This window comes from Bubalus bubalis, chromosome 12, assembly GCF_019923935.1.
Source record: "Bubalus bubalis isolate 160015118507 breed Murrah chromosome 12, NDDB_SH_1, whole genome shotgun sequence".
Classification (NCBI taxonomy): Eukaryota; Metazoa; Chordata; class Mammalia; order Artiodactyla; family Bovidae; genus Bubalus; species Bubalus bubalis.
In genome coordinates this window covers 40,208,372-40,450,193 of record NC_059168.1, presented here as the reverse complement: position 1 = coordinate 40,450,193, position 241,822 = coordinate 40,208,372, and the positions used below count along the sequence as shown (strand labels likewise).

At 37.5% G+C, this 241,822-nt stretch overlaps 2 protein-coding genes across 8 annotated transcripts; one reads left to right on the top strand and one right to left on the bottom strand.

Annotated features, from left to right (window-relative positions):
* Positions 1–31,657: 31,657 nt before the first annotated feature.
* Positions 31,658–123,107, top strand: FANCL (FA complementation group L). 4 transcript variants are annotated; one of them, XM_006070299.3, is made up of 15 exons: positions 31,677–31,815; positions 44,787–44,839; positions 46,295–46,353; positions 48,552–48,612; positions 54,317–54,373; positions 60,044–60,144; positions 82,247–82,340; positions 87,143–87,211; positions 116,403–116,553; positions 118,985–119,068; positions 119,537–119,582; positions 119,663–119,744; positions 120,714–120,830; positions 122,133–122,204; positions 122,557–123,107. In XM_006070299.3, exons 5-15 carry the CDS (start codon positions 54,320–54,322, stop codon positions 122,590–122,592), a joined length of 906 nt encoding a protein of 301 aa, XP_006070361.1. In that variant the 5' UTR covers positions 31,677–31,815; positions 44,787–44,839; positions 46,295–46,353; positions 48,552–48,612; positions 54,317–54,319; the 3' UTR covers positions 122,593–123,107. The 4 variants fall into 4 exon arrangements, with proteins under 4 accessions (XP_006070358.1, XP_044781862.1, XP_006070361.1 ...); XM_006070296.3 differs by lacking the exon at positions 44,787–44,839 and having other exon boundaries at positions 31,658–31,815; XM_044925927.1 differs by lacking the exons at positions 44,787–44,839; positions 120,714–120,830 and having other exon boundaries at positions 31,658–31,815.
* VRK2 (VRK serine/threonine kinase 2) lies at positions 122,629–231,121 on the bottom strand. 4 transcript variants are annotated; one of them, XM_006070305.3, is made up of 15 exons: positions 230,965–231,121; positions 228,618–228,758; positions 198,699–198,748; positions 197,170–197,239; positions 194,695–194,782; positions 193,380–193,485; positions 192,120–192,212; positions 155,825–155,957; positions 146,937–147,057; positions 144,306–144,364; positions 139,982–140,148; positions 136,365–136,463; positions 129,052–129,213; positions 124,285–124,322; positions 122,967–123,005 (listed from the first exon to the last, which is right to left on the bottom strand). In XM_006070305.3, exons 2-14 carry the CDS (start codon positions 228,751–228,753, stop codon positions 124,311–124,313), a joined length of 1,296 nt encoding a protein of 431 aa, XP_006070367.1. In that variant the 5' UTR covers positions 228,754–228,758; positions 230,965–231,121; the 3' UTR covers positions 122,967–123,005; positions 124,285–124,310. The 4 variants fall into 4 exon arrangements, with proteins under 4 accessions (XP_006070364.1, XP_006070365.1, XP_025116842.1 ...); XM_006070302.3 differs by lacking the exon at positions 124,285–124,322 and having other exon boundaries at positions 122,629–123,005; positions 230,965–231,120; XM_006070303.3 differs by lacking the exon at positions 124,285–124,322 and having other exon boundaries at positions 122,629–123,005; positions 228,618–228,779; positions 230,965–231,107.
* Between the last annotated feature and the right edge of the window lie 10,701 nt (positions 231,122–241,822).

Below are 241,822 nucleotides of genomic sequence, written 5' to 3'. Positions count from 1 at the left end.
CCAGGTATTGAACCCTCATCCCTTGCATCTCCTGCACTGGCAGGTGGATTGTGGAAGACCTAACATTCATAGTTGAGGACTAATCTAAAAGTAACTCACTTATTAAGCCTTTACTGACACCAGTGAGGTGGAATTGACCACTATTATTCTGCCCCCACTGAAGTGTGTGTGTGTGTCAAAATGTGATCTTAATGCACTGCTCCACAAACTGAGCACAAATATAATCACTTATTTCCAATGAATTACCAAAAGTAGGTAATTTTCTGGTAGATCAGACAGTAAAGAATCTACCTGCTGTGTGGGAGCCCTGGGTTCGATCCCTGGGTTGGGAAGATCCCCTGGAGGAGGGCATGGCAACCCACTCCAGTATTCTTGCCTGGAGAATCCCCATGGACAGAAGAGCCTGGTGAACTATAGTCCATGGGGTCACAAAGAGTCAGACACGACTGAGCGACTAAGCACCAAGTAGGCCTTAAATGCCATATTAGGGGGAAAAAAGCATTTTGCACTCTATCCCTCCCTCAAATTTTCCAAGGTTCTACAGGTTAACATAATCTAAAAAGAATAATCAGAAGGATATTCACTGTGATAATCAATAGAACTGTTGAAAAAATCCTGGTTCTGCTTCCACACATGTAGTGAGCATATACTTTTCTGCTCCCTTGAAGAAAGAGGTGTCCATGTTATTTGCTTTGGCCAATGAAATGTGAAATGACGTGATTCACTTCTTGCAGGAGACTTTAAGTTCTGGTATCTGTCTTTACCTTCCCTCTGCTGCAGTGACTATGCAAGCACATGCTGAAATAGTCTTCATCAGCCTGGGTCCCTGCTGTGATAAGCATTTCAACCTGTGTTGGAATGTAGCATGAGCAAGGAATAAGCTTTTTTTTTTTTTTTTTTTTTTAGCCACAGAGATTTCTGAAGTGTTTGTTCCAGGGAATAATATAGCAAATTCAGTGATATGTACACTAAGCAGGGAGAGTCTGAAAATTCTAGTAAATAAGGCATTAAAAAAGCATTTAACGCCTCTGGAAATTGTCCTAAGGGAATACATTACAGGAAGAAATAGTTATTCAAAAATATCAACTTGAGCCATGATTTGCTTTCTCTCTCTGTCCCAGCTTCCTTAGCTCAATATGATGGTATTTCCAGTTTGGATGGTATTACTGTTGCAGAAACCAGTACTCAAGAAACCAAGCACCACACTTGGAGAGTTGGAGAACTCAGGTTTATTTCGCCAGTGGGCCCAGAGGAGTTAACACTCCAAGTTCTGAGCCCCGAACGAAAGGGTTAGTTTTTATACACGGACAGGCATGATTAAGTGGTTTGTGGGTTGTTCAGGAGCTGGGCGATTGCAAAGAGCAGGACAAGAGTGAGTGAGATAAACTCCAATTCCTAGTATTGTGAGTCCCCACTTTCTGAGACCTATGTGATCCAGATTTTGCAAGGAGCAAGCTGAGTTACAGAGGCAGAAGGAGCAGGAGGTTATGTAAAATTTTAACTTTTCCTCTTCATTACCAGGAAGACAGGGCTCCTTTTCCCCTCAGCTCACAGTCAAGGGATACAATATCTCACAGAGAGGTCAGTTCAGTTCAGTTGCTCAGTCATGTCCGACTCTTCGCGACCCCATGAATCGCAGCACGCCAGGCCTCCCTGTCCATCACCAACTCCTGGAGTTCACTCAGACTCACGTCCATCGAGTCAGTGATGCCATCCAGCCATCTCATCCTCTGTTGTCCTCTTCTCCTCCTGCCCCCAATCCCTCCCAGCATCATAGTCTTTTCCAATGAGTCAACTCTTCGCATGAGGTGGCCAAAGTACTGGAGTTTCAGCTTCAGCATCATTCCCTCCAAAGAAATCCCAGGGCTGATCTCCTTCAGAATGGACTGGTTGGATCTCCTTGCAGTCCAAGGGACTCTCAAGAGTCTTCTCCAACACCACAGTTCAAAAGCATCAATTCTTCAGCACTCAGCCTTCTTCACAGTCCAACTCTCACATCCATACATGACCACTGGAAAAACCATAGCCTTGACTAGACGGACCTTTGTTGGCAAAGTAATGTCTCTGCCTTTGGATATGCTATCTAGGTTGGTCGTAGCTTGCCTTCCAAGGAGCAAGCATCTTTTAATTTCATGGCTGCAAGTCACCATCTGCAGTGATTTTGGAGCCCCAAAAATAAAGTCTGGCACTGTTTCCACTGTTTCCCCATCTGTAGCCCACCACTTATTTCCTCTGGCTCTGAATTTCAGAGGCTAAATTCTGGCAAGTGTAGCCAGGAAGTCACAAGCTCCGTTCTTCCACACACCCCCACTCATAGGGTGGAGGTTACACCCTAGGCTCAGCATGGACCAGGATACAAGGGGCTTCTGATCACCTTCACCCCAGCTTGTTTGTGGTGTGGCAGTCCCATGCTGGGAACCAGAAAATGGGGAAAAAATGATATGCAAATGGTGAATTGAGCACATAAAAAGATGCTCAATATCATTAGTCATAGGGAAAATGCAAACAAACCACAATGAGATACCACTTCACACCCACTAGGAGGACTATGGTGAAATAGGAATATAATAACACATGTTGGAGAGAATGTGGAGAAATTGGAACTCTTACATACTGCTGGTGAGAATGTAAAATGGTGTATTTTAGATAAGAGGCTGGTGATTTTTTCAAACGCTAAGAATCTCTAGAATTACCATATGACTCAGCAATTCCACTTGTCTATACACCTGAAAGAAATGAGAACATATATCTATATATAATGTGATACATGAATGTTCATAGTAGCACTATGTTTAATAGTCAAAAAATGGAGACAACTCAGGTGCCCATCAACTGATCACTGGGTAAATAAACAAAATGAGGCCATTCCATACAATGGAGTAATACTCAGCCATAATTGAAGTACTGATAGATGCTACATTGTGGATAAATCTTGAAAATTAGGTTAAATGAAAGGAGCTAGGTACAAAGGACCACATATTGTACAATTCCATCCATATGAAATATCCAGAACAAGTAAATAGATAGTGGCAGAAAGTGAATTTGTGGTTTCCTAGGACTGGGGTTGGGAGGGGCTTCCCTGGTGGCTCAGATAGTAAAGAATCCACCTGAAATGTGGGAGACCTGGGTTCAATTACTGTGTGGGGAAGATCCCCTGGAGGAGGTCATGGCAACCGACTCCAGTATTCTTACCTGGAGAATCCCCACAGACAGAGGAGCCCGGTGGACTACAGTCCATAGGGTCATTAAGAGCCAGATACGACTGAGCAACAAACACACACACAGCCGGTGGATATGGAATTGCACAATTTAAATTGGTGAGTTATGCATGAATTATATCTCAATAAAGCTGTTTATGGAATTTAAAAACATTCATCACAACCTAAAAGTTGAAAGTAATGTTTTATTCTGTGGGAAGTTTTAGGACTTCAAGTAATTCTGAGAGACCTGCTCTGAGGAAGCAAGAGGAGGAGCCAAGTTACTTAGAAGTTTTGCAACAAAGGGCAGGTAGTCTGAACGTCAAAAGATTGTTGTTAAGTAAAGAAAACCAGGTATCTCAAGTTAAGGAATTTAGCACTTTACTATGTATGGGCTTTTAGTTTTCTGAATGTTGAGCTTTAAGCCAACTTTTTCATTCTCTTCTTTCACTTTTATTAAGAGGCTTTTTAGTTCCTCTTCACTTTCTGCCATAAGGGTGGTGTCATCTGCATATCTGAGGTTATTGATATTTCTCCCAGCAATCTTGATTCCAGCTTGTGCTTCTTCCAGCCCAGCGTTTCTCATGATGTACTCTGCATATAAGTTAAATAAACAGGGTGACAATATACAGCCTTGACTAACTCCTTTTCCTATTTGGAACCAGTCTGTTGTTCCATGTCCAGTTCTAACTCTTGCTTCCTGACCTGCATACAGATTTCTCAAGAGGCAGATCAAGTGGTCTGATAGTCCCATCTCTTTCAGAATTTTCCACAGTTTATTATGATCCACACAAAGGCTTTGGTGTAGTCAATAAAGCAGAAATAGATGTTTTTCTGGAACTCTCTTGCTTTTTCCATGATACAGCGGATGTTGGCAATTTGATCTCTGGTTCCTCTGCCTTTTCTAAAACCAGCCTGAACATCTGGAACTTCATGGTTCATGTATTGCTGAAGCCTGGCTTGGAGAATTTTGAGCATTACTTTACTAGCGTGTGAGATGAGTGCAATTGTGTGGTAGTTTGAGCATTCTTTGGCATTGCCTTTCTTTGGGATTGGAATGAAAATGGACCTTTTCCAGTCCTGTGGCCACTGCTGAGTTTTCCAAATTTGATGGCATGCTGAGTGCAGCACTTTCACAGCATCATATTTCAGGATTTGAAATAGCTCAACTGGAATTCCATCACCTCCACTAGCTTTGTTCATAGTGATGCTTTCTGAGGCCCACTTGACTTCACATTCCAGCATGTCTGACTCTAGGTGAGTAATCACACCATCGTGGTTATCTTGGTCGTGAAGATCTTTTTTGTACAGTTCTTCTGTGTATTCTTGCCACCTCTTCTGCTTCTGTTAGGTCCATACCATTTCTGTCCTTTATCAAGCCCATCTTTGCATGAAATGTTCCCTTGGTATCTCTAATTTTCTTGAAGAGATCTCTAGTCTTTCCCACTCTGTTGTTTTCCTCTATTCCTTTGCATTGATTGCTGAGGAAGGCTTTCTTATCTCTCCTTGCTATTCTTTGGAACTCTGCATTCAGATGCTTATATCTTTCCTTTTCTCCTTTGCTTTTCACGTCTCTTCTTTTCACAGCTGTTTGTAAGGCCTCCCCAGACAGCCATTTTGCTTTTTTGCATTTCTTTTCCATGGGGATGGTCTTGATTCCTGTCTCCTGTACTATGTCACAAACCTCCATCCATAGTTCATCAGGCACGCTATCTATCAGATCTAGTCCCTTAAATCTATTTCTCACTTCCACTGTGGTATCATAAGGAATTTGATTTAGGTCATACCTGAATGGTCTAGTGGTTTCTCCTACTTTCTTCAATTTAAATCTGAATTTGGCAATAAGGAGTTCATGATCTGAGTCACAGTCAGCTCCTGGTCTTGTTTTTGCTGACTGTATAGAGCTTCTCTATCTTTGGCTGCAAAGAATATAATCAATCTGATTTCAGTGTTGACCAGCTGGTGATGTCCATGTGTAGCGTCTTCTCTTGTGTTGTTGGAAGAGGGTGTTTCCTATGACCAGTGTGTTCTCTTGGCAAAACTATTAGCCTTTGCCCTGCTTTATGGGAAATCACTTCATGGGAAATAGATGGGGAAACAGTGGAAACAGTGTCAGACTTTATTTTTGGGGGCTCCAAAATTATTGTAGATAGTGATTGCAGCCATGAAATTAAAAGACGGTTACTCCTTGGAAGGAAAGTTATGACCAACCTAGATAGCATATTCAAAAGCAGAGACATTACTTTGCCAACAAAGGTCTGTCTAGTGAAGGCTATGGTTTTTCCAGTGGTCATTTATGGATGTGAAAGTTGGACTGTGAAGAAAGCTGAGCACCGAAGAATTGATGCTTTTGAACTGTGGTGTTGAAGAAGACTCTTGAGAGTCCCTTGGACTGCAAGGAGATCCAACCAGTCCATTCTAAAGGAGATCAGTCCTGGGTATTCCTTGGAGGGACTGATGCTAAGGCTGAAACTCCAATACTTTGGCCATCTCATGCGAAGAGTTGACTCATTAGAAAAGACTCTGATGCTGGGAGGGATTGGGGGCAGGAGGAGAAGGGGACAACAGAGGATGAGATGGCTGGATGGCATCACTAACTCGATGGACGTGAGTTTGGGTGAACTCCGGGAGTTGGTGATGGACAGGGAGGCCTGGTGTGCTGCAGTTCATGGGGTCACAAAGAGTCAGACATGACTGAGCGACTGAACTAAACTGAATTGATGTATGGGCTCACTGAAATCATTCTTTTGATATGCACCTCAGCTATCTGGGGCTGATTTCCTGTTTTCACATCCTGAATTTCCTCAGGGCTCACCAGCTCACCATCTGTGGTGGCTGCAATTGCTGATGACTGTGACATCATTTGTTTACTGATACGTCAGGAGAGACTTGGGTTTGATTCCTGGGTTTGGAAGATCCCCTCGAGAAGGGTATGGCAACCCACCCTAGTATTCTTGCCTGGAGAATCCCCATGGACAGAGGAGCCTTGCTGGCTACAGTCCATAGGCTTCCAGAGTCAGACATATCTGAGCAACTAAGCACAGCACACAGCATTCCATTTCTCATGTTATAAATTATAATCAGTATTATAGCATCTTCCCATACTAGATAGTAAATCCTTGAGAGGAGGAGCCATGTCTCATTCATTTATCATCTTCATTTATCAGAAAGGCCTAGTTTGAGTGTGAAGAGTATACTTTTGGTATTAGGACAACCTCAGTTTTGTAGGCTTGAGAAAATTATTTCAGCTCCCAAAGCATTAGTTTCCTCAGCTGCATAATGGAAATGATAGAACGAACATTGTAAAGTTTTCACAGGGGTCCACTGAGATAACACATAGAAAGCATTTACTTCAGTCCCTGGCACATAGTGGGTTCTTAATAAATGTTATGTTTCATTTATAGCAGATGCTTGAGACACATATTTTCAAAGGACAAAAGAAGGTAAAATAATGTATGCATGGCCTTGGGATTTGGGGGCTAAGAGCATGGGAAAATCTGAATATGTTGATGGTGTTGAATTTCACACTGCCAGGAAGACAAGTTGGGAAATATAACAAATTCTGAGAAGCAGTTTTATAGCAATTATGAATAAGAATCTTTTAGAGAAGTGGTAATATATGCAATGAAGCAAACTAGAAGAAAACATGAATTATAACTGCTGTCTGGAATCAAGAAGTCATTTCTCTCCAAGTCTCGGTTTATAAAGCTGTAATACGTGGATAGTAATCCTTGTCCCAGATACCTCACAGAATTACCGGGAAGCCCCATTGAGAGAGCAGATATGAATGGGTTTTGAAAACAATGCAAATGAAAGTACTCTCCTTTATTAAATGGTTAGTTCTTTACAATAGTAGCAGCAATCCTGCATACATAATTATTCAGATAATAATTGATGATGGCCACAGGTTGGGTTCCCCTCGAAGCGGATGATGAGGGGAAAATTTCTTAGGAGGAAATTTATTAGAGAGTTGTTGGGGTATCAGCACTTACAGGGAATGGAAGGAAGGAGGACTGGGTGGAGGGAAACAGGCTTGCGTGCTCAGTCATGTCCAACTCTTTGTGACCCCAGGGACAATACGCTGCCAGGCTCCTCTGCCCATGGGTTTCACCAGGCAATAATATTGGAGTGGGTTGCCATTTTCTCCTGAAGAGGATCTTTCAGAACCAGAGACTGAACCTGCATCTCCTGTGTCTCCAGAATTGCAGGTGGATTCTTTATCACTTGAGTCACCTGGGAAATCAGCTGGAGGGAGAAGTGGGAATGTAATTCAGGCACAAAGAGTCCTCAGCTGATGACAGGGGGAGCTCTGAAGCTTGCCCTTCAGAGTGTCCCTCACTGTGGAAAAAGAGAGAAGCCTTCTGTACCCCTGCATTAGCAACCTGGGAACAAGTTACGACCTTGGGCCAGTCAGCTCACTTTTCAGCAGAGGGAAATTTGCAGAAAGGGCTGACAGTTAAGAGCTGTCCAACCTTCTCAGTTGGCTGAAGAACATCAGCTGGTCCTACAGGAAATTTTGACTAGCACAACACATCATCCACAATGACAAAGTAGGGAGTTCGTAGTCAGTGAGTGCTGTGCTGCACTGTTCTTAGTTGTTCAGTGGTATCTGACTCTTTGTGACTCCATGGACTCTAGTCCGCCAGGCTCCTCTGTCCATGGGGATTCTCCAGGCAAGAATACTGGAGTGGGTTGCCATGCCCTCTTCCAGGGGACCTTCCCAACCCAGGGATCGAACCCAGGTTTCCCACATTGCAGGCAGATTCTTTACCATCTGAGTCACCAGGGAAGCCCAAGAATACTGGAGTGGGTAGCCTATCCCTTCTCCAGCAGGTCTTCCTAACCCAGGAACTGAATTGCAGTCTCCTGCATTGCAGGCAGACTCTTTACCAGCTGAGCTACCAGGGAAGCCTTGTCAATGAATACAATCTACCAAAAGATTTCCAGTTTGGATAAATTAGGCCAGTTGTGTTATGTGTGCCTTGGCTATTTAAATCAAAAAAACACACACACTTTTCTTTTTGCCTCAATGACAAATAAAAATCAGCTCTGTCCATAATTGACAATTTCTAATAGAAATAGTTTTGGTAATCAGGATTATTAAGAAGATAAGAATTCAAAATGTCTAAATATTACATCATTTTAGTTGGTAAAAAAAAAAAGAATTTCTTTTTATGGAGTAAGTTCATTAGGAAGGTTTGGGGACAGAGAAATTATTGATTACATCAAAGATACATTTTACTGCCATTAAGTTAATGTTGATGTTAAAACATTGCATACAAAATAATCTTTATAACCATTAGAACAGCAAAACAATGCTGATTTTAAAATGTTTTGATAAAGAACCAAATATATCAAGACACATGCAAAATTGTCTGACTACATCATGAGAAAAATTGTTATTTTTGACACAAGTCTTTTACCAGATTTCTTGAAGAGTAAAAATATGTTAACATTATTGTCCATTGGAATCATACATTACAACTGCTATTTGAAAGATTTTAAAAGCTGGTTTAAAATTTATTTTTTCCTCAAAGCTTAAGACCTTATTCTTGAAAAACTTTTCATCTTTTAATGACTTTTTTCCTTATGATATTTTTAAATGTCCAGAATTATTGCCATTAGAAGTAAAAAAAAAAATGTAAGAACACATTTATGTACAATAAATTGTTACTGAAATTTAGGATCAATTTGTTACTAATCTGTAGTGCTAGCTATTCTTAAAGATATTCAATTTTATTATTCCTCAGTAAGAAGAAGCTGATAAAATGTTTCAAATAGAAGTTTAGCAGAAAAAATATTTGATAAATAGATAAAATGGTTTATGGTTGTTTATTCCAGGATAGGTATTTCAGATTTGTTGAATGTGTTTAAGTGTAGATTCTTACTCTACATAATATCACCTGGGCTTTATCACAGAAGTGAAGTGAAGAAAAATAGTGGAGTTTCAGAGAAGTGGTCTTCATATTTTCAACTCAAATATTACCCAGATTAAAATTTTTAATTGCACATATTTCTGACATCTAAAATTTTTCATTATGTTTAAATAGATCCTGAGATATAATTTTGGCATGTTATAAATGTTGGACTTTTTACAATATAGCTTACTGTACTCTTTTAAATGATGAAATGAAATCTAAATACCATAGCGATTTGCTCTCCACTGTATTAGAATAACGTGTGCTACATGCTAGTGTAACAAATGAACCCCACAATTTCAGTGCCTTAACTATAACATGGTTTATTTCTCGTCCATATGAAGTCAATTGGAAGACATTTCAGACACAGCTTCTTTCTACCTCATGCCTCCATCATTCCTGAGGGCTTCAGAATCCTTTGATTCAAGCCAGTGGACAGGAAAATAGAATGTTGAATCATGCATAGAAGGTTCCATTGACTACAACTCAGTCACTTGGCCACGTCAAATAGCAAAAGGGACTGGAAATGTTTAGTTACAGGCCCAGGAGAAAGAGGAAATGGGTTTGGTTGAGTCCTCAGTGCTCTCCGATATAGTTTGCTCTTCTGATCACCAAATATCCTTCCTTTTCTCAAGCAAAAGGCATATTCATTACCTCCCCCAAGGGAACACCCAAAGTTTCATCTGTCATTGCAGTCATTTCAAATTCCAGGATCTCTCAGTGGTATATAACTTCTCTATTAGAATCTGGATTTGGATTTCTCAGTCACTGCCACCACCCCTTGCCACTTCAAAACACACACACACACACACACACACACAATACAGTGGTGAAGCAGGGATGGGGTAAATATATTAAGTTTACTCATTTGGCAAAGGGAATAGAAGATAATAGAAGATAACTGTGTTCATAGAGTTTAGGAAATCTTGCAAGTTAGGTACTGTAAGGAGCCCCTACTCTGGCAGAAAAAAATTTTTCTGGGTTTTGATTGGGTTTTGATCCTGCTCATCAAGTCCAATGATTTCTGTGGCTTCTGCCTCTACACAGATTCTTTTTTTTTTTTTTTTCATTTTATTTTATTTTTAAACTTTACATAACTGTATTAGTTTTGCCAAATATCAAAATGAATCCGCCACAGGTATACATGTGTTCCCCATCCTGAACCCTCCTCCCTCCTCCCTCCCCATTCCATCCCTCTGGGTCGTCCCAGTGCACCAGCCCCAAGCATCCAGTATCGTGCATCGAACCTGGACTGGCAACTCGATTCATTTTTATCCATTTTTCATGGATAAAAATGGATAGTCACATTTGACATGGGCATAGCTTCATTTAGATGGCTGAAGGACTATGGGCTTTAGCTCAATATATTCTATACAGCATATAAAGTTGTATTTGACTGAAATGAGGTTAGTTGAAATTTAACTAACTAAAGCTATTTAAGACTATTCTGGCAGAGGGGTCATCTGTGAGGCTTTACAGATGTTGGATGAATTTCTTTGCTGTCAATTTTTATATTCTTCTGAGTTTGCATCTATTTTTAAGAGTATCAGGACAGCTGAGGAAGAGAGAATAATTTAAGTTGTGACTTCCACCAAATCATGCACAGTAAAGTAACAGAAGATACTTTTCAAAATACTGAACAAATTTTAAATACAGAAAATACTTCTACACTATTACAATTTATAAGAAATGTACCAGTACAAAGCTGTAAGTATACTTGTATTAATCTATAAGTCTAGTGAATAATAATCTAAAGAGTTCTACAAATTTGTATGATTTCATCTCTTGTCAGTCAGGTTTTCGTGTGAAGTCCCAGCTTTAAAACTTTGACTTCACCAACCTCAACATGTGACACCTTTTCCTTTGTGCCTTTTTGCTTTCACAATGTCCTTTCTTTTGTACCTTTTTTAGGCTATAAAGAAAAATCACATTAAAATGAATCTTCTTCAGATGGACTATTTGAAGATTTTAACTATTTTACAAGAAACAATTTTATATATATACTTGAGAGGATTTTGAAGTTACTTAAAATGTTTTTGTCATTTTGAAATAATGATTGATATATATATATATATATACACATATATATACACATATATATAATTGGAGAAGGAAATGGCAACCCACTCCAGTGTTCTTGTCTGGAGAATCCCAGGGATGGCGGAGCCTGGTGGGCTGCTGTCTATGGGGTCGCACAGAGTCGGACACGACTGAAATGACTTAGCAGCACATATAATTACCCCAAATTTTGGAACGATGCTATATAATCATTTCTGAATGATAAGCACCTACAAATGGGGAAATTATCTACATCTGCCCTGATAAGGTTTATGTGCGTAATTTGAACATGATCCTCTTAAGGATTTGGCGAATTTCTTAATTCATCAAATAAAATAATCATTATGTAAAGATGTTTTGCTATAACTCTTTGTTGCAGCTCAGTCTAGACTGAACATGAACTTCACCCCGTTGCAATAATTGGTTCATAACTTTTCATCATTTCCTGAAAGCATTTATTGTCCACCTGAAAATATGCAAAATTATCTTCTTAATTGTTGACAAAATAGTAAAAACATCCAATTTCAGTATTCTACTTTAGATTCCAGAAACATATTCTTAATTAGGCAGATAATTCACAATATGAATAAGATTTTTAAAGTTTTTTTCAGGTTTATTATTCAGATAACCCATATTTGACTGTGTGAGTAGGTTTTATTTTTTAACCCACTCATTTCTTACAAATCCACTTTCAGAACTGCAAAGGACCTTAGAGATCATTATGTGATTTATACAAAAGCAAGCCTTTGAAATTTCTTGACTCTCTTTTCATTATACTATGTTTCCTCCAACTTGATAGATGACTTTATACCTGATAACATTTACATTTATAAAAATATTTGCTAATATCTTCTTTTAAAAAATTTATGGTGCTGTTAAGTAACTGACTTCACAAAGAAAAATGAAGAATCTTTTATTTTTAAAATATCAACTAATTATGCAAGTTCCTTCTTTTTCTCTTGACACTGATTTGTTCTTTGATATACTGGGATTTCATATACACTTTTTATATACTAATATTCTCTACACGGGTTTACCTGGTGGCTAGGTGGTAAAGAATCCGCTTGTCAATGCAGGAGACATGGGTTTGATCCCTGGGTCAGGAAGATCCCCTGCAAAAAGAAATGGCAACCCACTCCAGCATTCTTGTCAGGGAAATTCCACAGACAGAGGAGCCTGGGAGCTACAGACCATGCAGTCACAAAAGAGGCCCACACGATTTAGTGACTAAACAACAATTGTATACCCATACACACATATATATGCAATTTTAATGACTTTTAGACATTCTATTGTTTTATATAACTTAACCATTTCCAACTTACTGGACATTAGGTCATCTCCTAGTTCTATAAACTTTTAAAAGTTATTTTCTTAGGATATACTCCCATAAATGGTACTTGCTCAAAAGAAAATAATTTTATGGTTCTTGCTACATATAAGTAAGTTTCTTTTTAGAAACAGTTTGCAAATTATACCTACTATCAGAAATGCATCATTCTAGGCTTCCCCATAGATTTGCTAACATTGATGATTTTGAATATTAAGATTTTGAAGAATAAAGTATTACTATTTTTTTTATTAAGACAGTTGAAATGATTTTAGTTTGAAATGACTTATGTGTAAAATCACTTATGAATTTTAGGGTTATTTTAATTTAGTTTTGTTATTTCTCAGAATTTTGTAAAATTAGCTATTTTCACATTACAGATAATTCAGGTTACTTTATTTACCCTATTTGTCTGCTAATAAAGCAAGCAACATTAACTAGAAACCAAATTACTATTTTAGTAAATCCTATTCGATCAACAAAGGAGTTTTTAAAGGAATAGCATGAACCACACCATATAATATACTTTCATAGTTTTCTTATTCTATGTGTAGCATATTTCATTACTGTATAGTTCACACATAAATTTACAAAAAAGAAGTTCTGTATTGCTTCTTAACTGATATTCAGTTAGTAAATAAGATATAAATTAATTTTAGTATTCTTTTGAAAAATCAACTTGTAAAATTTTAAAAAATACAGGAAAACATACTGTTAGATCTTTGGAAATACACTTATTTATAATGGGCCTTCAGGCTGAAAGTTTGTTGTATGAAGTATGCATTTCATTAAAAATTAGAAGCCAGTAAAGTTCAAATCAGGCTTCCCAGGCAGCGCTAGTGGTAAAGAACCTGCCTGCCAATGCAGGAGAACTAAGAGACTCGGGTTCGATCCCTGGGTTGGGACGATCCCCAGGAGAAGGGCATGGCAACCCACTCCAGTGTTTTGCTTGGAGAATCCCCATGGACAGAGGAGCCTGGTGGGCTACAGTCCATAGGGTTGGAAAAATTCGGACATGACTGAAAGCTATTTAGCACACACAAACACACACAAAATTCAAATCATTTTTGTTGTTGGAGGAAGAGGGTTCACAGTGTTGCAAAAATGGGAAATGGCTCACCTCAACCATTCTCTCTTTTATTCTAACAGAATTCTAAGCAATGTGTTGGCTGAAAAACTGTACTTTCCAGACCTTTTGCATATAAGATGGCCAATCTGACATAAGATTGTTCAAACAGGCCTCTGGGAAAGCTCTCATGGCCCTTCAATCTAATGATGTCAAGAATTCTGGCAGTGATTTTGGGACCATGAGAGAAAAGCCAAGAAAATTTCAGCTCCCTAATATTGATATCAGACCCAAGTTGGGACTAATCTTTCACCTTTAAAATATGTATGTTTCTATATATTTGTTATAATTATTAAAATTATCTCTGTATGAAGAGGGTCATTTAAATATTGGTTTGACACTAATAAACTATGTTTTCTTCTTTAGCTAATATGCTCTAAGCCTTAACTATGTAGCCAGCTAACTGTGAGTGTGGAACTGTAAAACGTCTGTCTGAACAATTATTTGTTGGATTAGTGCAGTGACTTCAACTGGCTGCATAATAGTTCAGTTGCTCAGTCAGTCCGACTCTTTGCGACCCCACGAACCGCAGCATGCCAGGCCTCCCTGTCCAACACCAACTCCCAGAGTCCACCAAAAGCCATGTTCGTTGAGTCAGTGATGTCATCCAAACATCTCATCCTCTGTCGTCCCCTTCTCCTCCTGCCCTCAATCTTTCCCAGCATCAGGGTCTTTTCAAATGAGTCATCACTTTGCATCAGGTGGCCAGGGTATTGGAGTTTCAGCTTCAACATCAGTCCTTCCAGTGAATACCCAGGACTGATTTCCTTTAGGATGGACTGGTTGGATCTCCTTGCAGTCCAAGGGACTCTCAAGAGTCTTCTCCAACACCACAGTTCAAAAGCATCAATTTTTCTGCACTCGGCTTTCTTTAGAGTCCGACTCTCACATCCATACATGACCACTGGAAAAACCATAGCCTTGACTAGATGGCCCTTTGTTGACGAAGTAATGTCTCTGCTTTTTAATATGCTGTCTAGGTGGTCATAACTTTCCTTCCAAGGAGTAAGCGTCTTTGAATTTCATGGCCGCAATCAACATCTGCAGTGATTTTGGAGCCTCAAAATAAAGTCAGCCACTGTTTCCCCATCTATTTGCCATGAAGTGATGGGACCAAATGCCTTGATGTTAGTTTTCTGAAGGTTGAGCTTTAAGCCAACTTTTTAACTCCCCTCTTTCACTTTCATCAAGAGGCTTTTTAGTTCCTCTTCACTTTCTGCCATAAGGGTGGTGTCATCTGCATATCTGAGGTTATTGATATTTCTCCCAGAAATCTTGATTCCAATTGTGCTTCTTCCAGCCCAGCGTTTCTCATGATGTACTCAGCACATAAGTTAAATAAGCAGGGTGACAATATACAGCCTTGACGTACTCCTTTTCCTATTTGGAACCAGTCTGTTGTTCCATGTCCAGTTCTAACTATTGCTTCCTGACCTGCATATACGTTTCTCAAGAGGCAGGTCAGGTGGTCTGGTATTCCCATCTCTTTCAGAATTTTCCACAGTTTATTGTGATCCACACAGTCAAAGGCTGTGGCATAGATAATAAAGCAGAAATAGATGTTTTTCGGGAACTCTCTTGCTTTTTCGATGATCCAACGGATGTTGGCAATTTGATCTCTGGTTCCTCTGCCTTTTCTAAATCCACCTTGAATATCTGGAAGTTCACAGTTCACGTATTGCTGAAGCCTGGCTTGGAGAATTTTGAGCATTACTTTACTAGCGTGTGAGATGAGTGCAATTGTGTGGTAGTTTGAGCATGCTTTGGCATTGCCTTTCTTTGGGACTGGAATGAAAACGGACCTTTTCCAGACCTGTGGCCACTGCTGAGTTTTCCAAATTTGCTGCCATGTTGAATGCAGCACTTTCACAGCATCATCTTTTAGGACTTGAAAGAGCTCAACTGGAATTCCATCACTTCCACTAGGTTTGTTCGTAGTGATGCTTTCTAAGGCCCACTTGACTTCACATTCCAGGATGTCTGGCTCTAGGTGAGTGAGTGATCATACCTTCTTGATTATCTGGGTCGTGAAGATCTTTTTTGTACAGCTCTCCTGTGTATTCTTGACACTTCTTAATAGCTTCTGCTTCTGTTAGGTCCCTACCATTTCTGTCCTTTATTGAGCCCATCTTTGCATGAAATGTTCCCTTGGTATCTCTAATTTTCTTGAAGAGATCTCTAGTCTTTCCCACTCTGTTGTTTTCCTCTATTCCTTTGCATTGATTGCTGAGGAAGGCTTTCTTATCTCTCCTTGCTATTCTTTGGAACTCTGCATTCAGATGTTTATATCTTTCCTTTTCTCCTTTGCTTTTCACGTCTCTTCTTTTCACAGCTGTTTGTAAGGCCTCCCCAGACAGCCATTTTGCTTTTTTGCATTTCTTTTCCATGGGGATGGTCTTGATTCCTGTCTCCTGTTCAATGTCATGAGCCTCCGTCCATAGTTCATCAAGCACTCTGTCTTTCAGATCTAGTTCCTTAAATCTATTTCTCACTTCCACTGTATAGTCATAAAGGATTTGATTTAGGTCATATGCAAATAGTCTAGTGGTTTTCCACACTTTCTTCAATTTAAGTCTGAATTTGGCAATAAGGAGTTCATGATCTGAGCCACAGTCAGCTCCCGGTCTTGTTTTTGCTGCCTATATAGACCTTCTCCATCTTTGGCTGCAAAGAGTATAATCAATCTGATTTCAGTGTTGACCATCTGGTGATGTCCATGTGTAGAATCTTCTCTTGTGTTGTTGGAAGATAGTGTTTTCTATGACCAGTGTGTTCTCTTAGCCTTTACCCTGCTTCCTTCTGTACTCCAAGGCCAAATTTGCCTGTTACCCCAGGTGTTTCTTGACTTCCTACTTTGGCATTCCAGTGCCCTATATTAAAAGGACATATTTTTTGGGAGTTAGCTGTAGAAGGTCTTGTAGGTCTTCATAGAACTGTTCATCTTCAGCTTCTTCAGTGTTATTGGTCATGGTATTGACTTGGATTACTGTGATATTGAATGGTTTGCCTTGGAAACGAACAGAGATCATTCTGTCGTTTTGGAGATTGCATCCAAATCCTGCATTTCGGACTCTTTGTTGACTATGATGGCCACTCCATTTCTTTTAAGGGTTTCTTGCCCACAGTAGTAGATATAATGGTCATCTGAGTTAAATTCACCTATTCCAGTCCATCTTAGTTCACTGATCCCTAGAATGTTGATGTTCACTCTTGCCATCTCCTGTTTGACCACTTCCAATTTGCCTTGATTCATGGACCTAACATTCCAAATTCCTATGCCATATTGCTCCTTAGAGCATTGAACCTTGCTGCTATCACCAGTCCCATCCACAACTGGGTATTGTTTTTGTTTTGGCTCCTTGCCTTTATTCTTTCTGGAATTCTTTGTCTGCTGATCTCCAGTAGCATATTGGGCACCTACCAACCTGGGGAGTTTCTCTTTCAGTGTCCTATCTTTTTGCCTTTTCATACTGTTCATGGGGTTCTCAAGGCAAGAACACTGAAGTGGTTTGCTATTCCCTTCTCCAGTGGACCACATTTTGTCAGACCTCTCCACCATGACCCGCCCATCTTTGGTGGCCCCACACGGCATGGCTTAGTTTCATTGAGTGAGACAAGGCTGTGGTCCGTGTGATCAGATTGGCTGGTTTTCTGTGATTGTGGTTTCAGTCTGTCTGCCCTCTGATGCCCTCTCTCAGTGCCTACCTTCTTACTTGGTTTCTCTTACCTTGGATGTGAGGTATCTCTTCACGGCTGCTCCAGGAAAGCACAGCCACTGCTCCTTACCTTGGACATGGGGTAGCTCCTCTTGGCTGCTGCCACTGACCTCGGGTGTGAAGTAGCTCCTCTCGGCCACCGTCCCTGAGACGTGTCACCCACCACCCTCAGACGTGTCAGCTGCACAATAGATTCATATGTAAAATGTAGATTCACTAAGTCCAGGGTAATGGTTTCAAACTTCAGCTTGCATCAGAATCGAATGTGAAAAAATAAATTTGTTAATCACTGTTGAGCTTGTCTCCCAGATTTAAGAGGTTCAACAGGTCTGGAATGACATGTTCCCAGGGGATGCAGGTCCAAGGACAAAACATTGAGAAACACTAGTTGAGGATAAACCTGCACACCTGTGTATTAAAATAATTTAATATGATTCAGTTCAGTTCAGTTACTCAGTCATGTCTGAGTCCTTGCGACCTCATGAACTGCAGCACACCAGACCTCCCTGTCCATCATCAACTCCTGGAGGTTGCTCAAACTCATGTCCATTGAGTTGGTGATGCCATCCAACCATCTCATCCTCTGTCATCTCCTTCTCCTCCTGCCTTCAATCTTTCCCAGCATCAGGGTCTTTTCCTATGAGTCAGTTCTTCATATCCGATGGCCAAAGTATTGGAGTTTCAGCTTCAGCATCAGTCCTTCCAATGAATATTCAAGACTGATTTTTGTTTAGGATTGGCTGGTTAGATCTCCTTGCAGTCCAAGGGACTCTCAAGAGTCTTCTCCAACACCACAGTTCAAAAGCATCAATTCTTCACTGCTCAGCTTTCTTTATGGTCCAACTCACACCCATACATGATTACTGGAAAAACCATAGCTTTTACTAGACAGACCTTTGTCAGCAAAGTAATGTCTGCTTTTTAATATGCTGTCTAGTTTGGTCATTGCTTTTCTTCCAAGGAGCAAGCGTTTTTTTAATTTCAAGAATGCACTCACCATCTGCAGTGATTTTGGAGCCCAAGAAAATAAAGCTTGTCACTGTTTCCATTGTTTCCCCATCTATTTGCCATGAAGCCATGGGACAGTATCCCATGATCTTCGTTTTTTTAATGTTGAGTTTTAAGCCAACTTTTTCACTCTGCTCTTTCACTTTCATGAAGAGGCTCTTTAGTTCCTCTTCGCTTTCTACCTTAAGGGTGGTGTCATCTGCATATCTGAGGTTATTGATATTTCTCCATGTAATCTTGATTCTAACTTGTGCTTCATCCAGTCCAGCATTTCTCATGATGTACACTGCATATAAGTTAAATAAGCAGGGTGACAACATACCACCTAGACGTATTCCTTTCCCAATTTGGAACCAGTCTGTTCATCCATCACCAGTTCTAACTGTTGGTTCTTGACCTGCATACAGGCTTCTCATGAGGCCGGTAACGTTGTGTGATATTCCCATCTCTTGAAGAATTTTCCAGTTTGTTGTGATCCACACAGATAAAAGCTTTGGTGTAGTCAAAGAAGCAGTAGATGTTTTTTTTGGATTCTCTTGCTTTTTCTATGATCCAATGGATGTTGGCAATTTAATCTCTGGTTCCTCTGCCTTATTTAAATCCAGCTGGAACATCTGGAAGTTCTCCGTTCATGTAGTCTTGAAGCTTAGCTTGGTGAATTTTGAGTATTACTTTGCTAGCGTGTAAGATGAGCTGAACATTCTTTGGCATTGCCTTTCTGTGGGATTGGAATGAAAACTGACCTTTTCCAAACCTGTGGCCTTTGCTGTGTTTTCCAAATTTGCTGGCATATTGAATGCAGCACTTTCACAGAATCATCTTTTGGGATTTGAAATAGCTCAACTGGAATTCCATGACTTCCACTAGCTTTGTTCGTAGTGATGCTTCCTAAGGCTCACTTGACTTCGCATTCTAGTATGTCTGGCTCTAGGTGAGTGATCACACCATGATGGTTTTCTGGGTCATGAAGATGTTTTTTGTATAGTTTTTTTTTGTGTGTGTGTGTGTATTCTTGCCACCTCTTCTTAATTATTTTCTGCTGTTAGTTTCATACCATTTCTGTCCTTTATTGTGTCCATCTTTGCATGAAATACTCCATTGGTATCTCTAATTTTCTCGAAAATATCTCTAGTCTTTCCCATTCTATTTTTTCCTTCTATTTCTTTGCACTGATCCCTTAGGAAGGCTTTCTGCTCTCTCCTTGCTGTTCTTTGGAACTCTGCATTCAGATGGATATGTTTCCTTTTCTCCTTTGCCTTTCTCTTCTTTTCTCAAAAACCATAATTGAGAACCCAGATCACAAAGAGTCAGACACAATTGAGTGACTGAACAACAATAAAAAATCACAACTGTTCCTCAAGTCGTGCCTGCTAAGTCACTTCAGTTGTGTCTGACTCTGTGTGACCCTATGGAGTATACCTTTCCAGGCTCCTCTATCCAAGGGGATTCTCAAGGCAAGAATGCTGGAGTGGTAATACTGGAGTTGGGATCTTCCCAACCCAGGGACTGAATTCCAGTCTATGTTTCCTGCATTGGCAGAAGGATTCTTTACCACTAGCACCACCTGGGAAGCCCATCCCCTCTCACCCCCTTTTATTTCTCAGCTTCAGTTTTCCAGAATAAAAGTGAGGACTTAGTGGATCTTCTTTTTGTGTGCATTTTTTTGCCCTCCTTTGGTTTTTCATTGAGTATTTTTTCATGATCTGTTGGACATTTGTTTATTTTCTTTAGGAAAATGTCAGTTCAGGCCTCTGTCCATTTTCTAATTGGGTTGTTTGTTTTTGTTGTTTTGATGTTGAGTTGTATATGTTCTTTTTGTATTTTGGATGTTAAACCCTTATTGGATGTATTGTTTGCAAATATCTCCTCCCATTCACTAGGTGGCCTAATAAGGTTGCTGATAGTTTCCCCTCACCGTGTAAAAGCCTTTGTTTGATGTAGTCCCATTTGTTTATTTTTGGTTTTGTTTCCCTTGCCCGAAGAGACATATAAAACAAATGTTTCTAAGACCAATATCAAAGAATTTACTGTTTACATTTCCTTCTAGGAGTTTTATAGCCTTAGCTCTCACATGTAAGACTTTAATCCATTTTGAATTTATTTCTGTGCATGGTGTGAGAGAGTAGCACAGTTTGATACTTTCTCATGAAGCTGTCTAGTTTTTCCAACACTATTTTTGAAGAGGGCTGTCTCTTCTCCATCACATTTTCTTGCCTCCTTTATCATAGATTAATTGACCATATGTGTATGAGTTTATTTCAGGCTCTGCCAACAAAGGTTCGTCTAGTCAAGACTATGGTTTTTTTCTGTGGTCATGTATGGATGTGAGAGTTGGACTGTGAAGAAGGCTGAGCGCCGAAGAATTGATGCTTTTGAACTGTGGTGTTGGAGAAGACTCTTGAGAGTCCCTTGCACTGCAAGGAGATCCAACCAGTCCATTCTGAAGGAGATCAGCCCTGGGATTTCTTTGGAAGGAATGATGCTAAAGCTGAAACTCCAGTACTTTGGCCACCTCATGTGAAGAGCTGACTCATTGGAAAAGACTCTGATGCTGGGAGGGATTGGGGGCAAGAGGAGAAGGGGACGACAGAGGATGAGATGGTTGGATGGCATCACTGACTCGATGGACGTGAGTCTGAGTGAACTCCGGGAGTTGGTGAAGGACAGGGAGGCCTGGCGTGCTTCGATTCATGGGGTCGCTAAGAGATGGACACGACTGAGTGACTGATCTGATCTGATCTGATTCTGTTCCATTGATCCATGTGTCTGTTTTCGTGCTGGCACTATACTATTTTGATTACTGTAGCCTTGTAGTATATTTAAAAATCAGGGTGCATTATACCTCCAGATTTGTTATTCTTCCTTAACATTGTTTTGGCTACTCAGGGTCTTTTATGTTTCCACACATATTTTAGAATTATTTGTTTTAGTTCTATGAGAAATGCCATTGGTCTATTTGATAGAGATTGCATTGAATCTGTAGACTGACACAATCCCAGAGGTCTCTTAAACTATTCTCCTTTTAAAAAATTCTTTTTCCTTTTTTCTGTTCAGCTGGGGCAATTTCCACTACCGTATTTTCTAGTTCAGTGATTGTCAAATCCATTCCTTTGTAACATCTAATCTACTGTTGAGTCCTTCTAGTGTATTATTTATTTGTTATTGTGTTCCTCTGCTCTGTTTAGTTCTTCTTTATATTTTTGAACTTTTTGCTTATCTTTTCACTGAGTTCATCCATTCTTGATTTATGATTATAAAGATAAATGTTCATCCATTAAGCATATTTATAATCATTCCCTTGGACTTCTTATTGGATGTATTGCTTATCTTCATTTAGTTCTTCTGAAGTATTGTTTCTTTGTTTTAAACACATTCCTGTCTCTCATTTTACCTTATTTTCTGTGTTTATTTCTCCTGATCTTAGGGAAATGGACTCATGTTGGAGAGGTTTTATGCGGCCCAAAAGCTCACTCCATTTTTACTAGAGGTGTCCCCTGTGCTCCAGAAGTGCCCCATTTGTATGGGCTGTGTGACCCCCTTCTCTTGTGGTGGGGCCAAAAACTGTGAGCACAATGGTAAGCAGTGCCAACCTTAAGCCTATCTGGCTGCCAATGTGCTGCCTTATGTGGTAGCTGCTTGCTTGCTGGTGGACAGGGATGGGTCTCTGCACAGCTGACATCTTGAACCAGGGGGTCTGAGGACTGACAGTGACTCACTGGTGGATACATAAGCTTCTGGCACTAACAGGCTAGAGGAAGGACTCCAAAATGGTGCTTGCCAGCATCAGCATCCTTGTGGTAGAACATACTCCCTCAAATGCTCTCACCAGCATCACTGTCCAAGGCAAATCCCAGTTGACTCTTGCCTCTCTGAAAGCCTCTCCAAGATCAGCAAATGTGTCTGATAGGATCCTTTCAAATTACTGCCTTTGTGCAGGAACTTGGAGCCTGTGAGAATCTGTGTCCACCCTTTAAGAGCAGAGTCTCTATTTCCCTACAGTCCTCTGGCACTTCCTATGCATGCCCTGCTGGCTTTCAATGGCAGATGTTTTGGGGTTTCATGTTCTCACGTCAGGACTCCTGGGCTGAGGAGCTCAATGTGGGACTTGGACCACTTGTTCCTTATAGAGAACTCTGCAGGTGTGATTATCTTCCCATTTATGTGTGATATCTATCTACCCAGGGTATGTGTGTATTAACACATTAGTATATCCCTCTACCTGTCTCATGGTGGTTCCTTCTTATATGTTTAGCTGTGGAAATGCTTTTCTGCTAGTTTTCAGGTTGTTCTAGTAGGAAATCGCTCTGTAAATACTTGTCATTTTTGTGTGCCCATGGGAGGATGTAAACTCAGGGTCTTTCTACTCCATCATCTTTGCCAACAACCTAGAGGGCTCTTCCACATGGCTGCTCTACCCCCATTCTTCCTTAATGTTGGCATTTCCCAACATTCTTACTATCTTTCTTCACTACTCTCAAGCAAACTCTCCCATATTATTCTCACTAATGTCAATGGTTGGCAGCCTACTTCTATATTGATAGGAACTGGGAGAAGAAACACGTGGGACAAAGCTGAAAATTTGGGCAATAAAATAGTGTTAGACCGGAATTAGAATGGTACAAGTACTTAAAGTACTTGTTCAGTTCAGTACAAGTTCAGTTCAGTTCAGCTGCTCAGTCATGTCCAACTCTTTGCAACCCCATGAACTGCAGTATGCCAGGCCTCCCTGTCCATCACCAACACCCTGAGTCCACCCAAACCTATGTCCATTGTGTCGGTGATGCCATCCAACCATCTCATCCTCTGTCGTCCCCTTCTCCTCCTGCCCTCAAACTTTCCCAGCATTGGGGTCTTTTCAAATGAGTCAACTCTCCACATGAGGTGGCCAAAGTACTGCAGTTTCAGCTTCAACATCAGTCCCTGAAATGAACACCCTGGACTGGTCTCCTTTAGGATGCACTGGTTGGATCTCCTTGCAGTCCAAGGGACTCTCAAGAGTCTTCTCCAACACCACAGTTCAAAAGCATCAATTCTTCAGCTCTCAGCTTTCTTCACAGTCCAACTCTCACATCCATACATGACCACTGGAAAAACCATAGCCTTGACTAGACGAACCTTTGTTGGCAAAGTAATGTCTCTGCTTTTGAATATGCTATCTAGGTTGGTCATAACTTTCCTTCCAAGGAGTAAGCATCTTTTAATTTCATGGCTGCAATCACCATCTGCAGTGATTTTGGAGCCCCCCAAAATAGTCTGCCACTGTTTCCCCATCTATTTCCCATGAAGTGATAGGACAGGATGTCATGATGTTAGTTTTCTGAATGTTGAGCTTTAAGCCAACTTTTTCACTCTCCTCTTTCACTTTCATCAAGAGGCTCTTTAGTTCTTCTTCACTTTCTGCCATAAGGGTGGTGTCATCTGCATATCTGAGGTTATTGATATTTCTCCCAGAAATCTAGATTCTAGCTTGTGCTTCTTCCAGCCCAGTGTTTCTCATGATGTACTCTACATATAAGTTAAATAAGCAGGGTGACAATATACAGCCTTGATGTGCTCCTTTTCCTATTTGGAACCAGTCTGTTGTTCCATGTACAGTTCTAACTGTTGCTTCCTGACCTGCATACAGGTTTCTCAAGAGGCAGGTCAGGTGGTCTGGTATTCCCATCTCTTTCAGAATTTTCCACAGTTTATTGTGATCCACACAGTCAAAGGCTTTGGCATAGTCAATAAAGCATAAATAGATGTTTTTCTGGAACTCGATTCCTTTTTCCATGATCCAGCAGATGTTGGCAATTTGATCTCTGGTTCCTCTGCCTTTTCTAAAACCAGCTTGAACATCTGGAAGTTCATGGTTCACATATTGCTGAAGCCTGGCTTGGAGAATTTTGAGCATTACTTTACTAGCATGTGAGATGAGTGCAATTGTGTGCTAGTTTGAGCATTCTTTGGCATTGCCTTTCTTTGGGATTGGAATTAAAACTGAACTTTTCCAGGCCTGTGGCCACTGCTGAGTGTTCCAAATTTGCTGACATATTGAGTGCAGCACTTTCACAGCATCATCTTTTAGGATTTGAAATAGCTCAACTGGAATTCCATCACCTCCACTAGCTTTGTTAGTAGTGATGCTTCCTAAGGCCCACCTGACTTCACATGCCAGGATGTCCAGCTCCAGGTGAGTGAGAGTGATCACACCTTCATGATTATCTAGGTCGTGAAGATCTTTTTTGTATAGTTCTTCTGTGTATTCTTAATATCTTCTGCTTAAAACTTAAGACAAAATTTTAACTTAAAACTTTAAAGTTTTTTTAAATATTACAGATAAGGTGAAAGTCTCCCCAGGCACCCCCATTCCTTGTCTCTTATCTCTTGCCCCAAAAGTAACCATTGCTAAAAACACACTCTGAGTTTATTTAAACATAAATGGTATAGTAGTAAACATGTTATTCTGGAACTTGTACTTTTCAATCATGAGAATGTTTTCAGATTTTTCTATGTTAGGATATACAGTTCTTCCCCAAGAAATAGCAGTTAACTACTAACTCTTGCAGCAGAATATATAAGAAGTACAAACCCACTCCATTATTTTTGTCTGGGAAACTCCATGGACAAAGTAACCTGGAGGGCTACAGTCCTTGGGGTTGCAAAGAGTTGGGCACGACTCACCTACTAAGCATGATGTAAAAGAAGTCATGCCTAGACATCTTGAAGAGCCTGAACTTTGGTGAGGGTCTGTGTGAAGTTTGTTAGAGTGATAATTCACTGTCTTTCTGATTTTTAAACATACTGAGTATTCCCTGTGAATTTGAGGGTGGCTGTTTTAGACTGGGCTATATGATACCCCACATGAAGGTAAGAGAAACACAAGACAGTAGGTGTTGCTAGAGGCATCAGAGGGCAGACACACAAACCATAATCACAGAAAACTAGTCAATCTAATCACATGGACCACAGCCTTGTCTAACTCAATGAAACTAAGCCATGCCATGTGGGTCCACCCAAGATGGGTGGGTCATGGTGGAGAGGTCTGACAGAATGTGGTTCACTGGAAAAGGGAATGGCAAACCACTTGAGTAGTCTTGCCTTGAGAACCCCATGAACAGTATGGAAAGGCAAAAAGATAGGATACTGAAAGAGAAACTCCCCAGGTTGGTAGGTGCCCAATATGCTATGGGAGATCAGTGGAAAAATAAGTCCAGAAAGAATGAAGGGATGCAGCCAAAGCAAAAACAACACCCACTTATGGATGGGACTGGTGATAGAAGCAAGGTCCGATGCTGTAAAGAGCAATATTGCATAGGAACCTGGAATGTTAGGTCCATAAATCAAGGCAAATTGGAAGTAGTGAAACAGGAGATGGCAAGAATGAACGTTGACATTCTAGGAATCTGCGAACTAAAATGGACTGGAATGGGTGAATTTAACTCAGAAGACCATTATATCTACTACTGTGTACAGGAATCCCTTAGAAGAAATGGAGTAGCCATCATGGTCAACAAAAGAGTCCAAAATGCAGGATTTGGATGCAATCTCCAAAACGACAAAATGATCTGTTTGTTTCCAAGGCAAATCATTCAATATCACAGTAATCCAAGTCTATGCCCAACCAGTAAGCTGAAAAAGCTGAAGTTGAACAGTTCTATGAAGACCTACAAGACCTTTTAGAATTAACACCCAAAAAAGATGTCCTTTTCATTATAGGGAACTGGAATGCAAAAGTAGGAAATCAAGAAACACCTGGGGTAACAGGCAAATTTGGCCTTGGGTACGGAATGAAGCAGGGCAAAGGCTAATAGGGTATTGCCAAAGGAAAGCACTGGTCATAGCAAACACCCTCTTCCAACATCATAAGAGAAGACTCTACACATGGACATCACCAGATGGTCAACACCGAAATCAGACTGATTATATTCTTTGCAGCCAAAGATGGAGAAGCTCTATACAGTCAGCAAAAACAAGACGAGGAGCTGACTGTGGCTCAGATCATAAACTCCTTATTGCCAATTTCAGACTTAAAATGAAGAAAGTAGGGAAAACCAGTAGACCATTCAGGTATGACCTAAATCAAATTCCTTATGATTATACACTGGAAGTCAGAAATAGATTTAAGGGACTAGATCTGATAGACAGAATGCCTGATGAACTACGGATGGAGGTTCTTGACATTGTACAGGAGACAGGAATCAAGACCATCCCCATGGAAAAGAAATGCAAAACAGCAAAATGGCTCTCTGGGGAGGCCTTACAAATAGCTGTGAAAAGAAGAGAAGTGAAAAGCAAAGGAGAAAATGAAGATATATGCATCTGAATGAAGAGTTCCAAAGAATAGCAAGGAGAGATAAGAAAGCCTTCCTCAGTGATCAATGCAAAGAAATAGAGGAAAACAACAGAATGGGAAAGACTAGAGATCTCTTCAAGAAAATTAGAGATACCAAGTGAACATTTCATGCAAAGGTGGGCACAATAAAGGACAGAAATGGTATGGAACTAACAGAAGCAGAAGCTATTAAGAATAGGTGTCAAAGAATACACAGAAGAACTGTACAAAAATGATCTTCTGACCAAGATAATCACGATGGTGTGATCACTGACCTAGAGCCAGACATCATGGAATGTGAAGTCAAGTGGGCCTTAGAAAGCATCACTATGAACAAAGCTAGTGGAGGTGATGGAATTCCAGTTGAGCTATTTCAAATCCTGGAAGATGATGCTGTGAAAGTGCTGCACTCAATATGCCAGCAAATTTGGAAAACTCAGCAGTGGCCACTAGCCTGGAAAAAGTCAGTTTTCATTCCAGTCCCAAAGAAAGGTAATGCCAAAGAATGCTCAAACTACCGCACAAATGCACTCATCTCACATGCTAGTAAAGTAATGCTCAAAATTTTCCAAGCCAGGCTTCAGCAATACGTGAACTTCCAGATGTTCAAGCTGGATTTAGAGAAGGCAGAGGAACCAGAGATCAAATTGCCAACATCTGCTGGATCATGGAAAAAGGAACTGAGTTCCAGAAAAACATCTACTTCTGCTTTATTGACTATGCCAAAGCCTTTGACTGTGTGGATCACAATAAACTGTGGAAAATTCTGAAAGAGATGGGAATACTAGACCACCTGACCTGCCTCTTGAGAAACCTGTATGCAGGTCAGGAAGCAACAGTTAGAACTGTACATGGAACAACAGACTGGTTCCAAATAGGAAAAGGAGCACAGCAAGGCTGTATATTGTCACCCTGCTTATTTAACTTCTATGCAGAGTACATCATGAGAAACGCTGGGCTGGAGAAAGCACAAGCTGGAATCAAGTTTTCTGGGAGAAATATCAATAACCTCAGATATGCAGATGACACCACCCTTATGGCAGAAAGTAAAGAGGAACTAAAAAGCCTCTTGAAAGTGAAAGAGGAGAGTGAAAAAGTTGGCTTAAAGCTCAACATTCAGAAAGCTAAGATCATGGCATCTGGTCCCATCACTTCATGGGAAATAGATGGGGAAACAGTGGAAACAGTGTCAGACTTTATTTTGGGGGGCTCCAAAATCACTGCAGATGGTGACTGCAGCCATGAAATTAAAAGACGCTTACTCCTTGGAAGGAAAGTTATGACCAACCTAGATAGCATATTCAAAAGCAGAGACATTACTTTGCCAACAAAGGTCTGTCTAGGCAAGGCTATGGTTTTTACAGTGGTCATGTATGGATGTGAGAGTTGGACTGTGAAGAAAGCTGAGGGCCGAAGAATTGATGCTTTTGAACTGTGGTGTTGGAGAAGACTCTTAGAGTCCTTTGGACTGCAGGGAGTTCCTACCAGTGCATTGTAAAGGAGATCAGTCCTGGGTGTTCTTTGGAAAGACTGATGCTAAAGCTGAAACTCCAATACTTTGGCCACCTTATGCTAAGAGTTGACTCATTGGAAAAGACCCTGATGCTGGGAGGGATTGGGGGCAGGAGCAGAAGGGGACGACAGAGGATGAGATGGCTGGATGGCATCACTGACTGGATGGACGTGAGTTTGAGTGAACTCTGGGAGTTGGTGATGGACAGGGAGGCCTGGCGTGCTGCAATTCATGGTGTCCCAATGAGTCAGACAAGACTGAGCTACTGAACTGACCTGACCTGAAGTCAATAAATAAAATACAGTAACTTAGGACAGTACATTTTCTGGACTTCATTTCTCTAATCTGTGAAATGAGGGTGCTGTAGTATAAACTCTCCAAGGCTGCTTTAGTGGAAAAACTTTAGTTTCTAATGAACTTGTTGGACAAAATGTTCTTAGGATATTTTCTCACATATGAGGATTGTAGGTAGAAAATGTTATGATTATATTCAGAAGAAATATAGTATTTTTGTAAATCCATTATCAACTATCAAAATTAAATTCCTGAAACCCCACAGCTAGCATGAGTCATTAACAACTTTAGATTAACTTCCTCTGAGTTTCATGATGGGCAGTGCATCTGTGCTGATTTAATAGAAATTTTATTGAATCTAAAATTTAGACACTGGAATTTAATCTTCATCATACAAGTCACTAAGTTACTATATTAAACAACTTATTTAATATCATTAAATCTCAATTTACTCACATACAAAACAGACACTATGATGCTAAAGCTGAAACTCCAGTACTTTGGCCACCTCATGCGAAGAGTTGACTCATTGGAAAAGACTTTGATGCTGGGAGGGATTGGGGGCAGGAGGAGAAGGGGACGACAGAGGATGAGATGGCTGGATGGCATCACTGACTCGATGGACATGGGTCTGGGTGAACTCTGGGAGTTGGTGATGGACAGGGAGGCCTGGCGTGCTGTGATTCATGGGGTCGCAAAGAGTTGGACATGACTGAATGACTGAACTGAACTGAATTGAAAGAACATCATCATAAAATATAAATATAATATGAAAGTACTTTACACATGCTAGTTTTAGTATAATTTAAATAAATCAGATAAAGTCTATAATATTGCTATGCAGCACTATTATGATTATTATGATATAATAAATGGAAACCAACTTAAATATCTTGTGAAAAGTTCCTTAATTCTTCTGAATTGTTGTAATACTTTTTTGTAATCTGCCTATAGGACTGCTGCTGTTGCTGCTGCTGCTGCTGCTGCTAAGTCGCTTCAGTCGTGTCTGACTGTGGGACCCCATAGATGGCAGCCCATCAGGCTCCCCTGTCCCTGGGATTCTCCAGGCAAGAACACTGGAGTTGGTTGCCATTTCCTTCTCCAATGTGTGAAAGTGAAAAGTGAAAGTGAAGTTGCTCAATAGTGTCTGACTCCTAGTGATCCCATGGACTGCAGCCTACCAGGCTCCTCCGTCTGTGGGATTTTCCAGGCAAGAGTACTGGAGTGGGTTGCCATTGCCTTCTCTGGCCTATAGGACTGCTGGATATTAATTAACATTTTAGTAAATAGTTAATGAACACCAACAATGTACCAAGAAATATAGCAAGTGGTTAGGGAAAGCAATAATTTTCATCAATTAAGAAAAGGTTTCTAAAAAGAGGTAGCAGTTGAAAAAGCCTTAAAGGAAGGGGCGAAGTTCCATGGGGAACTGGTAGTGGGGGTGGTGGACAAGTTTGAAATACTGGAAACAGCTAATTAAAAAAAAAAATTATTTACTTATTTGGCTGCTCTGGGTCTTCGTTGAAGCATGTGGGATCTAGCTCCCTGATCAGAAATCCGGATCGAACCTAACCCTAACCCTGCAATGGGAGGGAATAGTCTCAGCCACTGGACCATCAGGGAAAGCCTTGGTAACAGCAAGCGTTTTAACCATAAGTCCTTGAAGGCAGTGTCTATACGTGCTTATAATCTTTGTGTTGGTCCTACTGTTTTAACGACCTTCACTTTATGCCCCTCACAAAACTTGTAGCCTGTCATCTTTAATAAACGAATTGCATAATTTGAGTGGAGGCATGCCATGCCTCTGGGGAGACTGTCTAACTTTAGCCTTTGCAACGTAGTACCTCGAGGGCTTGTTGTAACACAGATGATTGAGCTTCACTCTCAGAGTTTGGGATTCCCTAGGTCTGAGACAGGAGAAGGCAATGGCATCCCACTCCAGTACTCTAGCCTGGAAAATCCCATGGATGGAGGAGCCTGGTAAGCTGCAGTCCATGGGGTCGAGAAGAGTCGGAGACGACTGAGCGACTTCATTTTCACTTTTCACTTTTCACTTTCATGCATTGGAGAAAGAAATGGCACCCCACTCCAGTGTTCTTGCCTGGAGAATCCCAAGTATGGCGGAGCCTGGTGGGCTGCCGTCAATGGGGTCGCACAGAGTCAGACATGACTGAAGCTACTTAACAGCAGCAGCAGCAGGTCTGAGACAGAGGGGTGAGAATTTGCCTTTCTGTAAAGGTGATGTAAAATTTCCCAGGTTATGCGAATGGATCCAGGATCTTTGGAAAGCCACTGCTTTAGAGTAATTTATATTTACATTGCTAACATTCTTGTTTTTCTCTAAGCATTCAGAAAACTTATAATTCTTGTCAAACTAAGAGTCTTGAAAAAGTGTCATCCGCTTTTGAAGGCAATCAAAACGTTTGGGTGTGAATCTTACTCATTTTTACACAACCTGTAGCCTACTGCAATGACGTTTAGCAAATACAAGGGTTCAAAAATACAATACTGAATACTGAATTGACTGAATATTGATTGTATTGATTGCAATATTGAATGTTGCATTGAATATTGATTGAAATCAAATGTGCAGTAAATATTAGGTTCCTTAATTAATCACCCCTTAGTAAAAAAAAAAAAAAAAAAAAAGGAATGGATAATTACCATTCCCGAGTTAGAAATATGTATACCAGTATCCTTGCCTGGAGAATCCCAGGGACAGAGAAGCCTGGCTGGCCTCAGTCCATAAGGTCACATAATCTTTGTGTTGGTCCTACTTAAGTGGCATGACTTAAGTGACTTAGCACGGCACATAGAAAGGGTTGTTAAAGAAAAATTAAATTCGGCTCCTCAAGTCCATTAGCAATTTCCCCTCCTGTTTTGCCTTAGATATTCTCAAGTGTAACGCACCAGAACCCTGGTGTTGACTTGAGTCTGGATTAATATAAACATCCAACACGGTTCTTGGGACAATCAAAGCTAGTATGGTCAGGTTCAGAAAACAATCTTTCCTCCTGCCTCGCGTTGGGGTCAATGCTGCCTCCTGCTGAGCCGAATTTACTCTGGCTGGAGCTGAGCCCAGGTATCCCGACTACCACCGGACCTTCATTTTTGCCCAGGGAAAGCTCGAGACTTCCCGCCAAACGCGCGGGTGTACGTCTCTCGGCGCCCAAGGCGCAGGCAAGACTGCGCATGTGCGGGACCAGCGGCCGCCAGTATACCAACGTTGCCACGGACCGCGAGCTATGGCGGAGACGGAAGCGACCCTGCTGCGCCAGTTTCCGCTCTTTCTGCCCCAGAACCGGTCGAAAACCGTCTATGAAGGCTTCATTTCGGCTCAGGTATTCGCCCGGCTGATGCTCTTTCGCTCGGAGAGCTTTCCTTCGGCGGCGCAGCCCGGGCCGTGGAAGTCTGTGACCTGAAGGGTTAGGGGAATCGGACTTGCGGTTTCTGAGAAGGGTGGCCCGCGAGGGCTCCTCGGAGAGTAGAAGTTTGAGAATCGTGGGCTGTTGCTGGAAATCCGTTCCTCGCCGCCGTTTGCACTCCTGGGCCGGGGTAACCGCCTACAGGAGACGCCTAGAGGTCCGCGCGCGCGAGGAGAGTGGAGCGTTGGGGGCGGGTGGGAAACCGGCTGCGGGCCACGCCCCTTCGTCCCCGCCCCTCTCTGCCAGGCTCCTAAGTTAGCGTTGGTCGCACGTTTCAAGTTTTGAAAAAATTGGTCAGTTTTTGCTTGCCGCGATACTTAACATTCGCCCAGCCCCGCGAAGGTTGGAGGCCATTCAGAGGGGTGTCTGCGCTCTCTCATTATATTGGTATTTCCTACAGAAAGAACATTTTTGAGGAGAACCTCATTTTAGCTCTCTGCCAAATCCAGTGTACCAGAGCACATCCAGTTGCGGTATTTTGTAGGAACTCATGACAATCGCGGAGAAGGCAATGCACCCCACTCCAGTACTCTTGCCTGGAAAATCCCATGGACGGAGGAGCCTGGTAGGCTGCAGTCCATGGGGTCTGGAAGAGTCAGACACGACTGAGCTACTTCACTTTCACTTTCATGCATTGGAGAAGGAAATGGCACCCCACTCCAGTGTTCTTGCCTGGAGAATCCCAGGGAAGGGGAAGCCTGCTGGGCTGCCGTCTATGGGGTCGCACAGAGTCGGACACGACTAAAGCGACTTAGCAGCAGCAGCAGCAGCAGCAGCAGCATGACAACCGAATTACCTTTGCCGATTCCAGGTGGCCTCTCTTGTAGAGTTTATTACACATAGTAAACACGTGTAGGGCTTTGAAGTTTACAAAGCGCTTTCCAGCTACAACATCTCGCCTAATCCTCAGTCTTTTGAAGCAGAAAAAAAAAAAAAAATTCTCGTTTTATTGTTGAGTAAATCACGGCATGGGGAATTGGGGGGAATTAAGTTACTTGTCCTTGATCGCAACAGACTCCTTTAAACTCAGTATATCTAATGCCACTCGTAGGTTTTCCTCCTCTACCAAGCTACCTTAGGTTAGAATTCTGAGTATCGACTTTGCTTTCTGGACAAATTGGCCCTCTCCCCAACTAGCACACGTATTTTTTTGAGGATAGGGGCCATGTTCTAGCAATTACCACATGTTTCGAAGTTTCCTCAAAACACAATCAAGAATATTGAGTGAATTATTTAAATTCACATGCTAAATGAAGATTTTACCTATTCCTAAGAATATTAGGTGTAGTTCAGTTCAGTAGCTCAGTCGTGTCCGACTCTTTGCGACCCCAAGATTAAGAAAAGATTATAGACCACACACTTGAACTTCATTTGTTTTCAAATTCATTGTGACCATCACAGAAAGTAGTTTTCATCACGAAAGGTTAAATTTCATTGTTACTTCTGGAATAAAGTTAATCCACCTTTTCCTTCCCCAGTTGGAAGTATTGGTCTTGAATTACCGAGTTGAAAACTTTCACATCATTTAGAAAAGTTGAAGAGATATTGCTTGTATCTGCTGAAGCTTCTTAGAAAACATGTAGCCACCAGTAGTCAGATTAGATGAAATTTTGTTAGGATCCTTGCTTATAGCTACAATTTTCATTTTACTTGGCTTAAGCAGCTTGTTGAAATCCTAACCTGAAGATCTTATTTAACATTGTTTTGTTTTGGTGAAGCACGGTTTTTCTAAAAATACTTGTCTTGTGTATAATCTCAAATTTACAGAAAAATAGCGAGGATGTAGGAAAAATTTGTGTATACATGTGAAGAGATTCACTATTTTCTATTTGTGTCATTTGATTTATTCTGAGTCTGTGTATGTGGGTGGGTGTGTACACACATTATTTCCCTGAACAGTTTGAGATTAAGTTGCAGACACAGTGCTCCTTTATTCCTAAATACTTAAGTGTGTATTTCATGACAAGGACACACCCATAACATAACCTCAGTACCATTATCAAAATCAGGAAATTTTATCATCATATAATACCATTATCTAATCTGAAGTCCAAATTCAGATTTTTTTTTTACTGTTGCCAGTTACGTTTTTTATACCCCTTCCCAGCCCCTAACCATCTGATGTAAAAATGTCACATTACATTTAGTTGTCCTGTCTCTTTAATCTGGAGTAGTTCCTTAGTCTTCCTTTGTTTTCCATGAACTTGACATCTTTGGGGTACAGGCTGGTCATTAGGTAGAATGTCCCTCAATTTAGATTTGACTCTTTCCTCATCATTAAATTCAGGTTATGCAGTTCTGACACATATGCCACAGAAAGAATATCATGTCCTTTTTAGGGCGTGGGATGTCAGCAGGTTTCATTATTGATGATGTTATCTCTGATCACAGGTTTAAGGTGGCATCTGCCAGATTTTCCTCTTGTAATTATTAAGGACTTACAGGAAGCTACTTTGAGACATCAAACTCTTTTCCCTCCCCACCACCTCCATTGTAGCAGCCATTGACTCTTGTTCCAGTCAGTTAGTTGATGTTTCCCAATGATGATTTTCTTTCTTCTATATTTATTAATTGGCGTTCTGTGATAGAATGACTTTCCCTTTACCATTTATTTATATCAGGCTTATGGATTTAAAAAGTAATTTATCTAATGGGTTATAATCCTTTCTTTCCTATTTGATGTTTAAATTATTCCAGATTTGGCCAGTGAGAGAATATTTTTCTTGATGTGTTTTTAACAATCTGCCTTTCCCCCTCATTACCATTTTAAAGGTATCCTGTAGATGCTAACATGTATGTTTTATTTTTTAGAACTTAATTTTAATTTGGAGTTCCCCTGCACCTGGGAATTATTAAATAGAAGATCTAAAATTTTTCTCATGGAATGTTTTTTTTCATTTTAATTTGCTATTTCTGGTTTTATTGCACTGTGAATAAACAGTGATGATTGTAAAAATAAAATTTTATTTATTTGTGGGTGATCTGTGTGTGATTAAAAGGTGTTTTCTCTGTTATCAGATTCTTTATCTCCCCTTGAGTAAGCTTTGGTAGTTTGTTTCCTTTGAAGATTTTCATCTAGATTTTTGAATTTATTGGTTTAAAAGTTCATGATATTTTCTTATTATCCTTTTAATGGCTTTGGGATCTGTAATGATGCTCTCTATTTTGGTTGCCTTTTGCTGTATATGACTGTTCCACACCTTAGTGCTTTAAAACAACAGACATTAAATTATCTCACCTTTTCTGTGGATCAGGAATTTTTGTGGATCAATGACTCAGCTGGATGACAGAGAAGGCTATGGCACCCTACTCCAGTACTCTTGCCTGGAAAATCCCATGGACGGAGGAGCCTGGTAGGCTGCGGTCCATGGGGTCTCGAAGAGTCAGACACGACTGAGCTACCTCACTTTCACTTTTCACTTTCATTCATTGCAGAAGGAAATGGCATCCCACTCCAGTGTTCTTGCCTGGAGAATCCTAGGGGTGGGGGAGCCTAGTGGGCTGCCGTCTGTGGGGTCGCACAGAGTTGGACACGGCTGAAGTGACTTAGCAGCAGCAGCAGCTGGATGATCTTGGATCAGTGTTTCTCCTGAGATTGCAGTGAAGATGTTGGCCAGGATGTCTGTTATCTAAAAACTTGACTAGAGCTAGAAAATTTTGCTGCCAAGTTTGTTTATTCACACAGCTATAGATTCAGTTCAGTTCAGTGCAGTCGCTCAGTCGTGTCCGACTCTTTGCGACTCCATGAATTGTAGCATGCCAGGCCTCCCTGTGCATCACCAACTCCCGGAGTTCACCCAAACTCATGTCCATCCAGTCAGTGATGCCATGCAGCCATCTCATCCTCTGTCATCCCCTTCTCCTCCTGCCCCCAATCCCTCCCAGCATCAGAGTCTTGTCCAATGAGCCAAATCTTTGCATGAGGTGGCCAAAGTACTGGAGTTTCAGCTTTAGCATCATTCCTTCCAAAGAACACGGGGACTGATCTCCTTCAGAATGGACTGGTTGGATCTCCTTGCAGTCCAAGGGACTCTCAAGAGTCTTCTTCAGCACCATAATTCAAAAGCATCAATTCTTCGTCGCTCAGCTTTCTTCACAGTCCAACTTTCACATCCATACATGTGGATGTATGGAAAAACCATAGCCTTGACTAGTTATAGATTAGAGGCCTCGGTGTTTTACTGCTATTGATAGAGGCCTCAGTTCCTCACATGTGGACCTCTCATAGTGTTGTTTGACTGTCGTCACAACAGGGCAGCTGTCTTCCCCCTGAGTGACTGATAGAGAAGTTAAGCAGAAAGCTGCACCGTGCTTTTTCTCTCCCAGCCTCTAAAGTTACACATTTATTTCTGTTTTATTCTGTTTGTTAGAAGCAAGGTCTCAAATCTGATTCATATTAAAAGGAGATGAGGCACCAATGCTTTAAGGTAGAAGTGGCAAATAAATTAGGAATATACTATATAGATAGCTCTCATGTCCATTCCTGATATTGGTATTTTGTGTGTGTCTCTCTTCTTTTTCCTGATGGATTTGGATATCTGTAAGTCTTACTGATCTCTACAGAGAACCTACTTTGATTTTTTATTTTTCTCTGGTATTTTTCTGTTTCTGTTTCGTTGATTCCTGATCTTAAATTTCCTAATTTGTTTAGGTGGAAGATTAGGTCTTTGCTAATGAGACCTTTTTCTTTTATAGTGTAGATAGAATATTATTTATATAATATTAATTCTGTTAAATTTAATAATAATTGGATCTCACTTTATGGTGTAGAATATGGTTTATTTTGGTAAATGTTCTATGTATACTTGGAAAGAATGTATATTATGCTGCTGCTGGGTAGAGTGCTCTATAAATGTCAGGTCAGATTGGTTCATAATGCTATTCAAGTTTTGTATATCCTTACTGAGTTTCTGTAGTTGCTCAGTTAATGAAAGAGGGCATTGAAATTTCCAACTGCATTCAGTTTGTTTAGTTGCTCAGTCTTGTCCGACTCTTTGCAACCCATGAAGCACAGCACGCCAGGTCTCCCTGTCCATCACCAGCTCCCGGAATTTACCCAAACTCATGTCCATCGAGTCGGTGATGCCATCCAACAATCTTATCCTCTGTCATCCCCTTCTCCTCCTGCCCTCAATCTTTCCCAGCATCAGGGTCTTTTTAAATTACTCATCTCTTCACATTAGGTGGCCAAAGGAGTTTAAGCTTCAACATCAGTCCTTCCAGTGAACACCCAGGACTGATCTCCTTTAGGATGGACTGGTTGGATCTCCTTGCAGTGCAAGGGACTCTCAAGAGTCTTCTCCAACACTACAGGTCAAAAGCATCAGTTCCTCCGCCCTCAGCTTTCTTTATAGTGCAACTCTCAAATCCATACATGACTACTGGAAAAACCATAGCCTTGACTAGATGGACCTTTGTTGACAAAGTGATGTCTCTGCTTTTTAATATGCTATCTAGGTTGGTTCCTTCCAAGGAGTAGGCATCTTTTAATTTCATGGCTGCAATCACCATCTGCAGTGATTTTGGAGCTCCCCAAAATAAAGTCTGCCACTGTTTCCATTGTTTCCCCATCTATTTGCCATGAAGTGATGGCACTGGATGCTATGATCTTACTTTTCTGAATGTTGAGCTTTAAGCCAACTTTTTCACTCTCCTCTTTCACTTTTATCAAAAGGCCCTTTAGTTTTTCTTCACTTTCTGCCAGAAGGGTGGTGTCATCTGCATATCTGAGCTTATTGATATTTCTCCCAGCAATCTTGATTCCAGTTTGTGCTTCCTCCAGCCCAGCATTTCTCATCATGTACTCTGTATATAAGTTAAATAAGCAGAATGACAATATATAGCCTTGACTTACTCCTTTTCCTGTGTGGAACAGTCTGTTGTTCCATGTCCACTTCTAGCTGTTGCTTCTTGATCTGCATTCAGATTTCTCAAGAGGCAGGTCAGGTGATCTGGTATTCCCATCTCTTTCAGAATTTTCCACAGGTTCTTGTGATCCACACAGTCAAAGGCTTTGGCATAGTCAATAAAGCAAAAATAGATTTTTTCTGGAACTCTCTTGCTTCTTTGATGATCCAGCAGATGTTGGCAATTTGATCTCTGGTTCCTCTGCCTTTTCTAAAACCAGCTTGCATATCTGGAAGTTCACAGTTCACGTACTGCTGATGCCTGGCTTGGAGAATTTTGAGTATTACTTTACTAGCGTGTGAGATGAGTGCAATTGTGTGCTAGTTTGAGCATTCTTTGGCATTGCTCTTTGGGATTGGAATGAAAACTGACCTTTTCCAGTCCTGTGGCCACTGCTGAGTTTTCCAAATTTGCTAACATATTGAGTGAAGCCCTTTCACACAGTTATCTTTTAGGACTTGAAATAGCTCAACTGGAATTCCATCACCTCCACTAGCTTTGTTCGTAGTGATGCTTTCTGAGGCCCACTTGACTTCACATTCCGGGATGTCTTGCTCTAGGTGAGTAATCACACCATGGTGATTATCTGGGTCATGAAAATCTTTTGTATAGTTCTTCTGTGTATTCTTGCCACCTCTTCTTAATATCTTCTGCTTCTGTTAGGTCCATACCATTTCTGTCCTTTATTGAGCCCATTTTTGCATGAAATGTTCCCTTGGTATCTCTAATTTTCTTGAAGAGATCTCTAGTCTTTCCCATTGTATTGTTTTCCTCTATTTCTTTGCATTGATTGATGAGAAAGGCTTTCTTATCTCTCCTTGCTATTCTTTGGAACTCTACATTCAAATGGGTGTATCTTTGCTTTTCTTCTTTGCTTTTTGCTTCTCTTCTTTTCACAGCTATTTGTAAGTACTCCTCAGACAGCCATTTTACTTTTTTGCATTTATTTTTTTGGGGGATGGTCTTGATCCCTGTCTCCTGTACAATATCACGAACCTCTGTCCATAGTTCATCAGGTACTCTGTCTATTGGATCTAGTCCCTTAAATCTATTTCTCACTTCCTGTTAGGGATTTGATTTAGCACATACCTGAATGGTCTAGTTGTTTTCCCTACTTTCTTCAATTTAAGTCTGAATTTGGCAATAAGCAGTTCATGATCTGAGCCACAGTCAGCTCCCGGTCTTGTTTTTGCTGACTGTATAGAGCTTCTGCATCTTTGGCTGCAAAGAATCTAATCAGTCTGATTTCGGTTTTGGCTATCTGGTGATGTCCACATGTAGAGTCTTATTTTGTCTTGTCCTTCCAATGAATATTTAGAACTGATTTCCTTTAGGATGGACTGGTTGGATATCCTTGCAGTCCAAGACCCTCTCAAGAGTCTTCTCCAACACCATAGTTCAAAAGCATCAATTCTTCAGCCACCAGCTTTCTTTATAGTCCAGTTCTCACATTCACACATGACTACTGGAAAAACCATAGCTTTGACTAGATGGACCTTTGTTGGCAAGGTAATGTCTCTGCTTTTTAATATGTTGTCTAGATTTGTCATAGCTTTTCTTCCAATGAGCAGGTGTCTTTTAATTTCATGGCTGCAGTCACCAAGTGCAGTGATTTTGGAGCCCCCCCCAGAATAAAGTCTCTCACTGTTTCCATTGTTTCCCCATTTATTTGCCATGAAGGCTTCTCTGAGCTGATAATTTCTTAGACCTTCCTTGTCTTTGATGACTCCGACTCCTTTATGATTATGAAATGACCTTTTGAGCAATTCTAGTCAAGTTTCTTGTAGGACGCTGCTCTACTAGCATTTGCCTTTTTTTCTCGTGATTAGGCTTCATGGGTTTTTGAGAGAAACATTGCAAAGTTTAGATACCGTTTCATCACATCATATTAGGGTACATATTGTCAACATGATTTATGACTGTTGATGTTGAGTTTGATCACTTGGCTGAAGTTGTGTTTGTAGGTTTCTCTACTGGGAAGTCACTTTTTTCCCCACCCCTTTCCATACTGTATTCTTTGGAAGAAGTCACTATGAGCAGCCCTTACACCCGTGGTGGATTCATGTTGATGTATGGCAAAACTAATACAATATTGTAAAGTAATTAGCCTCCAATTAAAATAAATAAATTAAAAAGAAAAAAAAAAAAAAAAGAAGTGGGGAATTATGCTGCCTCCCTTTTCAAGTGGAGTATCTGTATACAGTTGACCCTTGAATAATGCAAAGCTTAAGTGTGCTAAACCTTATGGGCTTGAAAATCCATCTGTGAAATCAGCCAAGTGCAGATTGTATAGGACTACAGTATGTAGTTACTGTAAAAAAAAAAAAAAAATCTATGTATAAGTAGGCCTGAACAATTCAAACTCATGTTGTTCAAGAGTCAGTTGTAATTTATCTGGAATTCTTCTGTATGGGAGATTAATTTCTCCATTTCTTAATTCAATCATTTATATCAGTATGGACATACAGATATTTTATATTTTGAATTATATTCTAGCACTACATTATTTGTTGCTTAAGTTATTCCAGCTTTGGCACAATTAATTATGCTTTAAAGAGATTTTAAAAAATAAGAAAAAGGTCTTTTATATTTATCTATATATTTACTGTTTCTGATACTCTTTGTTCTATATCCAGATTTCCATCTTGTTTTATTTTGTCGTTATTGTTGTTCAGTCACTCAGTCATGTCCAAGTCCTTGCTACCCGTGGACTCATTTACTTTCTTCCTAAACTTGTTCCTTTAACATTTCTTGTAGTACATGTCTGCTAGTGATGAATTCTTTAACTGTTTTATGTCTCAAAAATTGTTTATTTGGCCTTTTGAAATATACTTTCACTGGGTATAAAGTTCTAGGTTGACTTTTTGTTTTAGTGCTTTGGCAGTTTTGTTTCATTGTCTTGTTTTATTGTGTATGAGAAATCTGTACTTTTTATCTTTGATCCTCTGTAAGTATATTGTTTTTCTTTGGCTGTTAACATTTTTCTCACTGGTTTCTGTCAATTTGATTGTGATGTTCCTTGGTGTAGTTTTCTTCATGTTTTTCCTTCATAGGGTTTATTGTGCTTTTTGGATCTGTATTTTCATTTAATTTGGAAAAACTTCAGCCATTATTTCTTCAAAAAGTTTTTTGTTCCTTCATGCTTCCTATGTTGGGGACTCCAAATACATGCACATTAAGCCACTCTAAGTTGTTCCATAATTTGTTGATTTTTTTTTTTCTTTTATTCAGTCAGTTTCTCTGCTTTCTTTGGATGTTCTACTTCTGTGTTTTCAGGTACACAAATATATTTTTTTCAATGTTTAATCTGCTGTTAATAACTGCATTGTAATATATTTTTCATCTCAGACATTGTATTTTTCATCTCTTCAACTTGGGTCTTTTTGGGTTTTTTTTGTGTCTGTTTAGCGTACTGATGCTTTCCTCTACCTTCTTGAACATACATAATACAGTTATAACTGCTTAAGTGTGGGAGGGGAAGCTCTATTATCTGCCATTTTTATATTTGTTTCTCTTGATTTTTCTCTTTTTAATCTTATTTTCTTGCTTCTTTGCATACCTGGTATATTTTGATTGGTTGACATATATTGTGCATTCCACTGGTTGTATGAAGTTTTTTGTTCTCTTAAATATTCTTGATTTCAAAGAACCAACTCATTGTAAAAGACCTTGATGCTGGGAAAGATTGAGAGCAGGAAGAGACAGGGGCAACAAGTAGAGATGGTTGGATGGCATCACCGACTCAGTGGACGTGAGTTTGAGCAAATTTTGGAAGACAGTGAAAGACAGGGAAGCCTGGCATGTTGTAGTTCATGGGGTTGCAAGGAGTTGGACACAACTTAGTGACTGAATGACAACCATTAAATTACTTGGAAACAGCAAATCTTTCCAAGGTTTACTTTTAAGCTTTGTTAAGCTGAAACAGAACAGACTTGAGCCTAGAGATTTGGTTGTACCACTGAGACAACACTCTTTTTTTTTTAATTTTATTTTTAAACTTTACATAACTGTATTAGTTTTGCCAAATATCAAAATGAATCCGTCACAGGTATACATGTGTTCCCCATCCTGAACCCTCCTCCCTCCTCCCTCCCCATTCCATCTCTCTGGGTCGTCCCAGTGCACCAGCCCCAAGCATCCAGTATCATGCATCGAACCTGGACTGGCAACTCATTTCATACATGATATTTTACATGTTTCAATGCCATTCTCCCAAATCTTCCCGCCCTCTCCCTCTCCAACAGAGTCCGTAAGACTGTTCTATACATCAGTGTGAGACAACACTCTTAAGAGTACTGTTTAATAGCTCTTATAGTACAAGATTTTCCACTCTGGTTGGTTAGAACATGATTTCTTTAAGCTTTGTGTGAGTGCCTCGAGGTATTCTCTTATCTCTCCATCTTTAGGTAGTCTCACATCCTGTGGCAATCAGTACTCAGCGGAAGAACGCTTTTTAGAAATTCTCTGAAGTTCTGTAGAATTATTCTCTGTGTAATTTTTCTCCATGTATTTCTCTCCTCTTTTGTACTGTATCTTGTAAATTCTATATGCCTTGGCCTCCCCTTACTCAGGCCTGTCTTCTCAAATAATAGAAAATGTTAGGCTCTATTTGGTTCTTCGTCCTTGCCATGCAGCCTGAAAATTCTGCAGGCTGGCCAATTACAGAGACTTTTCTCCTTTGTTTTCCTTCTTTCAGGGGTCATTGTCCTGTGCTGCCTGTTGCTTGATATCTAAAAATCATTGTTTCAGATATTTTGTCCAATCTTTTAGTTAACATGGGAAGGTAAATCCTTCCCTGTTGTTCCATTATATAAACTAAAGGACATTCCCTTTCAGTTTCTTAAAGGAATACTGAATTATATATTATTAAGTGAGCATTTTCACTCAGATTATTAAAAGTTTGTTCCACTGTGGCTTTTTAAAGTCTTGTTTTAAGATGTCTGGTGCTAGTATTATTCTATTTCCCATATGTTATTTGATCTCTTTCTTATTGTTTTTTTTTTTTTTTGCTTGTGTTCCACTTCAGTTGCTTCTCTCAGGTGGTCTTTAATTTTTTCTCATTTGGTCATTTTCTTCCCTTTTTGTCTTGAAAGGTAAGAAATTTAAATTTTACCCTATTCTTCTTTGAACAGCTCTTAATGTATCCTTCCATTTTAATATTGTTTTGTCTTTTTTTTCTCTTCAGTTTCTATTATGAGGTTTTAAAATTTCTGAATCTGGGTGCAAATAGTCACCAAATAATGTTTAATTCAGTATTGTAATTTGTTTATGCCTTGTGGTTTTTGTTTACGTTGAGGGATTGTCATCACCTGAAATGTCTCAGTTCTTATTTTTTAAAAATTTATATATTTATTTTATTTGGAGGACAACTGCTTTACAGTATTGTGATGGTTTTTGCCATACATCAGTGTGAATCAGCCATAGGTATACATAATGTCCCCTCCATCCTGAATCCCCCTCCCACCTCTCTCTCCACATTTTGTTTTTGTCTCATAGTAACTTAGCAGGTCATAGTAGTATGCAGGTCAAGAAGCAACAATTAGAACTGGACATGGAACAACAGACTGGTTCCAAATAGGAAAAGGAGCACATCAAGGCTGTATATTGTCACCCTGCTTATTTAACTTATATGCAGAGTACATCATATGAAATGCTGGACTGGATGAGGCACAACCTGGAATCAAAGATTGCTGGGAGAAATAGCAATAACTTCAGATATGCAGATGACACCACCCTTATGGCAGAAATCGAAGAAGAACTATAAGAGCCTCTTGATGAAAGTGAAAGAGGAGAATGAAAAAGTTGGCTCAAACTCAGCATTCAGAAAACTAAGATCATGGCATCTGGTCCCATCACTTTGTGGCAAATAGATGGGGAAACAGTGGAAACAGTGGCAGACTTTATTTTTTTGGGCTCCAAAATCACTGCAGATGGTGACTGCAGCCATGAAATCAAAAGACGCTTGCACCTTAGAAGAAAAGCTATGACAAACCTAGACAGCATCTTAAAAAGTAGAGGCATTACTTGCCAACAAAGGTCCATCTAGTCAAAGCTATGGTTTTTCTAGTAGTCATGTATGGATGTGAGAGTTGGATTATAAACTTTGGCTGAGTGCCAAAGAATCGATGCTTTTGAACTGTGGTGTTGGAGAAGACTCTTGAGAGTCTCTTGGACTGCAAGGAGATCCAACCAGTCCATCCCAGAGGAAATCATTCCTGAATTTTCATTGGAAAGACTGATGCTGAAGCTGAAACTACAATACTTTGGCCACCTGATGCAAAGAACTGACTCATTGGAAAAGACCCTGATGTGGGGAAGGATTGAAGGCAGTAGGAGAAGGGGATGACAGAGGATGAGATGGTTGGATGGCATCACCAAGTCAATGAACATGAGTTTGAGCAAGCTCTGGGAATTGGTGATGGGATAGCAAAGAGTCGGACATGACTGAGCTACTGAACTGAACTGAGCTTATCATTGATGGAGACATTATCTTTGTGTTTGTCAACCGTTGGCAGCAGTAATTTGTTAAATTCCTCAAGAATACCCTCTTTTGACCTACATAGCAAGGAAATCAAAAAAGAAGGAATATATGTATATGTATGGCTGATTCATTTTGCTGTACAGCAGAAACTGATACAGCAGTGTAAAGCAACTATACTCTAATTAAAAAAAGTACTCTCTTCTGTCTGTAAAATGTAGTTTACTTGATGGATGGCTTTTTTTTTTTGGTAGTGTTGGAGGAAGAATCCAGCATTTTTAATGTTATGTAAGACCCTCAGTTTCCCATAGTTGGTACTTTTTCCTCCTAACACTGTTTCCAAAGGATAGCCCTTTTACCGTCTTCTGCTTTTACAGTTCTTATCCAAGATGAGATCCTTGACTTTTATGTTGCTAATTCTTTATTTTTCACACATAATCTAATCCCCTCTTCTGTTTTCTGTTTTTGTTTTTTTTTTTTTTTAATTTCCTGAATCCCCTAGCTCTCTCAAAGGACTTGATGTAGGAGCCCCAGGATGGAAGGCACTGGAAAGTGGTTTGTATTTTTCTTCTTACAGGCAGTTTTAAGTTTATACTGTTCTCTTTCTTCTGCCTCTGCCTAAGACAGGGGATTTTTGTGGTTCTATTTGCTCTTAATTTTGATGTACATATTTTTTGGGAGTGGTATGTAGAGAGATTCAGATTTAGACAACTGTCGATACTTTTGTTTGCTGTAAATTTGGAAATTCTTCATGAGAGCAGTTAACGTATTTTTTTTTTCCTATGATTTAACTAAAAAAAGGTAATTTTAAAGTATTATGGCATGTGACATGGCATTTGACTTTTAAAATGGTTGGATTTTGCAAATTAGGGACTTTGGAATTTTATTATTTTACGTAACTATTTTTCATGTAAATTTTGAGTTCCAGATTGTTCTTACACCTATGTGTGGGATGTCTATAAAGTTAGGTTAAGGTTACTACATAATACTTTTTAGTGGTTTAATGAAATAGTGAATTATTGTTACTTGACCTTTTGAAAAGGTCAGTAGTACATTTTGTTTCATTTTTTTAAAGGACATTTAAATGTAATGAAAGTCAGAACTGCAATATTACCATGAAAGTAAAGGTTATGGGGTACATTTAATTGTGTTTCTCTATTTTTGAAACTGCTTTGAGGGAGATTCTGATAAAATTCTCGTGGTAATTGTTTTCAAGAATTTTATTACTCTTTTTCATTTTATACTGTTGGAGTAAAAGATTATATTTCTGTTTGTCTTTTTCTGCTTACCTTTGCTTAGATTTCATGTGTATTATGCTATTTAAGGTACAAAGTTTAAGCTGCTTTCCCATTCACTTTCTCAAGAAAGTAAAACAGTGTATTTCTCAGAGAACTGTCCTTTGTTCCTTAGAAAGACTTTTAAGTAAAATTTAGTTTTTTCAGATTATAGTTAATGAATATTTAAATTAAAATAAGTAACAGTGTTTCAAGGATTTTATTTATTAAAGGTCTGCAAGTGTGGGAGAACTAAATATACTCTGATTTATGAAAATATTTCTCTGATGTCTGTATATTAAGATTATTTAAATATATTTTCACTTTATTAAAATTTGGAAAACTACAAATATGGGGTATGTCATGTTTTTTCCTTCTATATTCAGATCAGTTTGAAGGAATTTCTTTTTTCTTGAATTTTTTTCCTAAGAAATAACATTTAACTTTCTCCTTTATGTCTGCATAAACATTTGTTAGTATTTCTTATTTATGTAAATGACTTTTTCTTTAAAAACAAAATCCTGTCTCAGTGTTTTGATTACCCAGTAATCACAAAAGTTTCTGACATATTTTTGAGTTATTTTCCCTTAAATGCACTGTTTTGTTGCTTATATTTTAACAAGTATTTGAATAAAGTTGATGCCTTTTAGAAAATACAGGAAAATGTTGCCTTTTTTATGTGATTCTGATTGACTTCTCTTAATTTGAGTTCAAACCTTTTTAATATTTTCCACAGGGAAGAGATTTCCACCTGAGACTATTGCTGCCCAAAGATTTGCAGCTGAAGAATGCCAGGTAATGTGGTGTTTTGTTATATACTCTACAGGCATCTTGGTGGGATGGGCAGTCACATCTGTATAAGCTGATTCTGTTTGTTAGAGTTCTGTTTATTAATTAGTTAACCAGAAGCATTTCTGATTTTTGCAAATCAGTGTGCTTTTTAAGTGATTTTCTGTGGTGTTGAAGTGCTCTTCAACAGCAAAACAGTCTAATTTACTTTTTATTTAAAGCAGTAAACAACAAATGAAAATATTTGGAGAATAGAAAATAATTAGAAAACTTTGTTTCCAACTTTTGACTGATGTTAATTATGTGTATGTTCAGGCATGGGAAGCCCCACAGCATCAGTTCTGCCCTGATAGAAATTAGGTGTCAACATGGGCTATAGGTATTGACAGCCCTTCAAGGAATGTCAAGAGATGAGAATAGAAATTTAGGTAACACCTAAAATCTAATTTCTGCTCCAAAATTTTTCTGAGGGTAGGAAGGGAAGAAGAATCCAGAGACAGTTACAAGTAGAACTGACAGGATTTTGTGACTCATCAGAAGTGGGAGATAAGAGGGGGAGAGGAGTGGAGGATTCTTTGCAAATTCCTAACTCAGATCATTAAACTAGAGAAGAGGTCACAGTTGGAAGAAGTTGAAGGGGAATTGTTTTAAGGCATATCAGATGTGAAGTATGAAGAGGAGATTTTAGTAGGTAGCAGTGTTTTGGTTGGAGAAGGAAATGGCAACCCACTCCAGTGTTCTTGCCTGGAGAATCCCAGGGATGGAGGAGCCTGGTGGGCTGCCGTCTCTGGGGTCGCACAGAGTTGGACATGACTGAAGCGACTTAGCAGCAGCAGCAGCAGCAGCAGCAGTGTTTTGGTGGGGAACTTATGCATGAAGCTTGGAGTGGAGATGTATGTAGAAGTCACAGTAGGCATGGGATTTGGGGCCATGAATGTGGATAGGTTTTCCTGCATGGATAGAGTGAGAAGAGAAAGCTAGTGACATAATCTTAAGGGCATAACAATATTTAAAGGTGTGGTAAATAAAGAAGACCTTGAAAGAAGACAAAGCATTGACCAGATTTAACAGGAAAACCTGGACAGTTATTTCTGAAATCAAAGAAAGAGCAGCTTAAAAGTCAGAGTGGTTAACAGTGCTTAGTGTTGCAAAGGGGTCAGGTTAGATTGCACGCTTCATGTAGTGGTTGAAGTCGGCTTGTATTGGGGTTTTTGGAGTGGGTAGAAAGGAAATGTAAACAGTAAAAACTACTTTGAAGAGCAGGAGTGGCTAGAGAAAGGTGTGCAGTCAAGGAAGAGTTATAATTATGTGTTTTCTTAAAAAGAAGATTTGCTTAAACAAGTTACAGAGGAAAAAATGCTAGCAGAGAGTAAGGATACCACAGTAAAGGAGTAATTAGTGAATTGATGTGACTGAGTTGGTGGCAGGAGGTGGAAAGTATATTTGAAGGTGGGGTTTCCCATGGGTAGTCGAATGAGCTATTCTGCCCCTGTGATAGGAGATAGCAGAGAGGATGTGGGTTAGCAGACCAGAAAAGGAGAGTCATGATGGTTTGAAAAGACCATGGTTGAGAAAACTCAGACTTTCTACTTCTAGGTAAGTAAAAGCATTTCTAGAAGAGTTACCTAACAGTGTTAAGAATGCAGCTGAGGGTGAGCCGGTAGATAGATGAACATTATTTATCACTACTTACACAGTTAAAAGTATGTATGTCCTTAATTTGGAATTTAAGGAAGATTAGATTGTTATAATGGACACAGGAGCGTATGGGGCTACAGTCCACGAAGTCTCGAAGAGTCAGACACGACTAAGCCAGAACAAACACAGATTGTTATAATGCATTTGGTTTCTCAAATACAAGTTCTGTAAATTATGATCAAAACTATTGGTTTTATTTAACCTACCTTGGAAAAGAATCCAGTTCAAGAAAACATTGCTTTGGATATGTTAAAATTAAAAAAAACGTACTGTTTGTTTGCATGTCATTAGCTGATTGCAGTCATTTATATTTTGAAATAAAGTTAGTACCAATAGTTTGAAGACATGATTTTCAACAGTACTAGTGGTAAAAATTTTATTAACTTGTCAGAATTATGTTTATGTCATTCTTTTGTATGTATGTACATATTAGAGTTGGCATACAAATGTTTTTTCCTTTTAATTCTAAACAATGAACAAACCATTTTGTTCCATTAAAATTTTAGATTACTATGTAGTTGGCAGCTGAAAACAGCACTTAATGGATATCATCACATAGTACAACAGGTAAGACCTTTTTTTTAAAAGCTTTGTTTTAAGTGAGGGCAGTTACTTAATCTGATCACATGGACCACAGCCTTGTCTAACTCATGAGCCATGCTGTGTAGGGCCACCCAAGATGGATGGGTCATGGTGGAGAGTTCTGAAAAAATGTGGTCCACTGGAGAAGGGAATGGCAAACCACTTCAGTATTTTTGCCTTGAGACCCCAATGATCAGTATGAAAAGGCAAAAAGATAGGACACTGAAAGATGAACTCCCTAGGTCGGTAGGTGCCCAATATGCTTTTGAAGGTCAGTGGAGAAGTAACTCCAGAAAGAATGAAGAGATGGAGTCAAAGCAAAAACACCACTCAGTTGTGGATGTGACTGGTGATGGAAGTAGAGTCTTATGCTGTAAAGAGCAATATTGATAGGAACCTGGAATGTTAGGTCCATGAATCAAGGCAAATTGGAAATGGTCAAACAGGAGATGACAGGAGTGAACCTCGGGAATCAGTGAACTAAAATAGACTGGAATGGGTGAATTTAACTCAGATCATTATATCTACTACTGTGGGCAAGAATCCCTTAGAAGAAATGGAGTAGCCATCATAGTCAACAAAAGGTCTGAAATGCAGTATTTGGATGCATTCTCAAAAACGACAGAATGAAATCTGTTAGTTTCCAAGGCAAACCATTCAATATCACAGTAGTCCAAGTCTATGCCCTGACCAGTAATGCTAAAGAAGCTGAAGTTGAATGGTTCTATGAAGACCAACAAGACCTTCTAGAAATAACACCCCAAAAGGATGTCCTTTTCATTATAGGGGACTGGAATACAAAAGTAGGAAGTTAAGAGAGTAACAGGCAAATTTGGCCTTGGAGTACAGAATGAAGCAGGACAAAGGCTAATAGAGTTTTGCCAAGAGAACACACTGGTCATAGCAAACACCCTCTTCCAAAAACACAAGAGAAGACTTTACACATGGACGTCACCAGATGGTCAATACCAAAAACAGATTGATTATATACTTTGCAGCCAAAGATGGAGAAGCCCTATACAGTCAGCAAAAACAAGACCGGAAGCTGTGGCTCAGATCATGAACTCCTTATTGCCAAATTCAGACTTAAATTGAAGAAAGAAGGGAAAACCTTTAAACCATTCAGGTATGACCTAAATCAAATCCCCAACAGTTATACAGTGGAAGTGAGAAATAGATTCAAGGGATTAGATCTGAAAGACTGAAAAACTATGGTGAAGATTCGTGACATTGTACAGAAGGCAGAAATCAAGACGATCCCCAAGAAAAAGAATTGCAAAAAGGCAAAATGGTTGTCTGAGGAGGCCTTACAAATAGCTGTGAAAAGAAGAGAAGCGAAAGGCAAAGGAGAAAAGGAAAGATATACCCATTTGAATGCAGAGTTCCAAAGAATAGGAAGGAGAGATCAGAAAGCCTTCCTCAGTGATCAGTGCAAAGAAATAGAGGGAAACAATAGAATGGGGAAGACTTGAGATCTCTTCAAGAAAATTAGAGATACCAAGGGAACATTTCATGCAAAGATGGGCACAATAAAGGACAGAAATGGTATGGACCTAGCAGAAGCAGAAGCTATTAAGAAGAGGTGGCAAGAATACACAGAAGAACTGTATGAAAAAGATCTTCATGACCCAGATAACCACGTTGATGGGATCACTCACATAGAGCCAGACATCCTGGAATGTGAAGTCAAGTGGGCCTTAGAAAGCATCACTAGGAACAAAGCTAGTGGAGGTGACGGAATTCCAGGTGAGCTATTTCAAATCCTAAAAGATGATGCTGTGAAAGGGCTGCACTCAATACACCAGCAGATTTGGAAAACTCAGCAGTGGCCACAGTACTGGAAAAGGTCAGTTTTCATTCCAATCCCAAAGAAAGGCAATGCCAAAGAATGTTCAAACTACCTCACAATTGACCCTCATCTCAAGCGCTAGCAAAGTAATGCTCAAAATTCTCCAAGCCAGGCTTCAGCAATATGTGAGCTGTGAACTTCCAGATGTTCAAGCTGGTTTTAAAAAAGGCAGAGGAACCAGAGATCAAATTGCCAACATCCACTTGATCATAGAAAAGGCAAGAGAGTTCCTGAAAGACATCTACTCCTGCTTTATTGACTATGCCAAGGCCTTTGACTGTGTGGATCACTTTCATCAAGAGGGTCTTTAATTCTTCTTTACTTTCTGCAATAAGGGTGCTGTCATTGGCATATCTGAGGTTATTGAAATTTCTCCCAGAAATCTTGATTCCAGTTTGTGCTTCATCCACTCCAACGTCTCTCATGATGTACTTTGCATATAAGTTAAATAAGCAGGGTGACAGTATACAGCCTTGACATACTCCTTTCCTGATTTGGAACCAGTCTGTTGTTCCATGTCCAGTTCTAACTGTTGCTTCTTAACCTGCATACAGATTTCTCAAGAGGCAGGTAAAGTGGTCTGGTATTCCCATCTCTTTCAGAATTTTCCACAGTTTGTTGTGATCCACACAGTCAAAATGTTTGGCATAGTCAATAAAGCAGAAATAGATGTTTTTCTGGAACTCTTTTTCTTTTTCTATGATCCAACGCATGTTGGCAATATGATCTCTTGTTGCTCTGCCTTTTCTAAAACCAGCTTGAACATCTGGATGTTCATGGTTCATGTACTGTTAAAGCCTGGCTTGGCAAATTTTGAGCATTACTTTGCTGGCGTGTGAGATGAGGGCAATTGTGAGGTAGTTTGAACATTCTTTGGCATTGCCTTTCTTTGGGATTGGAATGAAAACTGACTTTTTCCAGTACTGTGGCCACTGCTGGGGTTTTCAAATTTGCTGGTATATTGAGTGCAGCACTTTGACAGCATCATCTTTTAGGATTTGAAATAGCTCACCTGGAATTCCATCACCTCCACTAGCTTTGTTCGTAGTGATGCTTCCTAAGGCCTGCTTGACTTCACATTCCAGGAAGTGTGGCTCTGGGTGAGTGATCCCACCATCATGGTTATCTTGGCCATGAAGATCTTTTTTGTATAGTTCTTCTGTGTATTCCTGCCACCTCTTCTTAATAGCTTCTGCTTCTGCTAGGTCCATACCATTTCTGTCCTTTATTGTGCCCATCTTTGCATGAAATGTTCCCGTGGTATCTAATTTTCTTGAAGAGATCTCAAGTCTTCCCCATTCTATTGTTTCCCTCTATTTCTTTGCACTGAGCCCTTAGGAAGGCTTTCTGATCTCTCCTTCCTATTCTTTGGAACTCTGCATTCAAATGGGTATATCTTTCCTTTTCTCCTTTGCCTTTCGCTTCTCTTCTTTTGTCAGCTATTTTTAAGGCCTTCCCAGACAACCATTTTGCCAAGTGAGGTTAGGAAGTTACTAAATATGCTCTTTTTAAAACCTATTTTGCAAAGTGTTATATAACACACTGGTTTAGTTGTTGCTGAATTCTGTAGGTTTTTTCTCTATCAAGCATTTTAAGGAGCCATATTTTATGTAAAATATTTTCTGTCTAAAATCCTCAGCACATTTCCCGGTAGCATTTGTGTTGAAATTTTATTTCCATGGTTGGAACTTCAGGGCCTTCAAATGCATTCACTCTCTCTTCCTGAATAGCAGTGATACCAAAAGTATCCCAGCACCCATTTAGGAGTTGTAGGTTATTTGTGGCAAAAATGTGATTGTAGTTCAAGATTAGCAACAGAAAAGTGGGGTGGAAATCACTTAGAATCAGGTATGCATATGTAATAAGAGTAGATGTAAAGGCAGCATAGATGAAATATAGGCAGGATTTATTTAGTTACTTTTTATTTATTTTTTTAATTTATAAGTTTATGCTTTTGACACCCTTCACCCACTTTATCCACATCCCCACCCAAATTCAGTTACTCGTAATGTTTAGGTTCCTCTACCTGAAAATTCTTTTAAAGATTAGAGAAACAAGCAAATCAGTTACTGAAGCAATCGAAAATAATGAAGTACCTCTCGTAGAAAAGTAGATGTAAATAGAGCTGCCTTTCTTTTAATGGTTTATTAATTTGTGTGTTTTTCCTGATCTTCTGTTTTCTCTATCTTAAAGCAGGTTATTATCTATGGTAAATGACAATGACAGTTACTCTCACTTAAAGCAGTACTGAACCACAAAGTAATACAGGAAATTGTTTGATTTGTAGAAAGTAGACTGACATTGCTGGCAATATAATTACAGCATATGTTTAAGGGAATGTTTAAATGATTTCTCTTTGTGTTCTCTCCACCGTCCCCTCCCCTTTCTCTGAGACTATGTTGTATGCTAAAGTTTAAGAAATGAATCTAATGAGATAGCTAAATAGCTGGAAGAAAAACTTAATGAAGACTTAAGATTCATAAGTTTTTCTCCACCGATTCACCAAGAGAGTTCCTAGAAAAAGTCACAATTATGTATCTCCCCCCTGCCCGCCAATACTGTAGAACCCAGTGTTAGTTTTAGTCTTTGTTTTATTCCAAAGTCCAGGTGAACGTTACTGTTCTTTCCTGGTATCATTTTTAACTTCATTAAATATGAGTCAAAGTGGAAGGTGTGGTCAGCAGTCTTTTTTATGAAGGGCCAGGTAGTAAATTTTACAGGTGTGTGGACCCTAAGATCTCAGTTATGACTACATAGCTCTGCCCTTGTAGCACAGAGCAGCTTTGACAAGAGGTAAATGAATAGGCGTGGCTGCATTTCATTACAACTCTATAAAAACAGCTATTGGGCTGGATTTAGCCTCTGAGCTGTAGTTTGCACACTTTTGGTATAATTTATTACTCATCACTAGTCAACTACAGGGGAAATATATAGAAGAAGGGAAAGTCAAAGATTTGTTCTGCAAACATGTGCCCTACCAAGCTACATTAAGGTATGAATCATATGCCTCGTGTATTGTTGAATACTTTAGATTATTATTTTTCTCCTCTAAAAACTGGAATTTACATATATGCTTTAGAACTTAGTGGTGGTAGTGCAGTGCATTAGAAAAAGTAGCAAAAATAACATTATTTTGATTTCAAGCAGAGAAATGATGTAGGTTTATTTAAGAGAGCAATTTTAATGAGAATTTTTTTGCTTTTATTTTATAATAATTTTCTTTTAAGAATCAAAGATTTCTAGGAAATGGAGCTGACACTTTAACATTGTACTTCAGAAGTTATTTCCTTTTTGTCGTATTATTGTAACTGTTTTACCTTATTGAAAGATTGACTCCTTTTGAATTAATACAGGTTGCTTGTGAAAGGACAAAATTAACAACTATAGGCAGTCTTTAAGGTCAAAGAAAAAATTAAAATAGACAGTATTATTGATTAGTTAATTCATTGTTCTAACTAGATTTAATTGTATAGATTTGCCTGATTTTTATATTTTATACTCCTCTTGACATTCAGTCATACTATTTTTTTTAATAGTGCTGTGGTTTGCTAGATTTGCTAAACTTGACAGTAGTCAGTGCTGAAGAAATAGAGTAATGTGTGAGACTTTAAGTGCCATGCTTACATAGTTCAGCATATCTCACCAAATTAGATTTGAGGGCTTTAATTACTCTTTCAGAATGAAATTGGTAGAAATAATACTGTTGATGACCAATAATTCAATTCTTATACTTTTAAGATAATTAATTTTTTTTATATTTATATGGACTTAAATTTCCATTTCCAGTGCATGGAGTATTCATTGTACACTGAAATTAATTAAAAATATGTTTTGGTCTAGAGAATGAAGCAGTCTCCTGATCTAGTGAGTTTTATGATGGAGTTGAAGATGGTTTTGGTAAGAATTTTTTTTCTAACACTGTCATTATACTCTGTAAATCTGGTGTGTTTTTATAATTCCTTTAAAAACTAACATTAGAATTTAAAACTCTCAACTCTCAGTCATTTAATGTTTTATTTTACTCGTGCATAAATGTGGATGGTACTTTTCTGGAACTGCAAGAGGAATAGAACTGTGTGTAAGAACCAATTTGATGGGTACACTTGACGCTAGACTTGGACAGGTGGTGAAGAAATAAAGTGTACTTCTGGTCTGTTAGAGAATGCAGCATCAACAGAGATTAAAAAATCACTCTTAAAGATACAGTACAATGTAGAAATAATTTCATATACAATTACAGATTTCGGAAAAACTTGTTAAGCTTCATTACATATATACAGTTATATACAATTGATTATTCAGTTAACTGTGCATAAATTGGCTTCCTAGGTGGCGCTAGTGGGAAAGAACCCGTCTGCCAATGCAGGAGACACAAGAGACATGGGTTGGGAAAATCCCCTGGAGGAAGGCATGGCAACCCACTCCAGTATTCTTGCCTGGAGAATTCCCATGGACAGAGGAACCTGGCAGGCTACAGTCCATAGGATCACAAAGAGTTGGACATGATTGAAACGACTTAGCATGCATGGATACATAAGATACTTGATTAGCAAAAGAAGGATGACTACAGTAAATACCCATGGACCCATGAGCAAACTTCAAAGTTTTGCCTAAGATATTTCTTTACCTACCTACTCTTTTAGGAGAAGGGGACTGGAGCATTTTAAAAGGTTTCCTACATTCTGAATTTGGTTCATTAGATATTCATGCTATCTCTTATCATATTCTACTTTTTTTTGGTAATCTGGCAGTTAAATCTAGAGGTCTGAATGAAGTTGCATTCATTTCTCCTGATAATAATAATTTATGCTCTGTACTTCTTACTCTGCATAGGAGGTACATGGTGTCTGGTAGTTCCTCATTTAATAGAGTTAAGATTAGTCAATAGGTTTAGATCCATCCAATATAAAGTTTCTGATGAGCCTATCACCTACTGATTTTAGCTTCCAGTGATGGTCATTAACTACATCCACTGTTTTGTTAGGGGTTGCAAATGGTGATTTTTAAAAATCCATCGTCTACATTAATTAGCTGAAAATTTCACAGAAAAGAAGTTCCCCTCATCGTTTATTTGGTAAATTTGAGATCTTGCGCATACTGGAATGAGGATAAGTGCTTGATTTTTTTTTTCCTTTTTTTTAAAATCAATTTTAAGAATAATGAGTTGGTACCTAGGAATTCAAAGGGAACTAATGATTTTTTTAATATTATGAACCCGTGTATTTTAAAGTATTTGATTAACTTTAGTCCATTGCGATTATTATTCTTTTTAATGCTTAAATTTTACCAGTTTTGGTCAATATAAGTCCTTTCATGTTGGCTCCTGAGTTCTTTTAACACAATATAAGCTTCGCTTTGTGGCACCAGTTGCCCCAGTTTCATTCACTTATCCTGTTTTATCAAAGAGATATGGTTTCTTTGTAGAAAATGGTACTTGGATGCCACAGTCTTGAAACTGGCATGTTCATTGCTATTTGTTGTTCAGGCACTAAGTCATGTCTGACTCTTCACACATGGACTCTTCAGTCCATGGTGACCCCATGGACTGTAGCACCCCAGGCTTCCCTGTCCTTCAGTATTTGCCAGAGTTTGCTCAAACTCAGGTCCATTGAGTTGGTGATGCCATCCAACCATCTTATCCTCTGTCACCTTCTTCTCCCCCTGCCCTTAATCTTTCCCATCATCAGGATCTTTTCCAATGAGTCTGCTCTTCACATCACCTGGCCAAAATATCTTCAGCATCAGTCCTTCCAGTGAATAGTCAGGGTTGATTTCCTTTAGGATTGACTGGTTTGATTTCCTTACTGTTTAAGGGATTCTCAGAAGTCTTCTCCAGCACCACAATTTGTAAGCATCAGTTCTTCAGCACTCAGCACTCCCTTCTTTATGGTCCACCTCTCACATCCATACATGATTACTGGAGAAACCATAGCTTTGACTATTCAGACCTTTGCTATTACCTATGTTCATTTCAGTATTTTCAATTCACATCTGGCATAGGGGTTTTACTTCTTTGACTTTTATGCTTGTATCTCTTTTCTCTTAAATCTGAGTTTTCATTTCTAGTATTTCTTTTGAAGTACTGTTGATTTACAATGTTGTGCCAGTTTCTGATGTACAGCAGAGTGACTCAGTTATGCACATATATACATTCTTTTTAATATTCTTTTCCATTATGGTTAATCACAGGATATTGTATATAGTTCCCTGTGCTGTATAGTAGGACCTCGTTTGTCCATTCTAAATGTAATCGTTTGTATCTACCAAACCCAAACTCCCAGGCCATCTACCCCTCCTCCCCTCTTCCTTGGCGAGCACAAATCTGTTCTCTATGTCTATGAGTCTGTTTCCATTTTGTAGATGGGTTCATTTTGGCCAGATTGTAGATTGCACATACAAATGATATCATACAGTATTTCTCTTTATCTTTCTTAGACTTCACTTAATGTGATAATCTCTATTTGCAGCCATGTTGCTGCGAATGGCATTATTATTATTATTTTTTAATAGTTGAGTAGTACTCCATTTTATACATGTACCACATCTTCTGTATCCATTCATCTGTTGATGGACATTTAGGTTGTTTCTATGTTTTGGCTGTTGTGAACAGTGCTGCTATGAAAATAGGGTGCTTGTGTCTTTTTGAGTTAATTTTGTCTGGTTAAATTCCCAGGAGTAGGATTGTTGGATCATGTGGTAATTCTATTTTTAGTTTTTCTTTTCCATTTTGAGTATTAACATAGTTATAATTTTATGTTTTAATTATGCATTTCTCACATCTATAAAATTTTTCTTGTATTTGTTTTATAAAATTACAATGCCACTATATTTCTACTAACAACTGAAAGCATTTTGTTATTTCTTTGTGGTTCTGTTTTCTCTTTATTGTTAGCAGCAGCTGCCACATATTGAGAACTTAATTTGCTTGCTAGATTTGTTTTGAATTCTTTTTTTTAATATTCATGACAGAGGCTTTGGTGAAAAGTTTGGGATCAAATGAAAGTATTTAAAAAGTCACTTTCTAAAGTTTAAATTTTCACTTATAAATTTGTAAACTGTAGTTATGAGGTTTATCAAAGTTCATTGTAAATTTTGTCAAAGGCTACAACATTATAACCTTAAAAAGGTTGAAGTAGTGAAACATTTTGGTTTATGTCTCCTTGACATTGGACAAAAGTTGAAAAAGTTTCTTTTGGCTTTTTATCATAATTTTGATAAGCTACACAAATAGGACTAAGAGAACCAGAGTAAAACTATGTGGCCCATTAGGCTTTACTATGAAGCTAATTTAAGCTCTCATGGTCATTTAATTTTGAAGAAATACTCATTAGTTTAAAATAATGTGATTGCTCTCTAATTCACAGTAGTCTGTTTAGTGCATTTGTTATTGCTTTCCTAAATGAGATCCTGTACTTTAACTCTCTAAAATTGTGGACAGGGTTGGTAATACTGTTGCACATTTGTGGCAGTCTACCTAAAGATGTAAGAATTATTAGTTTATTTATTGGGTTGTATTATTAGTAATAGGGTTAACCTAATACAATCCCTGGTGAAAATATTGAGAATGTTGCCCAAATGAAATCAGTAGCTGTTGAACTTATTTCAGGACATTTTGTTAAATTTCTCTTGGAGTTTCCTAGTCCTAACTAGGCGTGTAGTAGGAGTTTGATATATATTTATTAAATGAACAATTATATTTTAAAAGAACTCAACAGGTAGGTTATTTTATTCCTATTTTAGAGCTGAGTCACTGAGTGCCTAAGGCCTCAAAACTTAATTGTTTAAAGTTAGGATCTAAACTCCTGGTTTGTAAAGCCTGTGTTCTTTCTTCTAAGTACCTTTGCTTCATTCTCCACAAGAACACTTTGCTTCTCTGTCTTTGCACTTTTCTCTGTTATGGTTCTAGAGTAGGAATAACTTGTCTGACCCAAAGTAGAAGGCAGAGTTAGCAAATGCCGTAAATCTAGGATTAAAGTACTCGTTTATCCAAGTAAATTATTATCCAAGTTGTTTTTATCTTCAGTATATATTAATAACAGTAATTAATATTTTTGAATTGAAAAAAATTTCCAAAGAAATACTATGTAACTCTTACATGTTTGTAAGTACAGGAGCTATACTGACTCCTGTTAGTCATATTTGTAACAGGAGAATCTTAATACTAATTTTGTGGACAGCACTAAGTAGTTTATGAAAAGGCAGTATACTTTTTGTCTTCTCGGAGCTTCCTTTCTAATTCAAATTGACATTCTAGGCCTTACTAACCAGCTTTCAGGGTTTTGTTTGTTTGTTTTTATCCCAAAGCAGATTTAGAACTGTATTTAAGTAGTTTCAGTTAGCAGTCCTGATTTTTGAAATGCTGTTTTGTAAACGTCTAGTCTTTTGTAGTGTTAATTTAGTAGCCTTCTATCCATGTTAATAAACATATTTAAGTGAATAAAAATGTATACTTTTTATTAAGGTTACCACAAATCTTTATAATTTTATACTTGTTCTTATGTTGTTTTGTTATTATATCTGTTTTTTAAAATTTTTATTTCTTTAATTTTTATAATGTGCTTAGTCATGTCTATTTGCAACCCCATGGACTGTAGCCAGCCAGGCTCATCTGTACATGGGATTTCCCAGGCAAGAATACTGGAATGGGTTGTCATTTCCTTCTCCAGGAGATCTTCCAGACCCAGGGATTGAACTCTGGGTCTCTTGTGTCTCCTGCATTGGCAGGTGGATTCTTTGTCACTGAGCCATCTGGGAAGCCTGTTTTTTATAATACCTTTTAATAATCCAAACAATATGAACCTCTGTGTAATTCATATGTACATTTATTTTTTACTTTCCAAGTAAGATACTGTCCAGGTTAACACCTTCGAAGTAATTGGTAATTTTCAGCCTCAGCAACTCTAGTGATGCTTGTATTGCTTGTAAAAAATGTAAATTTTAGTTTTGTTCAGGGGAACATAAATCATCTTAAAGATGTCATAGGTAGGTTTAGTGGGGAAAGAAGCTGTGATCTAACCAGATAGATGGTAAAATGCTTTGCTGGTCTGGGAGTAATACAGCGAGGAAGTCAGTAAAGGAAATTAACAGGTTAACTATTTATTGTGATAAAGAAGGATTTTTGTTTGTAAGAATGTGATTCATAATGGTGTACAAATATGTTGGTCTAGGCCATGTACATAGAATTCAGGCTTTTTTTTAAAGGTCATGTTTCTTTCTATCAAACATTATATCCACAGGGGTAGAAAAATAGTAAAGCCTTGAGGATGAGGATTTTGCTTTGGTGATCCTTTTTCATCTGTGATAGACATGATAGTTTAGGAGAATATTAGACTTAAGTTTGTATGGTATAATAATTGACATTTTTACGTTACCTTTGGTGCAGTCCTTTACCCCTTTTTTTGTCTGTTTTTTTTTTTTTTTTTTTTTTAATGAGGAGGGAAATCAGCTGGATTTGCTATAAAAATAATGGACATGTTAATGAGGTGCAAGAGTTGTGTTTTGTAGTCAGGTACTAATAATTCATTGTGTAGCATTCCACAGCTGATTCACATTTTTTCTTTTAAACAGGAAGCTGCTTTAAAGAATAAAAAAGAACCATATGTATTACCTTCTCCTCCCAAGTTCTACTCAAGCCTTATTGGAGAAATAAGAACTCTTGGTTGGGATAAGTATGTCTATTTTAAAATATGTTTTAGAAATGCCTATTTCTTAATACATTTCAGTTTGATATATTTGCAGCTTTAGCAGTTTATGTTTTTAGTCAAAGCATTTCATTGTAGTTAGAGTATCTGATCCTTTTTGTGAATATGAATTAAAGGTGTGTCAGCATAAAAAATTGACTTACAAGGTAAAATACTAAATATAATTTGGAAAAAATAACCTTTTTATGTACACAGTAAGCTAAGAAGTTATCAATGTTACTTTGTTTTCTTTTAGTTGTAGTGAGATATGATTGACAAATAAAATTTTAACATAGTTAAAGTGCACTGTGTGGTGGTTTGATATACCTGTACATTGCGAGACGATTACCACAGTTGCATTAATTAGCATATCCCTCACCTCATGTGGGCTTCCCTTGTGACTCAGTAAAGAATCTGCCTGCAATGCTGGAGACCTGGGTTTGATCCCTGGGTTGGAAGGATCCCCTGGAGAAGGGAAAGGCTACCTCTTCCAGTGTTCTGGCCTGGAGAATTCCATGGACAGAGGAGCCTGGTAGGCTACAGTCCATGGGGTCACAAGGAGTCAGACACGACTGAGCGACTTTCACTCACTCATCTTGTATACTTACTTTTTTGCTGAAATTTTTGGGTCAATTTCTTGTTGCTATTGTATGAGAGGAGAATTTTAGGAGCTTCCGACTGCCATTGACTGACATCACCCGATTTACTTAGTTTTGTGTCTACTATCTTGCTGCATGTTTTCTGTTTGTCTCATATATTTTGTGTTTTTCTCTTGATCTGCCTTTATTTGAATTAATCACAATTTTTATTATATTTTTCTATTAACTTGTTAGGTATATACTTTTTTTATTCTTTTAGAGGTTACCTTAGAGATTACAATAGACACATAGCAAAATGTATATTATTATCTTTACCAGTTTTCTTATGTTGTGAGGATCTAAAACTCTATTGCAGTTTCTCCCCCTGTTGTTATTGTTATAATGCATTTTAATTCTATATTTATTTATTTATTTTTTTGTAATTCTATATTTAAATTTGACAAACCCCCAGTCTTTTCTCTGTATCTATGAATTTAGTATTTTAGGATACTTTTTAGATGCCACATATAAGTGACATCATGTCTTTTTCTGTTTGTCTTATTTCATTTAGCATAATGCGCATTAGAGGTCATCCACGTTGTTGCAAATGGTAGAATGTCCTTTTTTATGGTTGAAAAATATTCCATGGTGTATGTATATATATACACACACAGACCACATTTTATTTATCCATTCATCTGTCAGTGGGCACTTGGGTTGTTTCCGTGTTGGCTGTTGTAAATAATGCTGCATTGATGGGTGTGCAGGTATCTCTTTGACATTGTGATTTGTTTCAGACATATACTCAGAAATGGAATTGCTGAATCATATTGAAGTTCTGTTTTTAATTTTAGAGTGCATATAGATTTATAATTGCTGCATCTTCCTTGTGATTTTCCCTCATCATTAAATGTTTCTTTATGTATTTAGTAATATTTCTTGCCTTAATGTCTACTTTGTTGGGTATTAGTATAACTCTACTAGATTTTAATGCTCTATTGAAATACTCTTATTTTTCTCTATATTTTCATAGTTTAAAATTTTTCCTACCTACTCCTGTAATCTAGATCCACTTGAGTCTGTTTTTAATTCATTTATTTTTGTGTGATTTTCTGTCAATATAGTCCTGGATCTTGGCATTCCTGGTACTTTTATTAATTTTTGTTAATAGATTTGTTTTTTTAAGAGTAGTTTTGGGGTCATCACAAAATTAGGAGGGTACAGAGATTTTCCATATGCTTCCTTCCCCCAAATAAACCCTTAGATTCCCCCATTATCAGCATCCCCTTTCAGAGTGGTACATTGGTTACAGTGGATGAACCCACACTGACATATTGTTATCACCCCAAAACCACAGTTTACGTTAGCATATACTCTTAGTCATATGCTTTCTCTCGTTTTGGACAAATGTATAAAAACATGTGTCTGCTACTATAATACAGTACACAGTAATTTCACTGCCTCTGAAATACCTTATGTTCTACCTACTCATCCCTTCTTCTGCTCTGACCCCTGGCAACTACTGCTCTGTTCACTCTCTCCAAAAGTTTTGCCTTTTCCAAAATATCATGTGGTTGGAATCATACATTATGAAGTCTTTTCATGTTGACTTATTTCACTGGTACTATGTATTTCTATTTCTTCTCAATCTTTTCATAGCTCATTTGTTTTTAGCACTGAATAATATTTCATTGTCTGGGTGAACCACAGTTTATCCATTCACAAGCTGAAGGACATCTTGCTTGCTTCCAAGTTTTGGCAGTTACGAATAAAGCTGCTATAAACAGCTATGTGCAGGTTTTTCATGTGGATGTTATTTTTTAACTCTGTTAGGTAAATACCAAGACCTAGACTTTTTTTTTTTAAGAGCAAAAAGTAAAGGTTTTCCTTTATTGTCACAATTGATTCAGTACAAAGTTGAATATTGTATAACAACAACAAAAAATGTAAAATGTTGTCTCCCTGTTTCTGCTTAGTAACATGATTGAAAAGTGAAAGTGTTAGTCGCTCAGTCATGTCCCACTCTTTCTCCTCTGTTCATGGGATTCTCCAGGCAAGAACACTGGAGTGGGTTGCTGTTTCCTTCTCCAGGGGATCTTCCCAACCCAAGGATCGAACCCAGACCTCCGGCACTGCAGGCACATTTTTTACCATCTGAGCCAAGAAAAAAAGGCAAAAAGAGGAGAGATGAGGAAGCTGTCTTAATTTCTGTGCATTCTAGCTAATGCCCCCTTTTTTCCTTTTTTACTATCCTGCTGGCTGTTCTTCAGTGTTTTGCCCTTGGCCATTCAGGCTTCATTCCTATGCCTGATAATCTTTTGTTGAGTGTTGCAAATTGTGTATTAAAAAACTTAGAGGCTCCGGATGATATTTTCTTCTACAAAGGGTTTACATTTTTTTTTTTTGCTAGGAAAATAAAGTGGGAGCAAGCTGCCATAGAGACTGCAATGATTCAGGATGGGTTGTAGTTTTTGCAGGGTTCTCATTGTCCCCTCTCCACCCCCAGGTTATAACCCTCCAGAGCTTTCAAGCAAGAGCCAAGTGTGTTCATTTGGATTTCTCCCTTGGTAGACCCTAAACTCTAATCTTTGTCTTTGTAAGGCTTGTTTACCTCTCCATTAGAGTCTGGGCTCCGTTTTGAGCAGTGCTTCATATGCATCTTGCTTATTTTGCTTTTATAGTTAGCCCTCCAGGGATTCCCACTGAGAGCATGGATATGTTCACTGGGACTTTTCCCCACTGGTGGGTTCTAAATTCTAATTAATTTCTCTTCAATATTATGAGATTTCTAAATACTACACTTTGTTTTTCATTGGCTTTCTCCTTGGCTTTTTATCCTCTTATACCTTGCAATTTATGAAAAGTTTTGATGAAAAATTGCCAGAATATTAGGCTCCAGTCTCTGACCCTAACTTTTCACCAGATTCTGGACCTTTAAGTCTCTTATTTTTATTCCTCTATTCTCATGAGATTGCCAGAAATGCTGCTGAGTTGGTTTTTGTTCTTTTGTTTCTGTTTGTTTGGCTACTTATAACTCTCTGCTTGCCCCATTTCCTCAGATCCTCCTTTTCTTCCCCTGGGGGAATTGCTAGATACCGTGAGGGAAAAATGGCTGAAGCGTTGTCTTACTTCTCCTCTGTTCCCCCTTCTTCAGGACCTTGGTCTGTCAAGTCCTGGTTGCCTTAGCAATTTTTTGACACCTTGAAACTTTCTTTTTCTTTTCCTTGTCATCAGGCTGTTTTAGTTGTTCTCATTGGAAGTTTTGGTCTAAGGTACTCCATTTTTTATCCAGAAATGGACGTTATGTATAATTTTAAAGGTACCATTATGGTGAAATTAAGAACTGGTTAGTGCATATTCATGAAATTAACCTTATCTGATAAGGTGTCATTCCTGAATAGGATTTGGGATAGAGACAGAGAAGACAAGTAATGCATTGAGGTGCACTTTTAACAATCCTGCTGAAGTTAAAAAGATTTTTCTTCAAGCATTGATGTCATGAAAGTGAAAGTCGCTCAGGCATGTCCTACTGTTTGCAGCCCCATGGAACTGTAGACCCGGCTTCTCTGTCCATGGATTTTTCCTGGCAAGAATATTGGAGTGGGTAGCCATTCCCTTCTCCAGGGTATCTTTCTGACCCACGGATCGAACCCAGGTCTCCTGCATTGCAGGCAGATTGTTTAACATCTGAGCCCTTGATGTCATGGACGTGATTATTCTTTGGATTTGAAGTGATAGAAGAGAAAAATTACTTTGACTTATTTTCTGATGCTTAAATATTAAGATTTTAGTGTTTAGAAGATAGGGATGTAGGAAGGCCTTGGAAAGGGAAGAAGCAATGTTCTTGTTTTATTTCTGTTATTTTGATAGTTTGTGGCAGTTTTTAAGTAGATGTGACATTATTGGGAGAACTCCAATAATGAGAATTAGTTGAAGCATTGAGTATGCAAATATCAGATTTTTGAATAATTTAGTTTTTTCCACCTATTGTTTATCAGATGCCTATAATATAAGACAGTGAAAATACACAGTCAAGACTTAAGATTCCTCATGGAACTTACATCTAGTAGAAGACTCAGAATTTAAGTAGATGATTCCAGTAGTACTTAATTCTAAGCCAGGTAGATACTATGGAATATACTTAAAGGATTTTTTGGGATCTGTTAGCAACAAAGTTAGAAGTAGTGCAAGTATATAAAATATTTTATGGAATAAGTGTTTTTATAGATACATAGAAAGTACTGACTTTAGCTTTGCTTTATATACATTCTTCTGATATGGGAGAAAAAAAGAAACAGGTTTCTAGCTCAGATAATAGATGAAAGCCAAGGTAAGGATATGAATACTCTACTGTAGCATTCATCACAGTATTAGTGTTTGTCTTCTCTTTAGACTAAGGTTATTATATATAGGAAATTCCAATTATAAGTTCCTGCTAGCTACTTTATGCTGCTGCTAAGTCACTTCAGTCGTGTCCGACTCTGCGACCCCATAGACAGGAGCCCACCAGGCTTCCCCGTCCCTGGGATTCTCCAGGCAAGAACACTGGAGTGGGTTGCCATTTCCTTCTCCAATGCATGAAAGTGAAAAGTGAAAGTGAAGTCGCTCAGTCATGTCCGACTCTGTGCGACCTCATGGACTGCCGCCTACCAGGCTCCTCCGTCCATGGGATTTTCCAGGCAAGAGTACTTGGAGTGGGGTGCCATTCCTATTTAATTCTCTGAAAAAGTTTCAAGATGTATATTTTTATCCCCAACTTCGCTTATAAGATGCGTGTACATGGTCAAGGCTGGCTGCATAACAGTGCTCTGGTATTTGGCTTGACGATGCTTCTTGGAGTTGTGCTCTGGAGATGGCTCTGATATGGAGCCTTTAGTAAAGCTCCCTCAAGTAATTGGACATAGATTTTATTAGTTTATTATTAAAGTGTGACTCTCCTTATGGAAAAAATTTGCCAGGTGAAAAAAATGATAGTTTTCAAATCTGTTGCTTAGATTTACAAAAAATCATAGTTTAATTATAATAATTAGGATGCATGATTGAATTAGAATATACCTGCTGTTACCTAATCATTTGTTTCATAGTCTTTACAAATAATGTGTTAGCAGAAGAGAAGTTATCTGCATGGATTGTGAGAAGCCATATAGTAAGGTTTTGTCAGTATTTATCCACCACTGTCTGGCAAAGCAAGAACATCTTTCAATTTTATTTTTGTGAGTTAATTCTTAAATCAGGCCTAGTACACTTGAGACACTGAACACTACTGGATTTCAGGGCCCATGGAGTTAAAAATGAGACCTGAACCACTGTCTTCATGCTAGATTTGTTACCTTTTGAGGCCCTGCCTGAGCCGCTGGCCAACTTCTTAATTTAAAATATTTTTAAAAATAACATACATAATGATTTGCATGACAAATGGATGTAAATGGATTTTCAAACTCTCATGATTCCTCGACCATGTCAATACAGTCTATATTTTACTTGCACTCTAAATAATAATCTTGTAGATTTGTTAGTGGAATAGTAAAATCCAATCATAAAAGAAGGATTTTTTTTTAAAGTAAGGAAAACTTAGTTGTGTTTCTAATTACATACTTGACATATCTAATCAACTCTATAGGATCAGGTTTTGTGAAAAAAAATTAAAGTTAGAAAAAAGGAAATATTTAAAATATGATTGAAATCTTTCCTTTACTCTCTATATTTGTGTACCTTTCTAATAGAAACACAGTGAGAAATAGTAGCTGATATTAAGTTTGATTGCTATTGTTATAATTTCTATACTTGCTTCAACTTTCATAAGAACACACTAAAAACACAAGTTGTCCTAGGGTAAAATGAAGTTGTGGATAATTTTGGGTTTTATAACTGGCTCAAAAAACTGAGTGATGCAAAAAAGTGTCTTGATAGCTTTCTGTTAACTTTTGCTTGTGTTGTGTTACAGAATGGCTCATTAAAACAGTAAGAATTAAGCAGAATCCTTACGGTTTAACAGGATTTTCTGCTTGGTATTAAGGATGTCCTGAAGTTGACAGCATTGTTTGCTTTTCATTATGTTGGTGCAAAAATAATTGCAGTTTTGCACTGTTGAAGTTTGACATTTGATATTAAAATACATTTAATGTGGTTAAGTTATACATCATTTTAATTTACATTTCTCACTTTACATTTTTTTTTTGCTAATGACGTTCAGTTCAGTTCAGTTCAGTCGTTCAGTCATGTCCGATGCTGCGACCCCATGAATCACAGCACGCCAGGCCTCCCTGTCCTTCAACAACTCCCGGAGTTCACCCAGACTCACGTCCATCGAGTCAGTGATGCCATCCAGCCATCTCATCCTCTTTCGTCCCCTTCTCCTCCTGCCCCCAATCCCTCCTGGCATCACAGTCTTTTCCAATGAGTCAACTCTTCGAATGAGGTGGCCAAAGTACTGGAGTTTCAGCTTTAGCATCATTCCTTCCAAAGAAATCCCAGGGCTGATCTCCTTCAGAATGGACTGGTTGGATCTCCTTGCAGTCCAAGGGACTCTCAAGAGTCTTCTCCAACACCACAGTTCAAAAGCAACAATTCTTTGGCGTTCAGCCTTCTTCATAGTCCAATTCTCACATCCATACATGAGCACTGGAAAAACCATAGCCTTGACTAGACGAACCTTTGTTGGCAAAGTAATGTCTCTGCTTTTGAATATGCTATCTAGGTTGGTCATAACTTTCCTTCCAAGGAGTAAGAATCTTTTAATTTCATGGCTGCAGTCACCATCTGCAGTGATTTTGGAGCCCAGAAAAATCAAGTCTGACACTGTTTCCACTGATTCCCCATCTATTTCCCATGAAGTGATGGGACCAGATGCCATGATCTTCGTTTTCTGAATGTTGAGCTTTAAGCCAACTTTTTCACTCTCCTCTTTCACTTTCATCAAGAGGCTTTTTAGTTCCTCTTCACTTTCTGCCATAAAGGTGGTGTCATCTGCATATCTGAGGTTATTGATGTTTCTCCTGGCAATCTTGATTCCAGCTTGTGCTTCTTCCAGCCCAGCGTTTCTCATGATGTACTCTGCATATAAGTTAAATAAGCAGGGTGACAATATACAGCCTTGAAGTACTCCTTTTCCTATTTGGAACCAGTCTGTTGTTCCATGTCCAGTTCTAACTGTTGCTTCCTGACCTGCATTCAAATTTCTCAAGAGGCAGGTCAGGTGGTCTGGTATTCCCATCTCTTTCAGAATTTTCCACAGTTTATTGTGATCCACACAGTCAAAGGCTTTAGCATAGTCAATAAAGCAGAAATATATGTTTTTCTGGAACTCTCTTGCTTTTTCCATGATCCAGCGGATGTTGGCAATTTGATCTCTGGTTCCTCTGCCTTTTTTAAAACCAGTTTGAACATCTGGAAGTTCACGGTTCACATATTACTGAAGCCTGGCTTGGAGAATTTTGAGCATTACTTTACTAGTGTGTGAGATGAGTGCAATTGAGTGGTAGTTTGAGCATTCTTTGGCATTGCCTTTCTTTGGGATTGGAATGAAAACGGACCTTTTCCAGTCCTGTGGCCACTGCTGCATTTTCCAAATTTGCTGGCATATTGAGTGCAGCACTTTCACAGCATCATCTTTCAGGATTTGAAATAGCTCAACTGGAATTCCATCACCTCCACTAGCTTCGTTTGTAGTGATGCTTCCTAAGGCCCACTTGACTTCACATTCCAGGATGTCTGGCTCTAGGTGAGTGATCACACCATCGTGATTATCTAGGTCGTGAAGATCTTTTTTGTACAGTTCTTCTGTGTATTCTTGCCACCTCTTCTTAATATCTTCTGCTTCTGTTAGGTCCATACCATTTCTGTCCTTTATTGAGCCCATCTTTGCATGAAATGTTCCCTTGATATCTCTAATTTCTTGAAGAGATCTCTAGTCTTTCCCATTCTGTTGTTTTCCTCTATTTCTTTGCATTGATCGCTGAAGAAGGCTTTCTTATCTCTTCTTGCTATTCTTTGGAACTCTGCATTCAGATGCTTATATCTTTGCTTTTCTCCTTTGCTTTTCGCTTCTCTTCTTTTCACAGCTATTTGTATGGCCTCCCCAGATAACCATTTTGCTTTTTTGCATTTCTTTTCCATGGGGATGGTCTTGATCCCTGTTCCTGTGCAATGTCACGAACCTCAGTCCATAGTTCATCAGGCACTCTATCTATCAGATCTAGGCCCTTATATCTATTTCTCACTTCCACTGTATAATCATAAGGGATTTGATTTCGGTCATACCTGAATGGTATAGTGGTTTTCCCTACTTTCTTCAATTTAAGTCTGAATTTGGCAATAAGGAGTTCATGATCTGAGCCACAGTCAGCTCCTGGTCTTGTTTTTGCTGACTGTATAGAGCTTCTCCATCTTTGGCTGCAAAGAATATAATCAGTCTGATTTCAGTGTTGACCATCTGGTGATGTCCATGTATAGAGTCTTCTCTTGTGTTGTTGGAAGAGGGTGTTTGTTATGACCAGTGCATTTTCTTTGCAAAACTCTATTAGTCTTTGCCCTGCTTCATTCCATATTCCAAGGCCAAATTTGCCTGTTACTCCAGGTGTTTCTTGACTTCCTACTTTTGCATTCCATTCCCCTATAATGAAAAGGACATCTTTTTTGGGTTTAGTTCTAAAAGGTCTTGTAGGTCTTCATAGAACCGTTCAACTTCAGTTTCTTCAGCGTTACTGGTTGGGGTATAGACTTGGATTACTGTGATATTGAATGGTTTGCCTTGGAAACGAACAGAGATCATTCTGTCGTTTTTGAGATTGCATCCAAGTACTGCATTTCGGACTCTTTTGTTGACCATGATGGCTACTCCATTTCTTCTGAGGTATTCCTGCCCACAGTAGTAGATATAATGGTCATCTCAGTTAAATTCACCCATTCCAGTCCATTTTAGTTCTCTGATTCCTAGAATGTCGACATTCACTCTTGCCATCTCTTGTTTGACACTTCCAATTTGCCTTGATTCATGGACCTGACATTCCAGGTCCCTATGCAATATTGCTCTTTACAGCATCGGACCTTGCTTCTATCACCAGTCACATCCACAGCTGGGTATTCTTTTTGCTTTGGCTCCATCCCTTCATTCTTTCTGGAGTTATTTCTCCACTGATCTCTAGTAGCCTATTGGGCACCTACTGACCTGGGGAGTTCCTCTTTCAGTATCCTATCATTTTGCCTTTTCATACTGTTCATGGGGTTCTCAAGGCAAAAATACTGAAGTGGTGTGCCATTCCCTTCTCCAGTGGACCACATTCTGTCAGGTCTCTCCACCATGACATGCCCATCTTGGGTTGCCCCACAGGCATGGCTTAGTTTCATTGAGTTAGACAAGGCTGTGGTCCTAGTGTGATTAGATTGACTAGTTTTCTGTGAGTATGGTTTCAGTGTGTCTGCCCTCTGATGCCCTCTTGCAACACCTACCATCTTATTTGGGTTTCTCTTACCTTGGGTGTGGGGTATCTCTTCATGGCTGCTGTTTATTTTAGACCATGGAAATGATGTTAGACAAAAAGAAATTCGAGCGATTTTCTTATTTGAGTTCAAAATGTGCCATAAAGCAGGGGAAACAACTCACAACATCAAAAATGCATTTGGCCAAGAAAATGCTAACTGAACATATAGTGCAGTGGAAGTTCAAAAAGGTTTGCAAAGGAGATAAGAGCCTTGAAGATGAGTGTAGTGGCAGGCCATCGGAAGTTGACAGCAACCAGTTGAGAGCATCCTTGAAGCTGATCCTCTTACAACTACGTGAGAAGTTGCTGAAGAACTCAACATCTACCATTCTACAGTCATGAGGCATTTGAAGAAAATTGTAAAGGTGAGAAAACTCAATAAGTGGGTGTATCATGAGCTGACCACAGATAAAAAAAATCATTTTGAAGTGTGGTCTTCTCTTATTCTGTGCATCAACAGTGAACCATTTCTCCATCAGATTGTGACATGTGACAAAAAGTGGATTTTATATGACAATTGGTGATGACCAGCTCCACAGTTGGACTGAGAAGAAGCTCCAAAGCACTTCCCAAGGCCAAACTTCCACCCAAAAAAGGTCACGGTCAGTATTTGATGGTCGTTTGGTGGTCTGCTGACAGTCTGATTCAGTACAAGTTTCTGAATCGTAGTGAAACCACTGTATCTGAGAAGTATGCTCAGCAAATCAATAACTATCGAAAACTTCAATGCTTTCAGCTGGCATTGATTAACAGGGCCCAGTTTTTGAGCAAGTTGCACAACCAGTGCTTCAAAAGTTGAATTAATTGGGTTACGAGGTTTTGCCTCATCCTCCATATTAACCTGACCTTTTGCCAACCAACCATTTCTTCAAGCAACTTTTTGTAGGGAAAACGCTTCTACAACCAGCAAGAGGCAGAACATGCTTTCCAAGAATTGATTGAATCCTGAGGCATGGACTTTTGCACTACAGGAATAAACAAAGTTATTTCTCCTTGACAAAAATGTGTTGATTGTAATGATTCCCTATTTTGATGAATAAAAATGTATTTGAGCCTAGTTAAAATTATTTAAAATTTGCTGTCCAAAACTGCAATTAAATTTGCACCAACATAATAGAATGGTTGATTTGTATCTCACTTTACCTAGGATTGGAGAAGGCGATGGCACCCCACTCCAGTACTCTTGCCTGGAAAATCCCATGGATGGAGGAGCCTGGTAGGCTGCAGTCCATGGGGTCGCTAAGAGTCGGACACAACTGAGCGACTTCACTTTCATTTTTTCACTTTCATGCATTGGAGAAGGAAATGGAAACCCACTCCGGTGTTCTTGCCTGGAGAATCCCAGGGACGGGGGAGCCTGGTGTGCTGCCGTCTATGGGGTCGCACAGAGTCGAGCATGACTGATGTGACTTAGCGGCAGCAGCAGCAGCACAACATGATAGATATATCAAAAATTAACACTGCTGTACGTTATATCAGAGAAGGCAATAGCACCCCACTCCAGTACTCTTGCCTGGAAAATCCCATGGATGGAGGAGACTGGTAGGCTACAGTCCATGGGGTCGCTAAGAGTCGGACACGACTGAGCAACTTCCCTTTCACTTTTCACTTTCATGCATTGGAGAAGGAAGTGGCAACCCACTCCAGTGTTCTTGCCTGGAGAATCCCAGGGGCAGGAGAGCCTGGTGGGCTGATGTCTGTGGGGTCACACAGAGTCGGACACGACTAAAGTGACTTAGCAGTAGCAGTTACCTAGGATAGTCCTAACTAATTCCTTTTATCTTGGCCTATTTTAGTCTCACATGTTTCCCAGTACAGTTCAGTTCAGTTGCTCAGTCATGTCTGACTCTACAACCCCATGGACTGCAGCATGCCAGGTCTCCCTGTCCATCAACAACTCCCAGAGTTTACTCAGTCTCATGTCCGTTGAGTTGGTGATGCCATCCAACCGTCTCATCCTCTGTCATCCCTTTCTCCTGCCGCCTTCAGTCATTCCCAGTATCAGGGTCTTTTCCAGTGAATCAGTTCTTTGTATCAGGTGGCCAAAGTATTGCAGTTTCAGCTTCAGCATCAGTCCTTCCAATGAATATTCAGGACTGATTGCCTTTAGGATGGACTGGTTGGATCTCCTTGAAGTCCAAGGGACTCTCAAAAGTCTCCAACACCACAGTTCAAAAGCATCAATTCTTCAGCGCTCAGCTTTCTTTGTAATGCAACTGTCACATCCATGCATGACTGCTGGAAAAACCATAGCCTTGACTAGATGGACTTTTGTTGCAAGGTAATGTCTCTGCATTTTAATATGCTGTCTAGGTTGGACATAACTTTTCTTCCAAGGAGCAAGTGTCTTTTAATTTCATGGCTGCAGTCACCATCTGCAGTGATTTTGGAGTCCAAAAAAATAAAGTCTGTCACTGTTTCCATTGTTTTCCCATCTGTTTGCCATGAGGTGATGGGATCAGATGCCATGATCTTAGTTTTCTAAATGCTGAGTTTTAAGCCAACTTTTTCAGTCTCCTCTTTCACTTTCATCAAGAAGCTCTTTAGTTCTTCTTCACTTTCTGCCATAAAGGTGGTGTCATCTGCATATCTGAGGTTATTGATATTTCTCCTGTAAATCTTTGATTCCAGGTTGTGCTTCATCCAGTCCAGCATTTCTCATAATGTACTCTGCATATAAGTTAAATAAGCAGGGTGACAGTATACAGCTTTGACGTACTCCTTTCCCTATTTGGAACCAGGCTGTAGTTTCGTGTCCAGTTCTAACTGTTGCTTCTTGATCTGCATATGGTTTTCTCAAGAGGCAGGTAAGGTGGTCTGGTATTCCTATCTCTTGAATAATTTTGCACAGTTTATTGTGATCCACACAGTGAAAGGCTTTGGCATAGTCAATAAAGCAGAAATAGATGTTTCTCTGGAACTCGGTTGCTTTTTCAGTGATCCAATGGATATTGGCAATTTGATCTCTGGTTCCTCTGCCTTTTCTAAAACCAACTTGAACATCTGGAAGTTCACATTTCACGTACTGTTGAAGTCTGGCTTGGAGAATTTTGAGCATTACTTTGGTAGCGTGTTAGATGAGTGCAATTGTGCAATAGTTTGAACATTCTTTGGCATTGCCTTTCTTTGGGATTGGAATGAAAATTGACCTTTTCCAGTCCCGTGGCCACTGCTGAGTTTTCCAAATTTGCTGGCATATTGAGTGCAGCCCTTTCACAGTATCATCTTTCATGATTTGAAATAGCTCAACTGGAATTCCATCACCTTCACTAGCTTTGTTCATAGTGATGCTTCCTACAGCTCACTTGACTTCACATTCCAGGATGCCTGGCTCTAGGTAAGTGATTTCACCATCATGGTTATTTGGGTCATGAAGATCTTTTTTGTACAGTTCTTCTGTGTATTCTTTCCAACTCTTTATAATATCTTCTGCTTCTGTTAGGTCCATACCATTTCTGTCCTTATTGAGCCCATCTTTGCATGAAATGTTCCCTTGATATCTCTTATTTTCTTGAAGAGATCTCTAGTCTTTCCCATTTCATTGTTTCCCTCTATTTCTTTGCATTTTTCATTGAGGAAGGCTTTCTTACCTCTCCTTGCTATTCTTTGGAACTTTGCATTCAAATGGGTATATCTTTACTTTTCTTCTTTGCCTTTCACTTCTCTTCTTTTCACAGCTATTTTTAAGGCCTCCTCAGACAACCATTTTTACTTTTTTCATTTTTTTTTTCCTTAGGGATGGTCTTGATCTCTGCCTCCTGTACAATGTCATAAACCTCCATCCATAGTTTTTTAGGTACTCTATCAGATCTAATCTCTTGAATCTATTTCTTACTTCCACTGTATAATCATAAGGGATTTGATTTAGGTCCTACCTGAATGGTCTAGTGGTTTTCCCTACTTTCTTCAGTTTAAGTCTGAATTTGGCAATAAGGAGTTCATGATCTGAGCCACGGTCAGCTTCTGGTCTTGTTTTTGCTGACTGTTTAGGGCTTCTTCATCTTTAGCTGCAAAGAATATAATCAGTCTGATTTCAGTGTTGACCATCTGGTGATGTCCATGTGTAGAGTCTTCTCCTGTGTTGTTGGAAGAGAGTGTTTGCTATGACCAGTGTATTCTCTTGGCAAAACTCTACTAGCCTTTGCCCTGCTTCATTCTGTACTCCAAGGCCTAATTTGCCTGTTACTCCAGGTGTTTCTTAACTTCCTGCTTTTGCATTCCAGTGCCCTATAATGAAAGGGACTTCTTTTTGGGGGTGTTATTTCTAGAAGGTCTTGTAGGTCTTCATAGAACTGTTCAACTTCAGCTTTTTCAGCATTACTGGTTGGGGCATAGACTTAGATTACTGTGATATTGAATGGTTTGCCTTGGAAGTGAACAGAGATCATTCTGTCTTTTTTGAGATTGCATCCAAGTACTGCATTTCAGACTCTTGTTGACTATGATGGCTACTCCATTTCTTCTAAGGGATTCTTGCCCACAGTAGTAGATATAATGATCATGTGAGTTAAATTCACCCATTCCAGTCCATTTTAGTTCTCTTGATGAACATCCTAAGATGTCGATGTTCGCTCTTGTCATCTCCTGTTTGACCACATCCAGTTTGCCTTGATTCATGGACCTAACATTCCAGATTCCTATGCAGTATTGCTCTTCATGGTATCGGACTTTACCTCATGGGACTGGGGAAACAGACTCTTGGAGGGCACAAACAGAACCTTGAGCCCACCAGGAGAAAGTAGCAGTGACCCCATAAGACTGACCCAGACTAGTTCATGTGTGTCCAGGAGTCTCTGGTGGAGGTATGGGTTGGCGGTGGCCTGCTGTAAGGGTTAGGGTCAGTGAGTGTAGCAGTGTGTGCATGGGACTTCCTGAAAGAGGTCACCATTATCTTCATTACTTCCACCATAGTTTGGCCTCAGGTCAAATAACAGGGAGGGAACACATCCCTGCCCATGGACAGGGAATTGGATTAAAGATTTACTGAGCATGGCCCTGCCCATCAGAACAAGAACCAGTTTCCCTCTCAGTCAGTCTCTCCCATCAGCTGCTTATCCTTCTCCATCAAAGGGCAGACAGACTGAAAACCATAATCACGGAAAACTAAGCACTCTCATCACAGGGACCACAGTCTTGTCTAACTCAATGAAACTAAGCACCATGACTCATCAAGACGGATGAGTCATGGTGGAGAGTTCTAACAAAACATGGTCTACTGGAGAAGGGTATGGCAATCTACTTCAGTATTCTTGCCTTGAGAATCCTATGATCAGTATGAAAAGGCAAATGTGTCCCAGTTTGAAAGAAATGCAGTCATTTTGTATAGGCTACCTTATGTTTAGCTATGGTTTTTCTGATAGGTTCCCTGATAGCTCAGTTGGTAAAGAAGCTGCCTGCAATTCAGGAAACCCCAGTTCAATTCCTGGTTGGGGAAGATCCTCTGGAAAAAGGATAGGCTACCCACTCCAGTATTCTTGGGCTTTCCTTGTGGCTCAGCTGGTAAAGAATCCACCTGCAATGTCAGAGACTTGGGTTCAATCCCTGGGTTGGGAAGATCCCCTGGAGAAGGAAGAGGCTACCCACTCTAGTATTCTGGTCTTGACAATTCCATGGAACATTTAGTCCATGGGGTCACAAAGAGTTGGACATGACTGAGCGACTTTCACTTTCACTTTCATGGTTTTTCTAGTAGTCATGTACAGGTGTGAGAGTTTGGCCATAAAGAAGGCTAAGTGCTGAAGAATTTATGCTTTTGAATTGTGGTGCTGGAGAAGACTCTTGAGAGTCCCTTGGACAGCAGGGTGATCAAACCAGTCACTCCTAAAGGAATTCAATCCTGAATATTCATTGGAATGACTTGATGCTAAAGCTGAAGCTCCGGTACTTTGGCCAACTGATGTGAGAAGCCTACTCATTGGAAAAGACCCTGATGCTGGGAATGATGGAAGGCAGGAGAAGGGGGTGACAGAGGATGAGATGGTTGGATGGCATCATCAACACCACGGATGTGAGTTTGACCAAACCACAGGAGATAGTGAAGGACAGGGAAGCCTGACATGCTACATTCCAAGTGGTCGTAAAGAGGTGGACATGAGTTAGCAACTGAACAACAACAATGTTTGTTTTAGTAATCACATGACCCTAGAAAATTCAGAGATTAAATGATTCAGACAGGAGGTATGATCTAATGTTTTTGTCCCTTCTGGACAATATTGTTTATCATTTAGAGTGAGTAAAATTAAACTATTTGGCCTTTCAAATTTGTTTTGGTAAAGAGTTAAATTTTAGTAAATCTGTTGTAATGCTGAAATATTGTCAACATATATTGAATTATATTTTTAGTTAAGTCCAGTGTTTTTGCAATAGACTTAATTCATTGATGGTGATATTTTCTGTAATTATCAGTGCATTTAAAAGAATTTTATAACATATTGGAAGAAATGGAGATACTTTTTAAGACTAAATTAATTACAGTAATTAGACAAGGCTTTAATTCTGGCTTATCAGCTGTGTGATCTTGGGCAAGTAACAACCTCTCAGAACCACAAAGTTTTCATTTTTTAAATGAAACCAATGATATTTAGTAATAAGGGTTGAAAAGAAATATAAGTTATGTGACTCAAATTCCTTCTGTAAAGTAAGTTTAAATTTCTTGAGAATATAGTTCACTAAAAAGGTCCGACTACATGTGAGTTTTACAGCATATAGTTAGAATCATGATTTAATTATCACAATAATTTTGTTGCATAACGCATAAGAACATAGATGTTAAAAGTATGACTTTCTTTCTGAATTACCTTTATAGAGTGCTTTTACCTCATACATATATCCAAATCACTGAACGCAAATTATTTGATACTGAAAAATTATCTTTCTAAATTGGTAATATGTTTAGTGTATCTAAACAGAATTTGCTTTAATTGTATAAGACTTACATATGAATCAGTAAATATGAACCAGTCTGACGGCAACTTGTTTATGTTATTTGATACATAAACATTGATACATCCATAGGTAAATATTAATAAAACTTAAATATTCCTTATTTTAAAAAGTTACTTGATTGGAAGGCAAAACTTCCATGAAAAGGAGCTGTATGATAGTTTTGAGAGAGGTGAAGTGTTTTTTCACTACAGATAATTTAGGAAGGTTCTTAGAGGAGGTGAACATTGGGAAAGTTTAGAAGGAATATAGAAAGCCTTAAACGGGTGGGAATGGAGGAGAGAAGGCAGAGGTGATGGAAATGGGCAATTCATTTTTGGACTTCAGAGTGGATTGGTTGGTTGTGTAAGAGGATTAATATCAGTGTCAGACTGAAAGGTCTTAACTATTAAACTAAGGATTCTTTATATGCCAGGCGATGGGGACTCACTGGATTTTTTTGAGTAAATGGTTGATATGTCAATAAGATACTTGGAAAGATTATTTAGCAGAAGGCAGGATAGAGGTGTGGGGCTTCCAAGGTGGTGCAGTGGTAAAGAATCTGCCTGCCAATGCAGGAGACACAAGAGATGTTGGTTTGATCCCTGGGTTGGGAAGATTCCCTGGAGAAGGAAATGGCAGCCCACTCCAGTATCCTTGTCTGGAAAATCCCATAGACAAAGAAGCCTGGCATGCTACAGTTTCTGGGGGTCTCAAACAGTCGTACACAACTGAGTGAGCACACACACACAGAAAATATAGGAAGTTAAAATGTCACTTAGGGAAGTGATTTTTTGAAAAAGTTAATACTTAAGAATGGAAACAAATTGTGATGCTTTATTAAAACATGCAAGTCTTTAGTCTCCCTTTTGGTGTTATTACTACATAAATGCATCTAGATATTTAAAGAAACTATAAAACTTAAGCTTTTGGTCAAAATAAATACCAAGTATTTCAAGAGATATAAAGCACATTCTTTTTGTTTTTCTGTATTGATAACATTCACCTATTAATCAGAACAACAAAACCTCCCTAAAGTTTAGGTATCCCTTTCAAATGTTTAAAAAACTTAACTCTTTAAGTTTAGTACCATTTACTTATTGTAAGCAGTAACTTATAAAGAAATGCAGCAAATGATAAATGGAAATTCAAGTGCAAAAAGTATAGTGTTTTATTTCTTTGGATTTTATATTTTTGTTTTTATTTTTTTCTTAGTCAATTTTAGAATATGTCTAGCTAAGTAGTAGATACCTAGACTCCTTCTAAATATAAATTTTAAATATCATTTTACAGCTTCTCAAAAAAGTGAGTTTTCCAATAAAGTTCCCCAAATGTATTATTTAAATGAGTAGAAATTATTTCATATTGTTTAAATTGAGCTATCCAATTTAACAGTAAAATAGAACATTTAAAATAACTTTTTTAAAGAAAAACTGATTTTAATTTTATTTGTAAGAGCTTATTACTGCTTTTTCCCATTTAATATCTATTCTGTAGGCCAAACATTAAGATATTCTTTCTGTTGTGAATAGATAGAGATATATATTAAGCTAGTTAAGGCACAGGCTGAGTTGCTGTTCACAAAGAACTCCAAATCCTCAGAGTTTCACACAAAACAAGTCGTGTCCAACTCTTTGCAATCCCAGGGACTGCAGCCAGGCCTCTCTCTTCCTCACCATCTCCCACAGTTTGCCCAAGTTCATGCCCAGCCATCTCATCCTCTGTCACCCTCTTCTCCTTCTGCCTTCAATCTTTCCCAGCATCAGGGTCTTTTCCAATGAGTTGGCTAATATTGATATTTATATTACCTACATTTTAAGTCCTCCATAGCTACAGGTGTTTAATGGCCAGTCTTTGGACAGTGCAGATACCATCATCACAGAAAGTTCTGTTGGTCAGAGCTGTGTTAAGAGGTTGTTCTTAAAAAATTCCATTTTTTGTTATGTTAGTAGAGAGAAGATATAAATACATATATTCTTCTCAGCATCTTGAATCTGGAGTGTTGATGTCTTCAGAAAGTCAAAGTCTGCATGGACTTTGATGGGTCATATTAGCCTAAGTTCTACACTATCAGGAGAGAGAATGGGAGGGGTGGTGGGAGGTACAGCCACTATTTGGTTACAAATGATCTGAAAGATGTACATATCACTTCTGCTTGTAGTACATTGGCCAGAATTTAATGCTGATACCCAAGGGCAGCTGGAAAGGTTACTAGCTGGATGGCGTGTACTCAGCCAAAACTTGGGTTAGCTGGGAGTGGAGGCAGGGATCCTATTACCAAATGAAAGAAGCTGAGAATAAATACTAGAGGACACTTGCCAATCTAGGTCACATGTATTTAATATGATGATCACGTTTAGTTTTCTCCATTTTCCTCAAAGTAGAATCAATGTGGGTAAAGTGTTTCATTTTAAGTGACCTTGCTGAGATTAACCTGAAATTATTATTTTTTAAAGTTTGAATTATGTTTTACATTTCAATGGAATTAACCTTATAATCCTTTTGATTCAGGGCAATACTTTGAGCATGAACCTGTTTTTCTCTAATGTATTATTTCTACATCTTAAACTTTGTGGTAAGATAATCTTTTGTTCCTGTGATTGCAAACAAAAGACTAGAACTTTAGTTTATTTCTGTCTTATTTAATAGACGTTCTGTAATTTTGAACATGTTGATGCCGAGCAGCAGTGAGGAGTATGAAAAGTACTAGTTGGTGATTTAGTTTTTCCTTCTATCTCCATGTTCCTTCTTGCTTTCTCTATGTGTATATATTCATCATACTTCTAAACAATTTAGGGTTTATAACGGAAAGCAACAGGCTTTTTCGACACCACTTCCCATCCCTGATCTTATTCTTTGAGACACTCTGAAATGTTCATGTTTATAAGTAACTTCTATATTTTTAAAAAATATCCCTATATTCAGCATTACTTGGTTTATTAGAATTACATACTGATTAATTACTATAATAAAAATAAACTTAGTTCATACACTACCTTCTCTCTCCCTTCATCACTATTCTTTTATTCTTCTATTAGCTTTACTGTTTCTTAAACTTCTTACATGTCTGCTTAAAGATGGTATCTCTTACTCTCAAATTAGCAATTATAAAATTTAATGTTTCTAATCTTCCCTCCTCACATCTTTCCCCTTTCTACTTCTCAGTTTTTGTCATCTCTCTTTTAAATTGCAATGATCAAATATATTTACATTCATTTCTGTAACTATAATTAAGTCTGCTAGCTTTGTCTATTGCTGAATTCTAAAAATTGTAATTAGTAAGCAGTTTAATTTTTTATGACTACATAAATATTTTTCACTGAAAAGCTAATGGTAGAGCAATTACCATTTTTAACATAGCTTTTATTGTTTATAATTGAGTTTAAAATTTCCTCTTCCCATTTTGGTTTCTTATATTTTTAAAAAATTTCCTTAATTTTTTCCCATATAAAAGCAATACCCTCTATTCTGTAGACTTTCTGTTTTGGCCAGCCAGCTCCCTTCTAGAGTCTTATTTTTCTGTCTTCTGATCTGTTTTGTCAATCAGTGCACTTCTGACTACTTTACATTTTTATAAAGTTTGTTGAAAATTTGTTTTGGTTGGTGCTTTTTGTAACTGTGGGTTTGTATGTCTCTTTGAAATTCCATTTTTTGTATATGAGTAGAGAAGATGTAAATACATACGTTCTTCTCAACATCTTGAATCTGGAGTGTTGATGTCTTCAAAGAGTCAGATGCCCGTGTATCTAACCCTGACAGTCATATTGATAAAACATGCGATAAAGTCCTATGTTCTAAATTTTGGAGGGGAGGGGAATTTGTGATGTTTACAGATAAAGCTGAAAGAAAATAATGATTATCTATATAAATTCATTGATACTTTTATGTAAGTAGACATTTCTAGAATAATTTTAGCTTCATTTGTTTTCTAAGACCTAGAGTTTTCATAGATTATGATAAATTTTTTTCCTGTTGATAAGGATTGTTCTATTTTACTTTTTATTCTGTTATTCAAGATTTGTATTTTCAGTTTGAGATCTTTTCATTACAGATAGTATTCCACAGTTCTATTGCCCAGAATTTCTTGAAATTGACCTATTTTACTATTATATCTGGCCAGTGATTTAACAGCACAGAGTGTTTAAAAAAAAAAAATGATTCTTGGGTTAGGAGGCTAATGTTAGTGTTGAACTCTAATAGGTTTTGCCATCAGTCTGGGTGATAAGTTGTACAATACTCTTAGGCTACTTTTTATCTTTACAAGAGAATGGTATTGTAAAAATGTCAAAAAAAAAATCCACATGCCCAGTTCACCAGTAAATATACTGCTAAATTTGATCCTTTTTGGCAGTAGCTTATGCTACTCAAGGGACTGTATTTTTACAGAATGACATATTTCAAAGGGTATCGGTTTCCATTTGAGAAAATTCATGCATTTAGAGCAACTTAAAGCCAAAACAATTGTGCTTGTGCTATATGTTTAAAATATTAGTCATCTTGAATACATGCCCAGGTTAAATGTCAGAAGCTATATATTGCACAACAAGAAAATTTATTGTTGGGAGACCAGGCGGTACCTGTGCTTATACAGCACTTTCCTGAGAGGATCAATTTGAGTATATGAACTAATATTAGCCAGGTGTTTGTACAGTAACATTATTGGTAATAAAGGAGAAGTTCATCAAGGAGAAAAACAAATAAAGGAAGCATAAAAGTCTCATACTGTATAAAACTACAGAAATGGATCAAAGAGTTTGACAGGAAGTTTAATGTGTACATAAGTAGAGTCTGACAGGAACATGCTGTGTGTGCCAGAGGTTCCAGTGATGGAAAACCGAAACATAGTGCTCACTGACCACAGCATGAGCCTTGACACACGTTGTAAATAATCCGGAGATCTATGACTGCATTAGGCACTGGGCTGGTGTATTAACGGCAGTAAATCTATAGCAGCATAATGGGATGGCATGCAGAAATTCCTCTGATTAATTTTTGTAATGGATTAATAGGAATATAGCAAATATTTTCAATTCCTACCATCCCCCAACCTCTTCCTCCCCCTAGCCTCACCCTCCCCATTGTGATCTTTTTTTATTTCCTTCTACTCACCAGGCTTGTGTATGTGGATCCTTGCTTTAGTACCATCAAGTTAAAAGCAGATGTTTCTGGTAGAGAGCATCTAATCACTGTCAAGTTGAAGGCGAAGGTATGTGCTTCGTTAGACTGTTACTCTGACCAGGAAATACCTTGTGAAGTGAATTCTGAAAATGTTTTCAATGTAAACAAGGTCTAGTTGCTTCTAAAAAATATATATATGACCCCTAAAGAAATTATTTTGGAATGCCTCTGATTTATTCATTAAGTTTCCAAAGCGTAGATATAATTTCATGTCACTGTTTTAGTTCAGATTTGATCAAATAAGGCTTGGCAGCTTCACAGTACCATAATGTTATGTTTGTAACACCCTATGTAGAAAAGAGTTGGAAGTTTCTGCTATTCCAAGTTCTACTGAAGAAGTCTTTTGTCTTCAAATTTTATTTTTTGATGAATTACCTTTGTTCTTATTTCTGACTTCCCACCACACCCCAAACACAGACCCATACGTATGGATACTTTTTATTTTCTTGGCTGAAATTTTTTTACTTCTGGTTTTAAAAATTTTGCAGAGGTTATATACCTCTATTTATAGAGCCCTTACAGGCTAGTGATCTATAACTACTAATTTTATTGGCATAATGCATAGCTATTTTGTCATTTTTTAATTATACATTGTGAATTTTGAGAAACAAGTAGAACAAGCAAGTTCAGGATATTAATCATATACTTAGTTATCACTGGAGAAACATTAGAATTTGAGAAAACCAGGTCATCTAACTTTTTTTTTGTTCTTACAAGTCATCAATCAACTCTATTTCAGAAGATTATAGTGATGAAAAGATCAATTGTGTTTGTCCTTTTTAAAAATGTGTCTGGCATTTAAGCTTTTCATGAAAGAATTAATATATAAAGCTGTGCTGGGGTGACACAGAAAAGTTGATATCTTATAGTGCCTCTATATCAGACAGATTGAGAAACAACTCATTCTTTTCTTATACACCGAATGTTTATAGTTTTAAGATTCATATGTGATAAGTTTTGAGAAAATATTAGTGGGATATAAATATTAATTGTAAAATAAGTTACATGAATATTTTTATTAAATGAAAGTGAAAACACTTATTTTCCTTTTTAATTTTAAAAAAAAAATTTTTTTTTTAAATCAAGGAGAAATCTGCCTTTATCCTTCCAAAGGTCACATACTGCCAGTGGCAAGGTTCTGTCAGTTTCTTCAGAGTTTGATTTATTTATTTATTTTTAAATATTCTAGTATTTTCTACATTGATAAAAGTTTCTGCTATGAAGACCAAAATGAAGAATTTAAAATACATCCTATCCTGATTCTATTTTTTCTGATAGCCTCATTTCTTGCCATCTTTTCTACTGAGAATGATATAAATCTTACATCTATAAGATTTTATTATTAATTCTAATTAATGATATTTTTGATAGTATTCAGAGGGAGGATGTGTAGCCACTAGAATGGTCCATCCTCTCTGCTTTTTCTTAAAATTTTTCAAAGTAGATAAAGGTGGCCCTTTTAATATTCCTCTGGAGAATATTTTCAGGTGTGAATTTCTGCAGCAGCAATAGCTATACAGCACTATTATGGATGCTCTGGCAAGAAAGAAGAGAAAGCATTGAGTTTTTAAGAAATTAGGAAGAAAAATAATCTGCATTTTTAAAAAAAGTCAGACACTAAATGAATCTTATATTGGTATGACTTATTAGTCTTAAATTGTCCATTTAGTTCAATTTTCATAGAGACCAAAGTTGTCTTTCAGGTGTGGTAATTTATTTCTTAAGAATATTTGGGATTGTTAGTTAAAAACAGTAAAAGCTAAAACTTACATGTTAAAGGGTCCTTAATACAATGCAAAATCTTAATCCAAACTGAATTTTATAGGGTCAGGCTTATTTTTTTGACAAACCTTGCAACATGGTTATTTTTGTAAATACACAAACCTGTTTCTTTTATCTGATACTTTTTGATATCTAGTAATATGTTTGTTTTTATTCTTGAATACAACTCTACCAGTTCTGGCCCTCTGCCTCACTGTCTCCAAAAACCCACAAAGAAAATTAATATAAATTCTGTCCAGACTTCCTCTATGAAAAGTGAACATATAATCAAAAATAAATACCATAAGGAAATCAGTTGAATTTGGCATTTTTATAAGTGTATTTTTAATGCAGTATTTACAGTTCATCCTAAACCATAGTCTTTTCTTTATAAAAGAGGTAGCCCAGAGCTTCCTTAGCTTTGGTCAAGATCAGAACTGCTTGTAAAACAAATCATAGGTGTTTCTGAGACTGGGCACTCTGATGACTATTTTTATAAATAGTCTGCTGCAATTTTATGTAGTATTCTGCCAGGGAGTCCAGTCATGAATTGAGTTGGGTTAAATTTTTCCTTAGGAACGTATGCTATAGAGTCTAATAAATATTGTTCGTTATGAAAGTATATACTCAATATTATATAATTATATTCTCTTACAGTTATTAATTTGATTGAATTGTTTCAAGTGAGACTTGAAAAACTATATTAATTACCGTACCTATTTTTCAGTTTATTTCTTTCTGTGGAGCTTTAGTTATTATTATTAACTAGATTTCTAAAGTAAAACTTTGACAATCTCTAGTGGCTTGAAAAATACTGAATTTGATAGTCATTTTACAGTATCATACTTAGCTATATATATTATAGTTAGTGTTACTCAGTGGACATGAGTTTGAGTAAGCTCTGGGAGACGGTGAAGGAGAGGGAAGCCTGGTGTGTTGTAGTTCATGGGGTTGCAAAGAGTCAGACATGACTGAGCGACTGATAACAACAACACAGACAACTCCAAAAATGGGTATCTAGGGATGCTACTGCATGAGTCATGTTAAATCATCCAGAATTATATAAATTTGTGCCTTTTAGGTTTGATACAGTTATGTAGTATTTATTATATAAACAGAATTGATCTTGAAGGTGAATATAATACAATATTTATACATTGACTTGGTAAAGCCAACTATTTATAGATCAGTCTAATTTATTGCATACATATTTGTAGGTTTGCATAAATGTACCTAAATATATATCTGAATGTTATCTCATATATGTGGAATCATATTTATTTTAACCTGCTTTTTATTTAACTCCTTGTGGATCTCTTTTTTGTTTAATTCCTTGTGGCTTTCTTTATCAGTACATATGTGCCATTTAGTACCGTGAGCCCTATTTGAATGTAGGATCATAATTCTCTTTTAACATAATGTGCCATATATGCTTAATGATTTCCAAAGTTACAGGTACTTTTTACTGGGTTTATCTATTCTGTATACAGTAAACATTAAGTTCTTAACCTTGATTGATGATTGTTTAAATTAGAGAGTTGATATTGTTCATTATCAGCCAAATAGATAAATAGCAGCAACTCAAGGTAAATTAAATGTTCTATTTTTGACCCAAGGAGGTTTTAAGTTTGTATTTTTTTTTTTTTGGCAGAAAATTCACATTTTAGAGGGAAAAGAGATTTTACAATGCTTTTGCTTGTGTTCTATTATTTTTACATATAAAACAGCCAGAGAAGTTAAATGACTTGTCCAAGGTCAGGAGTTAATTAGCAGAACCATAAACCAAAGAAAGCTAAGATCTCTGCCTGCATTTACTTTGAGATAATCACATGACTTGTAAAAATTGCATGCAAATTGTTTTTCTAGTAATTGCAGCAGTTATAATCGGAACATCATCTAATAGTTTGAATTGTCTGAAGTAGGGCTTCTTCTGTAATCTCAGCCAGATCTTCCTTTCTTCCCCCACAAGTTAGAGCATAGTTACATGTTTATATGGTTTCCGTGTATTTACCTTTGTGATATCAGTTCTGCATAGCCAGATTCCATTAGTCAGAGCGTACAATGACAGGTTTATTTTTAGCCAGCCTGTCAAAATTAAATGTTAATTCTTTTTGAAGCATTGATTTCAAATGGGCTGATGTTTGTAACAAATACTGTTGTGATCATTTTTTGTGCCCTTTTGCTATGCAGAGAAGTAGTTAAAAATAAAAGGTTGAAAAAAGTGAAAGTCTAAAACTTAGGTTATTTTGTCAAATGAGAGAAAGGAGTTTTCCTAAAATGAGTTTTCTTTTTAGTAAATTTAGCTTTTAAAAGAAAAGAAGTGAGCATTTTAAAAATTAAATGTGACTTTTAAGAATCCAAACTGAATCTTAGAGAAATCATATACTAGAATTCTCTAATAACAAAATTGATTTTAAGGAAGCTATCTTTTGTCTTTGTTAACTTAGAATTGTGGTTAGTCTTTTGGCTGGCACTTCTTGTATAAAACTATTGAGGGATTAGTTTTCTGTTTATCAACCATGAAAAGATTTTTCTTAAAACTAATATTTTCTTTTTCCTTCTTTTTATTTGTCTTCTCGCTAAAATTAAATGCTTTGTTGTGGAAAATACTTTAATTGGTAACTGTATGTGTTCATTTTGTGCATTTCTTGATTCTTTTAACAAGTATTGCCTCTTTAAATAGTGACTGAGGCTGTTTGAGGTTAAATTTTAGACTGAAAAGAAATGAAATACCAACCATTTTGATTTTTCATTTTAAAGATAAAGAAACTGAGATTCAGTGTGGTTTGCCCCTCAAATCACATTAGCAGCTGCCCAGAAACTGACTTAATTCATTACTCTGTATTCAAAACTGATTGGTTTGGCATCCCCAAATCAGTACACTTTGTACCTCTTGAGCTTGTTGACTGTTTATCAGCTCTTAACACCTTTATAATAGTAGAACCAAAATATATATAATACATTTGCATTTATAGAAATACTTTTCCTAATATATACAGTTTTTCTAAAATATTTATGTGAAATTGTCACAGTGAAACAAAAATGACCCTAATTTTATGCTTTTTTTAGTACCCTGCAGAATCACCAGATTGTGTTGTGGATATTCCTGTTCCATTTTCTGTTTCCTGGACACCACAGGTAAATTCTTAAATGTATTTTACGTAGCTAAAAAGCATTTTAAGTGGCCATTATAAAGTGGTTTTTTCAGTTTTCTTTAAACATTTATTCATAAACAGGATTTTGAGAGTGCTGCTTTCATATTTCCTAGCAGTTGATGTCCATTCTCCCTGCCCTCTGACTCTCCCCGCCTCCTTCCTCATCCTCCAAACACACCCACACAGACACCCCATTCAGCCTTTAGATCTTTATGCTTCATTTTAAATAAACATGAAAAAGCTCTGTTGACAGAAATTGTCCTTTAATTTTAAATCCTAAGGAGTTCTTTTATAAAGCAGTGAGCAGTAGGTTAAAAATTGGGTGAAATTTTTCAGACATAATATCAGAGAATCTTTTTCAGAGGAGAATGAGTTATGACTGAAAATATAAATCCTGCCATTTCTATTCAGTTTTTATTGTTTTAAAGTATTTGTCCTTTGTTTGTCCTTGAACTTATACTATATTCTTTTTGCATATGCTTTGGAATATTCTTACTTTGATTCTTTCTCCTGCTCCTGTCAGTTTAATTTCTCAATACATTGGTGATATCTAACAAGTTAATGTATTTAAGAGTGCACTGTAAATCGTACCATTATGTAGATAAAATGTGGTATGATTATCAATAGTTCTGTCATCAACATTGACATGTGTGACTTTTAAAGATCTGGCAGGATGGTGGTTAGGTTTAAAGAGAAATCTAATGACAGGTAATCTAATGTCTCACCAAGTAAATCGATACCAAAATGAAGAGAATCTTTCTATTCTTATGCAAAGTGAAAAAAATTCCTAGTGACATTTAACAAATACTCTTTGAGTAGAGGCTACCCTTATTTTTGTTATGAAATTTTGGTAGGTTCAAGTGAAAATGTATGCTTACATTTAAATTCTAATATATAGAATAAAGTAATTGTCTTGTTAGTTTAAAAAAAAAAAAAAAAGCCTAACAGCATTTACATTGTTTTATGAGGTTTCAAATATTAAATTATACCATCTACATTTAAAATATATTTTTGTCATTTTCTTCTTTAAAAACAAAACAGTCTCCCTCCTTCCAATAGAAATCAAGAAAACATAGCAAAATATAGGTGATGAAAAACACTATGATTTGCTTTTGGTATTGTGATATGTGTTATAAATACATAAGAAATACTGTGGGTTTTTTTTTTAAGAATTGGAATTGTACATAAATTGAATAGTTTTTGAAAAATATGACTATACATTTTCAGTTTTCCTCTATAAATTTTATATATTATGTGAGATCATGAGATAACATTGTACCTAGATTGTATTACTCTTTCCATATGTTATCTCTAGATTATAATTTAATATTTATCAAAATCCCAAAGTTGAAGAATATGTTTTTGATTAATTTCCTAGTTTTTTTTAACATGTTTAATCATGCAAGTTTTCCCTAGACTTTAATCTGTGAAGAAGTTCACATCTCCACAAAAGGACTGTTAGCAGTTACCTTATCCTGCCATTGAACAAAATTAGTTTGTGACTCTAACACTACAAAATCTTAAGAGCAATTTCTTCTAAATTTTGTGTCCCTCCTTAACACCAGCTAAGTACCTTGCACATACAAGCATGGAATAAGTGTTTATAATATTAATTCAAGTCCAGATTTAGATTTAATTGTGTCATATGTCAGGTTTTCTATTGTGTATTAGTTCTAAGAATACAGAATTAATTAGTAGTAACTGGAATTGCATCTTTTTTTTTAATTAAAAGAACATATTAAAATTCTTAGTATAGTACAGATAAAAATTTAGATATCATTTTAACCACAACTCACATTTGACATGTTTAATATTTATCACATTTGTTTCAGATATATTTTTGTCTCTCTTTTAGGAATAAAATGTTCTGGGACTTAAAATTTTACTCCTCTTTTTCTTCTCTCCTTTCCTTTCTTTCCTTCTGTCCCTTTCTAGAGGAAAATCTTTTGCCTGGAATTGATGTGTATGATATCCATGCATACTCTTTTGCTACATTTGTTAATGCCATATTCTGTAGTATTTTCAATCTTTTTTAAACAACATTGTTTCTGAGATTCACCCATGATCTGTGCCTGTATAGTACATTTTAAATGCTTTATAGCATTTCATTATATGAATCCATCAGTTAGTTTATTCAGTGTCCTAATGATGTGGTTGATCACAATTTCTTGCACAATTTCTTACTAAACAGTGCTGCTGTAAACATCTTTCTATGTTTCCCTTTATACATGTGACACTTTTAGAATGGTTTATGCTTTGAAGTGGAAATGCTGGATTATAAGGAGTGTACCTCTTTGAGATTACTAAACATTGCCAAGTTATTTTCCCAAATTGGTTGTATAGCTTTATACTCCTACCCAGCAATGCATAGTAATTTCTACTTTCCCACGCCCTTTCTAAGTCATTCTGATTTTACTTTGATCTTAATTGCTATCAAGAACTGATACTCTTTATTGTTGTGTTTATAATCTTTGCCTACTTAAATTTTTATCTTTTATTATAAGCAATCCTTACATACTTTGGATACTAATTATGTATTGGTTATATGGGATATAAGTGTCTTATCCCTGTGGCATGCTTTTTAACTTTGATATATTTTGTCAATCAGAAGTTTAATATTCAGTGTGGTCACATTTATCAGTCTCTTCGTTGTGATTTCTGCTTCATGTGTCTTGAATGAGAAAATTTTTTGTATCTTGTTTTAAAAAGATATTCATTGAAAGTTTATTGTAGAAGTTATACTTTTTTCACATTTAAATATGAGATAGGAATTATATTTATACTTGCCTTTTTTACATATGCTTATAAAATTTGGATGTATCTTCATTTGTGGAGGTCTGATTTTATTTTTCTTTTCCATATACTACTAAAATTGTCCATTGTTAGAGTTTAGCTGTACATTGTTAAGCATTTTGCTGCTATTTCCAGATGAACTCTTCAGTGTTTTAGACATGATAAAAGTGTTGGCAGTGTTAGTTTATGTTTTGAAAGTGTGAAGCAACATCAAACTTCTTTGCTGTGTGTGATCTTTTTTCATTGACCTATTGGAAACAATTCTGCTTGTGAGAATTACTATCTTTTTCCTTTTTTAAAACAATTTTTAAACAGTTGTGGTTCTTAAAGAATTGTAGTATTGTAGTCTAACAGCAAACTTACATTTAAAAGATTGTAAACAGGTGCCAGATAATTGATTTTAAAAAATTCCCTGTCTCCTTTTTGTACATTTCCTATTTGGATTCAGTGTTTCTGGACTTTAAACTTGGAAGATCTTTATTTTCCTTTCTTTCTGTAAAATAATAGGCATGACTTTGTGGCATCCATATTAAAAATGGGTAATTTTCCTTATGGTCCCTGTCTTCCTGCTGGGTTGATAATGTTTTGATGTATTTTTCTTTTGCTCTGATGAGAGGTCTGCTGCTGCTGCTCTGACATATTCATTTGGATGAATAATTATAACTTGCACAATGTCAAGCTGAAGATGGTAGGGTTTTGTGCGTCATGACAAGCCTAGTAGCCAGTGCAGGTGTCTCACAGCATGATCAGCAACAGCCAGTGTATTCTGGCTCCGAGGAGGCATTTAGAGTGGTAAGAAATGAGCACCAAGGGCAAGGCTGCTGCTTCTACTGCTGCCGTGCTATGTGCCAAAGAAACACAAAGTGCTTCTCAAAGACAAGTGACTGCACACCTCTTTTCACATATTTACTTTGTTTACCCAGTCAGTTTTCTTTTATAGATTTCAGCGTAGGAATGTAAGAGCATGTCATGATTTTTATCTTATTCTACTTCCCAACATCACAAACGCTCTAAAATGTATCTAATCTGCTGCCCTTTGGACTTGTATATCTAGATCATGTATATGAATAATGTTGACTGATAAGACCATAGGATGCTCTAATGTAAGATTTTACATGCATTGACATTAGTGATTCTGTAAAAACAAAATTACTTTTCTCCAGGTCGCTGATCAACCCAAAATAGATGCTAAAGTTGTACCTTTACCTGTAAATATGCCATTAAGGGTAGGCTTCAGTGCACTAGCCTTGTCATGCTGACTAGAATTTTCAGAGGTTGGATATGATATAGTAAATAGTGGTCATTATATTTTTTTATCATGTAAATATCATATTCTTGGGAGTAATGCCATAAATATAAGAAGAGCAAAACTAATGATAAAGCCTGTGGCTGATAATCTGATGGTGAATGAAGAAATTGTAATTAAAGGAAAACAGTCCTATTACATAGCAGTGAGCACGATCCATTATTTAGAGCAACAAACTAGCAGTTGGGTATCCTTGGTTCTTTTTACAGTTCAGCCATTGACTTAATTGTATAATCTCAAACAAATCCCAAGGCTGTTCTTTGCCTCAGTTCGTATGTATATGGAAATAGTGAACTTTTTGTAAGAGATCTTAAGAAAATAAACTTCAGATCAGATCAGTCGCTCAGTTGTGTCCGACTCTTTGCGACCCCATGAATCGCAGCACGCCAGGCCTCCCTGTCCATCACCAACTCCCGGAGTTCACTCAGACTCACGTCCATCGAGTCAGTGATGCCATCCAGCCATCTCATCTTCTGTCGTCCCCTTCTCCTCTTGCCCCCAATCCCTCCCAGCATCAGAGTCTTTTCCAATGAGTCAACTCTTTGCATGAGGTGGCCAAAGTACTGGAGTTTCAGCTTTAGCATCATTCCTTCCAAAGAAATCCCAGGGCTGATCTCCTTCAGAATGGACTGGTTGGATCTACTTGCAGTCCAAGGGACTCTCAAGAGTCTTCTCCAACACCACAGTTCAAAAGCATCAATTCTTTGGTGCTCAGCTGGTTTAAAACAAATAGAATGGTAGATGGAGAAAACGCTCAGTATCATACTGTATGGATCCTAAAGATATTCTGCTTTTTTGATCTACTGGATTATCTTTCTTTACGTTTTTTCTCTGCTGTCCTTGTTGGAGAACTCATAGAACTGGATTTTTGTTCAGTCTTTAATTGGTTAATTAAATATACTTTTGGTTTCTTGGCCATCTTATTGTTGCTTCAGTGGTATGGATAAAAAGACATCAACGGAATCATAACAAAGAAATTTAGTTCATTATTGAGACTATGTGATGTGATTGACCTGTGTGATATGGTTCTTGCTAACTGCTTCTCTTTCTTTTTTAAAAATAACATGTATTTTAAAAGTACCCCTACATTGATTCTAAAAAAAAAGAGAAAATAAAAGCAAGCAAAATTTTAAAAATGTGAAATCACCTTTAATGCCTTCATTTATAGAGTTGGAATGTCATTGGTTAATCTGAACCTGTGCTTATCACTTAACAAAATATTTCATTTTTTGGAAATATAATTGATAATGCTGTGCATTTATTATTCCAGATAATCTTTAGGATAATTTAGTTTTTACTTATAATCGGGTTTACATTTATCCATACAATTAAGAACTAATATATTCACAGTCTAGGAACTGATTATCTCTACATTTATTTAGGTCCCCCAGTTAAGTAGCTATAGTTTCTTAATCCACATCTTGTACATTTTTGTTGAGTTTATTCCTACTTATAATATAGTTTTTGTTGCTATTGCCTATTTGGTCTTTTTTTAAAATCGTGTTTTCTAGTTTATAATAGGGAAAGCTATTGATTTTTTTTAAAGTGTATACTCTAATAAAAATTGTATATGAACATAGTTTAAAGAGTTAGATTTACAAGGTTTTTTTTGTTGTTGCTGTTGTTTGTTTTCTTTTCAGACCAAACAGCTTGACCTAGCTTCCTTCCCACCTTTTTCTCCCTCTCCAGGGCCAACCATTTTTAATTGCTAGCTGATCCTTTTGGTGTTATAATGTAATTTGTATTATTACATGCTCTTGTAATTATACTACCTTTTGTTTGTTGGTTTGGTTTGGCCATTATCTGTTAACTTCCCACTGTAGATAATGAGGAATTTGCTATTTCATTTTGCTATTTCTTCTGCCTTTCCCCCACTCCAAACACATATGAATACTTCTGTGTTCTTTTTCTTCTCAGATGGTTATCTTGTAATTTTGATTAACAATATTCTGTTTACATTATTATGGTGAGCATATACGTATACTTTGCAGAGATAAGCTTTCTTGGTGGCTCAGAGGTTAAAGCGTCTGCCTGCAATGTGGGAGGCCTGGGTTCGATCCCTGGGTCAGGAAGATCCCCTGGAGAAGGAAATGGCAACCCACTCCAGTATCCTTGCCTGGAGAAGCCCATGGGTGGAGGAGCCTGGTGGGCTACAGTCCACGGGGTTGCAAAGAGTCCAACACGACTGAGCGACTTCACTTTCATGCAGAGATAAACCATGTAGCTAATTAGTATTCAATATTATTTTTCCTTTGTTGCCCCAGTTTTTGTTACCACCTAGAGTTAACAATCGGAGAAGGCAATGGCATTCCACTCCAGTACTCTTGCTTGGAAAATCCCATGGATGGAAGAGCCTGGTAGGCTGCAGTCCATGGGGTCGCTAAGAGTTGGACACGACTGAGTGACTTCACTTTCACTTTTCACTTTCATGCATTGGAGAAGGAAATGGCACCCTACTCCAGTACTCTTGCCTGGAGAATCCCAGGGACGAGGGAGCCTAGCGGGCTGCCGTCTATGGGGTCGCACAGAGTCGGACATGACTGAAGCAACTTAGCAGCAGCAGCAGAGTTAATTAACAATGGTCTATTTCATTTTCTTAGTTTTCTGTGTATTTAAAACTCATTCAATCCACAATTTTCCATCAGTTGTCTAAATCTACTCTTAATCATCTACATGGGGTTTCCTATTAGCTTTACTTTCTGGTAAAGTTCATCAATGTTTTCTGGTAACCTTCTTTTTGAGTTTTTTTTTTTTAATACAGTCATGTTAATTTCTAAGAGTTCACTTCATTGATATATCTTCTTTTGTCCCCAGAGATACTAATAATATATATCTTTTTTCCCATCTGAATAGTTTCTGTTTCCTTGAGTTGCTTTTTCTTATCATCTTTGGTTATTTGCTCTTGATTAAAAGTTAGCTATTATAAACTACTTGAAGGCTCTGAGTACATGACTGGGGGCTTGTCAATTGTGAACCTCATTGTAGAATCACCTGAGTAGATCTCAGAATAGATTACCCCAGATGTCAATATTTTAGGTCTTTTTGATCTATTGGTCAGATTTGTTGAAGAAGACTCTTTTATTTAGCCTTCTGCCCAAACAGAAAATGCTCCCTTATGGCAAGAGTGGTCCAACACTGCTGGGCAAGAAACAGCAGTCTAGATTAGTAACAGTTAACCCTCTTTCAATATACATTTATATTATGTTATATAATTGTATATATAAACACACCCACATCCATATATGACAAGTAATTGGTATCTCTCTCTTTGTATGTTGAGCTACATATACTCTATAAAGACAATATTTCTATTTATATGCAATAGTCAGGAAGTATTCTGGTGTTGAAAAATGAAATAGAGATGATTAATGCAAAACAACCACCAGTCTCACCAGGTTCTCTGGTTGTGGTAGATGACTATATATACATTGTAACATAAGTAACAAACTAACATAACATATAAAAGTAATATATATACATTGTAACAATATTTCTCAACAGAAATATTGAGAAATACTGTTGGTCTTACAGTGGGCTGGTTAATGTATTACTAATACTTGGACTATAGTTTGGAGGAAACCAATAAAACATTCTTATACAGCAAGTGTTCTAGGTAAAAGAAAATACATAAGTATCAGTCTCCAAATGGCTTCTTAACATTGTGATTTATATTTTAAAATGCTTTTGGATAAAAAGGATTGTCTTAGCTTATCAGGAAAGCAATTTTATTTCAACACAAACACAATTTTTTAACATTCTCTACCTCATATTTTGTCACTGTCAGGGACTCTAGCAAATTAATAACTATGTCTATTTGTACTTTTTTTTTTTAAATCCAAGGGCTATTTTAAAATATGTGAATATTGGTATATATGTGTGTGTGTGTTTTAAGCCATCCGTTTGGAAGAACAGATACCCATATTGAAAATAGAGTTCCAGTAGACAGAAGACAGAAATGATAATTCAAATATGAAAGATGCTAATTCAAGTATGATCTTCTAGAATCACTAATTAATACTCTCAGCTATATATACTTACTTTCATCCTCTTTTTGTGCTTAAAAAAAAAAAAGTTGAATATGAGGAGCCAGACTAACTTAGCAGATGGATATAATGAAGCAAACCAGAATTTTGGAGTTGGTAGATAGCAGAGGCAATGGAACAGTATTTTTTTTCTTTTTTTTTAAGTGATGTTCCTGTTAGCATGTAGTTCCCTGGCTCTGGCTGTGAAGGTAACATTGATAGCGAGCAACACACACATTTTATTAGTCTTGACTTTCTTGAAAGCAAAGATTTTTGTGAACATTTATTTCCTTATTTTGTTGTTTTTAGTGTGAATAATAACAATTAGATATAGTCAACTTTTTGATGAGGGTAGAGTAGAACCTTTTTGTGGTATGTCCTACCTAGAACAAAAAGCTAGACTAGTTTGCTTTTTTCTGATTGGCTTAATTTTTTTTTTATTATGTAGAACTGTATTTTAATACAAAGTAAAGGAAGGTAAAAACAGTTAACACGGAATATTAGAAATGTATTTGAACCAAATAGTAAGGGGTCTTAAGTAGCATTGTATAAGACGTGGTTTTTCTCAGCGTTAACAATCTGAGAGATACAAATGGATAAACAGCCACAGGGGTTTGTTCATCAGTCAGGCTCAGGCTGCCATGGTATTGTAGGCCTATCCTGGCATTCTTAGCATCTTTATTATTTTTTAAAGTTGTGATAAGATACACAAAATTTACTATCTTAACCATTTTTAAAGGTGCAGTTCAATGGTATAAAATACATTCATCAAGTTGTTGGCGACCTTTACTACCATTCATCTCCAGAACTCTTTTCAAATCTTGTAAAACTGAAACACTATACCCATTAAACAGTAACTCCCCTTCTCCTCTTCACCAGTGTCTAGCAGCCACCATTCTAGTTTCTAACTCTATAGTTTGACTAAACTTAAGTACCTTACATAAGTGGAATCATGCCGCATTTGTCTTTTTTGACTGGCTTATTTCACTGAGCATAATATGCTCAAGGTTCATACAAGTTGTAGCATATGTCAGAATTTCCTTCCTTTTTAAGATTGAAAATATGCCATTACATGTATATAACCACATTTTGTTTATCCCTTCCTCCACTGATGGACTTAAATTGCTTTCACATTTTAGCTCATGGGAATAATGCTGCAAGTGAACATGGATGTGCATATATAGCTCTATGAGTTCCCACTTTTAATTGATAACTAAATTACCAAATAATGGTAATTTTATCTTTAATTTTTTGAGAAACTGCTATACTGCTTTCCAGAGCTCCTGTACCATTTTACATTCCTACAACAGTGTACAAGAGTTTCAGTTTCTCTACATCCTCCTAAACACTTACTTTCTGTTAATGAGTGTGAGTGAAATGATCTTATAACAGTTTTGACTTGCATTTCCCTAAGAGATATTGAGTGTCTTTTCATGTACTTATTGGCCATTTCTGTATCTTCTTTGGATAAATGTCTTAGTCAGCCCTTTGCCCAGTTTATTTTTTTTTTTAATTTAATTTAATTTTTTAACTTTACAGTATTGTATTGGTTTTGCCATATATCAAAATGAATCCGCCACAGGTATACATGTGTTCCCCACTCTGAACCCTCCTCCCTCCTCCCTCCCCATACCATCCCTCTGGGTCGTCCCAGTGCACCAGCCCCAAGCATCAAGTATTGTGCATCGAACCTGGACTGGCGACTCGTTTCATATATGATATTATACATATTTCAATGCCATTCTCCCAAATCATCCCACCCTCTCCCTCTCCCACAGAGTCCAAAAGACTGTTCTATACATCATCAGTGTCTCTTTTGCTGTCTCGTATACAGGGTTATTGTTACCATCTTTCTAAATTCCATATATATGCTTTAGTATACTGTATTGGTGTTTTTCTTTGTGGCTTACTTCCCTCTGTATAATAGGTTCCAGTTTCATCCACTTTATTAGAACTGATTCAAATGTATTCTTTTTAAAATAGGTTGTTTTTGTTGTTGAGTTTTAAGAGTTCTCTATATATTCTAGATATTTATCCTTTATCACATACATGATTTGCAAATGTTTTTCCCATTCTGTGTGTTGCCTTTTTACTCTGTTGCTGTTGTCTTCTGATGCACAAAATTTTTAAATTTTCATCAAGTCTAACTTTTCCTGTTGTTGCCAGTGCCCTTGGTTCTATACTGAAGAAATCATTGCCCGATTCAGTGTCGTAGAGCTTCTGCCCTCCTGTGTTTTTTCTGAGAGTTTTATACTTAAACAGCTCTTAAATCTATGTCTTTGATCCATTTTAAGTTACTTTCTGTATATGGTACTAGATAAGGGGCCAACTTAATTATTTTGCATATTAATATCCAGTTTTCCTAGCTCCATTAGTTGAAAAGATTGTTCTTTTCTCATTGAATGATCTTGACACTTTGTCAGAAATGATTTGATCATGTATATGAGTGTATATTTCTAGGCTCTGTCTTCTGTTCGCTTTGTATTTTATCTGTCTGTATGCTAGTACCACATTGTTTTGATTGCTGTAGCTTTATAGGAAGTTTTGAAATCAGAAAATGTGATTTCCACTTTGTCCTTTCCACTTTTTTCCTCCATGTTATTCTTTTTCAAGATTGTATGGCTATTCAGGGTCTCCTAAGATTCTATGAGTTTTAAGATGGGGTTTTCTGTTTGTGCCCCCAAAAAATGTCATTGGGATTTTGATAAGGATTGCATTGTCCTCCAGTTCATGAATGTGGGTTGAGATTCCTTTTATTGATGTCTTCTGATAATTTTTATCAGGAGTGATATAACCATTTGTGTTTTCATTTTATGTCCTTAACCTTCTTGGTTAATTACTAAGGCTTTTTTGTTTTGTTTTCTTTTTTGATGATATTGTAAGTGGAATTGTTTTCTTAACTTCTTTTTTGGGTTGTTTATTGTTGGTGTTTGGAAATGTAACTAGTGGTCAAAGAGGTATCCTGGCCCTTTGCTGAATTAACTTCTTAGTTCTAACAATTTGGGGGGGAGGTGTTTAGGATTTTTTGCCTGTAAGTTTATATCATCTGCAACCAGGGATAATTTTACTTCTTCCTTTCTTATTTGGATGCTTTAATTTCTTTTTCTTGCCTAATTGATCTAGCTAGAACTTCCAGTACTGTGTTGAATAGAAGTGATGAAAGTAGGTATCCTTGCTTTGTTCTTGATCTTAGAGGAAAAGCTTTCAGTTTTTGAGCATTATGATGTTTGCTGTTCTTTTTTATAATATGGCTTTTATTTTGTTGCAGTAATTTTCTTTGATCTTTGTTGAGTTTTTATCATGAGAAGGTGTTAAATATTGTCAAATGTTTTTTTCTGGGTCAGTTCAGATGATTAAATGGATTTTTTTTCATTCCATTAGTATAGTGTTCTACATTTTATTGATTTTCATATTTTGAGCCATTTTTGTATTCCAGGAGTAAATCCCACCTGATCTCTGGTGTAATATTTTTAATATGCTGCTAAATTTGGTATTTTGTTGAGGATTTTTCTTTTATCAGTATTCAAAAGGTATCATGGTTTTTAGTTTTCTTGGGGCTTTAGTATCAGAGTAAAGATAGCCTCACTCAATATGCCAGCAAATTTGGAAAACTCAGCAGTGGCCACAGGATTGGAAAAGGTCAGTTTTCATTCCAATCCCAAAGAAAGGCAATGCCAAAGAATGCTCAAACTACCACACAATTGCACTCATCTCACACGCTAGTAAAGTAATGCTCAAAATTCTCCAAGCCAGCCTTCAGCAATATGTGAACCACGAACTTCCAGATGTTCAAGCTGGTTTTAGAAAAGGCAGGGGAACCAGAGATCAAATTGCCAACATCTGCTGGATCATCAAAAAAGCAACAGAGTTCCAGAAAAACATCTATTTCTGCTTCATTGACTATGCCAAAGCCTTTGACTGTGTGGATCACAACAAACTGTGGAAAATTCTGAAAGAGATGGGAATACCAGACCACCTGACCTGCCTCTTGAGAAACCTGTATGCAGGTCAGGAAGCAAGAGTTAGAACTGGACATGGAACAACAGACTGGTTCCAAATAGGAAAAGGAGTACGTCAAGGCTGTATATTGTCACCCTGCTTATTTAACTTCTATGCAGAGTACATCATAAGAAACGCTGGGCTGGAAGAAGCACAAGCTGGAATCAAGATTGCCGGGAGAAATATCAATAACCTCAGATATGCAGATGATACCACCCTTATGGCAGAAAGTGAAGAGGAACTAAAAAAGCCTGATGCAAGTGAAAGAGGAGAGTGAAAAAGTCGGCTTAAGCTCAACATTCAGAAAATGAAGATCATGGCATCTGGTCCCATCACTTCATGGGAAATAGATGGGGAAACAGTGGAAACAGTGTCAGACTTTATTTTTTGGGGCTCTAAAGTCACTGCAGATGGTGATTGCAGCCATGAAATTAAAAGACGCTTACTCCTTGGAAGGAAAGTTATGACCAACCTAGATGGCATATTAAAAAGCAGAGACATTACTTTGCCAACAAAGGTCTATCTAGTCAAGGATATGGTTTCTCCAGTGGTCATGTATGGATATGAGTGTTGGACTGTGAAGAAAGCTGAGTGCCGAAGAATTGATGCTTTTGAACTGTGGTGTTGGAGAAGACTCTTGAGAGTCCCTTGGACTGCAAGGAGATCCAACTAGTCCATTCTAAAGGAGGTCAGTCCTGGGTGTTCTTTGGAAGGACTGATGCTAAAGCTGAGACTACAACACTTTGGCCACCTCATGCGAAGAGTTGACTCATTGGAAAAGACTCCGATGCTGGGAGGGATTGGGGGCAGGAGAAGGGGGCGACAGAGGATGAGATGGCTGAATGGCATCACCAACTCGATGGACATGAGTTTGAGTGAACTCCGGGAGTTGGTGATGGACAGGGAGGCCTGGCCTGCTGTGATTCATGGGTTGCAAAGAGTCGGACGTGACTGAGCAACTGAACTGACTGACTGAAAGACAGCCTCTTTATACTTACCTAAAAATTAGTTAGGAAGTATTTTACCCTTATCAGTTTTTTTGGAGAAGTCTGAGAAGTATTGGTGGTTGTGGTTGTTGTTCAGTCAATAAGTCATGTCCAACTCTTTGTGACCCCAGGACTGCAGCACTCAAGGCTTCCCTGTCTTTCACTATCTTCCAGAGTTTGCTCAAATTATGTCCATTGAGTCGGTGATGCCACCTAACCATCTCATCTTGTGTCACCATCTTCTTCCCCCCACTCTCAATCTTTCCCAGAACCAGGGTCTTTTCCAGTGAGTCAGTTCTTTGCATCAGGTGGTCGAAAGTATTGGAGCTTCAGCTTCAGCATCAGTCCTTCCAGTGAATATTCAGGGTTGATTTCCTTTGGGATTGACTGGTTAGATCTCCTTACTGTCCAGTGGAGTCGCAGGAGTCTCTCTAGCACCATATTTTGAAAGCATCAGTCTCTGGTGCTCAGCCTTATGGTCCAAGTCTCACATATGTACATGACTACTAGAAAAACCATAGCTTTGACTATATGGACCTTTGTCAGAAGAGTGATGTCTTTGCTTTTTAATATGCTAACTTTGTCATACGTTTCCTTCCAAAGAGCAAACATCTTCTGCAATCACTGTCCACAGTGATTTTGGAGCCTAAGAAAATGAAATCTGTCATTGTGTCCACTTTTCCCCCTTCTATCTACCATGAAGTGATAAGACTGGATGCCATGATCTTAGTTTTTTGAATGTTGAGTTTTAAGCCAGCTTTTTCACTCTCGTCTTTTCACCCTCATCAAGAGGCTCTTTAGTTCCTCTTTGCTTTCTGCCATTAGAGTGGTATCATCTGCATATCTGAGGTTGATGATATTTTGTTAAGTTCTTTAAAATGTTTGGTATAATTCATCGATGACACTATCAAGTCCAGGACTTCTCTGTTGAGATCTTTTGCATACTGATTCAGTCTCCTTACTCCTCATTATTCTATTCAGATTCTCTATTTATTTGTGGTTTAATCTTGGAAAGTTTTGTGTTTCTAGGAATTTATTCATCAAGGCTATGCAATTTGTTGGTGTATAATTTTTCATGAAATTTTTTCATAAAATTTCATGAAATCTGTCTTATAATTCCTGTTTTTGTAGAATGGTAGTAATATCCCTACTGATACTTGATTCTAATAATTTGAATCCTCTTTTTTTCTTAGTCATTTATCTAAAAATTTGTCCACTTTTTGAACTTTTAAAAGAATCAACCTTTGGTTTCATTGATTTTTCTGTTGTCTTTTCATGCTCTATTTTACGTATCTCTTCTCTAATCCTTTCTTTCTGCTAGCTTTGAGTTTAGTTTGGTTCTTTAGTTGTAAAGTTAGGTTGTTGATGGTGAACTTTTTCTTGTATGTATTTATAACTATAAATATCCTCTTTACTACAACTTTTGCTACATTCTGTAAGTTTTAAATGCTGTGTTTTCATTTTTTGTCTCTTAAGTTTTTTCTAATCGGGCTTCCCTTGGCTCAGTGGTAAAGAATGTGCCAGCCAATTCAGGAGACGTGGGTTCGATCCCTGGGTCAGGAAAATCTCCTCCAGAAGGAAATAGCAACCTACTCCAGTATTCTTGCCTGGAAAATTCCACAGACAGAGAAGCCTGGTGGGCTACAGTCCAGAGGTGTAAACAACAGCAGTCAATTTTCTGATTACACTATGATTTCTTATTTGATCCATTGATTAAGAGTATGTTGTTCAATTTCCATAAATTTGTGGGTTTTCCAGTTTTCTATTACTGGTTTATAACTACATTCAGTTGTGGTTGGAAAAGATACTTTATATGGTGTCTGTTTTTTCAGATGTGTTCATATCTATTTTATAGCTTGGAACATGATATGTTCTGGAAAATATTCCATGTGCATTTGGGAAATATGTACTTTTGTTACTGTGTGGAATATTCAATATATGTCTGTTAGATCTTGTTGGTTTGTTGTGTTGCTCAAGTACTCTGTTTCCTTATTTATCTTTCTGGTTGTTCTGTTATTGAGAGTAGGGTATGGATGTCTCCCAAATATTATTGTACAACTATTTCTCTTCAGTTCTATTAATTTTTGTTTCATGTTTTGATGGCTGTTAGGAGCTGCATGAAAGTTTGTAATTCTTATAAATTTGTGCTGAATAGAACCTTTTATTAATACATAATGTTCTTCTTTGTTTCTTATAATCTATTTTGATTTAAAGTCTATTTTGTCTCATATTAGTGTAGCCACTCCTGTTTCTTTTGGTGATTGTTTACATGGAATATCTTTTTTCATTTTTTCAGTTTCAGCTTATTTGTGTCTGTGGATCTAAAGTGAGAATGTTATCAATAGCATGTAGTTGTATACCCACCCTGCCAGTATGTCTTTTGATTCGAGAGTTCAATCCATTTACATTTATAGTTTAATACTGATAAGGAGGCACTTAATCTGTCATTTTGCTTTAGAGTTCAATTGATTTTTTTGGAGGCTAAACATTTAAATTCCTTTTGTCATATATTGTCCTGGATATTCTATATTTCCTCTATGGTTACTGTTAGGATTACATTTAACATCCTGAAGTTATAATCCTCTGATTTATACCAACTTAACTTCAATAATACACAAACTTTGGTCCTTTACAGCTCTATACCGACCCTTATCAATTGTCAAAAATTACATATTTACATAGCGTGTGTTCAAAACCATAAACTAATAATTCTTTTAAATGCATTTGTCTTTTAAATTATGTAGGAAATGAAGTGTAAAGTTACAAACCAAAGTTCCTGTTACATTAGCTTTGAGTAGAATAATTCTTAGTTTTAAAACATACGTTAAACTCTTAAATCATGTACCAAAGAAGGAGTGGGGTTAACAATCATTTTTATAATAATACTACTTTTATTATTTGCCTCATGTACTTACCTTGACTGAGATCTTTAAATCCTCATAGGGCTTCATGTTACTGTCTAGTGTCCTTTCATTTCAACTTACAAGACTTTTTTTTTTTAACATTCCTTAAAGGACAGGTCTAATGGTAGCAGACTCCTTTAGTGTATCTGGGAATGGCTTCATTTCTCACTACATTGATGGATAATTTTGCCAGCTTTAGGATTTTTTGTGAATTAAAAAAAAAATTTAGCACTTTGAGTATATCACCCACTGTTTTCTGGTCATCAAATTTCTGATGAGAAATCTGCTGATAGTTTTTGAGAATCCCTTGTATGTGATGAGTCACATCTCAGTCTCTTTGAAGGCTCTCTGTCTTTTGAAAGCTTGATTTTAATGTGTCTTTTGTGGATCTCTTGGAGTTCATTGAGCTTCTTTGATATGCATATTTATGTATTTCACAAAATTTGGGGATTTTTTAGTCATTATTTCTTCAAATATTCTTTCTGCCATTTTCTCTTTTTCTTCTGGGATCCCACAATCCACATATTGGTTAACTTGATGGTGTTGTACAGTCTCCTTAAACTCTGTGCACTCTTCTTCCATCTTTTTTCTTCCTACTTCTCAGACATAGTAACTTCTGTTGTCCTGTCTTTATGTTCACAGATTTTCTTTTGCCTGTTCAAACTCATCTTTGGATTCTCTTAGTGAATTTTTCATTTTATAGTTATTTTATGTTTTTTCAAGGTTTTCTTTTTCTGTATTTTTTATACATTGTTATCTTGACTTTCTCTACATGTTACTTTAAAGCATATGTATCAGTTGTTTCAACTTTTTTGTCTCAGGTCTATTTTTAGGAGCTGTTTGTTTTTTCTGTTAATTTATGTTTTTCCTTTGAGTCAGGGCTACACTTTGTTTTTGATGCCCTGTGATTTTGTTGTTGTTGAAAACTGGAAATTTTAATCATATAATGTGGTAACTATAGAAATTGGATTGTCCCCTCTCCCCAGGGAGGAAAGATCAAATTCTCTCCTGTTTTTTGTCAATTTGTGTGTGTGTGTGTGTGTGTGTGCATGCGTGTGTGTGTTCTTGATTGTTGTAGGCCATCTTCTTGTCCAGGATCAGCCTGAGGTATAAACTTAGGGTCTTTTTTGAGCCTGTACCTTTCCCTGGGCATGCAGAGTGACTTCCTAAATTTTCCTGTAATGGGAGTTGCCTTTTTTTTCTTTCAGTTGTGTTGCAATACAGTTGACATATTGCACTGGGTAAGTGTGAGCTGTACAGCATATTGACTTGACATATATGCATAATGAAATGAATAGCAGAATAAGTTTAGTGACTGTCCATCTCATATAGCTAAAAAAAAGGCAAAAATTATTTTTTCTTGTGATGAGAACTTTTAGGATTTACTTTTAACAAGTTTCATATACAAGTGTTAATTATATCAATCATGTATATTATATCTCTAGTATTTACTATAACTAAAATTGGAAGTTTGTACCTTTTGACCACCTTCATCTGATTCTTCTACCCTCCACCCCACCCCCTCCTCTAGTAACCACAAATATGATCTCTTTTTCTGAGTTTGTTGTTTGAAGTATAATTGACCTACAACATTTTGTTAATTTCTAGTGCACAATATACAGTGATTCAGTATTTCTGTACATTTCAAAAACATCACCATTGTAAATCTAGTTTGCCATCCGTCCACATACAAAGATACTACAATAATATTGACTATATTCCCCACATTGTACATTTCACCCCCATGACTCATTTATTTTGTAACTGGAAGTTTATAGGTCTTAATTTTCCTCACCTATTTCACTGATCCCAGTTGAGTTGCTTTGAATGTTAGTCTTTAATACCTGACACTCAGAAGAGGAAAAAGAAAAATGACGAGGGGGGATGGGGCAGTGACTCACAGTACTCTGCAAGTCACTTTTGCAGGAGATTGAAGGGAGTGAAGGAAGAACAGTTGAAGGAAGTGCAACAGCAATATCCAGCTGCTTCTTTGTCTTTTCCTCTGAGATGAGAAGCGGCAACCAGTCATCAGAGCACAGACACGTGATATTTGGAGGACACATCCTGTTCTTACCCTGACTCATGTAGACTGTGTGCAGGGTGCTCACGTAGTGTGTGCAGAGCTGCCTGTCAGGGAGCAGGGTGACGGGTAGCCCCTGTGAAGCTGAGCTGAAATTGACCAGAGTTGCAAGCCTTCAGTGAACTTGAGAGTTCCAGAATAGTTTCTGACAGTGCATTTGTTGTCTAGGTGCGGAGACGGATTCCTACTTTGCTTTCTACTTTGTAGTCTACCCAGAATCCTCATCTAATTAGCTTTACTTTTTTTTTTTCTTTTTTGATGGTCTACAATATAGGATAGCTTTGGACTACATTGGAAGTGCCTATACATTTTCAACATACACCTGACAGAATTTATTTGCTTCTCTTTGCCTGTCTCCCTTATCTTTTTTATAAGCAGAGTAGCTACATTCTGTAATGGCTACACATGGAGTGAGTATGTTTCATTTGATTTGGGGCATATATACTCTCCACATGTCTTAAGAATAGTAGCAAGCGGTCAGTTATAGTAAAAGTAAACTATAAGAAGAGTTGATGTATGCCTTATGGATTATATGCCAGAGAACAGTATTTGATTAAATAGATTTAGTTATACCTACAGAAAGAGTTGAGAACATCAATGAAGCTTGCAAATAAGAGCAAATGAACTGATATTTAAGAGATTTATCATCTCTTTAAAGATATCTTATTGGGAATATTGCAATTAATATTAAAATTAAATTTCTCTAAAAGTTTAATCTCTTGATATTTCCTTATTCTGTTGAAGCTTTTTGAATCCCTCAGAGATAAAGACAAAAATGATTATTAGAGGATTTATCTGCATGTATTATAGGAAAGTATAAAAAAATCAGAATGGAAAGCAACTGTTGCAAGTACCAGAAAATTATGCTATTAATTTAAGTGTCATCAGAGCACAAAAAGATCACATTCCGGGACTGTGAGAAAATTATTAAAATACTGGAAATAATAGTACTTAAGATGAAGATATTATACTCTAAGATCTGGTTAAGTGACTGACATTATTATATCACTTCAGGTATTATAAAAGTAACAAAATGCTTTTAAAGATAATAAGCGTTACATTTTGAGATTGGCAGTGTTCACACTTTTCTGCTTAAGTGCTTTCCTAGTTTAACATAATTTAATAACAGTTATGGGGGAATAGCTAACATCTTAGTTCCCATATATATCCTTTCTCCTTCCTTGTTCAATATATACATATACAAGTGATAAAACTTTATTCTCTAAATGGTGGGTTAATGAACAGTTACTCTTCTGCCTTTGTCCTTGGTGTTAGAAGTTTGGCTATTTTGTAAACTGTTTAGCTCCTAAATGTTGAGAAATATACTACAAATCTGTTGCAAAGAAGGTACTGCTACATAGAGCCATTACTATCCAGAAATCAGATGAGTGTTTTTTAAAACAGCCTGGTGTGTGCATGCTGAGTCATATAGTCATGTCCAACTCTTTGAGACCCTATGGACTGGGTCCATCAGGCTCCTCCATCCATGAGATTTTCCAGGCAAGAATACTGGCGTGGATTGCCATTTCCTTCTCCATTTAAATAGTTTTTTTTGAGGTATAATTGATATACAATAAGCTGAATGTATTTAAAGTGTATGATCTGGTGATCATTGAGAAATGTTTACATGGGTGAAGTCAACCCCACAATCAAGATAATAAACATTTCCACAGCAACCAAGTTTCCCCTTCCCCTTTTGTCCCTCTTGTCCCTCCTCCTGATCCCCAGGCAACTACTGCTCTCCTCTCTAGAGTTTTATGTAATTCTATGTACTTTTCTGTGTTAGGTTTCTTTCCTCAGCATAATTAGAGATTTATCAGTGTCATAGCATGTACTAATAATTCATTCTTTTTATGCTGAGTAGTACTCCTTTGTATGAATGTAATCACATATTGTTTGTTTACCTATGATGGACCTGTGGGTTGTTTCCAAGATGTGGCTGTTATGAATAAGGTACTATGAACATTATATGAATATCATTATATGAATATATGCTTTCATTTCCTTTCAGAAAATACCTAGAGTTAGCATGGCTAGATCACATAGGAGATGTACAGTTTTTTTTTTTCTTTTTTTTCCCTTCTTGAAAAATACTGTTAAGAGAGCAAAAAGACAAGCTATAGACTAGGAGAAAATATTTGCAAGACATATAGATAATGCACATGTGCTTAGAATATACAAAGAGCTCTGAAAGCTCAGTAATAAGACAACAGCCCCAAATAGGCAGAATTTATATACACACACAGACATATATACATGCTAAATCAAATAATCCCTTTTATTACTATTAAAGCTTTATATATATAAATCAATTTTAAGAGGAAAGTTTATTCAAAGTAGGCAGATTTAACTCTTGGAGAATTGACCATATGTCAATATGTCACTTCCCTTTTGGGACATGGCTAAGACTTAGATAATCCTTGCTCCCTACCTCACTTCCTTTGCATCCACTTTTTACTCAGCCTCATTGGTTCAGTTCATTTCATGATTGTGTATCTTGACAAAGCACCTCACCTCAGCCCTACCAACACTCTTACCCCAGAGCTCTTCTAATGCTGGACCAGTGATGCCTGTGTGAGCCACCAGGCGTACGTACGTATGCAGATCTGGAATGTGAGAGAATTTGTAACCCCACTTAGAGCAACACGACCAGTCAGGAGTGGAAGCCAGTGAATAAGTGCTCCTGAATTGTTTCTTGGGTGGCAATTCTGAGGAACTTTCTCCAGAACTTCTCACAGAGCCACCGTTGACCACTGTGACTATCTTGAAAGTACCTCACTTTAGCTTTCTCTCTTCTCTTGTACTCTTTCCAGTCCCTACTCCCTCAGTCCCTAAGATTACTTTGAATAACCTATCTGTACTGCCAGCTCTTGCCTCAAGCTTTGCTTTTTGGGGGAGATTTCCAAGTTAAAATTACCATTGCATATATCACTTAATGTTATAGCTACAAATAAAAATGATATAGGACAGTGGTCCAAATACACCAGTTAAACTTATGGCCCACAAATTTACCTTCCTGAAAAAATCCTGGTGTTTGCCTTTTGTGTGTTTCATTTGTTCTTCAAGATTGAACAAAACCTTTGCAGCTCTATGTGACCTTCTAAGCAATATAACTTGACAATTCTTTTAAAAACTCAATTTATTTTAATTCAAGGAGTATACTAATCTCTCAAATGATGACCTTACCCCTACAGAACTTTTTCTTTTTTTTTTTTTTAATTTTATTTTATTTTTAAACTTTACATAACTGTATTAGATTTGCCAAATATCAAAATGAATCCGCCACAGGTATACATGTGTTCCCCATCCTGAACCCTCCTCCCTCCTCCCTCCCCATTCCATCCCTCTGGGTCGTCCCAGTGCACCAGCCCCAAGCATCCAGTATCGTGCATCGAACCTGGACTGGCAACTCATTTCATACATGATATTTACATGTTTCAATGCCATTCTCCCAAATCTTCCCACCCTCTCCCTCTCCCACAGAGTCCATAAGACTGTTCTATACATCAGTGTCTCTTTTGCTGTCTCATATGCAGGGTTATTGTTACCATCTTTCTAAATTCCATATATATGCGTTAGTATACTGTATTGGTGTTTTTCTTTCTGGCTTACTTCACTCTGTATAATAGGCTCCAGTTTCATCCACCTCATTAGAACTGATTCAAATGTATTCTTTTTAATGGCTGAATAATACTCCATTGTGTATATGTACCACAGCTTTCTTATCCATTCATCTGCTGATGGACATCTAGGTTGCTTCCATGTCCTGGCTATTATAAACAGTGCTGCGATGAAGATTGGGGTACTCGTGTCTCTTTCCCTTCTGGTTTTCTCAGTGTGTATGCCCAGCAGTGGGATTGCTGGATCATAAGGCATGTCTATTTCCAGTTTTTTAAGGAATCTCCACACTGTTCTCCATAGTGGCTGCACTAGTTTGCATTCCCACCAACAGTGTAAGAGGGTTCCCTTTTCTCCACACCCTCTCCAGCATTTATTACTTGTAGACTTTTGGATTGCAGCCATTCTGACTGGCGTGAAATGGTACCTCATAGTGGTTTTGATTTGCATTTCTCTGATAATGAGTGATGTTGAGCATCTTTTCATGTGTTTGTTAGCCATCTTTATGTCTTCTTTGGAGAAATGTCTATTTAGTTCTTTGGCCCATTTTTTGATTGGGTCATTTATTTTTCTGGAGTTGAGCTGTAGGAGTTGCTTGTATATTCTCGAGATTAGTTGTTTGTCAGTTGCTTCATTTGCTATTATCTTCTCCCATTCTGAAGGCTGTCTTTTCACCTTGCTAATAGTTTCCTTTGATGTGCAGAAGCTTTTAAGGTTAATTAGGTCCCATTTGTTTATTTTTGCTTTTATTTCCAATATTCTGGGAGGTGGGTCATAGAGGATCCTGCTGTGATGTATGTCAGAGAGTGTTTTGCCTATGTTCTCCTCTAGTTTTATAGTTTCTGGTCTTACGTTGAGATCTTTAATCCATTTTGAGTTTATTTTTGTGTATGGTGTTAGAAAGTGTTCTAGTTTCATTCTTTTACAAGTGGTTGACCAGAGTTCCCAGCACCACTTGTTAAAGAGATTGTCTTTAATCCATTGTATATTCTTGCCTCCTTTGTCGAAGATAAGGTGTCCATATGTGCGTGGATTTATCTCTGGGCTTTCTATTTTGTTCCATTGATCTATATTTCTGTCTTTGTGCCAGTACCATACTGTCTTGATAACTGTGGCTTTGTAGTAGAGCCTGAAGTCAGGTAGGTTGATTCCTCCAGTTCCATTCTTCTTTCTCAAGATCGCTTTGGCTATTCGAGGTTTTTTGTTTTTCCATACAAATTGTGAAATTATTTGTTCTAGCTCTGTGAAGAATGCTGTTGGTAGCTTGATAGGGATTGCATTGAATCTATAGATTGCTTTGGGTAGTATACTCATTTTCACTACATTGATTCTTCCAATCCATGAACATGGTATATTTCTCCATCTGTTAGTGTCCTCTTTGATTTCTTTCACCAGTGTTTTATAGTTTTCTATATATAGGTCTTTAGATTCTTTAGGTAGATATATTCCTAAGTATTTTATTCTTTCCGTTGCAATGGTGAATGGAATTGTTTCCTTAATTTCTCTTTCTGTTTTCTCATTATTAGTGTATAGGAATGCAAGGGATTTCTGTGTGTTGATTTTATATCCTGCAACTTTACTATAGTCATTGATTAGTTCTAGTAATTTTCTGGTGGAGTCTTTAGGGTTTTCTATGTAGAGGATCATGTCATCTGCAAACAGTGAGAGCTTTACTTCTTCTTTTCCAATTTGGATTCCTTTTATTTCTTTTTCTGCTCTGATTGCTGTGGCCAAAACTTCCAAAACTATGTTGAATAGTAATGGTGAAAGTGGGCACCCTTGTCTTGTTCCTGACTTTAGAGGAAATGCTTTCAATTTTTCACCATTGAGGATAATGTTTGCTGTGGGTTTGTCATATATAGCTTTGATTATGTTGAGGTAGGTTCCTTCTATTCCTGCTTTCTGGCGAGTTTTGATCATAAATGGATGTTGAATTTTGTCAAAGGCTTTCTCTGCATCTATTGAGATAATCATATGGTTTTTATTTTTCAATTTGTTAATGTGGTGTATTACATTGATTGATTTGCGGATATTGAAGAATCCTTGCATCCCTGGGATAAAGCCCACTTGGTCATGGTGTATGATCTTTTTAATGTGTTGTTGGATTCTGATTGCTAGAATTTTGTTAAGGATTTTTGCATCTATGTTCATCAGTGATATTGGCCTGTAGTTTTCTTTTTTTGTGGGATCTTTGTCAGGTTTTGGTATTAGGGTGATGGTGGCCTCATAGAATGAGTTTGGAAGTTTACCATCCTCTGCAATTTTCTGGAAGAGTTTGAGCAGGATAGGTGTTAGCTCTTCTCTAAATTTTTGGTAGAATTCAGCTGTGAAGCCGTCTGGACCTGGGCTTTTGTTTGCTGGAAGATTTTTGATTACAGTTTCAATTTCCGTGCTTGTGATGGGTCTGTTAAGATTTTCTATTTCTTCCTGATCGAGTTTTGGAAAGTTGTACTTTTCTAAGAATTTGTCCATTTCTTCCACGTTGTCCATTTTATTGGCATATAATTGTTGATAGTAGTCTCTTATGATCCTTTGTATTTCTGTGTTGTCTGTTGTGATCTCTCCATTTTCATTTCTAATTTTATTGATTTGATTTTTCTCCCTTTGTTTCTTGATGAGTCTGGCTAATGGTTTGTCAATTTTATTTATCCTTTCAAAGAACCAGCTTTTGGTTTTGTTGATTTTTGCTATGGTCTCTTTTGTTTCTTTTGCATTTATTTCTGCTCTAATTTTTAAGATTTCTTTCCTTCTACTAACCCTGGGGTTCTTCACTTCTTCCTTTTCTAGTTGCTTTAGGTGTAGAGTTAGGTTGTTTATTTGACTTTTTTCTTGTTTCTTGAGGTGTGCCTGTATTGCTATGAACTTTCCCCTTAGGACTGCTTTTACCGTGTCCCACAGGTTTTGGGTTGTTGTGTTTTCATTTTCATTCGTTTCTATGCAAATTTTGATTTCTTTTTTGATTTCTTCTGTGATTTGTTGGTTATTCAGCAGCGTGTTGTTCAGCCTCCATATGTTGGATTTTTTAATAGTTTTTCTCCTGTAATTGAGATCTAATCTTACTGCATTGTGGTCAGAAAAGATGCTTGGAATGATTTCTATTTTTTTGAATTTACCAAGGCTAGCTTTATGGCCCAGGATGTGATCTATCCTGGAGAAGGTTCCATGTGCACTTGAGAAGAAGGTGAAATTCATTGTTTTGGGATGAAATGTCCTATAGATATCAATTATTTCAAAACTCAAAAGTTTTAGAAGACTGAAATCTTGTCCCTATATTTTAGAAAATAATAGCAGTTGTTAATGCATTTTTGACTTCTGTCCTTAAATATGTGAGGATAGAAAATGTAATCCAAATATTTTCATCCTGGTATAACAGTTCTTTTAATTAAAGAGGAAATGTTTGTTCTATAGTGAATCATAAATTATTTATAATGTGAATGAGAAAATGTTTATAAGCATAATTTGGAAATAAATGGGAGTATTTATAGTAACTGGCATTTTGAAAGAAAATATATGTACTTTTGAGTGGACAGAATCTTCTACTTTATGAATTTTCAAAGTTATATTTGAATTCTTGACTTTAGATGTGAAAGTCACCTTAATAGTTATCTATGCTTTTGATTCTATGGCACACTCACATTTATAGACATAATATTAAGGCTTCAAGAGGCTGAGTATGTCTTGATCAGATACTTTGTTACCCTACAAGATTAGAATGGTGATAGTGAACTGGGTTCTTTTATCTTTGTATTGGAGATCCTAACATAGTCCTGATGCATGGTTGAAATATTAGTTTCATTAAATTTAGTATATTTTTCACTATACACATCATGAAATGAAAGGATAGTGGACAGACCTTTTATTTCTGTTTCTATCTGTGCTCTTTTGTGATTATACAAATAATATATATTATTGTGGGAAGCCTGGACAAGTACAAAGAAAATAAAAATTGTCATTAAAAGGGTCGTTTTAAAAACCATACTACTTAGTGACAAATGAAGCCTTGAATCAAAATCATTGGTGTTGAATCATAACAAAGCCATTATTCTAGAATGGATTAAGGGCCTATACCATGGTCCCATAGAACTTTCAAAATGCTCACATCTTCAGTGGTGTTCTGTAATAAAGCAGTGACTAGTAATGGGAGGGCTGTAAGAAAGAAGCCATACCATGGAATTGAGCTGTCTAGTTATTGAAAGCGGAGAAGGCAATGGCACCCCACTCCAGTACTCTTGCCTGGAAAATCCCATGGATGGAGGAGCCTGGTAGGCTGCAGTTCATGGGGTCGCAAAGAGTTGGACATGACTGAGTAACTTCCCTTTCACTTTTCACTTTCATGCACTGGAGAAGGAAATGGCAACCCACTCCAGTGTTCTTGCCTGGAGAATCCCAGGGACGGGGGGAGGCGGGGGGGGGGGGGGGGGCCTCGTGGGCTGCCATCTCTGGGGTCGCACAGAGTCGGACACGACTGAAGCGACTTAGCAGCAGCAGCAGTTATTGAAAGAAAAGCTACTTTGGGAAAGCAGACTCACCCCCACCCCCCAATCCAGTATACCTTGTTTTTTGTACCATCCTCTTAAATTGGAGGCTTTGCTCATCTCTGAAACTTTGCACTTTACTTCATCATACCTGAAACTCTGCACTTAGAAATAATGTCTAAACTTATGAGGTGAAGTATTTTTTAAATGATTATGTGAAGTTTTTCTCTGGGAAACTTTATCCCCTATTCTTTAATACGTATGTATGTATTTTGAAAGTTGATTTTCAGGAAGTAACCTTTTATATTAAGGGTGTTAATCCTTTGTCTAATGTGGTGCAGATCTTTCTGATTTGATAGGTTGTGAATTTCTCTAGGTCAGGGACCATGTGTACAAGATAGTTTACAATTCAAGTAGTATGCATTTTACAATTTGTTGAGGGTACAGCTCATGTTCTTTGTTAAGAAAACCCCAAAAGGACATAAGGAAACTTTGAAAAGTGTTGGCTGTATCTGTTACCTTGATTGTGGTGATGGTATTATGGATATATGCATATGCCCAAAGTCATCAACTTGAACACACGGAATATGTGCAGTTCTTTGTATGACAAGTATACCTCAGTAAAACTATTAAAAATCCCAACATACTGTCTAGGAAATGGTTTATTGTATTTGCATCTAATGGTTAATGACTTTTATTGTAAGCAAAGAGATTACAGTATTAGATTTACAGAGTACAAAAGTCCATTACAGTAGGAGGGCTATGTCTAAAGGAAGAAAATTCAGTTAGAAGGTTGTTTTAGTAATCTACTTAAAACTATGCTTAGATTCCTGGCTTAGGCAGTAGGAAAAGTAGTAGTCCCTTCACTAAGAAAAAACAAAACAGGAAGGGAATTCTTCTTTGGGAAGATGATGACCATCTCAGTATGGTGTGCAAGTTAGACAGCCATATAGATATCATCAATATAGAAATGGCTAAGTAGTTTTGGATTCTCTATCTGGGCTAAATAAGTTTGTGAATCATCATAGAGAATGTGGTTATTGAAGCTTGGAGTAGTAAATATACCCACAGAAAGTATTTCATTTTATTTTATATAAACATATCTTTGTATGCATATTGAACAATATTAACTGTAAGTCATGATAAAGAACTGTGGTTTTAATCACTGATAAAACATAATTTGCAAGCTACTTGTAAATAATGGTAGTCCTAATCAATAGAATGATGAAGGTCATCAGTGGTTATAGTTTAATGTCAAATAGTTTAGTTCAATTTAAACAAATATTTATTGAACAGTTTTTAGAATTTGTGCTGCTTTTATTCCATGGTCATATCACAAGGACAAAAACATCACTTTGAGAAGAACTGCACTTAATGTGTAATGTAAACCAGGAAATCATAGTATCAGGTTTGTAGAATACAAAAATCAATTGCAATGTAAATGGTGGGCTTTAGGGAAATATAACTAGAGGGGAAAAAAATCCAGTTGGAATGTTGACTTACATGGTTTTAAGAGAGGGACTGATATGTTCAAGGCTTTATTTTAAATAGGGTACCCTGCAGGAAAGTAGATGAAGTCAAGGATGGCAAATCTAGATATGGAAATAAGAATAATGGATTATTTTGATAGTATAGAATACTAAGATAATTACCAAGAAATGTTAAATATGGACTTATGTCTCATATTAGCTTTTGAACTTATTAGGTGATAAGACCAGAAATCTACAAGGGTCAAAACTGGTTTCTTAGTTAGGTATATAAAGAATGATGGTGTGTTCAGTGAAAGAGGAAATAAAGGACATCTCATAGTTTAAAAAAAAAAAAAAATACTTGGGAGTCTGTGGTTTTCTGATTTCTGGATTCTGGCATCTAAACTTGTAGATAAGTATGATATACTAGAAGAGAACAGACATCCTACCCTCAAATTCCTAAAAGGTTATTTTTGGACATTACGTTCTAGTTCCTAGTCTTTTTTTCTGTGTATAGAAGGTTAGAAGAGTTGAAACTACCTTTGTGAATCTGAGCTATGAAATCCATCTACATGTAAAACCCTGCTGAAGTGAGATGAAATAGATTTTTCTTAAGTACATAAGTATAAAATACATTTTTAAAGGAGTTATTTCTTTTCATCTTACTCTGGGTGTATCATATTCTTAAATTATTGGCTTGTATCAGTTATTTTGGATGAGTACATTTGCAGTATTTTTGGTGACTTTTTTTTTTATTTGAAACAATAAATAAAATCCCTAATTCTTTTTTAATGGTTTTAGTTTTGCTTTTTATATAAAATATTTAGTAAATAGTTGTATCTTTTTAATCATACATTATTTTATGAGAAACTCTTGACTTTGAATCAGGTAATTATAAATTGATTTTTAAAGTCAGTGACAGCTTTAATTCTTGTTATGTAGTGAAATGTATTTAATTCCCATAAAGGATTAATGCCTGAAATACTGAATTTAGAGACTGGCTAAAAATTTAACATCAAAAGAAATCTTGTAATTTCTGTTTGAATTCTTTAAAAATGAGGAGAGCCTTTTCATAATCTCTGTCTAATTAAGTCTGCAAAGTTACTTATTAATAGTGTATCAAAGAGCACTGTAAACACAGTGCTTGGTAACTGGGTAAAATTTTTCATATTAAAAATTGTGTAGACTGCTGAATATATATTATATACATTAGTAGTTTAAATATACTTTGTAGTAATTACTTTTCCATACATATAGTACAAAATTAATCATAATAAAAATAAATATGGTTTTTAAAAAGTTTACTTGGTAAGTGTACAGTTCAGTGACAGTCAAAGAAGAATTCTGTTAATACTAATAGTGGTGAAGAGATACGAAGCAGGGAGAGTTAACTGTTGTTTACTAGAGCCCAGTTTTAGCTGAAATGAAACAGAGCTTAAAACTTGTAAACTGAGTTGTAAATGGAAGATTACCTGCTATTGATAGTCATGCAACTTACTCAGCTTTCACTTGTCTTTTCACAGAGCTCCTTAATAAGCATTTATACTCAGTTTTTGGCAGCATTGGAATCACTGAAGACATTCTGGGATGTTATGGATGAAATTGATGAGAAGACTTGGGTACTTGAGCCAGAAAAACCTACACGGAGTGCTACAGCACGCAGAATTGTATTGGGTAGGGTAAAGGAGGATTAGGGAAGTTTTTTGTTTTTTTTTAAAGATGTTTGAGTGTATTTTGTATTACTTTGGAAAAGAAATCTAAGATGACATTGGATTTTAGATAAGACTTTTTTGTATGAGGGATGAACTATGATTTATTAGTACATATTTAAATGTAAATATTTTAAGTAGAAAGGACAAGTACTGAGGTGTTTCATTATAAAAGGTGATGATCTAATCCATGGATGTAGCATTCAGATAGTGTTTAATTAGCTTTTAGTTAGCATGGAAATTGTGGAGTAGATTTTTTTTTAAACTTCCATTACTTGGGAAAAAGCTGTTAGAAATAATGAAGTCTTCATTTGTGAAACTAGACAAGATTAGTACGAACAAGTCTGGGAATATTTTCTAACAGGAATATAGAGGAGGATAAAAGAACCTGAAGTGGGCCATACATGCCATTGAAGAGTAAAAAGAAAGCTTTACAAAATAATAATTGAATATATTTTAAGTATTGTACTCCTTAGTATTAAGTATTATATAATATATTAATTATATTAGTATTAATAATAAGTATTATAGTAAATTTTCTTTACTATAAATATGTGAAATTAATAAGATAAGGAATAACCATAAATATCATCCTGGCAATATTACCATATTCTATTTACTATGAAATTACTGTTTTATATATTATCATTATGAGCAAGCAATACATGAAATCAGTTTTAAAGTTCAACCTTTCAAGATTTTAGATGTTTTAAAACTATATTTGAGATCACAGTAAATAAACTATAGTTTTAAGAAGGATATTTTGATGTGAATCATATCCAAATTACTGAGCAGTTTGCATAGTTTCTACCTAGGTATAATAGATTATCTAGGTGGGGAAAGGGACACGTTACTATGAGAAGTAAGAGAAGTGCAGCAGTTCTACAAATAGTACTGTTACTTACTGAGTTTGAAAAAGCCTTAACAGTATTTAATTTAGAATAATTAACCAAGTTACAGTATATTTGTGAACAAGTATATATTAAAATGAAAATATTGTCTCCAAAGAAGTATAGTATTAACGGCCCCATTATATAATTATTTCTCCAGGTTATGGTTAAATACACTTTTTACTTTATTTCTCATGGTTCAGCATAAACAACCTTGGTTTTATTCACTTTCGTTATATATTTACGTTTTAGCTACTTTTTTTTTTCCTTCAGGCACTGGTTTGGCTTTCTAGGACCAAGTTTTCAGCAAGTTAATCAAAAGATTCGATAGTATGACCATTGTTGTTAAGTGAAAGTAGTTTCTGCAGCCATTAGCAGATGATATTGCTAAAGGCTAACGTGAAATTTGTGTTCGTGGTAAAAAATTCATTAAACAGTGAGATTATAAGTTAACTTTGTAATTTTGTTTTTCTTATTGAATTACTGTACTCATTTTTTATTTTACTTGATTATCTCTTTTTGCCGGATCTGTAATAATTGTATTTATATTGTTGCCAACCTTAGCTATAGTGTATAGAATTTATCAAGACATTTTTACCATAAAAATGAAATCCAAATTAACCTTAAACAGTTATACTATATGTACGTTCAATAAAAGCAATAAAATTTCTGAAATTTGTACTATAGTATAGTTAAAATTTATCGAAGAATGTAGTATCAAGTAGAAATTGCTTACTTCTTAGATTTCATGAACTGTTAGTTGTTTTTGATATTAAATGAACAGTTTCCAAACATTTAATATGAACTGAACCCTTTGTTAGCCTACATAGGACATCTTCACATGGAGAAACAATGTTTGTATAAAATTCAAATCTTAAACATTTATTTTTACCATTTATTGTATTTTTAGTCTTTTATGTTCTTCTTTTCAAGAAAGTTATAGAAGTCATTTAGAGTATTTTTCAGTTTGTAACTTGTAATTTTATATATTGAAGATTTTTATCACTTCATAGAAAATTGTAATTCAAACTTTAATGGAATTCCAACCAGAATTCAGGTGGCTCAGTGGTAAAGAATCCGTCTGCCGATGCAGGAGATGTGGGTTCAATCCCTGGGTTGGAAATATCCCCTGGAGGAGGAAATGGCAACCACCCCACTGTTCTTGCCTGGAAAATCCCATGGACAGAGGAACCCAGCAGGGTCTTCTTCCAGGGAGGGTCGCAAAAAGTCAGACACAACTGAGCAACTGGGTGCACACACACAGCTTATGAACTGGCACTGTTTTTTGAAACTTAGGATCCCAAATCTTTAGTCATGATCAAAGTTTTTAAAATTACTTCACTTCTTTTAAATTATGAATTAGTAATGTATTTACTTTTGTAAAAAACCATATAAAACAATCTTTCCTTGGATATACAATGAACTAAGTACCCAGACAAATTACTCCTTTATATTTTTTTTATGAACCGTTCTAATTCTAAAAGCTTTAATATTCTTTTATTCTAGGGAATAACGTTTCAATAAATATAGAGGTAGACCCCAGGCATCCCACCATGCTTCCTGAGTGCTGTTTTCTTGGAGCTGACCATGGTATGAGATCTCAGGTTTAAATGTTTTTAACAGAATAATAAAATCCTTGTCCACTACTGAAATAATTAAATATTCTAATGTATTAATATACTAATGGTAAATATCTTAAATGAAAATGTCTCATCGTGAACTCTACTTCTGTGTTTCTTTATATATATATATATATATATATATATGATTTAGATTTTCTAATCAAATAGTTAGGAAACGAAATCCTGTAATTAACAAATACTATGTATATTTCAGATTTTGTAACTGCATGATGGTAGATGTTAACTAAACTTGTGATAATCATTTTGCAAAATACAGATTCCAAATCATTATGCTGTATACCTAAATATATAATACAGTGTTATCAGTTATATAGCTCAATAAAGAGACAAATTCTGTGCCAAATGTGACTTTAAAAATGAAAGCAGCAAACCCTAAATTGACAATTTTTTTTTCTTTTTAAAAAAATATCTGAAGTGGTAAAACCCCTGGGAATTAGGCTGAGCAGAAACATACATTTGTGGTAGGTATCTTTGCAATACAATTTTTACTTTTTTCTATGATTAAACAAATTTAATAACAATTTTTTTTTCATACTTTCAGGGATCCAGAAAACAGTCTGTTACAAAATTTGAAAGATGTTTTAGAAATTGACTTTCCAGCTCGTGCTATCCTGGAAAAATCTGTAAGTTTTGTCAGTGCTTTGATATTCCAAATGGTATTGCATAATGAAACTTAAATGTTCTTTTAGGCACCAGAGAAAAATGAGGCTGAGAGGGAAGGAACTGGAAGAATATTACAACAGATTTCTGAACTGCAAGCAACAGTTGCATCAAAGAACTTATTAACCTTTGATTGGTGTTATAAGTGTACTTTTTTCATGGTCTTCAAGCAGTGAAGTGATTAATGACATCTTTATTATTAAAAATAGGGGGAAAGTTCCAGTATAGCTAATGAGATGTTTGGATTGTCTATACTGTCTACTTATGGCTTACTGAAATAAATTTCTAATTAGTTTGAAAGAAGTCTTTGTGAAAGATGGCAGTCTAGTTTTTTATTTTTTATTTTTTTGTTTGTTTTTTTTTAATTTTATTTTATTTTTAAACTTTACATAACTGTATTAGTTTTGCCAAATATCAAAATGAATCCGCCACAGGTATACATGTGTTAAAACTGAATAGATACTACTACATTGCAAAAATAATAGAAGTGATTTATGACGAACATGGACTACTAAATTGGTGGTATGTTTTTGTCTTTTTCCGTTAGTTATGTACTTTTGAAGTTTAGTATAATCACAAACTGATGTCAATTCCTGTTTTTGCATTCTATCGTGGCATTATATTGATGTACAAACTAGAAAAATTACTTAAGCCCAAACATCTAGTGAGCCAGAAGTAGAACCTGTTTTTTAGTATATCTGTGTATATTATTTACTGGATGAAAAAGGAAGCCTTCTCTTGCAAATAGCTTTTCTAAGGTGTTAAACAGTGATGTGACTGTATTTTCTATAACATAGTAATATAGTTACCTTTATAAAAATGTTATAAAAATTTAACTTTATCTAACACCATATTCATTCTTTACTTCACCTTGTGTATTCTTATTTCTTTTTTCCTCCCACCCAACCCCAAATATTTCTTTTCTTTTGAAGGATTTTTCTATGGATTGTGGGATTTGTTATGCCTATCAACTTGATGGTGCCATTCCTGATCAAGTGTGTGATAATTCACAATGTGGCCAGTCTTTCCATTATATATGCTTATATGAGGTAAAAATAAAAATATCAGCAAGACTTGACAGTGTAGGAAACACACATGTGAAATCTAAAATAAAATCTGTTTAGTCAATAGTGATCACCTTTTTTGCCATTAGCTCCTTTACCATTCATTCCAAATGCCCTGTTTCACTTCTTCATGGTTACTGATGAACTTAGAAATGTTCTAAAGTATCCAAGAAGGGGGGACATGTATCTAGACTGTATTCATGGATTTTTCACTGATGTATAACAAATTAAAGATTCTGATGGAACATTGGAATCTTTGTGTAAATATCTCATGTAACCACAGTGTAGACTCAAACAAGTAGGACTAATGGTGGAAATAAAGTGAAAGGGAGCTAGTACCACAGAGTACCTGTTACTTTTCAGGCTATATTTAAGTACAGAATAAATGTAATAATCCTACTTTTGATGTTAAGAATGCATTTTGTGATCTGAATATCTCACAACACTTAGTGACACTTACTGTTTATTATATGTTAAGTCTGCTTTCACTCCTGTCTGCAGCCACTTGCTCTCTAGCATTTATCTTAGGGCACAGTGGACATTCAATTAACTATGTGTGCCTCTGTCGACAAAAACAACCTGTCATTGTATAGTGCTTTCACTGTTCAAAGACTTCCTTAAAATCACCTCATGATTTTTGTGATTAGTTTAGTGGCTGGTGCTATCTGCAGTTTAACAGTGGAGAATTTAGGTAGGGATGCAATATACCTTATATAAAATCATAAAATATGAGGTCTAATTATAGAGATACTCTTAAGGGAACATATGCTTTCTTTTGTAATAATGAAAATTCATTTAATTTTTAAAAATGGGTTGCCTCCTGCTTGTAATTAATGGGTTGAGAATTAACCCCACTATTGGTGATTAAGATCAGAATTAATACCTAAATTTTAAGAGCCTATGGTACCTTTTATAGCAGGAGTTCTTAATTTGTGATTCATGGATTTAGGTTAGGTCTGTGAACTCCATGAATTTGAACACACTATTTTTGTGTACAGCTGTGCTAGGGTAGAGGAGGTATGTGCATTTTATCAGATTCTTAAAGGGGCCTGTAATTTGATTATAAATCAGTGGTACAGACCTTAAAATCCATACTGGTTTCCCCTTGTTTTTTAGCATTTTAGTAGTTTGGTGTTGGCTCAGAAAATGCTTCTTGCAAAAGAAAATTAAGAAGGCAAATCTTCTGACATAAAAATATAGTGTACTCAAAAAGAATGAAATGGAATTTGGAGTACCTGTAATCATGTTGACATTCCTCCTCTTTTCTTCTCTGTTCAAAATTTTCAGTGGTTGAGAGGACTACTGACTAGTAGACAGAGTTTTAACATCATATTTGGTGAATGTCCGTATTGTAGTAAGGTAAGCAAATTATTTGTCACATTTCATAAAACTGTACCTAGCTTTCAGTAATGTGTTTTAGAAGATTTATTTATATAGTATAAAAGATTTATATATATAGTACATGTAGTATATAATTTTATATCAGTATATATAAAACTTTTAGAAACATTTGTCAATTTATTTTAAAAAAACTTCTAAGATAAATTTGCCTCTATTAATATTTTAATTTAAAGATCTCTGTTTTGATCAAAAATAGGTTAACCCCTTTTCTAGTTTTCCTAGATGATCTGAATCTTAAGTATTTTATCTTATTTATTCTTACCTATCATTACAACATTTCTAATATAAAGCATTCCTCTCTTTCTATAAGCCAATTACCTTGAAAATGTCTGGGAGAAAAGCCTGAAATAAGAATGCAGCATTCCTGTGAAGAGCTAGAAACTTAAATTATCAAAAGGATTTTATTTGATAACTTCAGAGAAAATATAAAGCAAGACATACTAATATCAAAAGAACAATAATGGTGAAGCTATAATAATATATATCTAATTTTATCTCTTCGCTAAATGTAAACTGGGACACTGTAAACCAAAATCCTGTAGAACTGTCTAATTCTGTGACCTCCATACCAGTTGTAGAAGGGTTTGTGTACCAAGATGGAGAGCTTGACTTGTTGAACATATCTGGATTGGTAAAATCTTGATGGGTTTCATAAAATGAATTTGGGAATTGTATACAGCTGGATTCATGTGGAGAACTTTTTACATCATTTTGAAATTCTTGAGACTCACAATATTTTTGTCTTCTTCTTGTGCTTTCCTATGAGAAAATACATATTTATTATGTGTTAGGTTTGAGGTATTCAAGTATTTTAGTGTACTCTTTTAAGAATGCTAAATTAAATGTGTTACATAAGATCAAGTTTTTGTGTGCTTTTTCATTTTTCCTGAGAAGTTATTTTTAGGTTCTGGATTTTAAGTATTTATAAAGCATCAAACAATCAATCTGGTTAATTTGATTGGAACTTTTAAACCAAGAAGTAGGCTATTTCTTAAAATAGGATAGCATATGAAAATAATGATTTTTTTTGGCAAGAAAAAAACCAGGCTTAATCTTATGGGGATAAGAGCAGTCATCATTAGAAGGCTTTTTGGTCAGTAATAATTAAAGATGCTGGAAGCACTGGAGCACGATGGTACTTGTGTACTGGGCACCCACATAGAGTGGTATCAGCCAGTGGCCTGTCCACTGTAGCTTCCTGCCCAAGCACCCATATCTTCCCATAAAAGACCTCAAGAAGACAGCTGGTAAAAATCTATTTGTTCAGAAATTGACCTGAGAAAAGATGCTCACTCTAACCTCCTGTGCAAAAAGGAATCAGTCTATACAAGTTAGTTTTACCATGCCCAAAGAGATGTCTTGAAGGCTCTTCAGCTTTTCCATTAAGAAATTACTGAGATAACTATAAACTGCTGCCTGAGAGCTAAGAAAGTCACACAAATGAAAATTTCCTAAATTTTCTCAGTTTATTTCACTAAAAAGGCAAAATGATTTAATAGTTATTCCAGTAGGCCAATAAAGCGTAGTTCTTTCACAAAGAAATATACCATCAAATCGTATTTCTAAAGGATAAGAGCCACAGGTAAGCTAACTTAAACTGTATTTACATACAACTTAACTTACATGTAGAAACGAATGATCTAGTTAGTCCCCATCTAGGTAAAAATAGAAGTCGACTATTGAAATTTCAAGACAGTCCTCTCCTGTGTGACCTATATACCTCGTCTCTCCTTAAGCAACAACAGATTATGTCAAGTGGGAAAGCACTCATGGAAGGATTTAACCCTCAGCTGTCTTCCTGAGAGCTCTGATTGGGAAAGACAGTCTATTGGAGGACTGGATAAGTGGCTCACTGCCTGTTTATGAGTAAAGTTTTATTGGTACACAGCCCTACCGACCACCACTACTTTGCATTAAGCAAGGGATGGCAAACAGGCAGTATCTCACATCCTCCTTACTAGAAAACATTGCTTTTAGTAATTAACTGAGAACTACTAGACATAAATGGCAAAAGGCAAAAAAACTGGAAGAAACTCACATGTTCTTCAACACTACATCCATACCTCAGAATACCACCTAGCAATAAGAAAAGAATGAACTATCAATAAATGCAAAATTTGGATGGATCTCACAGACATTATGGGGAAGGAAATAAAGCCAATCTGAAGTTACATAGTGTATAATTTGGTTTATACTGACATACTCAAAATGACAACATTACAGTGATGCAGAACAGACCAATGCTTTCCAGGGTTTGGGAACTGGGGAGACCATGTCACTGTAAAGCAACATGAATTCAGTTATCATTACCAGGATACTGAAGATGTTAAAAGTATAAAAGAATGTTAGGAACTACACAGTGCTGACAGATTTGACAAGTTACATGAAATAGACAAATTCCTTGAAAGATCAATTATAAAAACTGTCATAAGAAGAAAAAGAAAATCTAATAATCATGTGACAGAGAGTAAATTCATAATTTAAAATTTTACAACAAAACTATAGACCTAGATAGTTTTCTTGCTAAACTCTCATTCATGAAAGACAAATCTTATTGAAACATTTTCTGAAAATAGATACTTCCCTCTAATGTAACTTGCACAGTGACTGAAAGACAAAATCACACAAGGATACTGAAACAAAAAATTACAGACCACTATCTCTCATCAACGGAAATATAAAAATCTATAATGGAAAAACAGCAAATTGAATTCAGTATGACAACACATCATAACTAAGTGGAGTTTATTATACTAGTAAAGATCAAAAATTATATGATCTGAACACATCCCAAAAAACAATACCCATTCCTGACTAAAATTTATTCTTCAGTAAACTATAAATATAATGAAATTTCCTCAGCCTGATAATAAAAGGCATTTAGGAAAAATCTACAGCTAACATCATACTTAATGGTGAAAGAATGAATGCTTTCCCCCTAAAATGAGGAATATAAAATGGATGCCCACTCATTACTACATTGAATTGTCAATATAGTATTAGAGGTCCCAGCAGGTGTAATAAGACATGAAAGAAATGAAAGACATGAACATGAGGAAGAAAACTTTCAGAAAACATGATTGATTATGTAAAAAATCCTAAGCATACAAAAGAACTACTAGAACTAATGAAGTGAATTGCAGGAAGATCTCAAGACACAAGGGCATTAAAATTTCATTTCTACATACCAGCAACAAATAACTGGAATATGAAGTTTTTGAAAAATGACATTTACAATAGGATTAAAAACCAAAATACTGAGACATCATTTTAACGGAAGCAGTGTAGGCTATCTACACTAAAAAATGTTTAAAGAAACAAATGGAGAGAAGTGTCAAGTTCTTGCATTGGAGAATTCAATGTTGTTGGGATTTCAGTTCCCTTTGGACTGATCTTTAGATTCAGTGTAGTCCCAATTAAAATCCCACTCTGCTGTTTAGTGGAAATTGACAAGATGATTCTTAAATTTTTAATGGAGGGGACCAGGATCTAAAATGGCCAGGGCATCTTTGGAGAAAAGAAAGGGGCTGAAGGACTACCTGATTTTAGAACTAAGGATAAACAAAGTGATCGAAAAGAGAGTCTAGAAGTAGACCCATGTTTATAATAGTCAGCTGACTTCTGAAAAGGGCTCCAAAGAAATGAGAAAAATCTTTTTAAGTATGGTACTCTGGGACTTCCCTGGTGGCCCACTGGCTAAGATCCTGTGCTTCCAAAGCAGGAGGCCTCAGTTTGCTCCCTGGTCAGGAAACTAGATCCCATATGCCACAGCTAAGACCTAGTGCAGCCAAATAAATAAATATTAAAGAAACGGTGCTGGGATAACTGGCTTACAACATTGAAAAAATGAATGTCAACCTCTATGTCACTCACACCATACCCAATTGATCTGAGATGGCTCATAGACCCAAATATGAAAGCTAAAACTATAGACCTTCTAAAAGATATCAGAATAACTTTGTGATCTTCAAGTAGTAGGCAAATTGATACACTGAATTTCAAATAAAAACAAACAGTTTCTGTTCATAAAAGACTAAATAAATAGGCAGGATGCACACAAGAACATTTCTGCAATATAGATATTGAACAGGGGACATGGAAAATGTAGAGAATTCCTACAACTTAAAAACAATTATCCAAATAAAAGATAAAAACACCTGAAAGGGCACTTCACAAAAGCAGATATATGAGTGGATAGCAGAGGAAAAGGTGGTCACCATGATTAGTTATCAGGTAAATGATAACTAGAATGACTATGAGATACTAATACACACAACGCTATAATGGCTAGAAAGACAAACACCAAATAGTGCAGAGGGAGGGTGTGGAATGGCTGGAATTTGCATACATTATTGGTGGGAGTATAAAATCGCAAGTATCTGTTAGCTTTTTATAATGTTGAACATACATCTCTCCTGTTATCCAGCAATTCCACTTCTCAGGAAAAACAGAACATATCCATAGAAGGACTTGTGTCATAACTGCAGACAGTGACTGGCCATGAAATTAAGATGCTTGCTGCTTGGAAGGAAAACTATGATAAACTCAGCATATTAAAAAGCAGAGACATCACTTTGCTAACAAAAGTCCATATAGTTAAGCTATGGTTTTCTCAGTAGTCATGTATGGATGTGAGAGTTGGACCATAAAGAAGGCTGAGTGCCAAAGAATTGATGCTTTTGAACTGTGGTGCTGGAGAAGACTCTTGAGAATCCCTTAGACAGCAAGGAGATCAAAGCAGTCAGTCCTAAAAGAAATCAATCCTGAATGTTCATTGGAAGGACTGATGCTGAAGCTGAAACTCCAGTACTTTGGCCACCTGATGCGAAGAGCTGACTCATTACAAAAGTCCCTGATGCTGGGAAAGATCAGGAAGAGGGCGGGAGGAGAAGGGGGCCACAGAGGATGAGATGGTTAGATAGCATCACCGACTCAATTACATGAATTTGAGCAAACTCCGGGAGCTAGTGAAGGACAGAGGAGCCTCGGGTGCTGCAGTCCATGGGGTCAGAGTCTGACACTACTTAGCAACTGAACAACAACAACAAGGGTCAGGGGAAGCCCAGGTGCCCACTGATAGAAGAACGTATATACAAACTATGATGTAACTATACAATGGAGTATTACTCAACACGAAAAAGAACAAATTACTGGTGGGTGCAATAATATGGAGAAATTTCAAGAAACCATGCTGAGTGAAAGAAGCTAGAAAAGAGGGCATACCATACGACTACATGTTTGTGAGGGGCTTCCCTGGTTGCTCAGATGGTAAAGAATCTGCCTGCAATGCAGGAGACCCAGATTTAAACAAAACTAAATTTAGCCACAAAAATCAGAATATAAATTGCCCCTGAGGGAAGGGGACTGACTGAGAAAAGAAACAAAGAACTTTCAGGAGTGATAAAATCTATACACATCTATCGCATTACCACCCCAATTAAAACAAATCCATTTCTTTTCTTGGAATGTGGGCATCAGTATTTTTATATCCCTCTCTACTACATACTCAGGTGAAACCAGTGCCCATTAAGGGTTGAAAAAGAGCATTTCAAGAATCTCTAAACTTTGTCACTGAGTAGTATTTGTCTTTAATTTTATAAATGGGAACTTCTGTTCATTTGAAGTAGATTATCAATTTAAAAAGAAAACAGAAAACAAATGATGCTATCATTGTTTTATAACAATAAATATAAAAGACTCCTATTAGTACTAAAAAAGCATATCTCTCTCGATAAACTTGTATGCTTGCTGGTTACATGAGAAATGCCTACCTAGTATGCTTCTAATTTTTGCCTTGGCTGACAAGAAGTTCAGAGACAAATTCAGTGCTCACTTTAGCAATTAACATCCCAGTTGGCTGATTAACCAATTTGTTTTTCTTTCTTTGGGTGGGGAAGAAATAGAAGGAGGGGGCATTAAATTATTTTGTTTCATATTGTAAACTACCTCAAGTCATTTGGGGAAAATGATGTTATTTAAATAATAAAATGTTGGCTGTTCTGGGAAAAAAATGTTTTGACTGCAGATATAAATACCTTGTATGCCTCTTGTCAAAAAAGGTTAAATTAGGAAAGATTTGCTGTTGCTTGAATGAGTCATCTGCTAGAGGTGAGTCACTAGCCAAAGAAATGATTGGATGATATAAAAAATATGTCATTTAAAAATACAACTGGACTTCTCTGGTGGTCCAGTGGTTAAGAATCTGCCTGCCAATGCAGGGGTTCAATCTCTGGTCCAGTAAGATTCCACGTGCCGTGAGGAAACTGAGCCGGTGTGCCCTAGAGCCTGTGAACCACAATGAGAGAAGCCACCACGATGAGAAGCCCACAGCTCATCAGGACTAGAGAGCAATCCCTACTCACTGCACTAGAAAAAGCTTGCACACAGGAAGGACAACCCAGTGCAGCCAAAAATAAGTAAAGAAAGAATAGTAAATACAGCCACGGTGACAGGGACACTCTCACACCTGCTGATGAGCTGGACATTGGAGGAGTCTATGTAAAAGTGTGGAATACAGTGAGTCCCTCAGGGATCACAGACAGCATAACAAATTCCAGTGCATTTCATTACATTCTCAGGCTGAAGAAAGAATCAGATCTGCAGGCAAAGGTGCTCACTGTCATTCTGTTTCTGTGATAACTGGTGTTGGCTGCTTTGGTTTTATCTGCCCAATAGGATATTTTCTGTCCTTTCTTTTTTAGCGCAACTGTACAACCTTGGTCCTCAGGAGAAAATAAAAGTCTTTATTCCCAAAGGGCATATTCTAATGTAACCTTAAGGAAGTCAACGAGAAAACACCTCTTACCTGCACTGTTTCACTGTTAAGCAATCCCATCAGCTTCTCCTCCTCTTGCACTTTTCTCCTTGGTGTACGGGACTCAGCACTTCTATCACTGTGGCCTTTTTTTTCTATTAAGGTATTCTGCACCTGATAGACTTGTTTTGCCGCAGCCTTTCGTGAATCAACCTGTTGACACACAAGAAGTAATGACATACACAGTGAAAACTTTTGACATTTGTAAAAGAAAACCATTCATGTCCAGATTCTTGAAAACTCTATACTTGCCAATCTTTGAAAAAAGGAAGAAATAAAGAGTAAACCAACAAATGGAAGTTACAGAAAAATAGAGTAGTTGGCAAGATCCAGGCCTATTCTCATCAATAGGACAAGACCAATTAAAATTAGTGTCACTGTTGTGCACTCTTTAGAAATTATCTCTACAGATAACTTGCTTATTGAAAACGGCATTTTTTACAGAAAACTGTCACATTTTAAAACTGCACATGAATTCATTATTAACCTTTGCTGGGAGTGGATCCAGCACATCTTTTCAGTTTAAATTCTTATTAATTAGAATCTTCGTTTCCTATCATTGAAGTGAGCCTAATTAATGTGAACATATAAAAGGAGCTTATGGTATTGCTTACTTTTTTATACAGGTAATTTAACCTTTGAACAGATGAATAACAGTCCATGTCATCTAATTCTGTGTACCAGTATCAGAGGTTAAATTCTATAACAAGCTTGCTGTCTCTAAGGTTTCTTTTTCACACCATGCTGTTATCTGGGGGGATGACTGACTCTCAATAACCTTGAAGGAGACACGGAAATAGAAGGGCAGCTCCCACAATACAGTTGGAAGATTGAAAGCCACAGTGAAGATCCTTATGTGAAGTATTTGTTCAGCAGCTTCATGTTTACAGCAGCTGAAAGTGCCATCACCTTTGTTTCGTGGGTTAAATAGGGGGCAGAAGATAGGAACAGTACAAGGGGAAATAATGGAGTAGCCAGTGCCAAACCAGAGAGTGAATTACATTGGCTGGGCAAGCAGAGCCTTCATTTGTAGTCTCCCAATTTTGGGCTTCTATTGCCAAATGTGTTCACTCTTTCCCTTGAAAATATGCTGGTGTTTTGTGGCTACGTTTAAGCTGTCACAACACCATTCTTTATTCACCCCTCCTCCCGGATCCCAGGTTCTCAAAGGGTAGCAAAGCCACTGCTTCTCAGTAACCTGAAAATTGGAATTGCTGTCTGATCACTCAGAGGTTCTTTATTTCTATCAGTCAACTCTCTCCAACTCCTAGGAAAATTCACGTGTAACCACTTCTGAGCCAGTTTTCCATTGAAGTCGTCTTGGTAATAAATGCCCATCATACCACGAGTGTGAAACAAAGGGTTTCCCAAGGCCGCTCTACACAGTTCTATCCGAATAAAATGCTGACATGCCAATCATCATGAAATGTGTTCTGTGACATAAAGGATTAGTTGAGATATTAATTGATGATTTTGGTGCCTCTTGTATGCTAGGCACTTTAGATATGACAGTTTGGGGCCCAGAAGCCTCTGATGCACAAACAAAATTTGTTCTAACATATTCAGTCCTCTGTGAGGCCTCCTGGAAGAGACAGTGCCTTCCTGGATCTGCTGTCAGTTGGCTGGATGGGTAAGTTGTGCTGCCGTGAGCACTTCTAGCTGATAAAATGATATCCAGTTTATGGAAAATTTCTATTTCTAGGGAAACTTTCAGAGAAGAGAATGGCACCCCACTCCAGTACTCTTGCCTGGAAAATCCCATGGATGGAGGAGCCTGGTAGGCTGTAGTCCATGGGGTCGCTAAAAAGTTGGACACGACTGGGCAACTTCCCTTTCACTTTTCACTTCCATGCATTGGAGAAGGAAATGGCAACCCACTCCAGTGTTCTTGCCTGGAGAATCCCAGGGACGGGGGAGTCTGGTGGGCTGCCATCTATGGGGTCGCACAGAGTCGGACATGACTGAAGCGACTTAGCAGCAGCAAGGAAACTTTTAAAATCGTAAGAGCGAAGTGGGATCATGAAGTTTAATCCTTAACTGTGAACAGAGTAAAACTTATTCTCAAAGATATAAAACTAAGTATAGAAAACACTACACTCTGTATTCTCAAAGATATAAAACTAAGTATAGAAAACACTCTGGATATCTCACATTATCAAATAGAAGGACACTATCCAAATGTGTGTCACTTTCCAGAAAGTGACTATTCAAATCAGGTAATTTTTATTTAATTTTCCATTGACACGTCACACTGTTTTACAAAATAAGGAATACTTTTATACTCCTAAAATTAAATAAGCAAAAATATGCTTATAATTAAGAATGCATATGCTACTTTTTCTCACACAGAAAATAAATATGAAGACAAGTTTAACAGAATTATTTTGGGACGTAACTCAAGAAAGAAATCTGTAGACTTTTAAGGTCAATACAAAGATTACTACTACCCATAATAATTTATTCACCCCTGCATTTGCTATGCAAACCTCAGATTCAGGGTGAAACAAGGAACAAACTTTTTCTTGCCTGCAATGTCGGATAGCTTGAATATTTTAAACTATGACCTATAGCTACTCCCTGGCTCCATAAGCATTCTTACTGAATATGGTTTCCTTCAGTGAATTCTGGATATGACATCCCAATGGATGGCATAAATAGACTGAGGTGGCCCTGATCATAGATTCTTCTAATTCAACTCTAGTCTCTTTACAACTATCAGAGAGTAATTTCAGCTAGCCTACTGCCACCTTGATTGAGGCATATACCCCCAAAGATTTGCTTTTCAGGACAAAATATCAATATCTCCACCCCTTCACAAAAGTTTCAGTTCAGTTCAGTTCAGTTGCTCAGTCGTGTCCGACTCTTTGTGACCCCATGAATCGCAGCACGCCAGGCCTCCCTGTCCATCACCAACTCCCGGACTTTACCCAAACTCATGTCCATCGAGTCAGTGATGCCATCCAGCCATCTCATCCTCTGTCATCCCCTTCTCCTCCTGCCCCCAATCCCTCCCAGCATCAGGGTCTTTTGCAATGAGTCAACTCTTGGGATGAGGTGGCCAAAGTACTGGAGTTTCAGCTTTAGCATCAGTCCTTCCAATGAACACCCAGGACTGATCTCCCTTAGAATGGACTGGATGGATCTCCGTGCAGTCCAAGGGACTTTCAAGAGTCTTCTCCAAAACCACAGTTCAAAAGCATCAGTTCTTCGGTGCTCAGCTTTCTTCACAGTCCAACTCTCACATCCATACATGACCACTGGGAAAACCATAGCCTTGACTAGACGGACCTTTGTTGGCAAAGGAATGTCTCTGCTTTTTAATATGCCATCTAGGGTGGTCATAACTTTCCTTCCAAGGAGTAAGCGTCTTTTAATTTCATGGCTGCAATCACCATATGCAGTGACTTTAGAGCCCAAAAAAATAAAGTCTGACACTGTTTCCACTGATTCCCCATCTATTTGCCATGAAGTGACGGGACTAGATACCATGATCTTAGTTTTCTGAATGTTGAGCTTTAGGCCAACTTTTCCACTCTCCTCTTTGACTTTCATCAAGAGGTTCTTTAGTTCCTCTTCACTTTCTGCCATAAGGGTGGTATCATCTGCATATCTGAGGTTATTGATATTTCTCCCGGCATTCTTGATTCCAGCTTGTGCTTCTTCCAGCCCAGCGTTTTTCATGATGTACTCTGCATATAAGTTAAATAAGCAGGGTGACGATATACAGCCTTGACATACTCCTTTTCCTATTTGGAATCAGTCTGTTGTTCCATGTGCAGTTCTAACTGTTGATTCCTGACCTGCATTCAAATTTCTCAAGAGGCAGGTCAGGTGGTCTGGTATTCCCATCTCTTTCAGAATTTTCCACAGTTTATTGTGATGCACAGAGTCAAAGGCTTTGGCATAGTCAATAAAGCAGAAATAGATGTTTTTCTGGAACTCTCTTGCTTTTTTGATGATCCAGAAGATGTTGGCAATTTGATCTCTGGTTCTTCTGCCATTTCTAAAACCAGCTTGAACATCTGGAAGTTCATGGTTCACGTATTCCTGAAGCCTGGCTTGGAGACTTTTGAGCATTACTTTACTAGCATGTGAGATGAGTGCAATTCTGTGGTAGTTTGAGCATTCTTTGGCATTGCCTTTCTTTGGGATTGGAATGAAAACGGACCTTTTCCAGTCCTCTGGCCACTGCTGAGTTTTCCAAATTTGCTGGCATATTGAGTGCAGCACTTTCACAGCATCATCTTTCAGGATTTGAAACAGCTCAACTGGAATTCCATCACCTCCAATAGCTTTATTCGTAGTGATGCTTTCTAAGGCCCACTTGACTTCACATTCCAGGATGTCTGGCTCTAGATGAGTGATCACACCACCGTGATTATCTGGGTCGTGAAGATCTTTTTTGTACAGTTCTTCTGTGTATTCTTGCCACCTCTTCTTAATATCCTCTGCTTCTGTTAGGTCCATACCATTTCTGTCCTTTATCGAGCCCATCTTGGCATGAAACGTTCCCTTGGTATCTCTAATTTTCTTGAAGTGATCTCTAGTCTCTCCCATTCTGTTGTTTTCCTCTATTTCTTTGCATTGATCGCTGAGGAAGGTTTTCTCCTTGCTATTCTTTGGAATTCTGCATTCAGGTGCTTGTATCTTTCCTTTTCTCCTTTGCTTTTCACAGCTATTTGTAAGGCCTCCTCAGACAGCCATTTTGCTTTTTTGCATCTCTTTTTCTTGGGGAAGGTCTTGATCCCTGTCTCCTGTATAATGTCAAGAACCTCCATCCATAGTTCATCATGCACTCTGTCTATCATATCTAGTCCCTTATATCTATTTCTCACTTCCACTGTATAATCATAAGGGATTTGATTTAGGTCATACCTGAATGGTCTAGTGGTTTTCCCTACTTTCTTCAACTTAAGTCTAAATTTGGCACTAAGGAGTTCATGATCTGAACCACAGTCAGCTCCCGGTCTTGTTTTTGCTGACTGTATACAGCTTCTCCATCTTTGGCTGCAAAGAATATAATCAAGCTGATTTCAGTATTGACCATGTGGTGATGGCCATGTGTAGAGTCTTCTCCTGTGTTGTTGGAAGCGGATGTTTGCTATGACCAGTGCATTCTCTTGGCAAAACTCTATTAGCCTTTGCCTTGCTTCATTCTGTACTTCAAGGCCAAATTTGCCTGTTACTCCAGGTGTTTCTTGACTTCCTACTTTTGCATTCCAGTGTCCTATAATGAAAAGGACATCTTTTTTTGGTGTTAGTTCTAAAAGGTCTTGTAAGTCTTCATAGAACCATTCAGCTTCTTCAGCAATTCTGGTTGGGGCATAGGCTTGATTACCGTGATATTGAGTGGTTTGCTTTGGAAATGAAGAGAGATCATTCTGTCATTTTTGAGATTGCATCCAAGTACTGCATTTTGGATTCTTTTGTTGATCATGATGTGCCGGGAGCCAGCGTGAGGAACTCCGCCCGTGGCAAAGGTCATAAGGAAGGAGGCTCGGCATATGCAAAGGCGGGATCGAGCCTCAGGAGTCCCCCTGGAAATTCTCGAGCACCTACCCCCAAAACCAGAGTCTGCCTACTTTACTGCTTTGTGCTCTCACCTACACCCTGACTTTACAGGGGGCTGTCCCCCACCACCTCTCTCTGAAAAAGAGTTAACTTACAGCTCCAGTTAATAAAGTTCCTGGGCATGACAAGAGTGTTTCAACCTACAAACTCCTTTGGAAGTCCTCTAGCCTGCCTGAATAGGTTCTTCCGGCCACATGTGATTGTTCAGAGCCTCCCAACCATGAGAGGCATGAGATGTTCTAAACTGTCTAAATACAGATTCCTTTGAGCAGTTAAAAGATTGATTAGAAATTGTATTGGTGAAGGGTTTTTCACTTGTTGGGCCAATGTTTGCTGCTAAGTTTCCATATCCCTTACCTACTGTGTCCCTGGCAGTGTATTGATAAATATAATTGGTGTAAGTAGTAGCTTTAATGTTTGTAATCTTGGACCCTTGAGTTAATTCTTTTCTTGTTATAGCCTACCACACCTTTGCCCTATAGGAATGCAACTTTAATGCTTTCGGAGGGTGGCGCCTGACTTTAGAATAATCACCTTTAGAGAAAAATAAGTTTTCTGAAAAAAAGATCTTAAAATGTTGACAGGCCTTCGGGCCAGAAGATGATGTAAATCACCTAAACTTTTGCATATGATAAGTTTGCAGGAAGAATGCCTAGCTTACTGCATGACTCTATATAGTATAAAAGCTACTTTGGAACATAAAGTGCAGGCCTTGTTCACCAAAACTCGGTCTCCCCATGTCGTTCTTTCTCTCACCTTCCAGCTGAATTCCCATCTTGAGCGTGGAGGCTCGTCAAGCCTACTAATTATGCCTGGGCTTCGAAGATCTGACCAGGGAGGCCTTAGCGTCTCCTCTCCTTCGGGAGAATGGGAGGACGCCTGTGGCCTACATAAGTGATGTAAATTCCTTATTTTGGAATTTTATTAGCTTTCCACGTAAACCAAGTTATTCAGCCTCTTTTCTCCACTGAATTTTCTCACTGAGCTATCCTTATTTAACCACTCTTTATATCTTTAATTCTATCGTATCCTGATCACCGAAGCCATCTCCCCTTCGAATTCCCTGGATCCACTGGGGCTGGACCCCGGCAATGATGGCTACTCCATTTCTTCTAAGGGATTCCTGCCCATAGTAGTAGATACAATGGTTATCTGAGTTAAATTCACCCATTCCAGTCCATTTTAGTTCTCTGATTCCTAAAGTGTCAACGTTCACTTTTGCCATCTCTTGTTTCACTTCCAATTTGCCTTGATTCATGGACCTAACATTCCAGGTTCCTATGCAATATTGTTTTTTACAGCAAAGGACCTTGCTTCTATCACCAGTCACATCCACAACTGGATATTCTTTTTGCTTTGGCTCCATCCCTTCATTCTTTCTGGAGTTATTTCTCCACTGATCTCCAGTAGCATATTGGGCACTTACCGACCTGGGGAGTTCCTCTTTCAGTATCCTATCATTTTGCCTTTTCATACTGTTCATGGGGTTCTCAAGGCAAGAATACTGAAGTGGTTTGCCATTCCCTTCTCCAGTGGACCACATTTTGTCAGACCTCTCCACCATGACCCGTCTGTCTTGGGTGGCCCCACACGGCATGGCTTAGTTTCATTGAGTTAGACAAGGCTGTGGTCCGTGTGATCAGATTGGCTAGTTTTCTGTGATTATGGTTTCAGTGTGTCTGCCCTCTGATGCCCTCTCACAACACCTACCGTCTTACTTGGGTTTCTCTTACCTTGGACGTGGGGTATCTCTTCACGGCTGCTCCAGCAAAGCGCAGCTGCTGCTCCTTACCTTGGATGAGGGGTATCTCTTCAGGGTCGCCCCTCCTGACCTAAGTAAACAAAAGTTTACTTCCAGTTATTTCCATTAATAGTATTTGAGGATTTCAAGAAGGCAGTTCAGTTTACAGCAAACAGTTTATGATGCCTAGTATTGGTAAAATCCTTCCCTTCTTTTTTTTTTTCCCCAAAAAGATGCTATAAGTTTCTAAGATTCTTATGGTGATATGCTATTTTCCAATGCCTAAACAAAACATTTTTGTTATAGCTACTAAATTTAAAGGTACAACTGTGACCTCCCTGATCATCCAGTGGTTAAGAGTTCCCCCTTCCAATGCAGGGAATGTGGGTCTGAGCCTTGGTCAGAGAACTAAGATCCCACATGCCTTCAGGGGAACTAAGCCTGCACGCTGCAACTACTGAGCCTGTGCACCTCCACTAGAGAGCCTGCGTGCCGTGGAGCCCACACACTCTGGAGCCCACACAACTCAACTGGAGAGAAACCCTGCAGCCCTACTGAAGAGCCCGCAAAGATTCCTCGTGCCACAAATAAGAACAGATATCACCAAAAATAAATATTTAAAAATTAAAAAAAGGCGCAAAGCAAGCTGAGGGAAATAACATTTAAAAATTAAACATTCCTAACTTTCGTTTGAAGACTGAATTAGAAACATTTTATTTATCTAATTATATATGTTTCCTGGTCTACTGACTTCTTTTTTTCAAGAATCTTTGTCCAAAAAGCACAAGTCTGGAGTTCATTATTTATTCTGTTAAACAATTAGGTCCACGAATAGAGAAACAAGAAATGTTATTAGCTGCTAACAAGGGAATTCTGTCTAAAAAGAGAGATTTTGGGCCATGCAATTGATATTCATTCTGGACTTAAAAATGATTTTTGTTACGGAAGCAATGAACTGTGGAAACTATTCTGTACTTGATCATTCAGGAGAACTGAGTTCAGGACAGTTTATATTATCATACTGTGTTTTTGATCATTTTCAAGTCTGGGTTTTGCAGCATTTCAAAATCTGTAAACTTAATTTAAAAATAAAAAGATACTTAAGGTGTGGTCACATATGGTGAATCTATATACTATAATTATTAAATATATTCAGTTCAGTTCAGTCACTCAGTCGTGTCCGACTCTTTGTGACCCCATGAACCACAGCATGCCAGTCCTCCCTGTCCATCGCCAACTCCTGGAGTCCACCCAAACCCCTATCGATGGAGTCAATGATGCCATCCAGCTATCTCATCCTCTGTCGTCCCCTTCTCCTCCTGCCCTCAATCTTTCCCAGCATCAGGGTCTTTTCAAATGAGTCAGCTCTTCACATCACGTGCCCAAAGTACTGGACTTTCAGCTTCAACATCAGTCCCTCCAATGAACACCCAGGCCTGACCTGCTTTAGGATGGACTGGTTGGATCTTCTTACAGTCCAAGGGACTCTCAAGAGTCTTCTCCAACACCACAGTTCAAAAGCATCAATTCTTTGGCACTCAGCTTTCTTTATAGTCCAGCTCTCACATCCATACATGACCACTGGAAAAACCATAGCCTTGACTAGATGGACCTTTGTGGACAAAGTAATGTCTCTGCTTTTTAATATGCTGTCTAGGTTGGTCATATCTTTCCTTCCAAGGAGTAAGTGTCTTTTAATTTCATGGCTGCAATCACTATCTGCAGTGATTTTGGAGCTCAGAAAAATAAAGTCAGCCACTGTTTCCACTGTTCTCAAAATACTAGAGAAATAAAGTCAATGTTCAATAAATATTGATCTGCTACGAAGTATATCCTGATTCATCTCAATTTCTATATACTGAGGCTGATCCAACAGAAATTAACTAAAGTCTTAAGAATGCATATTATTCTTAATGTTTTCTTTTTACTCATAATCAAAATGCTCTAATAAAAAGGGAAATACAATATTTTTGATTGAAGCTCATTGGAAAAAAATGTTTTATGTTCTATCTCTGCATATAAAAAATGGTTTCACAGCAAACCACTGAATTTGATGAAACTGAAAATTCTGGTGGATAATAATTAGAATTTTATATCAGAGGATATAGCTATCAGTTTTTTAAATGGCTTCTTTTATATTTCCATTAAGTTTATGAAACTGAAAAACTACAAAAAAGGAAAAAATCTACTTAAATTAGTGTAGATTAAGTGGTGACCATTATTGCAAGGGAAATACTATGTCAAGGAAATGGCTCTTTGTTTTGTTGCAAAAGTGATAAAAACACAAAAGTCAATAAAACTGTTAAAATAAGTCTCAGTAATTACCAAGATCAAAATCCAGTGGCTTTTTATTAAACATGAACTTTTGTTCTGCCTTCTGCAATACGTAAATAGTGCTGACAATTGGTTTGTGAGGCACTTGCTACAATAAAATGTAATTGTATCATGAGAGAAAGGTGACAATCAGGAGATCATGAAAAAATTACATATTCTCACTGGTAGTTAATTAGCCATGCAAAACCTCCTCAAACAGATATTCTCTTCTATTAGGAATGATTACTATGCAGGCCTACAGATGTCAATACCACAGTCATTCAAATACTTCTTTCCCTACTAATTGAAGGTTGTAAAGCTCTGGTGCCAAGGTTTTGCTTCCAAAGAGCTAATTTATGACTAGAAGGATATTTTATGTCTTCAGTTGCAGCAGCTACAAAATTCAGCAAATCAGAACCATCTGTGCACTGATACTTGACTCACCATTCATCGAGCAGCCTATCAGTCACATTAGTTTGCATCTTGCATTCTTGGCTTGTGAACACTTACGATGATCCAAAGTTCAGAAGAAATATTAAAAATGAATGGCATCCTGACCCTACCCCAATGTACATGCATCAGGAAACAAAGCCCTCCCCATTTTTTTTTTTGCACATGAGCAGTGTCACGGCAGGGCTGAACATCTAGCTGCCTGTCCAGTAATGTTGATAGCAGTCTCAGGTTTCCCTCATCCTCTTAAAAAAATGTTTCAAGTTTTAATTCTTTTGTGTCTTTCCAGTTCTAATTCTTTTTTAATTTTTAGTGCTGTTGTGAGGGAGTCAGTTGGAAGATAAAGTGGAAGGCAAAACTTTAAAAAATAACTTATTTCAAAAATTGTTTTTACAGATTGAAATATCAGCACATACAAATAACCTGGTAAAATCTAAGAATATTATTATTACCACCAAATTATGGCCGAACGAGTAAGCAAAAGCAGAGGGATGACTAAAGAAAATCTGAAGGAAAACAGAAAAAAAAAAAAAAAAAAAAGATTTTTCATGAATAAAATTGGATTAGCCTTTAGTATCTTACTCTAGTCCTATCTCTATGATATTAGTGACTGCTTTATTTATTTAATAATATACAACGGGGCACACAGGTTCTACTATTTTTCTCTAAAAGACAAGTCAAAGGGACCTTCAACAAAATTTCTTGGAGCTCAGTTAGGGGATACAGGAATTAGAAATTATAAGTAAGAAACAGGACTGTCAGACTCATTCTGAAACCTAAAACAACTTCATTTGGTAGATAAGCTTCACAGAAGGTCATCATTGGATTGCAGGAACTGTTACTTACCTTTTGATTGTTTGGAGCATGCATATTTAAGCTCTCTCCTTTAGTGCAAAACTCCAGTGGTCCTAAAGGTATTCCACTTGGGTTCAGAATTTTCTTGAGCGTTTGATAGTCTGGCTTTTCATCATATGCTAAATTATGAGCACATACCAAATACTGGGCTATTTCACCTGTGAAGTATTAATTTTTTTTGATATGTTATACATAATAGGCAAAAGTTGTCAAGACTTCAATATTCTCAAAATCGCAGTTGTTTTTCTCTTACACAAGAACGTGCATGTGCACACATACATCCTCTTTGAAGAAACTAAGAATGAACAACTCAATGTAAAGTACTTTTTAAATGATATCCAAACTTGACTGACATACAGTGACCTACAAATTTGACAGGATGGAGAAACAGGTGGGCTTTTATTTACATGTCTTTGTTGATAAAGTTCGTAATTCACTCATCAGAGGAAGCCATTTAAAAATTATAGTTAGTGATTTGAATTTATGGGGTGCAACTACTAAGAATTACATGAATAATAGACTAGCCATGCTTCATACTTTTTTCCTAACATTTTCAAAATTCAGTTAAAAATAAGTTTTTTTTGAAGTTTTAAAAATTCAGTTAAGAATCCTTGCACATGTATATCTGTGGCGGATTCGTTTTGATGTTTGGCAAAACTAATACATTGTTTGAGGTTTAAAAATAAAATAAAAAAAAAAAAAAGAATACTTACTATAGACATCCTTAAAGGAAAAAAAAAAATCACTGAAAATTTTAATTAAGGCTTTGATTTTGAGAATACAACAGTACATTTAGAAATGACCTTGAATTCTGTGGTTTTAGCCATGACTGACTAGGATTTGCCGCTATCAGGCCTCCCATACCGATCTAGACCAGTGCAATCACAGCATAAGCCTTCTGATTTAGAGCACAAGGATGAGAAGTTGCCATCTTTTACTTCTTCTCTTCCCCAGACCAGTGTAGTAATCTCCCCACGAGAAAAAAAGCTGCAAACCACAAACTTTTAAATACATTCAGCACAAACAGAATCCGTAACCAAAATGACGAATACAACCACTGTAAAACAAACGTAGTTTGCATTTTTGCTTCAGGTGGAGGTTCAATCTGAGATACAAGTAAGTGATAATACCATACACTATCTAAAAACTGGCATGTTTTCATTTGTTCAAAGATGTTTATACTCCATAAACTAGTTTTTACAAGGCTTTCCTCTTCAAAAACTTATTACTAACCCAGACACAAGGAGCTCTTACTTTCTCACTAAGTTGTTTATATCCTATGGTGGGGAAGTTGGGGAAGCTTTGTGAGTTGGAAGAAGTAACTGCCTAAAATTTTGCTCCCCTCCAGGTCTAGCTCCTTTCAAGCAGGGAACTGCAGAGACACTGGATATCACTCCCGACAGGGAAAAATTCGAAAAGGAACAGTCATCATCTCTCCCCCCAAGGAATGTCAGAGAGTGACCATTTTACACTGTATTGTCCACAACTATTTTCTAGGAACAGAAGGCTACTACGGATAAACTGAAAACTCTTGGCTCCAGAGTTTGTTTTTTTTGGCATTTTGGAAACTGTGGCAATTCTGCAACTTCCTTTTTTCCTCTTGAATGTATAAGATGTCAAAATTCTGTTACCTACCATTTGCTCAACCAGGATCTATAACTAGCAAGTGCTACAGCTTCATCAAAGTTATATCTCATGTTTCCAGAAGCCCTTTAGGGGGCATCCGATTCTTGAAGAGATGAACAAAACAAAAAAAGATTAAATTATATTCACTACCATTTTAATATAAATATTAATGTAAATATTCTGCTGTTCTTTGTTTAAGATTGGTAAGCCTGGTTTGGTATGCTGTGCTTAGTTGCTCAGTTGTGTCTGACTCTTTAAGTCCCCATGGACTATAGCCTGCCAGGCTCCTCTGTCCATGGGGATTCTTCAGGAAAGAATACTGGAGTGGGTTGCCATGCCCTTCTCCAGGGAATCTTCCTGACACAGGAATTGAACCAGGGTTTCCTGCATTGCAGGCGGATTCTTTACCAGCTGAGCTACCAGGGAAGCCCTACAATGCTATTAACCAGAATATCCCAAATGGAGAAGAGAGCTGAATATGTGAATATGCTGGGCATAGTTTTCACAAATCACTGTTAGAAGACATGGAAGACTCCTGGTGCTCTACCAGTTGACTGCAGCTGTGCTGGAAAGCCTTCATGGATCTGGGCTTTGAAAAAATGAGGTACCATGAGGTAGGAGAGGAAGAAAAAGAGAAGAGCCACCTCTGTTACGAATTTATTATGATAAACCTGATGCTCAGACAATTGTGATATAGTACTGGTTTTAAATGTTAGCGTTTCAAGATCTAGATTTATTATATTAGGTACACCTTTTAATTTACTAGCATATTTCCAGAGCTATAAAACAAAATGCTTCGAGCAGTATGAAATTATGATATTCTTGAATCATCTGCTTTTTAAGCTAGTGAAATATTAAGTATCATTAGTATCATTTCAAGAGACAGAAACTTTTGAAACTATTATTATTACACTGAGTGGGACATGCATGCTGCAAACTTCTCAGCTGTTTTATATCATAAAATGTCTTAGTAGCAAACCTTTTGTAAATCAGATTAATTCTCATGCTAGTAATACCCACTCTCCTAAGCACAAACAACTTGAGACTTTCAGTTAATCATAAAGTCTCAACATTTTGTGCTTTAAAAATAGAAATCTGCATTTTATAAAATAACTGTATAGACTCAAACAAATGGTTTGTATGGAAAAAGAGGAGCCTGGCACTCCTCCTACTGTTTCTCATCGTTCAAATCTCATCTCTAGCAACAGCAGTGTCCCAGAACACACACTGGTCCATAGGCATTTATTGTCTATGATCCAGGGCACCTGGGCTTTCTTTTCTAATCCTAAACTCAACAGTTTACTTTTTAGGCAGGAGGGACAATAAAAGACAGATACAATATTAAAATTTTTTTTTTAACATTTCATCTCTCATTTTGCTGTCTTATTGAATAAAATGAAAGCTGTACGATTTGGTAAAAATGCCAATAAGAACCCTCCCCCAGTATCGTGGAGGGTTCAGGATGGGGAACACAGGTATACCTGTGGTGGATTCATTTTGATATTTGGCAAAACTAATACAATATTGTAAAGTTTAAAAATAAAATAAAATAAAATAAAATAAAAATGCCAATAAGAATATTAGCCAAAAATGAATATTGGCATATTGACTGAGTTACTCAGTGGAGTTACATAAACAAAAAGCTTTCATCTTGCAGCCCATCCCCACCAATGAGAATACTACTGTCCCATTTGAGTGAAGAAGCAGCAAGACTCATACGGGGCCAACTTATGGGACTTGGGAAATGGAAGTGGGAAAGCACGGCTGGTTTATTTGTTTCCTATGGAAATGAAAATTCTGGTTTCTGGTCAAAGAAGGGCTGTAAGTATAAGTTTAAAATGATTTAACTCTACTTTCAAACTCTCATGTGGAAACTGATACTATTTGACCTTCTCTAGACAGTCAGTGTACATATTTGCTTTCATAAGTCAGCTAAAAGCTAACTGAAATTGCCCGATACAAATAGAGATCAAGATTCACTCTGCTTATCGTCTCGGAAAGAAAGCAAACCGGACGGCAGAAGCAGGCTCTGTTCTGTGAGGCAATCTAACTCGGCTGTTAAATTGGGGCTGAACAATGTGCCATACAGCACTTGGGTAATTCTGAATCGCCTTGCTATTTTTACTGACAGTGCTACCAATTAAAGAATTCCAAAATGGTCTATACTCACATGAAAGAGAAACCCATTTAATGAAATATACTTTGAATCCCCAGGTCACATGCCTTGCCAAACCAAAAAAAAAATTTTTTTCGGGTTGCTGGGTCAGACTATAATCCAGGTCTAAACAGCATTCAAATGTTTAATAGTTTGCTTTTTTTAATTATTAATTGAAAGCAGTCTTTCCTTAGATCAACTTTATCTTCAGAGAAACAAAACCAGAAAGTCCACTCTAGAAATACCAGATATAGTAGGCCATTGAACTTGTGCACAATTCCCCAAGCATACATCTGAAAGAAAGCAGTGCCATCAGCAAAGCTGAGAACACTCCCTGAGCAAGTTCTTGCAGCATTCTTGTGTCCTAATGAAAAGAGGATCTAAAAGTTCTCTTCTCTAGCCACCTGTTTGGAACCCTGGGGGGTTTCTGCCCACCACTGTGGGAAGGGGACTGGGTGCAGAAAAAGGGACGAGTGACACATGCAGTGACCTGGAAATCCTACAGGGGGAGACAGAAGCTATCATTTGACTTACGGCAGCTGCTTCCGGAAGGAGCCCATTGAAGTACCGACTCAGGGAGCTCATCCAACAGACTGAAACAGAGGAGAGTAAGGCACAGCGAATTTTGTTTGCAATCCTGTGACATGCTGTTTTGATCAGAAAACAAAACTTGTTGATGGGTCACTAATAGTGTGACTTTCCATACTTTTTTTTCCTACCCACCTGTACGGGATAAGAGGGTAAGTGGACAGGGGAAATCCCTCCAATCTCACTGATCAATTTTATATCAATCACCTAAAAACTAAACATAGAAATACAGTATAAATGCTTTAATACAAGGTCTGTATATGCCAATGTAGAAGTAGGGATACATGGTTTTTTTGTAAAAATCTCAAGAAAAAGATGTGTGGAAAAATTTTACCTGGATTTACAAAATATTTTTCCTCATGTATTTACCACTGGGAAGGGGTAAATTATTTCCTTTTTATGTATATTGTTCTTCACTGGGCAGTTTTTTATGCTATGCTATCCCTGGTGGCTCAGACAGTAAAGAATCCATCTGCAATGCGGGAGACCTGGGTTCAGTCTCTGGGTTGGGAAGATACCCTGGAGCAGGGCATGGCAACCCACTCCAGTATTCTTGCCTGGAGAATCCCCATGGACAGAGGAGCCTGGCGGGCTACAATCTTTGCGGGGTCACAAAGAACTGAACACAGAACTGAGCAACAAAGCACAAGATTAAACAGATTAATAAGAAATAGCCCCCCCAAAACCCATTATTCTAAGACTTTTCAGTGTTTTAGACTGAACAAGTACAAATCTCTTAAGTTGCTTCAGCCACAAATATATAAAAACTCAACTAAAATTACTTATATGAACGATTCACAAACTCAGGCATAGGCACAATTGCAACAGTAAATGTACTGACCTAATATTACCTGATGTCAGGAACATAAAGGACGGAAGGGAGATACAATACGGTTGAATATGCAAGCCTGACCTTATTGGGAAATAATGCCTTCTCAGCAAGTTGAATAAATTATGATTATGTACTATATAAGAAGTTTGAATATATTTATATCATAATTGAATATATATCTTATTAATATACATATATATGCCTTAATTATAAACTTCATAATACTAGCTTTACTGGTCAATCGGTTTATGCTATTAATCAGGCCAAAATAAATATATTAACACAGGCAAGGGATCTAAAAATATAAATGGGGATTATGTTTATTAGTATTATGTTTTATTATTTATATGATACCCTATTACCTTCTATATTTGAAGGTATACATGCAGGCATATTCATTAAAGAGATCTACAATGAACACATCTATACATGCATATTGATAAAAGACCAAAAAAAATATCTGTAAGTCTGTGAATATCTGTAAGTCTTGTGAAAAGAAAAACATATATATTATCATTAGAATTAATATGCTAGTTTTTTTAATAAAGCATTTTATTTAAATTAGATAAACTGAGGTGAGAAATTGGAAACCAAGACTGCTTACACGTGCCCATCACTGTGCTTTGACCCTGACTCACGTATTGAAGAGCATTAGTTACCTGAGGCTGAGATGGACACATCGGTCACTGCAGTAAATAACTGACGAGATCGTTATAACGCTGACATACAAACGTGTTAGTTGGGGTAAGGGACTAGAATGCTCAAGACTGAAGTGGAGAGATATATCTTACAATATATGTCAGTATTTACAAATGCAATCTGTACTACTCTCTATCTGCGGGTTAGCTTCCCTCTCTGTTAAGAACTGATGTCACACTGAATTTGAAAGACTGATGTCTAAGGATTAGTTATCCCTTCTGTAAACTTCTGTTGTGACTTGTCTTATTTAAAATACAGCAGCTTTTTCCAATCATGATATTATATCTGTACATAACTACTGTTGAGAATATCTTGGTACGTAATGAAAAATTGACTATGCTGTGTTATAAGCAATTGACTTTTTCTTAGGCCTGATCAAAAGGCCAAAGAAAAAAGTGAGAAGAACAGTAAAAGAGTAAACCACTCTGCTCTTAGTCTAACCTATTTCTCATGCTAATAGAGTTTAGGTGATAAAAATTGAATGTGGAATATTATAAATGTCTATGTGGCTGCAAAATGATCTCTTGGATAAACATCTCATATACAAATTTTGTTTATTTCTTCCTTAAGAAACAGAACATTCTCCCTCCCAAAACACAGGATTAAGAAGAAGTATGTTCTTCTCACTTGAAAAAATAAGTCCTGTTTGTCCCACTCCACACTGTTGCTTTGCACAGTTAATATCAATCACACCAAGCTACCAAGCTCACACTAACTCCATGTACTTGTACAATGATAATTTGAAAATTCTCTTCCTTGAAAATACTACCACCTAGAATCTAAGCTTTGGAAAACACCCTGTGAAGTAACAAATATTTCACTTTATATTTTGCATTACAACTCAATAGATGTGATTTCACAGGTGTTAGCTTAATGGAGTGTATGTCTGTAAGCTGTTTGGTTTTTTTTAAATATTTTTCAAATTTAAGAAATTTGCTTTGGCTATCATGTTAGTTGAATGGCAGTCTTTTCTGGGATATTAACTTGCTTTAGCGTATCCTTTCAGCCCTGGTGCTGTAAATGATGGAATACTTGAAAATATGTACTTTGTTTTCGCAGCCTGGACAGCTACAGGGTCCTGCAGGCTCCTTTCCCAGGGCAGTCTCCCACATAACCACCGCAGCAGGCAGTAGCCGAGGATCTCAAGGTCACTTCGTCTGGACAGGGCTATAGGAATAAGCATTAAGACAGAAAGATGAGGGATAAGCAAGTTTTGAGAAATAGAGAAATCACTGAATGAACTACCACTGATGAAATATGAAAAAGCCAAATGGGCGATGTGTTTTGTTTGTTCAGCTGGAGAAAAGCTTAAACGCCCAGGCATTTGGCCCCAGTCCACAGACAGGCAGTGACTTGTTGCTGTTGAAAGTAAGGGTCAGTTTCCTCACCTCCTCCAACTTCATCCTTCCTTAGTCTGGCCTGTCACATGAACTTGATCTCCATGGCCTCTGACATGATCCAGACAACCCATAACCTGGCACCAACACTTTCTCAAAGAGCCAAGCAGTAAAACAAAGAAATAAATGTCTGCAGCTAAATTGCTAACATATGTTTCAGGAAGTCCATGGGGTCTGCATTGGTCATGCAGAGACCCTTCGAGTGCAGACTAAACATTGATGGCCTTTCCTGTTCCGCTCATACTAGTAGCCTTTGAAATTGGAAGAATATGACAAAACTGCCATCTAGTGTGCAGTATTAAAATACAGGTCTTTCTTAAGACTTTTCAATTAAATAAGAATACAGGAAAAATATGCCTTCTGTTTTGTGGGTACACGGATCTAGAATTTTACGAATATGATTTTAGATATAAGCAGTGCTATGGTGAAATTCTGGTCAAACATCCTGAAAAAAAAAAGGTAAAGCAATAGAGTGCGTGAAGGATGAAGGTGGAGGTGGTGGGAAGTAGATTTTAAAGCAAAATAGAGGCTTCCAGAATTTAATATAAGATGGCTTTTCATTAAAAAATACAGTAAAAGAATACTTTGAGGTCACTGTAAATATCATTTATGTAAAATTACTAAATGACAGACTAATTTCATGATAATTTTATGTTTTTAAAGTAGCTGATTTCAAAAGAAGGACAATGAAATCTAGTAAAATATCAAAATGTAAAAAAAATTACTGAAATAATGATCAAAACATTTACAAAGTCCCACAAAATAAACTCATTTTTATAACCATTCCAAATTGTCATAAAACAATAGGTTGGCTTAGATTTCTACCATGACTTGAATGTTCACCTGTGTAGGGATATAAAATCTCCTAAGTGTAATTCATGGCTGCTAAACCTGCTGTAAACAGGTATCCTGTTTTATTATCTTTCATTAAATATACTCTGAAAAGTCACTCAGTAAACTCAGTTTTTAATTTTAAAAGTCCTCTACTAAGAACAATGTTGCTAGCACACCATAACTACTTTTGGTCACCATACATAAGCTATTATAAAAGCAGAAGACAAGATTAGCTCTCACACATACTCTATCTTAACTGCTATTAGAGTACTGGATTATTAAAGGCCCTTCAATCGAGTAGAATGCAACAGTCCCATGGGTATCATTTCCTTTCTGCACAGCTTCAACAATGTCCTAATGCAAGACTTGGCTCCCCTATTAAAATAAAAACACAATCTCTACCATGCTGTTTTGCAGTGATTTCTTCAGTAATAAATCTCCCATTAATAATGGAATGGTTCCATTTGTACAGATGTGTTCACAAGTCCCTTTTCCATTATGGCAATTTCTGATTACTACCACTTAAAAAAATTCACATCCTCTAATTTTCAAAAAATTATATTCTGGCACCTGTTTGGACAATATAGGCTACACACAAGAGACCCTCTGAGGAAAAACAACCAGAATTAAAATAGAATGAACATTTCCAGCCACTTCCCCCAACCCTCCAACTGAGGGATTAATTGATATGAAGCTGTAAGTAATGACAAGTCATTTAGATTCCTGAAGCCAATCTTTCATAAACTGGTCTTCATTTGAAATAGCCCTTTGAGAATTAACTTTACTTCACTAGTATAGTTCAGTCTTACCTAATTAAACTATGGCATCACATTTTTCAAACTTTTATTTACTTTTACTACATATATACATTAATAACTATGGTTAGGTAAATGTTTTACCACTGTTTCCACTAAGTTCTACAGATATACACGTAATGTTAAAGAAAAAATTCTAGAGTAACTCTTTCCCACCATTGAATGGTGAGATGACAGGATTAAAAATGCTTCCAAGCACACACCTCTCCCTGAAAACTCCATCTCAGGGAAACAAACTGCAAAGTGTGATGTGTTTATTTGAGAATCTAAACTCTAAGATCGTGCCAACGACTATGTCATCTCTCCATCTACTACATACAGAAGAGCATTTTTAACACTGGTTAAATTAATTAAAATATTTTGGATGACAATATTAGCATCTATGAGTGGGTATGTAATTAACACAGTAAATTGATCATATATCTAAATTTAATGTAGATGTACTTTAAACAAAAGACAGATAATATAATATCTGTTGAATCTAGGAATCGAACATTTGGATATTTACTGTATTATTCTGTTATTTTCTGTATATCTGACAACGAAATGCTGAAAATTAAAAAACAAGAGTTGATCACAGCTGAAGAAGACAATATCTAACTATGAAAATATTTTTTAATTTGAAAGCTGGAACATATGTTATGGATTATTTTATTTCTGTATAATTTGTATTTCTGTATAATTTATTATAATACATAAAGTTTATCAGGTGCACTTGATAGTTAATATAATCATTAACAGCATATTTTCATATATATTTCCTATATGTAAAGTCATACTTTTACTTATGGTATTACTGCTTGGAAATATAGGAAAATTTAGTTATTAATATTTTTCTTCTACATTCTCATGTCACTTTCTAAATATAATTTAGCATCCAATTTTTACTTTGCTTTTTAATATGGTGGTGTTCTCAGTTGCTCAACATTTCTAAATGATTATTGCCAAGAGAAACACCCCCCAAAAAATGTACAGGTGGAGTGGGACTTGAATTCTATTTCCCTAGAAAGCAGATACCAGAAACAGCTGACACTAGAATACATAACTAAAATAAAAACAATCCATGTGATTTATGAAGCTGCTACTGTGCCAGACACTCTAACTGCTTTTATCTTATTTAATCATCTTAATAATAACATGAGGTAAGTATCATTAACTTTGTTGACAAATAAGAAAACAGAGTCTCAGAGAGGTTAAACAACTTGCTCAGTATCACAGAGCAAAAACTCACAGAGCTCTGCACTGAAATCCAAAGCGTTCAGAATCCAAAGCCAACACTCAAATCTGCCAATTACTTTGCCTCCCTTGTTAGTTTTAACACCATTTAGACAACATTATATATACTGCTTCTATAGTTAGGGAAGTATTTGAAGCAGGCATTTTAACTTAAAACACCAAAAGATATACTGACCAAAGACAGGTGTACTGGCAAGGAAGAAATAAGCAGCAGATCCTGAGGTCTAAGCTGCAGCACTAACAAAATTTTTCATGCAACCAACCTTTCATGAAACTATTTGTTTAAAACTACTTCATTCTGATGAAAAAGACTGTCTAGTTAAAACATTAATTTATAAAGTGTTAAATGGTTCTTCCAAGCTGGAACAGAAACAACAAAGAAATCATACTGGAGAACTGGTCCTTACTATGAAGATAAACTGCAGTAAACTTATCTGGGTGAGATTCATCAAATGGAATGAAAGAATTGGGAGAAAAAGAAAAATATCAGTGTTAATCCCCAAATGGATCTGATTATTTGCCTAACATGTTTTCTATATAGACAACAGTTTTTTTCTTATATAGAGCAACATTATAAAGTAGGAGGAAAAACAAGTTTTTGTAGGAAATAATAAAATGAACCTGAAAACTTCTGCCTTAAGCAAACAAGGTTTAACTGCTCAAAATACTAGTTTATATATTCAGAAATGACAATAGGAAAGCAGAAAACATCTCAGTAAGACGTTCATCTGAGAAGTGAATTGTGACTATCTGCAGAACGAATTTAAAGGTTACTCTTGTTTTTCCAACTAGTAACCTATGTTATTTTTTATTTATTTTTTAACCTATGTTATTTAGTAGTTTTTCCAATTCAGATATATAAAGAGCTAGGGAACTTTAAGGTGGCTCTAATTTACTGCAATTAGGATATTAGGAAAGTAGAACGCAATGTGTCACATTTCAAATAAATAAAATCAGGGCTCTCATCTCTTCAGTACCTTTTAAATCCTAGGCCTTAGTTTTTGATGAAACACTACTGTGTGATCTCAGGAGAAGTTATTCAACAGAGCAAAGGTATCTTACATTTGGCCAATGTGTATTCTTAACCCAACCAAACAGTTTAAGATCTATGCCAGGACTTTGAAAGTCTTGTCTAAATGTCAAAATTGGGTTACACCACATAGAGGGAATAGTGCCTTCATTAACATTTATTTATACATCAACCAAGGAGTATTTATAGCAGTGAAATTTACTTAAAAATAAAAATCAACGGTATGTTTTTCTGACTACTAGTAGATTCAATAGTAACTTGAAGGTTTACCTTAATATCTTATAATTGAAAAATGGGTTCCCTTTTTTGAATTATTGTTTTGGAAGTTAAATATTGTGTAAACCATGTCATTTCCCCAAGTTTGGTAGCATGAAAACACATTCGCAGTTTATCTCACATATATTTTGTAAGTTGGAGTGCCATATTAGAGTGAAATGCAGCCATGCAGGAAATAACACAAGACTTGGATTTCATAAACTGTAGCAATTGGCAAAAAAATTTAAAAGTATGCAATATAGTTCTTTCCTTGATACTGAATATATCATATAAACAAATGGACATTTAAAATGCAATTTAGATATCACATTGTATGGTCATCAATGATGTCCAATTAAAACAGGTATTATACACTCAATGCACAGGTCTGAAGTATTTAAAAAAGCTCAATATGTTAAGTGCAGTATATCTCTAGAGAAATTAGGTATTGACTGCATGCCTCAGTGAGCAGAAAAATCTACAAAAATCCATACCACACATTGATCCCAATATTGCTTTTTAACATTACTAAGAATGTAACAAATTTTAAAATAGTGTATTTGACACAGATATAATTCTCTTTAATTATCAGGCAACAAGCCCAAAAATATGTCAATGTTTATACATGTTGGTTTTTATGAATAAAAGATTAATAATAGATGAGATAAGCCCAACATGTATTACTCTAATTTTACACTAAATGAAGCACTTCAGCCACTCACAAAACACTTCTAGGTCATATAAGAGAATTGAGTTTAGAAGAATAATTACAATTTGAAAAAATACAGATATATACATGTACAATAGCTCAAGAATAGTTATCTATCCATTCACCCATCTGTTCATTCACCTTTATATATCTCTATTCATATTTTTACGTATAATAATACAAGCTACCCTCCTTTTACACAGGTGAACTAAAAATGCTTATGTAAAACTGACGACGGGCACCTTATACAAATTCATTATGAAAACCCAACTATTAATAATCCACAGAAACATGAGAGTTATCTTCAGTTTCTGAATAACCACTACAAAGGTAACAGACCAGACAGTCTGACCAGGTTAGCAATATATCTGTTAAGTGTCTAATCCATAAGTCAGTCTTACATTGAAGGCTGGATATTTCCCAGGGCCTGATCAAGCCAAGATAAACCTAAAACATAACAAATGCTCTGACAACTAGAGATTCTATTTCCTAGTGATAACTTGTTTTGCTCTTTATGTTTTCCCTTGCATTATCTGTCTCAGTATTTATTTGATCTCATAGCTGCACTGGTATAGAAAAGATTTTTCTGAGATTAAACTACATAATGTATACTGAAAGTAAACACATTAATATTTATGAATCTGACCTTCTACATTTACCTACAGGATTTATGGCCTTGTTTATACTAGTTTCTAGATAGGACTAAATGATTACTTCATTTTGAATAAAATCCTAAAGTGAAATGTTTTATTTTGGAAAATTAAATCTAAAACATTAGGAATGAATAGTATTCAAATATTTGAGGATATCAAACCTTTCAGTTTTCATACTAAATTGCATGTTAAAATTTCAGCAAATGTGTGTACATGCACATCTATGCATCTATGTGTGGAAGTATATATGTGTGTATACATATATGTGAAGGCATATGCATATATATGTATATCTATATGTAAATACAGATATGGTGAGAACTTTACTGTATACTCTATTTTTAATGCATTAAGGGAATCTAATTTTTATAGAAATCTTTTTAAACCTGTGGTAAAAATGAATATTCACTCCAGGTTATAACTTTTCAGCAAATCCCAAAAATAGGTAGTGGAGGTTCCAACCTGAGTAGCCTTCCCAAAGAGGTAATATCTTTCTATTACTATTCTCAGTTCATTCTTCTCTCCAAAGACCTAGCATGGTGAAATCTACCCAGCTCATCAACATGTACTATTATTTAGGGAGCAAAAAACTTAAATACACTACAGAATAAAATATTGTTCAAATCTTTCGTGAAGGTAGCATAATGAAAATATTTACCTAAACTATGGAATAACTGAGGAGGACTTTCAGAATTACCACAGTCCAAACAGTGATCAGACCAACATCCATCAACTCCACTTTCCCATTCCACAATCACAGTTATATTTATAATGGTCAAAATATAATCACATCAGTATTAGAGCTATTGGTTGAACTTAGTGGCCCAATTATAAGTTAACATCGTCAATAATGTAATTGGACCAATGCTTAAGAGTCTGTACGATGAATTTCCAGTTATACTACTATCAAAAAGTACTTTCAGGTCTCTAAATATTCTTTCATACTAATACATCTTGCAATAGTAAAGAACAAAATTCACTGTGAACTTTAAAAAAATAAAACAAAACATTATCAGTGAACATTTGACTTTTACATTCCTTGTCCTTAATCGCTCAGTCTTGTCTGAATCTTTGCGACCGACTACAGCCCACCAGGCTCCTCTGTCCATGGGGTTTTCCAGGCAAGAACACTGGAGAGGGTTGCCACTCCCTTCTGCAGAGGATCTTCCCAATCCAGGGATCGAACCCAGGTCTCCTGCACCGCAGGTGGATTTTTTTACCATCTGAGTCACCAGGGAAGCCCTTAATTAAAGCCAATGTCCCATTTATATCATTTTTAAAAGGCCATTGATTCATTAACAATGTTAATGGTGAAAAATAATACAATATTATTAAATTTCTGAGTGAAATCATTACTTTTTTAACCAAACTATCTTTGAAAAAAAATGCAGTGATTTCTCTTACTCTGATCAGGAGTTATATGAGCTAATTTCCAACCCCCCAAATTTAACCTATGATTCTTCCTGAAAGGAAGAAGGTATACAACTGATACACTTGTTCCACTTTTTCAGTGGCCAACCAGTCCATTCTGAAGGAGATCAGCCCTGGGATTTCTTTGGAAGGAATGATGCTGAAGCTGAAACTCCAGTACTTTGGCCACCTCATGCAAAGAGTTGACTCATTGGAAAAGACTGTGATGCTGGGAGGGATTGGGGGCAGGAGGAGAAGGGGACGACAGAGGATGAGATGGCTGGATGGCATCACTGACTCGATGGACGTGAGTCTGAGTGAACTCTGGGAGTTGGTGATGGACAGGGAGGCCTGGCGTGCTGCGATTCATGGGGTCGCAAAGAGTAGGACACGACTGAGCAACTGAACTGACTGACTGACCTTAAACTACAGTGGGTTTTAAATGCCCTTGAAAATGATCAAGACCCTCTACATTACATGGTCAATGGTCCTTTTAATAGAAAAGGCAATAACATACAGTTGTTTGCACCAACAAAAACTTGTTAGAAAGTATCAGTTTAGGGTAACAGTTCAACAGCCATTAACAAGTGCAAATATCTAACTGCCTTTTAGTGAAAATGTGGTCCATTTGAAGCTGTTTAAAAATTATTTGTGTGGTTTAGTATATTTGAAAATACTTTTGTAAACAAAGTTTATGAATAATACAATTTTGAAAGCCAAAGTTTTTCAAGTCACCATTTTTTTTTACTAGCATAACATTAGAATTGACTTTTTGTCTTGCTGACAGAGCAACTAAGAAAGTACAGTTGCATTGACCATATTGATTGTGAACAAAGCAACCATCAGGGGGGACTCTGCACCATATATTTTCAATATTGAACTCCTACTTCCTTTTCCATGGCTTTCTGGGTCGGCTATTGGATTTGGACTGCAGTGTAATAAACAGCTAAGGTTTAATTAATGGTAAATGAATACAAGACATAGGTTATGACTTTAACTAATTAGGGAATTGTTGAATTAAGTCTGCCTTGGAATGCAAGGCAGTACAATCAATATCCAATAAAAGGACTATGTATGTAATTTACCTGCAAATGTGTTTCCAATACCATCAAAGTGAGTTTAAATAAGTAAGATATATGAAAGGTGACTAGGAGAGATTTCCACAAGTTAACACTTCATAGTTTCAGAAAAGACTTCCTTATTGTTGAGATGGTATCTTCTAAATCTCTGGTAAGAGCACAATGAAAAATATGAATCATTCTTCACACATGTACCTGCACCAAATCCAAAAGAGTTTCTAAAGCATAAAAATTCAGTTGTTGACTTTCAAGTTTAACGTAAACAACTAGTACTTTAGGCTGCTCCAAATGAGCATCAAATTTTGCTTACTTGACATCTTTTATTCTTTTTTCACTTGTCAAAAGTCTGTATCTCTTCTCTCAGTTAGAAGAGTATTTGTTGACATACAGGAATTCACTACTTTTGATAAAAATCTCACCACTGTTCTCATTCTTCAAACTGACCAGGCGAAAAGGTCATTTCATGGAGCCTTAGGACTTTGTTCTAATAATTGTGTAATAAAAAAAGAAACCTACCTACTCCCTTGTGGGCATCCAAGCTGGTAAACTCTATTGTCCCATTATGGCCTTTTTTAGGATTTTCCTGATACTGTTTGTGGTTCCCATTGGGACAATATCTGTAGGAAAGTCCATAATCTGCAAGATAAACCTGGAAGACGTGAACAGACAAATGAATAATGTTTTTGTCCTTTGAAAATTTAACCTTTATAATTAAGTCTTAAGAAACTGATAGGTTAAAAGAACCTCAGATCTGTATTTTATTAAACCAAACGGTGCCTTCGGATAAAATATATACAACTGGGGGCCATAACAATGAACTGTCTAACTTAAATCCTTACTACAACATAGGCATATCTTGTTTCTGAGTTGACTTAGATTTTCATTCTTTTTATTCTGCTCTTAAATTCCCTTCCCTCCAGGTGAGCATGTAGATGTCATAAACCACAATATGTCTTTTTATCTATATTCATACAGCTTATGAGGATCAGCCTTTTTCCTTAGTAACCCCTCCCTATAACATAAAACTATTTCAACAGGGAGGGGAGATGAGAAGAATCTAAAAATAGTAAGCTAATATTACAGGAATCTCCATTAACAGGAAGCATAAAAACAGTGAACAGACTATAAGAGATAATAACTGTCAAAATTAAAAAAAAAAACACCAGCATCATGTTGTCCGTATTTAAGAATGGAACATCAATGCAGTACTTTTGGTCTTTCAGACCAATCCAGATCATCACTGTTATCTTTGTAAGTCAGTCAGAATCTAAGCAGGGTATCCAAACAGAATATAGATTGTTGAAAAGTCAGATGGCAACTCAAGTGAATTTTCCTAAGGTTACTTTTGGAGAGAGAAAGAAGGGAGGGGAGAAGTAGTTTTACAGATAGACCATACACTGAATAGGGAAGTGTTATGATTAGATGTTTATTCTAACATATATCAGATGGTAAAGAGTCAGTCTGCAATGCAGAAGACCTGGGTTCAATCCCTGGGTTGGGAAGATCTCCTGGAGAAGGGAATGGCACCAACTCCAGTGTTCTTGCCTGGAAAATCCCACAGACAGAGGTGCCTGGCAGGCTACAGTCCAAAGTGGTGCTAAGAGTCATACACAACAGAAGCGGCAGCATGCACACACAGTCAGCATATTATACTTTCCACCTACATGTTACCATGATCCTCTCCCCTCTAAACCACTGGAAAAGAAAGCAGCTTCAGCTTTTAAAATGGATTGTTTCACATGTATTTCTTTAAAATTTAGGGAATAAGACAACACTTCACAATGTTCAGCTTTAAGACAATAGAGTATTAATATTATAATACAACTGGAATTTTAAAAGATACCTATTAAAAGAAAATTAAATTTTAATTGAAGTTGTTGGTTTCAGGACAGCCTAAGTAGAAGATATTCTGAACTTCAAAATATAAACAACACAGTTTCCTTCATTTGCTGAAGAACATAGCTTGCTAGATTGTATGAAAACATGATATTTCAGTTTTGTCTCTCACTCACAGATGCCATTTCTCAACATGGCTTCAGGAGTAACTGCCCAAAGTAACTGCACTTCAGAATCAGATGTAAAACTGGTTGCTTGCTTTCACTATTTATGATGCATTTTTATCTTTATTTGAGAACTAAATAGACTTCACTTTGCAAAGCAGACATCCTGAGAATGTAGATATTGATAGCAAATGGAAAGGCTCTCATTCAGTTCAACAGAGATATCAAAAGCTTTACAGATGAGAAAAAGCTAAGAGAATTCAGCATCACCAAACCAGCTGTACAATAAATGCTAAAGGATCTTCTCTAGGTGGGAAACACAGAGAAGAAAAAGACCCTCAAAAACAAACCCAAAACAATTAAGAAAATGGCTATAGGAACATTCATATTGATAATTATCTTAAATGTAAATGAACTAAATGCTCCAACCAAAACACATAGACTGGCTGAATGGATACAAAAACAAGTCCTGTATATATACAAGAGACCCACTTCAGATCTAGGGACACATACAACCTGAAAGTGAGGGGAGAGAAATAGATATACCATGCAAATGGAAATCAGAAGAAAGCTGGAGTAGCAATACTTGTACCAGATAAAAAAGACTTTACAAAGTAAAGACTGTTACTAGAGATAAGGAAGCACACCATATAATAATCAAGGGTTCAATCCAAGAAAATACAACAATTATAAATATTTATGCACCAAACATAGGAGCACCTTAATACATAAGGCAAATGCTAACAGCTATAAAAGGGGAAAATGAAAATAACACGTTAACAGTGGGGGACTTTAACACCCCACTTACATTAGTGGACAAAAAATACATGGACAGATCACCCAGAAAGAAAAAACAAAAAAGAAAACACAAGCTTTAAATGACACCATAGACCAGATAGATTTAACTGCTATTTATAGGACATTCCACCTGAGCGCAGCAGAATACACTTTTTTTCTCCAGTGCACACAGAACATTCTCCAGCATAGATCATATACTGGGTCACAAATCAAGCCTTAGGAAGTTTAAGAAAATTGAAATTTCATCAAGTATCATTTCCATAATGCTATGAGATTAGAAATCAATTACAGGGAAAAAAAAAAAAAAAAAACCTGTAAAAAAATTACAAACACATGGCAAAAAAACCACACAGCATTAAATAACTAAGAGATCACTGAGGAAATTAAAGAGGAAATTAAAAAACTACATAGAAAAAAATGACAACAAAAACACAATGACCCAAACCTATGGGGTGCAGCAAAAGCAGTTATAAAAGGGAATTTTACAGCAATTCAATCTCATTTCAAGAAACATCTCAAATAAACAATCTAGCCTTACACCTAAAGCAAGCAGAAAAAGATGAACAGACAAAACTCAAAGTCAGTAGAAGAAATCATAATGATCAGAGCAGAAATAAACAGAAATGAAGAAATCAAGAGCAAAGATCAATAAAACTCAAAGTTGGTCCTTAGAGAAGATAAACAAAATTGATAAACTTTTAGCCAAACTATCAAGAAAAAAAGGGAGAGGACTCAAGTCAATAAAATTAGAAATGAAAAAGAAAGTACAACTGACACTGCAGAAATACAAAGGATCATAAGAGACTACTACAAGCAACTATATGCCACTAAATTGGACAACCTGGAAGAAACAGGCAAATTAATGGAAAGGTACAACTTTGCAAGACTAAACCAGGAAGAATTAGAACATGTGAAGAGATCAATCGCAAGTAATGAAATTGAAACTATAATTAAAAATCTTCTAAGAAACAGCAGTCCAGGACCAGATGGCTTCACAGGTAAATTTTATCAAATATTTTAAGAGCTAACATCAATCCTTCTCAAACTCTTCCAAAAAATTACAGAAGGAAGAACACTCTCAAATTCATTCTGTGAGGCTACCATTAGCCAGACACCAAAAACCAAACAAAGATATCATGAAAAAAGAAAATTACAGACCAGTATCACCTCATGTGAAGAGTTGACTCATTGGAAAAGACTCTGATGCTGGGAGGGATTGGGGGCAGGAGGAGAAGGGGACGACAGAGGATGAGATGGCTGGATGGCATCACTGACTCGATGGATGTGAGTCTCAGTGAACTCCGGGAGTTGGTGATGGACAGGGAGGCCTGGCGTGCTGCGATTCATGGGGTCGCAAAGAGTTGGACACAACTGAGCGACTGATCTGATCTGATCTGATCTGATCACTGATGAACATAAGACACAAAAATCCTCAACAAAATATTAGCAGACAGAATCCAAGAGCACATTAAAAGGATCATACACCATGATCAAGTGGGATCTATCCCAGGAATGCAAGGATTCTTCAATATACACAAAGCAATCAATGTTAACACCATATTAACAAATTAGAGAATAAAAAAGCAATCTTCTCAACAGATGCAGGAAAAACTTCTGACAAAATTCAACACATATTTATGATAAAAACTCTCCAGAAAGTGGGCACAGAGGGAATCTACCTCAACATAATAAAGGCCATATATGACAAACCCACAGTAAACATCATTCTCAATGGTGAAAACTGAAAGCATTTCCACTAGGATCAGGAATAAGACAAGGATGTCCACTCTTGCCACTCATATTCACCATAGTTTTAGGAGTCCTAGTCATGGCAATCAGAGAAGAAACAGAAATAAAAGGAATATAAACTGGAAAATTAGAAATAAAACTGTTACTATTTGCAGATGACATGATACTGTACACAGACAATTCTAAAATCCTAAAAATGCCACTAGAAAACTACTAGAACTAATCTATGAATTTAGTAAAGCTGCAGGATACAAAATTAATGCACAGAAATGTCTTGCATTCCTATACAATAACAATGGAAGATCAGAAAAAGAAATTAAGGAAACAATTCCATTCACCACTGCAACAAAAAGAATAAAATATTTAGGAATAAATGTACCTAAGGAAGCAAAAGAACTATACTCAAGAAAACTATAAAACACTAATGAAAGAAATCAGAGATGACACAAACAGATGGACAGATATACCATGTTCTTGGATTGAAGAATCAACACTGTCAAAATGAATGTACTACTCAAAGCAATCTATAGATTCCATGCAATCCCTATTAAATTGCTAAAGGCATTCTTCACAGAATTAGAAGAAAAATTTTTATGGAAACACAAAAGACACAAAACAGCCAAAGCAATCGTGAAAAAGAAACACAGAGGCAGAGGAATTAGGCTCCCCAATTCTAAACTATAGTACAAAGCTACAGTAACCAAGACAGTATGGTATTGGCACAAAAACAGAAATGTAGACTAATGGCACAGGATAAAAAGTCCAGAGATAAACCCAGGCACCTATGGTCACCTAATCTATGACAAAAGAGGCAAAAATGTACAATAGAGAAAAGACAGCCTCTTCAGTAAGTGGTTCTGTGAAAACTGGACAGTTACATGTAAAAAAAAATGAAATTAGAACATCACCAAATACCATGCTGCTGCTGCTGCTAAGTCGCTTCAGTCATGTCCGACTCTGTGTGAACCCAGAGACGGCAGCCCACTGGGCTCTCCCGTCCCTGGGATTCTCCAGGCAAGAACACCGGAGTGGGTTGCCATTTCCTTCTCCAATACATGAAAGTGAAAAGTGAAAGTGAAGTCACTCAGTCATGTCTGACTCTTAGCGACCCCATGGACTGCAGCCTACCAGGCTCCTCCATCCATGGGATTTGCCAGGCAAGAGTACTGGAGTGGGTTGCCATTGCCTTCTCCGACCAAACACCATACACAAAAATAAACTGAAAATGCATTAAAGACCTAAGCGTAAGACTAGACATTATATAACTCTTAGAGGAAAACTGAGGAAAAAGACTCTGACATAAACTGTAGCAAGATCTTTTTTGACCCATCTCCTAATAAAAACAAAAATAAACAAATGGGACCTAATAAAACTTAGAATATTTTGCACAGCAAAGGAAACCATAAACAAGAGGAAAACACAGCCCTTAGAATGGGAGAAAATATTTGCAAATGAAGTAATGGACAAAGGATTAATCTCAAAAATATACAAACAACTCATGGAGCTCAATACAAAAAAGCTTCCCAGGTGGCACAAGCGGTCAAGAAGTCACCTGCCAATGCAGGAGACTTTTAAGAGACGTGGGCTTGAACTCTGGGTTGGGAAGATCCCTTGGAGGAGGGCATGGAAATCCACTCCAGTATTCTTGCCTGGAGAATCCCAGGGACAGGGGAGCCTGGTGGGCTGCCGTCTCTGGGGTTGCACAGAGTCGGACACGACTGAAGCGACTTAGCAGCAGCAGCAGCAAAGCAACTAAAGCAACTCAACATACAGCATGCACATAGAGATCAACACAAGAAACAAACAACCCCAGCAAAAAATGGGCCTAAGATCTAAACAGGCATCTCTTCAAAGAAGACATACAGATGGCAGAGGGACATGAAAAGATGCTCAACATCACTAATTATTAGAAAAATACAAATCAAAACTACAAAGAGGTATCACTTCAAACTGGTCAGAATGGCCATCATCAAAAAATCTACAAACAGTCCATGGAATTTATAAATTCTATACAAAATGTACAAAATCTACACAGTCCATGGAATTCTCCAGGCCAGAATACTGAAGTGGGTAGCTTTTCCCTTCTCCAGGGTATCTTCCTAATCCAGGGATCAAACCCAGGTCACCTGCATTGCAGGCAGATTCTTTACCAGCTGAGCCACAAGGGAAGCCCAATTAATAGAAAAATACCAGTCAAAACTACAGTGAGGTATCACCTCACACTGGTCAGAATGGCCATCATCAAAAAATCTACAAACAATAAAAAGCTGGACAGGGTGTGGAGAAAAGGGAACCCTCTTGCACTGCTGGTGGAAAGGTAGATTGATACAGTCACTGTAGAGAACAGTATGGAGGTTCCTTAAAACTCTAAAAACAGAACTACCACATGACCCAGCAATCCCACTACTGGGCATATACCTTGAGAAAACCATAATTCAAAAGGACACATGTACCCCAATGTTCATAGCAGCACTATTTACAATAGCCAGGACATGGAAACAATCTAAATATCCATCTAAAGATTAATGGATAAAGATGTGGTACATATATACAATGGAGTATTACTCAGCCACCAAAAGAAACAATAAAGGGTCATATGTAGAGGCATGAATGGACCTAGAGTTTGTCATACAGAGTGAAGTAAGTTGGAAAGAGATAAACAAGTATCTTATATTAACACATACATGTGGAATCTACAAAAACAGTGCTGATGAAACCATTTCCAGGGTAGGAATAGAGACACAGATGTAGAGAACAGACATGTGAGCACATGGCAGACAGGGAAGGGGATAGTGGGATGAACTGAGAAATTAGGATTGACATGTGTAAAACAGATAGCTAGTGGGAACCTTTAAAAAACACAAGACACTCAGCTTGGTGCTCGGTGGTGACCTAGATGGGTGTGATGGAGGCCCAAAAGGGAGGAGATATATTTATACATAGAGCTGATTCACTTCATTGTACAGCAGAAGATAATATAGCATTGTAAAGCAATTATATTCCTTCTTGCTAGGTAGAGTAATCTTGGTTGGTTTTTCCCTTTCATCACTTTTAATACATCCTGCCATTCCCTTCTGGCCTACAGAGTTTTTGCTGAAAAATCAGCTAATAGCCTTAATGGGGATTCCCTTGTATGTTATTCAGTTTTGTTTTGTTCTCTTACAACCTTATGAGACAGGCAGGGAAGATGTATCACTATACACATTTAACAGATGAAAAATAATATGATACACCCAAATAATGCAAGTCATCCAACACTCATTAAATTCAGCTTCTACAAAACATTGTATTGTTTTAGTGAATTTTTCGGCTGTCCCCTCCCCCTCAAAAAACATCTAATCTACACTAATACTTTCAAGGACTTTCAATTTTAATATTTTATTATTAAAAAGGTAGTATAGTAGCCATGGAGACACAACCTCATTAAGAAAGAACTGGTCTTTCACCTGTGAGGAGTGCAATACTCTGACAACCTCCAGAGGCAGCGCCACTAGGAATTAGGATAGCATGTGAGCCAAAACCACACTCTCCCCTGGCAGCTCCTACTAAAGAATGATCATGGCGGGAAAGCTGTGTGGCCATTTTTATCCAACTGGAGACTCTTCAAAGGGGACCCGTTAGCTCTGGTCCTCCCTAATTGGCTGAGATTTTGTTGGAACTGTATCACAGTCTGAGCTCTTCCTGCCCAATCTTCCTGTTTCCTTTTCTTTCATAGGTGTCATTGCAACATCCCACTCTGAAAGCTTTCCTTGTCCAAACACACTTCCTCACCTTTTATCTTTCTATTGTGCTGTGCTAAGTCGCTTCAGTTGTGTCTGACTCTTTGCGATCCTATGGACTCCAGCCCACCAGGTCCTCTGTCCATCTGATTCTCCAGGCAAGAATACTGGAGGGGACTGCCATGCCTTCCTCCAGGGGATCTTTCAGATCCAGGGATTGAACCTGTGTCTCTTATGTCTCCTGCATTGGCAGGTGGGTTCTTTACTGCTAGTGCTTTTCTCTTATACAGGTACTATACTCCCTCGCCTCAATAAAGAGCTTGTACTCCTAATGCTGTCTCCACATCTGTGTCTCTGAAAAATGAATTTGACACAGATAGTAAATTACAGCCCTGATTAAAAGCACTAAACTAATAAAGATGAAAAACAAAGTAGCTTTTGATGACCATGAAAATCATAACTTTTCCTATACTAAATAGATCTGCCTCAAAAATCAACTTCCTATTTTACCTAGCCAAATTTACAACCATAGAGCTAAGCTCAGGTTTCCCTGATAGCTCAGCTGGTAAAGAATACACCTGCAATGCAGGAAACCCCAGTTCGATTCCTGGGTCGGGAAGATGCCCTGGAAAAGGGATAGGCTACCCACTCCAGTATTCTTGGGCTTCCCTGGTGGCTCAGATGGTAAAGAACCCACCTGCATTGTGGGACACCTGGGTTTGATCCCTGTGTTGGGAAGATCCCTTGGAGAAGGGAAAGGTTACCCAATCCAGTAATTCTGGCTTGGAGAATTCCATGGACTGTATAGTTAAGGCCAGGTTCTCAAGTTCTACATTTAACTAAATCTTTCCTTCCCTCTCCTTGCTTTTTTATGCTTGTGGGATCTTGTAACACTTTGTTTTTCCAAATGGACCAGAGAAAGGAATGATTAAAGAGCAGTGTGTGATAACTCTTCCTTGCAGTGAATCACACTGGAAGGGCCTTTGTCTTAGTTCAGCACCCCTCCAGGAACACCCCAAGGGCTCTTCTCCATTTCCTACCATACCTCCTGGATTGACACCTCACACTTCCAAGATCCACCACTCATACCTGAATCCTATTCTGATAAGTAGACCCTTTTAAACACAAGGCTACTCATTGGGTTTTCATTTGTGTTCAGATTGATTTACTATTTAAAAATGTACAAAGTTATTTAGCTTTTATTTATGCCTTAGTTTCACATATATAGACTATAAACTCCTATAGGACAATGATAATGATATATACACTTTTATATCCATGACAGCACCTACTCTGAGGTCTTCTGCACAGGAAGCTTAAATGAAATTTTATTGATCTGACTTGATAGTAATAATTGGACAAATGGAAGTAAATCCCTTTCAACAGCCACCTGAGTGCCAAGCATGATCAAATATGAAGAATCATACATTTTTAAAAGGAAAGAAAAGCAAAATGAATGCATATGATTGAATACTTGCTATGCAAAGGCAATATGCGCTTTACAGAAGTCAAATTATTTAACCCTCATGACCCTAAGAGCAAGCTATTTTAAGATACCTTGAGGATGAGAAAAGACGATGAGTGAGTTTAGGTTCTCTGTGCAAAACAAATAAACCTACAGTAACTGGCAAAGTTGAGATCAGAATCTAAGTCAGCCTAACCAGAAGACTGAGGTTTTTCCAATGTCCCACACAGAGGAAGGAGGGGTGACACCAGCACATCTAGAAGTAACATCCACTCTGAAAAAAGCCTAAAGATTTTAAAATAATAATATTTTAGAGTAGGGGTGGAGACAGGTTATTTCCTAATTGGGGAACTCAAAGAACAAAGTGACATTGAATTGGGCCTTGAAAAATATCTAAGATTTTCACGAACGGAGATAGGGAAGAGGAGATAAAACAAGGAAAACCAGGGCTGGATTAGTGTCTGCTGGGAGTGTAGAGGTTATTAGAAACACATTACAAGCCAGGAAAAAAAAAAAAAAAACCAGCTATAAAGGGTTTATAGGAAGCTTTGAAAACCATGCTAAGAAGCTGGGACACAATTTCTGCATGCAGAAAGAAGTCACCAAAGTTTTTTGGCAAGGAATAATATTATCAGCGCTGGCAGCATCATAATGGGGAAATGAAAGCAGAGAATCCATTTAGGAAAATATGATAATAGTCCAGGCAAGAGACAATGAGAGGCTGGAGTAGGGCACTAGTGAACAAAGAAAGAAGACAAAGAAGAGAACAGTAAGAGGGTTGAGAGTCAAAAGTAACTCTAAAAACAGCGTGGCTAGTTGAGTTAGGATTCAATGACCTGGCAAAAAGAGAAAAGGAGGAAAAAGAGAAGATTCAGAAAGAAAATGATTTACTCATCTTTCTATCAAAAGCAAACTGACTGACTGATCGCTAACACACTAATTCCAAGTTTCTGCTTCTCTCAGTTTATGCAGAGCTGAGTGATAGATTCACGGATGATGGAAAACATAAAGGACCTCCTTCCCATCAAGAGTCAAATCTGCTGCCTTCCTGCTTCTCAAGCAACCAGGAAACCTAAGTACCAGGCAGCCAGAACAGGTCATACAGAAGCATTTCTCAACACCTGCATGACAGACAGCCAAGTGTGAGGTGGAGAAGTGGGTGCAAGAGATAACAGAGCTGGAACAGAAAAAAAGATGTTCATGTGGACAAATGCCATTGCTCATTGAGATGTGACCACTCACTAAATCATATCACGACTTAACCTCCACTTTGTAGATTCACATTAAAGAGATGTGGATACAGTCCCAAAATGTGATTCACTTTTCAAGAACTTAAATCTCTCCTGTTGTAAAATCTAATCACCTTATCATAATTTAGACTATTTTATACAATTAAAGTCTTTTAAGTAGCATATCCTGTTGTAGCAAGAAATGTGTCTTAAAATCTCATCAGAGACTGATGGAAATTATACTGTGGAGGGAGATAGTCACTATTCATGACTTTGTTTAATCGCAATTTAGAAAACACTTTCAAAACTGTAGGAAAATATATAGACTTATTCAGCAACTTTAGGGGCTCTTATAAAAAAAGGCAGCATTTATCTTATTTCAATAGCACATAATATTTTCCTATTCTCTCAACAAGATACCATAATGTGAAAATCTTCACAATAAACTAAATGCTTACTGACTAATGGAAACCACTACATGCCAAAAGGGGAATGAAGCATGGAATGAATAAGCAGCATGTTTATGTTCACAGAAGTCATTCATATCTACCAGAAACCTATATGCAGCCTCATAGATGCTACTACATTTTGATATAAATCTGCTCTTTTTATTCTTTTTTTATACGGTACTTTTTTGTTTTTCCTCAACTTCCCTATCTTCCTTTTGCCATTAATACAACATTGCAGATGACACTGTGTCCTATTAATAACAGCCTAGATAACAGAATATGACGTTTAAAAGGTGCCAGGTTACTTTTCAAACATGGGATTTATTAGAATAAATATTAAGGCATATTTTTCAAAACTATAGTTTGATCTTACATACTGTTTACATGTACTGTATATGTTGGGTTTTTCTTTTCTCCTCCTATATCTCACAACTATTTACTGGAATTTTATCTTTTTTTTTCCTTTATATTTAAAATTCACTGTGATTAAGAGACTTAAAGATACATCCATGAAGTTATCATGTGAAGAAAAGGCAGAAAGGTGTGCCTTTTCACTATCTCTTCACTCCATCTACTGTTCCATGACACCCAAGTCTATGACTCCTTGAAATGGTGCCATAAATTCAAGTATCATAACAAAACACTGAGTTATATTTAGGGATTTTGACCCTATAACCTATTATATTCCAACATGCTCTCCTATTCCAACCTGGTTCTTCAAGCAATATCTGGAAGCCTATTTGATCCAAGATGGTTGGGCTATAACTTAATATGTTTTCCAGACTTTGGGGGGAAATTTCCTCAATAATACATAGGTTAACAATTGCCTCTTTACTAAAAACGCCACATTTACAAAACGAAATTTTTTCAATTACAGTCAATTTCCAATACATTCTTCTGACACAAGTTCTCAATTATATGAAAGAACCTACAATACCTTCTCTTTCTGATTTCCAATTGATATGAAAGTGCTTGTGTTTGTCCTTAAACAAAATAAACAAAGAGGATAATCTGAATTGCATCCAATTTACAATCCTCCTCTTTGTCTAAATCAAATAGAAGCTTAAGACTTTGCAATATGTTGGTATGCAGGTAAACATTATTATCAGGCTGGTGGGATCTGATTTCAGAACTTTCACAAGACAGGGGGAAACAGACTCCTGCAAGGCACAAAATCTTGTGTGCACCAGGACCCAAGGGAAGGAGCAGTGATCCCACAGGAGATTGAGCCAGCCCAGCTGCTGAGCGTTTGAGGGTCTCCTGTGGAGGTGTGGGTTGGCAGTGTTCTGCTTTAAGGACAGGGGCACTGGCAGGAGCAGTCCTGAGAGGCGTGTGTTGGCATACTTCCTCTGAGGTTGCCATTAGCCCTACCACAGAGCTTAAAGACTCCAGGACTAGGTTGCCTCAGGCCAAACAACTAACAGGGAGGGAGCATAGCCTCACCCATAAGAAAACTATATTAAAGATTTACTGAGCATGGGTCAGACCTTTTAGAACTAACACCTAAAAAAGATGTCCTTTTCATTATAGGGGACTGGAATGCAAAAGTAGGAAGTCAAGAAACACCTGGAGTAACAGGAAAATTTGGCCTTGGAATACGGAATGAAGCAAGGCAAAGTCTAATAGAGTTTTGCCAAGAAAATGCACTGGTCATAGCAAACACCCTCTTCCAACAACACAAGAGAAGACTCTACACGTGGACATTACCAGATGGTCAACACCGAAATCAGACTGCTTCTATTCTTTGCAGACAAAGATAGAGAAGCTCTATACAGTAAGCAAAAACAAGACCAGGTGCTGACTGTGGCTCAGATCATGAACTCCTTATTGCCAAATTCAGACTGAAATTGAAGAAAGTAGGGAAAACCACTAGACCATTCAGGTATGACCTAAATCAAATCCCTTATGATTATACAGTGGAAGTGAGAAATAGATTTAAGGAACTAGATCTGATAGATAGACTGCCTGATGAACTATGGACAGAGGTTCATGACATTGTACAGGAGACAAGGATCAAGACCATCCCCAAGAGAAAGAAATGCAAAAAAGCAAAATGGCTGTCTGGGGAGGCCTTACAAATAGCTGTGAAATGAAGAGAAGCAAAAAGCAAAGAAGAAAAGCAAAGATATAAGCATCTGAATGCAGAGTTCCAAAGAATATCAAGGAGAGATAAAAAAGTCTTCCTCAGTGATCGATGCAAAGAAATAGAGGAAAACAACAGAATGGGAAAGACTAGAGATCTCTTCAAGAAAATTAGAGATACCAAGGGAACATTTCACGCAAAGATGGGCTCGATAAAGGACAGAAATGGTATGGACCTAACAGAAGCAGAAGATATTAAGAAGAGGTGGCAAGAAGACACAGAAGACCTGTGCAAAAAAGATCTTCATGACCCAGATAATCATGATGGTGTGATCACTCACCTAGAGCCAGACATCCTGGAATGTGATGTCAAGTGGGCCTTAGAAAGCATCACTATGAACAAAGCTTGTGGAGGTGATGGAATTCCAGTTGAGCTGTTTCAAATCCTGAAACATGATGCTGTGAAAGTGCTGCACTCAATATGCCAGCAAATTTGGAAAACTCAGCAGTGGCCACAGGACTGGAAAAGGTCCGTTTTCATTCCAATCACAAAGAAAGGCAATGCCAAAGAATGCTCAAACTACCGCACAATTGCACTCATCTCACACGCTAGTAAAGTAATGCTCAAAATTCTCTAAGCCAGGCTTCAGCAATATGTGAACCACGAACTTCCAGATGTTCAAGCTGGTTTTAGAAAAGGCAGAGGAACCAGAGATCAAATTGCCAACATCTGCTGGATCATGGAAAAAGCAAGAGAGTTCCAGAAAAACATCTATTTCTGCTTTATTGACTATGCCAAAGCCTTTGACTGTGTGGATCACAATCACCTGTGGAAAATTCTGAAAGAGATGGGAATACCAGACCTCTTGACCTGCCTTTTGAGAAACCTATATGCAGATCAGGAAACTACAGTTAGAACTGGACATGGAACAACAGACTGGTTCCAAATAGGAAAAGGAGTATGTCAAGGCTGTATATTGTCACCCTGCTTATTTAACTTATATGCAGAGTACATTATGAGAAACGCTGGGCTGGAGGAAGCACAGGCTGGAATCAATTGCCAGGAGAAATATCAATAACCTCAGATATGCAGATGACACCACCCTTATGGCAGAAAGTGAAGAGGAACTAAAAATCCTCTTGATGAAAGCGGAGAGTGAAAAAGTTGGCTTAAAGCTCAACATTCAGAAAACAAAGATCATGGCATCGGGTCCCATCACTTCATGGGAAATAGATGGGGAAACATTGGAAACAGTGTCAGACTTTTATTTTTTTGCGCTCCAAAGTCACTGCAGATGGTGACTGCAGCCATGAAATTAAAAGACGCTTACTCCTTGGAAGAAAACTTATGACCAACCTAGACAGCGTATTCAAAAGCAGAGACATTCCTTTGCCAACAAAGGTCCATCTAGTCAAGGCTATGGTTTTTCCTGTGGTCATGTATGGATGTAAGAGTTGAACTGTGAAGAAAGCTGAGTGCCGAAGAATTGATGTTTTTGAACTGTGGTGTTGGAGAAAACTCTTGAGAGTCCCTTGGACTGCAAGGAGATCCAAGCAGTCCATTCTGAAGGAGATCAGCCCTGGGATTTCTTTAGAAGGAATGATGCTGAAGCTGAAACTCTAGTACTTTGGCCACCTCATGCAAAGAGTTGACTCATTGGAAAAGACCGTGATGCTGGGAGGGATTGGGGGCAGGAGGAGAAGGGGACGACAGAGGATGAGATGGCTGGATGGCATCACTGACTTGATGGAAGTGAGTCTGAGTGAACTCTGGGAGTTGGTGATGGACAGGGAGGCCTGGCGTGCTGCGATTCATGGGGTTGCAAAGAGTTGGACTTGACTGAGCAACTGAACTGAACTGAGCATGGGTCTGCCCACCAGAGCAAGACCCAGTTTTCCCCACAGCCAGTCCCTCCCATCAGGAAGCTTGCATAAACCCACAGCCTACAGAATGAAAACCACAATTACAGAAAGCTAACCAAAATGATCATGTGGACCACAGCCTTGTGTAACTCAGTGAAGCTATGGGCCATGCCATGCAGAGCTACCTACAATGGACAGGTCATGGTAGAGAGTTCTGACAAAACATTCACTGGAGAAGGGAATGGCAAACCACTCCAGTATTCTTGCCTCGAGAATCCCGTGAACAGTATGAAAAGGCAAAAAGACATGACACCCGAAGATGAGACCCCAGGTCAGTAGGTGTCCAAAATGCACCGGGGAAGAGTGGAAAAATAGCTCCAGAAAGAAAGGGAGGCTGGGCCAAAGCAGAAACGATGCTCAGTTGTGGATGTGTCTGGTAGTGAAAGAAAAGTTTGATGCTGTAAAGAACAATATTGCACAGGAACCTGGAATATTAGGTCCATTGGTGCAGTTCAGTTGCTCAGTTGTGTCTGACTCTTTGCGACCCCGTGGATTGCAGCACGCCAGGCTTCCCTGTCCATCACCAACTCCCAGAATTTGCTCAAACTCACATTCATAGAGTTAGTGATGCCATACAACTATCTCATCCTCTGCCGTCACCTTCTCCTTCTACCTTCAATCTTTCCCAGCATCAGGGTCTTTTCCAATGAGTCAGTTCTTTGTATCAGGGGGCCAAAATACTGTAGCTTCAGCTTCAGCATCAGTCCTTGCATTGAATATTCAGGACTGATTTCCTTTAGGATTGAGTGGTTTAATCTCCTTGCAGTCCAAGGAACTCTAAAGAGTCTTCTCCAATACCACAGTTCAAAAGCATCAATTCTTCGGCGTTAGGTACATGGTTCAGGTTAGGTCCATGAATCAAGGTAAACTGGACATGCTCAAGCAGGAGATGGCAAGAGTGAACATTGACAGTTTTAAGAATCAGTGAACTGAAGTGGAAGGGAATGGGTGAAACTGATACAGATGACCAGTGTATTTACTACTGTTGGGCAAGAATCCCTTAGAAGAAATAGCCCTCATAGTAGCCCTCATAGTCAAAAAAAATAAGAGCCTGAAATACAGTACTTGGGTAGAGTTTCAAAAATAACAGAATGATCTCGGTTTGCTTCCAAGGCAAACCATTCAACATCATAGTATCATAAATCCAAGTTTATGCCCAACCACTAATACTGAAGAAGTTGAACGGTTGTTCTATGAAGAGCTACAAGACCTTGTAGAATTAACACACACACACACACACACACACACACACACACACACACACACACAAAGATGTCCTTTTTATCATAGGGGATTGGAATGCAAAAGTAGGAAGTCAAGAAATACCTGCAGTAATAGGCAAGTTTGGCCTTGGAGTACAAGATGAAGCAGGGCAAAGGCTAACATTCTCTTTGCCAAGAGAATACACTGGTCATAGCAAACACCCACTTTCAACAACACAAGAGACAGCTCTACATATGGACACCATCAGATGGCAAATACCGAAATCAGACTGATTATATTCTTTGCAGCCAAAGATGAAGAAGCTCTATACAGTTAACAAAAACAAGACCTGGAGCTGTGGCTCAGATCATCAGTTCCTTATGGTAAAATTCAGGCTTAAATTGAAAAAAATAGGGAAAAGCACTAAGCCATTCAGGTATGCCCTATATTAAATCCCTTATGACTATACAGTAGAAATGACAAATAGATTCAAGGGATTAGATCTGGTAGACAAAGTGCCCGAAGAACTATGGATGCAGGTTCATAACAATGAACAGGAGGCAGTGACCAAAACCATCCCAAAGAAAAAGAAATGCAAGAAGGCAAAGTGGTGTCTGAGGAGGCCTAACAAGTAGCTGAGAAAGGAAGAGTAACAAAAGGTAAAGGAGAAAGGGAAGGATATACCCAACTGAATGCAGAGTTCCAGAGAATAGTAGAGAGATAAGAAACCGTTACTAAGTGAACAGTGCAAAGAAACAGAAGATAACAACTAGAGATACAAAGGGATATTTCATGGAAGCTAAGTTGCTTCAGTCGTGTCTGACTCTGTGCGACCCCATAGACAGCAGCCCACCAGGCTCCTCTGTCCCTGGGATTCTCCAGGCAAGAATACTGGAGTGGGTTGCCATTTCCTTCTCCAATGCATGAATGCATGCAAAGTCACTTCAGTTGTGTCTGACTCTGTGCGACCCCATGTACAGCAGCCCACCAGGCTCCCCTGTCCACGAAATTCTCCAGGCAAGAGTACTGGAGTGGGTTGCCATTTCCTTCTCCAAAAAAAGATGGGCACAATAAAGGACAGAAATAGCAAGGACCTAACAGAGGCAGAAGAGATTAAGAAGAGGTAGCAAGAATATATAGAAGAACTATACAAAAAAGGTCTTAATGACCTGGATAACCACAATGGTGTGGGCACTATCTAGAGCTAGGCATCATGGAGTGTGAAGTCAAGTTGGCATTACTTAAGCATTACTATGAACAAAGCTAGTGGAGGCAATGGAATTCTAGCTGAGCTATTCCAAATTCTAAAAAGATGATGCTGTTAAAGTGCTGCACTCAGATGCCAATAAATCTGGAAAACTCAGCAGTGGCCACAGGACTGGAAAAGGTCAGTTTTCATTCCAATCCCAAAGAAAGGCAATGCCAGAAAATGTTTAAGTGAAAGTCGTTCAGTCGTGTCCAACTCTGCGACCCCATGACTGTAGCCTGCAGGCTTCTCTGTCCATGGAATTCTCCAGGCTAGTATACTGGAGTGGGTAGCTATTCCCTTCTCCAGGGGTTCTTTCCAACCCAAGGATCGAACCCAGGTCTCCCACACTGCAGGTGTATTCTTACCATCTGAGCCCCTAGGGAAGCCAAAGAATACTGAGTGGGTAGTCTATCCCTTCTCCAGCATATCTCTCAACCCAGGAATCAAACTGGGGTCTCCTTCATTGCAGGCAGATTCTTTACCAGCTGAGCTACCAGGGAAGCCTGAAGAATGTTCAAACTACTGTCCAATTGCACTCATTTCACATGCTCAGAAGGTAATAAAATCTTTCAAGTTAGGCTTCAGCAATATGTGAACCAAGAACTTCCAGATGTACAAGCTAGATTTAGAAAAGGCAGAGGAAATCATCAATATCACTGGATCACAGAAAAAGCAAGGGAATTCCCAAAAAACATCTACTTTTGCTTCATTGACTACACTAAAGACTTTTGTGGATCACAACAAACTGTGGAAAATTCTGAAAGAGATGGGAATACCAGACCACCTTACCTGCCTCCTGAGAAACCTGGATACTGATCAAGAAGCAAAAGTTAGAACCAGACATGGAACAACAAACTGGTTCAAAATTGAGAAAGGAGTATGACAAGGCTATATATTATTTCCCTGCTTATTTAATGCATATGTAGAGTGCATCCTGAAAAATGCTGGACTGGATGAATCACATATTGGAATTAAGACTGCCAGGAGAAATATCAACAACCTCAGATATGCAGATGATACCACTCTAGTGACAGAAAGTGAAAGGGAACTGAAGAGCCTCTTGATGAACATGGAGAGTAAAAAAGTTGACTAAAAACTCAACAGTCAAAAAATGAAGATCATGGCATCTGATCCCATTACTTCATGGCAAATAGTGAAAAAGTGGGAACAGTGGCAGATTTTATTTTCTTGGTTTCCAAAATCACTATGGACAGTGACTGCAGCCACAGAATTAAGAGACACTTGTTCCTTGGAAGAAAAGCTATGACAAACCTAGACAGTGTATTAAAAAGCAGAGACATTACTTTGCCAACAAAGGTCTGTCTAGTCAAAGCTACGGTTTTTCCATTAGTCATATATGGATGTGAGAGTTGGATCATGAAGAAGGCTGCACACTGAAGAATTGCTGCTTTTGAACTGTGGAGCTGGAGAAGACTCTTGAGAGTCCCTTGGACAGCAAGGAGATCAAGTCATTCCTAAAGAAAATCAATCCTGACTACTCACTGGAAGGACTGCTGCTGAAGCTGAAGCTCCAATACTCTGACCACCTGATGCAAACAGCCAACTCGTTGGAAAAGACTCTGATGCTGGGAAAGACTGAGAGCAGGAGGACAAAAGGGTGACAGAGAATGAGATGGTTGGATGGCATTCAAGGGACATGAGTCTGAGCAAACTCCAGGAGATAGTGAAGAACAGGGAAGCCTGCGGTGCTGTAGTCCATGGGTCACAAAGAGTTGGACATGACTACGCGACTGAACAACAAAGCATTATCAGAGCTTGTATCTTTAACAGAAGATACAATATAATAGCTGATATAATTTGACTGTGATTATTATATTGTAAAAAGTTTCACTTTATAAAGTAAGTTGTGTTTACATAAAACATAGTTACCTAAACATTCAAAAACATCTCCTTGCTCCACATTAACTACAAATTCTATTCATTTCCAAGACAATGTTGGAATTGTCCGCAATCACGCCATTCTTATGTGTATTTCCCCTTGGGGGGTCCACAGCTGTTGTTTCTGTGATGTCATGAAGCATGTTGTTGTTGTTCAGTCACTCAGTCATGTTCAACTCTTTGTGACCCCACGGACTGCAACAAGCCAGGCCTCCCTGTCCCATTTCCCAGAGTTTGCCCAAATTCATGTTCACTGCATCGTTCGATGCCATCCAATCATCTCATCCTGTCACCCTCTTCTGCCTTCAATCTTTCCCAGCATCAAGGACTTTCCCAACGAGACAGTGTTCCCATTAGGTGGTCAATGTATTGGAGTTTCAGCTTCAGCATCAGTCCTTTCAATGAGTATGCAGGGTTGATTTCCTTTAAGAATGACTGGTTTGATCTCCTTGCTGTCCAAGGGACTCTCAAGAATCTTCACCAACACTACAGTTCAAAAGCATCGATTCTTCGATGCTCTGCCGTTACAGTTCATCTCTCACAACCGCACATAACTACTGGAAAGACCATAGCCTTAACTATATGGAGCTTTGTTGGGGCTTTGTTGGCAAAGTAACGTCTTTGCTTTTTAACACACTATCTAGGGCCCTTGTAACTCAGCTGGTAAGAATCTTCCTGCAATGCGGGAGACCTGCAGTATTCTGGCCTGGAGAATTCCATGGACAGTATAGTCCATGGGGTTGCAAAGAGTCAGACACGACTGAGCGACTGTCACTCACTAGGTTTGTCACAGCATTCCAGCCAAGAAGTAATCATCTAATTTCATGGCTGTGCAGCACATGGCATTTTAGTTCCCCAACCAGTGATTGAACTAGGGCTCTTACAGTGAAAGTGCCAAGTCCTAACCACTGGACCACCAGGAAATTTCCAGTCCTCCGTTTTTTAACAGCCCCTAAACCCTGGTGGCTCAGTCAGTAAAGAATCCACCTGCAGTGTGGGAGATCTGGGTTCAATCCCTGGGCTGGGAAGATCCCCTGGAGGAGGGCATGGCAACCCATTCCAGTATTCTTGCCTGGAGAATCTCCATGGACAGAGGAGCCTGGGGTGCTACAATCCATGGGGTTACAAAGAGTCAGACACAACTGAGCACAGCACAGCAAAAACAGGCATGCCTCTTAATCCATCCAGTTTATACAGTTCAATGAGTTAACTCAGAATTCAGAAATGCCACTTTTCCATATTAACTAGTAAATAAAACCATATACAGCCCTTAATGGGTTCTCAAGAGTCTCAGTACTGGGAAATAAGCTTTATAAAAGATTAATTTTAAATATGGATACCATGGCTTTCAAATTATATTATGATGTTTTTCTTCAATAATTTCCCATCCATCATCACCCTCCAATAATGACTCCAGTAGTCTATATTCCTATAGCTGTCATTTGGAAAGTATTTTGAAATAAGAATTTTTATATGGAGCTAATCTGATTCAAATCAGACATCTTATAATACACACATGTACAGAAATTTTAATTACAGGAACACTATTAAATATCAGATAAGAAAGCTAGAAATACATTTGATTACTTAAATAATTTTAAAGTAATAAATTGGAGTATAGTAAAACTTGGTAGTATTAACAAACTACAGAATGTTAGATGGAAATAAAATTTGGAGCTGACTTTATTTGACAAGTCATTCTGAAAGGATTCCAAAACAGAAAGTTTGTAGAAATGATCTATGAATAGCAAATACATGCAACCTGTTAAATCTAAAACAATATATCCATATGACAAATACTTACATTGAGATAAAATGCCAATGAAAGTGTATATTTTTAAAATAATTCTATTAATATAAAACTCATAAAATATTAATTTTAAAAGCTCAAATACCTAAAATCATAGCAACAATTTTCAAAGTCTTGTTGCTCAACTGAAGAAATATAGCAGAAACTCATTAGGAAGAAAGAAAATAACATGCACGTTATTCTATGCTTTAAGTGACTATAAACACTACCATGTTATTTAACCTGCAGCATAACTCTATACATGCAATATCAAAATATTTTAAAGTAGCTTTACCAGCTGTACTATCTAGCAATATTATGGTATCATCAAGCTAAGATCATATAATGCTACTCTGGAAATAATAAAATACAGAGGTATGTTATCAGGACTATATACGTTCAACAAAGGAAATGCTCTCTCTAAATGGTAACCAGATTGGGTTCACGTATCATGCAAAATTCTTACAAACACAAATTCACACTCCATCTTATAAGTAACTGTGATTGATAAATGGATTATGTTAGAATCCCCTCTAGCAAACAGTGAACAAGCAGCTTTAATGAGGCTTATGACCCTATCCTATGGATATCCTAGAGAATCTGAAAGCGAGCATTTTGCCAGCAGACACAGGTCAGGTGCTACAATTCCTGCTCCCACATCATTAAATTATTTTTCTAAATTTGAACTTTTTAACTTCTTTACCCACACAACAGCAAGCAACACATGCTGAAAACAGTTTAAGAAACATCACCTTTGGCAATAAGTATTAAGCACTTGGAAAAAATATTTTCAGAGAATCACAGCCTTTTACAGCAAAAAGAAACTTTTGAGTTCACTTAGCCAACCTCCATGTTTTACAGAGAAAAAAGCCAAAATCCACACAGGTGAAATAATTTTCTGAAACCTGCAATTCTGCGCAAGTGTCAGAGCTGGGACCAGAACCTGGTCTCCTGACTTTCAGTCCAACACAAATCCCAGTCATCAAACAAGTGTTTATAAAAATCGCAAGTATCCTATGGTATATTTATCACTCCAGATGTTGACATGAAGAATTGTTCCCCTCTACCAATGAGGGCCATCCCCTTCGATTTAGTAGGAGCTCCGCGGCAGAAACACATGGGGCATGGTGAGGTCAAGGAGCTGAATAATCAAGTACCACTTAGTCCTAACTAAGTGAGAGGTATCAGCCTCCTGACTTAAGAAGTCAATGAAGTATTTCTTGAAGGGTTATTAATAAAGGAACACTAACCTAGGTGCTGTAAGGAATTCAAAAGAAGGAAGAAAAGTATACCTTCCTAAATACAAACCTCAAGCCTCCTCATCATTCTTGTTCAGAATATAAGACAAAACAAGACAAGTGAGATTTTACTTAAACACTTGCTCATTTAAAATACACATTACAAGATAAAGGAAATTAGAAATGGAGATCAGTGCAGAAGAATCATTAAGAAAGTCTTCAGGTAAGAGCTGGGATGTAAGCTTTGCCTGAAAAAAATAATGTGGTTCTGTGGCCTTTCACACATGTGGAGCGCATCAGCACCCATGAAATAAAAAGACGGGCACAAACCCATTTAAGCTAAAATGCTTCAACTTCCTTCGCTAGTGATTCTGGGAGATGCAGCCAAATGAATAGTTCACTTCAGTTAATAGTTAAATAGTTCAGTTCAGTTCAGGTTGCTCAGTGGTCTCTGACTCTTTGCGACCCCATGAATCGCAGCACGCCAGGCCTCCCTGTCCATCACCAACTCCCAGAGTTCACCCACACTCATGTCCATCGATTCGGTGATACAATCTAGCCATCTCATCCTCTGTCGTCCCCTTCTCCTCCGGCCTCCAATCCCTCCCAGCGTCAGGGTCTTTTCCAAGGAGTCAACTCTTCACATGAGGTGGCCAAAATATTGGAGTTTCAGCTTTAGCATCAGTCCTTCCAATGAACACCCAGGACTGATCTCCTTTAGGATGGACTGGTTGGATCTCCTTGGAGTCCTAGGGACTCTCAAGAGTCTTCTCCAACACCACAGTTCAAAAGCATCAATTCTTCAGTGCTCAGCTTTCTTTATAGTCCAACTCTCACATCCATACATGACCAATGGAAAAACCATAGCCTTGACTAGACGGACTTTTATTGGCAAAGTAACGTCTCTGCTTTTTAATATGTTGTCTAGGTTGGTCATAACTTTCCTTCCAAGGAGCAAGCATTTTTTAATTTCACGGCTGCAATCACAATCAGCAGTGATTTTGGAGCCCAGAAAAATAAAGTCAGCCACCGTTTCCACTGTTTCCCCATCTGTTGCATGAAGTAACGGGACCGGATGCCATGATCTTAGTTTTCTGAATGTTGAGCTTTAAGCCAACTTTTTCACTCTCCTCTTTCACTTTCAACTAGAGGACCTTTAGTTTTTCTTCACTTTCTGCCATAAGGGTGGTGTCATCTGAGGTTATTGATATTTCTCCCGGCAATCTTGATTCCAGCTTGTGCTTCCTCCAGCCCAACATTTCTCATGATGTACTCTGCATATGACTTAAATAAGCAGGGTGACAATATACAGCCTTGATGTACTTCTTTTCCTATTTGGAACCAGTCTGTTGTTCCATGTCCAGTTCTAACTGTTTCTTCCTGACCTGTATACAGGTTTCTCAAGAGGCAAGTCATGGTCTGGTATTCCCATTTCTTTCAGAATTTTCCGCAGTTTATTGTGACCCAAGGCAATGGCACCCCACTCCAGTACTTTTGCCTGGAAAATCCCATGGATGGAGGAGCCTGGTAGGCTGCAGTCCATGGGGTCGCTGAGAGTCGGACTCGACTCAGCGACTTCACTTTCACTTTTCACTTTCATGCATTGGAGAAGGAAATGGCAACCCACTCCAGTGTTCTTGCCTGGAGAATCCCAGGGACTGGGGAGCCTGGTGGGCTTTCGTCTATGGGGTCTCACAGAGTCGGACACGACTGAAGTGACTTAGCATAGCATACGCAGTCAAAGGCTTTGGCATAGTCAATAAAGCAGAAGTAGATGTTTTTCTGGAACTCTCTTGCTTTTTCCATGATCCAGCAGATGTTGGCAATTTGATCTCTGGTTCCTCTGCCTTTTCTAAAACCAGCTTGAACATCTGGAAGTTCACGGTTCACGTATTGCTGAAGCCTGGCCTAGAGAATTTTGAGCATTACTTTACTAGCATGTGAGATGAGTGCAATTGTGCAGTAATTTGAGCATTCTTTGGCATTGCCTTTCTTTGGGATTGGAATGAAAACTGACCTTTTCTAGTCCTTTGGCCACTGCTGAGTTTTCCAAATTTACTGGCATATTGAGTGCAGCGCTTTCACAGCATCATCTTTTAGGATTTGAAATAGCTCAACTGGAATTCCATCACCTGCACTAGTTTGTTCTTAGTGATGCTTTCTAAGGCCCACCTGACTTTACATTCCAGGATGTCCAGCTCTAGGTGAGTGTGAGTGATCAGACCTTTGTGATTATCTGGGTCTTGAAGATCTTTTTTGTACAGTTCTTCTGTGTATTCTTGCCACCTCTTCTTAATATTTCTGCTTCTGTTAGGTCGATACCATTTCTGTCCTTTACTGAGCCCATCTTTGCATGAAATGTTCCCTTTGTAGCTCTAATTTTCTTGAAGAGATCTCTAGTCTTTCCCATTCTACTGTTTTCCTCTATTTCTTTGCACTGATTGTTGAGGAAGGCTTTCTTATCTCTCCTTGCTATTCTTTGGAACTCTGCATTCAGATAGGTATATCTTTCCTTTTCTCCTTTGCTTTTGGCTTCTCTTCTTTTCACAGCTATTTGTAAGGCCTCCTCAGACAACCATTTTGCTTTTTTGCATTTCTTTTTCTTGGGGATGGTCTTGCTCCCTGTCTCCTGTACAATGTCACAAACCTCAGTCCATAGTTCATCAGGCACTCTATCTATCAGATCTAGTCCCTTAAAATCTATTTCTCACTTTCACTGTATAGTCATAAGGGATTTGATTTAGGTCATACCTGAATGATTAGACATTATTAATAAAGGAAAAAGTCCTAAAGACAGGACGGCAAAAAGGACTAATAACATACAATAGTAAGAATTAAACTGGCAGCAGATTTATTGAAAGCAAACACCAACAAGGCAAAAAGAGATCAGTATTTTCAAGAAATTCAAGGGGAAAAGTGTGAACTATATATTTTAAATCTACCCAAGGTATCCTTTAAGCATTAATACTATTGAGAAACATCTTATACATGCAAGGGAATGCTATATCCATCAGCACTTCTTGAACAATCTACTAGAAGATTAGCTTCAATTAATCAAAAGGTGAGTAACTCTGGCAAAAAGACAGAAGGGTGAGCACTTAATATGCTATTGCTAAGATTAAAAAACAAGGGAGGGATAAATGAAGAATATACAAATAACATATGTTCTGACAAAGTAGTATGACTTCAAGACAACAGTAAGGAAAGGAAAAAAGTAAAATAAGGTAACTGATAGTGAACTTACTAAAGTTGTGGTTTAAAAAAATGCCACAAAAGACTGTCAGAGGAGTACTAAAAAATTAAATAGAGAGGAGTGACTCAAAGCATCTTTAAAAGGTATAAACACCAAGATTATGATAATAACAAAAATACAAACTTTGATAGACTCCTCCCTGCAAAAAAACTTAAATGGATAGTTCAGTTCAGTTCAGTTGCTTAGTCACGTCCTACTCTTTGCACCAGGCCTCCCTGTCCATCACCAACTCCCAGAGTTTAAAACCAAAGAAAATACATAAGAAACACAGAAAACATAATTATGATTATTTACCAAATAGTACAGCAATGATCCTTATAAAACAGAATTTATTAGAGAATCAAGGAGACAAACACACACTGAAGGCTTAAATACCACTCTCAGTACAAAACAGATCAAGTGGACAAAAACTAAGATACAGATCACATGAATAATATAGTCAGTAGGGAGATCTTCTGGATAGATACTAAACTTTACACTATAAAAATAGAGACTATCTCTTTTTCAAGAAAACAGGGAAGACTGACAAAAATTGATCCTGTTCTAAGTTGTGATAAAAGCTTCAGCGCACTTCAAAGAATAAAATTACTAAAAATAATACTCTGACCATCTTGTTAAAAGTGAACCAAAAAATTTTAAGAGGTTTTTCTATATGAAAATTTAAAATTCTTCTACTGAACTGTTTTGGTGAAGGAGAAATATAAACCTTCTAAAAAATAAAGACAATAAAAACACTACATATCAAAATCCATGAGGTACAATACAAAGCAGGAACCAGAGGAAAAATTGTGGCCTTAAACACCTACAGAAGTGAAAAATGTAAAAATGAAAATAAATGAATTAGATCCCAAATTGAAGGACAAGAAAAAGAACAAAAAGGTCAAATTAAAAGAGCAGGAGATACAACAAAGGCAAAGTCAGAAATTAATGATAGAAAACAACAATATATCTCATTAATAAGTCAAAATCCAATTTTGTTGAAAAATTAATATAATGGACAAACTAGCTATTTTCATCAAGGGGAAAAAAAAGAGAAAGCAAGAATTAAAACAACAACAACAACAACAACAGAAGGAAAACAAACACTGAAGTAGAAATTTAAAAGCCATAAACAATGACAATGCAGACCACCACAGAAATTAATTTGAAAAACTAGACAAAACCGAAAACTACTAAAATTGACCCAAGTAGAGATAAAGAGCTTAACAACCAATTTCCACAGGGAAAAAAATCAAGAGTAACAAGCAATATCCTCAGTAGAACCAGACAATTTCACATTAAAAATGCAAATGGTATCAATGTAATAGAAATAGTCCTAGAACACAGAAAATGAAGGGAAATCTCAAATTCTTTTTATGAAGTCTTTTTATACCTGAATATGATAAAACAGATAATTACAGGCCAGTATCACTTACAAATACCAATATAAATAAAAACTACATAAAATATTAGTGAACAAACTTCATTTCCATATTTAGTAAATAACATACAATAACAAATGAGATTTATTCCTGGAAAGTAAGGTTGGTTCACTATTAGAAGAAAGGCAATATATTATGCCATATTAACTGACCTGAGAAAACCATGATCATTTCAATACATGATAAACAATCATTTGACAAAATTTAATACTCATTCCATAAAAACAAAACACCCATTCAAGAACAGGAATAGGTGATTATTTCCTTCAGTTCAGTTCAGTTGTTCAGTCGTGTCTGACTCTCTGCGACCCTATAGACTGCAGCACACCAGGCCTCCCTGTCCATCACCAACTCCCAGAGTCTACTCAAACTCATGTCCATTGAGTCCTTGATGCCATTCAACCATCTTATCCTCTGTCGCCCCCTTCTCCTCCCGCCTTCAGTCTTTCCCAACTCTTTTCAAATGAGTCAGTTCTTCACATCAGGTGGCCAAAAGATTGGAGTTTCAGCTTCAATATCAGTCCATCCAATGAATATTCAGGACTGATTTCCTTTAGGATTGAATGGTTGGATCTCCTTACTGTCCAAGGGACTCTCAAGAGTCTTCTCCAACACCACAGTTCAAAAGCATCAATTCTTCAGCACTCAGCTTTCTTTATAGTCCAACTCTCACATACATACATGACCACTGGAAAAACTATAGCTTTGGCTAGACGGACCTTTGTTGGCAAAGTTAGGTCTCTGCTTTTTAATATGCTGTCTAAGTTGGTCATAACTTTTCTTCCAAGGAGCAAGAGTCTTAATTTCATGGCTGCAGTCACCATCTGCAGTGATTTTGGAGCCCTCAAAAATAAAGTCTGTCCCTGTTTCCACTGATTATTTCCTTATTATAGCCATAAAGACATACACACACACTCACATGCACACCTTAGTCCTAAAGCCAGTATCGTATTTAATGAGGTACTACTTTTAGGCATTTCACTAAGATCAAGAAGAGAAAAAGATGATCATGACTTTTACTACAAATTACCATATACTGGATCCATGTTAGGCAAAACAAATCAGAAACATAAGAACTGGAAAAGAAGGAAAATTACATTTAGTTGCATATGATACAACAATTTCCCAAGAAAACCCTGGACAATCACTATTAAAACCACCTCCAACAAATTTAGTAAATTAACAGAATATACCATGAATGCTCAAAAATCAGTATCTTCCATATATACAAACAATAATTACTCAGAAGAAACAAATGCAAAAACTGATGGAATTCAAAAATATTCTTTGTTATTGAATAGAACACCTATACATCATAAAGATGTCAGGTATTCCCTAAATTAATTTTAAAAGTTTTAAGAAAATTTCAATGAGAACACCAACAAGTATTTTTTCAAATGAAGCTACACAACAGAACATAGAAAAATATGAATAGCTAGACTAACACTGAAAAAGAAACTCTACAAGGCACTACCAGACCTACCAGATACTAAAATACATTACAAAGCCTCAGAAATTAATGCACTAGTATGGGAATGAAGCACAGACATCAAATCAGAAAGATCCAATGGAAGTACATGAATAAACTCAAGTACATATGGAAATTCAGTATATAACAAAGGCGGTACCTAACATCACTGAAGCAAAGTTTTGCTTTTTAAAAATGGCTTATAGTTTATAGAACTATTATAAAATAGTTCCAAGTTTTTGAAAACTTGGAAAATCATTTAGGAAAAGATAACATGGGGTTGACACCTCCTGTCATGTAAAAGAATAAACTCTAAGTGAATAAGTGATTTAAATGTAAAAAATGAAACCATATAATAAAATTCATATAAACCTGTTTGTAGAACAAGATAGGCTTCCCTGGTGGCTCATTTGTAAAGAACCCACCTGCCAATGCAGGAGACTCAAGAGACACATGCTCAATCTGTGGGTTGGGAAGATCCCCTGGAAAAGGAAATGGAAAAGCACTCCAGTACTCTTGCCTGGGAAATCCCATTGATCAAGGAGCCTGGTAGGCTACAGTCCATGGGGTCGCAAAAGAGTCGGACACAATTTAGCAACTAAGCAGCAAGAACAAGGTTACTAACCATGACTCAACATCCTTAGTAATGAATGACTGGTAAATTTGACCACTAAAAATTTTAAAATTCATCTTCTACATGGAAATAAAACAACATAAGTATAATCAAAGAGCAAAAATCAAATTGGGAGAAAATATCTGCAAAATATGTAATAGATGAAAGCTGATATAATTCACATCTAAAGAACTCTTCAAAATCAAGGACTAAAGACAAAAACATATCAGAAAAATGGGCAAAAGACATGGGCAAACTATTCACAATAAATAAATAAATTTTAAAAACTGGTTCTTTTTACTTATGGCAAAGTGAAAGTAAAAGTAAAAGTCACTCAGTCCTGCCTGACTCTTTGTGACCCCATGGACTATACAGTCCATGGAATTCTCCAGGCCAGAATACTGGAGAGGATAGCCTTTCCCTTCTCCAGAGGATCTTCCCAACCCAGGGATTGAACCTAAGTCTCCCACATTGCAGGTGGATTCTTTACCAGCTAAGCCACAAGAGAAGCCGACTTATGGCAAAGTGGGAATAAAATGGCTGGATTTACACTCCCACTGTAGGTGGGATAAATAAAATAACAACTTAAAAAACACCCTGCTACTAGGGGACGTCTCTCATGGTCCAGTGGTTGAGAATGTACCTACCTATGCATGATGTGTGTTTGATCCATGGTCTGGAAACTAAGATCCCACATGCCGGAGGGCAGCTGAGCCCCCATGTCACAACTACTGCAACCTGTGCAACCTAGAGCCTGTGCTCCACAACAAGAGAAGCCACTGCAGTGAAAAACCCACACACCGCAACTAAAGAGTAGCCTATAGGCAGCAGCTTCTGCTTCTGTTAGGTGCCTACCATTTCTGCCCTTTATTGAGCCCATCTTTGCATGAAATGTTCCCTTGGTAGCTCTAATTTTCTTGAAGAAATCTCTAGTCTTTCCCATTCTATTGTTTTCCTCTATTTCTTTTCATTGATCGCTGAGGAAGGCTTTCTTATCTCTCCTTGCTATTCTTTGGAACTCGCATTCAAATGGGTATATCTTTCCTTTTCTCCTTTGCTTTTTGCTTCTCTTCTTTTCACAGCTATTTGTAAGGCTTACTCGGACATTTTGCTTTTTTGCATTTCTTTTTCTTGGGGATGGTCTTGATTCCTGTCTCCCGTACAATATCATGAACCTCTGTCCATAGTTTATCAGGCACTCTATCAGATCTAGTCCCTTAAATCTATTTCTCACTTCCACTGTATAGTCATAAGGGATTTGATTTAGGTCATACCTGAATGGTCTAGTGGTTTTCCCCACTTTCTTCAAATCTGTCTGAATATCAATAACCTCAGATATGCAGATGATACTACCCTTATGGTAGAAAGTGAAGAAGAACTATAGGGCCTCTTGATCAAAGTGAAAGAGGAGAGTGAAAAAGTTGGCTTAAAGCTCAACATTCAGAAAACTAAGATCATGGCATCCGGTCACATCACTTCATGGCAAATAGATGTGGAAACAGTGGCTGACTTTATTTTTCTGGGCTCCAAAATCACTGCAGATGGTGACTGCAGCCATGAAATTAAAAGACGCTTACTCCTTGGAAGGAAAGTTATGACCAACCTAGATAATGTTAAAAAGCAGAGACATTAATTTCTCAACAAAGGTCCATCTGGTCAAGGCTATGGTTTCTCCAGTGGTCATGTATGGATGTGAGAGCTGGACTATAAAGAAAGTTGAGCACTGAAGAATTGATGCTTCTGAACTGTGGTTGTGGAGATGACTCTTGAGAGTCCCTTGGACTGCAAGGAGATCCAACCAGTCCATCCTAAAGGAGATCAGTCCTAGGTGTTCATTGGAAGGACTGATGTTGAAGCTGAAACTCCAATATTTTGGCCACCTGATGCAAAGAGCTGACTTATATGAAAAGACCCTGATGCTGGGAAAGATTGAGGGCAGGAGAAGGGGACAACAGAAGATGAGGTGGTTGGATGGCATCACGGACTCAATGGACATGGGTTTGGGTGGACTCTGGGACTGGTGACGGACATGGAGGCCTGGTGTGCTGCAGTTCATGGGGTCGCAGAGTCGGACTCGACTGAGTTACTGAACTGAACTGAACTGATAGGCAGCAGCAAAGACCAAGCGTCACCAAAAATAAATAAATAACCTATATAACCTAAATAACCTTCAATATAACCACACATCTACTATAATGGCTTAAATTCTTACAACTAATGAAGCCCAAATGGTGGCATGTAATAGAACAGCTGGAATTATCTACATTGCCTTTGGGAATATATTATGGTACAATCACTCTGGAAAACAATGTGGCTATTTCTTTTAAAGTCATACATACACATTCACATGGGGCTTCCCAGGTGGCACTGGTGGTCAAGAACCCAAATGCCAATGCAGGAGACTCAAGAGGCACAGGTTTGATCCCTGGATTGGGAAGATCCCCTGGAGGAGGGCATGGCAATCCACTCCAGTATCCTTGCCTGGAAAATACCATGAACAGAAGAGCCTGCTGGGCTATGTTCCAAAGGGTCACAAAGAGCTGGATACCACTGAAGTGATTTAGCACACACACACGTTCACAGTCTGAAAATTCCATGCCTAGTTATTTACCCAGAAGAAGGTAAAATATATAACCTATACAAAAACCTGTACGTAAGTGTTTATACACCCTCATTCACAGTTGTCAAAAACTGGAAACAATACAAATATCTATCCAGAAGTAAACAGGAAAGAAACTGCAATAGTTTTTAATGGACTACTACCTATCATTAAAGAGGAATAAACTACTAACGAACTACAGCATGGATCAACCTCAGAAATATGCTAAGTAAAGGAAACCAGACACAAAGAGTAAAAACCTGTAAGTCCATTTATATGGCATTGCTAAAACCGTAGGAAAAAAAAAGCCTGAAATCATTGCCTCGGTGAGAGAAGGGGACTGACTGAGGATGACAGAAATGCTCTATGTCTTGTGGTGCTGGTTATACAATATACATGTGTAAATACACATCACACTATATACTTAAGATGGATTTTATTGTTTATAAATTATATTTCAATAAATCTAACCTCAAAAAAGCAGGCACACTTATAAAGGCTTTTAATATATATTTCCAAATTGCACTTCCATTAACTTGATTTTATCTCCTACTCTCATTTAATTTACATTCCCATTGGCATTCTACAAGTGCCTGTACCCTCATCAGCCTGAATGTCATCAGATTATTATTTTAAACTTTTCCTATTTGATAAGTTCTTGTGAAATGTTGCCTCATTGTTTTATTTGTACATCTCTCAGTTGTTAGTGATGGGGAACTTTTTTTCATCTATTTCTCAAACAGTTCTATTTCTTCTATGTTGTTCATTCTTTTTAATCATTGTTTTAAGAAACTATTTGTTGTTTTTTATTTTAATTTTTTTAAAACTTGCTATATATCCTAAACTTTGTCTGTCATAAATACTTCTCAGCTTTTCATTTGCCTTTCCTTTTCCAATTTTTTAAAATATACAGACATCTTAAAATTTGAAATTTCTCCATATTTTCTAAGATTTTAGGGGTATTTTTATTAAGAAATTTCTCTCTTCATGTACAGTTCAGTTAAACACCCAGCTAAATGCTATTTTTTTATACACTCCATTTTTTAACTTTTTAAATCTCTGCTGATGCATTGGCTGTTAGCGACATGTGGCTTATAAATTTAAATCAATTAAAATTAAGCTGCCTCCCTAGGTTTTTTCTAGATGTACAGTTTCAAGTCTTCCAATTAAGTCTTTGAACAATTTTGAGCTTATTCTTGTATATGGTATAAGAATCCAAGTCCACTCTTTTGCATGTATATATCCCATTTTCCCACCACCATTTATTGATGAAACTATCTTTGCCCCATTGAATATTCCTGGCACCCTTGTCAAAGATTAACTGATCATATATGCATTACTCTCAATTCTGTTCCATTGCGCTGGGTCTGCTTTTATGCCAATAGTATACTGCTTTGATTACTAGAGCACAGCAATATAGTTTGAATCATGAAGTATAAAGTCTCCAGATTTGTTCTTTCTCCAGAGTGCTTTGGCTTTTCAGGGTCTTTTTTGCTTCTATACACATTTGAGGAGTGGGTTTTTATTTCTGTAAAAAATATCACTGGACCTTTGGGAAGGACTGCACTGAATCTGTACACTGCCTTGGGTTCAGTTCAGTTCAGTTGCTCAGTTGTGTGAAACTCTTTGCGACCCCATGAATTGCAGCACGCCAGGCCTCCCTGTCCATCACCAACTCCCGGAGTTCATCCAAACTCATGTGCATGCTTTGGGTAGTATAGACATTTTAACAATGTTAATTCTTCCAATCCATGAGCACTGGTTTTGGCAATGATTTTTTTGCAACTGAAACCAAAGGTATAGGTAAACAAAACCAAAAATATACAAGTAGGACTACATCAAATGAAAATGATCCCCCATAGCCAAGGAAATCATCAACAAAATGAAAAGGCAACCGATGGGATGGGAGAGAATATCTGCAAACCACATATCTGCTAAGGGTTAACATCCAAAATATACAAGAACCCATAAAACTCACTTGCAAGACAAAATACATCAATTAAAACACAGACAAGGGAACCTAGAGAGACATTTTTTCCAAAGAAGACATACAAATGGTCAATAAGTGTATGAAAAAATGCTCAACATTATTAATTATCAGGGAAATGAAAAAGCAAAACCATAATGAGACATCACCTCATACCTGTTAGAAGGCTATTACAGATAGCAAATGTTAGTGAGGGTTTGGAAAAAGGGAGCCCCTGTACAACTGTTGGTGGGAATGTAAACCAGTACAGTCATTACAGAAAACAGTATGTGTGTGCATGCACGCATGCTCAGTCATCTCTGATTCTTGCAACCCCATGGACTGCAGCCCACCAGGCTCCTTTGTCCACGGAATTTTCCAGGAAATAATATTGGAATGGATTGCCATTTCCTACTCCAAGAGATCTTCTTGACCCAGGATCAAACCTGCATCTCTTGATGCAGGTTTGAGTCTCCTGCATTGGCAGGCAGATTATTTACCCACAGTGCCACCTGGGAAGCACAGAAAACAGTATGGAGCATCTTCAGAAAAAAAAAAAAACAACACATTAAAAACTGAATTACCATATGATCTAGCAAACCACTTCTGGATATATATCCAAAGGAAAAGAAATCATTATCTTGAAGAAATACCTGTATTCCCCTGTTATTGCAGCATTATTAAAAGTAGCCAAGACATGTAAACAACCTTAGTGTCTACTGATGGATAAACAGATAAAGAAAATGTGCTATATACATGTACAATCAGTCATAAAAAGGACAGAAATACACAACTTGCAACAACATGGATGAACCCAGAGGACATAATGCTAAGTGAAATAAGTCAAGACACACTGAAAGACAACACTGCATGATCTCACTAACATGTGGCATATACAAAAAGTAACTTATAGAACGAGAGTGTAGAACAGTAGTGCCAGGGGCTGGTGGGGGGAGGGAGCTGGAAGAAATGGAGAGAAATTGGTCAAAGAGTACAAACTTTTAGTTAGAAGATGAGTAAGTTCTGGGGATCTAATGCCCAACACGGTGACTATATACTTCAAATTTTTTAAAAGAGTACATCTTATGTGTTCTCACCATAAAACAAAACAAAAAGCAACTATTTGAAGTGATCGATGTGTTAATTTGATTAATCATTTCACAATACATATGTATAATAAATCATCACTTTGTGTACCTTAAAAATTCATGTTGTGCAACTTAAACATATGCAATTTTTGTCAATTAAATCTCAGTAAAGCTGGGGAATACCAGACCACCTGACCCGCCTCTTAAGAAACCTATATGCAGGTCAGGAAGCAACAGTTAGAACTGGACATGGAACAACAGACTGGTTCCAAATAGGAAAAGGAGTACATCAAGGCTGTACATTGTCACCCTGCTTATTTAACTTCTATGCAGAGTACATCATGAGAAACACTGGGCTGGAAGAAGCACAAGCTGGAATCAAGATTGCCAAGAGAAATATCAATAACCTCAGATATGCAGATGACACCACTCTTATGGCAGAAAGGGAAGAGGAAGTAAAAAGCCTCTTGATGAAAGTGAAAGTGGAGAGTGAAAAAGTTGGCTTAAAGCTCAACATTCAGAAAATGTTCCATCCGGTCCCATCACTTCATGGGAAAGAGATGGGGAAACAGTGGAAACAGTGTCAGACTTTATTTTTTTGGGCTCCAAAATCACTGCAGATGGTGATTACAGCCATGAAATTAAAAGACGCCTGCTCCTTGGAAGGAAAGTTATGACCAACCTAGATAGCATATTCAAAAGCAGAGACATTACTTTGACAACAAAGGTCCGTCTAGTCAAGGCTATGGTTTTTCCAGTGGTCATGTATGGATGTGAGAGTTGGACTGTGAAGAAAGCTGAGTACCGAAGAATTGATGCTTTTGAACGGTGGTGTTGGAGAAGACTCTTGAGAGTCCCTTGGACTCCAAGGAGATCCAACCAGTCCATCCTAAAGGAGACCAGTCCTGGGTGTTCATTGGAAGGACTGATGCTGAAGCTGAAACTCCAATACTTTGGCCACCTCATGCGAAAAGTTGACTCCTTGGAAAAGACCCTGATGCTGGGAGGGATTGGAGGCAGGAGGAGAAGGGGACGACAGAGGATGAGATGGCTGGATGGTATCACCGACCTAATGGACATGAGTTTGAGTAAGCTCCGGGAATTGGTGATGGGAATTGGTGACAGGGAAGCCTGGCGTGCTGCAGTCCATCAAGTCACAAAGAGTTGGAGACGACTGAGTGACTGAACTGAACTGAACCAGGTCTCAGTTTCCTCATATTAATTCAAAAAGTGAAAGTTGCTCAGTTGTGTCTGACTCTCTGCAACCCCACTGACTAGCCTGCCAGGCCCCTCTGTCAATGGAATTCTCCAGGCAAGAATACTGGAGTGGGTTGCCATTTCCTTCTCCAGGGGATCTTCCCAACCCAGGGATTGAAGCTGAAATCTTCTGTGCTGCAGGCAGATTCTTTAACATTTGAGCCACCAGGGAAGCCCTACTTATTAGTTTAGTGCATTAAATTAGATAAGCAAGATAAGATAAATTATAACACTCATCATGTTAAGTCCTCATTTGCAAACTCTTCCCAGTTAGGAGTTTGTTTTCTGAATGTCTGTCTCAGTACGGTACTTTGAGGATCCTTACTGAAGGCAACAGTTTAATACTGTATTTACCCGATCTGGATTTCTGTAACCCAAGAGTAGATTTGCTGCTTTTATATCACCGTGAACATATTCATTTTCATGTATATATTCCAGAACATCCAACTGTGAAAAGAAATATATACAGTTATACTGATGTCAATTTAGAACTCATGATCAACCTGAACATTTTGAATAGAAAATAACACTTTTTTTTCATATTAACAATGACAAAGTGATGTATTTCCCAATTGTGCATTTATCTATTCTAAAATTATCACATGTTCTGGTCGTGCATCCTGGGGAAAAGTTGCATAAAAGGATCCTTGAACACCAAATGTTTTAATGTTTTAAGGGCACCTCTGATGGAAAGGAAGCCAAGACTCAGCAATACCTGTGCTACACTCCCGACAGTCTGATGCCCAAATCTTCTGTCCAAAGAGGAGAAACATGGCAAAATTGGAGAACTGAAGTGAAATAATCATGACGCCCACTCAGCAAAACACCATGTCCATTACCACAGAGAAAGCCATTCTCCCTCTGTACAGCAACAGAAAACATCTATGCTTCCTCTCTGAAGCCCTTGAGACTTGCATGTTACCTACACCTAGTGCTCAAAAAACATTTGTTGGCTGGCTAGAGGATGAGTGGGAAAATTAATGAAGTCTATTTGCCACATCCCAACCTGGCAGGGGTAGTCGCATTCTATCTAAAATGGAAAAAATAAAATGAAGTTTAGGCAAACCAAAAACCAACAAGATAAGACAAATTTGTGGTATAAACAAAATGTGTGCATGGGTGCTAGTAAGATTTCATTGCTTCTTATTTGGCAAAGTATATACTGATATTATTCACGGCCACATTAATGATACCACCATCCCAAACTCATAATAAAAACTTTATAGCACCCCCTTATCACATGTGTAGTATGGAAAATAATATATTTTGCCATACTTTGCATAGTCATAAAAATAACTGACAAAGAGAGGTTATTCTTATAGCAATGCAAGCTTGTCCTGGTATGTAAAACAAAGCTGTGAGGGAAAAAAAAAAAAAAATCAGACAGTAGAACCAAAGCCTAATTGAGTTTGTAGTGCCAAACACAGCACATTCTGTCACTTACAGAGCCCACTGTTATCAATTTCACCAAAATAGCATCTACTCTCAATAACTGACATTTCTAGGGCAATAATCCTTCATTCTCTGATAATTCCACAAAGGGCAACAATTTGTATGTTGTAACAAGTAAATAATCTGAAAATGGAGCATGGGAAATAAGTCATTCTTTCTTACCATTCGGATACCTAGCTGCAAGACAGTTGACTTTTTAAAAGTACCATTCTGGTCTGAGATCTTCTGCAAATCTATTCCCAGTCTTTCCATTACCATAAATCTGTAACTATAAGAAGGAGAAGTCAAAAGGAGATGTTAAAATGGCAATGCAGAAACGGTCCATTTACGAATTTGAAACAACGGAAAAATGCCCCCAACCTAACAGTGAAGAATGATCCAATCTGAACTAACTGAGAATGAATGCATATTAATAATCTTGGCCTTTTGCAGAAACACATTACTAAGTATTTACTTTGCAGACAGTTTCTGAGTAGAAGAGCAAGCTGTGCTGAGCCACTTACATGGTCTTAGATCATGAAAAGAGGAGTCCTTCTAAATTAGTCTTGAACTTAATTTGATTCTACTACCTTCTTGACATAAGGCCTTGAGCAAATTATTTTCCCATACAGAATATTTTATTTACATTTGTTTCTTGACCTTATAAAATCATATTTACTTTCTCTATACATTTATAAACTTGTGTTTTTTTAAAAAATGCACTTCTTCCTTTTCTTTTCTGTTTCAGACCTCCTCCTCTTCTTCACTTCCCTTCACTTACATACTCACATCAGCCCCTGTTCTGTATCTATGTAGCCACACACAAAGGCATATAGAAATTTTTACATCTGTTTTACAAAAATGTGATCTTCTTATAAGAACTTTTTTGCATCACACTTTTTTCAATAATACCTCATTGAAATCCTTCCAAATCAACTGGTAGTGCTCTAACTGATTTCTTTAATGGGCTGCACAGTATTATATGGTATGGATGTACCATTAAGAAAGGGGAAATGATGGGATATCACTTCTAAAATAAGATTATATAAGGACTGTGACTTTCTTCTTGGATGCATACTCTTGTGTGTGCTCTTTGTCCTCTCTTTCAATTACTGGAAGCTGGCTGCTATGTCTTTTTGACACTCAAGCAGCCAACAGAGAGACCTACATAGTGAGGAAGTGAGGCCTGCCAACAATCATGAGTGAATTTAGAATCAGATCTTCTTAGGCCTGCCAATAGCCACATGAGTGAGCTTCCTCAGTCAAAATGACTAGAGCCAGAAGACATCTGACTACATCCTCATGAGAAGTCCTGAGCCAGAACTATCTAGGGAAGCCATTTTTATATAGATAACTGACCTACAGAAACTAAGATAATATTAGTTTGTCATTATAACCCACTACACTTTAGGTAACTAGCTATATAGCTACAAATAACTAATAGATCACATAAGAAATAGTTACAGGACAATATCTGATTATAGTAATTCCATTTTACCTTTTTCCCTTGAATTCAGTTATGCCAGATCCATAAAACAGAGGAATTCCCAAATAATCAAGCTTTTTGAGTTCTATCCATTTTTTGACTGTAAAGACAAATTTAATAGGAAAAAAGTATATATTTTTAGAAAGGTATCTCTTACATTTGTGTAGATGCTTAAATTTATTTAGCTAACAAATAGAAATTAGACCTTCCTAAAAATATTTTTTTAAAAATCAAATATATCTAGCTAACAGTTTCAAATTCTATTTATTGCAATAATTAACAGATAATATTAAATACATAATACAGATTTCTAACATTTAAAAAGTCATAATCACTATACTCAATACTCTAATACTCTATATGTAAAAAGAATCTAAAGAAAGTACAGAAGAAACTAATACAATATTGTATATTAAATATACTCCAAAAAAAATAATAGTAAATAAACAAATAGAATATGCAACAAAAACAAAAATAGTCATAGTCATAAAATTCATCGATATCATTTATTGCTTCTCACCCTTTTAGCTAAGATCAAGTGTAGTATGGGGGCTTCTCAGGTGGAACAGTGGTAAAGAATCTGTCTGCAATGCAGGAGACACAAGAGACACAGGTTCGATGCCTGAGTCAGGAAGATCCCCTGGAGCAGAAAATGGCAACCCACTACAGTATTCATGCCTGAAAAATTCCATTGACAAAGGGGCTTTGTGGGCTAGTCCAAGGGGCTCTCAGTCGGACACGACTGAGCAACTGAGGACACACTATTTATCCAAATGTTCCTATCCATTTGGAGAAGGCAATGGCACCCCACTCCAGTACTCTTGCCTGGAAAATCCCATGGATGGAGGAGCTTGGTAGGCTGCAGTCCATGGGGTCGCTAAGAGTCGAGCACGACTGAGCGACTACACTTTCACTTTTCACTTCCATGCATTGGAGAAGGAAATGGCAACCCACTCCAGTGTTCTTGCCTGGAGAATCCCAGGGTCGGGGGAGCCTGGTGGGCTGCCGTCTATGGGGTCGCACAGAGTCGGACACGACTGAAGTGACTTAGCAGTAGCAGTTCTATCCATTAACAAAATTCATTCCCTTATATGCTTGTTAAATTTTTAAATTAAAAAAAAATATGATAACTACCAAAGGAGCAGTAGAAAGACAGCTTTTTCTTTCTTATTACTGAAAACCTAAAACCAGAGTAGCAAAAAAAAAAAAAAAAAAAAATAGGGGCTTCACTGGTCACTCAGTGGGAAAGAATCCACCTGCCAATGCAGCAGACACAGGTTCAATCCCTGGTCCGGGAAGATTGCACATTATTGCAGAGCAACTGAGCCCCTGCCTCACAACTACTCAGCCCATGCGCCCCAGAGCTTATGTTCAGCAACAAGAGAAACCACCACAATGAGAAGCCTGTGCTGTGCACTGCAACTAGAGAGTAGCCCCTGCTCACTACAACTAGAGAAAAGCCCAAACAGCAACAAAGACCTGGCAGAGCCAAATATTAATAAGATTTTTTAAAAAAATAGAAATTGGTCAGGAGAATCATCTTACTCTGAAACTATATTGTACAGAAACTGTTTTGATTAAATTTTGTTTAAAAAAAAAAACAAATTCGCTTAAAAAATCAGGCAGCTTATTTAATTTTTCACTTTTCTACCAAATATGCTTAATGTTTAAGACAGCTCTACTGATAAACAATGAAGTTTAATGGATTCTATTTGTCACTCTGACATAGTTTAAGCAGTTAGTAAAGACTACAGTCTTGATGTTCAGAAGGTTTTATTAAAGAAAACAAAGTTAATTATTGAGGTGAGACTCATCATTCTTTTTCCTAAACATAATGTAAATGACCTTGATTATACAGGCATTGCTCATATCAATTTCCTTCAAGCTTTACAAATCCATCTGTATCATATAGTTTTTACAAAATGCTTTTATTCTTCTTAGCCTTGCTCATATTTACTTCATAGTCTAATCCTCTAACTAATAGTTCTTACATCTGATATTCAGCTCCAATTAATTTTCCAACATAAAAATTTTCAATATTTTTAACTTATTTTCTAAATCATTTTAATGTTTATAATCATTTTCATATGCTTTGGCCTAATCTAGTCTACGGTCATTCCTTTAATTTATAATCTACTGCCCTTTTTAATGTTTTTTCTTTATATCCTTTCTATCCAAATGGTTTTTTGCAAAAGAAATAATTTCATTCTATCTTTTACACCTCAAGAACTCTTGGTGGCTTCGATCAACAATTCAACATTTTATGTAAGGTAACAAATAACTTCGATTTGAAATATATAACCCATTCTGTACATAATATCACTATTTATATACCTCTGTCATTTTTACATAACAATTAACTATCATTTTATAATAAAATTTTCTAATTGAAAAAAATTTTCCATAAGGCCAGAAAAAGACAAAAATACTAACTCCCGCTTAGCAAACATATATATAGAAGTAGCTTACTTTACTTATTTTACTTACTACAGTCTTTTTTTGCTGCTCTTTGATAAAATTTAAGTTCTGAAAACAATGGGCCATTCTCTTGATATTCCTATAAAAGAAAAGAACAATTGATTTTATTAGAAAAAAAGTTTTAAAGATGGAATTGGTATTTCAAATGTGAAAATACGAATATACATATATAATAAATAATAGTACCTGAATCACAAAAATCTCAAGATTTTCTCACTAAATAAAGAATCTCATTTTTAACATTTTGTAATGGCATCACTATACAGTCTAACACATGAAAGCAGTCTTCTTATGGAAAGAACTTACTAAAAACACTGAGAATTGTACACATACACAGACACTCTTGTGTTCAGTTCAGTTCAGTTCAGTCGCTCAGTCGTGTCCGACTCTTTGCGACCCCATGAATCGCAGCACGCCAGGCCTCCCTGTCCATCACCAACTCCCAGAGTTCACTCAGACTCTCGTCCATCGAGTCAGTGATGCCATCCAGACATCTCATCCTCTGTTGTCCCCTTCTCCTCCTGCTCCCAATCCCTCCCAGCATCAGGGTCTTTTCCAATGAGTCAACTCTTCGCATAAGGTGGCCAAAGTACTGGAGTTTCAGCTTTAGCATCATTCCTTCCAAAGAAATCCCAGGGTTGATCTCCTTCAGAATGGACTGGTTGGATCTCCTTGCAGTCCAAGGGACTCTCAAGAGTCTTCTCCAACACCACAGTTCAAAAACATCAATTCTTGGGCACTCAGCTTTCTTCACAGTCCAACTCTCATATCCATATGTGACCACTGGAAAAACCATAGCCTTGCCTAGACGGACCTTTGTTGGCAAAGTAATGTCTCTGCTTTTCAATATGCTATCTAGGTTGGTCATAAGTTTTCTTCCAAGGAGTAAGCGTCTTTTAATTTCATGGCTGAAGTCACCATCTGCAGTGATTTTGGGGCCCCCAAAAATAAAGTCTGCCACTGTTTCCACTGTATCCCCATCTATTTCCCATGAAGTGATGGGACCAGATGCCATGATCTTCATTTTCTGAATGTTGAGTTTTAAGCCAACTTTTTCACTCTCCTCTTTCACCTTCATCAAGAGAATTGTACACATACACAGACACTCATGTGTACTAACATGCAAAACATGGTGGATACACTGCAAACTACCTTGGTGGTTCATTCATACATGATACTTTTACTGAGTTTCTCCTATATTTCATTAATTATACTAGGCACAGGGGGTGCAATCACAAACAAAACCTCATTCCTGCCATTATGGACTTCATCATCTAGAACAGAGAGGAAAAGAGAAGGAGAAAATAGATATCTAGATAAGATACAAGGATGATAAATGTCAATGAAGAACGTCAATGAAGAACAACAAAATTCCCTAGTCTTTAAGTTTTTATAATATAAAAATATATAATAATGTTTGTTGTGTTGATCATAAAATCATGAAGACTAAGATGAGAAACATTTTTACAAAAATTAAATAAAACAGAAAATAAAAAAGTCAAATGTATGTGAAACATAAATTTAAGAGCAATACTTACCACTTTTATTACATGCCTTGCATCTTTATCTGGTTTATTTGTGGGGAAAGCTGCAAAACAAAGACAGTGAGGGAAAAAAAATGGTTGTTTCCAATTCCTGATTGTTTACTATGTCCCCAGACACTGTGCTAAGAACCTCTTATGGTACCACCTCTGTTTTATACAAGATCTTTCTTAAGGTTTAACAAGTTGAATAATCTGCTCACTAAGTAGCAGACTGGGGACTGAAATTCAAATCTGACACCATAGCCTACACTCTTTACCATAAGCCATATTCAAATATGCAAACATGGAAACCAGTAGATTATATTAATCATATAGATCCAAATGCAGGGGAAACTATTTTCTAGACATACAGCATTAAACCCCAAAATGATATACAGTATAATCTATTCACTCCATTTTGCTAAATTAAAATCTATGATAATTCAAAGTGAAAACTGATTCATTGTAAGTAGAAACTTCAAAACAACTTTTACTTGGCAAAATTCTAAAGTAAATCAAGTTTGAAGAGAATAAAGCCTTTAAAAAGAATCATCTCCTGAACGTAGCAATCAACTATTCCTAAATTAAAGAGTATGTATCTCATTATATAAGATCATTTCAAATTCAAGTTATCTTACTTCATTTATTACTATTTGTATTTTAGATATAGTAATCCAACTTATGAAAAGTTCACTGATGAAATTCTTAAACCAAATCAATCATTTCACCTACATTATCTAAATTAAAAGATTATTTTGTTTTCAAATCTTAATAAGAGAAGTTGACATATATATTTATTTGTATTGTGAAGGTTTAGAATTTTGTCATTCATCTATTTACTCTTCATTGATCCCTTTATTCATTCAACTAACAAATATTTATCAAGAGGCTAGCATATTAGGAAAGTAAAGGTAAAAAGGTCAAACTAATATTAAAAACTTAGATTGAGAATAAGATTAAATTTTTCAGGTGAATTTTCAGTGTATTTACCAAAATGCTGTGTCCTTTCATCACTACTAACATTAGCCCCTTTCTCCTACCTATCACCTTGTCTTTTCTCTACTGTATTACTTAATAGATGCAAAAAATGTTATACATTTACTAAAGTTTATAAATTCTCTTTCACAATTAAGCCAACTCATGCACAATTTTCTTAATCAATTTCCAAAAACTTTGATGTTAGCAATGCTCTTAGTCAGTTGAAGAAATTATTTCAATTTTAGTTAAACTGTGAAGCCATACCTCTTCACAGTAACAAAGAAACTAAACTTATTTACATCTTTATTCACATAAAAGTCATTACATTTTCACCCATGCAGTAGTCCCAAGGGAAGCACAGGAAGAATGAATTATCCATACCTAGGAAACAAAATACTGAAGTAAGTCTATAAAGGGGTCCAGTTCTGACAGAAGAAAAGATGAGGAAACCCCTTCCTCCTCCCACTCTATGGCAAACTATTTTTACCAGTATGGTACCCAAGCCTGAAGAGAAGTAATTCTGCCCTAACCCTGGTCTACTCAATACACTAATTGACACTAGGCAATGGTCTTTAAAACACGACCAGGAGCTGACTATGGCTCAGATCATGAACCCCTTATTGCCAAATTCAGACTTAAATTGAAGAAAGAAGGGAAGACCACTACACCATTAAGGTATGACCTAAATCAAATCCCTTATGATTATACAGTGAATGTGAGAAATAGATTTAAGGGACTAGATCTGATAGATAGAGTGCCTGATGAACTATATACAGAGGTTTGGACATTGTACAGGAGACAGGGATCAAGACCATCCCCATGGAAAAGAAATGCAAAAAAGCAAAACAGCTGTCTGGGGAGGCTTTACAAATAGCTGTGAAAAGAAGAGAAGCAAAAAGCAAAGGAGAAAAGGAAAGATATAAGCATCTGAATGCAGAGTTCCAAAGAATAGCAAGAAGAGATAAGAAAGCCTTCCTCAGCAATCAGTGCAAAGAAATAGAGGAAAACAACAGAATGGGAAAGACTAGAGATCTCTTCAAGAAAATTAGAGATACCAAGGGAATATTTCATGCAAAGATGAGCTCAATAAAGGATAGAAATGGTATGGACCTAACAGAAGCAGAAGATATGAAGAGGTGGCAAGAATACACAGAAGACCTGTACAAAAAAGATCTTCAAGACCCAGATAATCACGATGGTGTGATCACTGACCTAGAGCCAGACATCCTGGAATGTGAAGTCAAGTGGGCCTTAGAAAGCATCACCACGAACAAAGCTAGTGGAGGTGATGGAATTCCAGTTGAGCTATTTCAAATCCTGTAAGATGATGTGGGTGAAAGTGCTGCACTCAATATGCCAGCAAATTTGGAAAACTCAGCAGTGGCCAGAGGACTGGAAAAGGTCCATTTTCATTCCAATCCCAAAGAAAGGCAATAACAAAGAACGCTCAAACTACTGCACAATTGCACTCATTTCACATGCTAGTAAAGTAATGCTCAAAATTCTCCAAGCCAGGCTTAAGCAATATGTGAACCACGAACTTCCAGATGTTCAAGCTGGTTTTAGGAAAGGCAGAGGAACCAGAGATCAAATTGCCAACATCTGCTGGATCATCAAAAAAGCAAGAGAGTTTCAGAAAAACATCTATTTCTGCTTTATTGACTATGCCAAAGCCTTTGACTGTGTGGATCACAAGAAACTGGAAAATTCTGAAAGAGATGGGAATAGCAGACCACCTGACCTGCCTCTTGAGAAACCTATATGCAGATCAGGAAACTACAGTAAGAACTGAACATGGAACAACAGACTGGTTCCAAATAGGAAAAGGAATACATCAAGGCTGTATATTGTCACCCTGCTTATTTAATTTATATGCAGAGTACATCATGAGAAATGCTGGGCTGGAAGAAGCACAAGCTGGAATCAAGATTGCCAGGAGAAATACCAATAACCTCAGATATGCAGATGACACCACCCTTATGGCAGAAAGTGAAGAGGAACAAAAAAGCCTCTTGATGAAAGTGAAAGAGGAGAGTGAAAAAGTTGGCTTAAAGCTCAACATTCAGAAAACTAAGATCATGGCATCTGATCCCATCACTTCATGGCAAATAGATGGGGAAACAGTGGAAACAGTGGCAGACTTTATTTTTTGGGGCTCTAAAATCACTGGAGATGGTCATTGCAACTATGAAATTAAAAGATGCTTACTCCTTGGAAGGAAAGTTATGACCAACCTAGACAGCATATTCAAAAGCAGAGACATTACTTTGCCAACAAAGGTCCGTCTAGTCAAGGCTATGGTTTTTCCAGTGATCATGTATGGATGTGAGAGTTAGACTGTGAAGAAATCTGAGCACCGAAGAATTGATGCTTTTGAACTGTGGTGCTGGAAAGACTCTTGAGAGTCCCTTGGACTGCAAGGAGATCCAACCAGTCCATTCTAAAGGAGATCAGCCCTGGGTCTTCTTTGGAAGGAATGATGCTAAAGCTGAAACTCCAATACTTTGGACACCTCATGCAAAGAGGTGACTCATTGGAAAAGACTGATGCTGGGAGGGATTGGGGGCAGGAGGAGAAGGGGACGACAGAGAATGAGATGGCTGGATGGCATCACCGACTCGATGGACTTGAGTTTGAGTGAACTCTGGGAGTTGGTGATGGACAGGGAGGCCTGTCGTGCTGCGATTCATGGGGTCGCAAAGAGTCGGACACGACCGAGTGACTGAACTGAACTGAATGGTCTTTGCTTCCTGAGGTAGAAGCTGGTAGAGACTCCCTGCTTCTATTCTGAAAGCTAGTGGCCAGAAAAGCAGAATATAAAAACATAAAAGCCCAAAAAGAAAACCAGAGTTTTAATTTGATATGTAACTTATTACATTGCAAGTGGGGAAAAAGATATCCAACCAGTCCAATGTCTTACTCTTTGCTGATTTCAATCCATATACCTTTTCCACTCTATAATCTGAATCTTCTCTTCATATGATTTCACATGAACATAATTATGTGTTGACATACACTTGAATCATTCCCACACTTGTCATTTGATAGCTATACAATATTCTCTATAAACTTCCAAGTCAGATTATATTGGAGGGCCTAAATTAAAAATCAATTGACCAGAAGGCTCATGGAGATGGACAGTGAACAAATAAATTGCCTAGTGATCAAGGAGGTCTCATTATAATAGTCAGTTAATTAATTAAACAATTCTACTGTAAACTTCCCTGGTGGATCAAATGGTAAAACATCTGCCTACAATGTGGGAGACCCAAATTCTATCCCTGGGTTGGGAGGATCCTCTGGAGAAGGCAATGGCAACCCACTCCAGTACTCTTGCCTGGAAAATCCCATGGATGGAGGAGCCTGGTAGGCTGCAGTCCACGGGGTCGCTAGGAGTCGGACACAACTGAGCAACTTCACTTTCACTTTCATGCACTGGAGAAGGAAATGGCAACCCACTCCAGCGTTCTTGCCTGGAGAATCCCAGGGACGGGGGAGCCTGGTGGGCTGCCGTCTATGGGGTCGCACAGAGTCAGACACGATTGAAGTGACTTAGCAGTATATTAATCTTTTATCTATCTTCTTTGTGAATTGTAACTTTTATCATTAGAAATATTCATCTTTGTTTCATTTAAAAATAAATAAAATTTAATTAAAAAAAAAAAAAGTAGTTTCACATCCTCATTTAAATTTCTGAAGAGGTGTCTAATGACCTGAAAAGGGATGCACTGTACACATACATGGTATTTGCCTTCCTAGCATCTCTTTTCTATCCACTGGAAACGTTCTCTGATTTTTCCTTTGAGGAACCCAACCTCAAACTATCTGTGTAGACCTAGTAGGGCTGCGATCATAGTGTATCCTCCCTTACATTCCAGAGTTGGGCACATGACCAAGCCTGGCGATCTAGAATGTACACTGGCCGCCATAACTAGTTCAGAAAAAGCAAAGTGCTCAACTAGGTGGAAGAGTCTTCCATAGCAGTTGATGTAACTAAGTAACACAAGACAGATGATAAACTTTAAGGATACCAAAATCTTAGAAATATCAGTGATCACTTTTCTCCAGTAAATGGAAAATAAAGCCTGAAAATAAAATTCAGAACTGAGAAAAGTAGGGTTAAGACAGGGAGAGAGAAAGAGCCCTAGTGACACTGCATAAGCCCTGGAGTCACTCATACCTAGAGCCAAAAAAGCCCTGTACTTCTCACTTACAAGAGTTAATAAATCTCTCTTTTGGTTAAATTCATTTGAGATTCTGAAATTGGCAACCAAAGACTTACACAGACTGCAACAATTGAGTGTTCCATATGTAAGATTATTTTAAAGGTACTGTGTCATAGTTTAATGGGCAGTGTCAGGCATTACATATAAAGTAGATCTTAAATAAACAAAAATAATTCATGAGGAAGATAATTATGAACTTTCAAGCATCTAGTAGAGACTTAGGGTTTCCCAGGTGGTGCTAATGGTAAACAAGCTGCTTGCCAATGCAGGAGACATAAGAGACAGAGTTCAATCCCTGGGTGAGAAAGATTCCCTGAGGGCAGGCATGGCCACTCACTCCAGTATTCTTACCTGGAGAATGCCATGGACAGAGGAGCCTGGTGGGCCACAGTACATATGGCTACAAAGTATCAGATACGACTGAAGCAACTAGGCAGCACACTCAGTGGAGACTTAATATACATATATAAAATGATGATGTACATTATAATCAATAACATCTTTGATTTTTAAAAAATGTCAACAATAATAATAAATTTGAGTAGATTAAGCTCACCAGCTAAAGAAACTTTAAGGTTGTTAAAAAATAAATAAATGTATACTATTTATAAGACAACTAAAACATAGTGATGCAGAGAAACAAAATAAAAAGATAAGAAACTAATTAGCTGAAATTAGCTGAAAGAAAGCTGGAAAAATCATGGAAGATTTTAATACAATTTCATATTGTATACGCAACCAACAAAAATAAATTGAAACAATACAATTAACAGTTTTTATCTAAAGGCCACATTAAAATAAAGAATATATTTTCTTTTCAACCTGACATAAAACATTTTTTTAACTGCCCATACTTTTACCAAGAAAGCAGGCTTCATCACCAATCAAAAGACAGGGTGATTGAATGGATAAAAAAATAAAAAGGACCCAACTACATGACATCTACAAGAGATTTGTTTCTGATTCAAAGACATACAAGATTCAAAGTGAAGGGGTGGAAAAAGATGTTCTATGTAAATGGAAACCAAAAAAAAGCAAAGGAAACTACACTTATGTCAAACAAAATATATTTTAAACCAAAAACTATAACAAGAAACAAGTAAGATCATTATATAATGATAAAGGGATCACTTCATCAAGAGGATATCACAATTGTAAATATCTATGTACCCAAGATAGGTGAACCTAAATATGTAAAGCAAATATTAACAGATCTAAAGGGGGGAATAGCAATAAAATAGTATAGGGCTTCAATACCCTACTTTGAACAATGGATAGATCATCCAGATAGGAAATTAATGGGGAAATAATGGATGTAAACTAAACATTATATAAGAGAAATCTAATAGACATACACAGAAGAGTCCAACAACAGCAGCAGAATATATTCTTCTTAAGTACACAGGGAAGATATTTTCAGGCTAGATCATGTTAGGTGATGAAGCAAGTTGTAACAAACTTAAGAAATGAAATCATACAAAGTATTACCAAGTGCCTTTTTGGACCACAATGATACAAAATTAGATATCAATTACAAGAGAAAAACTAGCAAATTCACAAATATATGGAAACGGGAACAATATACTCTTTAACAATCACTGGCTCAAAGAACAACTTTTCAAAAATAAAAAACAAAAAACAACTTGAGACAAATGAAAATGGAAACAAAATGTATCAGTACTTGTGGGTTACAGTTCTAAGAAGGAATTTGTAACAATAAAGTTTTATACTATGAAAAATGAAAAATCCAATATATATTCTAACTTTACATATAAAAGAACTAGAAATAGGAATCTCAACATTAGTAGAAAAAGGAAATAAAGACCAGAATGGAAATAAATGAAACAGAACTAGAAGGACAATGGAAAAGATCAATTCAGACAAAGACTACATGAAAATTACAGACCAGTATCTCTGATGTGGAAAATTCTGAAAGAGATGGGAATACCAGACCACCTGACCTGCCTCTTGAGAAATTTGTAGGCAGGTCAAGAAGCAACAGTTAGAACTGGACATGGAACAACAGACTGGTTCCAAGTAGGAAAAGGAGTTCGTCAAGGCTGTATATTGTCACCCTGCTTATTTAACTTATATGCAGAGTACATCATGAGAAACGCTGGACTGGAAGAAACACAAGCTGGAATCAAGATTGCCGGGAGAAATATCAATAACCTCAGATATGCAGATGACACCACCCTTATGGCAGAAAGTGAAGAGGAACTCAAAAGCCTCTTGATGAAAGTGAAAGTGGAGAGTGAAAAAGTTGGCTTAAAGCTCAACATTCAGAAAACGAAGATCATGGCATCCGGTCCCATCTCTTCATGGGAAATAGATGGGGAAACAGTGGAAACAGTGTCAGACTTTATTTTTCTGGGCTCCAAAATCACTACAGATGGTGACTGCAGCCATGAAATTAAAAGATGCTTACTCCTTGGAAGGAAAGTTATGACCAACCTAGGTAGCATGTTGAAAAGCAGAGACATTACTTTGCCAACAAAGGTTCGTCTAGTCAAGGCTATGGTTTTTCCAGTGGTCATGTATGGATGTGAGAGTTGGACTGTGAAGAAGGCTGAGCACCGAAGAATTGATGCTTTTGAACTGTGGTGTTGGAGAAGACTCTTGAGAGTCTCTCCAAGGGACTGCAAGGAGATCCAACCAGTCCATTCTAAAGGACATCAGCCCTGGGATTTCTTTGGAAGGAATGATGCTAAAGCTGGAACTCCAGTACTTTGGCCACCTCATGCGAAGAGTTGACTCATTGGAAAAGACTCTGATGCTGGGAGGGATTGGGGGCAGGAGGAGAAGGGGATGACAGAGGATGAGATGGCTGGATGGCATCACTGACTCGATGGATGTGAGTCTCAGTGAACTCTGGGAGTTGGTGATGGACAGGGTGGCCTGGCGTGCTGCGATTCATGGGGTCACAAAGAGTCGGACACAACTGAGCAACTGATCTGATCTGATCTCTGATGAACACACATGCAAAAGTACTCAACAAATCATTAGCCAATTGAATTCAACAGTACATTAAAGACTCATACACCATGATCCAGTGGGATTTATTTTGGGGATCCAAGGATGGTTCAATATGCAAATCAATTAACATGATAAACTACATTAACAAAATGAAGGATAGAAACCTTAAGATCATTTTAATAGATACAGAAAAAGCATTTGACAAATTCAAAATCCTTTCACGATCAAAAATTCTCAAAAACTGAGTAATGAAAGAACATACCCAAACCTAACAAAGGCTAATTATGAGAAACCCACATCCAACATCGTACCCAAGTAAAAAGCTGAAAGCTTTTCCCTTAAGATCAGGAACAAGACAAGGATCCCCACTCTTGCAACTTTTATTCAACATAGTACTGAAAGTCCTAGCCAGAGAAGTCAGGCAATAAAAAGAAATAAAAGACATCCAAATTGGGAAGAAAGAAAGTAAAATTATCTGTTTGTAGATGACACCTATGGAGAAAATCCTTATGACTCCAGCATACAAACAATAGTGTCAAAAAGAATCCATTACTTATGAATAAATTTAACCAAGGATATGAAAACTATGTACACAGAGGACTTTAAAACATTGAGGAAAGAAAACACAATGAATGGAATGATATTATGTGCTCATGGATCAAAAGAATTAATAGTGTTAAAATATGCAAACTAGTCAAACAATATACAGATTCAATGTAATCTCTACCAAAATTCTAGTGGTATTTTTCATAGAAATTGTTTTAAAATCTACATGGAACCACAAAACATCCTGAATAGCCAAAGTATACAGAGCAAGTACAACAAAGCTGGAAGCATCACATTCCATGATTTCAAACCAGATTACAAAGCTGTAATAATCAAAACAGGATGGTACTGGTATAAACGCAGACATCAATCAATGGTACAGAACAGACAGCCCAGAAATAAACCTATAAATTCATGGTCAATTAATTGACAATGAAGTCAAGAATACACAATGGGGAAAGGACAGGCTCTTCAGTAAATGCTGCTAGGAACACTAGACAGCCAAATGCAAAACAATTAAACTGGACCCCTATGTTATCCTGTATATAAAAATCAACTCAGAATGGATTTAAAGACTTGTGAGTAAGACCTAAAATCATAAAAGATCTAGAAGAAAACACAGGGGGTAGGTTCCTTCACATTTGTCTTGGTAATGACTCTTGTGGATCTAATACCAAAAACAAAGGCAATAAAAGCAAAAATATTTACATAGGTGGGACTAACTAAAAAACTAAAAACTTCTGCATAGCAAAGGAAACCATCAACAAAATGAGAAGGCAACCTATGGAATAAGAAAATATTTTTAAATCACATATCCAGTATCAAACATATAAAAATGATACAACTCAATAGCAAAAAAAGATAAATAACCCAATTTTTAAATGGATAAAGGCTATTTTTAACAGATTTTTTCCAAAGAAAACATTCAAATGGCAATAGGTGCATGAAATAGTGCTCACCATAACTGATTACCAGGGAAATGCAAATTAAACTATGAGATATTACCTCACACCTGTTAGCATGGCTATTATCAAAAAGACAAGTAATAACAAATGCTGGTAAGGATGTAGAGAAAATGAAACCCTTTGAAGGAATATAAACTTGTATAACCACTATGGAAAACAGGTGGAGGTTCTTCAGAAAATTAAAAATAGAACTATCATGTGATCTAGCAATTCCACTTCTGGATATATTCAAAGGAAACAAAAACTGGTTTGAAACAGTTATATAACATAGATTTCAACCATATGCCATTCTGAAACAGGGGGCAGAGGGATAAATAAGTAGAACACAGGAGAAACTTCAGGCAGAGAAACTACTCTGCATGATACTATAATGGTCAATACATGACATCATGCATTTGTCAAAACCCATAAAACTTTATTATATAAGTGAACACTAATGTAAATGATGGACTTTAGTTAATAAATTTAACAAAACCACTACACTAATTCAAGACATCAATGCCAAAATTACACAAAACTGGGGACTATCTGATAAAGACTTCAAAGAAACTATAATAAAAATGTTCCAGAAAGTCACAGCAAACACTTTTGGAATAAATGGAAAAGACAGATTAGTGTAGCAAAGACATAGAATATACAAAGAAAAAATTAAATAACACTTTTAGAACTGAAAAATACAATGACCAAAACAAAATTTTTTAAACACATGATTGGGTTCAATATGATCACAGAGATGACATGTGAGTCACGGAACTTGATGATGGATCAATAAAAATATACCAACCCAAAAAACAGCAAAATAGAACATGAAAAAAATTGAACAGAATCTCAGGCAATAACAGAACATTTAACAAATCTTCATGATACTGCAGTTCCTGAAGAAGAAAAGTAAAGAGTGTGGTGCAGAAAAATATTTGATAAATAATGGCTGAAATGTCCCAAATTTTATAGATACATAAACCTACAGTTCAGTGAATTCTCCACTGGAATAAACCCAAATAAATCGATGCCCAGACACATACACACAAACTGCTGAAAACTAAAAGAAAAACTTTGAAAGGAGCTAGAGTAAAATAGTTAGTTACAGGGTAAAATGACTCATATTACTGTGAATTTCGCATCAGAAACCCTGAAGACCGGAGGGAAGAGTCACAACCTATTTGAAGTGCTGAAAATAACAGTCAATCCAATATCCAGCAAAAACATCTTTCTGGAATTAAATAAAGACATTCTCAAGTGAGGAGTACTAAGAGTAGCCATAGCCAGCAGATCTGCTATATAAGAATTGCTAAACAAAGATATTCAAAAAAGAAAAGAAAATCATACAAGGAAATGTAGACTACCAGGAATAAAAGAGAAAAAATAGTAAATATTGGGAAAATGCAATGGATTATTCCTTTCTTCAGTTAAAATGTATTTCATAGTTGAAGCAAAAATTATAATATGGTCTGGAGGAATTTAAATTAGTCTAGATGTAATATATAAGACAACTACAACATATCAAAATGTGTGTGGTTCTGCCAAAGAAGGACTTAGAAACAAATTTAGCACTGAATACTTTACTACAAAAGAAAGATTCAAATAAGTAAGTTTCCATCTGATGGAACCAAGGAAAGAACAAACCAAACCCAAAGCAAATGGAAGAAAGGAAATAAAAACAGAAATCAGTGAAATTGAAAACCGAAAAATACAGTAAAGCCACAAAACCAAGAGCTGTTTCTTTGAAATGACCAATAAAATGATATCAAGACTAACAAAAGAGAAAACAAAGAGAGAAAAACAATCCTATACTAGGAATGAAAACAGAATGTCACTATAGAAACTAGTATTAAAAGTATAAAACACAAATATTATGAACAACTCTATGGACAGAAAGTTGACAACTTAGATGAAATGAAACTGCTTAAAAATCACAAACTACTAAAAGTTACCTGAAATGAAACAAATTAACCAAATAAGTCCCAGATGAAATCAAGTTCTAAAACAAACATTGTTCAGAAAAAAAGGTATCTCTAACCCCAGATGGCTTCACTGTAAAATTCTACAAAACACATGGAAAAGAAGTAACATCAATTCTGTATACTCTTTTCCAAAAAGCAAAAATGGAAGGAATAATTTACAACTCATTTTATGAAGCCAGCATTACCCATAAAACCAAAACCAGACAGAGACAGTAGAGGGGAAAAAAAAGCATAAAGAAAGAAAGAAAAAGAAAACTACTCAGACCAATAGCCTCCTCTCATGTTGATGCAAAATAAAAAATAAAAGAAAAGTTAGAAATTAATGTCACCTACCATATTAAGAATGTAAAAAAACCCAAATGATCACATCAATTGATGCAGAAAAAGTATTTGACAAAATCTATCCATTCAAGATAAAAACTCTCGGACAGTAAAGGACAGCTTCCTCAACTTGAAAAAGAATATCTAAAACAACATATAGCTAGTATTATTATAAATGATGATGGGCTGAAAGTTTTCTCCCTTAAACTGGGAACAGCCAAGGATGTCCACTCTCACCATTCCTACTCAATAAAGTGCTGGAAGCCCTAGGTAGTGCAAAACGTCAGCAAACAAAAAGTACACAGACTGGAAAGGAAGAAATAAAGTGGTCCCTACTCCCAGATGATATGATTAACTATATAGAAAATTCCAAAGAATCTGAAAAAAAAAAAATCCTAGAACTAATAAGCAAGTTTACCAAGATGAGGTCAACAAGCAAAAATCAATTGTATTTTTATACACTAATAATGCATAATTGGAAAACAAAATTACAAAAGCAGTATCATTTTCAATAGCATTAAACATTTCAAAAGAAAAGAGAAAAACATATATACCTAACATTACACGTACAGGATTGATATGCTAGAAGCCAAAACAGTGATGAAAGAAATCAAAGACCTACAGAAATGGAGAAAGATACTGTATTTCTGAATTGAAGACTCAACATATCTTCAATGTCAACTCTCCAAAATTTTGTCTCTGACAAAAGAGAGGCAAAAATATTATTGAAAACAAATACACAATATACAACTCTGGCAGAAAATGTAAAAAAGGAAAACAATAGACTTCAAGGGGGAAGTGAACTTAAAATAAACACAATTTGAATACACAAAAACAGTGGAGACAGAATGCAGGTTATAAGAGAATAACAAAGCTAGCAAGATGTTCAGATCAGATCAGTCGCTCAGTCGTGTCCGACTCTTTGCGACCACATGAATCGCAGCACGCCAGGCCTCCCTGTCCATCCCCAACTCCCAGAGTTCACTGAGACTTACTGGTACATATTTTCACCATTGTGTCCAAGACTACGGCATATACACATTCTGATTTTTTTTAATTTACTAAAATCACCACACACAAAATGAGTTCTCATACGATTGGGGAAAAAAATCTTATTCTGGATAATGCTGTTAAATCCCTTCCAAATATAAATTCTTGTTAATTGCATATTCAACTTTCAGTTCAGTTCAGTTCAGGTTGCTCAGTCATATCCGACTCTTTGCGACCCCATGAACTGCAGCATGCCAGGCTTCCCTGTCCATAACCAACTCCCGGAGTCCAACCAAACCAATGTCCATTGAGTTGGTGATGCCATCCAACCATCTCATCCTCTGTCGTCCCCTTCTCCTCCTGCCCTCAATCTTTCTCAACATCAGGGTCTTTTCAAATGAGTCAGTTCTTCGCATCAGGTTCCCAAAATATTAGAGTTTCAGCTTCAAAATCAGTCCTACCAATGAACACCCAGGACTGATCTTTAGGATGGACTGGCTGGATCTCCTTGCAGTCCAAGGGACTCTCAAGAGTCTTCTCCAATACAAAAGTTCAAAAGCATCAATTCTTTGGCACTCAGCTTTCTTTATAGTCCACCTCTAACATCCACACATGACCACTGGGAAAACCATAACCTTGACTAGACAGACCTTTGTTGACAAAGTAAATGTCTCTGCTTTTTAATATGCTGTCTAGGTTGGTCATAACTTTCCTTCCTAGGAGTAAGCGTCTTTTAATTTCATGGCTGCAATCACCATCTGCAGTGATTTTGGAGTCCAGAAAAATAAAGTCTGACACTGTTTCCACTGTTTCCCCATCTATTTCCCATGAAGTGATGGGACCAGATGCCATGATCTTAGTTTTCTGAATGTTGAGCTTTAAGCCAACTTCTTCACTCTCCTCTTTCACTTTCATCAAGAGGCTTTTTAGTTCCTCTTCCCTTTCTGCCATAAGGGTGGTGTCATCTGCCTATCTGAGGTTATTGATATTTCTCCCGGCAATCTTGATTCCAGCTTGTGCTTCCTCCAGTCCAGCGTTTCTCATGATGTACTCTGCATAGAAGTTAAATAAGCAGGGTGACAATATACAGCCCTGACGTACTTCTTTTCCTATTTGGAACCAATCTGTTGTTCCATGTCCAGTTTTAACTGTTGCTTCCTGACCTGCATACAGGTTTCTTAAGAGGCAGGTCAGGTGGTCTGCTATTCCCATCTCTTTTAGAATTTTCCACAATTTATTATGATCCACACAGTCAAAGGCTTTGGCATAGTCAATAAAGCAGAAATAGATGTTTTTCTGGAACTCTCTTGCTTTTTTGATGATTCAGCAGATGTTGGCAATTTGATCTCTGGTTCCTCTGCCTTTCCTAAAACCAGCTTGAACATCTGGAAGTTCACAGTTCACGTATTGCTGAAGCCTGGCTTGGAGAATTTTGAGCATTACTTTACTAGCATGTGAGATGAGTGCAATTGTGTGGTAGTTTGAGCATTCTTTGGCACTGCCTTTCTTTGGGAGCTTTACTTTGGAGCTTACTAATTATTATAGTATAATCAGTTATCTTCAAACTCTTTTAGTAATGAAATGTTTCTTTTCAGCCTGATAAAAAGATTAGAACAATGGAGAATGCTCAGGTTGAAACATGGGTGGAGGGACCAGAGCCCCTACTCGTTTTACCTGTATATTTGGGTTCCATAGAGACCAGTATGAAGACCTAACAGGTGACTGATTAGTCATTTCCTGACTTTGTTTATAATACCTCTAGTTATATTTGTAACATGTTCTTCTTGAATATCTGCTAGATTTTCTTTTTTTTTTCTCTTTTCTCTAAGGAAAAAAAACACAACACTAGCAATCTGGCCATATCAAATTCTATCATTTTATTTTCACTTGGTTTTATCTTGTCTAGTTCTCATAATGATATTTTACTCTAGAACATAAGATAATTTTTTAAAATGCTCATCTTACTCTTTGCTTACATGTGCATGAAAAAACTTGATTCTTTAAAATCTTAATATTTTATTGTTTTCAGGTATTTCTCTTTTGGCAAGTAGTTATGGGGTTTTGGTCAATGACATTCTTTAATAGATTTCAGACAGTTTTTTGTCTAGTGTGGTAACTGGCAATTGTACTGCAGTCCATGGGGTCACAAAGAGTCGGATACAACTGAACGACTGAACTGAACTGTACTGAACTGATTGTAATACAATTATGATATGAGGGCAAGATGGTTGGACAGCATCACCAACTCAATGGACTTGAGTTTAAGCAACCTCTGGAAGATGGGAAAGGACAGGGAAGCCTGGCATGCTGCAGTCCCTAGAGTCTGCAGAGTCGGACACGACTGAACAACAAATAACAAGTTATAATACAACACTCTGCAAATTTATATTATTGTTATTCTTTTCTGCTCCCCTTCACTAATTATTTACTGGTTGTGGTATATATTACACATTTTATTTTATCTTATAATAGACTATCTTTCAATCCATTTATTTCTCACTCCACACTGATATACTCTAATTCAGATGTTTTCATTATTATTAACTAAATACATTTTGAGCTTGCCTGATGAGTTGATATATAACAACTTTTCTGTTTAACTCGTAATCCTGTAAGTCCTAACCACAGTTCTTGAATCTATTTTAGAAATGCAAAATGTATTATAAAATTATGTCCATAACTCCAGTTTGCACTCAACTTTTTACTTTGTATCATCAATCTTTTCTCAATATTGTAATTCATTTATCTCTTGGAAGTCTTATTCACTTACATACTTTCAAGTCTACTTTATCTTTGTGGTAATCTGTTATAAAATCATTTCAGACTTCCTAAATCCTCAAATGTTTCCTTCTCTCTTAAGAGGAATTCAGTTTGGCCAAATAGTATACTGGAATGATAGCCATATTTCTCTTAGCTCTCTTTCTATTGTCAGTCTATGAATTAAGGGCTGAAGTAGTTATTGAACTCCCTTCCTGAAATTATATATTTTATGTTTAAAAAGCTACTATGTAAGAGTTTTGGCTCCACTCTCACTTTTTGAAACACTAATATTCATGATGAAATTAGGTTTCAAATAAGGGAAATCTTCCTTATATCATTCCACATGGTCTCTATTTTGCAAGTCTTTACATTTTCATATAATATTCTTATTCTCCAAAAACATACTAAATAAACAGATAATAGAACCATTATGTTTTTCTTCTTGATGATCTCTTTACATCATTTTTCTGTGGCTTAGATTTATTTTGCTTGCTTATTAATAGCAGAACTAACTCTTTGTTCAGCTGGGTCAATTCTTTCCTTAAAGCCTTTATCCATGTTTTAGTATCTCTCACCATCTTTCAGGATTTCACAGATTCTCAGGGTCAGAAGGAATTTAAAGGTCCTTCCCCAAAAACCTCTTATTTTTAACATAGATTCCATAATACATTCAATTTAAAGTAGTTAATTTCAGAACATCTGTACTTGCTCAAATGTTTTCTACTGGAATGAAAATTCTAGTCTCATGGAAGTCTTACAGCTTTTCTTCTTCCCCTTTTCATCACACAACAATGGTCTGTTAGATATGCAACTTTGTTTGGCTTTCTTTTTTTTCCTTGAACCTTTTTTTTTTTTTTTTCCAGTTTTATTTATTTATTTATTTATTTTACTTTACAATATTGTGTTGGTTTTGCCATACATTGACATGAATCCGCCATGGGTGTACATGTGTTTCCCATCCTGAACTCACCGCCCCCCCCACCTCCCTCCCCATCTCATCCCTCTGGGTCATCCCAGTGCACCAGCCCCAAGTACCTGTATCATGCGTCGAACCTGGACTAGTGATTCATTTCACATGTGATAATTTTCATGTTTCAATGCCATTCTTCCATATCATCCCACCCTCACCCTCTCCCACAGAGTCCAAAGGATTGTTCTATACATCTGTGTCTCTTTTGCTGTCTCGCATACAGGGTTATCGTTACCATATTTCTAAATTCCATATATATGCGTTAGTATACTGAATTGGTGTTTTTCTTTCTGGCTTACTTCATTGTGTCTAATAGGCTCCAGTTTCATCCACCTCATTAGAACTGATTCAAATGTATTCTTTTTAATGGCTGAGTAATATTCCATTGTTTATGTATCACAGCTTTCTTATCCATTCGTCTGCTGATGGCATCTAGGTTGCTTCCATGTCCTGGCTATTCTATGGCTTTCTTTTCATTTGTCTTGAAGTGTATTGTGTGGGGATTGTTCAGTGGGTTTTACTACTTTTCCTTCTACCATCCTCCTAACACTTTGTAAGACAGAAGGTTTATATAACTAATATTCCATCCTCAACTGTAATACAGTACTCACATTTGATACTGGAAATCTATGTCAGAAGTGTAACACATAATCCTTTAATAGAAACATGATGAAGTGTAATGAAGAGCATTTTTCTTCACATTCTCCAGAAACTGAAATTAATAACTATCACCAAAAGTGCTCAGTAACATGCCCTCTAATGCAATATTATACTTCATTCATTCTTTTCCTTGCTATGTATATACTGGCAAGAAAAAAGTATCAAAGCATGAAACTAGCATTACAATATCTAATAAGTATCACTTCTCCATTAAAAACATAAAGATTTGCCTGTATATGAAATGTTATAGTTTTTTCATAAAATCATCTATGGGTACATGATAAATATTGGTGTATAATATGTTGGTGGTGGACAGGGAGGCCTGGCGTGCTGCAATTCATGGGGTCACAAAGAGTCAGACATGACTGAGCGACTGATCTGATCTGATCTGATAATAATATGTTGACTGAATAATTTTTTAAACTATACTTATAAATATTTTGGTATATGAACAAATTCTATAAAGAAACATATTCTTTATCAACATTTCACTTATCCAAGTATTTGGGTTTTTTTAATTTTCTTAAAAGACTTAGTTTCCTAAATAGTATATCTTTTAATTATTACCCAATGGAAAAAAGACATGCCAAAAACAATTTAATATTTGTAAAAAAATCTATTTTCACATTATGCTTATTAAAGTCTGTCATAGGGATTTAAAGAGGCTTCTTTTGATCTCCTTGTTGCTTATTACGCTCAAAACAAATGCATAATATCCCCATAAACTCGACATACTTATTTTTATTTTTGACATACTTATTTTTAAAAAGCAGAAAAATCTAATCTTTCCCATCAGTTTGTATGCACTATTGATTGATTATTCTCACTTTTTTTTCATAAAAATATTGTTTGTTCTAGGTACATTTTTAGTATATGTATTTTTTCTAGTTCTTAACATTAGATTTACTATAAATATCAGATGTACTTTCACAGATTTTGTGAAAATATTAAAAACATATCACGAATGCTCTACACCTCAAGTTGTCAATCTGAATGAAAATGACACTATTATCAGCATCAGCGCTAACATATTTCTTAAATTAGCTGCCAATACTATCAATTAAATATTTCAGTTATTTTAGAAATGAGCATGTCACAGGCATGTCATTTGTCATTATTTTCTCTGGCTAGTAATAAATTCAGAGTGTTCTTTGACAAAAGACACCAACCAGGAGAGCAGAGAGACCCGAGTTCAAATGGAGATGGAAGACAATTAGACAAATTACTTAAAATTCCTAGGCCTCAAAACTGCCTTGTCAAGCTGCTGGGAGAATTAAATGAAACAATCCATATGAAGCATTTAACACAGAGCTTGGCACACACTGAGTAAAAGATTCTATTAGTAGTGGATGAGGATGAAGTTTTCCTAAAAAAGGTTTCAGAAACTATGCCTGGCAGCATGCCCCAGACACATATGACTCATCTGCTAGTCTCTACTAGGGATTCTTGCTTTCATTCCTTTTCACTGCTCTGTGTCTTGTGTTCACGGCCTCCACAGTGAGGCTTTGGTTAACATCACCTCTGTGAATTTCATTAGGTGGCCTTCAGAACAGCTACAATGGATGCTAAGCTAAGCCTTCCATGAGCCTCTTTCACACATGTTGTAGCTTCCGATTGCTCTTGCTTGATATAAATTTGCGGGAAGCTGCCTTTACTCCACACTAACCATAGGAGAGAAAAATGGCCAGTGTCTCTGGGGAATAATTAACAAAAGACAGTTTGTTTCATCTTCATGATAAAATACAGCATTCTTATTAAAAGGCAAATTCATCATTCCCAAAAGTTAAATAGAATGGCACTTTAAAAGTAATTCCAGCTGATTAAATTTAGGGTTCTGAAAAAAAAAATTAATTCATGAATATACTCTGAATCTTTCATTTGATTTTAAAATGTATAAATGTTCATTTAACTTTGAGCCCTTGCCTCTCAGTGTTCTATTCTGAGCTAGTCAAACAAGTGGTAGCAGGCATGCTGGGCTCAATAATACTGCCTCTCATATTTAAATACTCTTTTTCACTTGGATTGCAAATTAAAGACAGTCTCCTGAACACTGACACATTTTCAATGATTGATTTCGCAAAACGTGTTGATTTTTCCTACACTGTTTTGCCTCTGTGTGTGTCAACTTTGGCCTTCTTTTCTTGCTCCTTTGCAGCACTGCTGTCTCTTTGAAGCCATTGTCTATCTGATATTAAAAATGGACATTGAACCTCATGACTAATTACACAGAAAATTCCTGATCTCAAATATAAAACATCCATGCCCAGAAACTATAACAAAAGCTTCTGACTATGTGCAAAACTCTTAATCAAATCTTTTGTTCACTTGGATTAATAGAAATACCAACAATTTATTTTCCATTAAAGTTGTGTTTACATTCTTTGAAAAGTAGATTTTTGAAATATATTTACATGCCTATAAGTCAATCCATTTAACATTAAACCCCATCTATTTTCTCCACAAAAGTTTATACTTGCTGTTAAGGCTACTTCAATTAAGTGCTACTCTGTAGAACTGTTTCATTCTAAACACAAAACTTAATGTTTAATCTTAATGTCCATTTTTTTTTAACTCTCTCTGTGCTGTGCATGAGCAAAGTAGACTCCCTCAGTAAATCCTATAATCTATGGATTAAGTACATGGCTTCTTATATTTAAAAAACATACTTGGAAAGAGAATGAACAGAAACTTATATCCCCTCAAGCTCCCCAAGATAAATAAAATAAGGCCTCTAACTCTAAAAAGACAGAACCTTACGCACATGCCACATGTTATAGTACCAACAGCACAAGATTTCATCTCAGATAAGCCAACTGTTGGGAAAATTATTTTTCCCCAACAGACTAGTTTTAATTTAACCAATCATTTTTTAAGCTATTATGTATCGGGCCTTGTCGAAGCACTCTGAGAGAAGGCCTACAAGGAGTTTATAATCTAGTATTGGTGGAGAGTAAACAGTATACAAATGGCAATCATAGGAAATAAGATAAGCACTGCGAAAGAACGTATTACAGGAAGGAACAAAGAGCAAGCAAGAAAAGTTGTGGCTACTCCCCTGCTTGCCTCGTTAGCATGTTAGAATTTTCATAAGGCCTACCAGCCACCATTTGTTTCCACCAGTGATCCTAGCAACAGACTCCCCTAGCTCTCAGTCTACTCAATCTATGGACTCTGCTCAATTCGGCTGCTGTTCGCCTTTTTGTAAGACCAACTCGCCTCTGTCCCTAGTTCTTCATCTCATGCAGTTACCAACTGCAGTAAATGCATCACATGCCACCACATGACTATTTTAGGAAACCCTGCAGTGTACCAACTGGCTAGGGCAACCCTGGGCATGAAATTTTAGTTGCCTGAAAACGATGTTTCCGAATGGAAAGATGAGAGGAGGAGGAGAAGGGAAGTAGCCATACTCCTCTTAAATGGCCATGATACCTAAGCAGAGCAAGTTGGAGTAAGGTCTGCATGAGCCAAAGCTTAGAATTTCATTGCTTTTGTTGGCTCATGTCACTTCTTTAATTAATGTCACTTTCTCTGGTTTAATATCAGAGCAAGTGACAAGAGTGCTTCTGGATGAATTGTGTTTTCTGAGGACTGTATGGCATACTCTCCCGCAGTCTGACGGAGGGACGTGCCAGCTTTACTTGGCAGTTACAATGCACCAGCTTTAGTTTTAGTAGTTTAATTTGTGGCAGTTATATGTTTTGAATACGTTGAAGTATTCACAATGGTCTCATGGAATCTGCTCCATAGATAAAGTTTACACAGTGGAAAAGAAAAAGCAATGGCTATAAGGCGATTACAAAAAGCTTCTCTTGGCCACAGCTGGTCTTATAGGCATGCTTGTAAATTTAAGAGCATTTAGAGAATACGATTAAAGTGATCACAAGAAATGATGCCCTTTTTTTTTTCATTTTTGCCCAGTTCTGTAGCTGGTGTGAGACGATCATAAGGAATATGATATTTAGAACTCAATTTTATGCAAAATCCATTATTCAAGAAGTGAAGTTTATATACATGATAGACATGCAATGAAATAAATGTTAGAATAGGAAGCTTTGTTACTTATGCATTAAGTCGGTTCTAACGTTTTGGTAAACTAACATTTTATTGATATAAAATTCAAAAAAATTTCTGCATTTAGAGAAAGGACTAAACTTTTCCCTTTATTAAAGATCTTTCTGTTTCAGATTGAAGTAATCTGAAGGTTTTTAATTTGGAGTTTTTCCTTCATCTCCTTTATACACTTTTGTGAAGCCTCATCAGCTCATGCTGAGAGCTGCCACCAAGGAGTTCTTCCAAACTTTACCTGCCCTTTCTAAATTTAGGGTTCTTTACTGCAGCAGGTTGAAGATCTGGCTTTGAATGCACCTGGCTCTGCTGGAGAACAGAAATATTCATCTCCACTGAATGCATGCTGCTTAAGTGCTGGAGGCACTTGCAGGAGAGCAACTCTCACTGGAAACTTCATTACAATACTTTTCTCTTCCCTACATGATGTAGTAATTCTCATTCACCAAAGATAGAATTTTGCTTGACACTGCCACAGGAGCTCCTGTTTGACTTTCAAAATTAATCAACCTCTAAGCTGGAGTAGAAATGGCATGTCCTTTAACCTTAAGCACAAAAAGCTCTCAACAGACTGCAGTTTTTATATCCCTGGATGGGAGTTTGGGCCCCTGATACTTAAACTTGATGCACATACTGGGTTTCTGGCATGCTTTTGCCCATACCCATCTGCTTGGCTGGCACTGTGCCCATTCAGAAGGTGTGATGCCAGTTTCAATAGGGCATAGGTGCCAATCAAAGATGGGCTTGGAGGGGCAGCATGCAGAATGCTGCAAAAGTCAGCTCTTCTGCCAGAAGATCCTCCTGTTATCATATAATGCCAATGAAGGGCCACATGCCTCATTGCCTAGGATCACACTGCATCTGTAGATGTTTCTGGCCTTCAATGGATATCATTCTACAGAATCTTTTCCCTCAAGTATTACTTGATTGGAGATGTTAAAGCAAAGTCTTCCTGACTAAATGAAGTCAGGACGACTTTCTTTTTCCCTTTTAAAAAAAACAATGGAAACCTTCAAAAATTTTCTTAAAATAATTGCTGAGTTTTATGTCCTTCCTCTTAAAATGCCCTTTCATGTAGAAAATTGCATAATGTACTCAGTTCATGTAATGGAGTTACAAGGGACAAACATTCTGAAGATGCACGAATTGCAAAACCAAGTATGTAAGCACTGTAAGATCCATGAACATTTTTGAATCATTGTTAAGTGAGGAGGGTGAACAAATTTTCATCATCCAAATAGCTAATTTCTAGTGAATACTCCTATTTAGAGCTTTAGAGTTTCTTAATTTTCTTCTCATTTATTTTATAAACATAGATATTCCTGTTTCTTAAAGACTACTTCCTACTCTTCTTCCATACCTAAAGAAAAAACCTAAAACACTTCAGAAGCTAAACTCCATTCATATTTCATAAGGAAGCCAGAAGCTCCCGAAAGTTGAGAGTTTTTTTTTTTTTTTTAATTGTGTGACAATAGAGGTGAACTCATTTCATGAAGAAGAAACTTCCCTATAGCGATAGGCTTCAAATTTAAAAACCTTGACCACTGAAACCACTGTAAGATAGTAACAGGTGCAGTGGAAGAGACATAATGCATAAATTATTGAAGAACAGAGCAGTTTGTAAATCTTCCCTTAAGGCAAAAGAGTCTGACAGTAGAATGCTGAAAATGAAGACCCATAATATAAAATATGTTAAAAAGATCGGACACTTAAAAAAATGAAAAAGACAAGCAAAGACTAAGTGAACCTTAGGAGAATGCTTCCTTTTTATACAAAGAATCCAAACTTTTGCAGGTATTGAGATTTCTTAGCCGGAGAAGGCAATGGCACCCCACTCCAGTACTCTTGCCTGGAAAATTCCATGGATGGAGGAGCCTGGTGGACTACAGTCCATGGGATCGCACAGAGTCGGACACGACTGAAACGACTTAGCAGCGGTAGCAGCAGCAGATTTCTTAGCTGGTAATTAAATGAACTCTGTGCTTTTAAAACACAAAATTAACAGCCAATGGTCAGCACATACAAAATTAAAATACAACTTCTAGGAAATTTAAATTCTTATGAAAGGTACAACACATTTATTAAATTCACAAAATCCCATGCAATCTCTTCATCTGTTGAGATGAAGATAACTCACTTATCAATAAGTGAGTTAAACTTTGACAATATCTACAACTCTCATTTACTCTATTTTCTCTCTGCCCCATCCCACAAAGATTTCTTCTGTTTTTAAAGAACAAAATTGAGCTAATCTGAGAGGATTACCCAAGAAATGTATAGCAGTCACTTGATCTAAACATTTATCCATGAATAAATGATTGATCTTAATGCTTCAAGAATTGATTTTAGTTATAATAACATTATTTATAAAATATAATGCTCTTGATTATACCAACTGCTGCTGCTACTGGTAAGTCACTTCAGTCGTGTCCGACTCTTTGTGACCCCATAGACAGCAGCCTACTAGGCTCCCCCATCCCTGGGATTCTCCAGGCAAGAAGACTGGAGTGGGTTGCCATTTCCTTCTCCAATGCATGAAAGTGAAAATGAAGTCGCTCAGTCGTGTCCGACTCTTCAAGACCCCATGGACTGCAGCCTACCAGGCTCCTCTGTCCATAGGACTTTCCAGGCAACAGTACTGGAATGGGGTGCCATTGCCTTCTCAGGATTATACCAACTATTACCTCTTAAACCTTCAGCTGGGAACTAATTTATCTTATATACGACAGTTTCTAGTACAAGTTATCCTTATTTCATATTTATTTCCTTCTTCTCACCTCCAGGGTATCATCTGCAAAATTTCCTAGTAACTATTGTGGTGGGGGGAGAAGGCAATGGCAACCCACTTCAGTAATCTTGCCCAGAAAATTCCATGGACAGAGGAGCCCAGTAGGCTGCAGTCCATGGGGTCACTAACAGTCAGACATGACTGAGCGACTTCACTTTTACTTTTCACTTTCATGCATTGGAGAAGGAAATGGCAGCCCACTCTAGTACTCTTGTCTGGAGAATCCCAGGGACGGGGGAGCCGGTGGGCTGCCGTCCATGGGGTAGCACAGTCAGACACGACTGAAGCGACTTAGCAGCAGCAGCATTGTGGTGGGACCACAATGTTGCACTGTGTTAGGTCAGATTAACTGCTTATCTCAAAGTCTTCTCTATAAAACACTACCAAAATAACATTTAACACAGCAATATATTATGAAGCAATGCATGTTTTAGTAACTTTATTTTGTTGCTAGCGTTATCATTAGGCTCTTCAGAACATAACTCAGCATACCTTAAAAATCAATCCATTCTAGCTGACTAGAAAGTTGTTATTGTTTAGTCACTAAGTCCTGTCTGACTCTTTGCGACCCCATGGACTGTAGCCCGCTAGGCTCCTCTGTCCATGGGATTTCCTAGGCAAGAATACTGGAGTGGGCTGCCATTTCCCTCTCCAGGGGATCTTTCCGACCCAGGGATCAAACCAGCATCTCCCACACTGGAAGGCAGATTCTTTATCACTGAGTCACCAAACAAGAAAATACAATAAATAAAAACCACACAAAAAAATGTTTTTCTATTTAGATAGAAGTCTATTTCTTTATCAATAAGTGAGTTAAACTTTGACAATATCTACAACTCTCATTTACTCTATTTTCTCTCTGCCCCATCCCACAAAGATTTCTTCTGTTTTTAAAGAACAAAATTGAGCTAATCTGAGAGGATTACCCAAGAAATGTATAGCAGTCACTTGATCTAAACATTTATCCATGAATAAATGATTGATCTTAATGCTTCAAGAATTTATTTTAGTTATAATAACATTATTTATAAAATATAATGCTCTTGATTTACTGTCAATAAAGCATATACAGATTTTATAGTTAATTTGTCTCAAGTTTTTATGACTAAGAGTGTTATGTTTAAGATTACAGGCTGGAGTTAAGGGTGACATCTATAATTATGGAAAAAAAGCAAACTGGCTTGTGTGGGTTTAGTGGTCCAACTTCAGTAAATAACTGGTAAACATATAGCCTGTGCTTAATATTCCAAAGATGCTAAATGGTCATGGCTCTGCTCAAATTCTAAAAAATAAAACTTCTACAGAAAAATCATTCTATCATTTGTTACTTCCTCCTCCAGGGGATCTTCCCAACCCAGGGGTCAAACCCACCTCTCCTACATTGGTAGGCAGATTCTTTACCACTGAGCCACCTGGGAAAGCCATATAAGAAGACTTTAAAGGAATTTGGCTAAAGTTTATTAGCTATATATATAAATATTATATATTTAATATAGTATATTAAAAAAATCTGTTTTTCTAGATTTTTGACTAATTCTGAAACATAGTACCTTTCATATTTGAAACATAAGACAAAGCTTATGTGAGAACTTTTCACTATGTCATCATGGCTACTACTGTAAATTGAAATGGGAAAAACATACACTTTGGCAAGTAAAATGTCATAGATTTCCACTGACATTCTCTGTTTCTCAGTTTTACCACATTTAGTAGCTAAGCCCATCACAGTCCATGGGAGGACAAATGGAAAAACCCTCCCATACATGTCTTAGTCACCGTGCTAATCTGAGCACCAGACACCGAATTTCGAGTTCAGCTATCACTGAGAATGAGACGTTCTAAATAAATAAATAAATTCCAGTGAACTGCTTATCAAGTTTCGAATTCTTTAAAAATACTACCTTAATCATTGCAAGTATTACTACCTCAATCCTAGAGGATAGAAACAAAGATTCCTGAATAGATGAAAGTCACTCGGTTCGCAAAAGGCTCAGGTCAAAATCTTAAGCTGTAATTTATGAAATTCCCCAGTTTGCTTGGTTCTGTGTTATACCTAGCACTAAAGTAAAATTCAAACTCTTAGTTCTGTCTCCTGAAGTTTTAGAATTTTTTTTTCACTTATTTGATCCTGAGGTTACTGCAAGCTTTCCCATTCCCTGAAACAGTTTCCTTTCTTCCTTTTCCCCTCCTCTCTTTTCAAATGCAAAGGAAGAACTTTGTTTTATGTTCAGACTTTCTTTTCCCTCTTATTACTACTTCTGTTACTGCTACAGGAACATTATTTCTCCAAGTTGAGAGTAAACACAAAACATCTCTGCCCCTTCCCCTTTACTTCTTGCTGACTACTGAAAGGCTTTGGCTATTGATCTCAAAACTACAGGACAGTTGCACATGCACAGATGAGTCAGTCAAGGCGGTTAGTCTCTTCTCAGCCTTAGGTGACAAGTGCTGATGAAGCGTCTGCTCAAAGTGTATCTGGAAAATATAATGCTTAACAATGCAGTTGGACACAAAGGTATTAGGGAAACCTGAACTGGCAGGCTACTTCATCTACACAGGAAATGATGAGAACCATGCTAAAATGCAAAACATGATATAATTTCATATGGATTGTCTCAGCTTGAAAATAATACGTAAAAACTAATTTTAACAAAGTTATTGCTGACAGCATCTCACTGAAGAGCTGAGATTATAATTATGAGTGCCACTTTTGATAGAACAGTAACAACATTTGCAACACACAACTTTTCCTCAAAATAGCTAAACATTTCTTTAAAATCTTACGCCAGTCACATACATTTGCTCATATATCCAGGATCCAGGTTCTAAAATTAGTAGTGGGTACTTCATAACTATGAAATCTTGAAAATTGTTGCAAACTAAATATTATTGAGAAAAATTAAGTAAAAAATATGTGCAGTACTTAGATTGAAAGAAGCAAGGTTTTTTTTATATAAATCACATGACTAAGCCTAAATTCCTAATTCCACATGCCTAAATTCCTTTTTCAAAACAGGAAACACACAAGTAACATGTATACACATATATGTATGCATACACACACATTAAACATGCTGTTAAATTTAAATACATATTAACACATATAATACTTACATTTAAAAAGAGAAAAGAAATAAGACTAGCACAATCAATACTTTTCTGTAGTTCTCTGAAATTACTCAAAATAATTCAAACATTAGAATAACTGTAAGCTATGCAATCCAAGGCTACATCCAAGCCACATCAGAAATAACTTATTCAACTCCATTTCTCTGACCTTGAGTCAAGACAATATACTAGACATCTTAATGCTCATCTATACAAGAGAATTCATCAATTCAGAATTTCAACCAACAATTAATTCTTCAAAGAATATACTCTCCGTAGACTCCAAGTCCTCTCAGGGTCTTTATCTGCAACATTCAACATGGTAGCCACCACCTATAGGTAGTTATTGGGCCCCTTAAAATGGGACTAGACATATCCTGGTTTAGTCCCATTTAACTAAAGAAGTGAAATATTTCCCTTTTTTAATATTAGTAATGTGTTGGAATTATACTTTAGATATATCACATTAAATAATACATATTATTTAAATAAATTCCAGCTGCTTTTTTTTAATGTGGCTCCTAAACAATTTTACATTCCATATGTGGCTTGCATTACATTTCTGTTACACAGTGCTGCTTGTGTCACTAAATCTAGTACTTAACATTTTTCAAGCAAGTTCAAACCCTTTTAATAGGGAGGTAGTTCTTTATCTAACCCACACTACACTTTTGTGTTGGTCTTATCTTCCCAACTAGATTAGACACTCAGGTGATTAATAAGAAGTTACTTATTCACTGTATTTCACCCATTTATTTGATACTACAAACTCAACTTCATTAGAAGAGGAGCTTAATCCTTCAAGATCCATGAAACACATTTGCACGAGAAGGGTGGCAGAAATCAGTTCAGTCGCTCAGTCATGTCTGACTCTTTGTGACCCTATGAACTGCATGCAGCACACCAGGCCTCCCTGCCACCACCAACTCCCAGAGTTCACTCAAACTCAAGTCCATTGAGTCAGTGATGCCATCCAGCCATCTCATCCTCTGTCGTCCCCTTCTCCTCCTGCCCCCAATCCCTCCCAGCATCAGTCTTTTCCAATGAGTCAACTCTTTGCATGAGGTGGCCAAAGTATTGGAGTTTCAGCTTTAACATCAGTCCTTCCAAAGAACATCCAGGACTGATCTCCTTTAGAATGGACTGGTTGGATCTCCTTGCAGTCCAAGGGATTCTCAAGAGTCTTCTCCAACACCACAGTTCAAAAAGGTCACCCTAAAATATGCCTGTTTGGCCAAAGAATTATTTTGAACTAAAGGCACTTGAAAAATAGCAAATGCAGGGAAAGGCTTTCTCTGAACTCCCTTTATTTGGCTAAAGACAAGAACCCCACCCTCCCACACACACACAAAAAAAACCCCCACAACTCAACTGTTTTAAATTATATCTAGGAGAGCTTCATTAACCAGGAAAGACTGACTCATCACAGAAGAGATTAGAAATTGACATCACTCCCAAACTTTGTTACAGACTATCACATCACAGCCCCCATCTACTCTTCTACAGACCTAGTAATGTCTCTTAAAAATCATGTACTGTCCCTTAGTAAGATGGCATGTAAGCTCTCAAATCTTACCATGCTTTAGGATATTTATTCAACTATTTTTCCCCCTGTAATATTACTGTGTACATAACATCAAAAAATTAATATATTTGTATACCTTTTCTCCTGTTAATCTTCCTTCTATCAGTTTATTTCATAAACCCAGATATTAAACTTAGGAGAGCAAAGGGAATGTCTTTCCTCCCCTGTACTCTAAAATATTTAATAAGGAACCCAAGATTCTTCCAATGAAGGCTTTTTTTACCAACTTCTTAAACGCCTCCAGACACAGATGTAATAAGTCAATATATTTAGAATTTCTCCTTGAGAGGATTTTTTTTTCAATCACTAATATTCATCTTATTAATTAAATCTCATCTTGTAATGGATATCCTTTGATCCTTAAAACTATAGATAAAAGTTTTTTTATCTATAAAAAACTTTTGTTATCCCTGAACAATCCTTTTAAAGTCAATGTGATTTAAAATATTTTTAATGTAGTATAAAAACACACTCAACTTAGGTTCCTTACTTGTACCAAAAAACACAGAAACTATATTTAAGTGTCTGTTAATTATCCTAAAGATAGCACATAACTAGTACCAATCTAGATGTACAAGAGAGAAGTTAATTCATTCCACGCAATAGATGGCCTTGGAGTATTAAGACCCAGTTCTCTAGTGAGACCTAGTGAAGAAATGACCAAAACCTTATACTACTTCAACATTAATGATTAAGATTCACAAATGGAAAATGTTCATAATCATAGAGTTGTGTTCTCTTGAGTCATAAAAACTGATGTTTCCAAGAAAACACACTCTCAAAACAGAACATTAACCATTTGTCTGGCAGATTGTGTAACTGTGCTCTGAAAAGACTTTCTAAGAGTCATTTAGAAAGACATGGACAAGAAGGGACTAGGGTCAGTAATATCTTGAACCTAGCATAGACATTCTACTAAACACTACCTATCTTCATATAACTTACATTTATGAATTCTATTTTATTTCAATTTTCAAAATATTAAGAAGTCACAGTCACATACATAAGAGAATCTGGTGATTTACACTTTACCTAAATATATCAAACCAAATCCTCCAGAGCCAATCAGCTTGCCCAGCACCCATTGTTTTCCTTCCATGTCATCCAGGACTGTGCCTTCCGGAAGTGGAACAGGAAGCTTGTATTTCTCTTTTCTTCTTGGTGGCATCACTTCTGTTGACAGAAGGGGTGAGGCTGTGATTAAAAATAAAAACAACAACAAAGAAAGCTCCACTTAAATACGTTTCTCAAAATGTCTTCTATGGGGCACCTTCCCAGAAATTAGGATTCTGAAGTCAACTGGGATTGGGAAAGCCCACATATTATATTCAAACTGGGGATTCACCAACATTACAATATTGAAATCGAAGAGACACTGATACTAAAAAAAAACAAAGTGTATTGAACCTCACTTAACATTTCCAAAATTCAGTTAGGGGGTCAAAATACCTATTAATCATTCAGAACACACCTTAAATGAGTTAATTTCCAACTACAAAGAGAAAATAAATTTCATATATATGAAAATACTCCTTTCATTGAGAATGCTAAATGTCAAATGAAAAGCTCTTCAGTCACTAGAAAAAAAAAAAATGAAAAGCTCTTCAGTCACTAGAAAAAAAAAAAAAATACAGCTCTTGGCTGAGATAACATGGACAGTGGCAACGTATGTCATTATCAAACCCAGCAACTGATACAACTCAATAAATATTGGTTAAATAAGCCCAGGATTTTCATGGATGTGTAACTAAGTAGAGCACTAAGCCATTGTGCAGTTACTTTTAAGGCTACCACACTACTGTTTCAACTTCTTTCTGCTTCTCTCTACCCTGTCCCTTCCCCATTATCACCGAAGTGAAAACTGCCTTGCCTTAGAAATTTATGCAGCACTACCAAAAACAGTGTAGAAACGCCATAGAATAGCCACACAATTTTAACCAATTAACTGTAATTGTACATAGGTTAGTGAATCTTACTAGAGACTTCTGAGTAGGACTAGACAATTCCTTCGGGAAAAAAAAAACACAAACAGCATGTAAGCCTGAAACCAAGTGTGAAGGTAACCACAATCCTCCAAATAGTTTCAAAGAATTTTTTTTAAACCTGGTGAGTGCCTTCGAAATGAAAGTAGTCTTCATTGTATAATCTATCCATCTTCTGAATGAAGTTTCTGTTCCTTCCAGTAGGCTTTCCCTGCTTCACTTATATTAACCCAATGCCCTATCTTACTCAGCAGCAACACCCGGGTAGAGCAATATTCACTTGTCCTCCTAACTCGAACACAAAAGAAGCTGGGAATTCATAGAACAGTGCCCAAAAGAAGGAAAAGTTCTGACCAGTACTTTATACTGGGGGCTTCTCTGGGGTCTCAGACAATAAGGAATCTGCCTCCAATGCAGGAGACCTGGGTTGGATCCCAGGGTCTGGCAGATCCCCTGGAGAAGGGAATGGAAACCCACTCCAATATTCTTGCCCCATGGACAGGGTAGCCTCGTGGGCTACAGACCATGGGGTTGCAAAGAGTCACACAATTGACTGACATTTTCACTTTGTATATACTGACCAATATCTTGACTTTGAATACTGGTGAAGTGAAGTGAAGTGAAGTTGCTCAGCCGTGTCCGACTCTTTGCGACCCCCGTGGACTGTAGCCCACCAGGCTCCTCCGTCCATGGGATTCTCCAGGCAAGAAGACTGGAGTGGGTTGCTATTTCATTCTCCAACACTTATTTGCTGATTTAAAACCTTAAGTCTTCAGATAACAACTTTTCAGCAGGGTATACATTCTCCATCAGTATGAAGAAGATAAAAACCGTTTGGGGCAAGTCCGTGGCAACAGGACTTGAGGCCTGAAAGGTGTCTATACAATGAACACCCGCGGCATGGATCCAGGGTTCAAGGCACAGGAGGAAGCGCCAACCTCCTCTCAAGGCAAGTCCCAGACAAGCTAGTTCCTGCTGTTTCAGGGCCTTCCCCGCTAGGATGAAAAGTGCTTAACCTGAGTTTCCGGAGACAAACCGGTACCCAGAGGCCTGAACCCAAGCCGGGACTGGGCTTGGGGCGGCCTCGGAAAAGGACCGTGACGGTGGGGCCAAGGGCGGGTCGGCGCGGCCCACCGCCCGCCTGACCCCTCGGCCGTCCAAGACACCCCCGTTTGGCTTCCCACCCACCCGACTCCCCACTTCTTGTCACGCCCAGGGCCGACCCGAACCACCGGAAGCCCGCCGGCGTACGGACTCTCACTCTAGCCCCTCTAGGCCGGTGCTAAAAGAAACCCAATCCTTTTTCCAGCCTAACTTCCCCGCCCCGCGTTTTGGGCAAACGCATGGGGAAAGGGCGCCAGGATTTCGCGCTGAGTTTTTAAAAAGTCAGAACCCACCGCGTAAGCAGGGAACCCGCCCAGGCCCGGCGTCTCACTCCGACAGCAGCTCCTTCCCGGCCTAGGACGCCGCGCGGGCGGGGCAAGCGGTACGCGGAAGTGCGGGGTCTCGCCGCGACTCCCAGGACCCGGGGACCGGGGAAGGTTTGCCAGGCGCTCGGCCTGCCCGGCGCCTCCCTTGGGCCTCGCGAGGCCGGGCGGAGCGGCGGGCCTCCAATCCCGCGGGGAGGCGGGCCCGGAGCCGGCGCGGCCCTCGGTAGGGGCCAAACTAACTTTCTGCGCCTGGGTTCGCATCGCTCACCCAGGACGGAGACGCCGGCCCGGGGTTCCGCGGAACCTAGCCCAAGCCCAGGCCCGGGGGCAACCGTAATTACTTTAAAACGTCAAAAACATTTTCTAATTTTTTTTTTTGTCTGTGAAGTGGAAATAAGCCTGCTGCTGCTGCTATGTCGCTTCAGTCGTGTCCGACTCTGTGCGACCCCATAGACGGCAGCCCACCAGCTCCCATGTCCCTGGGATTCTCCAGGCAAGAACACTGGAGTGGGTTGCCACTACCTTCTCCAATGGATGAAAGTGAAAAGTGAAAGTGAAGTCGCTCAGTCGTGTCCGACTCTTAGCGACCCCATGGACTGCAGCCCACCAGGCTCCTCCGTCCGTGGGATTTTCCAGGCAAGAGTACTGGAGTGGGGTTTAGGTTAATAACATTTGTTAAATTAAAAAAATTATTCTGGCATTTCTTAAAATGATAAGGAAGACTTTATTAAAAACTCTTGCAATAGAATGTAACCATTCTACCTCCCCCCAACCCCCGCCCCGCCCTGCCCCGCCCCCAATCCAGGCTGGCACAGAGCATTGTAACATTGAGCATGGATACCTGTGTATGTATTGCTGAGTCCTTTCGGTGTTCACCTGAAACTACCACAACTTTGTTAACTGGCTATAGTGAAGTGAAGTGAAGTCGCTCAGTCGTGCCCGACTGTTTGCGAGCCCATGGACTGTAGCCTACCAGGCCCCTCCCTGCATGAGATTCTCCATGCAAGAGTACTGGAGTGGGTTGCCCTTTCCTTCTCCAGGGAATCTTCCCAACCCAGGGATCGAACCCAGGTCTCTCACATTGTAGACAGCCGCTTTACCGTCTGAGCCACCAGCGAACCCCCATACAAAATAAAAAGTTTAAAAGTTTGAAAAAAGAACTCTTGAAATAGGAGAAAGCTTTGCTCAAATCCAATTATCTACAGAAAACAAAAGTGGGAATTTATGGCCAAGGAACAGGTGGTGGTCAGTGGATAGAAAATTACTAAGAAGAAATATCAGGGCAATGAGTTGTTCAGTCGCCCAGTTCAGTCCCACTCTGCGACCCCATGAACTGCAGCATGCCAAGCCTCACTGTCCCTCACCATCTCCTGGAGTTTGCCCAACTTCATGTTCATTGCACTGGTGATACCCTCCATCCATCTTCTCCTCTGTCACCTGCCGGGGACCAGCCCCGGCTGATCCAGGGTATTCGAAGGAGAGACGGCTAGGCGAGGGTCAGGGAATAACTGCTTAATTACACTTTAATTAAGGATACAAAGAGTAATAGAATAAGGATAGCTCAGTGAGGAAATTCAGTGGAGAAAAGCGGCTGAAATAAGGATAGCTCAGTAGGAAAATTCAGTGGAGAAAAGAAGCTGAGTGGCTTGGTTTACGCGGAAAATCAATATAACCCGTGACACCAGGTTAGCTCTGACCACGGAGGCCGCAGGCGCCCTCTCGAATAGCGGAAGGTGCCCCACCTTAGACACCTTCTCGAGTGGGTCTTAGAAGCCCAGGCAAATAAATGGTCGCAGAGGACATCCGCGCTCCAGATGGACGCTCAGCTGGAATTTGGGAGAGAGAGTGACATGGGGAGACCAAGTTTCAGTGAACAAGGCCCGCACTTTATTTTCCAAAGTAGTTTTTATACCTAAAGTTGTGCATAGAGGATAATGGGGGAAGGGGTGGAGTCATGCAAGGACAGCAGTTCCTGGTCCTAATCGAAGCCAGGCTTTCAAACTTATCATATGCAAAAGTTCAGGTGATTGACATCATCTTCTTGCCCGGAGGCCTGTTAACATTTTAAGAAACTTATCTTTCTCTAAAGGTGATTATTCCAAAGTCAGGCGCCAGCCTTCCAAAAAGCATTGGACAAAGCGGCATTTTACATTTCTATACACCCATTATATCAATCAATACACTGCCAAGGACACAGTAGGTAAGGAGTATGGAGACTTAGCAGCAAACTGGCTCAACAAGTGAAAAAACCCTTCACCAATACAATTTCTAATCAATCTTTTAACTACTCAAAGCAATCTCTGTTTAGACAGTTTAGAACATCTCCTGCCTCTCACAGTTGGGAGGCTCTGAACAATCACATGTGGCCGGAAAAACCTATTCAGGCAGGCTAGAGGATTTCCAAAGGAGTTTGTAGGTTAAACACTGTCACACCCAGGAATTATTAACTGGAGCTGTAAGCTAACTCTCTTTTCAGAGAGAGGTAGTGGGGGACAGCCCCCCGTAAAGTCAGAGGTGTAGGTGAAAGCACAAAGCAGAAAGTAGGCAGACTCTGGTTTTGGGGGTAGATGCTCGAGAATTTCCAGGGGGACTCCTGAGGCTCGATCCCGCCTTTGCGTATGCCGAGCCTCCTTCCTCATGACCTTTGTCATGGGCGGAGTGCCTCACGCTCCCGGCAGTGATAGAATTCCAGTTGAGCTATTACAGATCCTCACTCAATATGCAATATGCCGGCTCCCAGCAGTCACCCTCTTCTCCTTCTGCCCTCAATCTTTCCTAGCATCAGGGACTTTTCCAATAAGTCTGTTCACATCAGATGACCAAAATACTGGAGCTTCAGCTTCAGTGTCAGTCCTTCCAGTGAATATTCAGGGTTAATCTCCCTTAAGACTGACTAGTTTGATCTCCTTGCTGTCCAAGGGATTTTCAGGAGTCTTCTCCAATACCACAGTTGAAAGGCATCAATTCTTTGGAATTCTGTCCTCTTTATGGTGTCCAGCTCTCACAACCATACGTGACCACTGGGAGGACCACAGCCTTGACTATATGGACCTTTGTCTGCAGAGTAATGTCTCTGCTTTTCAACACACTGTCTATGTTTGTTATCGCTTTCCTGCCAAGAAGCAATCATCTGGTTTCATGGCTGCAGTCACTATCCACGGTATTTTGGAGCCCAAGAAGAGGGAATCTGTCACTACTTCCACCTTTTCCCCTTCTATTTGCCATGCAGTAATGGGGCCGGATGCCATGATATTTACTACGAGTAAATATCAGGGGGTAAAGAGAGTACTTGCTAAATAGTGCTAACAGAATTCTTGCCCAAGGCAGGTCCGGGTAATCAGACATCACCTGTGGGATGGTAGAAGCTGAGGAACTGAATCTTCCAATGGAGGATTGGAAGATGCTGGCTAAACTTAGCATTGAGAGATGCTTACTGATATTGGACAGTATGGAGAAACCATATAAGTCCAAAAGTGAACGCCTATTTGGGAAAGAGTTCAGGTGAGCCTAAGTAGAGTTTGGTCAAGGAAAGGATCTTTGTCAGTTTATTGGTTACAAGATTATGGTGATAAGTAAGAAGGAAAAATAAGCTGTTTTCTAGTATAGAATGAGGACTCATAGCTTGTAATATTTTCAGTTAGTTCAATTCAGTCTCTCAGTCATGTCTGACTCTGCGAACCCATGGACTGCAGCAGGCCAGGCTTCCCTGTCCATCACCAATACCCGGAGCTTGCTCAAACTCATGTCCATCAAGTCGATGATGTCATCCAACCATCTCATCCTCTGTCATCTTCTTCTCCTCCTAAAATATAATATTTTAGGGTAGGCAAAACAAATGCCCAGAAAGAAATTATTAAACAATACATCAACATCTTCTATAGGAAGTCAGTAGTTGCTTGGGATGCAAATACTGAAAGGAAAGTCAAGATCTTTTAATGACTTTGATGGAATAAAGTTTTAGGACTTCCTACACCTATCAAAAATATTGTTAAATTAAAAATGGCATGAGAAGACACCTCTTAAAAAAAATTCATGTTGTGGATATAAAAGCATTTTTAAAAGAAACTCAATAGTCTGTATGCAGAATAATTGTGCTCTTTAAGATACTCATTCATTAATGTAACATCCATTCTTATTTCCATAAGATACATATGTAACATGCTATTTGTTTCCTGTCCAAACATTTATTTGGGCATTAAATCTCCCATTCTAAATTTGTTCAGCTTTCTATCTACTCCCCAGGCTCCAGCACCAGGCACAACAGATTATTCTTAAGGCGTCATACATAGCTCCCCTCTTCCATACCTATATATGCCTATTTGTGTTGGTGTCATAGCCCTTTCCTGTTGCTATAATAGAATACCATAGACTAGGTGGTTTTAAACAACAAAAATGCATTTCCCACAGTTCTGAGGCTGAGAGGTTCATGACTCAGTCACCTCCTAAAAGCCTCCACCTCCAAATACCATCACGTTGGGAATTACATTTCAACATGCAAATTTTAGGAGGGCACAAACATTTAGCCCATGACAGTTAGTAAATCCTGCGAGCTCAACCTTCAAAATATATCCACAATCCATCACTTACTACTGCCTCTACTTCTGTCTTTCTGGTCAAAACCACATGTCTTTGCTGCAGACTGATAGTACCATCCTAAAAGCAATCCTATTTCTCACCCTTCCACGCCTTCAGTCCCTTCACAACAAACAGCCACATGGTCTTTTTTTAAAAGCTTAGATCACTCCTCTGCTCAAAACACTTCAGTGCCATTCTAATTCAGTCATTGTTAGCCAGTCCTCACTATGACTTAAAACAGTGTTTTTCAACCTTGGTGCTATTGACACTTGCACCAGACAACTCCTTGTTAACAAAGAAAAGAACCTCAACACTTAACTTATATGCCACAGAAAAATTAACTTGAAATTGATCATAAACCTAAATCTAAATACAAGAGTTAAAGCTATAAAACTTTTGGAAGAAAACCTGGGAGAAAGATTTTATCTTGGAACAGGTAAATCTTTGTAATCTTTGAATTTGTATAATGAGAATATACCTGGGGGCAGGGGGAAAGCTGAAAACCTAAATAAAGATATTCATAAATTAACTTCATAATTATTAAAAACTTTTGATCTTTAGAAAGCACTAAGACACCAAGTTTTAGTTTGCATGTGGAGTAACTGGAACTCTCTTAAACTCCTGGTAGGGATCCAAAATAGCACAGCTACTTTGGAAAACAGTTTGTCAGTTTTTTATAATGTTAAACATATAATTAGCATATGACCCAGTATTCATGTTCCTAAATATTTACCCAAGAGAAATATGAACCTATATCTACACAGTGACTTGTATGTGAACATTTATAACAACTTCCTAGCCAACAACTGGAAACAATTCAAATTCCCATCATCTAGTGAATGGGTATACAAATTATGGTATGCAATATATCTCCTACACAATGAACCATCACTCAGCATAAAAAGGAACAAATTATTGATCCAAGCAACAACCTGGATGGATCTCAAAAGCATGATGCTTTGTTAAGATAAGAAGACACAAAAAGACTACATACTGTATAATTCCATTGAAATTGCCAGGGACTAGGTGGAGAAGGCACTGACACCCCACTCCAGTACTCTTGCCTGGAAAATCCCATGGACGGAGGAGCCTAGTAGGCTGCAGTCCATGGGGTCGCTGAGGGTCGGACACGACTGAGCGACTTCACTTTCACTTTCATGCATTGGAGAAGGAAATGGCAACCCACTCCAGTGTTTTCTTGCCTGGAGAATCCCAGGGACGGCGGGGCCTGGTGGTCTGCCGTCTCTGGGGTCGCACAGAGTCGGACACGACTGAAGCGACTTAGCAGCAGCAGCAGCAGGTTGGGGGGATGCAATTGATTACAAAGGGGCTAGTGGAACTTTTTGGAATTCTTGATTGTGGCAGTGATTACATGATTATACATATGTCAAAACTTGTTTAATTGTACACTTAAAATTCATGAATAGTATTGTTTGTAAGTTATGCTTCAACAAAACTGTTAAAAAAGAAAGAATGACTGAAGAGAAAGACAGGAGGAACCTGAATCCTTGAGACCATTATTCCTTATGTTGTTGCTGCTGCTGCTAAGTCACTTCAGTCATGTCTGACTCTGTGCGACCCCATAGACGGCAGACCACCAGGCTCCCCCGTCCCTGGGATTCTCCAGGAAAGAACACTGGAGTAGGTTGCCATTTCCTTCTCCAATGCATGAAAGTGAAAAGTGAAAGTGAAGTCGCTCAGTCGTGTCCGACCCTCAGCGACCCCATGGACTGCAGCCTACTAGGCTCCTCCATCCATGGGATTTTCCAGGCAAGAGTACTGGAGTGGGGTGCCATTGCCTTCTCTGATTCCTTATGTTAGGTAGTTAGAATAGGGGAAAGGAGTCCAAAATGGCAGTGGCTAAAATACAAGGAAGGAAAAAACCTGCAAAAATAGAACAGAGGAAGATCAAAGGAAGGTCCGAGGACCGGAGTGAGCACTTCAGGTAGAATGGCACTCCTGGCTAAGCCCAATTTGCATAGGACAGGCCCAGGGGGGAGAAAAAAACATAAAAAGAGGAGCCAAAGGGCTCTGTCTCTCCCCCGCCCCCAGCACCCCCCCTCCCCGCCCCTCCCCACACACTGGGGCGCTCTTCTGTTCGCATCTTTGGATCAATGTGCCCTCACGCCTCAAAGATGGATTTTCCTGCTATCTTCTAAATAAAATAGAGCTGTAACACTGAGCTGTAACACTGATTTGTCTAAGAGCTATAACATGGTTCGTTCGAGACCCGAGAGCTTGACACACCGAGGGGGCTTTAATGTCCGTCACTTCAAATCTTTGTTGTGACGAGACAAAAACCGAGGAGCATACACTCGCCTGATACTCACTCACCTAACTTTTAGGCCACCATGCTTTTCATATTCATGCATGACGTATCAACAGAAGTATCCTTACTGTTAAAGCCACTTAGCATTGGTTCTATGTTTCTCGCAGTCAAAATCTTCTTAACAGATAAAGTTTCAAGCGCTAATGAAATTAAAATGCTAAAAAATTTGTACTAAATAAAAATGAGAACAGAAGTGCAGGTAAACCTGTGTTGAGAATATGTGGGATGTTTTTAAGTGTTAGTATTTAATGCAGAATTTTATAATTCAGAGCATATTGCTGTGTGTATGTTTCAAGATGAAAACTGACAGAATATAGAAATACAAATTTTGAAACTAGTGAAAGAACATCTTCTGAATGAACATGATGAGAAACAAGAAAGAAAAGAGAATCTAGACATGAAAGCAATGAAGTATGAATCATCAGAAGAAAAAAAGTAGGGAAAAACAAGGTTTTCAAACAACACTATTTTGATAGATCTCATAGAGTATGAATGATTTACCACAAACACACACAAACAAAAGGACTTTCTTGGCGGTGTGCCAGCCTGTAGGTATGGCATGGGTTCTGCTTTTCAAAGAACCAGGTGCTATAGAAATACTTGCATTGGTTCAAAGAAAAAAGAAAACCCTCAGCATTTAGCTAGCATACTTTACAAGGCCAAGATCATTTCAAATCAATTAAAGCGTTAAAGATGTTGCATAGACAAGACATTTACAGAAGTCCAATCTTTGTTATTTAATGTGAGAAAAGGAGATCATTTCACTGGAAACATTTTGCCTGCCAAACAAGCTAGTTCTGTTTTATAAAAATCAGGAGGCCATTTGCACTCACAAATGCACAATCCCTGGAGCACTAAGCAGTTACTGACATAGAAATTTTGAAAATAATAGTATTCAGATAAATGGAATCTCAAAGCTATCAGATCAACAATTGGACCAAATGTCCTTAGCATTCTTCACATACACGACCATTACAAAGTACGAACTTGTTTGTCCAAAAGACATAATCTTGATTGTCCATATAAATGAAAGACAACGACACAATAAAATGTCTTTCTGTCATTTGTCATTGTGTCAGTTCAGTTCAGTTCAGTCCCTCAGTCACGTCCGACTCTTTGTGACCCCATGGACTGTAGCACGCCAGGCCTCCCTGTCCATCACCAACCCTCGGAGCTTGCTCAAACTCATGTCAATTGAGTCGGTGATGCCATAGAACCATCTCATCCTCTGGCATCCCCTTCCCCCCCTGCCTTCAATCTTTCCCAGCACTAGGGTCTTTTCTAATGAGTCATTTCTTCACATCAAGTGGCCAGAGTATTTGAGTTTCAGCTTCAGCATCAGTCCTTCCAATGAACATGCAGGACTGATTTCCTTTAGGATGGACTGGCTGGATCTCCTTGTAGTCCAAGGGACTCTTAAGAGTCTTCTCCAACACCACAGTTCAAAAGCATCAACTCTTCGCCACTCAGCTTTCTTTATAGTCCAACTCTTATATCCATCCATAAATGACTACTGGAAAAGCCATAGATTTGACTAGACGGGCCTTTGTCAGCAAAGTAATGTCTCTGCTTTTTAATATGCTGTCTAGGTTGGTCATAGCTTTTCTTCGGAGGAGAAAGTGTCTTTTAGTTTCAAGGCTGCAGTCACCATCTGCAGTGATTTTGGAGCCCAAGAAAATAAAGTCTGTCAGTGTTTCCATTGTTTCCCCATCTATTTGCCATGAAATGATGGGACTGGATGCCATGATCTTAGTTTTCTGAATGTTGCGCTTAAGCCAACTTTTTCACTCTTCTCTTTCACTTTCATCAAGAGGCTCTTTAGTTCTTCTTTGCTTTCTACCATAAGGGTGGTGTCATCTGCATATCCAAGGTTATTGATATTTCTCCTGGCAATCATGATTCCAGCTTGTGCTTCATCCAGCCCAGCATTTTCAATATACTCTGCATATAAGTTAAATAAGCAGGGTGATGATATACAACCCTGAAGTACTCCTTTCCCTATTTGGAACCCATTTGTTGTTCCATGTCTAGTTCTAACTGTTGCTTCTTGAACTGCATACAGATTTCTCAGGAGGCAGGTCAGGTACTTCCATCTATTTCAGAATTTTCCAGTTTGTTGTGATCCACAGAGTCAAAGGCTTTGGGTCAATTAAGCAGAAATAGATGTTTTTCTCAAACTCTCTTGCTTTTTCTATGATTCAAAGGATGTTGGGAATTTGATCTCTGGTTTCTCTGCCTTTTCTAAATCCAGCCTGAACATCCAGAAGTTCATGGTTCATGTACTGTTGAAGCCTGGCTTGGAGAATTTTGGGCATTACTTTGCTAGTATGTCAATGACTCCATAAAATATTTTCCAGAGATATTAATCAGTAGAGCCCTGCTGCTAAACAACTGGAAGGAAGTATGTATTGAATTATCTCTCAAACAACTGAATGTAATAAAACCTAATATTGGCTAGTCAAAAGTGTGCTTCTTAGTCCTACTGTATCCATTCCCCAATACAACCATCTTAAAGGTTAAGTAAGTAAGTGTTAGTCTCCCAGTCATGCCCGACTCTTTGCAACCCCATAGGCTATAGGGGTCGCACCCCACCAGGCTCTTCTGTCCACAAGATTTTCCAGGCAAGGATACTGGAGTGGGTTGCCATTTCCTTCTCCAAGGGATCTTCCTGACCCAGGGATTGAACCCATGTCTCCTGCACTGCAGGCATATTCTTTACCGACTGAGCTACAAGCGAAGAACCATAAAAGGCTAATTAATCATAAAACTGCTTTTACCCTTTACATCCTCTTTCTCCCCACCAATATGCCTGCAATAAGCAAAAACATGAACTGGAAAAGGAGGAAGGGGAACTTGCTGAATGATTTTTAAGTGGAAGCTGTGCTTTCAATAAGAATTAAGCTGATGGTATATTCAAAGTAGAGGTAAGAGCAGTTTTCCCACGTGTCCTGCAGTCCACACTTTTAGGCTTTCCTTTCCCATATTTGCAGCACCACTGTCTCTCTGTTTTTAATTCGAAGGTCCTATAGGTCTTGATCTAAGGTTGTCTGAGACAAAATGATGGAGGATCTTAAATGCTTGATAAGAAATCTGGGTTTGATGTTACAGATCTGTGCTGTCCAGTACACTAGTTATAAAACACTTGTGACCATTTACATTTCAATTAATTGAAACTCAGCACAATTTAAAATTCAGTACCTTAGTTTCACAAGCCATGTCTCAAATGCTCAATAGCCACGTGTAGCTTTTAGCTACCTCATTGGATAGAACAGGTTATGGAACATTTCTGTGATCATAGAAAGTTTTGTTGGACAGAACTACTACAGACAATGGAGAATCAATGGAAACTTGAGCAGGAGGCTGATACTAACTGCTCATGTGTGATAGCCCCACAGAATATAGAGTGGTGTGTATGTGACAGGTCTGTTCCTCAGCCAATATCATATTCTTCTGATTACAGTAATTTTATAATAGATTTAATTTCTTTTTATATTGTCTTGGGTATTTTCATATTATGTATACATATTCTATTTGTATAAACATAGAAAATAATGTGGAAGATAGACATTATTCTGATACTGGTTACGTTGGGTTCTGTCAGCATGTGAAACTGGAAAGCTGGGATTGGATTAATATTTTATTTTAGATCTCTGAAATGTTTTACTTACTATGACAAAGAAAAACACATGAGTGTTATTTCTATAAAATGAAATAAATGATATACTCATTGCCTCACCACATTTGTTCCTTTAAAAAAGTTCTCAGGGAAGATAATTAGGTACCCAGTTGAATGTAGATACTTTATAGTTTAAAGGGGTATATATTCTTTTTTTCAATATAAAGGGTCCAAAATAATATTATTATATAAAATAAACTCCCTTTCTTAGTGGACAACGAAATACAAGGTTACTTATATTCCAC

Bases quoted from the DNA above. Each gene is read 5' to 3' on its own strand.
- FANCL (XM_006070296.3), top strand. From the start codon at position 31,720: ATGGCGGAGACGGAAGCGACCCTGCTGCGCCAGTTTCCGCTCTTTCTG. The intron at 31,816-46,294 runs GTATTCGCCCGG...TATTTTCCACAG, and splicing joins AAGGCTTCATTTCGGCTCAG to GGAAGAGATTTCCACCTGAG. The intron at 120,831-122,132 runs GTAAAAATAAAA...CAAAATTTTCAG, and splicing joins ATTATATATGCTTATATGAG to TGGTTGAGAGGACTACTGAC.
- VRK2 (XM_006070302.3), bottom strand. From the start codon at position 228,753: ATGCCACCAAGAAGAAAAGAGAAATACAAGCTTCCTGTTCCACTTCCG. The intron at 144,365-146,936 runs GTACATATTTTC...CCTCTGTTTCAG, and splicing joins GTCCAGGCTGCGAAAACAAA to TCTGTTGGATGAGCTCCCTG. The intron at 123,006-129,051 runs GTAAGAGGTGTT...ATTTTCTCATAG, and splicing joins TTAACAGTGAAACAGTGCAG to GAAAGCACAAGAAGAAGACA.